The following is a 219185-nucleotide window of genomic DNA, read 5'->3' on the forward strand; positions in this document are numbered from 1 at the left end:
AAATTTTTTAATCGAAAGTTCTAAGTATAACAAATCCTAAAGTTTTTTAATATCGAAATACCTTATGGACTCATACCTGAACAGTTCGTGTGGTTTAATTTATTTTAAAAGTTTTTCATGCAGCACTGAAATTTAGTAAGCAGATTTAAGGTGAAAACCGGCCAAGTGCGAGTCGGACTCGTGCACGAAGGGTTCCGTAAATTACAGTTAAATCAACCTATCTCAAAAACTATAAGAGATACTTTGATCAAACCAAAAATCGTTGAAAGAGTTAATTAGCATGCATCACCTCTATTTTTTTTAGAATTTTATACCCCGTAGTTATAAAAATAGAGGGGGGGGGACATACTTTTTACGACTTTGAGAGCTGATATCTCAAAAACCGTTCACTTTAAGAAAAATGTTTTTTAGAAAACTTTATATCATTTTAAAAGACCTTTCCATTGATACCCCACACGGGTATGTACATCGAAAAAAAAAATTTCATCCCTCAGTTACATGTATGGGGGGCCCCACCCCCAATTCTTTTTTTTACTATTTAGTGTCATATTTTTGTAGCGGTTCATACAACACATATTCCCATCAAATTTCATCACTGTAGTACTTATAGTTTCCGAGTAAATCGGCTGTGACAGACGGACAGACGGACATGACGAAACTATAAGGGTTCCGTTTTTGCCATTTTGGCTACGGAACCCTAAAAATGAATGGCTCTCTAGAACCTAAAATTGCACCCTGCGGACATGTGGATGACGTCATAATCGTACGCAATACATTTTTGTGCCCACCATTGTCTTATTGTAATGAACTTTCTGTATGTGTGTGTGTGTGTGTTACGATCGCGACACATAAGGGACAGGTACAAATGTGTATATTGAGTTTATACTTTATTACCTGAAGGCATGTACCTAGCCATGTGTGCGTGTATGTATTATAGCAGCCATGGCCGCTCGTAAAAATGTTTTATTCACCCCATACGGCGTCGTAAAAGGCGTAATAACGCGAGGAGGTATCGTGGAAGCAATTACCGATCTGTTATAGTTTGTTACAAAGGCGCTTGTTTATTATCGTTTTATTATCAACTCATTTGCTGAACAAGGACGCTGTTTAATTCAATACGCTTTTATTACGAACGAATTCTAAACAATTACGAAGTAAACGACTTAGTTTATTATAAACACTATGATTTTATATTTAAATGGGAGATCTGTTATCTGTTGTTGGACTAGTTAGTAAACATCAAAAGAAAATACTGGATAACAAAAGCTGTTAGAACGTAACTTGTGCTAATAAGAAGGTTGGTATTAAATCAGAATTATCGCGGGGCTCGACAAAGTAGCAGATGAAAGTTGCGCAACAAATCCTTATCTACGTTTCAGGTCACGATTGTGCAAAATCGACGAAAATAAAATCAAACGTTCCTCCGCTCACAGTGGAAATGGAGAATGTGATATTGGATAGAGAGCGCCGCTGAAATGTCATCATAAGACTCAGCCGGCTGACGAGTTCGCTCCGGTCGCTCGCTCGCTCATTTTCTATGATATAACTCACTTTTACAATATTTCATGATACTGAAAATAAAGAAATAAGCATTTTTTTTACTAAAAAAGTTTTATGTTATAGTAATCACAAACTTTAAAAAAAAAACATACTACTACTAAATTATGACTACTAAATAAACGGATTAGGCCCATCTTCAAACCTAACTTAAACTTAATACTTAGGTACGATCCAAAAATTAAAGTTCTTTTATACTTTTTCCAGCTATGGAAAATGCTATGGAGCGAGTTCCTGTCTAAACTTGACTAACTTGTCAATTCCCATAATGAGTACTGATCATACCTGCCAAAACACTGAAAAACTCGTTATGACATCCACACATTAGATCAATCGATAATATGCATAATCAATCACATTATCATAGTTACTATGCCAAAAGATATCTAACCTTGTACAAAAAGGTCTTTTGGAGCCATATTTTTCTAAGAATCTAAGAAAGGAACTCTAAAAACACTGTGTTTCAGTCCGTCTTTTTGTAACTCTCATATTTTCATACATTACCTACCTTTACTTTCATCATTTCAACGTTCAAAGAAAAACAATATTGATTGAAAGTAAAATGTATGGTACATATTTTCGTAATATTTCGTAGTAGGTACTAACATTAGTATTTCAGTAGCACGCGTAAAATCGTCCGGATAACAAAACAAACAGCCAAACATATAAATGTATCGAAGTTCGATCCCTCGGGTGTAATACCCTCTGACTATGTTATTGAGAAGGTTGCTTTTCAATCATACTTGCTGGCTTCCATACAAAAACATATAGGTATAGAGTTACGAAGTAACGCTTTATCTTACTTGTGTGTATCAATCTAATATGATATTATTTTATAAGGTATTATGCTTCAACAAATCTCCAAGTTTCTTTAAACCTATTTCAAGAGCTCTACAATGAGAGCTTAAAGACAGCAAAAACAATACATAAACATCTTCCAGAAACCAAACTATGATGAGCTTAGCATGTTAAGCTATAAAAGAAATACCTATTGTAAAAATATTATATATCTCCCCCATAAATTGGATCCTATGTAAAACTTTCTTGTACCTGATAGGTACAGGCCAGATGCGCACCCCATTATATTCATAACTGTACATCATAAAACCGCCCGCCCAACCCGGAAAACTGTCGGCTGCAGTTCCCTGCCCGCCTACAATATCATAACGAACGGGGATTGGCTATATGAGTTGATATAATATCATAACGCGTTAGGATTGGGTGAGGAGCCGCGGCCCTCGCCCCTCCGCCCTCGCGGCGCCCTACGCCTCTCATTAAAGGTTAGTGCACCGTAGTAGATGGTCTGCGTCGTTATAATAAGTTTTACGTCGTGTGCCGTCCCGCGCGCCTCAATAAATATGCCGGGCGGCGGCCGGCTCCCCCGCCCGCCCGAGTATGAGCGGTAGGAAATGCCGACCGCCGACCGCCCGAGCCGGATCAATAATAATACTCGCCCATATCTGCAGTGGACTGGATCTGCTTGAGAAAGCGCCACCCGCGCGCCCCGCTCCGCCGCTACACAAACAATATAAATCATTTTCTGAGCTGAAGCCGCGGCCTCACGCAACCCGCATCCGGCCCGCTCCGGTCGCTCCGGCCGCCGGCGCGCCACCATCGCGCCGCACACCCGCCGCTCTCTTCCCGCTACTATATTCATTTGTTTTTCTTTTTCAGACACCCGTACAAAGTCGTTGTTATCATGACTAATAAAAGTAATAACATTCTTTCAGATTACTAGACAATGACGACCTTCGAAGTCACTAATATTATCAGCTCTTCCTACTCATCCCAAAACTCCAACGCTATAAAAGAAAATAAGTAATAAATCTTAATTAATCAGTTTGCCTTTCCGTCAAGGAAAATGGGCTATGTATTATTGTTTCAGGAACAACAATAGGAAAATAAATTACATAAAACTCCATAAGTCCTTCAGTAAAATGATTCTTTGTCAGAAGAATCGTGAATCAATTTAAAGTTTTTTATGTGGTTATTTGATGCACATTAAAATTGTTTGAAATTCAAAAACTTCTTTATGATCGTCCTTTTTACCGTGAACAGCAACGGGTTAAAAAGTTTGTAGCAGTTCGCGAATAGTAACAGGTGGTTAAGCCATCACTTTCCGACACCATTAACTATCCACGAGCGTTTTTCTTTCAACTACTGATATGCACAAATACTGAGTAACTAGAAAATATGTAGATGGTTATAAATTAGCGTCGTACCCAAATTAAAGATCATTCGAATGGCAGTGATAGAAAATTATAAAATTGTTTGTACAATAAGTAAACCTGACCCAAAAACCTTAATTGAATGTGCGATCGAAATCTTAACTTAATGAAGTATTTACACTGGATTTATTTGAATGATAAATGTGCTATAATACAAATAATTATATGGAATTTTCTTATCATTAGGAGTACCTACCTACATGAAATGTTTAAGGTACATCTAATAGATAACAAGTTTTCCATGGTCATCTAAAATTCCGTGACAGAAAATGACCAGTTGAAACAAAAACATAAAAGCGTATAGTAGAGCAGGCCGCGTGCTCGTAAAGACACAATTTTGTGGTGGCCGCCATACACATAACTTGCGCCCGGTGTCGCCCGGCCCGATATTGCCCAGCTTCCTGTATTATTGCAGGTTTATTTTTTATGTTGGTACAAAAGTACTACATGGAGGTCATATAGGTACGGCCAGAAGTATACCTGGGTATAACAACTTACATACAAATACTGAAATGTAAAAATGTATAAAACCTGTCATTCAATCCGATATTACCCAAAGCGTGCATTTCTCTTATATTTCAGTAACGTAACTGTAAAAATATAAAGGTCGTATTAGATATGTATTTTACATTATGTACGCAGCAATATGTCGATCCGGTTGATGGCAATATTGAGCAAGCGAACTTTGTACAATTTATCAAATTGAGTTACCGAGGGGCAATATCGCAGAGCGAACGCAATATTGCAGCGCGTGACCGCGTCTGCAATACGCGCTCAATACATCGGCCGGCGCCGGGCCGGCACGTCCGCCGCCCGCCCCCGCCCGTCTTCAGGCGCCCCAGCCCCCGCCCACCCAACTGACCACCTAGATATTTAGCTAACAATGCCTCGCCGCGAGCGACGGCGACCTACCAGCGTGCGCTGTCCCGCTCGGGCGGCGGCCGGCAGCGCGGGTCCGACAGGGACCTCGCCTCCGGTCATCGCTATATTTATTGGCGACGCTCATAAGTACGCGGGTCAGGTTATAAGTTTCTACGAAATGAATGGCCGAGGCACGTAGGAGGCGAGCGCCCGCCGCCGCGCTTAACAAGAAAGCACCTCCACCAGAAACTTGGCAGGGGGGCCGTCACCCCACGGACGCTGGCGTTATAATTAAAAAACAAAAGAATACAGAGCCACTCAGCCTCTTGCCCGCCGACGCTCGTTCGACTTTCATGCGAAAAATGCAACGACTGACAATTAAATACTGAAGAAGAATGGAGAATTCTACAAAATTAGGAACTTTCTTTATCGAAGACGCTTGAACTGTAATTGGGTTTTATGAATTCCCGGAGACTTGTTTTAAGTGCCACACAAATGGAATGCACTCCTTAGCATGTCGAAAAGAAAGACACTTAAATACTTAACTATAAAAACTCAATGAATACCTTTGTAACCAGTTGACCTTAAATGGGAGTTTGATGAATCAGTGCATGGAAATTCTATATCTACCTACCTATTAGTCTAAAATAGAAGTCTTAAGTAGGTTAGTTAAAGCAGTTACATAGAGTAGTTACAGACATGACAAATTGCTTAATCAAATTCAATTTCAATCATCTTCTTAAGTGATATACATATTCATTGACGAAATAGCCAAGCTCTTAGAGAGATCTAGCATCGGACACGAGCAAATTAATCTTATAAATAAAGCATCAGACCCATATGTTGTGCGGCGGTCATCACAGCTCATGCGGACCGCTCCTATTACAAATACCATTACGGAGTTCGCAGATGACCGCACGGTTTTATAATGCGAAGGCACCGTCGTCCTGCCCCCGCACCGCTCGCCCTCCGCCCCGCGCCCCTCGCTCGCTCCCTTGACCATCGACCGACAATTGTAAATGGCACATAAAATAAATGAATGTGCAGCGGGACTCGCCTCTGCAGCAGACAATATAAATTACGACCGGACGATTATATTCCGGCGGGAATGAAACGTTTTCCTTCAGATATACACTTTACATTGCGCGCCGGGAAGCCTCTCCGAATAAATTCACGGCTGCCCACCGCCCGCTCTCGTTAGCCGTGCGTGTAATTACCTACTGTTTTTAGGAACTACTTTGATTAGACTTATTACTGTACACAAATGGGTTCTGATTCGCTTTCGTATTTATTTGGAGACCGACTTAAGTTATTCCGAGAAGGATCAGGAATGAAATTGGACCAGGTATTTATTTAACATAGAACCAATAACAGTCTACAAAAATAAACTTAATTGAATACTATGAATATTCATATTGCAATAGTAAAAACTTAATGAGATGTCTTCTCGCAGCGCAGTTAATGAGTTTTACAATTCCCCTATGCTTTGAGAACCAATATAAAAGAAAGCAGTTAATGGAAAATATCGATCTGGTTTCGCTATTACTGTTAATTTTAATTTATTGTATGATTAGGGCGTCTGATCGCTGAGCGATCTCGGTAAGCGCTGCCGTTAATTACAATTTATCTTATCAGATATTTATAAACTAATTTAATACTCCCAGCTCATGCACAACATGCACTGCAAATAATCATGGGGTGAATGAATGTGTTATCTTCACAATTAGGTATACTGATAAAAGTCATCGGGAATGCTTGAATAGAAACTATATGCTATAAATTCTTTCATAAAAGTACATGTTGCAAGAGTACCGTAGGCATATAGTAAGACTATTAAACGCAAAACAGGTGAAACCGTAACGAGAACTAGAAATTACCTTTCTACAGACATTGATAAAACTAAATAGACTAATCACGAACGGAATGAGTCATCCGATATCGCAGACCAGTCATTTGGTCAGTGTCGCAAAACTAATGACACATAATGACGGGCGGCCGTGTGCCGGGGGTGGCGGCCGACAACGCGCCGCTGCCACCACGCCGCTCCATTGTCGCCCGTAATGCTGGCGGTACAACGCCTCGCCGCCCGAACCCGGCGCAGTCAAGGTCTGTTAGCTGTCTCCCCGGGAGCTCTTGTCGTCCTGCAGTCGCGGCCCACGATGACCACCTGACCACCCCCGCCACAGCTAATTGGGGTCGTCTACCAACCGCGAACCCATCATTTTGATATTTTAAACTGCATACACGTAACGACTGCCATAAGCTACAGGTTACGATTTTAGGACTAATCAAACTGACTCGCAGTGTGTCCGTTCGGTCAACGAGATTAAGGTTAACGATAGCGTGTGTTGATTATATAGCAAACGTTAAAATGGGGCTTTTTCCAAATAACTAGTAACAGGAAAATATCATATCATTTGGTAAGATGGGTAAGATGATTCAAACACTTTGAGGTATATTTTCTCATAATTTGCTATAATGAATTCATGATTTGCTGCACCGTTATCCATCAGACTCCTTGATCCGGCTCTAGAAGCACAAACCCAGTTTACTGCGCGGTGGACCCACTGGACCCATTAGATACAGAATTATACATGTGCAAGTGCACGTACGCAGAAAATAACACATAATAGCACCTTATTTTACGACCCGTTACGACTGCCACTTACGTCCACGAGAAATGGAAGCAGGCTTAGTAACATCGATCAATGCATTACTGATGTCGATGTTTGGAACTTAGATGTCCTGTTCAGAGAATTGAGGATTTACTGAATCAATCTAAAAGAACGTCAGTCCGACTGAAGATTAGCTGCTACCAATTGGTTTTTATGCCGACTAAATTGTAAAATCTGTCATAATATGAATAAAGATAAGTGTATCGTAGTTTTATATGTCCAAAGTAATGTAATAAAATCTTTACAACTAGCTGGAAAATTGGAAAGTTACAGTTTGCTGAGCAATTTCAAATGCACTTAGATTTCAATAATTCCATTAACAATTGGACGCGTGCGCGGCCACTTACTTTCACTTCGCTAGATTTTCCACACAACACATAAATTTCACTCTCCCAACGTGCAGTACACAAAATGTAATTAATTCCGTAGCCTCGTAAATTAATATTTGTCATGAGTTTGTCACAAAACGCGACAAATATTTGCTGTTAGAATTTTGTGTATTTACGTATGTTTACAAAATACAATTTCTGATAATTCTGTATGCAATATTTGTTGTATAAAATCTCAATGATTTTTATTTTAAAAAGCAGGTATATGGAGAGTATTTAAGTAACATCGATATCAGTTAGGTATGAGAGACGGACTGGGATCGCGTTCCGCGTACGTGCATGGGGCCAGAAATGAAATTGATGAACTTTTCTCGCAGCAATAATGGCTTTGGCACGTACCAACATAATTCCCGGCAAAACTTCCTCACATAACCCCCACCCACCGCCAGGGCTGTTCAACACACATTCAATCAAACCACCTCCGATTGAAATTCAATCAGAATTTCTAAAGAAAGCTATCGCATGAAAATTTCTACTCTGCGCCGATGTAAGACAGAAATGTAACGAAAGTAAGGTCTGTGAAGTGGTAATCCGATATCAGCGCATCGTATCAGGAGTAACACGAGTCGAGCAAACCGTAACACAGTGAAAGTGTCTTCTGTAATGTGCTCGGATTAGACCAGCTCGTTAACGGGAACTTGTTCTGCAGCCCTGGACCAGCGCTACCATGGATGTCTTTATGTATTTAAATACATTTAAAGAGTTGATAAAAATGTAATTTTACAAAAGTGAAACCTTAACGAAAATCATTAAACTGAAACACATCGAACTTAATATTTTTTGGATCTTGGTATCTTTCGCACCAAAGAATTCAAATAACTGCGGGTACTGCTCAACCTAATTACTTACATAAATAGAGCATTGCTGATTTTCCCCAAAAACTCCAATAAGTACTTACCTACTTATTGGATATTTCGTTAATTGAAAACCACTTTTAACAATCTTTATTTTCAACGCAGGAGCAACCCTAGAGCAGTGGACAGCGGCAGCGGGTGAAGGCGAAGAAGGGAGCGCACATCCAATATAAGAAGAGAACAAAATAGGTTTATGTCGAATACTTTGACCATTCGCCCGTAAAGTAACTTCGCTGTACGAGTGACGCCCGCAGCCCCGCGTCCTGTATTTACTAACACAAACCTATTCAATGAACATTGACAAAATCCATTACTCACATAGATTGTTATATGCTTCCAGATGCTGTATCTTTAGCTACGACATTCATTCCGTTTATACATAATACAGTAGCCAGTATGTATACATGTGCATTAGCCAGCTTCCATTTAGCACACAATTTGCATTAGGACCTAAATCAGTAATCTATGGAGACATCACTTGAATTGTTAGCCTAATTCGAGATGTAGACAGCCATCAAGTATTGAGTGGGTGGGCAAATGGGTGGCACCGACACCTGCATGCCTGCTAAGGTAAGTTCGCAGATAATATTAGCTCCGTCCACCACGTCCGCCAGTCGTGACGTCCCAGGGGATCGCCGCTCTTGACAGCTGTTACATTGATCATGCACGGCGCAGACACTAACGTGTCTTGTGCACCTCTTCAATCATGATAGATGAGACAAAGTAACTGGAGTGTAGACAATATTTCAACTTAATTCAAACCCATTTATAGCACGACCCAGTGCGTTTAACAAATAAACATACAAGCTAAAAACTAATCAAGTGAGGCTCACAATTCCTGATACAGAAATGAAGCGAGCGCTACCGCCGCTGCACCGCTTAATCAGCGTTGGTCCGCCCGCCCTATATTTGCGTATGCAAAGAGACGCCAGCCGCATTAACGATGCCATATAGCCAGCGTAGCGTGCAGCGATTGGGCAAACACATATCTGCATTATAAACAGCGTCCGGGCTCACAAACGTGCGCTGTGGTCGGCCTTTACCGGCGCACGGCTAATCAACGAGCTGACCTTCCGCAGCCGAACAAACGCTACACCACACTCCGCTGTTCCTCTGCCAGTAAAATGCTCCACTATCTAGCTAGTTAGCTGCATGTACACACGGGCTTCGTCATTCATTAACACATTATTTATTCGGCTCTAATGAACTAATCGATCATGTAAGTAGCGCTCGTAAGCCCAATAAATACATGCTACGATTCAGAGATGATAATAAAATCGCTATGCACTGTAACAGTATTCGTGCATGTGCAGTGAATCGATTAAAACTTTCTACTTTCCACGTTCATAGCCGTAGCGCCCATATTAACGGAAAATCTAGACACATTTCTCGGACTCCTCTCCACTAGAGCGTGTAAAGAAAGCGGCCTGCACTAATAATTAGAGCACCATCTGTGTTTGAAAAACTGATATATACGCATGTTAATATGTGCAAACTAAATCAACGTCGTTCATCAGATCAAATATGTAATTTATGAGCATATTAGCTGCATCTAAGGCGTTTCATAAGTTTTTATAACCCACTATTGTCAAAGAATCATTATAATTAAAGAATTATATGTAGGTAAGCACGAATGTGCTGATCTTTTGATTGTTCCTTTGCTAAATTACTAATTCTATTATCACATCAAGATCTGCCTAGTCGTCTTAACTGGTAAAAGGTGGTGTAAATGAAACCAAACTGAGTGTAACATTTTTTATTATTACCTCTTACATCACTTTAATAAATTAATTATCATTAAACATACAACTGTAGTCACAAATAAATAAATTACATTAAATAATTTACTGACATAGATTTGAAATTGAGATGGACGACCGTTTCGTCTCAGAGGGATGTCCGCGGAGGACGGTACTTTGGTTTGAGGTTATTTTGTGTGTTGGCGCGATGGTCGCGGCGGTGGTGAGCGGCTGCGGGTGACGCCGGCGGGGCCAGCGGCCGCCGGCTGCGAGCTGGTGCGGCTACGCGCTCGCCGTGCTCTGCTCCCCGTACGAGTACGGGTCCACCGCGCCACCTTTCGCTGGCCTCACCACATACAGGTTCCGCCTTCGAATTAAATACTAGAATTCAAATATTCCGAATTAAAATATGCAGCAAAAGCCATAAATGAAGCAATCTACAGACTTGACTACTCAACATTATAATAACTTTACAAACTAAGTTTTTGAAACTGTTTTCTTCAAGGCATGTTAAGAAATAATAATAAGGCAAATAAAAACTGACCAGTTTAAAGGATAGCTAAAAAGCCAATTCAAATTAGATACTGACATTCTTTGTCAATGGTATCAACATATTAAAAGGAAGCATTTTCTTACCTATGGTGTCCATCAGCGTGCACTTGGAAGGTGGTTTCAGCGGGGGCTCCGTCGTGACTGAACAGTTTCTTCAGGGCGATGATACCAGCAATAGTTAGAGCAACCTTACTGGCGATGAGGGCTTTGCCGGCAATCGCTGCGAGAGTCTTTAGCGCCATTCCTCCCACAATCGTTACGGTAGTGAAAATACCGAGTAACAGGTAAGGAAGCACCTTCTTACCTAAAATCATATTTGAAAATGTTTAGAACATACAGATAAGACTTTTAAGATTAACCGAAATACTAGCATTCTGATTGTTTACCTCTACCCCTGCCTTCCGATGCCAAATCCATAGAAATGGTGTGTGTGTTCATTAACTGCTGGAACCTTGTGCGCAACATGGCATCCAGCTTATCTTCTGTGGACATACCAGGGAAGAAGCGCGGCTCCGCAACCGCGGAGGGTGCGTCAGCTTGCTTCACCAACGTCAGCCCATCGGCGAGCTGAACGCTCTCCTGTACGTCACAAACAAAAACATCATTACACTGCTGGTATCACTCAAAACGTATTAATTACACTAAACGCACGACACATCACCTGTTCCACTGCTCTTGTGAGTGCCATCAAAGCTTTTCCCTTCAAACACATTGACATGTGCTTTTGCGCACTGCAGTCGTCGTAAAGTTTCTGTAAAACAGAGAATTCGCCTGTCCACCACCACGAGCTGTCCTCAGCTCGTCCACTGTCAATTTCGTTTTGTGCTGAATCGTCGACCTCCATCCTACGGGATCTTCGAGGTCCGTGCACATTGCCCGCGGCGACTGCTACACAGATAACAGATAGGACGTATATCCGGAAAGCGGTACACATGTTCGTTTTTGTCACACACAGCACTAAACTAAAACTGAACGTGTATGAGGGTGGTCCAGCAGCGACTGCCAGGCGGTGGCGCGGGTGAGAGCTTATAACCGTGCGCCACTTGGCCGTCGAGCACCACCAAACATCCGCTATTCCGCACTAATTCTCCGCACGCGCACTTACGTAACTGAACTTGAAAATGATCGAGAAACATTTTCCAAGCCAATTTCTCCGATAAAATGTACGGCAAAAAGCAAGACACATATCTGTTACCAATTGCAACGACTGCTGCACCTACTTCACGTTTACGTGTGTGAAAAAGTGTAATTACAAACACTTGCGTGCGCTATGAACACCATTCAGTCCCACATTTCATTCGCAAGAGACCGATTTCAGTTCATTAGTTGCCGCTGAGTCTGAGCTGGTGAAAAGTATTGGAGTCTTTATGAGCGCGTGCGCAGGGTGCAAGGTTGCTTCGCACTTGCACCAGGTGAACTGTATCGGCCTTGCACTCTGACGCACAGGATGTACGTACATTGTAAACTACGTTGAAGCCACTACATTTATAGGTACAGTACAAAGACTATATACGATTTACAGGAAAGTAAAAGCAGTGTCGTGCCGTGCTGGTGCAGTAGTGATTTATAGTTTTCACACATCTATTAGGTATATTGACCAATAACTACATGTAATTATAATTGACGTTTATTTATCAACTAGCGGTTGCCCGCAACTTCGTCTGCGTGGGCAATATAGAATCGTCAAAATACTACTTATCCCGTGGGTGCATTCTTTCACGTGACAGTATAATTAGGATTAGCACTTAGTAGTCGCATAGATTCAATGATCAAGGTTGTGTTGTGGATGTGACCATTTATCTAAACAAAAGAAGTAAAGTTTGTGACGTTGTGAATATCTCTGGATCTAGTCAGCCAATTTGGAAAATTATTACGTATAGTGCGTAAGTAATTTTCACAGGAAACAGCTATAATCTATGTCTATATGCTTTGAGTCTGACAAAGCTGTCATTTGTACATTTTCTGCAGCTGCTGTGACTAATCAGAAGCCAGAAAGTCTGTAAGTCTTACCATGGATAATGTCTTGTAATGTGACTGGATTGAAGAGATCAGATAGGTAGTCGCTCCAAGCAAAATATTGGTACTCGAACAGATTCGGCGACTGGAAGCCAACACCAACATAGTTGGGGAATAGCTGGATGGATGATGAAATGAGTCATCATCATCAGCAGGCGCATAGGGTAGGATAGTTTCACTTACTCACTATGGTAAGGCTGACCCCACATTAGGCGTGCGCGATCCTCGGGCGTGTGAGTAGCGCGGGCGTCGCGAGCGCGCTGCGTGAACATCGCGTTTTGCTGCCCTGCGGCATGTGTGAAGAGTGCAAGCGACGCGCTCGAGGCGAGCACGCGGCGCTCGAGTTGCGTTCTTACCCCTTCGCCCGCTATCCCCGCCGCCCGCCTTAGCAGTTAAACGCCTTAGCAGTTAAACGTCAAGGAGAGCGGCGCGTGCGCGCGGCGAGCGCGCTACAAATGCCGCAGGGCAGCAAAACGCGACGCACACGCCCGAGGATCGCGCACGCCTAATGTGGTGGCCTAAGCCGGGACTCCACCGAAATGTTTGCATTAGTTCACGAATAGGCAAAATGTACGTATCTGAGAGAGTCCACTTCATGTGTTCGTACTTGAAACCTGCAGTTTTGCCAAGATTTTCAAAATGTACGCTCGCAATTTGTGATTTCTTGGTGGAGCCAGCAAATCAAAAGAAACATAAGTGTTGTATACTGTGCGTCACTACCGCACACTGGGAAATTTCGCTCTTGCGGAGGACGTTTATATACCATATTTTGTGTCACACGTAAACAGGACGACAGTAAGTACCTATCCACCGAAACACTTTCAAAGATCTGATGAACGAACAAATCAGACCTGACTTGGTCACCTGGGGCCAATCAGAGCTCTATGAAGCGATAATACGCTTTGGCTCCTACTGTTATTGTGGTTTCTGAAAATTTATTCACCTCATTCAACGATGAATGTAATTCTGATGGTACTATTAAGAACACTTGCTTAGCGCAGAAGCTGACGTTGGCAGGTCAACTCTTTTGACTTCTCGAATAGGATACCATTGGTTTTTGTGCAATGCACACCTGCAATACATTCTGGATTAGGATAGGATATAGGTGGATAGGATTTGCAACAGAGAACAATTCTGTCTTTGTAATTGAATGATATCAAACGTAGTTTTATATAAAAGGTGTTTTTTTAGACTTGGCTCGGGTCTAACTGAGACTGTTCGTAATCGTGAACAGTGTATTAATTGCGATCGGAAGTTGAAAGTAAGCATGTCTCTGGTATGCGACGCGTATTTTGTACGTTTTCAGACGCGATAAGGCAGCTCCCATTTTTTATCTGCACTTTGTATCTGGGCTGGTTTTTAAAGCTACAGAAGCCTACATTATCTCACGCTTAGCAGCGCTTGCGAGAGATAGATCCTGATTTCTTCTAGGATTAAGTTTTCATATTTTGCATCAGAAAAAATAATACTACTCACTCAAAGTAATTTGTTTAAGGCCACCACATTAGTGGAAGATAAGCTAAACTATGTTTATGAAAAAATCCTGATATGAACTCCATCTGTAACTTTAAATTATAATTAATTGTTCCACTAAAGTCATCATTTTTGACATAATGTTCAAAAAATAATTTAGATGGCACCGTTTTAAATTTGGCTGAGATCTATTAATTTTCCTTTCATCAAGGTAATAATTATAGTTGGATTTTGATGTGGCACGGCAAACTGACAAACACTGTTGAAATGTCTATCGAAAAATTACACTACGTGTTAAAATATGGTGAATTACGGAAAATACACAACTCCATCTATTGAAATAATAGTATATAAAGAATGTAAATGGTAATTCATTGTTATTTACCACCTCGCTTCTTGATGTATTTTATTTACCACAGATGGAGCTACTTTAACCTGTACTGTTTTGTCAAACAGATTGCGTGTCGTAATATTTTACATCTTGAATTCACTAAATTAATCATATCTTTTGATAGAGTGAACCGATTTCGATGAAACAAAGCCTAAGTAATACCCCAAGTTACGTAGAACTTTTGTATATAAGCATTGTCTGCATTAAATTCGTAGATTTTACGTGAATCCCGAACAAACAATCACTTTCTACGGATTTATTATATGTATAGATATAGATTATATGTATAGATATAGATATCGATGAACTTACTAACAAGAGTTTCTGTGATTGATTCTATAATATTGAACGCCCTGACGAAACCACTCAAACAATAGGATAATTAGGGCCGTGTGCCATCTCCAGCAGTGTCCAGCACACCATTCGTCTTTCATACCAATTTCAAATTTCAGGTGACGACGAAAAAATACTCATCATCAATGAAATTATGAAAAAAGAGATTACAGGATAATCTACAACTAGTCTCATTTCGTTTATCGATGGATTAATATATAAATCAATAGGTTTCTCGTAAATATATCGTTGACACTTCTTTTTCGCTATAGAGATACCTACATAGCTGGGATTGGCTTCATCATTACTACCAATAGGTCAGTAATCGATAGTTAGCTTTATTTTAATAATAATTTTAGTGTTTTTACACCGGATATAATTATTTTATGTCGAAGTCGGGGTGGCCTAGTGGTTAAAGAACCAACCACTCAAGTACGAGTGTGGGTTCGATTCCTGGTCAGGCAAGTACCAATTCAACTTTTCTAAGTTTGTGCTTTCTAAGTACCTATATCTTGGACACCGATAACCGTGTTTCAGAAGGCACGTTAAGCTGAAGTCATTGAACATCCTTGCCAGTCGTTACAGGTAATCAGAAGCCATTGAGTCTGACAACAGTTTCACCAAAAGGGCATTGGGTTGCCCGGATAACTGGGTTGAGCAGGTCAGATAGGCAGTCGCTCCTTGTAAAACTGTGGTACTCACTGCATCCGGTAGAGGCTCGGGAGATAATTTTATTTCGATAGTGAGAATGCTAATCAACAATGTCTCATAATGTCATGTCGTATAACCAATTTAACCTATCTGCTATCTTATGTAGCTGTGAATCGTCACAGCCATAAATCGTTTTATAATTTGCAAAATCAAAATGTTGACTCCATGGCCACAATAGATGAATTGTGTTAAAGATGGAAGGAACATGTTTCCTACATGTAAGAGCCCTCTCAAAGAGAGGGATCGTCAGAGATAGCCCAAATTATAATAATTGAGAAAAGGAATTAAAATGATGAGGCTCGATAGGTGCATTCCAATTCAACTTACATGTTTTAGAAAATTGCATGAGGATTATTGAAACATTTTAAATTCAAATAAAATCAAAATAAAAAATCCTATATTCAAATTTGGCTGCAAGACAGCACTTTTTGAACGTCAGATAAATATCGACTAATAACTGAGAATAAATAAAATCAATATGTATCCTAATGTGTTTTATTAATCATGTATTTTTAATTTCATCCTGGTGGATAAAGAAAATATACTAAAGACGGTAACAGTCACCATACTTCTTTCAAGTGGGTAAAATATTGATGAGACTAGAATTTATTACCAATATTATTCATTTTAATCCAATCAGTAAAAAAAAAGCTAAGCTTACGGTAAGTTTAATATTCTTAGCATTTTTATATAAAGTTAAAATATAAAGTTTAAATTTGCTCCTGCACATTCATCCATACCACGTGAGTACCTGTAACTGAAAACCACCGCCAAGGAAAACTTGCCCGCAAACAGACTTTAAGACGGTGTTAGAGAACCATTCCCATGAGTACTAAAATATTTTGGAAATAAGCATGTTGTTATATGTTAAGCACAATTAACAGACCATTAGGACTTATTCAAATTAGAAATGTTTGGAAAAACACTGCAAAAGAAAGCAATAAAAAGGACTCTTTGATCGAGCAGCTTTTGACGGGTTTTTTTTTAGGCCCATTGTAAAATTCTACTCAGGAGTTCCCTCGACTCTCTGTCGTCATGCATCATCAAATCAGTTTTAAATTACCATTGGATATAATATTAGTGTCTTCAGGTATTGATGAAGTTAGAGAATGGTTTGTTTCTACATTTTTCGAGAGTTGTCCTCGATTTTTCTGGGTTTCCGATCCTGACTTTAAGTAATGAGAGCACATTGGAAACCAGAAGAAAAATAAAAAAAAAACCGGCAAGTGCCGTGTAATTTGAAGTCGTTTAAAATTACCTACACCCTTAAATTAAGAAGATAAGGTAGGTACAGACATACCACGTACCTACCTACCTATACCTTATTATATCTAACTTATCTAAGCATTATGTTTTCTACTTTTACTGTATTTCTTATAAGTACCTACATAACTACGTAACAAATGTATGTACCAAATTTATAATTTCCCCGATGTTATGATCGGGCAATTGATATACATTGCAAAGGATTAGTACTTCCGTTGTTACATGAATAGTAAAAGAAAGCTAAAGCATGTACACGCGTTTGTATTTGACACGAATAGGCAAAACATAGTTCCATCCGTACGGATATTTCGTTCATAACTTCGGTTAAGTAAGTTATGTTTTGTGTAAGCAGGTAAGTTCACTTCAAGTAAGTATTATTCATAAACTCGCGGTTTTTTGTCATGAGGTTAAACTGAAACGGTAAAACGCCACGGCGCCGATATTTAGACTTATGTACATACACTTACTTCTTTTACTTCGTCCACATTCATTCATACATAATATATGGTCGTGGCATATATTATGTATGAATGCAAGCGCGACGATTTTTTGTGAGTATTAAGTAGTGTATTTACCATTCATTGTATTATTAATTATTGATAAAAGTAGGTAAATATTAAAGAGGGTTTTTAATATACTACAAAGACTGTTAGTGGGTTCTACTACAGACGTTTAAGATTATCTCGATGATAAGAAGTTACTGCAGCTGCACGGATCGACTGATAAAAGGTTCGTAGCTAAATCTATCTATGCTATGCTTATACCTAACTCTTCTGTGTTTTGGAAAGCAGGTTAAACCTCTGGTTAACTACCAGAGAATGGTTGAGGTTGATGCTATGAATTATTTATTATATCTTCCACTATCTGAAAACCAAACGTTATAAACGGGCATCATGCGTTTCTAAACGATGCAGTTACTGTCACTTTGGCAGCACCCTTCGACATTTATATTTTGACAGCAGCAGAGAAAGCGAGCAGTCCTGTTTATGTTTTATAAATATAGAAATTAAAGCGAAATATTCTCCTGTAAATAAAATGAAAAGTGAAAGTGAAATCAAAGACACCGATCTGAACTTTTACGGCAGTGACCCGGGAGCTGTGAAGTTTGGAAACTTTATCAATTATTATTCTTTTCACGATGTCGGCGAAAGGATAAACAATCTACGTCCACAAATGTTTCCAGCACCAGTAGACAAGCAGCTGGTGTGCCTAGACATCGGGTGCAACACAGGGGAGTTATCCAAGGCTCTTTATATGTACCTACAGACTGTGTACCCAGACTGTGATATCCAAATGCTGGCAATAGACATCGACTCCACGTTGATAGAAAGAGCTACTGTATCAAATGAATTCCCTAACATTAAGTTTATAACTTGCAATATCATGGATCAAAATGACAGACTTTGTATACAAAAATATTTAGACTCACACCAATACACAGCTTTTGATGTAACATTTTGTTTTTCAGTGACTATGTGGATTCATTTAAATAATGGTGATGAAGGGTTATTAGAGTTTCTGAAGCTTATAAAATCATTTTCTAAGACAATTGTAATAGAACCTCAACCATGGAAATGTTATAGAAATGCTCAAAGGCGGGTTAAAAAATCAGGTCACTCCTTTGAACTATATAGCTGTTTAAAAATAAAAAGCAATGTAGACTCTGTTATTGAGAAAACTATGTCAGAAGACACTCATGTTAAAACCTATGAATCTGAAAATTCTTCTTGGAATAGAAGAGTACTAAGTTTCAGTTCTATGAAACTATCAGCTTAACTCATAGTTTTGATGACCTATAAATGAATTAAACATGCATTTTGAAAATGTAGTAAGTAAAATCAACAACTGTAATTTTTATAACTATGTGAAAAAATCTGTATTTTTATCTCATTGATAAGTGATAAAATTAAAACAGTATTTAAGTATGTACTTTCTTATCATTTTAATAATTATAACAAGTCCATATTGAAGTACTTACTTGACACTCTTAGTAAAAAACAATAGATTCCTATGCCAAAACTATCTTACACAATGTACAAAACATTTGCTCAAATTCTTAGAAGAGATATGCCTCACTGCATAATGTATTATAAAATAGATAACATCATTACATGTATAAGTTCCGGTCCGGTTCCCATTATCCGGTTAAACTGGAAGCACACCCCAACATAGTTGGGAAAGGCTCGGGAGATGATGTATTACATATATAAGTTTTAATTATTTTGTTTCATTCTAAGTGGTTACTTCCTCTGTGCTTGACTCGAATTCCAGCTTGACATCACCACCCAATCCATCTGTGTCCATCTCTGTTTCCTGAGCATTCAACATGTTTAGAGTCACCTGAAAAATAATACTGTTTCAATGCAAGTTCCAGCTTTTTATTTCTATAATAGCCACCTATGTAATGGGTATTGGGTTGCCTGGGTAACTGGGTTGAGGGGATCTGATAGGGCAGTCACTCCTTGTAAAGTGCTGGTATTCAGCTACATCCAGTTATACTGGAAGCCAACCCCAACTTAGATGGGAAAAGGTCTCAGAGGATGATGAATAGCCACCCATGTACATACGATTCTATCCTTTCCTTCCCAAATAATGTTAACAGTACATAATTTTTTCATTGTTCTCTCTACATTCCCAAAGACTACAGAATATTTTCTAGTGTTGGTAACGAACATGCATATTTTCTACCAACTCATCACTCAATCCAAAAAGCATAAATAACATGAAATGTTTTAAGAGATGACATGTAATAGCGGATAGATCAGCAATTAATACATCAGTTGAGTGAATTTTTCATCTATGAGGAAATATTTACTGGTTCCCCCCAACTCTACTTAAAAATTCGTTTTTGTGGTGATTTTTTTTATTTTGACCACATCATCATAACAGCTTTTTTATCGTCCCACTGCTGGGCACAGGCCTCCTCTCATACTAAGAAGGATTGAGCATTTTAACCACATAGTTTTTACAAAACATAGTGGGTTTTGTTCTTAAAATTTGCATTTGATGCATACAGGGTTTGCTACAGGCATCTAGTGTCCTATTTTTTTAACTCATAACACATAGTTTTCAGTCATGCAGTAAGAATCTATCAAACGGTAGTAGGATCTTGAATCTAAATGTGATTCCAAAGATAGGATATCCATGAAACTGTATGTATGAACTTTCCCAGTGTATCAGTCAATACAGCAACATTATCTTGTTTTAGTATAAATATAATGCTACAAATGAAGAAAGACCTGTTGAGACAACGGTGCAGAATGAATATGTTGACTGTGGGCTGGTAAACTGCTACTGGCCATACTCCTTTCTTCAGTTAATTTCTTCTTCACTGGAGTTTTGGGCTGCTGGCTGGAATTGATAAAATTCTATGCTTAGTCTTGGAAAAATAATGGTGGCTAGAAAGTAGTCTTTTGTGTTGACTTTTGCTTTTAATTCTATCTGCCAATTAATTTATTCTGATCAGCGTCAGTCATCTTAACGTGTAAATTCTAATATATTTATTCTAGTACATATAGAATTGGTAATGCTATAGAATTCCTTCTAACAACTAAACTTGTAATAAATATAACTTCCTTACCCTACGGTTGGTTCTCCCATTGGATGTAGTAACATAGTTAAGTCTGCTAATTTGTTAAAAGCCGCTCCAGCCTCAGTAAATATTTCTCCAACCTGAAACCATTCATAATAAACAATTTAATTGATAATACTGATAATTTTCTTAGGCCAATTAGTGTTCTTGGTTACCTTAGCCGCAGAACTTGCTGCGGAGTTATTCATTTTTTTAGTAAATATAATCTTAACTGGCCTAAAAATACAACATTTTCAATGAAGCTGCAAAAATATAAATAAACTGTAAACAATCCACAGAAGCTGATCGTGCGGGACTTGTGTCTCATGTCATGTCAATGTCAAAAACAGAGTAATAATGTACTCTGTGGTCAAACTGACGCTCTTTTTTTTCATGTAAATATTTAGATTTAGTTTATTTTAAAATACAATGTACAGATTTCGAGTTTTTGGCCGATACAACTTACTAAACACAGTTGTTTCTCTGTGGGATATAATAAAAATTGCTCATCGAGAAGCTGTTGGATTAGTAGTTGGATGAAGGTAAACTTATGCAGGACTTAATTTAGTCGGCCTATAAATATTTCAGATTTTGATTACACAATTTATTTAACAAACAAAAAAATATGCTTAGAAATTCAGAAATTACAACTGGCGGCACATCTAGAGCCTCTTGATCATACTCCCATGATTTCCGAACTGCATTTGAATTACCACAAATGACATGACATTAACAGTATTGACAGTAACCGATAAACATGTTTTCAAAATGTTGTTTGTTATTTTAGTAGATAGATTGAGGTTATAAAGTAGAAATTATAATATAATTATTGCTCCCAAGCATTGAAACTGAGGCATTACAGTAAGTGAAATCAAGAATTTTAATTCTAACTTACGTATCACTACGAAGTATTTAATATTTCCGCTGTAAATAACCAAAAAGTTCCGATTGTTTTCCACGAGATAAAATTCATTTTTATATTCAGCATTGCCTAAAAGATGAATAGACCTCCACGTCCACGTATGATGAACAACATGTATCGACGCCCCATGCCTTATAACTCTCAATGGAGACCGAACAATGGGCTACCTCCACGGTTTCAGTGGAATAATCCACGTTTTGGAGCACCTGATGCGAGATTTCAAAATAATGATGAGCACTGGTGTGAAACGTGTGATAGAGGCTTTCCTACAGCAGAACTTCTGCAGCAACATAATTCACAGCACCAGGTAAAAATCATGTAATTTTTTGGCTAAATCATGGAACTCCTTGCCATAAAATACCTACTGATTGATTTTAATTGAATTTATTTATTTAAGAAACAAACTGAATTGACACTAAATATTCTTCCTAACGCTTATTTTTTAAAGTTTTATTACTTTCATGGTGCTGCAAAATGCTGCCTAATGTTTACCTCTCATGTAGGCTACTAAGAAGAATAAAATGTATGTCCAGTTTAAAAAACTATAAGTACCAAATTATTTTGTTTTTCAGAAATGCAACATAGATGGTTGTCAGTTTATTGCACATCCAAAAGTTATAACAAAACACATACAAATGCAACATTCATCTGGCTTATACAAAAAGATTGCAAATCTCAACAATCCAGAGGACATACAGAAATGGCGTGAAGAAAGGAAAAAGAAGTACCCTACCAAGTCCAATATAGAGAAAAAAGAGGCAGAGAATAAAGAAAAAATTGAAAGAGGAGAAAAAATGGCTTTGAAGCATGACCGTAGAACAGATAAGCGTGGACCAACAGGTAGTGCCTTTTTACACAACTTATTGTTTTACAACTTCAAACATACTCACTTAATTTTCAATTCTTCAGCAAATGATTATAATTTCGAATTTATCCTTTTCAGATCAAGGACCCAGAAAGAGGAATCCCAGTTTTGATAGAAGAAATCAGAATCCTAGAATGAATAGAAGGAATTTCAAAGACAATACAGGTACAACAAATAATAACCAAAATAACACACAGCCAGCAAAGAAAATACCTAGGACAATACCCAGTGCACCAGTTCCTGCTGAGAAGAATAAGCTTAAACCTTTTGCTGGTATCCTAAGTATTGTGATGGATCAAGAAGCAGTTGATTCAGATGAACCACTACAATGTAATGATGAATTATTTGAAGATGATGAGGAGATAGTAGTACCAACTCCAAAAGAAACAACAACCACCCAAGAACCAATAGTATGTGGAGCTTTGACATCACTCATGTGTGACTATGGAACATCAGATGAAGATGCTGAGGAAAAAGAGAATGAGGTAATAGCAAAATCGACAGAAAAAACTAACCAATCACAAGTTAATGATGATAATAAAATAAAAGCTGCATTAGAGGATAAACCTGATATAATAGAAAATAATGAAAGTGACAACGATGCTCCAGAAGAAATTAAAATAGAGAAAACTAATTTAGAACATGAGACTAGTCAAGAAGCAGTTGTTAAAAGTAAAGAAAAGGTAATGAAAACCACTTTACCAGTTAAAAAACCAGAAAGAAATAACTACAAAGTTAAGCACAAAATTCCATCAACACTCCTTCAAAAATTATTATATAAAGAAATTAGACAGGAACGTAACATAGTTCTTCAGTGTATTAGGTATATTAAGAAAAACAATTACTTTGATAAGCCTGACCAATAAATACATATTTTATACTATGTGGAAATATTTTACTAACTTCATAATGACATGTAATACATGTATGAACAACCCCAACTTTATGTTAATTCCTTAACGCAACAGTGCTGACCTCAAGGTGCTTAGGTGATTGCTATTCTGATTAAGTCTAATACCTACCTATCTCCTTTTGCACCTACACAAGAGGTGTCGGAATGGCCTGGGGAATCTGCTACTGAGATAAATTGCCGAAGTGGACAGATCTCCTGTGTGACCTCATGGTGGTATGGACTGGATGGAGGCTAAGCCTGTCGCAACCCCGTAAAATTATTGAGTAGTGATAACTGTTAACTATATTGTTGAGATTCTCTTTTCTCAGGACAATATTCCAGTATCCCAATTGATTAGGAATACTGTTTAAATTATGTCCGGGGCCCGATTCTGCTAAGTTGATCATGTCAAGTTGCTGTGACAATTAGGTATTGAGTCTCAATAGCAGTAATCTCTTATTAGGTACTGGACCCTTTTTATCCAGGTGCTGTTAAATTCCCACTATCCCAGATAGCTACAAATATTCCAAGATGAATTTTTTTAGACGCATTTCATCAGAATCTGCAGTCTTCCCGACCCGCGTTCCTTAATGGGAACTAGGGTTTTTCAATTGCCTATTGAAATCCCAACTCTACTACGGTGGTATGGTTTATACATTGACATGGTTTATACTACGCGCGGCGAATCATGATCCCTATGACAGTTCGTTAGCGCTTAACATTGTAGTGACGTGTCACAACAAATCCTTTACAGGCCCATTAAAAATTCGAAAAAATCATAATTGTGTACATTTGTAAATTATAAAAATGAATATTAAGAAATTATTACGTAATGTTCGGAAATAATGGAAAAAAAACTCAATGCAAATGTACATGGTACGTGCTGCAAAAGTTACATTGTCAAGCTGGTATCGAAGGGACACATCGATAAACAAAATATCGATAATTTGTTGGTTGAATAACAAATGAATTTGATTGAGTTTGTATTTCATTTATTTAATCAATCTGAATCTGATACAGGGTCAAGCGGATCTTCAAAAGCCGAGTCTGAACTGCAGCTATCCGTGACGTTTATTATTAACGGTTGGTCAATAATATTGTCGAAATGTACTTCTCGATTTTAATAAAAATCAATATATAGTAAAATAAAATATAATAAAGCCGTTGAATGCACTAAAATGCACCTGGCTAAATGACATGACCTTTGCCTAACAGTATTTTGTCGCAGTTTCGCATGTGTCCGTTACCCAGGCCAGATATTGTCGACAATGGTCATTTGAATCTTATAGATAATTCGTTTTGCGGCTTCTGTAATTGTTGCGCACATTTGTAAATTTGTTGCGCTTATAGTTTTTTAATTATTTCACAAAAACATTTCCTGCTGACGTAACGTGAAGGTGCGTACGGATAGCGCGTTCCTGTGTTACGCGTAGTTGGGAAACACTGTCCACGGGTACATTGGATACGCGTACAGCTCCTGTACGGACCGCCGCGAACCTGTACGCGAGGTCAATCGATCCAGAGCGCTCCGCGAGTCCCAGTCATTCGCCATGACTCCGACAAGAACACGCGTGTTTATTCATTTTGCCGTCCAAATATAGCGTAGCCGGCCGCGTGCGTCCTCTTTGACGCGCGACCAAAAACCGACAGACGGTGGCTCGCGCTGCGACTTGGCTCGCGCGGTACGCGTACCCCAAGAGTGAACGCGTAGCTGCAGGTATGGACTAGGCGTTCCGGATACGCGTAAACTGAGTACGCGTACCAGGGTACGCGCAATCCGTACGCACCTTTACAGAAGCCGCAAAACTAATTATCTATAAAGGTGCGTACAGATAGCGCGTTCCTGTGTTACGCGTAGTTGGGAAACACTGTCCACGCGTACATTGGATACGCGTACAGCTCCTGTACGGACCGCCGCGAACCTGTACGCGAGGTCAATCGATCCAGAGTGCTCCGCGTACGCGTACGCGTACTCAGTTAACGCGTATCCGGAACGCCTAGTCCATACCTGCAGCTACGCGTTCACTCTTGGGGTACGCGTACCGCGCGAGCCACCGTCAGTCGGTTTTTGGTCGCGCGTCAAAGAGGACGCACGCGGCCGGCTACGCTATATTTGGACGGCAAAATGAATAAACACGCGTGTTCTTGTCCGAGTCATGGCGAATGACTGGGGCTCGCGGAGCGCTCTGGATCGATTGACCTCGCGTACAGGTTCGCGGCGGTCCGTACAGGAGCTGTACGCGTGGACAGTGTTTCCCAACTACGCGTAACACAGGAACGCGCTATCCGTACGCACCTTAAGGGTCAATTCCCACTGAAAACGCAGCGGCCGGCAGCGGCCGTAAGAGCACGGAAAATGTAAAGGTGCGTACGGATTGCGCGTACCCTGGTACGCGTACTCTGTTTACGCGTATCCGGAACGCCTAGTCCATACCTGCAGCTACGCGTTCACTGTTGGGGTACGCGTACCGCGCGAGCCAACTCGCAGCGCGAGCCACCGTCTGTCGGTTTTTGGTCGCGCGTCAAAGAGAGCAAAATTAATAAACACGCGTGTTCTTGTCGGAGTCATGGCGAATGACTGGGGCTCGCGGAGCGCTCTGGATCGATTGACCTCGCGTACAGGTTCGCGGCGGTCCGTTCAGGAGCTGTACGCGTGGACAGTGTTTCCCAACTACGTGTAACACAGGAACGCGCTATCCGTACGCGCCTTAAGAGCGCGGCGCCGCGCTCGCGCTCAATCCCTTGCAATTACGGCCGCTGCTCTTTCAGTGGGAATTGACCCTAAGATTCAAATGACCATTGTCGACATCTGGCCTGGGTAACAGACACGTTTCGCATCACTATTACTGTCAGTTGAAACGTCCTAGGGATCATCATTCGCCGCGCGTAGTGTCCCAGCCTACCCTCAAGGAAGGCCAGGGCTATGGTGGGTCTAGAGTGGAGCTTTCCATCAATGAAAGGTTTTTCAATCTGTTCAGTAGTTTCAAAGCCTTCAGTGTACAAACAAAGTGTTAGCGAGAAAAAAAGTTTAAGAGTTAGGTATGTGAATAAAACAAAGCATGGTAGGTTTTCTTATATTTATTAGTCCATAAAGATGTCTAGGACTGAGCGGGAGCCGCTGGCGCGGTGGTGGCGGCAGCTTCTTCGCGGATGCGGTCCTTCTTGAGTGTTCCCATGAACGCAGCCTTGTCAGCCGGCGTCTGGAAGCGACCGTGACCGAACTTGGAAGATGTATCAATGAACTTCAGGTTGATCTTCTCAAGGGCGGCCCTCTTGGTGTGCGTACGGAGGGACTGAAATAAGAAATACCATTATTAGCAATTGAAAGTTTCTCAATTAATTGAAAATGTTAAATAGCTTCTGCCCAGTTTCATCTCATCCTAAGGAAACTTTCTTGAACATGGAAAAAAAAAAATAATCATACATCCTTACAAACAAATAGGAGAATGTCTTCAAAGCCCTAAGATGATCCACTAATGAGTTTTGGTTAAAGTTAAGTTATCAGAATTATTACATACCTTTCTCAAAGTAATGACACGTTTCTTAGGTCCCATGCAGCAACCCTTGATCATCACAAAGTCATTGTTGACTTCTCCATAGTGGGGGAAACCACCCATGGGAGTGATAGACTTCTCAGACAGGTCATACTCAGTGGAAGCATTGTTCTTGATTACCTTGCCATCCTTAGTGTGGATTCCTGTGGAAATTAAAAAAACAACATTAATATTGCTTGCAATGTAGACAAGCCTGAGAAAATATCCATAAAATTTTTTGACAAAGGTATTCTATAATTCTTCAAGTAAAGGTATTTATTATAACTGACCTTGTCCAAGACGGTAGATCTTCTTGTTCATTTCTGTACGATGGTGGTAGCCCTTCTGACCAGCACGGGCAACAGTGAATGAAACTCTTGAAGGATGCCACGCTCCAATACAAGCAACCTTACGCAGACCCTTGTGCGTCTTGCGGGGCAACTTCTTTGTGTGCCAACGGGAGGTCACACCTGAAAAATAATACTGTGAGTTCTTGTCTTGTCCTTCATATAAGATAATATTCAAGGTAAGTCTTAGCGAAAAGATACATACCCTTGTATCCTTTACCCTTGGTGACACCAATGCAGTCAATCATCTCATCTTGGGCAAACACAGAGTCAATGGGGATGGGCTTCTCAAGATGTTCCCTTGCCCATTTAACTTTGTCTTCAATGGATCCACCGTTGACTTGGATCTCCATAATGTGAGCTTTCTTTTGACGCTGCTTCAGCAACTTCATCTGGGTGTGGGCAATAACCCTGATCACACTGCAGTAGCGGATCATTTTCTTGAAGTCCTTCTCAATGGACTTGCGTCCAAGCTCATCCTGCCATTTCTTGCTGGATTTGGTGAATGCCTTCTTCTTGCATTTGTACCTGATTAAATCATAAATTGCCTGCTGTAAGAAAAACCAAAAGGCCTCATCGTTGAGCGGAGACCAATTGGTGGCAATATGCTCCAGGCATATTTAGCTTTAAACTCTCATTATTAAGAGGAGAGCTATTTCAAGTGATTAGAAAATTTCTACAAAAAAGAAATTGTTGATTATTTAGCTGGGAAATAAACATGAGGCTATGCTATAATTACCAGTTCTTGTAGAAGCGACGGCGGCAGTCCTCGGACATGTGCTCAGCCCAGACAGTGAGCAGAGCGCGGAGACCATGAGGAGTTTCGATGTAACCAACCACTCCGACGCACACCATGGGTGGCGTCTCGATGATGGTCACAGCCTCTACGATCTCCTTCTTGTTGATCTCTGGAAAAATATCACACGATTCATTAAAACTGTGATAACCACATGGGACACGATCATGGGTGCACAAAACAGGTGATAAATAAACTCACTTGATCCAGGACGGTCAGGTTCACGAACCACGTGGGTCATACCAGCCTTGTAACCAATGAAGGCGGTAAGGTGGACTGGTTTGCTGGCATCATCCTTGGGGAAAGCCTTCACCTTACCACGATGACGGCGGGACCTCTTCTTGGGGTAGAATCCCATGGACCCATGACGGGGCGCCGAAAACTTTCTATGCGACTGGAAACAAAATAAAGCAAGTATTACTTACCCACTTTCGAGAATTCAACATTTTATAATATAGTCAAGGTAACATCAGTCCGCCCTAGTAAAATCTTCACATGGAACTCAGGTTCTAACCGTATATTATAAAGATAGGAGATCATCATTTGTACAATCATGCCTACTCGTACACGACACAAGATTTCAACATAAGTTGTATAACATTTAACCGCAATACACACAAAACAACAGCACAACGATACATCTAACATTAATTATTTGATTAAGCATTACAAAAATCAAAAGATTGATGAAATATTTAAGGATTTAGTCAAAACTAACCATGTTCGAAGACAGTCGCGGCAAAAATGGCCGATTGAAAAGGAATCTATTTCACAGATGAGCTGTCAACATCAGGGCTGCCAGTAAAAAAATATCGATTCCCCTCATACACGTTGTCAATTTCCCCGAAATTCTCCAATTTTGTACCAATAATTCGTAATTGCCTTGAAATATACTATTTTTTGAAAATTATGTTATAGACCCAGTTTCAGCCGACTAAAACTAGATGTAGCCACATAGCCTAAACTTAGGGGTATCCTATTATTTTGGGTTAGATTTAGGTGAAACCTTGATTATATCGCCTAGAACTAGGTGTTACCGCACACCCTGGTTCAATTAAAATCTTTATTAGTTCTTTGTTATTTGTTTACTGCGACCTCTTTGATGAAAAACTTACCCATACTTTGTGACTCATCAACTTATAAAACGTGGTTTTAAAAAAGTACCAGCTTTTGTACCACCTTTAAACCACCATCCCGAACAAAATCAGTGGACTAAAGCTATCACTAAAGCGGGTACTTCTTAAAATCACGTTTTATAATAAAGTGGTTTGTGTCTAGAATTTTGCGAAAGTTATACCGTAAAGAACAATGTCAGGTTTCGGCCCACCCAATCAAATTTTAAAACTAAATTCTCACGGACACAAAGTTCTTTACTATAACAATTTAAATATAAAATTCAATAGAACTTAATAAAATATAACTTTTCCATAAAAAAAAATACATTTTAATAAGTACTTATTTTGTTTATCGAGTTCAGGTTTTTCGTTTTAATAATTTGAAATAATTTGGTTTTGAGAAGTTCAATGCAAAAGTGGAAAACATAGAAAAGCTTCTGACATTAATTAAACTACACAAAAAACTGTAAGAATTTTCACTGTACATGAAATATTTTTATTGAGCCTAAGTTACTATGGACGTCTGACATTGTTCTTTTTACTTGGTTATTCTAAAGTTTCATTTCATGTTTACGCTTGTAATTTTAAGTTTTTTTTCTTTGCAAGGAATGTACTTACCTTATGTATGTAAGTGACTTTTGAAGTCGTGAAAATCAAACAAATAAATTGGATTATTTTTATATAATTATGTTATATTTCCATATATCCACTTGATTCTGGATTCCCCGATTTCAATAATCCCTTTATTGTATTTCTCTTATTATATCTTAATTCTTCCAAAAATCGGGGGATCTTTGACGGAATTGGCAATACTCGTCCAGATTGCCAGCCGAAAACACATTTTTCGGAAACGTTTTGTTTCGAGGCATACGCCACAAGGGTGCTGAACTTATGCACAATGCATACTTCGAGTAAAGTTAATTTATCAATGCATGCATGAGTCGAGCCATCCTTCGGCGCACATACCTTTACCTTTTACTCCTAAGACCAAAAACCTGTCGCACGATCTCACGTGTCATTGATTGAATAGGTAGTCCAAGGGTTTCCCCTACGAAATCTCAAATTAATTTATCGTTTTTTTATGATTAGGACACAAGCCCTTTATTTAGGTAATTAATACAAGATTAATACAAGGTTCCTGCTTTATGCATCGGTTTTATGGCAATGAATAGTTGTCACCTGGGCTGTCATTATGTCAACTCATTTGAACTCATGTCAATGATGTGTCAATGTCATTTATATTTTGTATCCATTGAGGATAAAATCTGATCGATATTACCATTTGGTGTTTATTTTATATATGTTAGGAACTGTACCTGCAAAATTTTGTCATTTAATTGGTCGGTTGCTACTTAATATTCAGAATGACAGCTCCTATGGAAAGGATTCAAATTCTTGATGATATTGAAAAAGATATCATAACATGCCTACAATGTGCTGGTAAGTACCTAACACAAGAAACATTCTAACTGAAGCACATTATTCCCAGACCGTGATAGCTGGGAGTTGAATTATGCTTTTTTACTTGTATTCTAAAGCCATTTTCACGTTTGCAGCTCAAGCATTGTTGGAGTTGAGTAAAGAAAAGTCTGGTCAAAAACAAGCAGAAACAAATACTTCACAGTTTTTGAGGACATTAAGTCAGGTGGAAAGTAAACTTAGCGATCAGATAAACTATCTGACTCAAGTATCTACTGGACAACCACATGAGGGATCAGGATATGCATCTCAAAAAGTTTTGCAAATGGCTTGGCACCGATTAGAGCATGTGCGCTCCTGGGTTAACGAGTTGGATCGTTTGAAAGCTTCTCATCTCACTGCATCTCGATCAGTATCAGGAAATGTTCAGAATGGCAACATGACATCATCGGGAACCAGCACTTGATACTAACTTTGTCCACTCCAAGTTTTTACACTAGGAACAAGACTTTTTTCATATACTTACGCATTTTACATGCACAATGTGTTTCAAATATAGTAATGTGAAGTTCTAATTATAGTTATAAGTTTAGCTGCTATAGTTATGTGAAAACAAAGAATACTGCAATAAATGTTTTCTTTAAACCCAACATGTATTGTGTTAGCAACTGTTGTACTTTTAGAATTTAATTGCTCATTCTTAGTAATTATACATATTACAAAAGTGAAAATAATTCTGACTGTCCAGCTTTGGCACCAAAACTACTAAAGCTATCATTTTAATAAATTACTGATTATTAAAATGATATTTGATGCACAGGTAGTCTACAGAAAGGGCATAGGCTGCTTTAAGATGTGCAGAGTTCAAGTTCAGTAAAATGTAATTCTTCTACATATAATTTAAGCTCTATTTATGCAATACATGTGTACCAGTTATTTAGGAAACTGGCATAGCATTGTTTACCATTTTCAAATAATCTTGATTGCAAAATTATAAATGTAAAATGAGTTGCATTACAATTTATCACTACAGAAAATCACTGCTGTAATGTTTTTTTTTTTTTGAATAAGTTGTTATTTATAGGTACATAACAAAATAGCAATAGTAACAAACTATACACATAAAACTATTGTAGCTTGCTATACTATTGAAAAGGTATTTACTCCCAATAAAAGAAACCCATGGATTTAATGAGTTTTTTATTCTTAAATTGAAATACCAATATTTATAACAATCTTATGGTGAAAGTGTCTAAAAAGGAATTCTAGAATTCCTTATCCCAGTTATAAAATATATACCTTGCTGGTTAGTTGGTATTAGGTAGCCCTAAAAAAAGGTAAAGCCTAAAGTTGGTGATTGAAAAGCCCGTGCATTGAAGAGCACGTTAATGTCAGTCTTGCGCCTGATCCCATTCCAATTGTTTCGGATTTCTGTCCCGTTGGGCTAACGGCTAAGGTATACGGAGGGAACTAGCATGTGTCTGTGCAAATGCTTGTACAGCATAATATGCTTGCTCAGCTGGCTGTCCTTACATGGGAACAGCCGCCGTAGCCGACAATCAGCTAGGGCGCCATTATTAATATCTGCCGATAATTGGTACATGGGACCCTATTGACTTATTCTTAATCTATGTGCATAGTTCAACTAGATAGTATTAATCATACTCTCATATCAATAAAATATTTGAACTCTACACGTGACTATCTCTCGTGACTAGACAAGCATTGACCTTTCAACTACGGTAGGTAGATGATTAATTTCAATGCATGCAATTAGGCACATAGCATTGGATATTGCAGCGGAATATATGCTTGTTACAGTTTCATGCAAAAACTACTGAATGGATTTTAATGAAACAGCTTATAAAATAGAGTACCCTAAAAGCTCCGAAATGACTGAACTGATTTGAAAAATATTTCCCTGCTGCGGGATTCAGTTCCCCAGGAGCCGGGAGAAACCACGGGTGGAAGCTGGAAGAATTCCATAAAGGGTAATGTGTTTGGAGTTTGTCCATGAAACAATTTCCTTTCCTATATTGTGTCGTAGTTTTCTGCCTAATTACCAAAACAGAATAATAATTAAAAACCTGTGTTTATCCAAACAGATATTTTATCCAAATCTATTCCCTATGTTTATTGTAGTAGGATTATAATAGATACTGGGAAATAAAATGAAATTCGAAATACTGAATGCTGAAAAATGAGTTTTAATTTAATACCAAGAGTGTGGAGTCAATTTGGTATACAATTTATAGGTAACATTAAGATTATTTATTATTTCTAATGGGATTTTATTACTCATTTCTCCATGGAAAACTATTTGAATAACATTAATTTGAAACCACAGCAATTCATAGAAATCTTTGTAGCAATCACAGAAGTAACAAAAAATACTAAAATACAAAATGTTGGGTTGAATACATATTTAAAAAAGAAATGAATTATTTTGCTTCTATTCCTTTTGGTCACCAATGAGGGCTAGTAACAACTCACACGGAATAAAACACATTAACTTGGAATGCTTTTGCAATTAGCTCAATGACAACCAATAGGGAATAGTTGATCATAGCCGAGTGTGAAATATAAACATATAAAGTGTATCAGTCTTCACTGCACTGGCTATTTTTGGCATTCATTTGAAAGTCAAACAACCTTGCCAACTTGATACTTCTCTTGAATAAATTACCTTTTATCACAAAGTGTCATTAAAAGAGTTTTGCAACAATTTTGTAACATAATTCAAATATTTTGTGAAACATCAGATTTTAATACTAATAATACACCCAATTAAGCTATATATTTATAGACATCTTTGTTAATCTACAATACTTAAAATCATTACTCTTTTCTCTACAATTATTTATGTTTCTTTAACTCATTAATTATGAAGCTACACAATAACACATACTTTTAGATGCAATGTTAAATTGTCATATGAGGTAATTTATATTCATTCCAAAAAGATGTTCTACATACTTGGAAACCCAATACACATGCAGGTACAATCCTTATTCAAAGAGAGTTTTAGCACATTAGCAATTTCACCATTATGTCATCAATCTTCATTTCAGCTGATAACATAATCAGATATCTTATACGCCAAAACTGACTTTAGATAACTAACTCTTTATCTGAATTCACTTTATCTTTAGCTATCAAGCATATTTCTGCTAATAAAAGTTTCTATTATGACTATTAGAAAATAAATAAGTTACATTTTACATCAATACATAAATTAACTAATAGTTATAATTAGACATTTAGTGCAGGTCATGCGTTGTGTTGCACAACAGTTTGATCACTCCTCTTTTCAGCTTCTTTGATTTGCATTGGCTTTGGTGAATTTTTCTATATCATCAAGAGACCTCTTGGCCTTTGTTGATATGTCATCCATTGATCTCCTTGCTGTAGATGTGATGTCATCGAGAGATTTCTTTGTTTGTGATAATAGTTCATCTGTACTCTTGCAGGCTGTGCTCGCAAGTTCTTTTATTTCTGAGTCTATTTTGCCAATGACCCATTCAATAGCTTGGCGGCCTTTGCCAGCATTCAGGGATATTTTGTTGGTTAATAAATCCTCCATGTAACTACTAAGTGGTACGCCCTGAAAACAAAAAATTGTTAAATACACTACTGTTTTCTAAACATACTTTTGTACATTATTGACATGTTCTTATTTTGAAGTAAACAGCGAATTTTTGTAACACAATAAGAAATGATGACAAGAATCAAGTATCATAACACAACACAACTGGTAAAGGTTAGATGCTTCAACTTACTTGTACTGTGACTACAGCCTCTTGAGTTAATAGAGTTTTGGAGGTGTCTGAAGGATGTGGGGTGTACCGAACAGTCTCATCAACGGCAATGTATCGGCAAAATGTCAAGTTAGAGGTTTTTAAAGTCATCTGTCGTTCATTCGGGTTTACTTCTGACTTTTCGCTGGCATAGCAAATTTTCGCAGTTCCAATGAGCTAAAATAAAACACGTCTTGTTAAATTCAACCCTGACAAACCAGTCAAGTAAAATAACAACAATAAAATTGAGGAAATTAGTGATTAAACCTAGGTACAATAAAAATCAAAAATGTGACTATAAGGTAAACAAGGTAACTTACTGCTTGCGCCCATCTCGGAAAAAACCATTTAGAACTGACAAGTCTGTGTGTGACCAAAACTCCATCGACTACCTTCCTTTCGATTACATCTGTTCCAATAACCGCTGGATTCATAGGATTGGGATATTTTCGCCATGCTGCTTGTGCAACCGTCTCCCACGGATGGCTATAGTTAATCAACAAAGACAAAGATTAGTCAGTTTACGGATAATATTGAGGCTAGTAAATTGGTAATTCAAGGTTGCGTCATAATTTAAATCGTCATTAACTTACTTGAAAGTATGTTCTGAAGTCCAAATCTTCATTTTATTTTCTAAATATCTATTAAATAAATCAATAATTTCGAGATAATACTTAGATTATCTCATTAAAAGCCTGGTTTTTTCCTTGAACTTCAGTTACATAGTAGTCAGTCACATTTACGTACAGACGACCTTTATCCTCTCACAGGAGGTTTGAAGTGACCATTTTCTTATTGGAAATTCTACTATACGCACGTTGCGCTAATAAAATCTACCGCAAAAAAAAAATACTGACATAAATGGTATGTGACTATGTAGCTTCACATGTAGCCTGGTTATATTATATTGATAAAGAGGAGTGTGATATTTTTGTTAGTCACTGGTTTAAACAATTATTTATTTGGTGTGGTTAATAAAACCTGAAAAAAGGACATAGAAAAGCTAAATGTTTTCGGAGATCTAGGAGACCAGAACTATCACAATGAACTGTCTAGAGCGATGTAAAGATATTTTTTCAACTTTTTTTTATTTTTTGAAGTTACTTCATCATGAACATGTGTGTAGTGTAATATTCTCTACTACACTACTATAAAACTACTATTTTTAATAGGTTTTTAAATATGGCAAGTATTTTGTTTAGGGGATAGGCGAGGACGAATGAAATAAAATTCCTAATTTGGATACAACTTAATTTTGTTCAATTTTTGTCGTACTTGGTTTGTATTTATTCTTTTATTTTTAATTAAAGGTAAATATTACGAGCTTAGTAACTTAGGAAACCGTGTTTATTCTTAAAATCATTGCGGTATGGGAAATGATTAGCGATTGTGTGCACTCAGCTTTAAGTTCATTTGAAGGTTGTCTGGTTGACAGCTGACAGCCCCAGTTTGAGTTTGACAGATAGATAGTTCAATTCGATAGGTCAATCAATTTGGATTTTGGTTGATTTTGGTAACGAATAATTTGGTACATGTGAGAATTTTAAATATTAAAAACTCGTGTCTTAAAATACGTGATATTGATATAGTCTGATTATGCTTGTGCTGGCTTAGTAACGAGTTGATCCTTCGTAAGTTTATTTATGAAAGTGATAAACCATAAACCGCAGTGAGATAAAACAGTCTACTATATAAACATTTTATTTAAAGTTATAGTAGATTATCCCCTGAACTCCCGTGCTCAAGTTTAGATTTATAACATAGAAGTCCCAAATCTATACATTATTTTGTAATTGTGAGACTAGTATGCACTGTTCTGGGTGAACTACCCACAAAAATAATAGTTTGTAACTTTGAGCAGAATCCAGAATTGGTAAAAAGAAAAATGGCTACAGAGTCTGAAGAAAAGGCGCTTCGCTACAGGCGAGCTCAAAGTGTATCCAAAGCTGAGGAGATCACTGAGACAGAGAAAAAAGTTAGAAAATTACAACTGGATAAGCCGTAAGTGAGACTTCATATAGCCCAGTGTTGATTTTGTAATATCTTTAAATGCATATTCAACCTGTTTAAATATTATATAAAATATAAGCTTGCTGGTGTAACAGTAGTTATGGATTGAAGTTTAGCTACATATGCTAAGAAAGATAGCAGCTGCATATGTAGCAGACAGATGGGTCTCTTCTTTACTTTCTATTAGTTACAACACATACAGGCTTCCAGTTGCCAGGGAGAGCCCCACATACAGGACCTCTTAGATACATATCAAGCTTATTACATACATATAGATAGCTGTGTTTGCCAAAAGGGCCCTTTATGTGCCAACTGACCCTGAAATGAATCATGCTATTGTTAAATCCTTTTCCTCTTGTCACAGTAAACTGTAACATGGCATCACCTTCACCTTTGAATAAATATCGATAAAAACTAAACATTAATAAATAGTGATTAAGTGCATGTTAGTTTTTGCTTTAATAAGTGCAGGTTACTATCAGGTAAACTATTACTATTGCTAATAAGTAAGTAGGTATTGCATAAAAAGTAAATGGAAAACCATGCTCTACTGTTGGCGCTACATTACCTATTTGCAAGTCAAATCATATTTACATAACATTTCATTTGTTTTTAAAGTTACTTTACTTTTTATAGTTTCATAGATTATATGATAATGCCGTAGTACTAACAATGGAATAACATTTCAGGGTGCACACACCAAGGGATTCTCTGTTCTCATGGAGTTCGGAATTCAACAACTTCACCGGTCTCGTCAACTGGGGCTTTTTGATGCTGTCCGTGGGTGGCGTGCGTTTAGGACTCGAAAACTTCTTGAAGTGAGTGTTCTTTATCTCTTAGTAGATAACACATTGTAGTGCTTCAATCAATTGTGTGGGGTCAACTTAGTTTTTTAAAATATTTGTATATTTTGATGACTAAGAACTTTGATGAAATTGTTTCACAAAAACGGCACTAAAATATTTGCTCTGTTCTGCATTGACTGTCTATCGTAATATTCATTTTCTGGAAATTATTATAAGAATATTTCTAAATTGACCCAATTCTTTATCTGGCCTACAATTTACTTGTGGAAGCTTCTATCTTAAGTGTAATAATAAGTTACTAGTTGCTCATTTTCATTTTTTTCTGTTGCTCAGAATGGCTATCCAGGTATGTATGTATTATTATTTAAGACCCTAAACAAAATATTTTAAATTGCATTTAATTTAGCTCCTACACTAACTTTCTTCTAAAAATACTTGTTGTCCAATGTCCAGTGACCCCTTTTCTAACTTCTTAAAAATATGTAGAAATAATTATTTATGATTCTTTCTAAGTATATTATCTCCTTGTCTGTTTGATAACACTTATCACACTTTTAATAAATACTCCATCGAACTACACACTAAAATATTCTGAAAAGTTTGTTTCTTTCGTCACGCTAATCTTCGAAACTAATGAGCGGATTAAAAAAAGAATTCTCCCTCGCTTTTCGTTCTTTATTATTCTTGAGTCATGGCTTTCAGTTGCAATACAAAAAAATATGACCGTGGGCTATGCAATCTGCAGTCTAGTCTATACCTATTTATTTTAAAACCATCAATCAATAACAGTAGGCTATGCCTACTATGTTTGTTTTGCTAACTCAAAATAAGTCGTAGACTCAAATTTCGAATTACCAAATCTGTGCATTATGTAATGCTCATAAAGGGATAGATTAGATTGCAATTGTGTCTATAAAATACTAAATTGTACAACTGAGATCTGATTAGTTCGTAATGCATTAAATACATTTGCTGCTGTTGAGAGAGAGAAATCAAAAACATGTTCTATACCTAACACATGTCTACTGACGCATTATGGTAATCCACAATGCGTTTGAGCATAGGCCAATGTCCAAACTCCAACGTTACTTATTTTCCTTATGTATGACCCACATCACAAGGTTAGCGAGATGCCATTCAAATGACTGACGAAATGAAGAAAAAATATGTTATAAATTCTAACACCAAGGTCTTTTTTTTGCGTGTGTGTGTGTGTTGTTTGTTTATTTCCTAAAGCTTGCTACCTACATTTTAAATTACAGATATGGATTGCGTGTGAACCCCCTTGAATGGTTCATAGTGTTGACAGGTTACAATGAAGGAGATAGAAGTCAGTATCCGTCGGTTATACTGATAGTTTGTAAGTATCCGTACTATAAGAACGTTCTCTAAGATCCTACAGTTAAATAAGGGTGCGACCACATCTGACCAATGTGCCGCGTGCAGTCACGGCAATGGTTTGGTGCGCCTCTTTAGCGCAACTCTTTCAAACGGACTGCGAGCGGCACATTCGCTAGATGTGGACGCACCCTAAGAGCTATCATAAATAAATCATAGCGTTGTTTGTTTCAGTCAGCATTGTTCCAATTGTCATTGGTCTTCTAGTTGAAAAGGGTATTGCCGTTGTAAGTTGCATTGATTCCTATAATTCATATATTTTTGCACATGTTATATAAAAAGGCCATTATCGAAATTAGGTATTTTAGAAAAAAATACTCTTAAACTCGAGGATCTTAAAAACGCGGATTCGCTTGTCTATATTTCTCTGTTACATAAAGTTGAAATGTCGATAAAAAAATATAAAATATGACAAAGAATGCCTAATCAATTTTCGTTTATAACTTAGTTACAATAAGTCATAATTATGTGGGAAAGAATCCGTCTCCATATCGATAATGAACTTTTTATACTCAATATAATTTATATTTCATAGTTGATAAGATAATTATGTCGGTTTCTGTTTTTAGGATTTAATACCAGAGAAGTTAGGCGTCGGGTTACAGATATCTAACATGATATGTATGGTTCTTCTGCCTATAATAGCTTTGCATTTTAGGGGCAATGATTTCAGTTTTGGTAATCACGTTGTATATTTTATAAAATAAAATATATTGGTGCTTTTGTTGTATTACGGTAAAAGCCGGAAGTGCAGCTGCACCTAGATGTAACCGAGCATATGCGGCTAAAATAAAGGTTACCTAACCTATTAATAGGTATAGGTAGTTTAGCCACATATTACCAGTCCCACCTTGCTGTAGCTGGTTAAAACTAGGTGTAGCCTCACTTCGGGCTTTAGCCGAAACATATACAAAGATAGCTGATTTTTTATCTGACTTCTCCTTTCACCTGAAAATTTTGATTAACTTGCTTAAAATATTTTTTTTTACAGTGGGTATAACTTCAGTCTGTATGCTATATTTGATAATATTTTTAAAACTCTGGAGCTATACACAGACAAATCATTGGTGTCGCTTGGGTTTGAAGAGAAAATACTTGGATAACAAACTTAGGAGACAGAGTTTATCGGCACCTAATTGGAGTAAGTGTTCATTAACTTTGATTTATTATTTACTAACAGATAATTTAGGCCGGTATTACACTGTCGATTATGAATACTGAAAGCAGTAGTGCGTAAAGCGCTCTTATTACCTATTGCCTAACTTTTCTGAAAGATAAGAAAAACTTGCGCAATTGCTAGGCTTGCAAAATGGATCTGTTTTCGACAATTTTGAAATCTGACTTTCAGCATAGCCGTTCTTTATTTCTTTATACCAATAATTGATAATTGAATAAGTATAAATGTTATTTAAATTATTACAGATAAACTAATCACGGCTGAACAAGAGAGTAAGTGAGATATGTGGTGTTGTTGTGTGCCCTATTTCTTTTCTACTTGCTTTTATAGTGTTTTGGCGTTTTCTTATAAAACTTCTGTTTCATGAGTTAAGAGTGAAAATGCTTTGGTTGCAGTAATCTAGAAATAAAATCTCTATATTAAAGTTTGTATTAGTGTTGTTCTATCTTTCTTAACAGCTTGTTGAGAAGTTTCTGTCTTATAAGAATGAAGCCTGAAGTAACAGTTCTGTCGTTACTTACTTAAATTCTATGGATTATCTGAATATTGCATACCTACTAGATTATTTGTAAACGATAGCGTTATGCAATGTGACCGTATTATTGAATTTTGGACGCTTAACGCTGGTTATCGTATCCTTGTTTTATCTATGTGTGTTTATCTGCTAATCTGTGACTTGCGTGAAAGGCTTGTGTGCACTAATAGCATAGCATTGTAAATAAATATATTATCGCTTTTAAATGCTGAGCCACAGCGTAGTTAGTATAGCGTTTTTTCAATGGCTTTCACTGAACTTTCTTTCTTTATGATGAGCAAGTTGATAGTCCCATTCTGAGTTAGTTTAAGTACTTACGAAGTTCTTTTCTTAAGGGTCAATTCACACTGAAAGAGCAGCGGCCGGCAGCGGCCGTAAGAGCACGGAAAATGTAAGAGCGCGGCGCGATGCGGCGCCGCGCGGCGCCGCGCGGCCCGCCGCGCTCACGCTCAATCCCTTGCAATTACGGCCGCTGCCGGCCGCTGCCGGCCGCTGCTCTTTCAGTGTGAATTGACCCTAATACCTTCAAGTAAAATTTTAATTCTATTCGTTTTGATCTTTCTACTGCGAACGCTATGGTTCGGTACAGACTTTCGCGATTGCGGAAAGTAATAATAGTAATGCAACCTTGACTTCAAAGTTTTTGTGCCTAATTCTCTTGCCAACTATAATTTGCTTACGAAATAATTCACAATCTGTTTCTAGATTTGCTTTGGGTATTTAGTAATGTTAAATATCCGGTATCTACGGGACTATCAACGAACATATATTCAGATTTTGACTTATATGAAAGTATATTTGCTTACTGCAATGACTTGCAACTCTGACTCATCCTTCAAACATCCTACTAACTTACCCCCTTTTCCCAACAGAGAGTAAGGAGGATCTTATAAACGATACCCCGGCTGCGGCGCGCCTGACCAAGTACCCTGATAACCTGAACCTGAAAGACTTGGTCTACTTCATGTTGGCACCCACCCTTTGTTATGAGTTGAATTACCCCCGCACTGCACGGTTAGTTTTTCATTGCATTTGTTTCTTTTGAGACATTTTTTGAATGTTTTTGAAAGTATTCCTTTGCAAACTACCCAAGGTTATCTATCTAATCTGTGTGCTGCTGTACTATGATGTATGATGAACAAAAGATAAAGTACCTACATAGGTAAATATAACACCTACAAAATGTCCTGCCAAGAAAAGTATTGAAACCCTTGATCATAATGATTAAATATTTTATCTTTCGTTCATCATACTCTGACATCATTCATTTATCTAGTAGTCGGTCAAATTAATTGTCACAAGTCAAAAGTCCGAAATGATGTGAAGGTGCAAATTAAACTTCGCTAGTATGTCAACGATTGGGTCTGACATTCACTAGTTAAGGTGGGTTAGTTAAGTATGGACTCCCAGAAATAAACATTATGCAATAAAGTACAGAATAACGTAATTATAACAACTATTTCATTACAATGACTTAGGCATCACAAGCACTTTAATTTATAAATAGACGTTATCTTTGGTAAATAACTCCTGTTAGTTCAGTAATGTGAAGAAGCAGGTGTGAATCAAGTTCAATAAACTCACGTTTTCTCTCAAGAAAACGTGAACGTTCACATGTTTCTTAATCATTTTATCACGATTCATATCAACTGATATTATATGGAGCACGTGTCTTTTGTTTATTCCGTGTCAAAAGTTGACGGATCGCTACCCTTGAACTAGCTTGAATGAAACTGACTAAACCTAGGTGACTGGACTTACCTACTATAGGATTAGTGCAGTCTACTGAGAGGCTATGGAAGAGCGAGATGGTATTTGAAATTGAGAAACAAAAATATTACGTCATCAAAGTAGCTCAAGCTGTTAAATTGTTTAATGGTTTCGTAATGATAATAAGCTGACGTAACACATAAACATACATCATTAAGGTTAATAGACTACACTGTTCTGACGCCATAAAGCAAAGATATAACAATTCAAATCTTTACATTTCAGAATCAGGAAGAGGTTCGTAATCAAAAGAGTATTGGAGTTGTTCTTCGGCATAAACCTGGTCTTGGCGCTGTTCCAACAATGGATGATACCGACAATCACCAACTCCGTGGAAACTTTCTCCAAAATGGATCCCATAAGGATCACAGAGAGATTACTCAAGTTAGCTGTAAGTTATGCTTGAAATCACAACTTTAACGAATATGACTACGAGTCTATTGGACACACTCAGAGACATTTAATGGTTACTTAAACCATTCTTTAGTGAAGGATTTCTTTGACAATCCGTCATTAAGGAGTGACTTAAGTAATCATTAAATGTCTCTCTGAGTGGGGGTATGTGGAATTTGCATACCTACTAAACAATTAAAACAAGAGTATGTAAGTAACTGTCAACTCTCGATGGTAATAATGTTAGACGTAGTTACGCTTGGCAGTTCCTAACACAATGCATTTATTATTATTAATTCATATATGTAGCTACATAAATCGTGTGTGATGCATTTCTGGATTTTGTAATACTGTTACAATACGTCTGTGTCTAGTCTGTTTAGACATAGCATTCAAAATGTTTAGACTACCGTTCAACGATGTGATGAGAAGTTAAGCTCACTTTGCATTCCTACTGACATGTAATTTCGAGCTTACTCAGGTGTTATTTGATATCAATGACAGTGAATGCACAACGATGTGTACAGAGAGCAACTGAGCAAGTCTTCCCTTCCGGATAGTCGATATATGATCAGTGCCAAACTCTTTTTGATTTCGAAACACGGGTTGAATGGCTAGGTCGCAGACACTTCAGGAATAAGTTGCTGATAGATTTTCTGGCAAGTCATCAAAACTTCCCGACGGATTTAGCTAGGATTGTTTTATTATGTGTTGCTTCGTTAACATCGACAGGGTCGCCGGCCTTAAACGCAGTCATTGGACTCTATATTTTATTGAAAAATTGTAGTTTCCAATAAAATGTTTTGAAAGCATACCATGTTATGCATTTTTGAATCATCACTGTCTTGGATAGTATTTAAAATTGAATAATCATACACGATCACGAAGGTTTGTTATTAAAACTAGATGTATTTCTGACGTAAAGACCTTCCGAAGATTTACTCCAGTATTTTAATGTCAACAAGCAGCGCGTGCCAATATTAATGAACCGCTTTTACAGTCTATCTGCAGAGCGTAACTAGCGACGATTGTTACATAAATACCAATTTATAACAGATACAGTTTATGTAAATAGACCGTTAGTATCCAATATACGCTATTTTAGCAAACTACACACATCCTCCGAGCCTTTTTCCCAACTATGTTGGGGTCGGCTTCCAGTCTAACCGGATGTAGCTGGGTACCAGTGCTTTACAAGGAGCGACTGCCCTATCTGACCCCCTCAACCCAGCAAACTACACACAATGGCAAATAAACTTATTTTTGGTAAGTAAAATTGTTTAATGAGCCCTTCTTTTAAATTCCAGGTGCCAAACCATCTCCTATGGCTGTGTTTCTTCTACCTAAGCTTCCATTCGTTCCTAAACCTGATGGGTGAGCTACTCCAGTTCGCGGACCGCAAGTTCTACGCCGACTGGTGGAACTCCAACAATATATCCGTGTTCTGGAGCACTTGGAACATGCCTGTGCATATGTGGGCGGTGAGGCATGTGTATAAACCTATTACAGAGATGGGATTTAGCAAGTTTAACGCTGGAATCGTCGTTTTTGCTATATCGGCGTTGTTCCATGAGTATTTGGTGAGCACTTTTTAAATTTTGTATGTATGTCAAATAGTGTTGGCAAATTCGCGAAGATTTCTTTTTATGTAATCCAGTTTCTCATTCAAAGAAAGTCGGTCTTTGGTGTACTTATTTTATTACACGGATTATTATGTGAGGTGATTGTGCCAATGCGAGTAATGATGTACATAATATACAGAATATGTACCATATTTTTTCATCGCGTTTTCATGAGTAGTACAATAATCGCGCCACTTGCAATTTACGCAGTACTGTGAAAAAAAGTTTAGGTTTTCTTAGCTAATTGATGTATTAAGTTTCATGTATGCTTGAAGAAATAGCTGTTACTAATGATATTTTTTCATTTATTACAGGTGAGCGTGCCACTCCAAATGTTCAGGATTTGGGCTTTCCTGGGTATGATGGCGCAACCTCCCCTTGCCATCATCTCTCGCACCGCGGAGCTAAGACTGGGACCTCGTTGGGGGAACATCATGGTCTGGAGCTCCCTAATCCTTGGCCAGCCACTTGCCATTATGATGTACTATCACGATTACGCCATGTTGCATTTTAAACCGACATAGAAGTTGCCATAAAGAACTTTACATCTTTGGATAGTCATGAAAAAAAGAGTTGTGCCACTTTTAAGAAGTATGATGTTCAAAAGTCGAATGACACATCTGTAATTGTGCTATTGTCTATGGTGTCTATGGTTTACAAAAAGTTCCTAATGGCCTATGTGTCTGCTTAATCCTTAAGAAAGCAGTTATTAATTCTATTAAAACATCTTAAAAGTGGTGCAGAACTTTTTTCAGTGTGCAGTAAAATTTGGGTTGTTTAGAATGTTTTTACAAACATTAGTCATAAGAATAAATGATTCGGTTTATTTAGTCAAGAAATTGCCAAAAGATGAAAATACAAATTTAGTCTTTAAGAATACAATTTTATAGATTTTATATGTATAAAATGAATTTACAAATTTTTAATTTGTTGGATAGGTGGTCGGTGTATTAGTATTTAGAATGCGGGGCTATTAATTAGGCGTATTTATTTGTAGGACTAATTAGTTCTACCTGCAACTCTTCACAGAATATACATATAGCATTTTTATGAAGACTGAATGAATGCGCCTCCAAGGTGCTACTCATTACATTGTGATAAAAGGCCATGTCTCGATAGAAGAAACCAGTGGAATTCCGTATATTTTATAATGTTTTAATATTGGTGAAAACTGTGGTGTAATAATTATGTTATTATATTTATTTGTTCCATGTTCAGTACAATTTAATAGTAAGAATCATAGTACAATATTTTATTTTTGGGTAGTAGGTTTGATGAGAGAATGCTTTACAATTATTTATTTCTGTTATTGTACAACCAATAATAGTTTAAGTTTACCTAATTTTATTTTGAAAAATTTAATCACACCTATAATTTATGAAGCATTTAAATGAATTTATGATTGGAATTTATAATACGATTTTTTAGTATTATACTTTATATATTTTATATGTTTTCTACTTTTATAAAAATAAAGTAATTTTGAATATAATTCACACGTATTTTATTCATCAATGCCCGTTCTAAGGTTGAGTGAAACAAAGTAACACTGCGGAATTCTTTGATGAAATTACATTTGGCACAACATTGCAGATGCCTGTAGTAACAGTAACGAAAATACAGTTGTTACGTTCCTGCAAAAACGTGACAGTTCTTAAAATAGGTGACTTGCGCTTGCGCACGTGAGGAAGACACGAGCCCTAGCACTTGAACATATTTGTGGTTCGACCTTGACTGTGTCCGGGCATAGATAACGTTGGGAACTCAAGACAGATAATGTAATAGCCCCGATGGCGACGTGCATTCACACTTCAGCCCTATCGTCTATTATCTATGCTCCAACCTTTGACGCTACGTAGGCATGTGCAGGGGCGTCGAACTTTTATCAGATTGCCTTGAACGCGTATTTACGTATTAGTGTGATCTAAACACGACTCATTTTCATGACGCTACTTTGTCTAGCATGGGTAAACAGACGCATCTAGAAATGATTGATCTGCGATCCTTTAGTGGTAAAAAAAGTGTTAAGAGCAAATGGGGTTCCTGGCATTTGGAAATAAGAGATTTCGTCGCGACTTATAAGATACATCGAGAGTCTTCGATCGATATGGCCAAAAAGCAATAAACAAATACTTGATACTTCATAACACTGTACGAAAAAACAAAAGAGCGCTGAGTACTCGATTTCAGCTATTTTTCAGCACACTTGGTGCCACCTATCGTGACACGCTTGAACTACAATCGGGCGTAGAATTGTTGTGTTGCTACGCTCTCCCTTCTTTGCCACACCAACAAACGCTACGTTTTGAAGCGTCATCGAAAAATAATGTATGTTTGTTCTCGTAACACTGTTGGGTTTAAGTAGCTCGCATGTGCTATTTTGATTTTCTGTGACATGGGTAGGTGTCGCTGTAGATCGCAATGGCAAGATTAGATTATAAAACTTCGCTTTATGTGGGAATGTGCACGATGTGAAAACTATTGAAAATAGGATGTTGAATTATTTTCAGACAGAAGGTCCAGGATTTTAGGTCGTTCCAAGAGAACATTCTTGTGAAGAAAAGTTCGTTGTGTGCTACACCAAGGTTTACAAACAATCACCTATTCCCATTGATAGCGTGTAGGAATACCTACCTATACCTCTAAAATGAGGTTCATTACCTAAATGTTTTTTTGTTTAATTTGAATCTAAGTTATTTCTATATACACATAGGTAGTTACCACCACGATTAACTAGGCACAACATAATTCACACCACACGAGTCTTATTATTTGTTCCGTACCCAGAGGGTAAGACTTCTCTGTGCGTCCGTCTCTATCTCTTGAACCATAATAGCTAGAGAGCTGAAATTAACTACAAATATAATAAGAGTTTTAGGGGGCCCACATACGAAAAATTTGTTTTCATGTTCGAGCCCGAGTCCGATTTGCTTTTCAGCTGTTTTTTTTTTCAAGCTTACTAGTAATGTGGTTTGCACATTTTCGGTTCACGACAAAAGTTCGCGGTGGGGGGGAATCGAACTCACGAACTTTCGACAATCAGTCAATAACTATTGGGATAGAATGAGTAAGGTATGATTTGCCATTGCAGGCAGATTTTCAGAAATTGCACAAAATAGAGATTAGTTAGACTATATAAAAATCTGAACAAGACTCGTTCTTGAAGGATTTTCTAAAAGAGCAAGAACATTCGATTCAAATTAATATTTTCTGTTCCAAATGTGAATTTAGGACGTTTGTAGTTTGGCTGGTGAAACCAGATCGTCGTCCTATTGAGCGGGCGAGAGGGCGAGGAATCAATTGATGAAGTGGCTGCGATAGTGAGCCGCGAACGTGTCTCGCCTCTGGGAGCAAAGCTCTCCTGCGCCCAACCATTCTTATCATTGTTCCTGTTGCATGATAATAACAATGCCAGGTGGGTAACGTACTTGAATATTGTTCTATTGATTTACAATTTATTGGTACTTATGGAGTTTATGTAGGGAGGTACAAAAATCATTCGTGTTTTCGAATATTGCATACCTTTCGCGACCTTAAAGCACTCCGTAGGAATCATCGAACAAAATGAAGAAAAATAATTAGGTAACTTACCTACTCAGGCCAATCCAAATAGTAGTACCTACTTAAATAGGACTGCTTTTATGGTATTGTTGTCGCCTGATATATCTGGTACAAAGTGCTAAGTAAGCCGATATTCAAGTTCGAGGTTACAATGCATTCGATATGTAGGTACCATAACAATCCCATATCAAGTGTAGCTACAGGCCCGCCGCTAGCTGTTTGTTCGCCCGCGTGCAAAACCGATTATGCCGCCCTACGACTACATATTATACTGGGTTTTGTCAAAAAATATATGGGGGGGGAGGGCAGGGGGTCCGGACCCCCCCGCCCATTCATATCCATCTTACTTTTCCAACAGAAAAAAATATGTACATGCACCGCTCTGATTGCAAAAAACGCACTTCCTTCTGGATACATAAATATTGCAATAGGTACATAACATATATTACACATAACTTTTTATTTACTTGAAATGCTCTAAGTCTTAGAGTAACCTAAGAAGTCCTGGATTAGCCCATTAGCAGACTAAGCAATTGCTTAGGGCATCAATGCAGTGCAATCATTACCCAAGTGGCCCCCATGTATTGAAAGATTGTGATTAATGGGTAGGTACCTACATATTGTATATCAAAGTGCTTAGAACAGATTATGGGTAACTTAAACTAACGAACGTAAATATCTATAGCAATGTTTAATTTCAGTAAAATATGTTATTTATGGTTTTTGGTGGGTTTCCCGTTAAAAAAGTGTCAACGCATGAGACATATTTCATATGTAAGGAAGCGCGAGCGAAGCGAGCGCGAAATTTTTTTAGTCTAAGGACACAAAACAAATAAAAACCACTGTAAATTAACAAAGCAAAGTCAAAAAGTAAGATATGCACAGAAATGAAGTGCAAAAGTACATGAAGCCGCGTGCGAAGCGAGCGCGATTTTTTCCTTAGAGTTTTCATGAAGTAAACATATAATAAAAAGCCAAAGTGAACAAAAAGCTATAACGGACGTGAGCGAAAAATGATTTTTCAGAATTGAATGCCTCAACAATTAAACAAAGATAAATTGCGATCAGTGCCGATTTTTACTCTACCAGCGCCCTAGGCGAGATTTCTACGGCGCCCTCCAAATTCAAACCCATACGAAAAACAGAGACGCATGTAGTTACCGATTGCGCGAGCGAAGCGAGCGTGAATATTTTTTTTATAGTTAACAAGTAGAAACAAAAAGATTAGACTGATTAGACAGAAAAAGAAGGTTAGCCTGGAAGCCGACCCCAACATAGTTTGGGAAAAGGCTCGGAGGATGATGAAGTCGAAGCAAAAATTACGTAAAATGTAGCCCAATCGTACATAAGTTATTGCTGGTTGATGAATGCAAAAACACTGACACTGTCGCGCGAAATTTTTGTTATATTTTAGAACTCAAAACAAAAATTACTTAAAATTTTGCCCAAACGTACATAACTCTTTGTTGATGATGGCGCCTATGTATTAAAACTTTGGGACTTAAAGTAGTACCGTAAATAAGAAAGTTCATATGGAAACTAGAAGTTACTTTCTTATTAATAAAAGAACTTAAAAACGACGCTCCCTTTTTGCTAGGGTAGCTAAAAAATTCTTGAAAAATAAAAACAACTGTAATGTGAAGCAAGCTCGAAAATGTTTGAGTTTTGGATCACTAAAAGTCCTAAACATATATAATAAAAAGCGACTGTGAAGTGAAGAAACCGCGAGTGAAGGGAGCGCGAATTTTTTTGAGTATTGGGACATTAAAAGTAGCTATATGTAATAAAAAATTGAAGCGTTTAAGTAAGGAAACCGCGAGCGTAGCGAGCGCGAAAATTTTTGAGTTTTGGGACATAAAAGTAGTGTTTCATCGAGAATTTCTCAAATTTAACGCGGAATTAAACACAAATTCGCTTCGGCGCCCCTGAGCCCGCGGCGCCCGGGTTATTCGCGCACGCTGCACCATTGGTTAAGATGGCCCTGATGCTATCCATTCATTTGGGTACAGTTCTTGTAAGTTGCAATCTTTGATGAAATTTAAAACAAAAATAGGAGTAACATCTGATCAAGGATTGGTTGGGGGCGCCTGCGGCGCCCCTTATATCCGGCGCCCTGGGCCGTAGTCCAACCGCGCCCTACCCTAAAATCGCTACTGACTGCGATATCTGACATGGAGGCGCGAGCGCAGCTAGCGAGAATTTTTTTGGGGATGCAAAGGATGAACCCGTCAAAATTGATAGGGGACGACCAAAGCGAGGGCGGCTTTTTCTGAAATTTTATTGCTAATCTAGTCATCTATTTTTAGTAAAAATATTTTTATTACGTAATTATGGTTTAATTTTGCCGTATGGGTTAATTTTGCCGCCTCCTAAATAGTGCCGCCCAGGGCATTTGCTCTCTCCCCCCACGCTACGCTAATGGTTGATCTTAAATCTTTTTTAATAATTTTCAATTTTGAAAGTGATCAACAGATGTAACTGAAACCGGCAGTGTAAGTTATATTCTTAGCGCTATTGCTGTGTTCGGAAATATTGAAATCAAATAATTGGTAAAAAGATATTGTATTTTTTTAATATTACGTGATAGGTCGCTCGATTTGCCGCCCCCTAGGACGTGCCGCCCGCGTGCGGTGCACGCGCTGCACGCCCGCTTACGGCGGGCCTGTGTAGCTACAACATTACACTAACTTCACTAAAAAGGTGTTATGAAACGACATTTTCCAAATACTGAATTCAATATATCCTAAATAATCATAGTACGAAAAACGCGCAAAATCATCAAAACGGGCCTTATCACAGCCGCTTCCACATCTTGTTTGATTTGATGAAATAATTGATGTAGTTACGCAGTTTGGAAGTGGGCAATTAACAAAGCTAGGTCAAACAGAAGTGGGATACGTGTTAGCGTTCGGGTTAATCATGTAATAACGTTTGCGGGCGCGGGCGGAGCGACTAACAATGTTGACCGTGCTGAGCAAACAGCGGCGGCAGCGTCAGCTCACGGGCCGGCGCACCCGCGCCGCACTGCCGAAGCGCCGCAACCCTATCACTCTACTATTGTATAGATACCTATGTATTGTTAACTTCGTCTGAAACATTTTTTGAGTTTCGTACTAAAAGTGAGAATTTCCTATTGATATTATACGTAGATACCTTTCTGAAACAAAAAGAAAAAAACTCTTCTGACCTTTTGAGTCTGAGTCTTCAGTCGGGTGAAAACATACGATTTTTTTGATGCAGAAAATACGTATCCTAATATCTATACTATATCTTATTACCTGGGTTCATTAGAAAAATTAGGTAGGTACTTTGTTATTTTATCATTCCACTTGCTTTTGGACAACGCTATATCTTAAAATTGTTTCCCACTCAGCACTTTTCATCTATTTTAAACAAAATCAAGAAGCCAAAAAATAAGCATTTAATTTGAAATCACAACCATCTTGAATAACAAGCACATCGTTTCAATTATTAAGGGATAATAAGGATGGGGTTGAATGTTTAGAGTGGCAGGTCACGCTTACTCGGTGATTACATGTAATTCGCGACCCCTCGCCCCGCGGGCTGCCACGCGTGAAATCACTTTGTTCTACAGTTAGCCTCCTCGCTGCCCTGCTTCCTATTCATTAATTGGATATGATAATTCATATGAAATGAAGAGACATCTTAATTAGTTTTCTTGAAATTGAAAAGCGGAGATTAATGGTCTTCTATTTTACCTACTATATTTTTCTACATTTTCTGTATATTGTTTTGACATTTTTGTCTATTTATCATAAAAAACTGGCATCTAGAACACAAAACGAAATAAGAACAACGAAAAATTTTGGCGATCAAAATGTTACGAAAATACGCATTCATTTTTTCGTAGCCTGTAGCGCTCATAGACTGCTACGAAAAATGTACGATGTAGCACAGGTGCTACGAGTTATCCGTAACTAAGGACCAATTTTTTTTTAAACCTAACTTTTTATGGAAGTCTTATTTTCGGTGGTAAATAAATGATTGAGTATCTTATTCACATGATAAAAATAAAGTTACATATACTAAGGAGGTATAATAATATCCAATAATGTACCTACCTACGTGATATGCATACTGTTAACTACTAAACCCAAGCTACTTAAGTACACGTATGTTTCGTAATGTATGTCATGTTATTATTATATTATGTTATGATATTATCCTAGTATTAGCGAACTTATGTCAGTGAAAATAAAGGCTGTACGTGTATGCGCGCGTCGCTGTACGTCATTGGGTCGGAGGGCGGAGTCTCGCGCCGCCCTGTGTCGCGGCGGCAGTCCGCTCCAGGCCGGCGTGCGCCCCGCACGGCCCCATGGTGGAACACGCGCTCGTCGACTGCTCCCAGGCGAGCGCCATGCAGACCCTGCCCCCGCAGCCGCACCGCGACGGCGAAGACGACCAACTCGCCGACGAGTATGTGCAGAACTTTGAGCTCGACCACCTCGAGGACCACAATGTTGTGAAACGTGAACCCTTGCGCACGGGGTGGCAAGAGATGGTAGAACCTCCGTCAGCCTGTGCCCGCGCGTGCCGCCCGTGGCCTGATGCGGGCCCCTATCCCCAGCCTCACGTAGCCATCGCCGTGGACCCCAGCACACCTCCAGAAACCCCACCGGCCCCTATCGGGCGAAGTCCCTGTCGTGCAGCTTTAGTCGACGACGTCCTTTGGTTACCACATATGCGAGAACCGCTCGACATGCGTACAGTTCCTTGTGGCAGTTTTGAAGAATGGGATCGTCGCGAGTGGCGGGAGCAAGATCACCATATGCAACAGGTCGGGCTGCGCCCTGCCAGCTCCTGCTCGGCCATGTCTCCTAGAACCGGACCTCATCCATCCTACCAGCCTTCCTCCTGTGGAGATGACCTCATAAGCGATGACTTACTCATGACATTAAGTGTGAGAGAACTCAACAAACGCCTTCATGGTTTCCCAAGAGAAGATGTGACCCGACTAAAGCAGAAACGGCGTACACTGAAGAACCGCGGCTACGCACAAAACTGCCGCAGCAAGCGGCTACAGCAGCGGCAGGAGCTGGAGCTGACGAACCGGTCGCTGCAGGACGAGCTGCACGTGCTGCAGCTGCAGGTGGCGCGCGTGACGCACGAGCGCGACGTGCTGAAGCAGCGGCTGGCGCTGGTGGGGCGCGAGCACGCCGTGCCGCAGCACGCGCCGCCCACGCCGCACTCCTCCCCCGAGTTCTTCTCGGAGCTGTGACGGCAGGGCGCGGCGCCGCGGCCCGGCGCCTCCGCCGCCGCCTCGTCCTGCGCCTGGCAGCGCTACTGAGCCGCGCCCGCCGCCCGCCGGCGCGCTCACAGGGCCGACACCGTGCTTTTGTTAAGTTTGAAATATAATTATCATCAGTTCCAGTTCTATAGTTTCTTTTTATTAAGGTGGAACAATGTAGCCGTCGATCCCGTCGGGAGCGGCTTTCAAACACCGTGTTAAATATATGGTTGTGTCGTAAGATATGCATAGCTTCGTTAATCTATATGTATTATTAAAATTAAAATATATGCATAAGTTAAATGAGTCATGAAAACTGATTAATCGAATAATTGTAAATAGATACATAAATGACGAATATTAAGTATAGGAGGATTTGTGTTTTCCTAATAAAATATTTCACAAAATATTCTTTTATTTATCTATTTTACTCATACTTTGAATGATCGATTGCAATGAATAGAAAATGCTGGTGCCTTTTCATTTATTTTGTTGTCTAATTGTTGATTAGAACATAGCAACTTCCAATTAAGTTAATGGAATGCAATAAATGGTATGATATGATATGAAAGTTATCCAGTTTAACATTTCAATAAACACTGAATTTCATTATAATCTTAATGTGGTCTAATGAAACTCCACACAGATAAGTAAAAAGCATTTCAGTTTACACGGGATCTCAAACATTGCTACAATTCTAATACCTGCTTTTATTTTGACTTTTTACATAGTTTGGAAAATAGATTTTTTAAAACATATTACGAGAATGCCACCAATAATATAAGTTTACATCGACAGAATCCCAGGCCCAAGTACATCGATAGCGTAAATGTTCGTTTTTCTTAAAACAATTGACAGTTATCCTTGATAATTAACGGGAAATTCATAGCAAACCTATAGTAAACAGTTGTTTTAAGAAAACTGACGTTTATCCTGTCGTTGAATTGGATCTTAGTATAAACTTAGATATGCTTAATTCTCATTTCGCCATAGTTCCTATGCAAAAACATTGAGTTCGGCTTGAATGAAAGTTTACTGTAAATTGCAGAGATATTCAACAGACATGTAAAACGATCTACTGTAAAAAATGTCTACCTACTGACTACGAATATACGATTTTAATATAAAAGAACTTAATTACATATAATACCTGAAGTTTTATTTAACAACTAGTACATCATTTTAAACTCTCAATTAGATAAAATGTAGTCAAGCATCAACGGGTATGATCGTTTTACCGTTCAGGGTTTTTGGTCAGTATTTACTAATTAATTATAAACGGAGAATATTTTTGATAACATTTTCTTTGATAATCTTCTTATCATTTACTTCTAGATAGAACTAAATTAAACTACCAGCATCTTCTTTTGGCAAAACCTAATCTTATTAAAGCATAGCAGGTAGATAGGTATAGGAATGTCCTTCTAGCCGATTGTCGGCGACAGCGGCTGTTCTCACAAAAGCATACAAGCCAGCTGCAGAAGTAATGATAAGATGTCATCAAGTTCAGAAAGATTTTGAATACAAAGTAATTTACTGAAAAGTACAAGTTGTAGGTCTGTGACAATTTTATACCCTACTAAAATCTATAACACTTTAGATACAAAAATACCTAGTTCTTCAATTGAAATTATAACAATATTATTTTTGCGAAATAAAGGTATGCATTGTGGCGATTCAGCAGAAAACGGTAAGTGTGAGTCCAATGACTTTGTTGGTGGATTGTGCAACTTATAAAGTTTGCGACGACATCAATAAAGCAGCGATTGCTCAATTGGTGGTGGTGGTGAATTGAGGTCGATCGCCACCGATAGGTAGGTAAATATTGAATGCGCATTGAATTAGGTATCGATACAAAATAATTATTTTCTTTTATATGAAAGTTAAGTTAGGTTCTGCCTGCACTGATGATGGTGGTTCCTTCTTATTACAAGTCGAGTCGTACCTTGGTAATGAATTGTTGTAAGAGGCATGCATGAGCTAAAGGCGATTGACGGCGTCTGTGTTATAGACTGTCTGGTACCTACATGGTAATACATGGTTGTGGTATTATAAAGATGGATATGCGACCATTTGCTTGTGGTTTGCTGAAATTCTCGGGATAAACGGCTAAGAGCTACTGTACCTATCAAAAATAATTGTTATCATTTCGCAAATGCATAATGACTTTAGATTTATTTATTTCCCTTTTACCAGATTTCACAAAAATAGGCCTAAAGTTTGAGCTAGTTTAGCTGTCTGTATTGCACTTCATAGGTGCACACTCCGTTGTTTTTTTCAAAGCTAGTTTAGACACGTGTCTTTTGCAAGTAATACAAAAGTACTGATGTTTTCATGTTTATTTATATCTTTAAAGTTTGGTAACCCACATTATCGATACATTAAATCATCTTATTAATGATGTAAAGACATAATTACGTAAACAAGTGTTCATCACACTGTAAATAAGAGGACATTGTTGCAGCTTTCTATCTCAATATGACTCGTGCAAGATTATTGCATTTAGAAGATAAAAAAATACCTAAGCACGAGGGTTTTTTTCGGAGTAGATAAGTGCTGCTGATTACATAGTTAGTAGTCAGTACTTGCTTATTCTTAATTTCCGAGTTGATTCTCACAAAACGGTGGTATCATGGATTGTGCTCGAGAAATGCAGAATGTTATGTTTTAAGAGTCTCTAGATTTTAATGAAGTTTGTATCCATACCATCTACTTGACGTATGGTCTTTTTTTTTTAGAGTATTTTTACATAAAGATACACTTCATACACTCTAAGGGTAGCTACCTTATATGAACTATATAGCTTACTTCAGCTAAGTTTCAGACAAGTTTTAGATATATACCTATGTATTGATTTTTGTCCATATTGATAATGAGAAACCTTGACATAATTGTATTAGTGTGCGCAGCAAGTCAGCAATATAGGTATGAGCATCTAATCATAAACTAATAACGTTGTAAGAAGGTATTGTAACTTGTAAGTGTTATAGATTAGATTTTGTGAATTGACCTTTTGTTTTTAAACAATATTTAAGTACTTTAGCGTTACTAAGGCCCAGTTTTTACATGGTCGCTGTTAGCAAGAAGTTTTATGATTTCTCTATACCTACCTCCACATTAACTGTAAATCATGATAAATCAGTTACAAGAATTGAATCGATATAAAAACTTCACGATTAGAGTTCCGGCGCTTGTTCAAACATCGATAGCAACTAAGTTGCAAGTACTAAGTACAGCATAATGTTCCGTGTAGAACGGCGTCACACGGCGGTCTTAGTAACTCGACACTAACTTGTTATTAGAAATCAAGGCATCAAGTTCTTTGATAACGAAGCGAATACCAATAAACGAGACGGATATAGTGTCCGTTTATTTGTACAAGTGAACAAATATTATTGTAACTCGATTAAGTTTTGAATTTGTATCGCGGGCCTTTTGAAATTAGAATTTCGATTGTCTTTTGTTAGGATTCATTTTGATGTGCCTTTGTTTTATAGAACACTTTGCACAATCAAAGATGTAAAAAAATGTTTATTGTGGTTTAAGGATTTATATCCATTAATGTTAGCTTATTTGATTTCAACTTTATATAGCTGCAATTAAGGACCTATTAAATCTAAAATGAAGTGCATACAATCCTAAATGATTGAGATGAAATGACCGCCTGATAGATATCAGGTTCGATGTACCTTCCCTTGCCCTCTACATAACTTCAACTTCAGCGTCGTTCATAGCTCCGTAGGTAAGGTCGAAATAGCTTTGGATGTTGGTGGTTATCGGTAATACATTGATTGTTACATTGCAGCTATATGACAGCCATCATAGTTTTTTTCTGGCTGTAGGTATTGATACAGCTTGTTATGTTCTGAGACCTGCAGCCAAAGTGGCGAAATAAGGTTTCGACTTTCCTTTTAAATAACGTTCCTTATCTTTCATCTGTCAATGGAGAAGTTTTCTGATATGCGGTGTAGGCAGGCTACGTTTAGAAATCCCTTGTAGTTTGCAGCTATTTGGAGGGATCCATGATAATTTGGTAGGTTTTTCGGTTATTACTTTTTCTATACTTTTTCCCAGTGTTCATGTAATTCCATATAACATTAAAATCGCATTAAATAAAATAAAATAATATCAAAAAATTATCATAAATTAATATATTAATATTAATTGACTCTTAAAATGAAAATAACTGTTCATGCGAATATTGGTGTTTTTACGTTATGTCCTGATTATTCTTACCGACCAAAATGAAAGGGAAATGAATCAATGAAAACTATTGTTTTTCATTCTTTAGTTCAAAACTTTTTGTGTGAAGGGATTAAAATGAAACTTAACTTAGCAGAAATATAGCTTGCCTGCAACCTATGTATGTACATACCTACATCAGAAGAGCACATAGGCTATTTTTTCAGATGCAGATGAAATCGCTTCTGGAAGCTGGTATAGTATAAATCTTGTCATTTTTGGTGATAAAAAGTTGGAAAAATATTTCAATTCATGAAAAGACACCTGATTTCGTCCATTCATAAGATATTCAAGTACCTAAATCTGGTACACAATAAATAATGTATAGACTGTTTTGGTAAGGTCGAATCGTTTAAATCTAATGACACTATTGTAAAGTTCTAAAAGTTTAGTGTTAACATTTTCAGATGTGCCTATTGTGTCCATTTTCCAAAAAAGAAAACATATTTTTTACTCGTTTGGTATTGAATGGGTATTACTCAGGTATTGAATACTGAAAACGATCAACATGTGTTAAATAGATTTAACATAACAGTAAAAGAATCTGTGGTAAAGAATTAGTATAATAGAGAGATAATACTATAGGTACATAAATGGTCAAAAAAATAGTTATGCTGTAGAAATAATGTTAGAGTGGCCCTTTGCAACGACCAATTTTTAATTTAATCCTATACTAAAAACCTACCCAGTTCAGTTATTATAAGTACAATTATTTTGGTTGTACATTTATCAAGCGACGTCTGAAGTCAACATAGACAGTCCATATCTCGTAGCAGAGCTACGGGCTACGAGAGCCGCGGCGTAGGGACGCGTGGGGCGTGCCCCGGCTCGCCACGCCCCGCCAGAGCGAGACGGCCAGCGCGCCGCCTACCCGCCACGGCCTCACCAACGATACATTTTCCTCTGAACAACATCACAGATTTACCTACTCCTCACTAATAAGGCTCAGATTTGACTAAAAAGATTTCGCGCAAATGAAAACGCTGGAGTATGTATGGGCTTGTAATGGTATGTTCTGAGGGTACAACCACCTCCGCTCTCTCGTACCATCGGCCGCTTATTACAGACCTATAGCGGTACGTAAGTAGAGCCTGTCATGCAAATGGAGGCCTGTTAATGAAGTCGAGGAGAATTATGGGCATTGTTACTGCGGCCCCGGCCATTGTAATGGCCCATTTGGTAGGCGTACATCATAATAATATATGGGACAATTATTTCTACGATGCCATTGGACTGCATTTCTGACCAAGGCTTTTTGGTGACTGCTATTTATTTGGCCTGTCCATACGGACATTACCATATACTTATAGTTTATCACGAAGCCGTACGGACAACGTAAAATATTGTCTGTACTTAATACCGGAGTGAGTGCATGTATACTCATGAAATTACGCTGTAAGTTATACTGAGGTTTTACGCATTTGTTTTCTTTATTGGGCTACATAATTAGCCATCACAGAGGCACATCTACGTCCTTCGTTTAAACAGCTATGAACTCTTGACGTATACATTCAGAACTCTATACCATATAGAGAAAACAATACCTTTACCGTACATTATTCTAATTACAGCCGTCACCAAAAAATTACACAGGAACATCAATATAGTCATCACAAGTTCCACTAAACCCCTGGAGCAGGTATCACCTTTGTTGTTAGAAGTGTGTTGTGTTGGACGCGGGTGCGACGCCCGGCGCCGTTCTGATGAGCCAGCAGCTTCACCGACCGACGCGGCACATTTTTCCAGTGGCAAGGTCGGCACCCAGTGACGTCACCACTCCATACTTTCCATTTTCACACTAGGTATTACTGAAATTATTGTACGGATTGTATTGTTAGGCTATTTGAGCTTATGGTTTATGACGATACTTGGTAGTTAAGAAATTCGTAAAGCCTCTTTAAGTTCCACTCTCGTCTTGATATCTAGAACAACACCATCATCATCATCTTGTCACTTATATGACAAGGTTTAAATAATAATTAAAACATTTAAAGTGGGAAAGTATTGCCTACCAAACCTACCCACTACGCACGTCAAAAGTTAAGACTATTTTCAGCAGAACCAGTAAACTGAAAAATTAAATAAAATTATAAAAACAAAGTGATCCTATAAGGGTTCCGTTTTTTCCTTTTGAGGTACGAAAGATTAAGTACAAAAAAATTTTTAGGTATTGAATAACTTGGCAAAACTACCACGATATCCATGTCTGAAGATCAGTGGTGGTGTCAACATTAAAGGTTTTATTAATCAGCTAATAAGATTAATAGACTGTTGTGCTGTGATAATAAAGGTTGGAGGAAAAATAATTTCTTGAAAAAAAAAGACAACGGATTATTGTTCGTACAGTTCTCTGCGACATCTTCACCTTATAAGTCCTGTTGACCCAAATTAGGGGATACGCTAACAAAAGTCATGACCTAATTCCTTGTCGAAATTCATTCAAGTATTTTCTACAATTTCATTGACAATTATCCTAAAATAGAATTCCAGAATTTATTTATTATGTGTACATTTAAGAAGTTTTTTTTATGTTTAGAAGTCAACAAGTTGAGGCTCACGTATTCGGAAGACACCTGTTAGGAGAATAGTACGGGAGTCGGGAAATGTATGAGAAAACGCTGATGGAGTGTAGTGAGGGGCGAGGAGCGCTTACTCGGAGCTGAGACAGCATTGTGCAGGGTCGGCGGCGGTCGATACTCCCGCACTAGGTCGGCTGCGGCCCATGCTTGATACTTCCAATGTTTTCAAACTAAGGACATCATTTTTGGGTGTTTTGCTTGTTGTTTTGAGGTCAACTTAAAGTACTTCTACGGGACTTATTAAAACTATGGGTTTTGATTACCTATGTCATTATACAAAAAATATTTTAGAAGTATTTAAAGACATACATATTCAAGATTTATACACATTCTTACTTCGGCACAGTGATAACTATTGAGTTCTGAATCAAGTACTGAAACAGAGCTTTTACTCGTTTATATTAATTTTCAGGAAGATTTCCTAATATTTCATTTTCTTCCAATTGACAATAGACGTACAATCTGACTACTTTTCAAAGATATTTGTTACCGTGAATGAAGACGTTAAGAACAACAACCCATTCAGCGCTTGATACAGAACATTTATTAAATGTCCCGAAGAAACACAAATAACAACTTACCAATATTAAAGTGTTTTACACAAGGACATCATGTTTACAGACTGAATGTGTAAGACTACTATACTATAGTAGTAGAATCGCAGAACAGCTGTGCGGGTGAACACACCCAGTGCTGACGAGAGCTGACGAGGGCTGACTCCGCACGAGCCAGCAGGGTCGGCACGCCGTGCGACCCGTGACCTACTGCCACGCTGTCATACTAGCTAGCTCAATATCTCACGTTTCATCATTCACATCGAATTATCATAAACGGAGATATGATTCAAATTAGAAATACGGTGAATGGTGAAAAACCATTGCGAAGTTGATGGTCCTCAAAGAACATTTTAACAAAGGTCCTTTTCCAACTGTCAATTGAACCCATCCACAACCATTTGTATTCTTATAGCCACGAATAAAGACGGTTCTTCATGAATAAATTAGAAAAGCCAGTGTATTGAACATAGAGAGATCTAGATGAAGTGTGTAGGGGTGTAGCGGGGCTCGGGTGGGGCGCGGGTGGGGCGCGATCCGCTAACTAGGCACTATTGCCAATCGATAGGTCGTTACTTGAGCTGGCGAGCCGCGTCGCCGCCGCCCGGCGGACACGCGCGACTCATCACTTTAGATGCTGCTACGTCAGGTCACTCTCCTTTTCTCGATGTCCTTCAAATTAGCTTTGTAGGTCAGGTTTTCGTTGGTTGAACTCCACGTGGTGTTGTTGACATGACCACAGTTATATCACGTTGCTTTACACGCGACTTATCGCTTAAATTACAATCCTCAGTTACCGGTTACTAAACATTACACAAATCGCTGTGGTAACACATAAAAGCTTATTCAGTAAAATTATGCATAAGTTTAATATTAAATATGATGAGGTTTTGCGTGGTGTCAAGTTAAAAGTGCAGCGTTCATGCATTATTATCATCAAGTTAAGTTTCTGGCTACCTATGACTTCACTAGTCTCCCACGTCTTACCATTCAGCAAAAGTATTTGTTTACAAGTCTATAGTTAGTTACCGAGCAACTTATTCACTAACTCTTTAATCTTATCAACTACAATGGGTTCATGGAAGTGACCTGCTAGACGTAAATAAGTAGCAGACTGGCGACTCAGCAGACTTTCACTGTCTAAGCCTGAGCGTGCAACTAATTGTGTCAATATGATGATAGGGGACGATGAACCGGAACTTTCAAAGTAATTCGATACCCACATATATTTTGCTATTGAAGTTCTTTGAAAAGAAGCGAGGTGCCACTTATAAAGTAGTTTAAGAATTTCAGGAATAATACTTATAATTGCGCAAACTTGCAAAATCTTATTCTGCTGAACAGATATTCCCATGTTAGATAAATATTTGACAAGGGCCGGGCCCGCGATTCCGTTACCGCGAAAAGGGTGATGCTTATGTTTACTTATGCAAAATCTTGACGAGTACATTTTGCATTCGTCTTCCCGCATGTGTTTTATATTCGTTTACTTCGGTCGGTCGAGCTCGTAATCGCCGCCGTGTTTGCGAGGGGAAGTCTGCTGACTGAGCCCCACAAATATATGTCGTAAGATTTAATAGACATGTAATGGATATCTGGATGACGTTTTAAGGATTTGTGCAAACCGAATATGTCATTTCATTTCTGTGTAATTGGAATTTTATTTGCGGGATTTTTGGATCATGCCCTCGTCCTTTCAATTTCTTTTATAATAAAGTCGCCGGCACAATGTGGGTATATTGTTATGGCTCTTATCGTTGTGACTATTGGACATATTGAGGTTTTTTATTGTGAAGGTGAATATCTGGCTGGCTTTCTTATGAACTTCAACCTTTTTCGATAACCTAAAACACGGTAAACAAAGCAAGTTCTCGGGAATACCTTACTAAAAGGAACAGCACCTGACACGTCTTGCTAAACCATCAAGTGACGGTATTAAATGTGCGAGGTGTGGCGTTAAAGCCGCAAGTGAAGCTCTTTTGAGTCCGTACGTGATTTAAGCATGATTTAAGTGAATTATGCCGCCCTTCAGTCGCGCCGGAGCCCTGCACTCTTTGGAGCCCTGTTTAACGCGTCGCGGGAGTCGCATCAAAGACACTGCCTTCCATCATGTTAAATAGTGTGGAACGAACTTTTATGGAGTAAGCGTTTTCTTACATGTATTCAATCAATTTATAAATAATTTACCTGAAGTTATGTCGAGCAATATTTTTTGTTTTATTTATATGTTCTGACTGATTAAGGTATAAGCACGGTAAGGCGAACTACTGTTTTTAGAAAATAATTACATACATCTCATTGTTGACATTAGAACACAAAAATATATGTTGCAAAGGTACTTATTGTCGTTTCCATAGAACACCTACTTTGTACATTTTACCAATCTTTCTGTACAATTTAATTTAAGGGAAATATTCACAAGAGATCCGTTTCCACACACCGAAGTGCGGCATGGTTGATCGCGCGACGGGCTCACGCCGTCGGCGCCGCAGGGTTCCACCGCAAACACGATTGTCGTCAAACGAACCGGCAGACCAAGCCTGCTGCACACCTGCCGACTATTTCCATATACCACCATGTTCTACTGCGAAAATACAAAGCTCTATTCACGCACACACTTCGTATCGCAAGTGGATTTCGTGGGAGTCCCCGCTGCTTCTTCGTAGAATTTGTTAAACAGATGTGTTTGTGTGCGTTTGTCTGTTCTTGTACTAGTTAACACTTCTGGTGTGGGCCTGGATGCCTCAAGTCCATGTATGCAAATATGTTCACAAATGTTCAGATAACGATCAAGTAGGCGTCTACAACCGGTGACAACTCTGCGGGAGATAGAAATCAAGTGTTTTATAATTTTGGAGTGATTTTATTTTTCGTCTAGCATTGCGATGTAAAAGCAGTAGTGGTAGAGATTTCAAGGTACCTATACATATTTTACTGTCTAAGGATAATAACTTTTTTGTTGAATAACTTGAATCATGTATAGAAAAGTTATCGTTTTAAAAAACAAACAATAAATGAATAGTTCTGCAAACAATATTTATGCAACATTTGTCTTCAGCACAAAATAGCAGACAAATATGCCATAAATTGCACATTTTATAGCAACTCTTGATAATTTTACCAAAAGCCATGCGTAGCAAATCTACGCAGCGTAGCACATGGTGTAGCACGTGATAGCTAAAAACCCACAACTTTACAAAACTTCATAAATTATTATTCTATGTATAAACAAAGTTAGGTATAAAACATTTAATATCTATGTGAAACAATGTAACGTATTTACATATCGGCCGGCACGACCAGATCAAATTGCAGGCGACATCCTGTTCGCGGTACTGCCTGAGGAACCTTTCTAGGAAGCGTGACTAAGTTTCGAAACTAACTTAATATACCTCTTTATTGTAGACAGTACGTAAATAAAGATATTAGCATTGTTTGTTTTTATTTAGATCCAAAATTTAATGAAAAAATTATTTAAAGGTCTCTGCACACAGCGGCAGGCACACGTCCTCCGAGCCTTTTTCCCAATTATGTTGGGGTCGGCTTCCAGTCTGACCGGATTCAGCTGAGTACCAGTGCTTTACAAGAAGCGACTGCCTATCTGACCTCCTCAACCCAGTTACCCGGGCAACCCGATACCCCTTGGTTAGACGGCAGGCACATTCTCTGCAAGTAATAATTTGCACATTTATTATCAAATGAAGGCATCACTAGCAAGCGATAGTGTCATAAAGTTTGTATGGTTTCAGTTTCTGTTAGATCCTAAACTACTAACTACCTACGTGTTTACATTGACTCAAGAACAATCTGTACTAATTTAAAAAAGAGGAAGAGAATGAAAGGAACTTCTGTTTGTTTGTATCGTAAAGGCTCTAAAACTACCTAAGTTAGGATCTTTCTTATTAAACTAAAATTAAAATAGAATAAATGGTTTTACATCTACTGTAAGTACTACAGATGCGGTTTTGCAGTCACATTCAAATCATATTGTATTAGGATGTAATAATAATCAGGAAGTTAGGGCATTGGGAACCATAACGGTTATTTAATGAAGGTTTTTGATGTATTTCGTATAGCCTCGTTTCTTAAATGATAGGTTTTTGTAATTTCTTAAGCCATTATGACCGCCACACGTGTAGCCTTTTTATTGTCTACAAACATGCGTCCAATGCTGGGTCACTATGATTTCCCTGACGTGACAATTTGTGCCTCCGTCGTTCCGGAAGCGCGGCCTCTGCGTTGCGTAAGTGTGGCAACACCGATTGACGTACGACTTTATTAATTCTAATTAATATATACACGTATTGTTATATTTTTAGCAATCTCTGTCTTGATCACGCGTTTGCTGTGTGATTTTGTTTAAGAATGCAGCTTTAGTCTCCACTTGCTTCAATTCTGTCCCTTTCACATCTTTAATTTTTTCCTCTAAAATTGCAGGAAAGTACAGGCTTAGACGCTGCAAGATTTATAATATAGCGTTTAGCGATGTACTTTCTATACTTATGGTGAGTTGCACCATTTATCTATACTCTACGATAACCAAACCATAACCAGTCGTGATTGCCTATTGGTCCAATCAAATCTGCCATTTGACAACTGAAAACGTTTCAGTTATCGTTATAGGTAAATGGTGCAAGTCACCGTTAAGTAGTATAATAAATTATCTGAATCCGAATGTTCCTGAAAAGCCCTTCGGAAGTAAATACTTTTTTTATACACATGATTGTTTCATTTGTAACTCATAAAACAACAAAGTAAAACAAGGATCGTCGCACGGTGCGGATAAGGCACGGTGTCGGGTTCGCACAAACACCAGTGTCGGCGAGATCTGGTTGCAAGGCTCAAGGTGATGGTTTCATAACATGGCAGACAGGAATCCTCCTACACATGCTACATTGTAATGTAAGCAAGCTTTATCGGAACGTATCCGGTGCAGTAAGGTAAGAATATACCTGCATTGTTGTGGAATGGAAGATAATATACGAAGTAAGTACCTAGTCCCTACATCTAGATATTCTGTATGGAATAGGTACAAAAATGAGAAAAGGCGTTTGCTTATTACACTATTCCTGTACCTCGCTGGCTTTAATTCACTCTGCTGACCAATGGCCGAAGTTACCCTAATCAAAGCTCTGACTTAACTGCCATCTTTGGTTCATACAGTTACATGATACTGGTACAGTGAAGTTCCAACGTATAGAATCGAGGACTTGATTATTGAACAATACTAAACCCAAATTCTATGCCTTAACATCTTCACAACTTAATCAATTAACTCTACAATAACTGTTTTACATAAAACGGCTCTCTCAGTGAAAATGGTTAAACAAATCGAAATAGCTGAGTGATAAATGATCGCGAAACAAGTGTTCAATCAGCTTGCGGTCGAGCTAGGGCGGAGGGCACACCTACCGCGTAATCGCGCCGGGGCTCATTGGGCACGGCGGCACAAAACAATTGGGCCCTAATGACCCCGGGAACAAAACTATGCGTAACGATCGAATTAACGTTACCTAAAGGGTAATTTGATTGTTAGTAAGTCGTATTTAGTTGTACGATTGTAAGAGGAGGTAACTTCGAAGCAGCGCTAGGATGTGAAGGATACTGCAAATGTTTTAGAATAAAGCAGTTTGTGTAGTCAACAGGCTAATACTTAATATAAATGCGAAAGTTTGTAGGTATGTATGTTTGATACACTTTCACGTTAAAATGCGATGAACTTTGATGAAACTTGTCTTTAATGGAGCATATCAGAACAACATATAGGCTACTTATTATCCATGGGAAGTAGTTCGGACCTCGAGCGAACCCGCTACTGCAGGCTAGTATTCAGATACATAGAGCTTATTTATCATGACGCAATGATAACAACAATAACTATAGGTATTTCTTTTGCCAAACTGCGCGTTACGAACCGTTGACTGTGCTATAAATAAAAATAATTAATTGATTGGATTACTATTACAGTGGCCCACATTACAATAAACAAAAACGGCCGAGAGCGTATCGGGCCACGATAGCGTAGGGTTCTGTATTTTGACGATTTTAGATTGAACACGTCGAGTCGGAAAAATCTAATGCGAAGTAGCCTAAAGAACAACGCAGCGACATCTGTAAGGAAAATTGGGTTACTAAATTATAAAAACTAGATGAATTATATGTATGTTGGGTTTGCGCTGGTAATTTTGATTGCGTAAACTGATTTTAATTACTAATTAATTTTTATTTGATACAAGATACGTTCAGGATTATAAAATATGTACCATGTACAAAAAATTACAATTGATTGGTGGTGTAACTTTAAGTTCTACTCAGATTAAAATAAATACTTTTGCACATATAAAAATAAGCACATTCGTGTATTTATGTGAATACTTTTACATTCCTACAATAAAATATTGCAACATTTGCATATGTAAAGCTGAATTGATTACAAGGCAATATCGATTCGATTGTTATGTTTATATTGCTACGCTAAAAACTTTTTGTAATAATTGCAAAATTATAATTTTATTAATTAATTAGGTAAATATGTCGCGAGGTTGTTCACCCCAGTCAACAAGAGTTAGGAAGTAGAAATCACGTTTGGTTCCCAATTATTAAGCAGACATTACAGAACTCTTTTGATAAGTTTATGTTCAATGCTTCGAAAAAAAATAACACACCAAAAACACAACTTTTTTACAAAGTTGCACAAAACAGAGAAATTAAGTTAACTGTAGGTACTGTGTTAAAAAAGTATATGATGTATGACAAACTCTGATAGAGTTTGTAATGTTTCTTTCTGATGACAATTATTTTAGATTTTGGCTATTTGGCTACAAACAAGGACACATAAATTTTATTCTAAATCCTTAATCTATACGAAATGTTTCGTCACTACAAGAAAGTCATTCACATCTCTTCTACACACAGAGGAATTACAAGCGTTCAACTTATTAAAAAACTGACGGACTGCACAGATAATCTGTGCTGGTATCTGTGCAGTCCGTCATCTTGCGTAGAATACAGCCTACCAATACTTCAGTAATTGTACTCTACCTTATAATGTCCAACTAAAAATCCCCATCTAATTAAGTTTATAACAATCTCCTAGCCGATAACAATAGCTACATAATTGATTGTTACGTGTGCCAACTAAGTACCCGAGATAGGTGACAGGCGTTGAGCCGCGACCGGTGGCTAATCCAATCACGTAATTGGACTTAGCTTTATTCAATGACCGGGTAATGAATACTACGCCTGGCTTCTATGGGATACTATTTATATTTGTGATACATTCAAATGTTTTCATGGGCCACGGAAGAAATATTTGTAAGGTTTTTTCTCAAGATGACAAAATAGTCAATGTTTTGTAAGAACTTATTATTTTACAGTCAGTTATAGTCTGAAGTCTGAAATCACCAACCCGCATTGAGCAAGCGTGGTGATTAATGCTCAATCCTTCTCCGTGTGAGAGGAGGCCGCATCTCAGCAGTGGGACGATAAAAAGGCTGTAACTGTAACTGTAACTGTAACTATAATCTACCTTTTCTCCGTCAAAACTTTTATTATAATTTACGCCAAAAGTATCAGCCCACAGGAATAGGTACATACACAATCAGTTTTGCTGAATACTAATTAAGAATCTTTTTGAAAAGAAAAGTTTCATAAGCTGTACTTTAAAGGCTTCGACCTACGATTTATAAACGACTCTGAAAAGTCCTGAACTTACATATTAGACTAAAGTTAAGCATCTCTAATACCACCCTAGCTATGTCTAGTCTAACTGAGTAATTGCCTATTGTACTTGAACAGAGCAGTCTGTTGATGGTGGAATGATTTTTATCCGAAATCGTTACTCTACTCAACTGTCAATTAAAATGCAAAACGGACGATAACAAAGTAAATTAGTTATATTAAAGGAATTAAGGTTGTTCCGTCATCCGGTGGCAGGAGGCGTTGATCATCGAGCTCGGGGCGGGGTCCCGCGACACTGACGACTCATTAGCACCGGGTCGTGTGCTGGGGGCACATCACTCATCAGCCAAGACAGCCGTGACGACTTATCGAACTCCTTTCGTCTATCTGATAGTCGTTATCTTTGGTTCTTGAGGCCTAGTTGTTTATTTGCCACAGAAGAAAATAATACTCTCTAGTGTACGTAGTGCTCTTCAGTTGTTTGTGATCTTATGCTAATGTTGGCACATGCATGATGATGCTGATATGCCTATAAGCTACAAAGCTGTAAACATCCTTCGTAAACTTCGAAAACTTACACTATAACCTCAATCTGACTGAAAATTCAACGCAATTGTGTATTTAACTTTTTATATGGTAGGAGCGTCACATTATATATTTTGAAACTTACGAGTTTTCCATATAATTTTGCATACTTATTATCATTTATGACATGATAATTTAGGAGCCGTGTTACTAAAGGGTGAAGGGTGACGGTCCACGTAGTGTGCCCTACCTCTGACAGAGCTCAGTGACAGACCAATTGGCTTCGTTTGAGTCGCTGTAGGTACCTAGTAGGAGGTACTAGGTGTCAAGCAGCTAGTTATGCATATTTCAACGTCCGTAATTTATAACTTGCCTACACGTTAAGTAAACTTAATACAAATTAAAACTATGCAAGTTTCAATCAGAAAAATTATGATAACATAATATTATTAGTGTAAGGAATATGCATGTAAACAGCACACTAAACTTCCACCAGTTTAATAAATCGTCTTGTTAGCAACATATTTAGAGAATAAAACTGTGATGATCCCAATCCATTACTAAATTATCTTACAAAGTAGCGCAATAAATATAGATATCTGTCTGTATTGATGCAGCGAGCGGAGACAATATTTACTGGGCTACTCCCCTGGTCCTGCCGAACGGAAACTTATAGTTTTCTTGAGGCGCCCGCCGAATAAAATACTGCTGGTCGGGACATAAATCAGATCGCGTCCGTGGTCGCAGCCGGCGCGGAGACGCCGCCCCCGACCTGACGCCCCGCTACATTTTAATAACAGGACTCCGCCATAAATGGTCACTGACAGATTTTATTTCAAACTCGTATATTATCTCTCCAGTCGCAAACGGACTTCTTTTATTAATATTTGTTCAGTTAGGTCCTCTTTGCCTTACCTGCTGAGTTATTGAGTACCCATACACATGGGCTGATTTTGTTACGACATGAGCCTGAAATCTTCTGAAGTTCATGAAAACTTTAAAGGGTTTTGTGACTTCTTTCTTAAAATGTTAAGTTTTACAATATTTTCAACCTTCACAAATACCTAAGTAGAAGTCAGAGTAAAAAAATATTTCTATCATCTCGACGACCGATGTAACCCGAATAGGTGCTTACCTAATTGACAGAACAGTATCAAACACAGGTTGCTTAAAAATATTTAAAGACTGACCCTAAGGACCAAAATATTTAAAGACATTGTCACGACGCGACGCCACGCACAAATAAATTCTGATAAGAAAGTCTCCTCATACGTAACATAGTTGGAGTTCTAAAATTATTAATATCGGAAATGGAAAGTTTCAATAAGTGTAGATATGTATCGGCGGTGGCGGGTGTTTTATGGGCAGTTTTAGTGCGCTGGCCGTCGCCAACAATAACGGTGACCGCAAGGGTGTCGCGGGGGTAAGTCACAGCTGTTTTTTACACGTTCTTATACAACCTTTACCTCAGGATGCAGGAACTGTGAAAATCATTGGAGAGTTTCCTTGAATTGTTAGCATAGGAGTTTTGTTTTGTATATGTTAGTAGTATTTAGTAGTCATCGTTTGGGCCTGTATTGTTTGAATGGTTGAGGAGTATGACTGACTTATAGATGAAATATGACTGCGACGCAACGCTAAATTAAAGTAAGAAGTACCTAAAGTATTTCAGATTATGGAAAAACTTATGTGCCTACACGTAAACCACCCATCATGTCATGTCACCACTTTTCTATTTCTTGTATTTCTTGTGCCAGATGAAGGAGAAGTCGTGTCCATAGAATTTTTGTTCCGAAGTGACCGTGGCCATTACAATAAAAATATTAAAAACCGCATAAGTAAGAGGCGGAGGTCGTCGGCAGTTCGGTGCAAATGTCGCCCCGGACACTTACATTATTCCTTAGTGGCCCAGGGCCGGCCAGCTCGGGGGGCCGCTCGGCCCCTGCACCTATTATCTCGATACTTTAGATAGTCACCGGGACATTCACGGTCTCCGATCGTTCTCACAAATGACCGGCCATTTGTCCAGATCCGATTAATCATGATTGTGTTTGTGTTGTACCAATACTATAAAAATATAATCCCTTCTTAATATGAGCAACTCAAACGGAAACTGATGAGATTCGAAGACGTTGAAAAGGATTGAATTTCATCAAAGGAAGTCATTATAAACGTATTGGGTCTGAAGGATTTTCTAGGAATTATATCGGACTGTTTGGTAGTTCTTGAAATTAATCTAACGGATTATTTCACTTCAATGGCTATGAATCACATAGAAGACAAGCTCCGGATATTGGTTGTCTGCAAAAACCTTACAAGGTAGCCACCATAGACTGACCGGCAGGTATCCTGTAATAGGGGTGCGGATTCAAAATGTAATTTATTACTGATGCAAAAGTATTGTAGATGCAAAACTCGGGATCTCCGCAAAAAATTACCATGTGTCCCAATGCATATTACCAGGCACACAGCAGTTATACAATAATGAAGAGACGTTTGAATGACAGCCTGTCATTAGATCATAGGACCACCACATTTTTGAAAGTTGGTTATAAAGACAATATTATAACAACTTTTGTATACCTAAAGGGTATTTACCAATAAATGCACGAGTATGCAACTGGAGACACACACAAAATGCTGACTAAGGAAATGTTGTCATTGCTATATGACACTTGGTTGGCAATAAACAATGCAATTCACAGTATTGTTTTGTTGTAATGTACTGTAATGTACTCTACCTGTAATTATGGATGGTTGATTATTCATTTAGCATTTTATAACTTTAGTAGTAGGTACCTACTTGTATGATAAGACTCTCATCTCTCATGATAAGGTGCTCATCTGCAGGCATCATTTTCTTATTTGATAAGACCTCTTAAAAGCCAAACCTTGAGCACAATGCAAAAACGCCTTATCATCAAATCTAAATAATTACAGAACTTCAAATTGCTATTAGTTTGAAGTCTTCAATAACTAATATAAAGTCACTTGTATGTTTTGTTATTTGTTCATCAATACCACATAGATAGGTGGCTACTGCTGATTGAAAAAAATAGAAGAAATGCTATAAACCTCGGGAAAATGGATGTCCTGGCATAAGAAAGGGTTTCTGTATTTCTGATTGAAATGCAAGCAATAAGTTTAGAGCGACAATCAATAGTGCGATAGTGCGATTGATGCGTGCAGGGGAGTCCGTTCCGCTCGGCTGTGTCTATCGAATGAGCCGATTGGGGATGCCGTTCTGCTCCATTATACCTCGCAATAATCCTCAGAGCAATGTACATTGGCTTGTACCATCGGCTTTACTTGAGATCGGATAAAAAGAAATATGATATTACGGTATTATGGTACGGACAAGGCTTCCGTCTGACTTACAAGATAAGGACTTGTTTCAGGTTTTGGATAGCCTGAAAATCAAGTTTGGGCTTAAAGGTAGGTTGAAAAAACAATAACTTATAAGCAGGTTGAATGTAAAATAACTCCTACTGTCGAAGCACTTGTAAAATAATGCTTTGCCGAAGGTATGAAAGAGCACAAAGAGTTTAAACGTTTAAAATGACATTAACATCATACAGTAACGTGTTCCAGCAGTTGCTTGGAGCGCCTCTCTCACGGGCTGCGCTCCGCTGAACCCTGATCCTATCATAACGCAATCGCATATCGCCCACCTTTTTAGGACGACAAAGTTGTATGCGCAAACACGATGTCAAATCTCCACCTTATACCCTTGACGCAAGAGTGAACGTACACACATCGGAAAAACTTAGTACCTTGTCAAAGAAGCAGTAAAAATGTGCAGATATTTACGTTGATAGCGTTCCAGCAAAGAAGTGGAGTAGATACGTGAACTCGATCAGGGACCATAATAACCTAAAGCTCACGTTATTCCTTCGATAAATGTAACGTATGTATCCGCAGATTGAAAACAATCTTTTCGTGAGTTATTAGATTTTTGGATATTCATGGGGATCTTAGAATGTTATTGGAAGCTTAAGCAAGGAATGCTTTAAACTGGATAGATTTTTAATTATTTTAATTTTGAACTTTTCCAAGTGACATAATGCAGAAAATACTTAAACTACATAATGAAGATTTTAAAAAAGTACAATTAATAAAAACCATGACAGAGCGCTTGTTGATGAGAGAGATGAGATGAGAGGCCGCAAAGTTGTATGTAGCATTTTGTTTTGAATTTGAAGCTATCAAATACTTGATAAATGGTAAATACTTATAATGGCAAATGTGCAGTTTCTGGCCTGCATAAGAAGAACATTTTGGAAACGTATGTGGGCGGGCATTTGCTCAGTACAAGTGCCCGAATTAAGGAAAAAATATAAGGAAGTCCACAAAACCATAAAATATCCCCCTAAGCTTCCGCTCACCGATAATCCCTTTAGCGAGGGAAAAAACTTCAAAAGTTTGTGCGGGCTTGTGGGGTCCTGAATTTTTGATCTCTATTAAATTGTTTCAAATCGTTTAACTTGTCGCGGCTCAATCAGTGCGCGCCGCGTGCCGTGGCGTGCGATGTCGCGCCGCACCGCGCCTCGCCGCGTCTCTGCTTCACGCTCGCTGCGTCGCATACTGATGCTGAGATTGCGTTCAGCTCACGCTTGACGCGTACGACGCTTGGTGTAACGCCTCCGTGTGTGCATTGGCCGTGACCAACTATCATTTTCCACTGTTGATGATTGGCTTCATAAGCACTTATTCAATAGTTGTTAGACTTCAACCTGAAAATTATATAGTTACGCGGAAAATTTCAAAATAAACTCTGAAATTAAATATAATTGCAAAATACTGCAATGCTTCATAAAAACAGTAAGATGCTGTGCAACAAATACAATTTATTAGAAACCAATTAATTACGTGAAAGCCAGGCTTTGTTTTTAGATGTGCACAATTATTATTTTATCTGTTATACAATATCGTATGACCATAAATCGTTGATAGTAACGGTAGGTGGAGGGTCGACGCATCACGGCAAAACTGATTTATTCACTGGTGATATTTTATAGCGCAGTTTGTTCCGGCCGTTATTGTATTAGGGCGGCTGTTTGTTACATCGCCTTTGCCCTCGCCCCCTGACATATAGTCTGACTTTTCTTTTAAAGTCTTTAATTGTTTTCTTTTAAAACTTTTAGACATAACTAAGAAGGGCTATTGGTTTAAGGTAATTAGGTTTAGATATAAATAACACAAGAAGATGTCTTATCAATTTAGTTTAAACAAATAAACCATTTTTTTCTGATGTGTCAGTTGCATATAGCCAATAAGTCTTCAAATTCTTCTCTAATTGGAACTCTAATTCTACCCTAATATGTGGCTCCAAAACACGAGTTAGGGTGGTTGCAGAGGTTTATCGAAAAACACACAGATGTAGTTTTTATGCAAGTTCCGTAAATTTTGATAATGCAATAGTTGCAAAAACTATGTTCTATTAATTATAATCGAATAAATACACATCTCTTTTGATTTGATCCGGCTACCCTTCTCATGAATTGACTCCCTTAAAATCGTTTTAAACTTCATAACTGGCGCTCAATAAAAAATAACGTTTCTGACTGTCCCCCAAATTTTTAAATTGCGTGAAATTAAATTTAGAATATACTCTTTATCCCTCCGGAGTCTGACAAATAGGCGAGAGGAGCGGCGGCGCGATTTAGCCATGCTGTAATTGGTTTTTTAATGCGGGACTCGCGAAGTACCGAAGTACCACCTTCCGCTTTATCAAGTGAATACATTATCAAATTGTTAGGCGGTCGACGCGTCCCCCGCGCCATGAATAAGAATCAAATGCGTTCGCGGTTCACACACCAGCCGACCGCAGCGGAGGGGTTGCAAATTAGTGATTCCGTTTTACCAATTCGCATTTTAACGGATGATAAATACAAATTAAACCATAATACTTATTGTTATAGTTTAAGGGAGTGAATCTATTTTTTTATCTTGTATTTTTTAAGATTTGGTCTTATGAAAAGTCAATCTAGTTACACTCCAAAAGTAAGTATGTCCCATGAAGAATAATTATATCTTTTATGTTCTTGATTGGCAGGAAATAAAGTAAAATGTACGTAAAGTTTTATTATTCCACCGATGTTTCTTTTTTAACATATAAAACGACTACTACATTGAGTGATATCGACAGGGGTTCGACTGATAGTGCAGATGGAGGGCGCATTAAATTTGACAAGCGAAGATATTCAAAAGGCATGTATGGGCGTACGTTTCCACTGCAAAATCTCAAACTGAAAACCTTTGCTTCTACGATTTTACTAAAACTATAGAAACCAACTACTGTACAATACTGGACAATAGTAAAATTATTGTATGTTATGTGTTTTTTTTGTAAGTACCTATACTCTCGTTTTTACTCTGTTTTCGTATTTATTTATCGTGACGTCTCTATGCTGAGAATGGACTCGTGCTGTCTTCTCGCGGAAAGCTCGTCTCGTGAACCCGGTCACGTCTGACGTTCCGTCCGATCCGTCCTCTGACACTATGCCTATTGCAGAGAGCTCTGATAACGAGCCTATTGCCTGCCAACTAACATTCACCCTCATGTACTAACTTACATTTTATCATTCCTTCAAGTGAGCCTATCAAAACTTTATTGAGTACCTATGTATTTGTTTGTAGTTAAACAATTCGAAATTTACTATCATTCTTAAAAAATAACATGTAAAAAGCGTGGCGGAACAGTTATCCCTCACATAAAGATGGCTAATACAGTTAGTATGGGAAATCTATGCGCACCACCGGGAGCTTGTCTCCGTGGTTAAGTGGCCCATTCGCGTGCAAACGAGCGCGCACTTTAAAAATAATAAAACCCCTTCAATATCTATGGTGCTGGAGTTCTTTCAGGGAACGTGTAGGTACTGGTATAACATCACTAGCTACTTTTGGGGGTTATTTTACAATGGATCTTTGATGGTTACAATTTCCTGTTTTTATTATAATTTTTGAAAAGTTATTTCAGCAAAATCATATGCGTTGCACAGTATCAGCCTGGCATCTGTGATTGTATTAGACTGGTTACACACGGAGCACCCGTTGTGTGCACAAGCGATCAACTGACCAAGGAGGTCGCGCAGTGTAAATACTGCCTAACTAACCGTCGCATCACACCTCCGTGGTAGTTTTAACGTGATTTCGAATGTTTTATTGAGTTTATTAAATAAATGTTTGATCTGGTGAAGTTATACCTTTACATTATATTTTAGCTTTGAAAATGTGAAAAGAAGGTATACCTAAGCAAGGCGGTCAAAAGCACAACTTTGGCTTTTGGCCAAACAAAAGTTTTAAAACCAATAGTAAAAACCTTATAATCCAAAAATAGTTACAATGCATATAAAAATAGAGTTAATACCAACATAAATCCCACACAAATAAAAAATAGAAGACATGGAACTCGAATAAAGTTTTCCATAACGGCAAGCAAATGTACCTGTTTAAAAGACACGAATATAAAATAGAACGTTCAAACCTTGTTACAGAAGAAACAGACCCGTATTTCCCTTATTCGTTCATGTGACGCGGCACCTCTATCTAGTTAGAGCGGTGCACACGGGAAAAATGAAATATAGAGGCAATCCAAATAGATTGTTATCTACCCGCGTGTTTACCGGTGACGCCGAGCACGTTCGCGCTAACAAGCGACCCTCGCGCCTTAAAACACGAACAGCGGTGACAGACTCCCTCAGCACAGTCCCTAACTGCACGACGCCGACGCAATTTGACAGCAGTGCTCGTGACAGGTGGACGCTCACGCTTTTATTCTACCCTACTAACACAATAAAACTATTTGTTGACCACCGCAAATAAGTGTCTCTAAAAAAATTTCGCACATAATGATCTCCTTTATGTAATACCTTTGCAAACGCTCTGTGAGCCATCAATTAAAATACTCATAAAACATTTCTATTAATAACCATAAAAATTAATGTCGCCGATAGCACGCACCTCCTCGGTATTAATTCGTCGACCGTAGGTAGCTAAAACTATAAACGTCGGTTAATCCCATGTATCATAGCAGGGTGGTCATTGATTTGCTGCTATCGGATGGTCCCGGTGACTTATTGTCGGTCCCCTCGCGTCTCGCGCCCATTACCTCCGTGACCAACCTCCGTGGACGAATCAAGTCCTCTAATAACTGCACCTTTGATACACCTCGTCTTTCCCTAACGTCTCACTATTCGTTTTGTGACTAATTGAGCGTAGGCGTGGTAGATTTCAGTTTATTGCCGGTACTTTATCACTAGCTACAGCAATGTGGGTTCGCTTTTCTATAAGGCATGCAAATAGACTGGATGTAAAATTCAATTATTATATTGTTGCAAACCTGTAGGTAGACAAAGCGCGATAAGAGAATTACAATTCATCATTAGCATAATCCGGCGCGGGCGCAAAACAGATAGCGGTAAGGTGCTTAGGTAAATTAACTAAGCGCGTCTACGACGCCGCTACGCTCGTAGCGCGTAGTCGTCGCTCGTAGCCTGGAGCTTTATCAGCTTTATTGACGCGTCACTTTAATATTTTCACTCAATTTGGTAGGATGATAATAATTAAGTTCTTTTTTAGTGACTAAAGTGTTATGTACTAATTTAATATTAAGTAGTCATGATTAAAATTATTGGTTTTGGTTTGAAATTCTTCGTTGTGTGTTACCATAAACAAAAGTTGTCATCAATATTCTGAAGCGTTATCTGTGCTAAAATACATGCGTCAGTAAAGGTGGGCGTGTGCAGTTGTGATTGGATTAGGTTGGTGGTGTGTTGACGAGCCCCGCGGGACCGGTCTACGACCCACGGCCCACGGCGATGCACTGACACCTCGGCCACGTTCCTAATACCACTGTCCAACTCAATACATATAAAACTCACTACTGAAGGTCATTCACTCGTAGTTCATAAAACTTAACGAAATTGCCGTTTTTTTATTATTCTTTACAGATGATGTCCGTCATAAAGCATACTACTACGTTCGGGTTTTAGTACTGTACCGTAGAAAATGTCATTTAGCGTTAGTGTTGTAGGATGTGCAAGGGATTTGTAGCTATTTAAGAAAATTATTAGGTGCAATTACGCAGCTTGTTGTGCGTGATTGGAATGCTTGCGGGGCAGGGGACTAGCGAGGGTCCGACGACAAATTCTTACAAATTAATACATCTATCCGGGAGCCTCGCGACCGCGATACGTGCGGAATACTTTATTATCCCATCTGAACAATTCTCTCGAGACACAGAATTAACGATAAGTAAGTGCTACTGGACAGTTAAGTGACAGATTTAAGAAAATATGTATTTAACTGTACATAATTTTGTACATCTTATATAAATCTCATAGGTATAATTTTTTTAAGGTAATTTGTCTAGGATGGGAAATATCGAGTTTCTTGCAGATGTGACAAGGCCAAACTTTGAACAAGATGAGCAGAAGCATTTGGACTGGGTAACAGATGGGTCGCGGACTAAAAAATGAAGACAACATAACAATTGAGTATAAGTGTGTTGTAGCAGACAATGCCGCAACATCGCGGGGAATTCTATTTCTAATCTGTGAGTATAATCTGCAGCGTCAGCGCGACAGTGCAATATGCGTCGCCCGCCGCCCGCCGCCTTCACACTCGTTGTTTCGAGAGCAATCGAGGCGCCAATAAAAAAGGCGATCGTCGCCCCGAGCCCGGGCACCGACTTATTTACAGAACACCCTGCCGACGCTATTTATTTTATTGACTGCCATTTGCCCTGACTTTTATCGCTGCCCACTTCCCGGATAAAACAACAGCATCAGGTAAAGATTGTCCAGCAGTAACTGCCTCCGTGATACGGGGTCGTCGCAGTAATCATGATAACTTTACTCGAACCAATTCTAATAAAGACAGTTCACATTTGTTCAACGATTCCGCTATAAATTCGTTGCTTTTGTAATGGTTAACTTAGGTAAATGCATTTTTTTATTTATGTTTTCAAAGGGGTATACTTAATGGGGTTATTAAAATAGTCGATGCTCTTTTTAAACCCCCGTTTTTATGAATGACCTTTAATTTACTTTTGTAATCCAATTCACATTTTTAATCATTTCGAAAAAATAATTTATTTTAACGTCCCTTACAAAAAAAAAAAATAAGTCGATAGCTCTACGGTGTGCCAAAAATCGTATCAAACTGACCTACGCAGTATAATATAGGGCATAAAATAATAAAACATAAAATAACAATAAAATTCACTTACAAATGTTAGGTAATTTGTTTTATGGCCGGTTGCCGTGTAGACTTGTAGAGGCGCGCGAGACCGCGGGGCCGGCCGGTGCGGCAAGGGGTGACTGCCATTTTCCACACATCATTGCATCGGGCCGCAGATTTATTTGCATGCGGGCCGCTGACCAGGATCCATTACAGCCATTATCATGCTATCTGATCAACCGGCACGAGAGTTATGGCGCCCTTGTTTTTCTTAACTACATGAAAAATGCCAACAAAGGAAAAGCTGAATATTTAGGATACAGGACAGAGGGAATTGGTAATAGGACGGGTTATAGCTTCCGCTATATTTCTTTAATTCGGGGTGGACTAAACAGTGAACGGAATTGGCAAGAAATATTTCTTCTTGTTTACGGTAAATAAATACAATTAGAATAATAGAGTTCGTTACTAAAACAATCCAATTCATCTCAAGCGAAGTAATGAGTGCACTTATCTAATACAGATTAGCTAACGTATCAAAGTCTCGTAAGGGAAGTTGCGCGAACTTCTCAAAGTTAACATAAGTCGAGGAAAACTCGGTAGGGCGGGAGGCTATTTGCTGCGTTTCATTCAGATTTATGCCACGCGTCCACTGCTTGCTCAATACAGATAATGAACGGGGCGGAAACTATAAATCTACAAAAGTTGCGTAATGGCGAAGAATCGGGAAAGTAAAATAAACATAATAAAGTGTTTAAGCTGGTTAGTTTAGTCGTCGAAGTTCACCCGTAACGGGCCGGTCTTCCGCGTGCCATTTGAACCTGCTTAGTGAGGTTTCCGCTTAAGCGTATTAATCTGAAATTAGGTCGCAGTTAACACCGTCATGTTAAGTATGTAAGGGTCAGTGTTCCCTCCTACTAATATTGTGTTGGACTGAATAATGAAGTGTTTTGTTTTCACGTGTTTAGTTACAAAGAAAGTATTATAAGCGGTGAATATTATGACACCAAGTCCTTGGCCCATACTTAAAATTAAAATTTAGTAAGCACAAAATGAAAATTATAACAGGTTTCATTAAAATACGTCTAGCCATTGAACGATGAGGATCAAATCCATAAAGTTATATAAGTAGGATTAAAAATTAAGAAGTTCATTCATATTACTAAAAAATGCTTTTGTTTCCTTCGTTGCATGTATGGCAGACACTAGACACAGACAGATTGTTCTGTTAGTTGTCTATTCCGTATATCGTCGTATTTATATCTCGCAAGTGATTATGCAAGCGGGTCACAATAGTATAGTGCAGATTTGTTTGACCGCGAGGGGACATTTTATTTTACTGAGCGCTTTATTGGTTCCATATCAATGGCCTAGTGTGGATTTGTTTCTACTTATTTGCAGTTAGCTCTTGTCGATGTTTAGTTTGTAGGTAGTAGGCACTGCTGACAGAACAGACTGCAAAACAGTTTTTTTTTTAATTAGTTAAGTAATAGGTACCTACTAGTACTAGTATAATATTGGTCTAATGATTTTAAGAAAATTATCAGATGTTTTGATTTACTTTTGCCTAAACTATGAACCTCTTTACTCATGCACTTTATCATTATGCACAAAAATATTACCTGTCAATTTCGTGCTGTACATTTTTTTTGCTGAATTATACATGCCTGTTACCAAGTAAAAAAAACAACATTCATCGATATATCGAGTTTCACTAGATACATCACTAGCGGTCATAGCTTCGTGGGATGGACGCGACAAATCAAGCCGCGAGCTGCAATGGGGCGGCTCCGCATCGACAGCGCTGATTTATAGCGGAGCCGCGTTATCGCACCCGCGTCTCGCGCCTACTGTGGAGCCACGCGATGCTACACCCCGCTACAAGGCAGCTACGCGAGAGCTACACATTTGAAAAAGCTACCAATTTCGATGTAAAATAAAATTAGAAAAATGCTTTTAAAAATATGATAAATTGGTGTTGATAAAGCATTGCTCATTAGTCTATTAGATCTCCAAATGCACACAATCCTAACTTACTTCTTACACGTAAATATGATAAGCATAGCGTATAAAAAGACTTCAGTAACAGTACTTAATGAAGAACCCGTAAAAGTTCGGTGCAGAGAATGCAGAACTGAACCTGGGGAAAATATCCACCGGATCCGAACCGATAGGTACCTATGCTGTTAATTTAGTATAATGAGAATTTAAATAGCAGCTGCACCTTATCTGAACCAAACCCAACATTTATGAGACTTTTCACAAATGTTTTAAAATCCAAGCGGTCACGCGTAACATTAAATTTAACTCGTATTTGTAGAGGACGTTTAATCGCTTGTTAACGGTCGGTGACCGTGGTAAATCTCTGGTAATCCGGTGCAGAACAAATATAGTTGAGAGGCAGATAAGGTGCGTCCGGCGTGAGGACGGCTCGGACGCGGTCGCTAATGTGCCATTTGTATGATGATGTGGCCCGCGGCCCAAGTCCTCCCCACGGTGTCCTCACGACGTCGTGTGGAAGTGACGCTGCTTCAAGTAATGGGCTTGAAGTTTTACGACTGTCGTAAATAGGTACCTGAAGCTACGTGTCTACCAGACTTCAATACTGTCAGTGTACATACCTTATAGTGTTTAGTTCTCTAAATATAGCTATGCCTGATGAAGGACGCTCAACCTTCAAAAAAATTCTCAATTCTACCAACAGCGTTATCTACCCCGTGCAATCCATATTAAGTATAACACAACACGTCTCATGCCATAGACTTTACTCTTTCTTTCCGTTCGACAACTCTAGGTCGTAGTAATTCATGAACCTACGCCACATTAGTAGAAAAAAAAAAACTAATAAACATCTTAGATTCGTTGTGAGTCTATTTTAATTTTAGTGCTGGAAAATAGTCAAGGAAAAGAAAAACCTACACAGCGCAGTGTGGACGTGTATCTAAAAGCGGGCGCCAGTGTAAACAGCGGCGACAATATTTGCTTTTTCTGCTAAAAAAATGACCGGCGGAGGTCAGTTAATTTACATAGTAAACGTGCGCTTAGAATGGACCGTCACGCGCGGTCAGTCGCTCACAAGACCGGCTATCAAGGACAGGGCGGTGGACCGCGCCGCTTATAATTCACAACCTTTTAATTTTGGACTTTATAGAACACTTTTAATATGATCTTTTTGTTTACGAAAAGGGCACACATATTTTGTTTATCCATACGAACAAAAATATCTAGATTACATATTTTTATATCCGTACCCAAACTGAATTTGAAAATCTTTTTGTTGTTCATGGGCCGTTTTGCAGTGGCGGAAATTTTTGGGAAACTCTAAGCAGTATTTTTAATCAGACTGTTTTCATTGGACAATTTTGGTACATACGAAACGTGCAAGGCTTCAGAGAGTAAATTTCTAATCCAATCTCCTGGACTTGCGTTTTCCGTTATTTTATTTTTTCTTAAAACCTCGGGTGGAGGCTTTGAAGATGGAGACACCTATAAATAACCCATAGAAAAAAAACAATTAACTTAGCTGTTGTAAACATCGACCTTGTTCGACCTTATAATGCCTATCGATAAGTAGATACGTAGGTAGATACCAAAATAAGAAAGCTAGATTTACGACATTATATTATATTTTAAAACATAAGATAGATAATGCTTGCCAGGTATACTAATCATGATGCACTCTGTACTCATAATGATGTCGGATGGCGATAATTTAATTTAGCCTTGATGGTGTAGCGGATGAGTCGGCGTTAAGAGTGCGTCATTAGCGGTTATCACTTCATTCCGGATGAAAAAACTTCAACAGCCCTCGGCGTCTCTCACGTGCGTTTATGATTTATTAATTTTCACCTTCATAAATATGGTGCACGCCTGTATAATGAGTCGACAATATACAAATTATTTGCAACCAGTGAATAGAATGTAGTACCTACCTACGTTAAGTGTTTAGTGCCATGAAAAAACGGGCTAGACCTTTCTTTCAAGATTTGATATCTTATTACCATACCTAAATAGATTCTAAAGGGAATGCCATGCATATTGTTGTAGCTGCTATTTTATAAACATTTTTTTTTATTTCTTGATGCGTTGCGTTTTGTCAACCAAGACGAAATATCAATCAAGTTTAATCACGTACTTATCTGCGGTCAAATAATAATTAATAGGTCACCGACACTTCTCGTTATTTACATATTTATATGAAAAACCCAATGAACATTAAGTATGTTAGTACCTTCCTAACGAGCAGCTAAGATTCATAATTTGGTATTCAACTTTTATGAATAACTACTGTAGAGTAAAAAATTGTTTAGAACTAACTACACTGTTTAATTTTATGTCTTTACGTGAGTAATCTGAGGTATTGTCTACCTAGGTAAACGCTAGGTCTAATCAAAAATCACAGGAAAGGATTTTTAAACTTATTTATCTATCCACTGTTTGTCTACCTAATTGTTTACTGTAGATTTATTTCACTATTGTAGCGGATGGTATCCTGTGAGTTCCTTGAAAATGATGGAGGAGACTAGAACCTACTTACATACCTACGCATTGAAAAGGTCTATCTAAAAGATTGTATGTCTATAATCGGCAATATTTCTGTAATATCTATCACTTGTATAGGCAGCAGGAAGTATGAATGGAACATCGACATGTAGGTATCTGTAGTAGGACGCAAGCCGAGAGGATTGCGGAGTCAGCAGCACGCGCGATCGATAGGCACGCATCTCCGCCTGCTTATTCCATAGCTTTTTGTTCTGGAAGCTTAATATTGGGCATGTACATAAATAATTACTTTATTTTTTACTTTAGTGGTTTCTTTGATACTGATCAGCAACACATAGGTATGTAGGTAGGTACCTACTACTGTATCTATTGGATTAAACAAACATCAAGTCAAAGAATTTAATTTAAAAGTAGATACCACGAACTTCAATCACTAGTTCATTCACAATACATATTCAAGCGTAGAAGTTACCCAATTTTAACAATAAAGATTAAAAAAAAAGTTAGATACCCAGTAAACCATGGCATCAACAAGGGCGGATCCACCGTTGTGGGCACGATGGGCATGCCCACAACCTTAATAGACTTGTGACGCCACACTTTTACGGTCTTTTGAGATCGATAGGCTGATGATAATAAACGCCTTTATAAATTAAATAAATAATAAATTTGCCTTAATAAAATTTAAAAAACAATGAATCATGAAACGGGTTGGACGCACTTGGTGCACTTTTCAACTTGTACACCATGCTCAAATGGTGCTCTTCGCAAATTGTGAACTTCGCAAAAGGGGCACTTTTTAAGTGGACTGGATATTTTTGTTTTTTTTTTCTATTTAAAAAATGAAAGTTTTTTTTGCATAGGTAATTTTCTGAAAAATACAACGCCACGGGACTTAGAGAGGTGACACATTCCGACTGTCCTTGCCGCACGCCTGCTCGCTCCATAATTACAATAGATTGACTGATTACTTAAAGTTATATATGAATTCCTTAAAGTTAGAAAAAAACCGCGAGCGAAGCGAGCGCTTTTAACTTTTTACATATTTTAATTTATTCTGCCCTTAGTTTTTGAGTCCTCAATCTAACAAACAGTTGAGGCACCGAAGTGACAAAAATCACTGGTGCTGAGTTTAATTTGAGAGTCCTGGAACCAACAATTAAAAATAATAATTTCTAAGCTGGTTTTTTTTAAGCGGTCCAGGTACTTTTGTGACCCAAAACTCAAAAACTTTCGCGCTCGCTGCGCTCGCGGCTTTTCCTATATGCAGTGCTTTCTTTTACTGCTTTGGGTAGTTTTGTGTCCCAAAACTCAAAAAATTTCGCGCTCGCTACGCTCGCGATTTTTTAGCTTTACGCATCTTTCTTTTAATTTTTTTGGGTATTTTTGTGACAAAACCTCAATAAATTGCACACGGCACTGATGGTAGGTATATATAGTATTAATATGCGTTTAGATATAATCCACAAAAAAAAAATTAAGGTGCTCAATAGGTAGCCGGATGCCACCCTACGCCGCCACTGGCTGTGACCACAACCTTTTTTGAGGGCTGGATCCGCGCTTGGGCATCAACGCTATTCCCAAATTTTCACCGCTAACAGTAGAGAGGAATATTGTTACATAGGCATATTGTAACCTACCTTTAGTAACTCTCTACAAAGTCTTAAGCAAATCGTTGTTTGTACATGTTTCGGTACTACGAATCACCTATTCACTTTATCCAGATTTTTTATCTCATAATTTAACATTTTCTCTATGATTCATTTTCCATATTTGATATGTGAGCCAAGCCAACGGATTAAGGACTACTGCGGAACCCAGTACTATGTAGGTACGATTCACACTTGGCCGGTTTATTTAACTCAGTGTTACCAGATCTTTAAGAAACAAGGGGAGCAATCACACTTGATACTCTTCTAATATTGTCTGTATATTAAAATTGTTTAATAGATCTTACACAAAGTGAGCCAGATTTCTCTTGTTCGTAATTCTTGGACCCCTGATTTGCCAAGCCTTTTACGTTAATATATTATCTTTACTGTTACGTTAAATAAATGATGTAGTTACACTGAGAAGTAAGAATCTAATGACTGCATTTTGATGTTGTTTTATCAAACTAATAGACCACTTTTTCTATTTATTAATCACTATAGTCTGTTTTTTAATCTCGTAGACTAAATTGACACTTGCAAAATGTCAAACTTTCTAATAATTTTGCTAGCTCTGTGGTGCAGTGTTGTACTTACGATACCGGTTCGTTGAATCGTAACTTTTTATCTATAATAGACGAATTTAATATTCATTCAAAGTTTTATATTTAAAATTCACGTACGTACACATGGCTGTACGACGTGCTACAAACTGCCAGGGATATCTGACCACGCAAAGCCATGCGTAATCATCAAGGATAAGCCCATTATTTCAGGATGACTTATTGTAAAAAGTTACGATTCAACGAACCGGTATCGTAAGTACAACACTGCACCACAGAGCTAGCAAAATTATTAGAAAGTTTGACATTTTGCAAGTGTCAATTTAGTCTACGAGATTAAAAAACAGACTATACGAGATTAAAAAACAGACTATAGAGTTGCTCATATATTATGTTTTAAATTTTTTGCCGTACCTTCTCTTAACTGGCAACATTGTTTCGTCTACGTCAAATGTCAAAATACTGTGATGGATCTGTGAATTGTTTGTTTGTAAGAAAAACTCGTTAGAAAGTATTTCCCAGCCACTAAAAACACTGATTAAATGCAAATATCATTTAAACCCTATATCTTTATTTATCCATATCAAAAGTTTTTCATGCCTTTGTGGCATTATTCATCTAAGTGGTTAGCCTTGAAGTAGATGTCACCTATTAACTTATATGAGTGTTGTTTATTCTACATTTTAGCTATATTAGTCGCAAATTCACGATTATATGGCTTTGATATTTGACTTATGTCTTACGACGATCCGGAAGAGGCATGTTTTATCTAAGTGTACGGGAGAAAGGTGCTGGTTTAGTTGTAATCAGCTGGATTTGTCTGGCTGTACTGTGCGCCGCATCCACAGCGCCTTGTGACAAGACTCGCAGGGTGTTCACAGACCAGAGCGGGATTATCACCGATGGACCAACTAACTCTAACTACACACAAGTCAGTTTCATGTCCTACAAATGTTTGACACACTTGTGAGTGAAGTGCTAATGAAACATCTTGTTTTAGGACTCTCACTGTGAGTGGCTCATCAAGGCAGCGAATAAGAGCCAGTACATTACGTTGAGCTTTATTCGCATGGGTACAGAATGTTCCTATGACTATGTTTTTGTGTATGACGGTGACTCCTTTGATGCACCATTACTGGGAAGTTTCAGTGGAAAGACAGAACCACAGAATGTTACCGCTTCTAGTGGATTTGTAAGTACCATATTACTTAAGCCAGTGTATTTACCAGAATTAGTCTCAAAGACCTTGTAAATAGATTGCTTGTTTTAATAATTTTCTCAGAATTTAGTAGTGACATTGTAAAAATGTTAAAGTGCTAATTAGACACAATAACCATTGAATAATCATAACTTGGTTGTTACAGATGTTAATTTTGCTGTATAGTGACACAAATTATGTGCTGGATGGGTTCCGAGCAACGTATGCTATTCACAACTGTCCTAACAACTGCACCGGGAGGGGGCTGTGCGTGTCCAACAAATGTTTTTGTGTTGGCAACTGGGGCGGCCCCGACTGTAGTGTGGAACTGTGTCCCAATCTCTGCTCAAATAATGGACACTGTAAGGGAGATAGATGTGCATGCAAAAAAGGGTAAGGCTGTCAATTAACATTATGTAACAATTATTTGATGGTCTACAATAATAATAAAATATAAATTGACCTTTTATATCAAATTACAGTTAGTTGTTGTGCTATTGAGAGTTCTTAGAAGTCAGGTTAGATGTCATATGTATGTACATCTACAGGTATTATGTTTGTAATGTTATGGACATGAAATAAATATAAACATTTCTATCCATTGTTAAGGCCTTTGTTGTTCTAAACATAGATAAATCTATTTTAATGACTGTAAGCTATAAATTGCAAAGGATTTATTACAACTAAATTTCCTCATGATTTTTCCTTCCTTGCTCTTGCAAATATCTTTCAAATTAATTTATTGGTTTATAAAAACTAGCGATTAACTTGATCATTTATTGAATATTATCCTTATTTAATCTTCTGTGTAAGAAGTAATAAAACTAAGGAGGACATTATCCACTAACAGCCTATTAGAGACTAATTTACTAATGGATTAAATAGTATTTAATTAATATTATGTGTAGGTATTCTGGTGAATCATGTTCTCTGAAGAAGAATGACAAGGAAGGCAATAGTTGGCACTGGCTGTCTCATACGGAGAGCGGGATGACCAAAAGAGCGGCTCACACAGCCGTGTATGTCAATCATACTGATTCACTCTATGTATTCGGAGGATATGATCTGAACAAAGTGCTGGGATTATTAGAAGTTTACAGGTCTGTATTATTTATATTAGTTATTAATATGTTGAAATATAATGTATGAAATGAAATGAATGTATTCATTTACATCATAATATAATAAGAGTGATTTTATTACTTGTCTATGTGATAAAATTTTATTGATAAACCACTCAACTAAGTTTGATGAACATAATGAGGAATGGAAAAAAAGGTTGCTGGCTGATTATTATACTAATTGTATCACACCAAAGGTCAATATAATGGTATCATTTTGTAATGACTGTTAATCATTTTGTGTGTGTATGTTTTATAACATAAGACCTATGTTGTAAATAAAAAAGTATGAAAGGAGCCAATGAAGTAAACAACAATAAATTAATAACATTTATTTTTATTTAACTAGAACTTTGTTACTGACCAGTAAATGGACCAAGATTAATATTTATTTCTGTGATGACCTGCTATTAAAATGATTTCTTACTGCAACATATTTAAGTATGTTATTTATCATTGTTTTATTAATTACTTTGTAGGTTTTCAACTAGTCAGTGGTATGATGAAAATGGAAAAGTATTACGTAGGTACCCAACCAATGAAGAGATTGATAAGTCTTTGTTAACTTTATTTAATAAGGTAAGACGATAAAGCCATACAATTTTAATAATAAACTTACATCTTTTTTATCGACGTAAAATCATCAAATGACCCCTCCCGCTGTGGGTTAGCAGCGGTGAGGGAGTGTCAGACTCTTACTGACTAAAATCGTCGTGTTCCGTCATAGGCCTTTTATGTACCAGGGCCGCGGTATCTCTTTCGAACAACCCGCAGCCCCGGAATAAACTTACATCTTGAAAACGTATTTGTAACATATATTTACATACAACTTTTATGTTTTAGGGTAATGTTGATGGCAGCTGGCAAATAGGCAACAGGAGCTCATTATTCAATTTGTTACTATCGTCATTCTCGAATCACGATAAGACCACACTACCTCTCATGTACTCTCACGCGCCCACGCCATACTCAGAGAGCTACCTACATTTTACCGAGCAACCTGAGGTAGTAAATAGTAATGATATGACGTCCAACACTACAAAACCTGAGCCGAGATATGGTCATTCTGCATGTGCGTATGGTACTGGATTCGTATTGTATGGAGGTAAACTCTCCGATGGAACTTTATCGTCAGAACTGTGGATGTTCGACGCTGTACTAAACATGTGGACTCTGCGGGCTGTGAACGCCACCTTCACCCCTCCAGGGCTAACGCGCCATACATTAACCGCAGTGAAAGATGAGCTATACCTTTTTGGCGGAAGCACAATGGATGGAGAGTTTTCCTCGAGGTAAATAATTAAATACAATTGGATGCTGTTTACATTTGAATTAATTAGTAACCTTATAAGTAAATATCCTTCCTTCTATTGTTTGCAGTATGTACAAAATAAAACTGGGTGATGTAAACACGGAAACTTGGGAAAGAGTGCAAGTGAGGGGCGGCAAAGAACTGGATGTACGGGTGGTTGCCCATACTGCCGTTTACCATTCGCATTCCAATTCAATTTTGGTGTATGGAGGCGTAGTTGCCAGCGTAGCACGGTAAGTCACATTATATGACTTGAGCTTAGCAGTCGGACTCGCGAACATTAAACCTAAGATTATTTAAATATTTGTTCATTAGCACACTTCATGAGTGTGTGTACAGAATGATAATGCAAATCTTTTGCAATGATAATAAAATCACTTTATTTACTCAGGTTTTCCAAGCTCTCAGACAGAATGTTTGCTTTTGACATCGACTACAAACATTGGAGCGAAATACACTATCCCAGAGCTCATCTACGTGACACGTATGTACCGCGCGAAAGGGCTTTTCACACATCGACTATCATTGGTAAGTGTAAATGACTGAATTTAAGGAAAAACATCTCCTATATTTAATGTTCTATATGTATGTATCTAATGTTGACCATATTTACATACCGACATTTGCTGCTCTTTGAGCAATGGACCTCATAATTTTTTTTTATACTTGCAGGAAATTACTTGGTCGTTTTTGGCGGATATTCTCATCGCCATAACAGAGAGGAGATCTGTTACGATGGCCAAATGTACATCTACCACCTGGGCTGCCATTCCTGGATACCCCTGGATGTGTTAGGCAAAGTGCGTCGTTTCTATCCGAAGAAACAAGGCGTGTTTGCGCATGCGGCTGCTTTACGACCACCGTCGACTTTACTGATCGCTGGAGGATATCATGGCAATGTTAATGGTGAGTGGTGTTGCGATTTTAGAAATGGATTGCTGTTATTCGATGTTCAGAAGATCCAATCCAATCCTATCACAAAAAATCAATTAAACTTAAAAAAAAAAAGGATTAATTTTATTATACAAAAAAATATAGTTTTGCAATAATGACCATTTCAATATTTTTTAAAAATTATTTTTTAAATAATGAACCCATTCTCTTTGTCATGCAGGTGATCTCCTAGCGTACATGGTACCCAGTTGGCAGGCGGGCATCAGCAACAACGACCCCGAATCCGCTTGCCGGCGACATCGATCACAACCAGAATGTCTGGCTGACCCTGAGTGTGGCTGGTGCTCAGCTGATGATGTACGTTTTTTCATTTAATTATAGAGTTCGAAATATCGTGTTTAAATACTAAACTAAAACTAGAGCAATCCGAAATCCATTGATAACTGTATATGTCGCTATTGTAAAATGAATCTCGACAAAAAATATTAAAAAACAATCTATATGTTTACTTGAAATTCTATATTAATGCATATTTTTAGACTTGCTACGGTAGAAGAATAGGAGCGAACTGCACAACGAACCTTCAGTCCATTCGGTGTGGAGGCATTTGCCCAGCGCTGGGCGACTGTCACTCCTGCCTTATACACGGCCCGCCACCCACCAGCGGCAATAGTAGCCGGACTCCACTCCCTTCCGTCAGCACCAAGTTGGGCTTAGACCAGTGTAACTGGTGCGTGCAGAACGCAAGGTGCCACCATAAAGACGGTAAGCATAGACTTCACTAAAATTCACAGACATAAGAAAATAATGAGAAAAGTCTTATGTAAATTGTGTCTTTCCTAGATAATTACGGTGTTTGCGGAGAGGACACACCATCAGAAAATCCCGGCTGGTGGGGCACCACCGGCACTGAAGTAACGACGCCTGAGGAATGTAAACTACTAGACAAACGACCCGGCCTCACGTTTCTTAGATATCAACAACCAGCTGATTGGAATCACCCAGATGGCGTGTCTGTAGTTAACGCGACTACTGTTGACTGGGGCACTGGTGGGGGCAGTAACCATATATTCAGTGGGCCGAGTGAGGCGCGGCTGAGGGGCTGGCTACACATACCCCAGTACTGGAACGGGACAGGCGAAACGCTGCACATTTGTGCTGGATACTCCAACATATCACTGGCGCTAGGTCAAGCGGGCGGACCCGTGGCTAACTTGACGGCGCAGCCCTCAGCCTGCTCTCTCGTTGACTGGCCCACGTTGTTCCCCGGCCGCTTAGCTGTCGATATGCACGCTAACGATTCTTTACACACTGGCTTATATCCATCACATCATCACGCCAAAATGGAACTTCTTCACAACAAATCTCAGGAGAGTGCTAAAGTAAGTTTCATTCATATTTGTATTTTAGTTTAGATTGTAAACTACTATATAAATGGAGGTCATCACTTTATAATTTTTTCGTTTAGGTGTTTACATTCGAATTCCTGGAGCCATACTCGGACGGTGAGTGCAAGTACGACAACTGCCTGCTGTGCCTGTCGGACGCGGCGTGCGGCTGGTGCGAGCTGACGGAGCGCTGCGAGCCGCGCCGCGCCGACGAGCACACCGCCTGCGCCGCCGGCGGACACTGGCGCTACCTCACGCTGCAGCCCGCCGCCTGCCCCAACTGCTCCAACTACATCAGCTGCGAGCGCTGCGTGGGCGCCAACTACTGCGAGTGGTGGGCCGACGAGGCGCGGTGCGCGCGGCGCGGCCGAGCCGCCGGCGCCATCGCCGACCGCGCCGGCTGCCCCGCGCCCTGCCGCCTGCGCGGCGACTGCGAGCACTGCCTGGACGAGCGCGGCCGCTGCGTGTGGTGCGAGGCCACGCGCCAGTGCTTCAGCTTCAGCGTCTACACCAGCGAGTACCAGTTCGGCCTCTGTCGCGAGTGGCTGGACCGCGCTTCCTCGCCGCCAGACGACACGCCACGTAAAGCCGGCCAGTGCAAGTCCTGCCGCCGCCACACGCAGTGCTCCGCCTGCCTGCGCAGCATGGGCTGCGGCTGGTGCTACTCGCATGAGAATCCCATCAACGGCGCCTGTACGGAGGGCGACTTCACTCGGTCACATGCCGACTGCTCTGCAGTACTGAACGTGACGTCATCGGACGCGGGCTGGGCGTATGCGCAGTGCCCCGATGTCGACGAGTGCGGGCTCGGCCTGCACGACTGCCACGAACATGCTATCTGTAACAACACGCACGGCTCGTACACGTGTAGGTGTAAACAGGGATACATCGGTGATGGTAAGAAAAGCTGCATGCGAACTTGCTACAATAATTGCATCCATGGTTACTGTCTCGGATCTCCTCAATACAAGTGCAACTGCGATTTGGGATGGACGGGAGCAGACTGCTCCATTAACTGCGGCTGTCACAATCATTCAACATGCAAGCAGGGCGTGGGCCGATGTGATGAATGTCAAGACTGGACAGAGGGAGAGTTTTGTGAGTCGTGTAAGCCCGGTAGTCACGGCAACGCGACAACCGGTCAGGGATGCCGCCGCTGCGACTGCAACGATCACGGAGATGAAACGCGCGGCGTGTGTGACGTGGCCACAGGAGAATGTATCTGTAAAGATAACACCGAAGGATTGAATTGCGAGCGTTGTAAACCAAAGTTCTACGGCGATCCTAGACATGGCGGCAAATGTTACTATCAGTGTGAACCCAGGGGAATGCTAAATGCGACGCAAACCGAAGGAATAGGCTCCTACAAAACTGATCCAGACATAAAAGCTATTGGACCTTCAAAAGAATGTCTATGGATTATATCTGCTGATGATATAAAAGATGCCATTATACAATTCACCATAAATTCTTCCACCTTCGATGTTCCGTGTGACGAAAACGCTGTTTACGTATATGACGGCCTCGGTGGAGTTCCTGATCTGAGTAACAATCAGCAGAGTCAGTTACTGGGTGTATTTTGTAACGGCGCCTCATCAGGTGTTATAGAAGCGCGCAGTGGGAACCTGACCGTACATTACAAGCAGGGCGAGCCGGAGCAAGGGTTCGAGGGGAGCTACAAGGTGCTGGCTTGCGACGGACATTGCTCCTTTCCGAGAGTTTGTAACAAGAGGCACTGCGTCTGTCGCGAAGGGTACGGAGGCCCCAACTGTGAAGTCGAGATCTGTCGCAACAACTGCAGCATGGCGGTCAGTGCTGGCATATGCGATCCAAGCTACGGCAGATGTCTGTGTAACGAAGGATTTGGTGGAGACGACTGCTCAATTAGATTAGACAAGACACAACTCGTATTCACAGAGCTTTTTAACTCAGAATATTTATCGGACGGCTTAGATCACTTGAGGAAAACTCTTCCTAGATTTGGCCATAGTTTGGTGGCCGACAGACGCGGGCTCTGGATGTTCGGCGGGTACTCCCTGTCCCACGGACCTTTAAATGACATAAGATTTTTTGACACAAAGAATAACACGTGGATGCAAGTTACCGTGGAAGCGACACCAGATGCTAAGATGCCAGAAGGTCGGTATTTCCACGCCGCCGAGATCTATCACTCTAAACAGAACATTTATATTTATGGAGGTTTAAGTTTACAAGAGAAGAGTGGACAAAACAAAACACTAGGAGACTTCTGGCAGTTCAGCTTAAAAGATCAGAGGTGGAGCAACATCCGTAACAAAGATAAAGATGGGCTGCCCCCATCTCTTGCTGGACACACCTTGACTTTACAAAAGAATTTGGACTATGAAAGTCTGGTTTTGATCGGCGGATTTTCATTAGACGAAGGTTTTATGTATGACGTATGGGAGTTTGATCTTGACAATGAGAAATGGATAAAGTTGAAAGATGTAGGCGCTAAACCTTCTGGTATAATCGGCCACAGCACTGTGTATCACGCGCCTTCACAGAGCCTGTATGTGTATGGAGGTATCCTGTATTCATACAACGGTACCATGCTTTCCAATAAACTGTTCTCATTCCACTATCCCACCAAACAATGGAGCGAATTACCTACATTCCCTATGTTGAATAACTATTATGACAATTTACCTCAAGCTACATATTTACATTCCGCAGTTACGACCAATGATTACATGATAATTTTCGGTGGAAGGACAGATCCTGAAAATAGATCTGATTCCCTTATAGCCTACATATACAGCTGCAACCAATGGGTGAGACTGGTTAAAGGAGTGAGTATCGTGGGTCACCCGCCACCGCCGACAATAGCTCACGCTATGGCAATAGATATCGAAACAGAAAACGAAGGCTACATATACATAATAGGGGGTTGGACTGGCAGTGCACATTGTCAAGTTACTCGTATTTCTCTCCCTGAAGATCTTTGTTCTTTATGGAGCTCCAACAAGTTCGAATGTCGCAGTCACATGGGCTGCAGTTTCTGCAGTACTGGGAACTACACGAAGTGTTTCTCGGTGGACAAGCCGGGCTGCGAGGGGAGTGACAGCGTGTCGGTGAACCCGGGCGCAGCGTGTGATGCTGAACTCGTGTCCACTCGCGCTTGTGAGAACTTCACTACGTGCACGTCGTGTCTTGCCGCGTGGCCCATGTACCCAGAAGACAAACCAGCCTGTCGATGGTGCGAATCTTGCGCTGCAGCTGTCGGTACGTATTTTCTATTCTCCATTATTAAAGTTAACAACACAAAAGAACAATGTTTATCGTAATGATAAATTTTTCAGGTGAATGCGTACCTACGGATGAGTCATGCACTAGCATGAAATGTAACGCCGGCACTACCTACATCAGCGATGTGGACAACTGTCCCGAACTCAGGTGCGCCTCATCCGACTGCGAGAAGTGTGTTTCTAAAGAATGCACTTGGACGAGACACGCTGTAAGAGAAGGTAAATTAGTTTCATAACATAATATATTGTAATTATTTTGGTGAAATACAAACTAACCCTGTTATTTGCAGGTCAACTTACGCGCATAGCTGAAGAATCCGTAGAACTTTTCAACTGGACATGCGCATTGATAGAAGAGCCGGGTCGAACAAGTTTGCGGGCCACAAAGAACGAGGAATGTCCAAGTAGATGCAATATGTTCGACGACTGTCAGTCGTGCTTGAGTACGGACGGGGGTGAGGGCGGGTTCGCGGAATGTCGTTGGGCGACGTACCTTGGGAAGTGCATATCTCCGGCGTACCAGCCTGTATACTGTGCGGGCGGTGTTTGTGGACTTGTTCTTACAAAAGCGGATGCCGGGAAATGTCCTGCGCCTTGTGACACATTCGAGCAATGTTCGGAGTGCCTGCATCACTCGCATTGCGGCTGGTGTGCTCTATCAGGTGCTAATGGGCAAGGCGTATGTTCAGAGGGCTCCATCGATGCGCCTCTCGACTATTCCACGCGTACCACTTGTGCTGCTGTTTATGCCGCCGTTCATCATGACGATGATTACAGCAATGATACCTTCTCCTGGCACTATACGCGATGCCCGCCTGAGAATGAATGTGAGAATAACCATCATCAGTGCAAGGCTGAGTCTGAGGTGAGATATTTAATTTTACAACATATAGGTAACATGTTCACGAATGTAACGTGTATGCAACTTGGCATTAAAAATATTATGTAAAATACTTAATTGCCTTAGAAAATGGGGAATTTGCGAATGCATGCGTACCACGCATATACATAATTCAGTGACTATTGATAGCTGATATTAAAAAAATCAATACAGTGTAAACGACAATGAAGGGACTGTGCAATTTATAGCGTTATAAAGAGTTGGCGTTAAATGGAGAGAGTGTAGGTATCAGTGTATGGAAAACAAGCTAAACCAACTAAAGGAGTTTATCGTTAAATCGAAGGACGTTATATGGAGATTACACTGTATTTTAAATAAATATAATCCTATGTTGTTATGTCCCAGGTATGTCGCGACTTGCCGGAGGGCTACGAGTGCGCGTGCGGCGCGGGGCACAAGCGCGCGGGCGCGGGCGGCGCGGGCGGCTGCGTGGCCGTGTGCTCGCAGGGCTGCGTGCGCGGCGCCTGCGTGCAGCCCGACGTGTGTCGCTGCGAGTTCGGCTACGTCGGCGCCAACTGCACCATACAGTGCCAGTGTAATGGACACTCTGACTGTGAGGGGCCGGACAAGCTCGATAAATGTATTGAGTGCCATAATAATACCATGGTAAGTTGTCTTTTTTCAAATAGATTTTGTATTTTTTGTGAATTTTTCGCAACGCTGGCCTCTGTCTTCTGGAGGTGGTCGCTAATTGCCGCGACACAGTTTCGTAATGCGGCTATCAACAAACAATGTATAATGAAATATGTATTCATATCATTTATTGCGTTCCACAAATTGTTGCAATAAGCTTACAGCTACGTACATTTGTGGACCCTGTTAGAGCACAGCAACATTGGGCATTTAATGCCAATACATTTAAAATACTTGTTAATATCTTATTCTAAATTATTATGATCTGTCGTTTGCTTAAAACAATAAATCTAATAATAACAAATTACTATTTAGAACAATCCCACTGACACCGCATTTCGTTTATACAGGGTGATCAATGCGAGAAATGTAAGCCAAACTTCGTAGGTGATCCGGTGAACAACGTCCAATGCGTGCCTTGTTCTACATACTGTCACGGACATACATCTATTTGCACTAGCGAAGTGGACGCAGCTCCTACGTCACGAGACGTGGGCGGACCGGCCGATCCTGATGATTATAGAGACGGTGCTGCGAAAGCACGATGTGTAAGATGTGCTAACAATACGGATGGACCACGCTGTGAGAGGTGCATTGAAGGATACTTCAGGGGATCTGATGACTTTAGAGATCCTTGCAGACCGTAAGTACTACTATAACGGAATTTATGAAGAATTAAACGGGGAAGTACTTAGGGGTAGCACATAAAGCAATCATATAAAGGAGTTTATTGGAAGAATTCACAGGGGTAGTACGTAAGCGTAGTATAATTGAAGGAGTACATAATATCGTAAATTGGGAAAGAATATAAGGAAATACATAGGTATAGTATGTAAATGAGTTTTTAGGGGGAGTACATAGTAGGGGTACACATTAGGGTGTAAGTAGGGGTAGTACGTAAGTAGTAAATTTTATTTTATATAAGACGTATTACACGAAGGAGATTAAAAGGGGGACATTAGGAAAGTACATAAAAATAGATAAATATGTATTTTTTTTCCTAAAAACTATTCTATTTTAGATGCGAGTGTCACGGTCACGGCGACACTTGTGACCCAGTAACGGGAGAGAAATGCAACTGTGGCAATAACACCGAGAGTGACATCTCGTGCCAAACGACCAGCTCCAGCAAGAACTCTGCGCAGGAGTGCTGGCGGTACCAGTGCGTCAAGTGCAAGGATCTATACATGGGAGACCCGAGGAACGGACACCAGTGCTACAAAACTATTAACATTGAAAACAAGCTGTGCTTTGATGGGAAATCAATTGGTACGAAATTCATATTAATAAAGGTTGCTTGAAGCTTTCTGGGACACACTGTAATTATAATTTTAAAACTAAAAAAACGCGCTTATCATGTATTGTCATCAGAAAATAAAGTGTGCAAAATTTCATCTTAATCGAAGACCGGCAAGTGGGTCAATTAAGATTCCAGGAGTTATTTATATGCATAGTTACAAGTGAAGCTAATATAACAGTATAAAAAAAATACTAAAAAAATTATACAAACTTATTTTTTATTTCAGACGAGTGCAAGATCAAGCCACGCCCCCTATATCCAGGCCAAACAGTTTTCGTAGCAGTAAATCCAAGATACATGAACGTTGATATAAGAGTTATAGTAGACGTGACTCAAGGAGCAGTCGATTTGTACCTCAGTCCAAACGACAGCTCGTTTGTAGTGTCAGTGAACTCTAGTAATGGCGACCATGCAGTTGAGCTCGATCCTACGTATCATAAACACGAGCCGAGTAGACGAATGCCATCGTTTGATGAGCATGTACCCGAAGAGCCGCGAGTCACGTGGTACTATGACAAAATCGAGTACACACTCGCTGACTATACTGCTAAAGATTTAGCGACATACGTGACTGTAGATAGAAGGAACATCTTGCTTCGTGTGAGGAATCTCCGCAACCGGCTTGTGCTGACTCTTCCTCAAAACGTTCATGATCTGACACATACTAAGTTCTACATAGTGATTCGTGCCCGCCTTACGGAAGATGGCGCGGCAAGCTTCGGCGTGATATTCTTCCGTCAGGATCAGCTGCATATCGATCTGTTCGTGTTCTTCTCTGTATTCTTCTCGTGCTTCTTTCTGTTTCTTGCGGCGTGTGTGGTCGCGTGGAAAGCGAAACAAGCGGCCGATGTTCGCCGCGCAAGACGGAGACATGTTGTTGAGGTAAGTCTAGTTGACTTATATTTTTAAATAAATAAATAAATAATAATAAATAAATTCTTTATTGAACACCAATGGATTTATACATTGCTTTTGTCTAGAACTAAGGTACAGAATTGGTAGTACAAATTACTTGTTAAACCCTGATTTCCAAACTAGGCAGACCTGTATGTTGGAAGTCAGTGTTCGACCGTATTTTTAACTGAAGAAAACAAAAGCTAAGGCTAGTAGATTAAAAGTAAAATTTCAAGAAAACAAAAGGAGCATGTAACTATATATATACATGTTTTAGATACTGTTTATGACAAATGCAAGCAATAAAAGATATTTTTATAAGGTACCTACAAAATTTTCTTTATAAAACAAAAATATATACTTTTGAATCTGTCAACGAAAAATTAGTTTGTAAATCCTTCCAAATTCAGTGGAGAGGAATCGGTCTAACAACACAAAAGTGATGCTAATGGAAAATTGTGACGTCACAGCTATTAAGTTGCGCCTTTGCAAGAAAGAGAGTTCCATACTTATCACCCTACCCTTGATAATACGAATATTTAAAAATATTTCTTCTTCATAAACAAGCAATTCTAAAGTGACGTCATTACATGTATATCACAGATGCTGCACATGGCGAAGCGTCCATTCGCGGCGGTCACAGTGCTGCTGAGCGGCGGCGTGACGTCAGCCGGCCCGCGCCGCCGCCGCGCGCCCGACCTGCGCCCCGTCGCCATCGAGCCCACCGGCGACGGCCGAGCTGCCGTCACCTCCGTGCTCGTCAAGTGAGTTATATTTTAGTAATAACAATTAAGTACAGCCTGACAAAGTGACAATCCACGGGTGTCATTACTTCATGAAACAATATGGTTGATTTTCCAATGTGCGCCAATGTATTAGATCGTGAATCGTTCGGCGCGCGCGCTTGTATCGTTCGCACGTCTTATCTACAACCCCACCTACCAATTTCGCATCGCCACTAGTGATGGGAATACGCTCGATAAAAAACTATCGATATGGATCGTTTTCTGACACGGTCCAACTCTGTTGGAAAACGGCCTCTAGTGGGCCCTTTTAAAACAAGTGAATGGAAAATTCCTAAAAGAACTGCGCATCAAGCCGAACAAAGCCTTCCGGAGCCAATCAAGACCAGCAATAGTTTTAGTAATCTACCTGGCAACCAATCATCGGCTACTGAATCCACCACAAGACTTTATGACGCAGTGACAAGTAAGCCAAGCCGCATTCCTCCTATCATCTTGGATATAAAACCAACCTGGACGCAGTGTGTCGCAACCTGGACCTGAGTTTATCAGAACCACAATCACGACTTACTCAAAAACTTTTCATCTGCAGTACAGACGTAATAATAGAGTAGCGGTCATCTGCCACTCACCAGAAGGTCATCAAGCCGTCAAAGACGGTCTTCGGACTGAGGACATAGCTTTTCACACCTACTCGCGAAAGGATGAGAAATTGTTCAAAGCAGTAATCTTCGGTCTGCCTAACTATGTTGAGGATGTACTTGCTGCCGAAATTGGCGCACTTGGTTTCGAAAATGCGATTGTACGTAAAATGAAAATACCTGCGGAAAAATCTGAATACTGCCCACCTTATCTGGTACAATTGCCACCTGGAGCTGATTTCGCAAAATTCCGACAGATCAAGCTCCTCTGTAACTCAGTAGTGCAGATACGAAAATATCGAAGCAACAACCGCTATGGAACTCAGTGTTACAGATGTCAAGGATTCGGTCACTCTTCCAGCAACTGCAACTTAGCGCCCCGTTGTGTAAAATGTACCGACCCCCATCAGACATCGGAATGTCCCAAGAAGACACGGGACGAACCAGCCAAGTGCTGCAACTGTGGTGAAAATCACCCTGCTAACTTTCGTCAATGCAAAGAGCGCGAAAAGTATTTAAAACTTGTGCGGGATCGTCAAAACCAAAATCAACCCATAGCTTCCAGGACTGTGAAGCCTCCACTGAAAGTAAACGCTGTCGATGGGCGACCCTGGAACTTTGTAGCGGCTTCCAACACAAACAAAGTCAGCACTAAAGATAGCACTCAAGATCCAGCGACTGCTGATATGCTAGCCATATTGATGACGATAAAAACCATCAAAAGCCAATTCGTAGGATGTACCAACATGATGGATAAAGTCAATCTCGTTCTAACGCATCTCGGTCAATATGTCTAAAACACAACACGTGCGTATTTTATATTGGAATGCCGATGGCATTCGATCGAAACTATCGGAATTACTGGATTTGGTAAGCGAGCTTTCTGTTGATATAATAGCACTGTCAGAGACCAGGATAACACCCAACATCAATTTACACACCCCGGGTTACTCTTGCTATCGTTGCGATAAGAATTCCAATGGACACGGCCAAGGTGTTGCTATCTTAGTTAAATCGGACATTGAACACTCTCCTTTAAATTTACCCACTACCCGCAACCTTGAATGTTCTGGAATACTAGTTACGTTGTCAAATAAGTCAATTGCTTTTATCTCAGCTTACCAATCGCCAAACTTACCCCTACTACCTGCAGATCTAGACAAAATTGTCAATGTTCATTCTAAAACCATAATAATGGGTGATCTGAACACAAAACACCCTTACTGGCGTTGCTCTCGCTCAAACATCCATGGCGAAGTCCTCTTCGATCACATGATAAGCAACGAATATGATATCCTTGCTCCCTCTTGCCCTACTCTAGTCCACTATCACAGTACACACACACCATCTACACCCGACATTATCATCACTAACTCAGTCTACGACCTTTCAGAACCCCAGGCAATGACCCGCCTCTCTTCTAACCACTTACCTGTCTACTTCACTGTAAGTGGTAAACCAAGCAGACAAACGCGCACAATTTTCAATTATAATAAAGCCAACTGGGCAGATTACAGATCGTACTTGAATGATTCTATAACTCTAAGTCAAGCCACTTTTAACTCTTCTCTTGAAATCGACCTCGCTATTGAATACCTAACCCAATGTATTATAAATGCAAGAGATAAAGCTGTTCCTAAATTACCCAGTAATGGCGGTCACAAACTACCACGTCGAGTCAGGGCTGAAATCAAACTCAAAAACCGACTTCGAAAATTAGCCATACGTGAGAATGATCCAAATAAACGGCGCGAGCTATTCTCTCGAGTCAACTACATGCAGAAATGTATCAAGGCCCGTATTCAAGCCCTAAATGACGATGTCTGGAACACGAAATTAGCCAAGATTACCAATCCTACCTCGGACTTATGGAGAGTAGTCAAATCATTAAATTATCAGCCTGTCTCAATTCCCCCTCTAAAATTGCCAAATAACACCACCACATCATCAGTGCGTGAACAATGTGAGACACTAGCGAATTCATTCCTAGAGAATATGAACCTAACCAAACATTGGGTCAGTGAGTCCAATATAGAAGAGGCTGTCAAAGAATCAATTAGACAGCTCGACTGCAATGAAATAGGCGACTATCCTAAGCTTGTTAGACCGCATGAAATACACAAACTATTAAGGAAACTTAAATCAAACAAAGCGCCCGGTTTTGACGGACTAGGAAACGGCCTACTGAAAAATCTTCCTCAAAAAGCCATTGTCTACTTAACAAAGGTGTTTAATGGATGTTTACAAAATGCCTACTTTCCAAGCACATTAAAACATGCTAAAATCGTTCCTATTAAAAAAACCTGGGAAAGACCAAGCGACCCCATCTAGTTATCGGCCAATAAGTTTGTTGCCAAGCATAGGAAAGCTCCTAGAGGCCATTATCCTATCCCGCCTCATTAAATTAACTGCGCACAGGTTAATCCCTGAACAGTTTGGATTCCGAAGCTCACACTCAACCACACAGCAGCTCGCCAGAGTGGCTGAACATATAGCCCACGGGTTAAACCTCGGCCTCTCCACAGGGATGATTTTGCTTGATATAGAAAAAGCGTTTGATTCTGTCTGGCACGATGGTCTACTACACAAATTAATAAAATTTGAAGTTCCTCTGTGTCTGGTTAAACTCATTCAAAACTACTTAAGTGACCGTACGTTTTCCGTTTACATTGGTAAAGATCACTCTGCTCCTAAAACCATCCCAGCTGGTGTACCGCAAGGCTCGCTCGTAGGTCCTTACGCCTTCATACTTTACCTAAATGATATACCTAAACAGACTCACACGCAACTTGCAATCTACGCGGACGATACGGCAACATTCACAACACACAACGACATTGATGTAGTGGCGGGACGTCTACAGTATTCACTAGAACTACTCAGCAAATATTTCAAAACCTGGAAACTTAAAGTAAACTCCACAAAAACCGAAGGCATTCTTTTTACCAGAAAGCGCACTCTTCCCACTAGACCTGTAAAGTTCGACGATTTCCGTATTACATGGTGTCCTTCGGTAAAATATTTGGGTGTTATTCTAGACAAAACTTTAAACTGGAATAAGAACACTGATCTTCTTATAAGCAAAGGTGTAAAGGCCCTAAATTCATTAAAACCAATCCTAAATCGCAAATCTATTCTTAGTCCTTCAACTAAATTACTTATTTATTCGACACTTGTTAGACCCTCTCTTACTTACGCAGCACCTGTCTGGTCCAGCCTCACCGAAACAAAATATAACAAATTACAAATTATCCAAAATAAAGCATTAAAACTTTCATATAACACGCCGTTCCGCACAAACCTTAAAACACTACACAAGCGATTAAAATTTCCAACTATTAAAGAATTTATTCTAAAAATATCTCGCAAATTTTACTTACATAAAAACCCAACACACCATAACATTCTTATATCGTCAATTGGTAAAAGTCGACTCAGTACATTGTCGTACGCCCGCACGTACAATCGATACAGACTGCCCCATCACTATTTCTTACGTGACGTATCATGACGACAGCTCGCTTACTAGCCGACGCTGACCGCTCATGCGGCCGGTGAATGCTCGATTATTTTACGCACTACCCGCTACTTACCTCATTATTATTTATTTTTATATAATATTGTACTCCTAGTACATTCCGTAACATAAAACTTTAAATTATATGTATGTGGGTCCGTACTAAGACTTGCACATAAAGAAATTGACTGTCGCTTATCCTAAGTAAGAAAATATAATTGATGTAAAATAATATTAAGTAACAACATGTTTAAATGTTTGTAAAGGCGATAGCCTAAGTAACAGAATCAATCATATTTTGTGTGCAAATAGAATAAGAGTTATGTAACTAATAAAGACTTTTAAAAATCAAATCAAATCAATGTATTAGATGGCCCGACTGCTTATTTGATCTCATCAAACCAGTAAGCCTGGCAACTCATCATCATCATCTCAGCCATAGGACGTCCACTGCTGAACATAGGCCTCCCCCTTTGATCTCCACAGATACCTGTTGGAAGCGACCTGCATCCAGCGTCTTCCGGCGACCTTTATAAGGTCGTCTGTCCACCTCGTTGGTGGACGTCCTACGCTGCGCTTGCTAGTCCGTGGTCTCCACTCCAGCACTTTTCGGCCCCATCTGCCATCTGCTCTGCGAGCAATATGGCCTGCCCATTGCCACTTCAACTTGCTAATCCGGTGGGCTATATCGGTCACTTTGGTTCGTCTACGGATCTCCTCGTTTCGGATTCGATCACGTAGAGAAACACCGAGCATAGCCCTCTCCATAGCTCGTTGAGCGACTTTGAGCTTTGAGATGAGGCCGATAGTGAGAGACCACGTTTCGGTGCCGTAAGTCATCACTGGTAACACACATTGGTTAAAGACTTTCGTCTTGAGGCACTGAGGTATGTCGGACGAAAAGACATTGCGTAGTTTCCCGAACGCTGCCCAGCCGAGTTGGATTCGGCGGTTGACCTCTTTCTCGAAGTTGGACCTACCTAATTGGACTACTTGTCCTAGGTAGATATATGAGTCAACAACTTCGAGTACCGAGCTTCCAACAGAGACTGGGGTGGGCTGAACATGGACATTTGACATAATTTTCGTCTTGTCCATGTTCATTTTCAGGCCCACCGTTGTGAAACTCGGTCGAGGCCCTCGAGCATCATACTGAGTTCCTCCATCGACTTTGCCATGACTACGATGTCGTCGGCAAACCGAAGGTGAGTGATGTATTCGCCGTTGATGTTGATGCCAAGTCCTTGCCATTCCAGGAGCTTGAAGGCGTCTTCCATTGCGGCGGTAAACAGTTTCGGGGAGATTACGTCCCCCTGTCTTACGCCTCTTCTCAATGGAATCGGCTTCGTGCTATGCTCCTGTACTCGGACCGACATGGTGGCGTTATAATACAAACACTTCAACACCTCGATGTACCGATAGTCAATATGGCATCGTTGGAGTGACTCAAGTACCGCCCATGTTTCCACCGAATCGAAGGCTTTCTCATAGTCCACAAACGCTAAGCATAATGGCAAGTTATACTCCTCGGTCTTCTGTATAACTTGCCGCAGCGTATGGATGTGGTCTATGGTACTAAAGCCTCTTCGGAAACCGGCTTGTTCGGGAGGCTGGAAGTCATCAAGCCTGTGCTCGAGACGGTTCGTGATAACCCTTGAAAACAGCTTATAAACATGGCTTAGAAGTGTGATGGGTCTGTAGTTCTTCAATAGGCTGTTGTCACCTTTTTTGAAGAACAACACCACCACACCCCTGCTCCATGCTTCAGGCGTTTTGCCCTCGGACAGGACGGAGTTAAAGAGCTTCTGGAGGACTTTAAGTACCGGTGTTCCACCCGCTCTCAGAAACTCTGAAGTGATTCCGTCCTCACCCTGCGCCTTGTTGTTCTTAAGCTGCTTCAGGGCCATCCTAATCTCGTACAGACTGATGTCCGGGATATCTTCGGTATAATGTCGGGACAGCTTGGCTCTTGGATCTCCTGCCAAGCTGTCAACGGACTTTGCGACCGAAGTGTATAACTGTCCATAGAACCTCTCGATCTCGCCTAAAACCTCTGCCTTGGTCGACGCTATGCTGCCATCCTCCCGTTTCAGCTTAGTCATCTGGCTTTGCCCAATAGACTTGTCCTTTGCGAACACTTTGGAGCCTTGGTTTCGCTGTATGGTCTCTTTAACACGATTTGTATTAAAGAGACGCAGATCGTGTCGCAAGGACTTGGATATTCGTCTATTGAGCTGCCTATATGACTTCGCATCATGGGAAGACTGCAACTGTAGCAAGCGTCGTTCAGCCATGAGGTTTAAGGTTTGCTCGGTTAGTTTTTGAGGTCTATTTTTACGGCAGGGTCTAAAAAACTTAGATCCTACCGTGCGGACAGTTTCCACTAGTCCGTCGTTGATCTCGTCCACTGACACTAAGTTCTCAAGGCAAGCAAAGCGATTAGAGAGCTCGAGTTGAAAGCTTTCCGGGTTTTGAATATGGGACCGAGTAGGTCGGAGCGTAGACTTCATCAGACTGGACCTTTCAAGTTTAACATTGATATTCAGTGAGGCTCTTACGATTCGGTGATCGCTTCCGGTTTTTACCCTGTTGATCACAGAGACATCACTGAATATCCGTCTCTTGTCGGTCATGAAGAAGTCTATCTCGTTTCTCGTGAAACCATCGGGACTCAACCAGGTCCATTTCCTGTGAGGCGGCTTCTGGAAGAAAGAGTTCATCATGAAGAGTTCCTCTTTCTCCAGAAAGTCAGCCAGCCTCTGTCCCCTAGGGTTCCGTTGCCCATATCCAAATTGCCCCACTCTCAACTCATCACCGCTTTTCTTGCCCAACCTAGCATTAAAATCCCCCATAACAACAGTGAAGTGGGTTTTGGAACTATGTATGGCCCTACTTACGTCCTCATACATGGTCTCCACCTCATCATCGGAGCGTGACGAGGTCGGTGCGTATACCTGAATGACCTTCAGCGAATATCTTTCGGATATTCTGAGTATTAGGTATATCACCCTGTTCGACACACTGTCGATGGTTGTTATGTTGTTTACGAGGGACTTGTGAACGAGAAACCCGACACCACCTTGGGACTTTTGGTCGCCCTCCCGGTAGTAGAGCAAGTTACCAGACTTCAGGGTTACGGTGTCCTCTCCCTCTCTACGGACTTCGCATAACCCTATAATGTCCCAATGTAACTTGCTCAACTCCTCTTCCAGCTCGCAGATCTTTTCGTCAGTCCTCAATGTGCGTATGTTGTGTGTTACCAGGGCCAGTCGTCGTGGGGGTGGGTAGCCGGATCTCTTCCGGAGATTCTTAGCACCCCCTGCTCCGCCGTTACCTTGACCGCTACCCGCGCCAGGGATAGCGGAGCTGCCGGGGACTGGGGGCCTGGTTTCTGTGCTTCTCATTGGGGGGTAATTGCCTTTAATCGCCACGCTTGGCAGGCGGGTTGGCGATCGCAGTGAGGGTATGCAGTACGCGGAGGACGCTGCTGCCCGACCTCCGGTTTGTCCCTAAGTCGCCTCTTACGACACCCACGGGATGATTTGGGGGGAGCGCAATTCTAAGCCGGCGTCCCACGGCACGAGCCTGGCAACTCGATGTCCCCTTATTAAGATTGGTTGAAAGACTTTCTGGGCTTTAAAGATGTAAATATGACAGCTGGGATTTAAAAGCGGGTCTTCTGAAACACGCAGGATCTCGTTATGACATAGACGGTGATGATTATTCATCCACGGACTATAAGCGCGAAATGTTGCTTAATTTTATGATCAGTCGATGCGGTTGTTACTTAGCCCACAATTCCCAAAAAAATATTCTACAATTGTCCAATTTTATTGTTTTATGGATGTCAAAATATGTAATATGTGAATCTATACAGATTGCCGGGCGGGTCCCGCGTGCCGGTGCGACTGGCGCTGGCGTCATCACTAGTGCTGGTGGCTCGGCAGCCCGCCACGCGGCCGCGCCGGGCGCCGCCCCTCGCGCGACTGGCCGCGCACACCTAGCCGTCGACGCCACGCTTGCCCGCCCTCTGAATTACTACTACCTAAGCTGCAGTGACCCAGTATGGGCTAACGTCAAATAACTGTGACACTCTGAAGATAGCCATTTGAGACATCGCGCATGCGCAGTGTCTTGTTCGTATATTTTAATAGCCAACACCGGAGGAGCAAGTTATTTGACGTGAGCTGATCACAACACGCTTACAATACGCATCTTAGGATCAAACCAGGAAGCTGGTGCGAACAGACGCTCCATTTCGTTCAGTGCAAACTACGTATCCACGGTTGCGACAGATTTTATCTTGTCGCCGCCCTATCGATGTAAGTAAATTTTCAACATATTTAAGGCGGGTGTAATAGATTTCTACAATAATGTATATATCGATCGGTGAGTGGTGAGATTGGTCTCCACTTACACAATTGTGTCGAGGATCTGCTATTTATCTCCGCTAGTTATTGAATCTCGTGACTGTGCCGTCTCGATGCGAGCGAGGAGCCAAAGGTATCAAAATTGAGCGCATCTCATGCGCGGGTTGTGAATAGCCGATATCCGATGATCTGTTGTGTTGTTTATCTCGAAATTTTATTATTAATGTTGATGCCACATTTTGTTAATGGAATGTTATTGAATGTCTATTTTATGAGTTAGCTTCAGATCTTTATTTACAAGTTTTTAGTAGGTGAGTAAAATATTGCAGCTGAGTATTCTAATGTACATTAGAAAACTATGTTCCTACGGATAGATGAATCTCTTAAGATAAAATATATTATTAGTTATTTAAATTACATATGTACGGCAGTTATTTTCTAAATTCGTAATATTTTATTGTATAAAGTATGTAGTATTATTTTCGCTTGAATCAGTAATTGTATAATAATATACTACGTCTTAATATGTATGTCCACTTGCATTTGCTATGTCTTGTATTACTGAATTTAACTTGCCAGATAGTACTTGTCATAAACCGTAAATATAATTAACTGAGATTAATTTAAGTACGTAAGTACCTACATATCTACCTACCCAAATAATAAGCCAATATTGTATATACTTTACAAACGCGATTAATTACGTAAGAGCTGGTCAAACTTGCAATTAATCATATTACGTATGTATTTCTATGCTTTTAGAGCATGCCTTTTACGAAATACTTCATAGTTTCGCTTTGAAAACGACCGATATACCGATACCTACATGTTTAGCTTCAGAAATAAAATTAGTAGAATGAAGACCCACTGAGCAAGCTGTTCACGACACGAGGGCACAGAGACTCTTCAATACTCCTCAAATTTTCCAATGACCTGGAATGCAACATGGATCTGGGATGCAACATGGTTCATCATCATCATGGTTGATTGAAGTTCCCAAATCTCATCATCATCATATTGTGGCATAGCGCACAGCCGGCTTGGTGGCTCTTTATCTTATTATACCCGAAAAACCGTTTAAAGGTCTCATTTGTAAGATTCGGTCATTATCAAAGTGGGCAAGTTATTAGGATCCTACGTAATAAAAGTACGTTTTAGCTACATATTTAAAATATTTTAAAACATTCGCCTCGTTTTCGATACGATATTAGCACAAACTGTACTGTATATAATGTAAGTAATTAATTTGTGAATAGCTCCAATCTTGCTTGTACAGGCACTGAAGCAATTAATTTTGATTATTAACTTGCTCATTAGTAATCAGCAGTATTGTGTAAATGGATTGATCAATTATTTCATGTGTAAGTAGAATTATATTAAATAATTAGGATTAAATTTAAAATATTAAGAGAGTACTGAATATTGTTATGGCTACATTATTAAGTTATACATAATCAAATGAATTGTACTTGATCAAAGGTATAAACTGAGTCCAAAATACATTCCATTTGTGTAACTTTGTACATAAAATAATGTGTAATATTGTGTATTACCAAATTTTTAGATCAGGTATCAAAGAGCTTTAAGGATATTTATACTAAGAAAATTTATTGCTCATAATCTTCGATTAGATCTTCTTGATATACATTTAAATGCATTTATATATTTATTTCCTCCATAAGCTGTATACACGTATTAATTTGAACTGAAATAGGATTTCTTTTTTGTATTATGCCTGTTCTAGAAACTTTAGTTAAGGGTGATTGATGTGGATGTAGATGCATTTATGGCATGAGTATTTCAAAACTACTGAATTCGTGATGAATATTTTGAAGTTAAATTACAATTGTCTATGTTATTGTAAGATTGGTATGTAGAATTAGTTGAAATGTTATACAATGCTAGCATGGCTAGTACAACACAGGCGTCTATTTCAATACATACGTATTACCTAATTTCGTCCTATTTTATGCTCAATGGATATAAACCCTATTGAAATTATATTATAAATTATATTGATTGCCAAAATGACACAGCATTTTAATGCTTTAATTTGTAATACAAGTACATTTAGCACTTTTTTCTCACTAAAATTTGCTCTCACAATAACTGTGTTGTCCATTTCTATAAATAAATTGTAGTTTTTATTCTTTATAGAATTCTATAATAGGTATTGGGTTTACCTTAGAAAAATAAGCATAATTTTATTTGCTCAAAATATTTTTTTTATAATATGTAACAATGAAAGCTCTGTAATACATTCTGATAAAAGTATCCTTTATTCATTATTGTTTAAATTATATTTTGTTTCCATAAATGAAAAACATGTTTGCATAGTTGAAGCCATCCTTGCTTTTTTCCAGGTGTGATATTATTTTAAGAGTTTACAACCTATTTTATTTTAATATTCCCTTGTGTACTGTATTAATGTAAGTCATAACTATGTGGAAAGCTGATTTTTATAGTTTTATGTATATATTTGGTACATTTGATTATATTAGGGTATAGGGTCCCTATCAATAAAGAATGTATATCTGGGCAGCGTTTTAAAGATTAAGGTTAGTAGGGTGTTTATTAAAACATGGTATCTAAAAAAAAAATTAGATCTTGTAACCACCACTGTTGTAATAAATATGTCCATGACAAGGCAATATTTTCTTTTTGTAAATGGAATCTTGTGGCAGTATTATGTATAAGCAATATATATATTTTTTGTTTAACCTGAATGTATAATAAATGTTTATAAAATAAAATATACTGTTGGTTGTAAATTGATGTTTTTTACTGGTAATATATTCAATTTGATAGTAATATTCTCAAAAGCTCATTAAAAGTCAGGATCGCCACACAAACGAAATTTATTAAATAATAAATTATAATAGAACCTTACTTATTACAGATAATTCAGCAAAAAATATGATCTTAATATGTTTTATTACTGAGATGAGCAACTTAAAATTATTTCATGATACAGATATGCATAAATTCCACCTATTGGTCTTTTTGAGTAAGTAGGTGAGTTTTAATTTTTTGAAGTAGTTCTTTCTTCACAGTATCGGGGACTAATGCTCGGGCTCGAGGAGTAACCTTTGTAGCTAGCATATCAAAAGTAATATTATTACTTTCATTTTCTTTGACAACATCCCTGCAGAGCATTCTTACTTGATCTCTCCAACCACATTCTATTAAACGTCTTCTTAATAATTCTTTAAAACTGCAACAAAATTAATAAATAGTTGTTACCTATGACAACCAATAGTCCCCGGTGAAGCAGTGAAGTTTATGTAACGCTGATGAAGAGTAATATAGAATATTTATTTCATTGGTGCGTACCGTTCTCTGTCTCCAGTTAAAACCAAACGCTGATGGGCAATGGTGTTATTTACAGTCATATTAACCTGAAATGTGAATTAAGAAAGTAATGAGTTTGCATGAAGACATTTTCGCTACAGGTTCATATTTACAAGTGAAAAGTTAATACAAAATAGACACCATTACCTTTTTAAATGTTGGACACTGCAATAACTTGAAAATTACAAGAAAATTTTAGGAGTGTAGAACACCGTCGTCAACAAAATTGACAGCTCTTAACAACAAAGAAATGCGAATAGTAACTGTCAGTTTTTATCTTGATTGACACTGACAAAGTCAGTTTTAATTTTCAATCGCTAGCCTTTTGTTTTACCCCCAGGTTTAATAAATCATAATTATAATAACAAATACTTAAAAAAAGCTTCTAGATTTACATTTATCAAATACAATTTATTCAAAAACAATATTATTCTTGGCCATCCGAAACAAATTAACGAACGAAACGAAACGTTTTCATTACTTTTTTATTTACAATGACATTATTAATGTCAACATGTCAACCCTTGAATCTTGAATTTGAATTTGTCTTGTCTGTGTCAATTCTAAAGATCAATATCAATACAAAATAAAATGTTATAGACTAGTTGATTTATACATAAAAGTTGTAACATATAGAATCGTATTAATTAGACTAGTTAAAAAGTTCTACCCACATAATAGGATAACAAGATTTTCATTAAAATGGCTCACGTTATGGTTTTGGATTCTGTGGACGAAGATATTTTTGTATGTGGAACATGTAAAGCCGTGTTTAACTCTTTGCAAGTGTTTCTGGATCATAAGAGACTAAAATGTAACAGTGTCGATTTAGCTGGACGGTTTAATAGTGCTAATTTGGTGCAGACAACAGTAGTTGGCGATGCCTTTTCTGGGAGCACAGCACAAGGTAGTGTACAATCAGAGCCTGTTACTGAACAGATATGGCCCAAAGATTTAACCTGCTCCACATGCAAGAAAAGATTTAAGAAGATGAAAACCTTGCTTGCACATTTGAAAACTCATAGTGACAAACCCTACCAATGCCCTGTATGTGGTCGCTGTTTTATGCAAAATTCTCACTTACAGAGGCATATCATGTCACACAGGATGTGGCCCGATGGTCTTAAGGAAACAACTGCAAAGACCCAGGAAGAAGAACTTTTAAGCTATACATGTCCCTACTGTAATGTGATATTGCTAAATTATAGTCAATACAGAGTCCATCTGAAGAATCATTCCTCTTTAAAAAAGTTTAAATGTATCCAAGGAGATTGCATGGAGTATTTTGAAACAGTTGATCAGTTGCTTCATCATGTGTCTGTTGTCCATGAGTATCCACTTTATACTTGTCACCTTTGCAGTTCACCTTTCAACTCGTTAGAAGACATTGCCACACACCTGCAGAGTCATAATGATGTGGATAAAAACAAACAGACTTCTAATAAACTATATAAATGTTCACAATGTGATGCCAGATTCCGTAAACCTGAAAAATTGACTCTCCACATGATGACAGAGAATCATAACAAGATGTGTATCCATTGTAATAAGACGTTTGCTAGTGATAAGAGATTGCGCCTGCATTTACAAATACACAGGAAATTGAAACCATTTCAATGCAATATTTGTAACAGCAGCTTTCACATGAAGAAATATTTGTCTACTCATATGCTAAAACATGGCAACAGACAGTTCAAATGTACTGTTTGTAAATACACCTTTAAAAGGCAAGATTTGCTTCAAAGGCATATGAAGTTACACCAGGCTAAGAAAATGTTGAAGTGCCCTTTCAAAGAAGCTTTGGATTGTCAGAAGGAGTTTAATCGGAGTGACAAATTGAAATCCCATTTAAAGTCTCATACCAAACATATGGCTCTACAAATGAGTAAAAAGAACAAACTTTCACAGCCAATGAATACCTCAGATATTGGGAGAGATTCACTTAAAAGTTGATTGCTCAAAGAATGGCACAGGTTTTGGATTGTCCAGAAACTGATTATGATTAAGTTTAGACTTAAAGTCATGTTCTAAAAACTATAATTTATATTACCTACTCACTATGGTTATTACTTTCCACTTGAAACACCAATCCCAAAAGTGATGTAATAAAAAAAATTATGGTAGCCACACTTAAAGGGCTTCTTTCATAGATAGTTGGCTATATCTAATTAAGCAGTAAGTCAGTAGTGCAGGCAGGCTGCTACATAATAGACATATAAGTGGGTGGGAGGAGAAAAATATTATGAAATGGAATTCTACAAATCAATGCTGTTCCTAGTTATGGTATCAACCCATCTCATTTTATCCAATGTAAGTGAATGTTTTATAACAAAATTATTTCTGTGATTAAATTTTTCAATTAAAATCATAAATTATTAATTTTGTTTTCTCAAACTTGTGTTCCAGGCTAGACAGTTCAGAGTCACTGACCAGGTTTATTTTGATATTAAAAGTGAAGACAAACTTCTTGGGCGAGTGGTGATTGGTCTGTTTGGGGACTTAGCTCCAAATGCAGTAAAAAATTTCAAAGTTTTGGCAACTACAGGTATAAAGGGGAAGTCATATAAAGGTACTTCCTTTAATAGGATAATCAAGAGATTTATGGTCCAAGGTGAGCCTAATATTTAGTGTTTTATTTTAAATACTTCTGTGTATGTCATTTGTATAGTTTGTACATGAATCTCATTTGTGACATGAGTTTTATATTGTAAATTGTAGGTGGTGATGTGGTTGCTGATGATGGTACAGGCTCAACAAGCATTTATGGCGATACTTTTAGTGATGAGAACTTGGAGACACAGCACAGTGGTGCTGGGTTCGTTTCCATGGCTAACAAAGGTACAACTATTTCTACTTTAAAAAAAGGCTTGTTAAAATATTTATGAACTCTATTAATTGTATATTTTTAATATTGCAGGACCCAATACAAACGGCTGTCAGTTTATTATAACAACAACTGGGACGCCCTGGTTGGATAATTTGCACACTGTTGTTGGGAAGGTATGAAGCATATTGACATAAGTTTTCATTATGTATTGTTTTATCTTGATATGTCGTAGTTGTAATTTTAAATAATGAATTATTTTCCCAAAGGTGGTGGAAGGCCAGAACATAGTGCATATGTTGGAGCATACGCCGACTGACGTGGACGACCGGCCGACGTTGCATGTTTACATCGCTGACTGTGGATTGATACCTACGCCGCAACCTTACTACATTTCTGATGATCCTTATGAGTAAGATTTTTTTTATCTTTTCTATATGAAGGTTGAATGTTTAGTTATAGTTATTCATAAGTGGTGATACTAACAAAATAAGAATTTATGTTGAATTTCTTTCTGACTTTTTTGAATGCTTAAATAATTTATTTATGATTTTCTTTTAATTTGAAACCATACACCCACAAGCCTTTTACTTAGTAATATGTTAAAATTATGTATTATAACTTATAATGTTTGGATTTTATTTTTTTCTGGATTTTAACAGTTGTTGTCTCATTTTCAGTCTGTGGGCGTGGATAAAGGCTTCGGCAGTTCCGCTGACCATGTCGTTCTCAATCCTCGGCTTCTTTCAATGGATGATGATGAAAATGGAAATATAGGTAACTTCAACCCATCTTTTATTTTGTTTATATCTCGTATTTGACCCGAAGAAACTAAGATACTTTTAACATACTGATTTTTATCTCTTCTGAGCAAAATGTAAGGATTTGAAATTTCTTTTGGAATAAAATTGTTTTATACTTAGATGTATTTATATTATTTTTTAAACAGCCTCTGTAGTAGTCTACTTTCGTGTACCTTGAAGTGCAAACTAACGTTAGCCTAATGGCTATGGTTATAAACACAACCAATCTGTGGAACATGAAATGGTGAAATAAAAACTATCTTCACTCTTATATTTCTGTTTTTAATAATAAATAATTTTTACTACGGAGACATCGTAAAAAATTGCTATTTATTGAAAAATAACACATCAGAAGTATTGAAAGACGAGTCTTTTTAAACAAAAAAATCATCGTTCGTCATGCTAATATTCGTGTTAATATCAACTTGTTATGATTATAACAATATTGGTTTTTGTATTAATCTGGTATTTTTTATTAATAATACTCTGCGAAATATTTCTACCTGTTAACTTAATAAGTATATTTAATAAAAAAAAGTGCTATAGATGTTACGAGCGATATTAAAAAAATATCTACATAATTATAATTCGTTCGACTTATTTCAAGAACTAGATTAGTTTCCAAATGAGCACCTGGTGCTGTTTTGTAACAAATTCGTTTTTAATTTTATTCTAAATCAGAAAATTAAATAACAATAGTATGAAACCAATACTAAGCCATACAAATGTGTCGGGCGCGACGATTAAGTTACTTAATACATTGATTGACGCAACTATGACTAAGACAGGTCAGTCGTCATCCAATAAGTAATTTAATATAACTAATCGGCGGAGGTGGACAGCACATACTTCTTAGTTCTATAGACTGCCTGTCCATTGAAGTAGAACGAGGCTGCGAAACTGAGAAACATTAATTAATATGAATAAAAAAATGAACATTAATTTTATTTTTCTCACTTCTGAAGCTCCGCTTTGTGTCAATGTGCAGGCAGCCTTATAAAGAGGCATAAATGGCCTTACGAATATGTACAGAACTCCAAGCACTGTACACCATAAGACCGTTTGTCCACCGTCGCGTCGCCGTCACCGGACCGTCACCAAGAACGAGATTTTTTCGTGCCGAGTTTAATATCGGCGCGGGCGGCTGAATGTCGGCGTTCGGGTGACGGCGGCGGTGGACAAACGGCGTAACTGTTAGTCCTAGATGTTGAGTACTATTGGCTATAGTAAAAGTAACGTCGTCGCAAGTACAATCACTACTGGAGCTAAGACATGCGTATGCGCGGCATCGGGCGCCACGTGCGCCGGAGTGTCGGAGCCGGACACTTGTTGCTGAGCCGCGCCGCACGCGCGTGCACACGACGCCCACACGCGGCACACGTCGCATGCACTCGCTGGTACTGCTGAGAAGAATACTCGAGCGCGGTGACCTGGAGAAAGGAGGTTTTAGATAATATTCATAATGTGGGTGCAAAACTCGTACCTGAATGAAAAATTCCAATACAATGATATACAAAGAAATACATAGGTATAAGAGAGTTTACTGGATGATTCCCTACATACACGCATTTTTAGGGGAGTAGGTACATAAGCGAGCATATAGGAAAAATGCACAAGGAAGTTCTTAAAGGAGTATACAGTAGGTAGGTTTTATTAGGGAAATTATAGGAGAGTACATAAAAAAGTATATAGAGAAATAAGTGTGACGTTACAAGTAATTTAGGATTGTGGACATGCGTCTTGTGACCACTACGATAGATCCTCCACTCTGCCACCACTAGTAAAGAGTGTAGATACTAACTTGAATCATAGAGATCCTGCATGGTGGCCCAGGCGGGGCGCTGCCGGGCGACGGACAGCGCTCGCGCCGCCGCCAGCGTGGCGCAGCGCTCCGCACGCGCCGCGCGGACGCCGGCCAGCACCCGCGACCCGCCCGCGGACAGGCGAGCCCATACCACGTGACGGACGGACTAAAATAAACAATATACAGTGAGAATATGTACTTGAGTTTATTATTCAAAACTACACTAAAGAGTCAAATTCAACAGAAATGTATTATTAAGTAGGTATCTCTTTCACCCGCGTCCCGGGGTAATTTATTCATGTTATAGGCTATGTCCTAACGAAGGTAATCGAAGGGAGTTTAGTTTTCCAACAGTAAAAGTAGCAGTAAAATTGAATACCTAAGTAGTTTCAAAGCCTAAGCCTTCAAAGTTAGGGTACATAAAATGATCATCATCATCAGCCTATCGCAGTCCACTGCTGGACATAGGCCTCTCCAAGTGCGCGCCACTGAGATCGATTTTCGGCTTCTCGCATCCAGCTCCTGCCAGCCGTCTTGCGCAAGTCATCACTCCACCGTGCCTGAGGACGTCCTACACTACGTTTGCCGAGGCGCGGTCTCCACTCTAGAACTCGTTTACCCCAACGGTTATCGGTTCTTCGGTTAATATGGCCAGCCCACTGCCACTTCAGCTTGCTGATTCGGTGGGCTATGTCGATGACCTTGGTTCTCTGACGGATTACCTCATTTCTGATGCGATCCCTCAGAGAAATGCCGAGCATAGCCCTTTCCATAGCCCGCTGAGCGAGCATATACATAAAATGATGTTTCCTCTTTATTATGTAAAACGACCAACAACATAAAAAAGAACATAACATACTTAGTAGCTATTAAATAAATATATGTTCTTACCGTCAACTCTGTGAGCGTGTCTATGTCTGCCAAATATCCTGACGGCAGTTGCACAGTAAGCAACGTCAGGCCACTCTCAGTCTCATTCCCTTGTGCCACGAACCTGTAAATACATTGCAATATTACTACCAATTTACTTCTTAAGAATCCATGTCTTTGGATAAAAAATTATATTATGCAATAAAAATTAAAAATACAGGGTTTTGCTTTTTTGGCAGAATTTTTTTCCTTTCCGTCACGTTCACGGACTACCGAACATCTTTCTGTTATATGTGTGGTTACTTTTTTATAAACCACAGATACCTTTATATCCTAACTTCTCAATTAATGATAACTTACCCAAAACAAACAGAGAGTTGTAATCTATCCTTGGTGGATACTTGGTCGACTCTAGGATCGAGAGTGTAGCGTGGCCATGGCGCCGTCACATTGGTAGCCCCACGCGCCGACAGACCCAGCAGGCCGAGTCCACGACCCTCTGTTACTGCGCTTACTGATCTGCTGGCGCGGATCTGAAGATCAGAAAGTTATGGGACTTCAGTGTAAGTATCTAAAGGTCTATCTACATCTAAAGGTGCTTTTTCTGTGCATTGGAGAACACGTAAATGTCTGTTCTGCACCTTTTTTCAGGTTTCCGTCCCATCGAGCTATGAGAGTGAAGGAATAGTAAGTGCACCTGCGCCTGCGCAAACGCTTGTGCACTATAATGTCCTGCGTAGCAAGGTGATCTCCTTATATAAGAATAGCCGCCGTGGTGGAAATCGGTCTTAGACATAATCCTGCCCAGTCCGAATGTACCTATATGATTCTAAGTTGAGCTAGACGAGTTTGACTTGGTAATTTTGCAGAGCATTTAAGGTAAAGTGAAGGTTATTTACCGGTTTAGTCTGTATGACGAGCGCATTGTTCTCGCCGATTTGGAACTGTCTTGCCTCATCGGAGCCGGTCACGTTCACCGACACTCGGAGTTTAGATGACGTTTTCACCATTTCAGCGTACTGTGCCAACGAGTCCATCTGAAATACACATCAGATAATGTTAAGAATAGCGTTTGAACCGCAAAGGGTCTTATGAGATTCAAAACCAGATTTCCTCTTTGTCTCAGGTCATCATCCGCCTAGCCTTTTCAATGTTGGGGTCGGCTTCCAGTATAATCGTATATAGCTGAGTTCCAGTGTCTTTTTACAAGGAGCGGCTGCCTATCTGACCTCCTCAACCCATTTACCCAGGAAACCCATGATATCCCATGGTAAGAGTCGTTGTCAGACTTTCTGGCTTTTATATAGATTTTCAAATGACAGCCAGGACACCTCTTCTCTTTTTTAACACGCTTATATTTTAGATGATTTTAGGTATTTGAGGATATGCGACGCAAGGATCCTTTTGTACATTTTTCAAGGCATGACGTGGTTTCCATCACTAGTACTCACCACTTCAGGATCAGGATCGTGCGGCAGGTAAGCCTGCAGCAGGTATCTTACAACGGGTGTAGCTTCGTCCAGTAGCCGCGCCGCCAACATTGCTCGCAGCCCCCACGCGGCTGTGGTAGCTTCTAGACTGTTGCCCTTCAGCCATGGGTTGCGCCACTCGTTGCCGGATAGTGTACGGGACCAGAATAGGGTGGAACCTGATGAAGAAGATAAGAGAAGAACTTAGAAGATGATGTCATTATTGAGTTCTTTAGGAGGTTCGACGCTAAGCGATTAGTTCTGCCACAGATTACCCTAAGTTACTTCGTAAGTACTACTGAGAATTTAAAAAAAATACAGTATACCTTGCAGAAATGGAACATGATTATGGGTCGGAATTGGTCACAATTTTATTACAAGATTCTGGAATAGTAAAAGGGTCCAAAATATAAGAAAAATAAGATATTTTTTATGGCATAAAAATTCGTCTAACCTGTGGTGTTAGCGTATTTATCCATCATTTCCAGCGTCTGCGTGAGTTGTGGATGTCTGGCGACTGCAAACGCTCCAGCGATGACTGCCAGGGAGTACGCGTCCATGTCGGGAGAAACACCGCGTGCCAGGTAGTCGATCGCTTTGTTTATATTGTTTTTGTATAAAACATCGCTGCCCTGAAAATCAATCGAGTAGTATTTAGATAACAAGAATGCGTTATTGGTGACTTAAAGGCCCGGTTCCACTGGCTACCGATAGAGCTTTAGTTAACTATCTGATAGTTAATGCTATCTGTCAAATGAATACTGCTTATAATTTCCGAGACCTATGAAATCAAAAGTTATATTATCGGTAAGAAGAGTCCCTGATAGGATATCAGTGACTGTACAGTGCGATGAAACTAACAATAAAAAAGGCTACCTATATGACCTCAAATCAGTGCCGGTTTTAACTCTACCAGCGCCCTGGGCGAAATTTCTACGGCGCCCTCTAACTGCAATTTAAACCCATACGATAAAAAAAACCGGCTAAGAGCGTATCGGACCACGCTCAGTGTAGGGTTCCATAATGATAGTTTCCCGAGTATAGCCCATACCTGATAACACAGGTAACATAAAAAAAAAATTGGTGCCGCGATCTCCTTAGTGGTTTTGTATAAGGTATTAGGCATTGGCAAAACTATACATATTTTTTACTTTTTTTTTCCACGTGTAGTTTTGTGTCTAATCTCTGTTTTTTACCAGTTGACCAGTTTCCAGAAAATTTTGGTTCATATAGCGAAGAAAGAAAAGAGCGGTTTCGCCAGGACCTAAAAACGATGGAGGAGAGGTACCAAGGTCGATGGGATCAGCATATGATGATTGTCTACTGCTGGTGGATACAACGTGATTGTTCTCAAATGTTCACTGGTAATAACTGGTGGTGTGCACTTGGAGAGGCCTATGTCCAGCAGTGGACTGCGATAGGCTGATGATGATGATGTTCACTGGGTATAATTTTACGTTACCTTAGTCTGGTGCAATGCAACGAGTGCGTACGCAGCTAACGGCAGCGGTGCCTGCGCGTGCGGCGACGTGCGAGTGGAAGGTGCGGGCGCAGGCCAGCCGCCCGAGCCCTCCTGCGCATGCGCGAGCCAGCCCGCCGCGCTGCGGGCCGCCTCGGGCTCCACGCGCACGTAGCGAGCGCAGCGCGACAGCCAGCGGAGTGCTACTGACGTCATCCTAAACACAAGTATCAATATAACCTTCATAAAAATGTATAGAGAGAAGCTATTGCTTCAAAATATTTCATGAGTCATCGCTGTCCAAAAATATTGTATTTCAGTCTTTGAAGTCGGAAAACTCCATGGAATACCCACATATTTTACAGCTCTAATGGACACACTCAGAGACATTTAATGGTGACTTAAGCCATTCCTTAGTGAAGGATTTCTTTGACAATTAGTTGTTTCGACAATTAGTTGTTGGTTGGAGATACCTACTATAATTTGGTAATGTTTACTTACCAAACATCTCCGGGAGCTTCTGAATCAATTTCAGCAGCAAACGATCCATCAGGTCGTCGGAACGCCATCAAACGCTGATAGCCGATAGCTGCCAGTTCTCGCGCTTCCTTCGTTGTCGCAACCTCTTCTTGACCAGAAGCCTTACGGTAAGAAGACAAAGGTCTTTTAGTAACGCAAATACAATGGCATAAAAAGCTCGGTATTCTGTTCAATTCGCAACTAGCGACCCGCTCCGTCTTCGCATGGGATAACAGTATTTCCTCACTATTTACTGTATGTTATTGTACATAAAAAAAACAATCTTTAATCACTCTATCTATTAAAAAACTAACCGCATGAAAATCGGTTGCGTAGTCTTGAAGTTTAAAGCGTACAAAGAGACATAGGGACAGAAAACGTGACTTTGTTTTATATTATGTAGTGATATAACAAACCTGTAAATAGTCGAGTAGCACACAAGCAAGTGCAAGTGGTCTGACTGCATGCACAGGATCTGCGGCGGGTCCCGGCGGCTCCCTCACTGCCTGTAGGGCTCCTGACAGTAGGTCTCCTGTGGCTTGCAGGGAAGTAGCCCCTGCCTTTATCCCGGCCGGCACATCTAACGTCACGTTAGCTCGGGCAACACCGCGGCGGGCGTCTAGGAGACTCCACGCAAATAAGTCTTCTTCGTAACCATCCTGAAAACAGGTGAACATCATCACACATCGTCTTTTGTCAGGCACTTATTGCCACCGAGAGATGCCTGGCAGAATTGAAATGGTGGACCCAAATGAAACACCAAGGCAAAGGAATGCAGCTCTTATGGGAAAGAAGCAGAGGTGGAGCATGGTGGCATGAAATGCGTCATGCCATTTATCATCACTGCATATCGGTCGATTTTGCCTCAAGTCCTTGAAGTATGTGTAGATATCTTATGTAAAAATAATTGGTATTAATCACAACAAGTTGTGACAACTACAAGTAGAGAGAATTGAAGTATTCATCAGTTACCTTGACTTGAATGGTTCTGAAGAGCGAGTCAGAGACGCCGTTGCCACTGGCCTCCACAATGATAGGTGCGTCGCCGCTGCGTACTGCGGTGACGAGGAACGCCGTGCTCACTGACCCTCGAGCCGGCACCGTCACGCGCTCGCGACGGAATAACTCGATCTCTGAGAAAGGCATCACTTTGAGTATAGAATTAGAGTTCCAAGTATATAGAAATCTCAGAAGGGTAGTTCAGAGCAGTGCACATAAGGACATCCAGTTTACTGAGGATTATCGTAATTGGCATAATTAAAGCTATAAGTTCGCTTACTTTTCGCTGAATCAAGTTCGTTGTCGAGTGGTTCGAATTCGAAGTATTGATCGCTGTTGTAGAAAGTGACCTCGACCGACGTGTCCACAGCTAACGTTGTCTTCAAGATAATGACTGCAGCCACTGACTCTCCTCGTTGCAATGTAGTAGGTAATTCAGCAGTCATTGACAAAGGCACAGAGGTGGTAAACTTCTGTGGGGTAGCTAAACCGAGACCCAGGGTAGGGTGAACGGAGAAAGCGCCGATTGAGAATTCTCCTGCAGTAACTGATGTCCAGCGTTCTTTTGCTCCGGTTCCATCATTGCTGTAAATAATAAACAGCTTTACACATTGAAGGACAGAGAAACGGAAACAGGGGAACATACTTTAGGTCTTGTAAGTTCTATATTAAATTTAGCTTACCCAATAGTAAGATTGGCGAGCATCCAGGTGGGTTGCGGGTTAACGGTTAAGTAGTATCGTGGTGACGGCGGCGGTGGTAGCCGACTGAACGCATATGGTCCAGCCTGTGGGGCCCTTGTACCGGTCTCTAGAGGAGCCGGTGTTGGATGCGATCCTGAAATGAGACATTGATTTTGTAAATTACCCTAAACTTGATATTAGGCATTGAAAGGAAAATAATGAAGGATCTTACCATCGGGATTACTTTTGACTACTACGCCATCTGTTAGAATGACAACTCCTGCGTTCTGAAAACGAAGGATTTATTATTTACTATGTTAACCCATTAATATTGAGGGTATAAAAATGAAAAAAAAAAGCGATACGAACTTTGAAAACATCAGAAGCAGTGTAGCCTCCCAAATCCAATCCCATTCCAGGTAGATGGTCTTCATTTTTGAATACGGAATACGATAAACCACTGAAGCTTTCCACTTCGCGTTCCACCTGCAAAAATAAGAAGTTATATAGAGCTGTCTATACACATTTTGCTGTGGTTAATATTGGCTTAAAAAAAAAACTAACCGTATGCATATCAAGTCCGTTTCCTAATCCATTCTGGTTAGCGAGACCAGCTTTGATGGCGTTGGTATCTTCAGCTAAAAGTGCTACATATGCGCCCGCGTCACCTGATACTCGCAGTTCTACTAATGTGTTGGGTTTTACTCCTGCACCACTGCTTGATACTGGAGATACGGACACCTGAAGTATAAGATTACAATTAATCTAATCAAATCTAATGAATATGGAAATCTCTGGTGCGGATTTGACCCTTGAAAGAAGTGGGAAACCTGGCACTGTATGTACTATAACTCTCCAAAGTTTCTGCCACTTGGTTACTTCCTTTATTGAATTTTACAAAATAAGTTATTATTTTTTACATAGTCTTAGGAGTACAAAATCCGACGGGCGACTTTTCTGGTCTATCTTACCTCGTTCTGCAGCAGGTTGGAGTGTGGAGCATAAACAGCAGCAGAGAGCAGGCTGTTAACGTCAAGACGTGGATACCACGCCACCAGCACGCAGCCGGGAGACATGCGTGACGTCACCGATACCGAAATGTCCACGCTACGCCGAGCTGGACTCAACTGCAATACAATAGTCATAGTTTATGAAGATTTAGAGTTAAAAGCAGGTATAGGTACATAAATAGTTTGTAGATATGAGGGAATCTGCTTATAAGTAGATACTCGTTTGTATCTCTACCACCAAGGATGGAAAGACGAACGAAGATCCTTAAGGCAGGTCGGCAGGCGCCTTCTTCCAGGTCAAATAGGGACGGCGGGTGTGACCAAATTTGTTGAAGAGACTTTGCGTTATGACATCTCCACTAGTCATTTTGTTCTCCATGATCTCTACCCATCGCAGAAAAAATATCAGTGACTACGTAGCATCACACTTTACTGGGTATGTACTGAAAAGCAAATCAAAATAACAATGCTCGTGCACAATATATTAACACGATTGCAACTGACCTCGACAGTCTTAGCGACAATGATGTCACCGCGTCCTATAACGGCGTAATGCACCAAGTCCATAGGTTCTGTCGCGGTGATGCGTGCTCGCATCTCATCTCCCACTCCTGTGCCTCGAGTTAGAATCTCAGCTGTTAAGAACTGACCGAAAGAGTACTCGTTTCGTTGTACGTTGACTACACGTTCTGTCACCTCTTTGTATTTTACCTGTTGGCAAAAATCATGATATATTAAATTCACTTAGGTATATCAAAATACTTTCTAAGTTTGTATGTACTTTCTAAGTATATCTTAGACACCAATGGCTGATAAAAAGGTGAAGGAAAACATCTTGAGGAAACCTGGACTATATAGTCTGAAATCACCAACCCGCATTGAGCAAGCGTGGTGATTAATGCTCAATCCTTCTCCGTGTGAGAGGAGGCCTGTGCCCAGCAGTGGGACGATAAATAGGCTGTAACTAACTATATCAAAATACTATAAAACTGCAATTACAAAGAAACCTTTATAATTTTTTTTCCACTACAGCTATTATCAAGGGGACGGCTTGTTACATCCGACATCAGCCAAGAATATAAAATACATATGTCGAAGGGCTGCCCGATCATCACAGCAAGTATGAGAGATATGAGAGATCTCGCAATGCTCACTTGTTGTACTTGTTTTATTTCTGTTCTGTATTCATGTCGTTTGGTCGGAAGTATAAATATCGAAAGGTCATAGCTGAAAAACACTTGAGAAAGCTTATATGTACTTCTTCTTACCACTAAGTTAAGTGTGGAGTTCACATGTCCGTTGTCCGGCACAAGCGTATATGTGGCGATGCCTTTACTCATGGTCACGGTGGTGACGTTGACCGGAGCGCCGTCGTCCCACAGCCGCTCTACCGTCACCTCCCCATCGGTAGCCATCACTTGCCCTGATGGATCCACTAGTTCGATCTGTTGATGTTACATTGAGTTTTAGAGCCAAAGCACTTGATTAGAGTAGGAATAGTTTATAGTAAAGTAGTATTTGTTGGGCGAATCCAGTCAACAAAAGGTTTTGGGGCTAATCCATCCGATATGGTTGAAATTTCACATTAATTAAATTCATGAGGAAGTAACAGAGAGAGTAATATAATATACTGGGAGAGTAAATAAATGAGTATATAGGGGTAGTTCAACAGGGAGTACGTAAGGAAGTACTAAAAGTACATAAGGGTGTAAACAGAGAAAGTAAATAACAAAGTACATAAGGAAGTATTGACCATTGGTTATTGAATCATAATGTTTGCTTTTTTACATCATAATATATGAATTAATATCCTTGTGCCTTAAAATAACATACTTGAGCAATATTTAATACTCAGTCGTAAAAACATTTTCGCATAATGTTAATTCCTTTGCCTCATTCGAAATTGTTGCATTTATTTTGATCATAAATGTGGATGGTGAAGTTGAATTGCTTACCTGTACGATGTAAGGCAGAGTAGGTTTGAAGTAATCCGGCGCTGTCACCTTCAATCTATAAGGTGTTCTTAAAAGAAGAATCCGGGATGATACATTCTGTTTTATTAGCGTATCTTTCTCCTCAATTACAGCTTCTACAACCAGTGGCCTCGCTGCATCCTCAGCTAGGTCTAGGTCAGTTTTGAGGTCAAACGTTACTTGTGCCTGGCCGTTCATATCGACCACTTTCCTTGTGGGCGCTGCCACTACGGGCTGTAATACCCCAGAGAAGAACACGGGGTACGCAGATATAGTTAGTTCACCGCGGACTGGTACACCGTTGAAATGCCTAAAAGATATTTTAATTAATGATAATGTTCTTTCTTAAATAGAAAGTTAGTACAGGATACTAATTAGATTCTGTAGTGCAAGTAACGGTACTTGAATTCTGGTTCAATACTGACATGTATGATTATTACGAGATATGCAATGATAAACCCACATATTTTTACGGTAATGTAAATTCATTTGACGGCGTTGTGAAATAAAAATAGTTAAGTATTCGTTCGATGCTAAAACAACACCGATGTTCAATAAGGTTTTTATGAAATATTACTGTTTGATCGGATTGTACTGTTGATAAAAACTGACAGCGTTGCGTCTACAAACAGTTCTTGCTTATTTACGTAATGATTATTATTCTATTGAATTGGAGTGATGAGTTTTTCTGTAACGTAATGAGAATCGACTTTCGCTGTGAAAATTGCTTTGTTTAGAGGTACTACGAGTGAAGTTCATTCCAGTTCATTATAGAACATTGTGTGGGTTTTCGCAGCGAATCCAATTATAGCGTTAGAAATTATTCTAGTAAATCTCCTTTGAAAATAAGAAAATTATATAAATTCGTTAGAACCTATTATGTCATTTTGATAAACAAGTCAGGCGACACCAGTTCCTTCAGTTGCCAACTTGTTTTGGACATAAATCTCTCAAACGGGTTGATTGAATTAATTAATTTTTGTTTTTGTATGTCCAAATAGAATATCAGAGGTATCGTCATTATGTCAATGATTTTAAGAAAATAGGTGATGACTTACATCTTTTGATTTTATATAGGATTCTTTTCAGTATTAAGAATTTTCAAAAAAATACTCTAAAATAGATATTTACTTAGCGGTAACGTTGATGTCGAATCTGCCATCTGTGAAGAGGATTTCCTTGGGCATCTGCATGTCCATATGGAACCTTGGCTGCACATAATCTGCGACCAACACTTGGCGAGAGTACTTCTGCCCACGAACCTCCACCTGTGCGGATAAAGTTATGCAAACGTAACGTATGTAAATCCAAAGGCCGTCTTAGAGTGGGCAGTCGAATTCAAGAATTACGATTTCGAGGCTAATCGCAATTTCCGGAGTTATTCGAGCAAAATCTATTTAGCATTGTACCTACATACTTTAATACTTGATTCATAAGATTTAAGATTTTTACATTGTTTCCCGCTATGATGCATAATTTAGCAAAAGTTTAGCTTAAGTTCTAGAAAGAACTGACGATGATCCTGATTCAGTAAAGACGAATGTAGGTCTAAAAATCTTGATAACATTGACTAAGACAATATGAGGAAGTAACAACATACAGCACAATTGTTGTTTTCCTTCCCAGGTGGAGCAATTATTTACAAATTAATATAAATATGAACTGTTTCAGCGTAAACAAAATTACATAGCTTGCGGATACAACGCAGACATTCCGTAACAAAAATGTTAAAAATGAAAGTTTCATGAGTCGTGGCAATTTTAGGATTTATGAATGTCAATGTTGGTTTACCTGTATCGTCCATTCTCCAAGAGCCGGTTCATCAGCTAGCACCAACTCCTCCGTGAGTACTCCCCGGTCCAGTTCAGCGCCTGCCCACTGTCTTATAGGCGAGCCCCCGGTATCCAGCACGCTGACATCAACCGTCGACGACAGCGGCAGCAGGTACCTGCGCAACCGCACAGGTCAACGACCCTCTCGTAATCACACGTAATCTTACGCGCACGAGCTCTCGCACCGATGCCACAGAAAATGAAAGTGTCTCGCGCTTACTACCAAAATTCCTAAATTCCTAATTCCTAAATTTTCCTCGTTAAACGGAACAAGGACACAGTTGGCCACTGATAGGAAGGTAGACAAACAATCGATTGATGTGTTTCGCATTAACAATTGCGTTAATGTTTTGTTTAACTACGAAGATAATTACTAGTGACCTCAGATTATAGGGTTATTGTTGTTTTATGAAGGCAGTCAAGCTTAAACTCTATTTAATAGAAACTTCAATGTCTACTGATCAGTTCCATCTTGTAGCTTTGTGTTGTTAATCGGAACTTAATTAAAAAGTAATTTACTTCTTATAGACAAGTAAATATTCAATTAAAACGGCATATTGGTGTTGTTGTTGATGATCGACATTAAAATAGAGTTGTAAATAACAGTTAGGTAACCATAGCAGCTCAGCTCAGCCGTCCTAGAACCGAGATCATTATTTCTTGGTATTGCAACTTGGTAACAAGATGCGCTGTACAGTAAAGTAAAACGGTGATAATCTTACTTGTCTAAGGCGATGACCCTAAAGTTAATAGTGTCTCCGGGTTGGTAGACACGTTTGTCGGTCTGCACGAAGACGGCGAAACTGCGCGGTTGGTAGAGCAACGGTGACGACGATGAGAATAGCGGGCCTGAGGTTGACCGCGCCACCAGCGAGTACTGCCCGGGCCCAGGGTCACCGATCTACATCAGGTGCAAAAGATTCGGTCACGTTTTGTTGTGGGTAAAGCGCTTCATTTATTACTAATGTGGTCAGTTATTGGTTTGGTTGGCCCACTGAACTGTTCATACGAACGTGCAAGTCCAAAATGTAGGTGTTATGTAAGTAGTTCAAGCCCATAATCAACCATAGATAACATCTTTGTTACTTTCTAAATGGCGAAACATTTATATTTTCAACTTACTTCAAGTTCTATAAGTCTGGATGCAGCAGCTGGGACCTGTACTTCCCGTCCCTTTGTGAACTGCTCTCCATTGGCGCGACGGCCCTCCACAGCTACATATAAGGTATACGCCCGGGAGCCACCAGCTATTGCCACCGTGTATGAGTTGAACGGCCGCAGCACTCTTGGACCCAGCACTGATATACTGTAAACAGTATTTATGTAGACATTGTCACATGCTTTAAAGTAATGAGTTTCCGTTAAAACCGGCCACTTTTGTCCTACTTGCGAGTATACATTCCCTGAACTAAAAGCTTGTAGTAGGTACCTACTAAGCTTTTAGACATAGTATACACCAACCATTAACGGAACCTTAACGTCGTACGTACAACTAAACTAGTCTTTAGGGGTCGTTGAAATAACAGAACAGCATTTCCTTATATGAGTCGTAAAATCTTTGTCCTGGAACTAGAATTACATTCTTAGAAATATTGTTTTTCAACTTTCAGAAATTACTTAACTGTAAAACTATTGGAGTTTGAGGTAACGAAATGTAATCTTTCAGAAAATCTGCTTTTGTACCTTAAATGGCGTAAACAACTGGGTACGTGAGCAAGAATAATGTTTTGCTAACTTGAAGTAGTGTGTTTATATATAAACAATTGTAGGTTTCTAACTATGATCAAACAGAGAATGCATTTAGAAAGAAGTTCATTAAGTGTTGATCACATGAACACTAAACCCATAAACCTATTATATACTTACCTGTATTATTTAGTAGATATGAGACAGATGACGATCTTGTCACGTTCTAGCAATTAATATTAGCATACCGTTTAATATTAATGTTAAACTTACCTTTGTACAAGAAGTGGCGTAGTCAATGCTACTACGAAGTAGTATAGAGCTATTTTATGAGTCATCTTTCTGAAATAAGAATTAATTATATCATGATTAACAATGTTCACATCAAACAATCAGAAATATATTTCTTGGCATTGTAAGTAATGAGTACATATCTCGGCCATACAAAAACATATAAGAAGACTTTAGTAATTGAAATAGGTATAACTTACTCATACAATAGATATCTTGCATATGTAAGGTCATTATGTTTCATAGAATCTGATAGAACACTCCATATAACACGCTTTTATTATGTAAACTATGTCATGAAAATTGTCTGTACTGTCGAACTGATCTGATGAAGGAGCCGGAAGATATTAATTGGCACTTCGTAATGGAATATCCTATCATAGCTGTATGTGCTTGGACTTGTTCAATAAGACTTGATGATTTTTACGTACATTTATGAAAGCATTACGTGCATTATGTTTACTTCATTGGTTTACGTAAGATTTTCTTTCAGGGCAGATGAAATTGTAAAATCGTCTTTTATAAAAGAGTTTTCCCAAAATCTACCCTAAATACCAATTTGCTATGCGTCCAATCTTTTAATTGAAATAGAATTTTGGAAACGTTGCATCGCGATAGTCATAAGTAGATCTCAGTTCTTTCTTCATGAAAACGGGCAGGAGGTACATACTTACTCGTAGGTATGTCAGCCCAGAATAATAAAAAAACATTTTATAAACAAAATAGGCTTATGCGTGTATATGTAAATACATTCATTAAGTATTTACTTCCTTCACTTGTATTCTGCCACTACGAGAATCTTAAAAGCCGCAGCCTTCTGAATGGTCACGCTCTATATGGTCAACACTGAACTACCTACACTTTATTTATGTAATTGTAAGATTATCATTCGTTAAATTTTAGCTTCGATCATCCTTTAACTTACCTGCTCGTGCTAGTTATTAAAATTAGAATAATTTTCTTATTATACTTTCCTCGTGCATATTTAGAAGATACCTATTACCTAGGTAAGGATTTGTTTCGCTCCAGAAGAGATTTGTTAAAAAATCAAAGGCTCCGTTTTTGCAGCTAATTCGAAAATAAGTTATTGTTATGTTAAATCCCTGATAATAAATCCAGGATTAAGACTGAATAACATTTTTAGTTTGCCCAGAGGATACAATGATCAGTTTATTTTGCAAATATGATAATGTGAATCATAATATTATTATGAGACAAGAACCGATATTTCCTTGTAACTTATCAAAAGATGTATTTGAGAGTCGTGGGTGAGCTGTTCGCTACGAATCATGAGTGTATTGAATTCACATATTTGTCATACATATGTACAACTTGTGTCCTTGTTGTTTCTGACTCACTATGTCAACAGTTGCGTGGGCGGAACAGCCTTTTCAACCGATATGGTAAAACAGCTTATTTCTTAGAAAAAATTGCCGCCTAAACTAGAAGAGATTATTTTGTTATCGCTACGTAATAAATGTGTATTTAAAGTTTTCTATACGGATGTAAATGTTTCCGAAGATACATCATAAGAAATAAGTGTACACATTGTAGTAAGAAACTTTCTCTAGGCTCACGACATCGCTCGAGTTGTTCAGTGTTTACCTTCTCAGGCAACAAAACAATCGCCGCAAGAGTGCTAGAGAAGTGCGTGACTCTGCATCTAGTACACCTACTTACCAGAGCTTAGATTACTATAATCATTGTAACAGGAACATTTCACTCACATTTACCAACCAAATGCAAGGAAAACCCAAAATGCACCAACTTGATGTCATTTAAAATCTCGACATTCAACTTGTACAAAAATAGAGATTACGTACACCCCGAATTATATGCAACTTTACGAATTTTTTAATGAAGCTCACCTTTTGGGCACTTAAGTCACTCGTATCACTTAATTAAATAAACTTATCACTATATCACAGATCGTTTGATTCGGGTGCACATAGTTTGTGGCAGCGTGAGTGCGCGACACAGGTCGGCGCGGGGTGCACTATACAACTAACAATAAGTGTTGCGGAGTGAGGCAGCGGCGCCTACGCACGCAGGTGGGGCGCCGAGAAGCCTTGCGAAAATTCACCGTCGCACAGTACCTGCGAATGCGCTCTGCACCTACTCGTGTTATGCAGCGTTGAGCTGGATCTTTCCTTATTCATGCCAAACGCATTAGCTATTATAACGTAACGTAGTAAACATTGTAAGAATGTACTGTACTGTCACAGTAATAAGTTAGTGTCTTAGTCTTATTAGTGCGTCGTACCAGTTATTGCAAGGGTCTTCTTATAATAATAAGGTTTTAAATTCGCAATAGTCTTAACCGAAATTAGGGTAATGTATACGTACCTACCAAGTTGCATACAATTAGAGGCTCAAGTTAGCCAACACACACGGCGCTTTTTTTAAAGAAATGGTTTATTTCTTCAACTGCTACGACTATTTGCGTTTTGTAAGTTTTTTTTAAATTACAACAGGTTGTTTATCACGTACTGGACGCGTACATCTCAGATGGTCGATGATATGTTAGAGGCTCGATGCGAGTTGAGTGCAGTGCATTCCTAGGAACCAGTTTTAGTGCAACACTCCATAATAATCGCTTAGACAGACAGAGTTAGAAATACTATTCAGGCATATTATTTAATGCTTTTATTGTTTCACAAAGGCTATTCATAATACTCCGAGTCGCGAAATGCGTATGCGGCCAAGCCGGATATTAAACTTGCACTATTTTTGAAAGAATAATTTTGATTTAAGAATAAGTATGTGCAGGTACCCATGTAGTCGTGTGCTGAATAAAAACAGCTCATCAAACAAAAAAGCTTTATAATATTTTTTCCGCTAAACAGTTTTATTTTTCCCGTTGAAATAAGAATTTTCGCGGAATTTAAGGAGGTAAAAGATTGAATGTTTTATTTTTAAAAGATTAATTAACTGTAGGTACAATTAGAAGAGGGGCTTATTAAACTGGTGGGTTTAACTTGAAGATACTCGACCAATTAATGTATTAATTTAGTTTTGATTAACATGCCGTAACATAACCAGTACCTACTTGACATCACACAAATATTTAGGTACCTACTACAGGTCAGACAGAAAACGTAACATTCTTGGAAAGGACGATATGACCTCTAAGTTTTGGACATGCGAAGCGAGACTATAAAACCTGTTCCTAATATAAATTGCGCTTCGGTGGCTTCTCCCACATCATTGTTTTCTAATGAAGTCTGGGTAGCGATACTATATAAATATATGTACATTATACTGTAACATTATATTTCGTTCATAAGTTACTTACAAGTTTTTGTCTGTATCTGTCATCATCCTCCGAGCCTTTTCCCAATCATGTTGGGGTCGGCTTCCAGTCTAACCGGATTCAGCTGAGTACCAGTGCTTTACAAGAAGCGACTGCCTATCTGACCTCCTCAACCCAGTTACCCGGGCAACTCGATACCCCTTGGTTAGACTGGTGTCAGACTTACTGGCTTCTGACTACCCGTAACGACTGCCAAGGATGTTCAATGACAGCCGGGACCTACAGTTTAACGTGCCATCCGAAACACAGTCAATGGTGTCTAAGATATACTTAGAAAGTACATACAAACTTAGAAAAATTGCATTGGTACTTGCCTGACCTGGGATCGAACCCGCGCCCTCATACTTGAGAGGTTGGTCTTTTGCCCACTAGGACAACACGACATTTTGTCTGTATCTGTCTGACTAATAAATTGATCACCCTTGCGTATCCGAGCAATGATGACATATTCTATTACGTAACCTCCTAGGCAGCTCAACTGAGCTTGACGAATGTGTTACATAAAACCATTGACATATAATTTAAAAACAGCGACCATTTAATAAAACAATTCAATTTATTAGAAGAAAAGTATTTAGTCAGCTAGAAATGAGTCAATGGGACAAATGTTAGTAGAAGCAGATTCAAGCGGGGTTGAAGTTTTTTCAACTCCATCAGTATTATCTACAACGTGCAAGCGAGCAGCTAAACTCGCGTTATCCGCTAAAGCTGCTGCCAGCGCTTTTTCAAGCTTCGATGCACCAGCTCGCTCAGCTTCTAAGGCTGCTCTTGTTTCAGCAAGGGCCTCAATATCAGGATCGACAGTGTTCTTGCAGGATCCTTTGTTACTTAGTTCTGATACATGATGTTGCAATTCGGCAACGGTGGCTTTGAGTTTTGTTATTTCCGCTGCAACAAGGATTAGACTATATTGAGGACTAACCTGCTTACTAAAGCTTGTATTTTAGTTTGAATTGCAGCTACTTGCCATTAGCAGCGAGTAGTTCCTTGCTAGTATGTTGGAGTTCAGCGGCTGCGAGGCGTCTCTCACGCGCATGTGCAGCAGCGGCAAGTCGTGCTCTTTCCCTAATTTCTGAGCCAGCTGCTGCACATTTTTCTACTCTTCTCAGTTCGCTCTCAAGACGGGTAGATTCTCTGTTGAGGTTTTAAGCTATTGTTCTTATCGAACCCCTTTTAAAGAACGAGATGTCTCAACAGTTACGTTACAGGAGGTTCTCACACGGAGAAGGATTGAGCATTAATTAATGTCTCATCGGTATGATTACCAAAATGTATCTTACCTACGAGCCTCTTCAGTAGCTTGACAGATACGCTCCTGCAGATCTGTATATTGTCGCTGTAGTGTCAAGTGGGCTGACTGCACTGGTTTTAGCTGCTGTACTTGTCTCTCTAAGGCACTAATCTGCGCTGACATTTCGCCACAGCGATCCTCTAAGAGCTTTCGCTGCCTCTCCTAATGGACATAGGTATTGCGTAGGTTACGACTTGTTCATCAACAAACAGTTGTGACGTAACACATATTACTTCGTACATGGATATGACATTGCGTCATGTGTATATTGTATGTTCTTTAAAGAGTATGATAAGTTATGCTTGTGTCTCTTTGTTTGCTTGAAGGCAAGTACTAAGTTAACCTAGGTAATAAAATTTACAGTAACATACCCATTTAAATGTAAAGTACTAACTGAAAACTAAAGTTTATAGCTACATCACGAAATAAGATTAGCACAAAGAATATGCATTTATCTAGCCTTGTCTTTCATAAGAAAATATGAAACCATTAGCATATCGTCCACTAGATTCTAGTCTAGAATATACCATTTTGCATCATCTCCATACTTCAATCAAAGCATCATTGTTGATTCGTAAGTAAATTACCGTAAGATCCAGGTGTATCTTAAGTCCTGTAAGGTGCTCCTGGGTGCTGGCGAGGGCAGTGGTTGCCTTGGTGACGGCAGCTGTGGCGGCGGCGGCTCCGTTGCGGGCCTCCGCCGCAGCTCGTTCGGCCGCCGCCCTCGCCGCCTCCGCAGCCTCGGCACGAGTCGCTTCGGTACGAAGCGACCCACGCAGCCGACTCTCGGATATCTACGATTTAATTATTGACTATATGTCCCTATTTATATAAAACAATTAAGCACTTCTTATATATACAGATGCTCGATTCGCCTATCAAGTTTTCAACTCAGAACCTACCTACGTGAAATAAATGAAAAGTGCTGGGAGTTAAAATATTTTTTTATACGTGATATAAACTAATTATAATAAACAGTCAACATACGGTTAGAGTCCGAAATTCGCTAATTAGCTCCAAAAACTGTTGCTCCAAGGTTTCAAATTCTGTTGGTATGCCCATCGTGATTGATGATAATATCTAACAAAAAAGCGCGGGAATTTATGGCAGGATGCTAACTTTTTTTTTAGTAATGAACCTATTTCTCCTATTAATTCATTGTCTGTACCTAGACAATTATAAAAGACACCAAATAAGTGTAAGTACGTAGTATTATTAAAGACGAATTAAAAAGTCGAATTCGTAATAAGTATATTGTTTGCCTTATTTAGATCTATTATTTATTAATAACAAGAATAATATTCATTTGCTTACCCGCAGTTCAAATCAAAGCGCTTATAAGGAGAACAAAACCCAAATACCTACTAATTAATTATTGTAATGTAACCTTTTACATATCTGCTATTAATTTTCTCTTTATATTATTGTTTAATTAATGAATAATTAATTAACTTAGAATTCCATAAGTGAAAACATAATCATAGACAATAATAATAATGGCAGCGCAGAAAATAACAAATCATTTTAAATAAAGAACCAAGACATATAGAACGCGCCAGTGAAAAAAAAGTTTTTTTTAATAAGGTTGATATTCTCGTTCGTTTTTCGTTTCGGTTTTTATTTTGGAACACAAGGTTAAGTTTTCATTAAAAAAAAAATCCTTTTCCATTTTGTTGGAGCGGAGACTAAAGAAAATTATGAAAATGTTTCCTTGGCAGTAATAAGATCAATTTGTACGGTTATAATAATTGAAATCTGTCAATTACTATCCTTTGAATTTATAAGCGTAGACAGGCTCTGAGGGGAATATTAAAGAAGGGGGAATGATGTTTTCCAACGGGAGCACTTCGTATATAAACTGTGGTTACTGTTTTTCTCATTCATTCCTGTTTAGCGAGCTGTGACTGGTAAGTAACCCAAGATAATGTTCATAGTACATTCTGATGCTGTATTTTATTAGGATGGTTTACTTCATTGCTTTAATAATGGTCCTTAATTTTTTTTTTCTATAAATCACTTAATTAGAAATTGTATTTTCCTAGATACTAAACATTTTCAGCACGCGGGTTTTTAAGTTAATAGCTGCCTAGTGTTTGCAATTCATTCGTGGCAGTTAGTTTTAAATTTCAAGTATATTTCGTTGTCACTCCATTATTCCTTCCTATACCTACGATTACACTTCTGTTTTTATGCAATTTAGAAAATATATGTAGATTTATGACTTACAAAATCCGCCACTATCACGGCAATACCTCTCTGCCACTATTTCAATTCAGTATTGAGAAATAGCAATTTCAGACCAATACTTGAATAAATTATTTCCAGATCCTGTCATTTTACAAAATGCGGCTAGTAACGATTGTTGCGATGGCGATAACCGTAGCTTTGGCGGTGTTGGTGCGTTGCTGCGAGAGTGCCAACCTCCGCAGCTTCGCCCTCCCTGAGGAAGACGAGGAGTTCAGGCACCGGCCTCTGTACAGAGACTACAGCCTGATCCGCAGGGCTGCCCGCGCTGATGACGCATTTGACGACTACGGTCACCTCCGATTCGGCCGATCTGATGACTGACGCAAGCGCGCCTCTCGCAAAAGACAACCCACGGTCCAGCACAGAGAACGAAAGCCAGACAAATCGTGTACTTAATTCCTAGGTCTTTGTAAGCGGAATCCGTTTCCTAATAACATATAATTTTAACGTATTTTTGTAGATGTAGATAAAATATGAATTTTCCTTTTTTTATATATGTTGGTTCATTCAATAAAAAGTTTCGTTTCTCTGCAAAACAATGTAAGTGAAATATTGAGGGCTGGTTAAATATTTCACACTGAACTGTTCTTCAATAGAAAACATAACTCTGGGATTTGTTATACCTAGTTATGGTATTATTATTTACTATGAAACTATGTATATTATACCTTATTTAAATATTGTAGCTAAGTTATAACTAAGTAGAAATAAAACACATGAGATTACTTCCATGAGTATATTATTACCCAATAAATACATTTTACAACAGTTATTATTATAATAAAATGTGTTACAATGTTGAAGCGTCATGAACTGCGAACAATGACGAACATTTTTTTAGTACCTAATATAATCTTTAGTAGGTACCTTCTTCAAGTTTAAAGTAAAGGCATTTCTTCAGCTTTAGCTTATTCAGATGTCATTACATCTATTCAATGGAAATGGTTTAAATTCTAACCAAGAAGCCAACAATTTTAATATCTCAGCATTAAACATTAAGGCAATGATTTTTCTTACAATTAATAAAAGCTATTTTTAATGCATGAATGATAAAACTCATTTAGATGTATTAAAGCTGCATTCGATTTTTGTTTGTATGCGTGGCAGTGGCCCGCTGGTGAAATATTATCTGAATTCATACAAGCCTTGTACTATAATAATATTATGATTTCATTTCGTTGTACTGGTTACAATGCAATCGTTCGTAGTTGTAACATTGCTGATAACTTGTCCTTGTTAATTGAAGTTGTTAATCACTTGTGGTGGGACATCATCATAGCATGCACTGGATTTAGTTTCAATAATCTAATATTCATTAGGCACACGTAATATCACTACTCTATATTAAATAATTTGAGACTAGTTAGTTCCTTCCCTAAGCTAAGTTATAATTTATATTTATATTATGTATGTAGTTCTCGCTAACACACATTTTATGGTTAATTGTACTTGGTGAGATGAAGCGTATCGTGGAGAATAAACTTCGGAAATAAAACTGTTAACCAAGTTCTCTATCGAATTTTACAGTAATATAGAATGTGACAGACATAAATAAAACACGTATCTTTAACAAATGACGACTCCATCTCATAACTTCATTTCAAGTTTTTGTGTTATACACATCATTTTATGAGTATTTCAGTAACGCCAATGGTTATTATTTCGTCATTTCATTTAGATGATGTCCTTTTTCTGCGAGCTTCCCAATAGAGCCTGAAAACAATAAAACACGAAATTAATTACATTGTCCATTTACATACTAACAAGAAAACATAATACCAAGTTTAGAAATAGAAGTTATTTACCTTGTTAACAAAGTTAACGATGGCAGTAGCGGGTTGCTCGGGCTCCAGCTCGGCGAATACGTGGCACTGGTTGTCGGCACCCGAAGACGCACGAGCCACGAAAGCGAATATTCGTCTGCAAATAAAAGTTCCAATTTTGAGAAATTCATTTTATAATAAGTACCTATGTCCTATCACACCTATTTCATGCAACAGTTTCTTTGAAGAGCATAATTAAAACTAAGAGACAGTCTTGAACGCATCTTCAACGTAATACTTTGGTATAACCATTAGAGCTGAAGGCCTCGCGGTTTGCGATGGGTCATGACTAGTTGACCTAAGCGTTGATAACAAATATGCAAGTGATGACAATTATACTCACTTTTCAAGCTGCGTATTATTATCGGTGTGTGTGTATCTCCTCTCATCGGGATCAAGTCCCGCATACGACACGCCGGTGGCGGGGTAATGACGACGGAAGAACAGCTTGCGAGCCGCATCTGTCAGCGTTATGCCGCCGCCGAACACTTTGAAGTGCACCACATGTGCTGGGCCCTGGAAAGAACACAAGTTTATAAATAGATTCAACATAGCTTAGAAGAGAAAGCTAGAACATCAGAGAGGGCAGAAAAAATCCAAAAGGAGTCAGCCAAACTGGTGTAGCAGTTCAACTATACGATGTTCAAACACTGACCTTTTTAGACAATATATGGGTGACAGCCCTCTTGACTGCAGCTGGACCAGTCAGCGCCTCGGTGTTTTCAGAGCCGAGTAACAAGACGTGACACGCTGCACCCGTCGCAAGCAATGCTCGCGCTGCTGCGTTCGCGCTACCGCCTGTCCATGGATCTCTGTGGATTAAACAGATAAATCATTCAGGTACCTTCAAATAGGTATATAAAACTGGAGTATCATGTGCATCAAGAGCACTGTGAAGCAGTTTGCATATACGAGCATCTTTGCGATTGCGTAAGTTGAGAGACTCACCTGTCAGGCAATCTTAGTGGCACGGGCAACGCCAAAGGTGTGACAGTATGCTGGTAGACGAGTGCAGAGAGCGAGCTGAAAACTGGCTCATCAGGACAGCCGCGCAGACGCACTCCTCGTGCGGTAGGCTCAATGAGGAAGTGTCTCACACCGCCCGCCCCTCCGGCACGGACGGCCAGCCCGAATGCACCAGGGAACGAGTTCGAGTCGCGAACGATGAACGCGCCTTCCTCTAGTTGTAATAACGCTGATACCGCTGTGAACAAATTTTATTATAACTTATTGAAAAAACAAGAAGAGGTCGTAGACTAAAACCATTAGGACTTTTGAACCACTTTTTAACTGATTTGCTCGTATTTAAAGTTGTACTATTGTACGATACTATTCCGGGAGAAGTCCAGAGTAAGTAGCTCGTCCACTTTTTAGTACTTACCGTCGTCTCTGGAAATGTTGGGCTTGTACCAATAGTGGCTGGTATCCCTCGCGAACCGCACTCTGTCCGGAGCCACGTGCTGTGGCTCAGCAGTCCCGCTGACGCTGGACCGACGGGACCCACTGCTGCCGTTGTAAATGCGGTACTCCGACTCGGGACTTACTTCACGTTCTTTTCTGTATTTGGAGGAATACAATGTTTAGTAAGTGAGATTGCGGTATAGTGATTGTTCAGGTGTGGGGAACTGTGCTTTTCGGTTTGAGTTAGTTATTATTTTGGCAGGCATACTCAAACTTAAAAACACTAATAAGTCACAGTTCAAAGGGCTTTTACTAGACTATGTTTTTGATGAGTGTGTAGGATGATACGTGTAAATGCAATCGCAGTCAAAGGATTAGGCGGCAACCTTGAATAAGCTCCCGATTTGCGATGATCATGATTGCATCAGCAATTGTTCTGTACCTTATGTCCTCCAGGTCAAACGTATTGTACCTGGTAACGGAGGGTGACCGCGGAGGGCGGGCGGAGAGCGATGGCGTTGGCGTTGGAGGGTACGGCGTTCGCGGGTGTGTTGGGAATGCTGGAGTGCCTGCCCGGGATTCCGTACGGGATTCAGCGCGAGACCAGCTTTCGGCGCGATCCTGGATATAAAATTGATATTTAATACTCCATCCTTTTCAAAGTCTTGTCTTTTGTTAAAAAATTTATTTCTTCGGCTTAATTGTATAAGCTTTATATAGTTACTCACGACGGTGTCAGTGTTAGGGGGCTCCGCTAGCGACAGTAATCCAGGCGCGGGAGTGCTGTTTGGTGTACTGGTCGCACTCCACTCGCGCAGCGTCATCTTTTCGTACATAAACTTTCTAGATGAGGTTCTGTGGACATAACAATAACCATTCTTCAAAACGAAAATATCGCAAAAAGCTAAAAGGCAATTTTCGGAGTTATGCAATCAAGCAACACTTATTTGCATGCTGATACCCCTCGACACAGGTAACATTAGATTTCTCAGAAAACATTAGAGGTTCTCACATTCCAAAAAATTACGACGATTATATTCTGTTCACAACAACAAAAAAAACAAGTTAGCTTCACAACAAAGAACAGCAAATACTTGGAAATGAATACAATACCTGTCTGGAGCTTGAGGACTGACGTGATCATTTCTGAGAGGTGTGCGCGTGTTCACGTGAAGAGGAACGCTGAAATCTTCGTCATCATCAGCGAATGCCGTCGTGTCACTCGTGTAGCCATCCACTCTGAAATCGGCATTAATGTTGAAAGGGGAAGTGAAAACTGTTTAATCATTTGCTAGAGCTTGCACCACATTTAAATTGATGAATCTAAAAAGTGTCTTACCGGTGGCTAGCAGAGCGGCGCACTTGTCGGGAGGAAGCAGTATCCCACTCGAGCGGTAGTCGAGCGACTCTTTCCCTTGCCTCTTTCCTCTCACGTAACTTCTGCTGTTGTCGCTGAAGCCATGTGAGGCCTGCACTGCCTTCGACCCCGGTCTCTGAGCGACGCGGCTCCCGAGCTCGAGAACTTTCGTGCCAGCCCAGAGTACTCGCTGATCGCCATGTTCCATTCTCGGGTGGCGTTTTCCGTAGAGTTGCTGCTGCACTGGCGGGCCGCTCAGCCCATTCTACTTCGCCGTTCAACCATCTGCTAACAAAATTTGTTCTAGGTTAGATATGGTTATGGTATATTCCCAACGATATGAACGGGATGATATCGGGGATCTATCATTGATTTGGGATGTAGGATTTTAATGGGAAATTAAGTAAAATCCGTTGTTTATAAAACGTAGAGTACTTAATGTTAATGAGCTTGACATAACCTTGACTGATTTAAAATGTATTTAAGTTTTGGACGAAATTAACCATTTTGTCAAGGCTTCGGGCCGGTTGTTATCTTAGTAGGTACGTTTTTTTATTTGCGTGTAGGACTTGAAGGTCCGAGTGATCTTGTTATGGCAATGGGAAACCTTGTATCCGCGTGCTAAGAATCTCTAAATAGTGGGTGTCTGATGTAGGCATGGATACTTCATATAATACTAAATGATTTTTATTTGAATATTAATAGTCTTCCGTTAAGAATGGAATGTGTTCAATGCTGCTGTTTTTATTTATCTATTCATTAAAGCTAATGACACCGGATTGAGAACAAACGTGGAGAGGATATACAGTTAAACCACATGTTTTAACAGAAACTTAACTGTTTCATTGAACAGGGAAGTAAAGGGTCGTAACAAAGCGGTCTTTATTAGAAAGTAAATAGTGTATCGGGGAGTGCGTGAGGCGGTGCGGCGCTGCGGCGGTGAGGCGTCGCAGTGTCGTGGCTCGCTCGACACCCGCCCGTTTATGGCCACGTTTATCTCGAAATAGTAACTTGTTTGGGTCATGGCGCGACGCAATCACACACCATCGATCGCTCCAAATCAAATCGAGAATTGCAAGTCGACAGTCGACATCACTTTCCGACGTGCCTCTATGTATGGCGACGTGTTTAACTACTCGATTACATTTGTTGATCATTACTATTCACTACATTAAGCTGAAGTGAGCAATTAGGTACAAATAAGTTGACGAGATGTTATCAGAAAAAAATCGTAATCCAATACCATATATGGTCAGATTAGAAAGGATTTTGAATGCAGTTTAGAAGCTATAAATATTAGTTTGTTGGCTCGAGGTGATTCCAGGAATGGTTATGCCGTGTCAGTAATTTGACTGGAAACTTAAGAAGCCATTCATTGAGCGGGCGCCACATAAATAATTCGCAGTAGGTAGCCGAGCCTCAGCTGAGCACGTTATGTGCGGCGGGCAATGTTGCAGAACGACCGGATTGATACTTGGTTCGGTTTCAGCCCACGCCTATCGCCGACTCAATTAATGTGACGAACGCTTCCGGTTCTTAATGCTATTGCAAATGGCTCTAGACTCACTGTTAAATACCATTAGAAGCTAATTGAAATATAAATTAGATTAAGTTGTTTACTTCGTTTGGGGTCTCTACGGTACCTAATCGAGTCATCTAGATCTAAGTTTGTTTAGCTATGTTCATCTACTGTGCCTTTTGTGCAAAATATAGGTACAGCAGCAACAAAATACGATCATTTCTTACGTCTTTTATAAGAATGACATTCACCCTGATTCTTTATTCGCACTACTGACCCTACATAAAATGTAACTAAACCCGAACAATACGTATCTGAGCGAGTGAGTATTACTCACCATAACAAAAGCATTCACATTAAGTGCTGTAATTACAATGCATTATGACGATATGATTGACAACACAGATATTGATATCGTGTTATTTATCAACATGTCGATCATTTTGATGTCAGCCTGCGACGTGTGCCATTGTTTGCCAGAAACAGGTATTATATTCATACATCGTGAACTACTTCTTGATAATAGAAAGAAAAATCTAGACTTGTTGCCATTTTAACCTTCTCAATAGCCACAAAGATAAGCTATAGCATCATAATAAACAAAACATTCTTAGAATTCGTTGGATGATAATATCAGAATTCTGAAAAGTATTTAAAGAATGTTTATGTTGATTAGATACAAACTGCATCTTCGCAGGCAAAGACTGGAGGACTGAGATACTAAACATAGTTAGGTACGGATATTAGTAGAGGAACAAAGAAGGGCATTATGCCATAGTAGCTACATACACCGCACACGCAGTGTTTATGATAATAACCATAATTTACTCCTTGTTTCTGTTGTCACGCCGCATCATTATTTATTGTTAACGCGTGTCATGGCTCGAATATTGTTATTAGATCATTTTATGAAGATTTCATGTTGCAATTAGGTATTTAATATTTGTTTTGAACTGTGGACATTTTTGAAATCTTTTACATTTTGTCTTTCTTGTACAGATGCTATCGAATGTTGTCTATAAAAAAATGTAGCACTGCACACAAACAATATTGGAACACTTTAAGCCAGTTTTTGTTGTAATCATTGTATATTTACAGCACGCCCACTTGCGCTGGCGGCTCCTACGCTATAATCCATAATTTAATGTTTAACATTTGTTCAATCGAACTGTTTTTACACTGTTTTTTTGTTATTGACGACATATCAATTTAAGAGCTTCGATTACTTTGTTTATATTTAAACCAGTCTCTATCAGGAAATGCTTTACTGAGATGACCAAAGATCTTGAATGATCGTGTGTAATCTTACATAATCTCATCAATGTCAATGTTTTCTGTCGTGAGTTAATTGAAAGATAAAATATTTATAAAACAATTTACAAGCTTGTAAATTGGCAGGTAGAGCACACCTGCACGAGTACCTATTGTAGATTAGCTAATATTGAATGAATGTTCTGTAGATAGGTGACAAAGCATTGAAGATTTTATGCATTCGTTGTCTTTGTTTCGTTCCTATTAGATGAGTCAATAAGCGGAGGTCATTCAAAATAGGTGAATATATCCACAGTTATCTAGTTAATGATTAATAATCACTTAAAACTCAAGTATAGACTCTAGTGCTAATATAAAATAGCTGAAGGTTGTAGAGTAAATTGGATATTCTGCAAAGTTGTCTTTCTTCAAAACCACAAATAAACCAATGAGATGTCTCTGATGCAGATACCCTAGTTTACTAAATTAATCAGTGCACCATAAATAATTTATTAGCGTAACTTGTAGCGGTCGTGATTGGTAATGTTATATTTTATTGCTCTTCTTCATTGACAGTGAAGTGGGTCGACTGGAACGCGGCTAAATAAATTAAGAGGACAACGACGATGTCGCTCTGTTACAGTTTTACAAACAATTTGTTACAGATTACGCTGATCAAGTCGTGTGATGTTCCCACGGATGTTATATGTCTTCTGAAGTTTATCGATATGAATGTAGGGGAACCGCAAAAAACTCAGTTTTGTTATAAATAATTCGATCGGTGACGTTGTGAATGTAAACAATGTCCCCGGTTGTGTAGGCGGAGCGACCTCCACGCCTACAGGAACACATGTTTACATCTGCCACCAGATCCCTTCCTTTAATTACACTCATATAAATTTAATGTTTTGCCTTTGACCCCAGTATAAATAAAACAATAACAAAATATACAGATGTTTGATTTTCATCTCAAAACTTTTTTTGACTTTTTTAAGTCAACAAAGAAATGTTTATTTTAAATGTACGTATATTCTTTAAAAGCCAGGATTTTCTCCCGATATGCCTACTGCAAAAGCGAAGGGAGAACTGGTTTTGAAAGACAGTTATTTATACAGAACTGCTTGATTACAATATGTTTAAATAGATACATAAGTACATACTTAGGTAGGTAAGTATATAGATTTCTTCAATTTTGTATTTAAAAAACGACTTACCTGCCATTTCGTATGGGAGAGGCCGGTGGCGGTGCTGCAGTAGTGGTGGTGGTGACGTCTTCATGTGTGAGCTTCCTGAGGGTGCGCGGCGACAGTGGTGTGCGTGGGGAAGAAGGATCCGGGGTAACCGTGCGTTCATCATCGTCGTCCTCTATGGGGCGGTAATTCCGGTCACCCCCCAACGCTCGGCGCACCAGCTCTGGGCTGGCGAGGCGGTTGGGCGCGCGCAGCATGCCTGGTCGCAGGCCGGGCGCTCCGTAGGTGAAGGGCGCGGAGTCTGCGCGCGCGTGGTACGGTATGTCTGGCGGTCGGTCGGCGTGCGACTGCGGCGTGTGCGGCGCCGGCGGCGGGTCTGGCAGCGCGCTCACTGTGCGCAGCATGTCGCCCAGGAGCGCGTCGAGCTCGTCGGGCGGGCTGGGGGCCGCGCGCCGCCCCGCCGACGAGATGCCCGAGTCCATGGAGGCGCTGAGCGGCGAGGACGGGCCGCCGCCGCCGGCGCGCACCACCGTGGCGTAGATGGACCCGTCGAGGGGCCCAAACGTATGCGCCGCCTCGGTCCCGTCGCCCGTCTCACCTCCCGAGCCAGACCCTTCAGCGCTACCGTTGTTGTCACCTGCACCAAATTGGAACACATATGAAGATTGGCTACTAACATTGAAATTTTCTCACATCACTACGTTGTGATTAGATCCGCCGCGGGGCAATGTATTTAGCGACGGTTTAATTACGAATAGCTTTTAAATTGGATTCGATTCGCTCCAATAAACCGGCGGGGCCTCCTCGCAACGATGTAGTCGTGGAATCTATCTAGCTAGCACGTGTATAATTTTCTACTGCACTTTGTACGAAGACAGAATTAATTAACATGTAGATAGGTAACTTAAGCGACAGGTATTATTATCATATTCACAGGTAATATACCAATAGAGAGAAGTAGCGAGTGTTTAATTAGCCGAGTGCCACCTGGTACAGTAGCGGGTGCAATTAATGTCGCCCCGACAGAGCCAGCAAGTCCTAAAAAGGACTAAGTTTGCTTCCCGTTACTCCAGCAGTGGGATGCCACCGTTACGTGTTGTTTGATGAAGTGCCGGTACGACGTCCTACTTATAGATAAGTGCACAGTCTTATACGGAAATGATATAAAAACACATGTTGCCTGAGCCTGCAACTGAACGGTATACATTAGAAGTAATAAGGTAATGACGTCGCTGCTTATTTATGTAGCTGACTATAAATGTTAAAGTCGTCTTTGTTAGTATAATATATTATGTACCTCATACAGTCTGCAAATAGATGTAACTTATCGATATAACTAACTTGATAACAGTATTTTTAAACGAGTCATATTTTTTACAGACATTGCAAAAAAGTTGGTAATGACCCTTCGTGATAACCCCGCGATATAAAAACGTCTTGAAATGTTCTAAAATAGGCTTGGTAGGTACTCAGTTCAAGGTGATACTGCCAAATCAGAAAAATGACTCTATACAACAACACCTGTTCAATTTATTTGAGAGTATAGACCTCATTCCCTATATGTACGGATTGAAATGCATGTACAGCTATATATAAATAAATATTTTGGTATGGAGAGGTATAATGACATGAATTAGAAAATAATAGAATTGTCAAGAAACTGACCAGTCGTTGCAGTGTCGTCTGCTACGCCGCTACGTCGATCTTGATTATAAATAAAATCGAAGCAACCCACACAATATTTTGACCAACAACCATTTACGAGATAGTTAAAGACGTTAAAGTGTCAAAGCGTGTAATACTAAATGCAAATAAGGAGGAATGACACTATTACTCGGCCAATTTACATAACGAGCGTGTCGCGTTCGCGTAGCCAACGTTTTGTATCACATTTGTGATTTTTCCGATGGCAGACTGCGAGATTGTGCGCTGGCGCCGCGGCTCACGTTCACGATGTTCGATTTCGAAACTGAACTAAATGTGCGGTTGTCAATAACGCAATTAGTGTAAAGATATCAACGTCAGCGTCTGGTGACCGTCGCCGTCAGTCGCTGTTAAGGAAGATGTGGTTATTTCTGTGTTGTCAACGAAAATAACGCGTCGGGCGGGGAGCGAGGGCTAGTGTTACGAAATGTGCAGGGCAGGAAGAGGATGTGCGCCCTAGCGTGCTCGAGTCGCCTGCGCCCGCGCCGGCCCGGCCGCGTCCCACGATATATCTCAGTCAGACACGTGGAGATAAAGAAATCAGTTTTCATTAATTATAGAGACATGTGGTACTGATTGCAATCCCTGTGTTGTAAAAATAAAAATACAGATTTTATCTTACTTTCGATTGCATTTCGGATTTCGACTACAACTTTTTCACACACAAAATGATATCCAATCTGATTGACTTATCAATGAAGACAGTTTTCTTAAATGACGGCCAAAAGTTATATTGTGGTCAAGTCATTTACCAGTGTGAATGAGAAATATAGTGTGTTACGACAGCTACAAACTTACTTATATCTAGGTACTAGTCAGTGAAACATCACAGTAACTCTCACCCAACAAGATTTCAGTTCGTTAGCATTTGAAAATGAGCGTGACGGTGAAGCTTTGAATGCTTCGATTTAGATGTAATGATGCCGCATCTCACTCACAGGTCGTATATCACAAGTCAGGAAGAAATATAGTGTTTGGTTTGCACAGTGGAGGTATGTTTTAACATTGTTGCGATAACGTTCGTTACCTATGAAGGTGAGCGTGTGCTGGTGAGCGCGCAGCCGCAGTGATGTCATCAGGCACTACCTTGTGTTTCTGCGAAACTCTAAGCCCAGCTCTACCGCATTATTATTCGACACTGACCGTTTGGCTATCTACGTTCGTTATCCGACGTTAGCGCCGAATTCTAACCAGTTTTAGTCTTTTGCTTTTTTTCTAAGTAAGGAATGTGGTTCAGTTTGAGCAAAATTTGCATATTAATTCACTTATTTTGATCTTCAAATGAACGGATTTGCGAGTCATTACATCCTTGGTGTTGATTGGCTGATACGTGATAACAGACTTTTATGAAAGGACACAGAAGTATCACACACTTTATTTAATGTTTTTGTAAATAACACGATAAACTATATTTTATTTCGTTTTATAGCACTATGGTTCACAAAACACACACGTCCGCCACACGTAAGCGGGTTGTATTAACTGTTCATCAAAACTGAAAGCTCTGCCGATAAAATAATACGGATAGGATAGTTATCGCGACAGGACATGTGTGCGTAATGTCAGGGTAAGCAAGCGCGGATAAACTCCCATACAATCGATACACGATACTATGTAGACAAGTTTGTACAGACTTTAGAACAGTGATCTAACAGCCAGCACACAGAATCGGCTAATGGATGGACAATTTAAACAAACAAATGCTCAATGAATCAACCTTGCAAAACTCAAACAAAATCTCTTGTTATAAATACACAAGTGTTTTAAACAACACTCTCTAGCTAGACTGGCTGGGTAGCTACAGAGCAGATTGATTAATTCGACATGCGTCCGACAGGATAGTAACATGGAACATACTTTTGCACAGTTTGGCATGACGTCAGTGTAAACATAGCCTTGCGTGTGAATATAAACTTCATTAAGTATGGCTCGGCACGACTGACATACGTACAACTTACAAGTACGACTCTCTGCTGACCTTACTACGTGCGAGCGTCTTTTAATCTCATTAGCGCAACTTTTTGTTCAAATCATAACATAGTACTACAACTCCTAGGAGATAACTTTTTTATAATCGATTGGTTAAAAAAACATCAACGCTTATTGCGAAACAAAATCAAGATAAGACGCGCAGGTCGGGTATCTGACACTGTGATCATGATTATTTATTTCTTAAAGAACCGTAGATGCTGGCGATCTCGATTCTCGTATCGAATTAAATTGATGTGTGTCGAATGGTGGCCCTAAGGGCAGGCTGTCGTTCGAGATCAGAGGACATACATCAGCGATTCTCCTCGGCGGTCAATTAGCGAGCAGGCGCCGAACGAACCGACTCCAATCTCATTTGTCGTTAGCACTAACACCGCCTATTGTTATCTCTGCTCGAGCCCTACCATTGTTAAACATGAAAGCCGGTATGAACTTTCAATTTATTCCGACACGCTCTTCTTGAAGCTTTAGACACACATACTCAATCACTGCCTCCATATATGAATCGGAGCACTAATTCAATGGCCAATGGAAATGCGTTCACTAATTTCGAAGTCATAAAACTGCTTCACTAGCAGCGAAATTAATGTCACACTCACCTCGATTGTGATTTTGTTAGCCAGCCTCGAAATATCCGAACGAAATTGTTAATTGGATTACTTGTTTATTTTGTTTGAAACATAAAATATTAATTAAAACTTGATGATTTTGGAGGTAATTTTTACAGTTGGGTGAGGTTCACGAAACTTTTAAGTCATGTTAAAGTTTGTATCGCTGTGTGTCGCTAGGGATGTGCGCGTGCGTGGCGACTCGCAAGGCGGGCGCGGACGGACTGGGCGGGCGGGCGGCGCGCCGGCCGGACACATCACTAAAATAGCCCGTCACCTGCACCGCAGCCGCGACCTCTCTAACCGGTGTAGTTAGGTCGCTTTGTCAACACACGTGACACATATCAGTTCAGTTACGGGACTTTCAGTTACGAAAACTAACCTAGTTTTAATTCAATTAGTAACGAAGCCGGCTTTAAACATAATATATTTTTTTTTACTTATGGTTTTCTTTCACTATCATTAAATTTAATTCCAAAGTTGACATTACAATTATAGTACACTTCGACCAAAAAAATAATTTGAAATTCAACAGGATGTACGCAATGACGCACTTCGACCAGTCCCTGTGAAAAGGGCTGTTACGCAAGTTAGTTGAAGTAAGTGAGTGACATTGTTGTCAGTAATGGCAGACGGATGTTCTGCTTGACTTGGCATTGGCCACATGCGGGAACCCCTCATACAAATCATTAGACAAGCTTTTAATGCCCACCAGAATAGATTATAACTTGCGGATGTTGAACTAATAAAACGCAGTTAGGCGAATCTCGTAGATTTCCTTACGTTTGTGAAGTTGTCGTTGACGATGGTTAAATAAAAGCTATTTTCGTTTATTTCTCGTAATAACATATGTTAGATGACTTCAAGGAAGACACTGGGTGGTAATACGGTTTAGAAATATTTTACTTTTGTGTATTTATTTGTTACTAGCTGTTTTTCCGCGGTTTCATCCGCGTCCTGTGAGAACTACTGCCCTTACCCGGATAATTTATACCCTATGTTGCTCGGAAATAGTTAAGCTATCCAAAAGTGAAATAATTTTTCTAATTGGGTAAGTCGTTTCGGAGCCTTTCTGCTTATTATTATAGATAGTATAGGTATAGATATTTGGTACGTACCTACAAAATTTAAATGTACGTCAATAAATTATAAAAAAATATTGCACTTACTATTATAATTTAGAACTAAACAGTGAAATTACTTATGAACATACTCAGTAAGATACCTAAGCTTAGACTACCCGTTTACTGTAACCCACAGACCGGTCGAGTCACTCAGTCAAGGTTGAGAGCTTTTTACTGGATTAGCACTCATGTTATTAATTTATGCTTCCCATCCGCGAAATTGCCTTGGAACCACGCCCCTTCGCTCGAGCGCATCGCTATACTTATCGATACATATAGCGCACCTATAGTTAGAAAACAGATTAGATTTACATTCAGGTCAGGGTTCAGGTGTAAGATTGATGTGTTTTAGTTTTTTTTTTTAAAGTTGGAAAAGGAAGTACCTAATGTTAACATAAAACTAACATGAATTTGATTAAGCATGTTGATACCTTGAATGTGTGCTACGGAGGCCTACGAGGAGCTACGCGGACTGTCACATTAAGTTGTAAATCCCCAAAAAGCACTTTATTACACAAAGCTACAATACATACGATTTTTAACGAGTTTTAGTTCATCATTGAAAACATTTTCTTACATAAGAGCAAAAGATATTGTTTGTCATAAGTTTTCGTTTTCCATTTGACAGCGACTTTTTATTGCACTTTCAGCATTTTCTGGTTCCTGCCGGAGTTCTTTCATGGGAGTACTATCAACCTACGATAGATGGCGCGCCAGTCGTTTTGTTCTTTTGATAAGAGGCATTTATGGCCTAAATATTGTTTTGTTCTTGAAAATAATTATAATGTGAATATGAAATGTGCTTTTTATTATTTCCGAGAAAAGATACTGTGAAGTCTCTAATACTTATTATGAGTGATCTGGCATCATTCTACACGGTGCCGTGAGCACCTAAACTAACTTTGGTGGTAGCTTTACAATGATTAAAAACAGTTTATGGAAATAACTTACACCGGATATGATAATAATAGTTGGCAAAACAGACAATATACTTGAGACAATATTGTTCATTAGCCTGTTTACTCTTATCTGCTGGAATCTTTTCATAATTAAATGAAAAGGTATTTTGAACACAATGCCTGCACAAATAGATCTGACGGATTCAAACCACTATTTTAAAAACAGCTTAGGATCTTCACTAACCTTAGCATTAACTTAGACAACTTTTTGAGAATAAATGCGTAGGTATGTGCAGTATTAAAACAAATAATAATGTCTGCCAGACAGATATTCGACCACGGCGATTACATTGGAGCTCAAACGTTTGCAAATACGTATAGGGGCACAAGCTAGAGAAATTAGCTGCAGTTCTGCTCTTCAAGGCTTCAGTGTATCACCACCAGCTTCCAGACTAAGATGCAAGAATTAAAAATTCCTATACAAACATTTACATCTCATCATCTCCTGAGCCTTTTTCCCAACTTAGTTGGGGTCGGCTTCCAGTCTAACCGGACTAACATTATTAACATTTGTCATCATAAATGAAAACATTTGCTCCTCATGCAAAACTTACCAGGATCGTCATCGGTGAGCGTGGAGAGAGGTCGCAGATGCTCCAACGAGTCTGCTCGGGCGAGAGCGTCGGGTGCTGCGCGGAGGGGGGCGGCGGGGGTGGGAGCTGGTGCTGCGCCCCCGCCACCTTCACCCCGGAGGAACACCAGCTCCACAGCACCGTCACTCGGGAATGATGGATCTGGTCAAATAAGGTTCATTTTAGCTAAAGTGCACCAAGATTGGTTTGGTGTAGATGTGACTTTTTTATGTAGGTTCTATTACATTGATTGTCACCTATGGTCATGAAGAATTTTAGAGGAAATATTAACGGTGTTTATGATGATTTTCACTTCGTCTCAAAAAGATAGCGGTACCTGCTCCCCAATGTAAATATTAAAAAAAAAAAAAAAAGATTATATGTAGATCTAATGTGACTTTTAACGTAAAACAAATTCTGCGGTCATATAAACTATGTTTAGTTAATTCAAACAATAGTAATTGGGCATAAAAAACAACACTAAATTAATGTATCCTCACTGTTATATTTATTACTTTGACCTCGCACTGAATAGTTAAAGCAATTTTCCTGATAACAAAATCACGTTGGCGTAATTGCAGTCAATTGTTGTAGACAAGATTATTGAAATATATCTTTTATCTTACTTATGTTTTCATTATAATGATATCATTCAGTGGCCATAGGTATAGTTGATAAGCGGCATAATCATTAGCTTAGTTATTATTGCATTGATGGCAGATGACACATTGTTTTAAGAGTTGCAGGTATGCAGCAAAGATACAACAGGGAGCTTTGGCACAAGCAGCAGAAAACATAAGACTACATAACATGTATATAAAGATCTGATTCAGCAATTTTCTTTCATATTGACGATTTTTTTCTAAGTTCAATAAACAATTTATAATACGTATGTACGTTTTATTGTTTATTGAATTGAATTGAAGCGTATTAAATTGTTTATTGAACTCCTTTCTAGAGGTATGAAGAAAGTCTTCGTTAGTTTGTAAATATTGACAGAGCAATGGTTGCCATTCCTACTCAGTACACATTTGAGTTCTCATCAATCATCAATTCAGCTCGATGCGTGGATATGCTCAAGGTTTATTAGGAAGCCAGAAACTGTGGTGGTTACCGTGCACGGCATGATCGAGCTGCTGCTTAGTGAAGGAGAGCGTGTGGTCAGCCACGGCGCACGTGTGGAACTGACACGCGAACACGAGGCGGCGCTGCGCTGGCCGCGCCTGCGCCTGCGCCGAGCGCCGGTACGCGCGGACCACCACGTCGCCGCGGAGCGCCAACCGACCTACTCCCACTGTCCAGCCGCCGCCGTTCACCATGTATAAACCTATGTAAAATATTAGAACTCAATGTTAGGAGTCTTCATTCATATGCAGGTAGAAAGGGAGTTTGATTGGAGGATATCGGTTTGCTCAATTTTAATAATCAGAAAAAATATTCTTCTGAGCTTGAAGGTCTTTATAATCCAAAGCCAAAATGTTTAGTAATTCTTCGAAACATACAAACACTAGCGTAATATTTTCTACTTGTGAAAGTTAAGTTAAGATCGATACACTGTGAAGATATTTTAAATGCTCTCAGAAGATATTATGGATAGATTATGCGTAGGCATGAAGTTACATACCAAAAGCGTATAGGTAGTAATTGTTCACTTACCTGATGTATAAACGCAGACGAAGTTCTCGTATATCTTGAGGAAGGCGATGGTGGGCGTGGCGGGAGATGCCAGGGAGCCTGCCACGCTCACGTGCGTCAGATGCAGCGGTGCCGCGTTCACTCGGATCTGACCAGCCAGCAGACCAGCAAACGTGTCGATGTAGCTGTTCACACAAAATGATATACTTCAATTAAAAAATCCGTATAGAAGGTGTAGATTATAGATTTTGCTTTGAAAACTCTTAAAAATGGTCTTCAACATTAGAATATACTTAGTGTTTCTTTCCTTATCGACCTTTCACATTTCACACTAACTACGACTATCAAACGTGTAGATCTCTGAAGTTCAAGTCGGTCAATTACAGTTATCAAATCTAAAGTTCATTCCGTCATATACCAGATAATGGACCTCTATGATTTTTCAGTTTTCAGAGATCTATTCACAGCTTTGGGAAAAGCCTGAAATGGTGTTATATTACCTACCGTAAGCCCATCAGCTATCAAGTTCTGTGTAAGTATACTATAGTGTTCTCCATACCGTTTATTGCTGGGCAGCTGGAAGACGGGCACCCGGTCGTCCAGGTATCTCCGCATGGCGTATCTGTCGAGTGCATGCTCTGGTGCCCCACATATTGCAGAGTAATGCATGTACGCCGCCACTAACACGCCTAGACGCTCACGATTGCCCCTGAAAATAGGAAGAAGTTTTTCTTTTAGTACAGTACTATAAACATTCTGTATGGGCTAGGTATACTTAAATGGAAGAATCCTAAAAAAACAAACTATCATTTTTATCTTTAGATCATTTTTCATTCACATTTTCCTGGATAGATAACATTTCAATAATTGTAGGCAGTTAAATATTGCTCTATTTTATTACCTACTAAACTAATAATAATATTATTTGCTATCAACTCATATCAGATTATTCAACCGGAAAACGATGGCAAACAAGTATTATCAGGCTCATAATTTCCTTATAGACCACCACGATATACTGCCTAGAACGCGGATTAGTCTATTAATTGATAACGTATCTATTACAGTAAACTCTATCTAGTGAGTAAAATAATAGAACGCTTTTAGCAGCATTGTCTCCAAAAAACATAGTCTAACATTCCGCCTATAGACGCTGGGAAATTTCCAACATTTTCGTAGATCGTCGCGATCTTAGCGAGATTAAAGGCTCGAGCAGACCGGATGCGTATGCGTAACCACGCGCGTAGTCACGCGCGTAGTTACGGCGTAACCATGAGTTGTAATGTATGGAAATGTATGATAAGTGAGATATTTACCATGCTAGTAATATAGCGACGTTCTTGGGATGCGCTGCGAGCCAGCTCTCGATGTGTTTGCAGGCCGCACACAGACGTTCGAGAGGGGGTGCCAAATCTCCGGCCCAGCCAAGCGACCGAGCACGTCCGAAGACACTGCGTGCTGCCCCGACACCGCCCGCGCTGTCGCCGCCGCTCACCTCGAACACCTGGAATAAGGCAAAAGAAAAGATTGTATTATCGTGAAACTTTTGTATTACCTGTTCATTATGATACATACTACCTCTACGATGCTAATTTAACTTGATTTCAATACTTTCGAACTTTAAACAGCTAGAAGAAACAATGTTGAATAATGTGACACTTGAAAGCCATTTAAAAGTTTTCACAAAATGTTTAGAAAAAGTCGATTGCACGGTGTCTGGAAAAATGATAATATAGCTATCTAAATACTTTCAATTCCACTGAGGTCCTAACACAGATACGGTTTGCAACTTCCAAGGAATTCCAGACATTTGCCAAGTAACAAAACTTAAAATAAGTATCTAAGTACATATCCAAGTAAAACTTAAGTAAACCCATAAAGATCGCGTTACATCGAGACTGAATTAACGATATGGACATTTGCAGAAGGAGAGAGTAACAAACTATGTAACTTGGCTAAGTTCCATTAACTTAATACTACTTAACGATGCTTTTTGATAACTTAGGCCATTCTCATATGGGGCAAGTTAGAAAGAATAAGTTTCAACTTCGACGCGACTTAGGAAGCACTTATACTTTCTACATTTTAACTATAGATTTCAACTTCTTATTCATCGACAGTAAGTAAGTACGTCCTAACACTTTACTTAAAAAAAATATCTTGATGCTTTCAGATTGTGGAAGCAACAAAAGATTATTATCACGGAAAAGCATTGTTTTATCAAGAAGTGCAAGTTTAATATCACCATGTGGGGACATAAGCACGTTTTCCAAATTCAGTTGATGTTTCTTTGTCGTTGCGTCCAGAAGCCTGATGTGAAAAGGCCCTAAAGGTCTCGCGACTAACATCCACTAGCGGCTTTTAAGGCTGGGCTGCCTCTTATTTGTAGCATTAGAGATAAACCAATTCCATATAAGGGGGCAGGTCAAATTTACATTAGACTTTGTAGCTCTAATGTTGTACGAATGGAATACGGTACGAGACTTACTATAACCAGTAGATAACATGATGAAATTAAACTGATATGTTTCTTTTGCGATTTATTTATGATAACTTGTAGAGCTTTTAGCTGTAGCAAGATGTTTTTTAAAACATTCTACGAGGTTTTGAAATAACTCTTTTATATTTTAAATGAAACTAATAGGAACCAATTAAACGCCCGCCTTATTAACTAATATTTCAAATAAAATATATCTTCAAAGCTACCGCTCTTAAGAGACGGCGACGCGCCCAGTCTGTCTGTAGGTAGCACTTCCTCTAATTAAAATATTTAACATAATATAAAAACAAATTACGGATCCGACGCTATATTCGAAAGATAGACTCAAATCACTTTGTGTCAGTAAAAAAACTTTAGTTTTCAGAATACTTTGTTAAGAATCTACAAACGATTTGATTTTAAACAATGTTTGAAATCACAACGCTACAATAGAACTGGTAATGAATCTAAAATTGGCGCAACCGTGTCTGAAAAGCCACGAACATTCGCAATCACCGCTTGTACAAATATGGTCCTCTTTTTTATTGAGATAGTGTTTACTAACCACCTTATACATATAGCACGATATTTGCTGAACGTGAAAGTCGAAAAAAAACGAATAAAGAGGAAAGTAAAGATGGATTTTATTAACGAATATATGAAGTTAGAGTAAGGAGCACGGAATAAGAAGATTGCTACACTATCCCAAAAAAATAATAGGATGATAAAAAACTTACCATGAAATGTTCTCCATGCTTATTGGTGAGCATATGCGCCGCTTGGGCCTCTGCATGTGCATCTCTCTCGGGCAGGTGCAGTGCCAGCATTCGCTCAGCCACATAGCACAGGTCCAGCCTACTGCCAGGTCCGGTCGGGTAGCTTGCTGAACGGGATCCACCCTGGGTTGAACAAGGATTATGGATTCGTAAGTCAGAAGCAATAGGTACGACGACGTTGATGATGACTTTTAGGAGGAGTGGCTCGTTAGAATTGGAAAGACGTTAAAAATTGTAATCATATCGCAGATTTTTAACGTCGAAGTTGTTTTATTAAGGGTAGTAATTTTTATGAGCGGAAATTATTCTTAAAATTTTCCAGAGAGACCTTGAATAAACGAGTAAATGGACCTAAATTGTGTTTTTCCGATGACGTATAGTTTCAGAATGTAGGGAAGCAGGCAAGGTCGCTAATTGAGCTACGGATGTCAGGTAGGTATGATTGGTTATGGTAATCTATACATTATCCAGGATGCTCAGGCTAAAGAGCAGGTAAGTAACTGTCTTTAGGATTTGTGTTGTCAACTTTGTTTTAGAATATTTATTGGTGTGCACTTTAAGATATACTTAAAATACATATAATTAAATTTAATCAAATCACTACACAAAATATCCTAAATTATAATGAATCACTCAAATCTTTGAGAATAATACAAGATTTCAACTCAACTTTAACACGAAAACTATCACCCATAACATTCGAAACGACCGGTTTGTGCAGTAACATTTACTTCAAGTGTAGGAGGTAACATCCTTTACATTCCCATTATCAGTCCCACGAAATCCAAGGTCAACAGGCAGGAAATAAAGTCACAACGCTCACAATGAGTTATTTTTAGGAGCCCTCTTACAGCTATAACACGTGTAACTGTGATACTGCCGCCGGGTGCGCGCTGAAGGACTCGTAAACATTCGTCCGAGCTTCCAAACATATTCGACATCACTAATCACATCATAATTTGAACATGAATCCAGTTGTGAAGTAAAGAATGTGAAGTAATACTTTTGTTACGGTAAACTAGAATAGAAAGGTGACGGTGAAGAGAAAAGCCCTGATTTGTCTTGCTTTTAAGTGTTTATGTCAGAGCCAACATAAGGTCGTAGGCGCGCCATAATTCCGTGAAAGTGTCTCAAGCGGTGCGTAGGCGCAGCCGCGCGGGCGACGCGAACTAGCGTACTCTGCGAGCTTTGCCTTCAATGCACTTAATCCGATTAGAGTAGTCGATGCGTAAGCCCTGCTGCTATAAGATGTAAATTAAGGCTATTTGACCACAAGACGTTTATTTGTATTGATGGCCTATTAAAATGCTTATTACGGTTGATTAAAGATAATTGCAAATTACAGAAAATCTAGCTTAGTTTCCTTTTGAAATAAATGCCTGCATAAGTCGCCATTGCAGTAAATATTTGCAGTACGAATTCTAAATAGGCATGTATTTTCTTAACACAATTGTGGGAATTCAGCTGTCAAATTACCTACTTATATTAAAATTACATAGACCGATTGCAAAAAGCTAAATCTAATAAAAATGTATTATAGCTGCTATTGAGAAAACATCGGCATGCGTTCAAGTGGTTTGGATTCGTGCCAAAAAAATACATGATATGAATATTATGATTACATTACGTAAAATATTATGTTCATTTGTTGCTGTTACTGCATCCACTGTTGGTATTATTACTGATAGCGAGATGAGATCAAATCAATTAGTTCTCTCTAAGCCACACCACGGTTACGTGACTATCAATGTCTTGGTGTCAAGAAGATCAGGAAACTATTAATTACTTATAACCAATTAGATAAAGTTACAAAGTTCAATTTGTCGCAAATCATAAATCATGATTATCCATACAAAACAAAATGTTGGATTTTATGTAAACATGTTCAAAATAAATGTTTTTATTAACTATAAGAGCAAAACTTACCTACATAATTTAAACATTATTAAATATTCATATTTACCTGTTCTCTCGAAAATGTGGTTGAAGCCGGCGTGGCGGGCGCACTCACGGCTCGGCTCTGCAATAAAACAAAAACATGATGTTATTAAAACATCAGCTGTACAGATTACTGCCAAGCTCTTATTACTATTGCAAAATAAATCTCTGTGAAGGCCCGCGAGGTCGACCTGTCATTAAAATGAAATCAAAAGTAGTAATTTAATCCTTGTCATTTTTTCTCAATGTCGGCGTCGAGTTGATGGGATTTCGTTTCACAGAAATATTATTGTATGGCGCTGAGGTGGCATTGAGGAATGCGTTTCATTTCACTATCTAATGTCGTTGATTGTAATGAGCTTTGTATGGAAAGTCATTTGATTTTGTACAGCTTGTAGTTTGTAGGTCGTGACAGTTCAATTGACAACGAAAGAACTTGTTTTATACTACTGTTGACGAGGTCTGTTAAGATCCTATGATAGTGTACTTTAGGTATGTATTCTACAAAACATTTGTGTCATGAAGGTATTTGAATAAATTGAAACCACAAATATTTTTCTTCAAAAAAAGTCACTTGAAATTATTCCTGAAAATATTTATTTCAAAATAACCAGAGACATAGATATGTATTAGGTAATGGTCTAATGATAAAGATGAGTTATTCTTTTTATATTTTTAATCTACTTGAATATCTTGCGGAATAGTAATCTGCTACGACATTCGTAGTAATTTAAGGAAATCGTAGCAAACACCTACGCCACGAAAAGACCAAAAACAAATTTATTTTCGCTACGATAGCTAATGTTATTCAAAGCTTCGCTAGCAGAGGAAATCGTAGTAAAACTGAGCGAATAAAGTTTTGTCGTAATAAATCGGAGGGCGTTTTAGTATCGTAAGACGTAGCGGAACAAAGTTTAGCGCCGTCAGTTCCGTGTATCGCGATCGGATGGCCGCACGGCTGATCGCTTCAATAAAACTGACAAATGAGCCCACTGGGCGCGGCTTAAGTGATTACTGCAGCCTTTATAGCTTTATAATATACCTTATAACTTAGAGATTAATTGGGGACTTTATTGTTATTAATAGATATAGATAAGCCCTTGTAACTCGTCAAAGATACCACGAAAATAAACTTGTAATTCTTTATCACTATTTTTACATGTTGTGCACTTAAAATGCCATATTTTTGCATGTAGGTATGGAAATTACCAGTACAGGAAAAAACCCTAACGACAAACACCAAAAAAACTTCGCAAAAAATATAACCTACCTACGCTCATTATTTTTTTAAGTACCTATACTAAGACCTCATTAAATACTGCCGTCTACGTGATAACTGAAAAACTGTTGGAACCTTGATATACCTAATACTGCGTACATAAAAGTAATTTTAAATCTAGCAGCTAAATATATTTTACGTTTTTTATGATCTCAATAAAACTGATGCTAGCGATAGTAGCACATTATACTGCTACTACTACTACATGTATTTATGCGTGTGCGTACAAATCCATACTTTATAAATAGAGTTAAAACGGATATATAAAAGTTTTAAAATAGGTCGCATATTGTTTATGAGAGTTTCGTAGTATCGGCAAGACAGACCACGGCAGCGGCACGCGTGTGCGCGGCGAGGCTGCGCGAGCGGCGCGCTGCATGCGCGGGCGCACGCTGCAGGTAGAAGACTGCGCGCCACAGCGCGAACGCCAGCCGGTGCAGAGCGCGCGCCGCGTCCGCGCCTCTGCCGCAGCGACCACGCATCGTCACCCACTCGCACGCACGACACCCAGTCCATCAATTTATAGTTCCTTGATGACATTTATCACAACCTACTCAGGCTATTGGCATAACTTCATCACATTTTACAGTGCTCCTAGGTCCTAGAGGGCTTACATGAAAAAGCTCTCCTAAAATAATAGGACTTTTGTTTCATTTCATGAAAAGAATACTTAAAAAGAGAATAGTAGATTAATAGTGGATGTTGTGGACAAAAACAAAGGATGTAGTGAAAGGAGCGTGCGGTTTATAGGACACATGGAGTGTCGGCGGCAGCGCGGCCGGCGCCCGGGGGCATGCGCCCCGAACCCTGCACTGCGACAACCGCGCACATACGCTGCACTACAGTGAGAATTTGGGAGTTATATGCCTAGGATATAATTTCAGGATGGCTGTAGTATTATTTTATAATCAGATGTTAATAAAGCCTTTGAAACATAATTGAAAATTCCTTGTTTATTTTGAGTAAAAATTATGTGATAAAATCAGCTGTTTAGCAAGGCGTGTCTATAAGCAAAACACTGCTACTGACTGCAGTTTTAACGGCAAGCAGTCGGGCCTGCAGGAGTGGTGCACCGTCACGTCACCGCAATAACCCTGACCTTCCTCATAAGCGCGTGCCACGGCGCGGGGGTGAATAACCTCGGGGGTGTGCCTCATCTAAATAAAAGACCGTCATATGACGGGAATCAGCGGTCACCGAGACGCCGAGCCGCCGACGACTCTTTTCATTGCTCAAGCTTTTTTGCTTTCTATAGCCGTGATTACAAACGGTACGGGTGATTGAAACGTTTCTTTGAATATCGTGCGGCTAGAATTTTCTTTCCATCACGCACATGAACTACCTAACTGTTCAAAACAATACCTAGGAGTTACAAGCTGTTAGTTTGTAAGTGAAATTATCCAAGGTTCGTTCACTTTATCTTAATTTGCAAAGCGGCTATCAAGGTAATGTAATCCTTGTTTTGCCCTCCTCTATCTTATCTGAGAATGTTTAAACATCTGAATTAAAGAGATAAGAAAACAGTTTTTCATTCAACGATTTTCTTAACTTTGTCCTCAAAATATGCTTGTACTTGTGCCTTTTATAAAAACTAACTTTTTGCATATCCACTTTACCAAAAACTAAACAAACATAGCAAAGAAAACTCTTAAATATATTTCACACTGCTAGTAAACATTCAAAAAAACTTTTTCACTGGTCAACTTATCACTGCACTTTAGTCAATAACTTCAGCTTTTAATTTAAAATTTGGGCCACTTCATTTTTTATTGGCACTGGTATAAAGGTGTTGAGCCAAGTTTCACAAGAAGTCCATACTGCATGGTGGATTTATTTAGTGTTGCGTGCGTGTCGGGTAGACGCGTGAGGCGACGTCGGGAGCGGCACTGGCGGCGCTCGGCCGCAGCGTCCCGGCGCTGCTCTCGGCGGCACGCTGGCGTCACAGCGTTGCTAGGCAACCGACGCGCTAGACAATCGCGTCCACTACACACTTCGCTGCTATCTTATAGAACATTAGGTGCAGCCACCACTCAAGCGTTACATGACAATCGAACCTAACAAAAATAGTTCCAAGTTTTTTCAGCATGCGCGGCGCAACGAGGCATGGAAATACCAGACAGATGTCTTAATTCCTATAATAAAGCCAGCTATGTCTAGACTACGCTGATTAATATGAATTTTATTCAAAATTTAAGATCAGTGCTCTTATACTCCAAAAATATCAGTTATCATTCTTATTTATTGCGAGCCATATACTACATACCTAGTAATGATTAGAGAGCTTGCATATTTGTATGTTCAATCGCACCAATCGGTTGTGTGATTAAAGTCGCAGGCGCGCATAAAATGGCGCTTTCCAATATTTCAATTAAAACCACGCTATAAAAGCAAAATGGAAACCAATAAAAACATTTGCAGGTATATACAGAACTAACTAGTTTAATGTGTGCTTGTACAACTGCAGTCATGAGCCACATAACGTTGGTTAAAGTAATTGGCTTCGAAATTACTGTTTGGTGTGAACGAGATAATTAATTTAATGCTTCATTAAAATTAAAATTTAATGCAAAAGTTCAGTTTAAGTATCATTTTAATAAGCGTGGAGTTGTTTTAATGCAAAATAGTTGTGTGGTGCGCATGACGCAATGGGTACCGGTTCATTCATACGTTAGTGCGGCTGGGCGGGCGGCGGGCGGGCGGCTTCCGTAAACAAACTCGCGTGCACCGCGCCCGGGACGATATCCACGTGCTAACTAACCCGTGATGAAAAATATATTTATTCTCTATAACGTATCCCTTTTAACTTTTTTTTTTAACTTTTTTCCTTATTTAGTTAAGTGTTGATGTTGCGTGTTGATGATGGAATTTTAATTGCCTAAACTTTAAATATTCAACTTAATCAAAAATATAATTAACAAAGGTTTTCTTAACACAAAATTGAGTTAATTAAGCACAAAGAATAATGAAACTCAAAAAAAGTTTTGCGCTTACTTATTAAGTTGCACAAACTTTCTTCATTATGGAACGCGGAAATATTAAAAAGAAAGCGTAAAATCAGATTAACCATAAAATTTTTTTTAGGAACCTTTTTTGAAAGCTCTTGACACATGTCATGTTCCAAATTTGAACGTATCCTGTCAACGTAGTGGCTTGTGACGTCACGGGTACCGAGCCATAGCGGTCCCTATTATGAACTTATCTGGATGTGTCCTGACAATGCGACATTCTGCTGGGGTCGCGGCCTGCGCCAAGTGGGGGTCAACTCGTGAATGCCAATCACGTACCTGTACCTACATTTCGTCGCTAATATTAACAACGTTTGAAGTCCGCTTTAAAAGGATATTTCAGGATTTATTAAAAAAAGGTTTTTGGTCTTATGTACAGTCTCTACCTAAGTACCATTAATTTTGCAGCAACCTTGCTTTTTTATGAATAGAAAAAACGAAGAGCCTGAAACATAATTTATTCAATGGAACATACTCCTGCGTCTGCCGTATTTCAAAATACAAGTGAAAAATAACATTTAAATTAAATATGCTTATTGCTTAATGCTGATGATCTTTGATACATCATAATGATGCCAAATAAAGTACCCGTGTTCCAAACATTACTGTTTACATAACTGATAACAAACTCCTTTGATTCCGAATGAATCAATCTATGAATAAATGGTTTCATATCTACCTACGTATGACTAATCTTGTAAATTATCGGTAGAATCAATTAGATTTTTATCAGATAGTGGATAACTTAGCGCTGTTTAAAAATAATGATTAAATTAGTAGCAATTTGTTTACGCAGGTTTGTAAATAGGAAGTATGTAGACACATGCCTATGTTAAAGTTGTATCAACACGTTAAACATTCTCTGGTAACCGGTTTCCATACGAAACGCTTATTTAACCGTTTTTAACACTTCTGCATACAACCGATTATCATGATAACATATGAAGGCGAATGTTCGTTTATAGTTAGGGTGACGACGTGCACGGTATTTAACCCAATTCCTCCCTCGCTGCACGCTGCACCTCCAAGTAGATAAATATAAATAATGACTCCATTTAAATTGAGTTCTGCTGCGTGAAAATACAAGTGCACTGATCACCAAGCCTTTGAAAGTGGTCCACGAAGGTAAATATTACTTTAAAAAGCAACTAATGTAAGCGTAACGTCCACCAACGACTCGGAGCCCAAATATTTACACACCGACTTAATATTTACATAACATTTCATTTCTATGGAATAAACTTTCTATTTCTACCGTTTGCTTCTTTAACTGCTGCTGTAATTACACACGCACAGTACATCAGTGCAACGATGAACTCAGTAATTATACCATTTATGGGGAAAACTTTAGCATCGTACGGTTCTTTACGACCAGATAATTGTAGGCAAACATATTCTTGACTTTTCCGGTAAATTAACAAGTTGCAGAATTCCTTTCAGAGAAAACTTATTCCCTGCGGTCGCTGGAGGCACTAAAGCAAAGTCACTAAATAACGAAAGTGCGGTGTGCAGTCCGAGTAAACAACATTATCTCTGACTGTAAAAGGAACTACAATATTTTGTCGGTATTCCCGTAAGCCAGGAAGATACGTAGCCGCGGGCTCGCTCCTATCGCAATAGCCATCGTGAGAAAGTTTCGCGATCCGCCGCCCAATCACTTATCTAACATTAATCCCGGCCCGCGGCCTCTTTGACAGCCACTTACGGCCGAAAGCAATTTGTATTAATTACGCCAAGCCGACCTATATTGACGAGTACCTAAGTATTTATTTAAGTTTTGTTCAATTTTATTATGTGAATATTGAAATAGTTTTTGTTTACAAATTGAATATGGCCGGTCGCAGCATGAGGCACGATGTAGATAATAGTGATGTGTGTACGGTTGAGTGGAGAGGTGTGACGGTACTTGTGCGCGCTGACCGGCAGCCAGAACAGGTTGTCTAATACGCAGTGTTGTGATTGCGGAGGAGCGGGTATCGCCCGATCTCCGGGTCTGTGGGTCGGGTCGGCCCGGCCTATTGTTTAAGTGTCGAATTTTATTTATGGCGACGTCGGGGACGGCCGCCATGGCCTGTGCGCCGACACCTGATGCCGTGATCCGTATCTCGTGTTCGCCGGGTGGTCCGCTCTCAGGCCAACTCTTTCTAAACTCACACAGACTACAATTGTGAACAAAAAACCGCCTCATTAACAAAAACATATTTAATTTTACAAACTTTAAAACTTATGAAAGGATGAGATTCTAACTGATTACATCTCAGTTAAAGTTAATCGGTACTTTTTCTAAGTATTTTTAAAACTTCTCAGTAGAGTTTTATTTGACCCAATTTTATTGCACTCGAGTGTACAAGTCATGATTTGTTTTGCTACTTTATTTGTTTTGCACCACACATATGTTTTCGTATTTCATTCAATACTCGTTTATACACACTACGTTACTCACACGCATATTTCAAGGCAGGTAATTGCTTATGCTTATTGTATATTATTTTGCATGGACAAACACTGGATTATTGATTGCGGAATAAATGGCCTTAGATATTATTTATATTCCTAATGACATCATTGGACAATAGGTAGGTGTCTATTATAGAAATAAATATTAACAGCCTTCCATAGTTATTAACAACATATTTAGATATACCGAGACCCCTATTTACGTAAACCTCTTCTAATTTTACTATACAGGTAGAACATTCAATCAGATAAAGAAAATCTTCCTTCATTTAGTAATTTGCAAAGTCACTAAAATCAACTTCGCAATGAGAGAGCGATGCCTTTTCGGCGCTAAGCGAATAAGTAAATACCTTCTCTTAAACAGCAAATACATTAATTATTGTAATGTGGCCATACAATACAAACAGTACGCGTCAAGCCCACGCCAATACCCATTACGTAACAGTTTTCTCGCTGTCCTACGCCTAGAAAACTGTTTAGCATTGTATTGTCAGTCAGAACTGAGATTAGATCATTGTATTTGCAATGCTAAATGTTCGACAGCCAACTTAACTGGCGCGAAAGCCATTAGAATTCCATAAAGTCTTCCCTCAGTAGCTGTTGTCGTCTCGCTGAATAGATAAATAACACGTTACGTAATGTGAATTTCAACGCTATTGTTAAATACTTTGGACCTTAGAAAGCTACCTTTAGTTACGCTTACACTTTTACCTGAATGGCTTTTACCTACGTATTGTTTTAATAAGCTGTTAGAACGAACTAAGCTACGTTGATTAAATCCGTCTGCTCTTTTTGGTCCAAGTTCCTGTGAAAGACGCTTATTTCAGAACTGAATATACGTTTTAATAAGCAATGTAGCTATATTATTTTTGGAGGATTTACTAAACAATGAATTCGAAAATGGAATTTCACACCTATCTTAGAATATTTCTTTAGTCTTTTAATTTTCAGGTAGCTTTAATAAAGGAAGATTATTCTTTTGAAAACCTCGAGAAGGCGGTATCAGTATACACAATCTAAGACATTTCCTCGACAGGCTCAATTATTCATTCTTGGCTTCAGCAGCTAAAATACGGTCTCATCTGCGTATCCCTTTCTTTGAACGTATGCATTATTCATGAGAACGGCATAGTGATTTTATTCACAAGTTAAACTTAATTCTTCGCAAGAAATTCCGACCGGGAATTTCGCTATTTAATACTTCGTCTAGAAACTGCATTGCTAAGTCCAGGTACTTTACTTATGCACTACTTTTTAAGTTAATGCTGTAGAGCCTTGAATATATTTAAATGAATTCCTCCATTCCTTAGTTTTTTACTTTCCGAGAATTTTTTAACTAGGGCAAATAAGTTTACGTTTAATCTTTTAGTATTTCTTTCAAAGTTAGTAATTCGTAGATGTGTCACATTAAATAAAAATGAAAGAAAGTTCAAAGCAATGTAAACCTCGTGCATGTAACAAAACGTAATTTCATAACAAATTCAACCTGCTTCGCAAATTTTGAGAGAATACAGGAGTATCTCGCTACTAAATATGTTAGACAAGGAACTAGCTCCCCAGCTCATATTCACTGAAATAGTTCTAGCATGTAACATGTATTGAGCTAGAAAGGAACTTCATTCCTTAGAATATTACGCAGCTCTGGGACAAGCCTGCAGAATTTCTTAGCAAGCGACCGTAAAAAGGTAAGCTTATTGAAATGCCGTGTCGACCATTTCGTACGCCTATGCATATAAAGAGAACCCTTTATTCCTAGGCCCAAGTTCACCGACAACATAAACGCCCGTTTTTCGGAAAACAACTGCTTATCATGAATTTTCACGTTCAATTTTCAAAGAAGGTAAACAGTTGTTCCACGAAAAACAACTGAAAATAAGCCTAAAAGAGAGGCACCCTTATATTTCGGCTAGCAAGGTAGGTCTAAGCATTATATACCAAGCCTTTGTTTCGGTACATAGTATATTCCATAACGTTCTTTTGAATATTCCATAGATAAGATAAACAACATCATAATTTTAATCACCTTATCATCTCGAAGTTTAGATAAAAGCTGACGTATAGCGGTTGTTGGCAAACCTAATTGCCAAACGATGGAATTTACGAGACTTGAAAAACTGATCAATACTTGCATGAAATGTGTTCGAAATTCGCATGTAAGTACAACTTAACAGGAACTAGACCATTAATAGGACAGGAGGTAACAGCGATTGGTTCATCAATTATTGGCGAGCACAATTACCCCATTAGTGGGGAACTACCCCGAGGCCAGCACTTACCTACTGCGCAGGAAATTGTCACAAACGACCTTAGGGGACAATTTCTATAGACAGGTCTCGACGACACAACCCCTGAACTTTTACTATGATAAATATTGCCTTCAGAAAATAATACGCAGAAGATTTTTGCATACAATAACAGATTATTTAATTTTAAAAAAAATGTGTAAATAACAAATATTTCTTTTTCTGTAAGACATACCTAATTATGAGTTTGGTACTCCTTGATTAAATAAAGATATTTTAATAACGCTGGCACAATAACTGTATCGGCAAATAAACGCTCGCAGCGTTGATATGGCAATCACAATACAACTAATAAACTATAAGGATTTACAACTTAATTAAAATATCTAGCGCTTTGTTAAATCGCGTTCACAATAATAACTAGTTCTCACAATAATTGCAAGGCTAGCACATGATTTACACAAATATCTTTGTGAATTATAAAGCGATAGGAATTATCAGAGTTATTGTTAAACGAAACAAAACGTCTTTAAAAAGTATTATTTTACTACTAATGAACTTTATTGTTTTTTAATTGAATTTTCTCGCAGTACTTACTGAACTGAACAATTAATAACTGACCACTGTGACAAATTAATTCTATAGGTACCTAAAATAGTGTGTTATTTAATAGTATATTAAAAAAAAATATGACGCATAAAGAAAGGTCTATGTGGTTGTCACGAGATTCAATTGAATGAATGTTGCACAAACCACGATTTGCGCCAGCACTCCACCGACATTACAACAATAACACAATTACTGAAATGTAAACAATACTCGTTGTTAAGAGTAAGTGAAAATAGCTTAGAGCGGCCAGCATGCGTGGGCGCAGGCCGCTGCGAGGAAACAAATAGCCAAGCTCCATGGTGTCCCTAAACCACTCGCAATATTAATGGGCCCGACATCCGGCCCAGTTGTGTCGCCATGTCGCCCCTTTGTTGTAACTTCTCGAGCAATAACCGTCCCTGTAACTTCTAGCCATGATGGCCACTTTCTGAAATATTGACGCCTTCCATTGACAGCCATTTGGTAAGCAATCGTTACTTCCTTATAGCTTTTGTGTCTGTTAGTATGTACCAAGTATTGGCTTTGTGTTGTCACACGCGCTCTGTTCCTGTGATGACCACGTAAGTATGAGGTGCGATAGTACACATGAAAGTACTCTGAACGTTCGTCTAACTGAAAATAAAATGCTAGTAACATAATAGCAGGGTTTAGTGACAGCAGGCGGCGGTCTCCGGCCACTAACCCTCATTTTACGAGCGTGCGAGCACAAAGGTACATTAGCGAAACAACAGGAACTCGCGGCTCGTGAGTACGCCTCTAAACCGCCGGAGCCCTGGGCCGGCAGATTATGATTTATGACCAGTTAATGCAAATCTATAGTTCGAAAGCCGAGGTTCAGTTTCTATGTCGCCGTCGTGTACGAGCGTGCGCGCGCTGCGCTGGCGTCGCGCGCGGTGCTGTTTGACGGGTTAATACCACGTCCGCATACCCGCTTATTCGATTCAATTTCCAATGGTAAAATTGCCCACACATCATTCGTCACCCTCTCACGACTAGTTAATTACAAGAGTATGATGTCAAAACGAAATAAACGCTAGCTAATCCGCGAACTTTTGATTTATGGTTAGAAGTTTCCTCAATTACTTACCTCTGGAGATAATTACCGATAAATATGTAGTACATGACACGCGGCTCTCTACTCGAGACAGATAAGCATTAAATAAACAAACATTAGACAGATACATATAAGCATGAATACGACGATAGCCTCGTAATAAACCACAGATTATAAAACTGTATGCACCGGTATCTATTAAAATGAATAGCGTATATCGTCGTAGCGTTTAAGTATTTTACCTTATCACCGTAATTGTTATTATAAATCTTGTTTGATAAAAAATGACATTGAGCATACGAAATAAACGTAAAAAGATAAAATTAATTCATAAGATTATTGAGCTCTCAATCCCAGAGTTATGTGATGCGATTGAAGAATTTTAAGTTCTTAATATAATTCAAGATAGAGTTTTAATTTTAAACTACATGGCTTTTTAGAATAAACTTGCTGTAGGTACCAATATAGATTTAAAAATCAGCACAAGACGTTTTTTGCTCCTGCACTAATTTGCATGGAAGCTCATTGCTTGAATTTGCCAACCCAAAAGTTCGATTTTGCGACTATGTATTTCCTTTAATTTGTTTTCCTATTCAGTACAAGGAATTGACGCGTCACCTCGATCCAGAAATGGATCAATATTAATGTTCTCTCGTATTTGAAATTATATTTGTCGCATTTTAAATATTGATGAGCAATTAGCCCACTTACCGTAATGGTGTCGTAGATGCCGTTTTGTTCGGAGCGTAAGGTGACGGACGCTGACGGCGCGGGCGGCGGGGCGTTAAGCGGAGCGGGCAGCGAGCGCGAAGGGGTTGGCGACAATGGTAGAGGGTCGCCATTGCGCATCCACGTGCGATGAATTTGCCAGCTCGTGTCCGAGAAACGGGCTCTGTCCTGTAAAGCAAAGAAATGAATTAAGTTATTTACACAAATATAAAAATTCAAATGAACTATGGAGACTTATTTTATAAATCCACAGAGTCTAGCGAGAGATCTAGCGATCTAGGCAACAAAGTAATGATACGGCTGTCCGTAGTAAACGAAGATCATGATGATTGACATCATAGTCTCAATAAAAATCGTAGAGAAAATTGAAAGCGACGCAATGTCGCGAGTGAGGTATTGTTGTAGCGAATAAGTGTTTAGACACGCTGGCACGCGAAGTCGCGGTATTGTCACTAGGCTTACGGAGCCTTGTTGAGCCATGTCCGCGAACAAAAGCTTTCGAATCCGGGTTGGAGCCTAGACCATACTGCTTCTGTTGCAATCTTATTCAATCTGTAGACATGCCAATTTTATTTGAGACTATAGGTTCTTAACGCTATTCTAGAGCAAAAATATATCGCAACTATATGTGATATTCCTAGAACACTTTCAGACATAAATATTGTTTACTTTCATCAATTTAGTTTGTTTATAAGATCACGAAGGTTGGGGCGGCAATAATTCCACATTCAGTGATATGAATGGAGTCGATGATTTAACGTCCGTCTGACACAATTACAGTGCATGGAAATATCACAAAATTATAAGCCAAGAAGCTAATCATACCGAGATTGTAACATTGCGTCAGCCGCTGTGATTGAGTTGTGAGCAGAGGTCGGTGCATAATAGGATTGGTTTTATTATATTTACTGATTGGTTCCGCACCGACTATGAGCACCTACGTATTCCGGTCACGTCCGAGGTTTCTCAGCTGGACATCTTTGTAATACAAACCGCAGTCACACAGGATACCGGCTATAACTAATCTAAAATGGCGCTAGACACGTCGCGCCTAGGTAACCTCATGACATACTATGGAACCTTTGACTGTCTGGACTATTTTCCTTGTCTTTAGTTTCCGAATCATTGATTTACAGATCAGATAGTCCAAATACATACTAAATCACAACACACGTGTTGGTTTAATGCTACGGTTTGAGAGCGATTGATTTATACGCAAACGTTCCGAGATCCCCATCTAGTTAATTGGGGTGAAATTGAATAATGATTGCTTGATAACTTCGAAGGTAACGCCTTTCATTCCTCGGTGAAATTACCGGGAATATTGATAAATAGCCTGTAGCTAGTATTTAAAACCACTTTTAAAACTTGAAAATTACATTTATCAAGAAACAATATTTTATCAAGGAGACGTTAAAATATCGTTAATGTTCATAAATGTTATGTTGACGACGCGAACACAGTGTTACATAAAATATCTAAACAAGTCGTGCATCGTGTTTATGTGCATTCATAGTTTACGTCGACGAGCTGCGTTCGACAAGCGCGATATAAAAATAGCTCGCGAGTAGATACGCGAATGGCGCTGTTTTGTAAGAGCCACAAACAATGCGTAATTTATAAGATGTTATAAATTTCCAGAATTTCAAAACCCTTGCTCTACATTGTGTGAAAATAGTACATCGGATTAGCTAGTGGATAGATAAGATACGCATCCCACGTGAGCTGATGCGAGCGTCTGCAGCGGCCGCGATACTCGGCCCTTGTTCACAGGCCTGCGTGGGCGCATGCACTTAACATTTCGTTACCACTTTCAACACGTATCGGCTAGATAAGCCAACTGGAGGAATTAATAAAGTTATCCACGCTTCTTGTTAACCTCTCACTTGATCCTATACACCATTTGACTCATTTTCGTTTGAGTATGTACCTACTTGCATTTACCTGCTTTGATATTTGGAGTAGGTAATCCATATTATTATTATGTTTTCTGTGCACCGACTACACTTTTGTCATTATACAGGTTAACCGACATTCTTGGTTTTTGACGTATGTTGTTACTTAATTGGATTCGACTATCTTTTCCTTAATCCATTTATCTGCAGTGACAATCCGACTCAGCTGTCATAATCAGTAAACAGTTTTGAACATTGAATTTATTTAATTCCTTTCAGATAATAGCGTGAATATTTTATGGAATAAGGAAATCCAAAAAGCGTGCGATAACGTTGGCATTCCGCCAAATATGCTACTAATACTGAAGAAATGTGTTTGTAATAATTGGCATTAAATACTATTTGTAGTAAAAGCAACTGCATTGGCATTAGCAAGTATAAGTACATAGACATTACCACATGTACAAATGTTGACTCGGCTTCTTTCTTCGGAGAAATCGTGAGTACATAGCTACGTGGGTATAAGAAATAGTTAAAAATCTAAATAACGCTGCGCCCACGCCGACCGTACCTCATTGCAGCATCATTGCATTGATTGATTGTTTTAAAACAATATGATTGTATTATAAAACAGATCAGTTCTGCAAAACAGTGGCTTTGTACCTGAACAAATATATTATACATAAATATATAAATATAAAATACCATAAAACATAAATACTCATTCAACTATAGAAAGGGTAACATCCCGATTTTTTATACACTTCATGACTAGGATTTATTTCTCTCTTTTGCCTTAGCTTGGTCAAACTAGGTCGGGGTCGGCTCCCAGTTTAACTAGATGCGGCTAAATATCAATATTTACATGGAACCACTGCCATCTGCCATTTGACCTCCACACCTAAACTACTGGATGATATTTGAAATCAAACTTTAGAACAGATGTCTGTCTGTATGATTTTTTACTGCCAATAAATATATTTGTGGTGTTCTACTGATATATCATCATCCTCCGAGCCTTTTCCCAATCACGTTGGGGTCGGCTTCCAGTCTAACCGGATTCAGCTGAGTACCAGTGCTTTACAAGAAGCGACTGCCTATCTGACCTCCTCAACCCAGTAACCCGGGCAACCCGATACCCCTTGGTTAGACTGGTGTCAGACTTTCTGGCTTCTGACTACCCGTAACGACTGCCAAGGATGTTCACTGACAGCCGGGACCTACAGTTTAACGTGCCATCCGAAACACAGTCAATGGTGTCTAAGATATACTTAGAAAGTACATACAAACTTAGAAAAGTTGCATTGGTACTTGCCTGACCTGGGATCGACCCCGCGCCCTCATACTTGAGGTTGGTCCTTTACCCACTAGGCCACCACGACGTGTTCTACTGATATATGCAGGTCATAAACTTCATGCAAGACTAAAACGAATGATGATTTTTTTTTCTAGAATAAAATCTACTCAGCAAACAAAGCTAGGATCACAAATAGAACCACAAGAATTTCAAACTGGAACAAACAAGAGTCGTTAATCAATCGACGTGAATTATTAATTAGTCATACTTCGGATAGTTTATTTCCAGTGACTGGACATTTTGTAACATATTTGTCTTCGTATTTTAAGTGAACGGCCGCAAGTAAACAGTATTAACCAACCGAAAAGTAAATTCGTAAAGTACAATATTTATTGTGACCTGGGTGAGACTTCTTACTATAAATAAATAAAACTGGTTTCAAACGTTCAATGTCTTGAACTTTTTATTAGATGTACGTTACGAATTGTTATATCTTTATTAGTTGCGTAAGCAGTTACATCCTGACTTCCAAGTATTGCTTTATGTTTATCAGATTTATCTCTTCACAGTAGAAGTCTTCAAAATTCAATAATTGTGACAAGGCTGGACGGAAGGTGACATCCATAAGAAAATAGGTCACATTAGATAGGCACAACACCCATTTTTAAGAAAACCAAGTCATACATAATCAATAACACATTTCGAAACAACACATTCCTCATTTAACAGTCAAAAACAGAAATATATCTCTAAAATTTTCCTTAACTTTCCGTTCGCAAAATTGTAACACAATGAAATAGGAATACAATGTGTGAGTGCGATACAAATTCCCAATGCAGTGTGATCACGTAACACACAGAGGCCAAGGACAAATGGCCGCACATTAGCAGTGCGATGGCGCGCGCTGATTGCACCTACAAACACACCACTGCACCTCACCTCGTTTCTCTGTACTTGCTTCCTTTATCCCGTCATGCCATCTATGGCCTTTAAGTTTAACTGCTGCAGGTCAGACAAAACCTCATTAGGGTCTTACAGCGTTGCCTACGTCAATCGAGCACAATAGATCGCATTCCAGCCTACAATTCCCAAGCATAAGTACTCATATGACTTGTATTTTAGTAACGACCGACATTGACGAACAGATTTAAACATCTGTATAAATAATTTATAGTACGTTCACATGTTAGTGAGATCATAATTGTAAGATCTTTAGGCATTAACATCACAAAGATCTGAGAGACGAAAACAATTCGTCAGTTTGTGGTCGAAAATTCATGGAAGGTTGCAAAATAATGTTTTCTTTCCAGTCGCTGACTGCGCACCGCGGTTTGCAAAAAAACAACGTTGGTGTTGTTAGCATATAATTACCAAATGTTAGATATTTCAGTGGATTTTTAAACCTTGATCGTGAATAGTCTGCCTGAAATGAATTTATGACGATAACTGTGAGGATCACTTTAACTTTGTTAGTTTAGGTAGTGGGTCCGATTTCTAATATTTAGCTTTAGGATCACGTATTAGCGAGTTTAAAGTATGGAGAGCGGACGCCAGAAGCCATACATTTTCGATTCGCAGAATTGAATTGCAAGTGGCTGAGCGGTGGAGCGGTACGTCGCGGCCTCCGCCTGATAAGATAACCTTGCCTTTCAATTTGCTTTGCTAAAGCGAACACTTCTAGCACTGAAAACACAACACTACGACTACGTAACGCTAATCAATTACACTGTGTTATTTACAACCATGTGTTTAAAGAAACGCGCTGTGTTCTCCTCGAAACTCTGTACCGTTATCAACAAACGACGAATTTTATTGTGTGTAGTAGAAGTGTTTTTTTAAGCATCTACATATTAAATTCTGTTCGTCTGTATTATTAAAATTGAATCCAGTTTTGTTTCATCTAATAAATTATTACGAGGATTCTGCTTTTAGTGATGATATCAGCTGTTCGTATAGTAGATACCTTTATACACACCTAGTTACGTATATCTTTATGCACGCGAATACTTAGTGATATCTACAAGATGTAGAGCCATGAGACATGGGTCTATTAAGTACCTCGTGTTCAAAGGGATCGTCTGTGCGGGGAACCTGTTTCTGTTTATCTGCGCTGAACGACAGCCTCCTCTTGAACAACTTCATCTTGCCGGTGGACGCGTGTCCTGCCAGTTACCGCGCGTGTCTGACGCGTTACCAACTCATTACCGGCAAGCTATGTCACATTAACTTCAGAGTTATTTTTTTCACGAAACACAAAAAATCTAACAAGTTCTCTTTGACTGCCCAAAGGGAATAGTCATCACTACATCACTTAGCAAGTTAGACGCGGTTTTTTTTAAAACCGCGTAAACTGCCTATTTTGGCGGCATCTGAGCAAGCGAGTTCTGATAGTGGTCGGGCACGGGCTTCAGCAGCGCATGGCTTTGGTATGCGGTGCGGCCAGGTCGCGGGCGCGTCGCGCACTGTCCGCGCTCGGGCCGCACTATGCAGCCGCGCGGCCGCGCCCGCCACCGCGTCACCTTCACACCGTCACACACGTGTCAACCCGCCCCCCAATGTTTACATTTATCTCTATCACCACTCATTAAGACCTCTCATAAATCAAAGTTTTCACCTTACTCATTCCAATGTCCCAAAACCTCTTCTACTAATTCTTATGCAAAGCCAGCCATCGGACAAATAGCTCAGTTGATAAAGTGTTATCGTAAACTGACCTACAAACTAGTTAGATAATGTAGTGATGATATGTAATATAGCATTTATGTACCTACCTTCATGCCTTGTAAGTACTTGTAAATTAATTTCCATTACTGTAGAACCGACTTGCGTATGAAATAGAGAAGCAGCATCCGCTGTTGGGATAAACAATTCCGAAATAGGAACGGCTATGCTGGCTTTGTTTGACAGATGTCAATTACATTAAACGCACTGGTTCCCCCGCAGACCGGCACTATTACAAATTACAGTTTTGAAGGGTGAAAGAAATAATGAAAGCGAATATTTCGGGATGTTTTCATATTGAACGTAGCATGTTTACTAACAGATAAACATTGCAAACATTTATGGAATCTTTGTTGTTATAAAAACAACTCTCAGAATAGTAGCAGCAGTTAGTTATTAAGTTTATTTGTCAACATTACCAAGTAGGCAGTGTCTTTCCTTAAGCTTCAAAATTTTATGCGTGTGTACTGCAATTAGCCCGTAGGGTGACCCCACATAAATTGCCATGCCAATGCTTACGAAGCGCATTATAATAACAATGAAGATGGAATTAGGACGGGGATATTATCTAGCTATGTTATATTATTCAATGACCTAAGGGAGAATACTAACATTTAGAAACGTTACCTATTCTAAATCTCAAAGGTACATTTATAGCCTATAATTTAGGAGTACCTACTCGGCTAATTGACATTTTGCGAGACCGGAGATATTTCATTATGAACGGCAAATAATACTTAATTGATTTTAAGAGCGGAAGCTGCAAGCAAGTCGGCCATTTATTTCACTTTAAATGTAACAACTGCAATAACAGCTAAAACGATTTCAAATTAGGTGTCCCGATGTAAAATTTGTTCAACTCTGAAATATCGAAAGCACTTTGCCCTTATTTTTGCAATGATGAAAAATATATCTGAGCGCAGTCATTTGTTCTTATACTGTCGGAAGAAACATCCATGTAAATTATAGTACATGGAATGGGCATAAGTTCAAGTCCGATGCGTGCGTCTATACCTAATGTGCAAGAGTGTGGAGCAAAGTAGTTGATTATAATTAGTATTACCAATTACGTCATTTATTCTTCTTAACTCATCAGCATGCAAGGTTGTAATCTCATACATAGCTCACATATAAATTAGCGGTATATTTTGCAAATAAAGTTATTCCCTACTGAGTGTGACTGAGTTTCCTATTGGTCTTTGTATTTTAATCTAGACACAGTTCTATTTTTAGCTGGTTATGTTATTGTTCCCACGGCCGTAGAAAATGTAGCCTTACCGTCCTTTGGTGTTTGCACAAAAATCAAACAGGAAGAGGAATGTAGAGCCCGGAATGTAACGCTAACGTTAACCCGCCAATGTTTGATCTGTTGTTAGAGCTTTCTAAATCCTTGTTGGACTTGTTGAATACATGAACAACAGTTTCGTGCTTTATGCAGACCACAGTCGGTTAGCAAAAATAAGACGTAGTTCTTGATATTCTGACCTTCGTAAACGGAAGCAATATATTCTTAGTACCTAATGCAAATTAATTTTATTTGTACTACATATTTGTATTATTGCTGTTGAATACTAATGCTGTTTCATATGAAAAGCACTACCTACACATCGTCAACACTGAAAATTTGCCAAATGGCGTGAAAATGAAGTGGATGTCGGCGTGAGCCACGTTTTGACCCGTCGTCGGTCGTGCCACTTTCTTGTTCACGTCCCATAATCATAATGGGGAGTAATATCAGCAATTTCTGCTCCAAAGAGACCCTTACATCATCCATATCTCGCAGCTCGTATCCATTCAGAGCTGAATATGCGAAAGTTAATGATCGAACTTTTTGAAGATACCTCCCGAAATAATTATAGCGAATTCATTTATACGCCATGTTTCCAGCAATTATCGGTTAAACGTTCCATACACGGGCCCGTTTAACATCACACGCGATATGATTTTTACATTATAACAGTTATAAAATTTCAATAGGGGCTGATAAGACGTTTTTATGTTAATTGCGCTGTTAAAAATATGGTATCTTCTTACGAATAAGGAGATGCGGTGTTCATTGTAGAGAGACGGTAAATCAAAAGTTAGTTGAACAAGGTTGTGTACTTACAGAGTTTTGTACTTGCGCCAATATCTGCGCGGTATTGGCGGACTCGCTCAGCTCCACGGCACCGGCCACCTGAAACAAACAAACATTTCTCGAGCTACATTAAGTGGGTCAATTGTTCCCGAGGGACAGACTCCGCGCGGACCACGAATGTCGGTATTTCATTTGCGCTTATTGTACTGAAATTGGAAAAATACAATTTCAGAAAAACATGGCCTATTTTAGAAAATTATATTCGTAGGTACTTTATTTCCTTAAACGTGATTACGATTTGGGTATAAAAAACCTGTTTGTGTTATCGAATATTAAGTCACGGAAATGAAGCCATGACTGTGCCGAGGTCAGAGCTGCTATAGAAACAAAATCTGCATTCCATCTAAGCCTCGTAGTGGTTACTAGCAGTGTAAAGAGCTTCGCCTGGGGCAGGGCGCATCGACCTTGTGCTACTACGTATTCGCGACTTGGTCTCGGACTCACCTTGCCAAAACGTTACGTGCCACTGCAGTCTAATAAATTATAACTCGCGGGTTCGAATCCCGCGCCCCGCACTTATGCCGTTTACAAATTGTTTTTACACTGCATGTTTTACTGGAAACATATATTTTCTTATTTCAAGAAATGTTACAGTTCCTAGTGAATGAAAGAATGAAACCGAATTAAATTCGTCAAGGAAGAAATGTTAAGGAAAACGTTATTGTTTACAGTTTTATTTTATTCAAGATTTTTTTGAGAAGAAAAAATTCCCATTACTATTTGGTTGAGTTTTTCCTTAGGACTAATATCCAATTTGACGCAACATAATGTACGTCATGACATTCAACAAACACAAACAAGCGCGAGAAGTACGCAATATCCCCAAATATAAAATTACACCAACCAGATTAAGAAAATACACGTAAACAACGTGCTTTGAAGAACAATGACTAAGTAAAGTTGCGCTACAGTCTTAGGTATATTACCTTCATAATCTTTAAGAATCAAACTCAGGACTTTAGCTGTTGCGTTTACACCCACTGATCACCGAGGTAGTCAGTGAAAATTACTCAAACGCAGTAAAATCAAAGTGAAAGTAGTAAATAGTCCACAAACGGACACGAGAGTGGGTTTACTTGTTTTCGTGTGAAGTTGCAAGCGAATCAAAACGCCCCGAGGGGATAATTTGTAAAGTATTGTCTGATACGGCGATATCTCTGCATTGGTCACGGGATTGTGACGTAGGTATTTGCGTACGTTTTCTTTATTCACATACCTCATATTGTAGATACCCTCTCGTAAGGTCTATTTACTGTTAATAGATAAAGGCCATATTATTATATACAACACATGCTGTCATGCCTGTCTATCAAACATATCAATAGATAATCACAACAAATGAAATCACTTAAGGCTATCTACCGCTGTTGAGAAAACATTCCGAGCAAATCACAGTTTTTCAGGAACTGGTCGTAAAAATGTACGGCAATAAAGCGCTACTGATGGCAAACCATTTAGAGACGTAAATCTCACAGCGTTAGCGTTAGAAAGATAGAAGCGTTTAAACAAAAAGTTAAGGCCAAGAATAGTAATCATAATTATGGTATTAGAACGCAACGAAGGTTCATATTACACAAGAGAACAATTATACGTAAAACTACGAAAAACGTAACCGAAGTACACACGGTGATTTCACAATATAGGAAGAGATTTCTCTAATTGTTTTCCGTGAAAACACATGAGCGTTTAAGACTGAGGCTAACGGCATAATGATAGATTTCACGGTGAAAACTTCATGTAACACTTAATAATTCATAAAGTAGAGAGAAATCCACGCAAAATTACAGGGGTGCCAAGTTGACGACACAATCTTCTCGCGGGTAGGATGCCGCCGACGCAATTATAAAGCTCATCTTCGAAAGCGCCGACGCATTCCTCGGCCGAAGAGTTTATAAAGTGATAAGTGCGATAACTCCTTAAAAGAGACCGACACCATATTTGTAGTAATAACACGAATATTTTACGTTGATTCTCATCATTTCTCCCAAGAATGTTCGTTATTGCTCCTTTATTTCATTTAAATTATGAACATAACGCCATATTTGAGCAATGATCAATATTACATAAATTATGTCTGTATTTGATTGTGTCACTATACATAAGTGGGTATGTCCTTACTTATGTAGAAACTTACTCTGGGTTGATGTAGAAAATGTAGTAAAACTACTTAAAAGTTGTATGTTTATACAACTCCCAAGTAGTTTTTGTTTGGTACTTAAGCAAAAAAGCGGTAACTGATTGTAGGTTTGCGATAACTCGCAGTTTATTACATTTTCATAGGAGTCATGATAACGACATATTTATCGTTTCTCAGAATTAACAGTTACTTTAAATGCTTATCAATATTGCATAAGTATTTAGTTTGATATTTTAATGTACCATCACGAACAAAACACTGTCCGTACAAATAAAGACGATTTCAATCTCTGCACTTAGTTACTAGTTACTCGACAGAAAGCTTCCGAACTTTAAAATGGCGTTTGACCCTTTCTCTGCCTACGATAAGGTTAATTTCCTGTAGCCGGTGGCGAGCCCATCGCCATTACTTTCCATTAGCTTAGGAAATTCATCACATACGCGGTAAATAACGAGGAAGGAGGACACCAAGACCGCGTAACTTATAACCAGCAATCGGTCACCTTCCTAGAACATTTTTTACTAAGACAGCTAATGAGTGTTACAGCGGACGTGTTCGTTACGTGGCATTGTTCTTTGTCACGTGTGAAATTAACAAAACCTTGTTGAACCGTAACATAATTAAGTACAACTACTGAAGAAAGGGCTCCTTTAAAATAATGGATGCAAACTCGATGTTACGTGAAACCAGCTGCCTCGTATGGATCATTTAAGTATGTTTATATTAAAGCTGTTAATAAACGCGAAACATTATAGCGATGATCATATTTGTTCTGACAGTAAACATGTAAGCAACCAGTAACGTGTAAGATACAGTCCTCCAGCGTACCACTCCACATGCCGCATTGCTGTAAAAATAAACCTGAGCAGCACTCTCGTCCCGAAGGAGAAGTTCGACCCGGTTTACGTTGCTTGATCGACTCCAGAACCTCACTTACCTATGTTTATTAGGTCGACCAGGAAATGGCAAAGCTATAATACAGTTTATTTTCATTTGATGCTCTCAGATGTTCTGCGGTTACGCGTCATCCATTCAAAATTAGATCCCAATCGACGAATGATGAATCAAAGACTAACCATCAATAAAACTGAGGTTTTGTAAAGGGAGAGGCCAGAGTTACCTTTGATGTGACTTTATGTAACATCAATACTTTAAACATTTATCGTGTTTTTGCCAGTTTTCGATGCACAAAAAATCCGAGATGAGGAATTTTTCGGCTCAAAACAAAGTTAAAGATTATTTAAGAACGCAGTACCCAAAACAAAATAACATCAGTCACGCAATCGGTATGGCAGGCTATAATTTGGAATGTTCAGTGGTGGGCAACGTGCAAAGGTGTCCTATTACCGAATTGTGTCAGTAAAGCCGCAATTTGTAAGCATGCTGTTATTAATTACGAAGCTCGGTGGTCCCGTCTCAGGGGTATGAGCCGTACGGCCGACCGCTCGCGCGATCTTCTGACAAACTAATTTCGAAACATGTTTATGGCCCCTTGTGAATTAACCTGAAATATTGTTTTTGTCCGTAAAATGAGGAACATATATCAACAGGTTTGATGACAACAAAAAGGACTTGTTTTTTAAACAAAATTTACTCTGCTGAAATATTAAAAACATTCACAACTACATTGAAAGAAGATACAGTGTTAATAGATATTGTAGCTGAATTAGGAGTAAAAGTCGACCTCACGTTATCAGCATAAAACGTGTACCCCGTCTTGTAATAGCAGTTTACATAATTTTTCATATTTATGAAACGTTTTCAATTGGTTCGCGTTTCTGTTGCGACACTTCAAATTACGTTGAAGCCCGCCTTATAAGGCTATCCGTGACGTTAAGTATAATTTAAGGCACAATTTAAAGGGAAATGTTCGAGATTAAATAAGTGTTTAAGTTGTTTGCGTGCAGTGACCGACGTGGACGTCTCAATTCGCCGAGATGACATCGGCCGTCTCCACAAATTAAGGTGTAAGCCGTAACGGAATACAGACGCAGCCCAACTTTCATACGTTCACTTGATACGAGGCGATAAATTGTGAAGGGATCGACCAAAATATTTGGGTGGAAATAAAATACCGAATAACTCGATCTGTATGCAACTTTTGTCATTCGATATCAAGACAATAAATAAAGAATATAAGTCATAAAAAAGATATCGGATTATTTGTGTTTTGCTGATCTTTTTCTTCGGGTCATTACGCCCACCGTCTGTGCAACTTACTACAAAAGCCGTAAACTTTAGCCATGGGAATCGTAAATGTACTTTAACGAAATAGTGCGTAATTCCATTGTCGTTTACGTTGTTACTATATTTACCCGAATTTGTGCCGGTCGGGTGCACCGCCTAATGTTTCATGAACCTCATCATTCATCAAGCTGGCCACCTATATGTGTAGATTACATGTAATCTACATAGTTCCCCATCTTTGAGTCATTACATAACTGTGATGAAATTATTTTCGCATTAGTAGGATCTCATATTAAGTTTCATCACATATTTTTTATATTCGGATTTCTTTAAGATTTAGATTTTTAGATTTAGAATTCAAAGAAAATGTAGTCCCCCATTCAAATAAAATCATTTGAAAACTAACCTAACCTAACGATTCTATTTCTGATAATGAGATTTAACAACATAAATCCTTAAACGATTTAATAAAATAAAATGATCCGAAAGAACATTGTGTAAGATGTGATCTTATAACGGCACTTAAACCGTCGGCGTCGTTAGAACGACTGCTAACAAGAAATCGATTATAATATTTTTTTACATTTTAGTCGAATCACGGTTTAAATGTAACAGCCAGCAAAAAAAAAGGTGCACGTCATAAGACGATTAGCAAGCGGACACAACCCGCATGCGATGGTTAATTCAAACTATTCGAATTTCGAACGTATTGCTAAGTGACCAGTAACACTTGACACGCGGGGAAATAGGGAACTAATCTTTTAATACTGATTTTGACATTAGGTCTTTACAAGTGGTGCTACAACTAAAGGTCTAGCTACACTGGATATACATTTAGCATGGGTTTCTTTCGGAATTCATGTGCCCAGTGTGATTGACTGGTAGTTCCGGGTCATGCGGAGTGCTCCATTGATGTTTTCGTACACTGCTACAATTACGATATGGACTCTTCAAGGCAAGGGCAATGATAGTCAGGGGATAAAAGTGACAACTGATTAAATTTTTACTTTCTTTGTTACCATATCTGACTAAATTGGTTCGAGCTTTCAAAGTAAGCTTTAAATATAAATAGAAAATCAATAATCAGATCCTACTAAGCATATAATATCTTTGTCTATATGTATCTGTGGTTACGCATCATCTACTAGTGTTTACCCATAAATCAAAGAACCCACAACGACAGTTTACAAGGTTAATGAGCTTGGAGAAAGCAATACTTTACTTGAGATTAAATTAATCCAATTAAACTGCCTGCTGGTATTACATGGTACAGTTCGCAGTATAGGACCGGCTTTCTTATTAACTTTGTGTATTCTAAAACGAACCTTAATTTCATTCCAACGAGGAAATTCAAGAAATAGGTAGACTTAAAAAACAGAAACAGGAAAATAGCATTGAAATAGAATGAATAGACAGTTCTAGTAGCCAAAAATAAGGTTCAATGACTGGAACACCGTTTAAGGAAATGCCAAATTAAATTCTTTCTCGATGTAACTATTAGATATTATGTTCAACCCAACCTTTATTGAGCTACTAGCTGGTGCCCGCGACTTCGTCTGCGCAGGTTTAGTATTTCGAACAATATGTTTACAAATTGTAGCCTATGTGTTATTCTGATGTATAAGCTATATTATTGTAAAGTTTCATTAAAATCCATTCAGTAGTTTTTGCGTGAAAGAGTAACAAACATCCATACATCCATACATACAAACTTTCGCGTTTATAATATTAGTAGGATTTTAATTTAATTTAGCCAAACCGTTACAATCGTTAAATTTTTTTTTCTTAACAGTCACATTTATATCTCTCTAAGGAAAATAAAACCTAGTGACCGAATTGTCAAAATTCAATACTTACAAAAACCTCTTTCAAATAAAACTCAAAATTATTATAAACTCTGGTCTAATCTGACTACCCCCAACATTATAAGAACTTCAATATAACTCAAGCTTTTGATCAAATTGGGTGGATGACTAGGTCAAAAATAAATTACGTTGTCATATTCATTTAGTGAAGCATCTAAAAATAATGTCACTTCCATTTATCATTTTGATGGAATAATTGATTAAATTTTTTTATTGATAATATAAGCTAAATAAGAATCCAGTTTGATGTGAAAAATCTGTGACGTCATAAGTTGCGCTTACATACATATTGCAAAGAAAGTGACAGTTTTTGACAGTTAAATAAAAGTAATGAATTTGACTCGTTGGAAACTACCGTATTGCTGTCATCTGGCAGGATTCCCTTCATATTGGTATATTGATTTTCGGCCACATTTGATTAAATGGCGGACCTCTCCTAGCTGTAGAAGTCATTTATTCAGACTAACATCGATAACGATTTGGAATGTCTACAGATCTACGCTAGTCATTCCGAGAAGCGCATTTAAGGTATTCCAAGCATAGAGCATGTCTTCACAAAGATTCCAATAATGTTGCCATTTAGTGCGGTTGGCCGTACATCTACATAAACACGGCACCACAATCATGCAAACAGACTAACACAATCAACGAATACCACAGACGGCCGTAAACTATAGCGGCAGATATAAATAAGGACGCCTGTCCCACCGATCTTACCAACTTATCTCGGAAATATGTCCCGTATCTCTTTCTCCAGACTTTCATCTTTGTTAAAGGAGCTTTTGACTCAAAAATATATCTTACAAGATTTTTTTCAAAGGCACACCTCTATATTAAATTCTCATCTTACATCGCAAGAGCGCGAGGCTCGCGAAATTCCACAAACAACCGAAACGACCTTGCATTGTTAGTGTTCCAGACTCTTTCGGCATGAATGATTACATGGACTCGATAAAACATTGTCCAAATATATTACACGAGTTGCCGGAGAGCGAGTCTCGAGCTGGAAGATGCGACGCGGGAACCATACGGAACCGTTTTTATGGTTGTTTGTTGCACTGCGGTTTAGTTAACGGAGCAAAGTAAAGTTGCTTTGCATAAACAGAGCAAACAACGCAGATTAGTTTAAGAGCTCACACAGTTAGAGACAACTTTCTACAGATTAATGTTAAATGGAAATGGACACTGTTACTCAGAAAATGCTCACATAAATATTGTACAGCATTCAATTTATTGAAACATAAGTCAACGGATTATTCTGAAGAACGTTATATTTTACTGTCTATATCTTTTACTGTTTCGTTGTAGAGGATTGCTTTATTAGTGGATGTCAAAAAAAAAACGCAAAATTCCCACACTTTCTTCGCAATATTAGCAGATATCGGTGTATCTAGTTGCAAGTTGCAAAACTGGAGCTAATAACATTAGCATTGCTTCGTGTCGTTCAGACCGGTCCTCATCGTATTTAATCTTCCCCGGGCAGGAGGCAATGTACCCGGAAACTGGGTGACATTTAAAATATCGACCGACCTAGCAGAAGAGGTATTAGATCTCACCACACCCCAATACAGCGGCGTGCCGAACTGCCGACGACCTAATAACTACGCCTTAAGTGGTCTGACGAGATTCTCACCCGGATTTAAGGGTGATTTTGTCGCCAATTTCGCACAAAGAACTTAAAACAACCGTAATCTTAATTTTATGTTCTTGCGAAGAAAGTTAAGCAACCGATTTGAATTCTATTTTATTAAATTGTGAAAGTATTTAAATTTTTCGGATTTAAGAAATTCTGTGGTCTAGAATTCTAGATAACCTTACTATCACTTTTTAAGCATAACGTTTAAAAACACGCAAACATGACCAGTACCATTTTATATGCCAGAAAAATGAATCATAGCCACCCCTTACCCCTTAATAAATTCGATCTGAAAGTATATCCGATATTGGAAATCGGATTGTCTGAGCCGTTGTGATTATCGAGTGCTCCGAGCGGTCTCAGGGTCAGACTTGAAGCACCTATTGAACCTTTTGAAATTAACATACTTAGGTACTTTATTTTGTCAAGCATTTTCCTTTACGGAATAAAGAAAAGTTGAAGAGGTTTTAACTTCAAGCGCGTAGGTACTACTTAAAGGCTTTAACTGTCAACTGCGCGGTGGTGAATTTAGATGGCAATATTACATTTTATTTATGACCAAATCCTGAGAAGCATTCCTAATGGCGTGACATTTCCATTAATTTGAATTCAGGATTATCTGAAGGACAATATTAAGAATTAGAAAACAATGTAAATTCAGGTCTAGACATACCTAGATATACTCTAGATGTACCTAGCCTTCAATCCAAGACGGGAATTATCATGACCTACTCAGATTACGAATTACCGGGGGATTACACTACTAATGGGCTGCCCACACTGCGAGGAGAGGAAGTTACTTCACTAGGATTTGATCAGTTTGCGTTCCCATTGTTAAATAGTCGCATAGCTGTAGATATACCTCATCCTTGTTCACAAAGTTTTTGAATCATAATACATAGCTACGTGGGTATATCAACCTGAATAGGCTCTGAGCTTAATAGGCCTCTCAATTGACAATAAACGGTCAATCGAAGGGATTGATGACCGCAATTTTATTATGATCGCACTAGGAAGATCGAATTGCTACTCTTGACTGACTGATGGAGATTACAGGCCAGACATGTACTAGAAGCTACGTGGCTGAAAATGAATTTGAATTTCAAAAGTTAGTTCCTTTCCGAGTAACTCGTTCTATCGATTTCAAGTGTATTCAAGTCGAGTTGGAGAAAAGTCGTCGAAGATTCGAAACGTGCGCTGATTTTCCCGGGATCGATTACGTAAAACCGCCGTAACGACATTCCTGCGCGGTGTCAATCTACATTCTAGGCAAATAGGAAAAGGTGTTATATGAAACACTTACTACGCCTAGGCAAGTACTAATTGGTTGAACTTAACATGGCTACTGCACTTTCTCGCATAAAATTCAAATTCAATATAGGTACAATACATGTCACATAAAATCGTGAATGTTAGAAAGAAGTTAGCCTTGATCACAATTGATATTATAATGCAATAATTTTAGAGGGCATGAGGACATAAGCATTTTCCTCAAACTGGCCACCACGTCCAATAAACGGTAAAGAGGCAGAAGGAAGTAACAATTTAGCCAAAACAAGTCGATTACTTGCTAGTTGATGGGGCACCGATTTGGCAACCAAGAATTAATCGTTTGAAACATCCGCTGGGGTCGAGAGATTTATATTCGAGCCAAAATATATGTATTGAGTGGTCAACTTATCCCAACACATTACAAACACCGGTTTCATAAATTCTAACGTTCCAAATTAGGAAATAACAACAAAATCTCATATGGTTATGGCAAATAGCTCGTTTAACGAACTCCGGGCCATAACTAGGCAGTTATTATTCAACCTTTACGGTAAGTAGAATCAAGTACAACTTTATCAACATGCTTGATCTTTTGAAAGCTATTAATTAATTATTTTGAAATTGTTAGTTGAGCCCTATTATTAGTGCAACGGTAAATAGAGATATAATGTGCGTTTAGCTGGTATTGCACCGTGGAGCCTGTGCGGCCGCCTCGGGGCGCACAGCACGGCTGCGCGAGCGCATTCCCGCTCTGTGCAATGTTTATCACAGTCATAATTTTCATTTTGTACATAATTATACCATTTAATACATAAGTAGTTGAGATGAAGGCTTAGATAAAACTTTCACGGAATTGAAGAGGTAAAATTAAGTTCTTATCGAAATACAGGCTTGAAACATCTTTAAATAGAGCAAGTTGATATATAATTCTTGGTAATCTACTAGTACTAGAATAACTGAGGCCTCGAAAGAAATATAAAGCCCTCAGCTGGACAAGACAAGTCACCCTGGCAATGGACCAAGATAACGATAGGATTAAAGAGCAAATGGAAGTCGATGCACGTTATTATTGTTCGGTGAAAAGATCTCTTTAAATTGTATGTGGTACTTCCATATTGCACTTCAATAGCGGTTTGTGCATTGAGTTGAGGCCGTCTAGTTGCGCAGGCGGCGAGCGAGGCGGTAACGTACGGCCGCCTGTGCCCGGTGCCCGCGAACCTATCATTGTATGCAATCTTTGACCCGAAGACCGCGGTTACAACGCACAATCACTGTTGCATTTAACATACTTGAGAATCGCCATTCGTCAAGATGAATATGCCATACAAAACTGTCAATTTGCCATTAAGGTTTAAGAAACTTACCCTCAAATCAGAACTACCCGATGAAGTGCTGCTGCTGTCCAATCTCCCATTGTAGTACATTTTAAATCCTCATAAAACTTCAACAAACTCACACTTATCAAGTCCGTTGCATTCACTGACTAAATATTTGCACTCACGATGTTTGAACACACTTCAGTACCGTTCCTAATTTTTATGGAGTTACCAATCTTCCGTTTACTACAGTTAGTTACAATTAACTAGTTGTGGTACACATTGTTCCAAGTGACCGATTAAATTGCCGTCTTCATCATAATAAACACTTGACACCATTAAAACCGGCTCTCGCGACCAAGTAGAGCACTTCACGACTACTCCGTGTTCATACACTTCTGGGAAATTAGAATATAATATTGAATGAAGCGGATTATATAAGTTGTATTTACTAATAGTACGTTAATCAGTCGTCTAACGTTACAGTCGCTCACAGCACCTGTGTATTGAGCAATGGCTACGTGACTCAAGGAGTTAGTTTATCGGTAAAACTGAAACACAACAGTGTTATCGCGTACGATCGTCATTCGCGGTAATATCTACAACTATTTTTAAGTGATAACCAAAAAAATCGCTTTCACCTTGAACGATTGGATTGAACGATTGCATATTTTAACATTGATACGATGAGATTCAGCGTTTTTATGTAGGTACATTTCAGAAAAAATCTGTAAAAATCTTCAGACTTTTGATAGTGTTACCATTTGCATAGATAACGTGAAACGCTAGCCTTCGTGATTCTCGAAAGATTTTGTGAATTCAAGAGATAACATTATTTTCGTTGCTGATGAAAAAGATAACATCAAGTAGGTACGACTTTTATGTTGATATGCATATAATTATTATCTGCACAAGGACGTGTTAATTATAGGCAATTGTACAAGAGAAGCATTGTTTTAAAAAAGCTATAAAGAAAGCTCTATAGTTATGTTTCTACACGCCTGTCTAATAAAATGAAGAATTGAAAGGCTTTTCATGAAAGTAATGTTGCAAGATTTATTATTATTATCTAAGTAAATGGCAACAATAATAATCATGTAACGTTTACTCTTTTCTTACGCACACTTACAAAGTATACTGTTAACAATACTGATTCAATATTTATGGAAATATAATCACCCAAGACGCCTAGCGTTCAGCTCTCCTTATTCGGTTCAGAGTTGTTAAAATAGTCCAATATCTCAAGTTTATAACATAAGAACATATGCACAGATTTCGCGAACTCGCTAGAGCACATCGGCCCACCGGTTGGCGTTATTTATAGAGCGACCGAGCTTTGCGACTATAAAAGGATTTTGTTTGTAAATGGGAAGCTGTTTGCATTAGTGCGAATTTGTATCGCGAAACGCAGATTTGGCGTGCGCGTGGGCCAGTCAACGCGCGCGGTGGCACTGGTCGCGTCGGGCTGCGCGCGCGCCGCGTGCGTTGCACCTGACTCGGCCCGCGCCCGCGGCCGCCGCAGCCACCAGCTTCCACGCCACCACCACCTACCTATTACGGGAGATAATATCCTGAATGTCGCTCCAACACGCTGTCATTCACGTTGCTTTCTTTGCTATTAAATACATATCTTTTAAGTAAAGCTTGACGATCGTAACTCGGAAAAGCATTGCAATGCAATTACAATCAAAAGCTCGACATATTAGTGTTATTTTTAAGACTGCTTGGCTTGATTGCAAAAATGACAATTAAGGAACCCATAATATTGTCCTATGAATTACAGCTTTTTTCAAAAATAAGCTTTTTCACGACACGTGGGTCGTGGACTCTTCTAAATTCTTACGCAATATCAAAATAGTTTGTGACAGATCATAGACTACTTATTTAAGTTAAAAATAACCGAAACTTCAGACCTCTCGATTTCCCCGTAAGCGCTATGAGTAAGCATCAGGAACATTACTCATTCTTAAGTTGCGCCCGCGCACCCGCGCGTTTCACTCGCACCTCTCAACCTGTCGCAACGCAGAAGCTTTTGTCACACGTGCTCATAGGCTCATACTTTATTGTCTACATTTCACATATTATGTACTTAACATACGTTTCACTTACCTAAATAAAAATATTATAGTAGGTTGTGCTTTAGTACAAAAGTAGGTACTCATGTCAAATCAAAAACGTGTTTATTACCGGAAGGACTCCATCAATCCAAGCGACCATATCTTTCATCGTTGTCGTTCCACAAACTCAGTGGACTGTTGGTGATTGTGGAGCATGAAATATTAGCTATATGCCAAAACAAGTTTGTTTGTAGGAGTGTTTGAATGAGCGGTGACGTCACGTCACGCGTGCGCAGAACGTTGACACCGAGTTAACGGCACCGCACACAGTGACACCCTTGTACTTGTACCCCAACGTCTTGCTGAAATATGAACACCTTGTTTGTCACACAAATACCCAACGTATAATAAATGCTCATTCTGTTTATGAGAACTAGACGCTAAAAATTATAATTTTGTTGATAAAATCTATGAAGAATGCGAGATTTGAATTTATAAATAATTTTAACCAAAAATGATGTCTCGTCTTCGTCTCTAAACAAATAAAATTCAGTGTTAAAGAAAGGTGGTGTTTATTTAGCAAAGTGTTGCGAATGTTCTTTTATTGATCCAGAAGGTTTTACATTTAAATCTTTTATCTACACCCCATTTATCAAAGCCGGATTCGCAGTAATTACAGCTACTTTACACCCAGCGGTGCTAAAAATACACTTAATTAACAAACGAAAAAATACGTTCCTGCCGCTTTCGTGATCGTGCTGTAGTTTGATTATCTCGAAGAAAACCAAGCCAGCTCCACATGTGATCAAAATGTTAAAATATTGTGAATTGTCGTCGATTCTTCATTATTTTTGTGATTTAATACTTAGATGCCAGTTGGTTAAAAACTCAGGACCATTAAAATTATTTTGCATTATAAATTTATGTTACCTGAAATAACTTCCTAATTCAGTATCAGACGCCTTTAACTGAAAAAAACGTAAGTGTAAAAACGTAACTTTCCAGTAGAAAGACATAGGATGCGCTTTGCAACGTTTCCTTCTTAGAAAAGCAATGAAAAATGAGGAAAAATTGTATTTCCGAAGTTTTTACTGTAAGATGGTAAGATGATATGGAAGTTTTAGATAAGTACAACAATTACGGCCAAAAAATGATATTTCTGAAAACCTGGCCGAACTTACGAGTGAATGCCATTGTATTTTTACAACACGAGTTTCATGGCCATTAAAATGTATCGGACATGGAATCAATGTTCCTGTTAGTGCGGGACCCTCAAACAAGAGTCGACTCGAGTGTAAAACGAAACGGTTATTGCTGATCGTGCCAGATATCGACACTTCCAGTCGCGCTGCATCCTACAATCACCACTGTCTTTCTCTCTTATTTCAGTTATTTCACAGTCGAAATATTTCTCTTTATATCCACAAAATACCAATACTTTTCCCGATAATCGGAAGTCTGTTTGTTTGTGACGGAAACTTCAGAGAATTTGGCACAAGTTTTGAAAGTGATGGTCTATTTGGCTTTTGAAGTGCCAAACTAATAAATAAATATTTTATGGGGAATTTAAGTTATTGATAGGAAGACGTTCAACGAAAAACTTAGGACTCATTCAACTGTCAGGGACTTTACTCTTTATTATTTCTAAAGTCACACGCCAAAGCTGGTTTTACAACATTTTTATTTACCTCTAACAATAAGTAACATTAAATCTAAGTTTATGTGGTGCCTATTGTCACAATACAATTTACTCGGACGTATGTGGCTTCAAGAATTCGTTCGCGAGAAGACTCCTACGTTGTGCTGTAAAATTTACGAGCATTTTACGATTCAATTTACATTTAAAAAGCCCAAGTAACGGGTTCCCAAGTGATCTCTGTGTTTCGGTAATAGCAGTACAAAATATGCGACAATTTCTTTATGTATTAGTATAACTATCAGGTATAATAGTACAGATTTTATTTCTAGTTAAATTTATTTTCATTTAGTTTTATCATTTCTTGGATAACTAGTAGAATATGAATAACTAATGGCGTGCTAGATGTTTTCTGGCTACCGATGACCTACATTTATGTAGGAAATATTCTATACGAAATATATTATTCATACATAAAGAGAAAGACGAACGACCCAAAATGATCTGCAATATTGTTTAAACTATGTACATATATTGTGATGTGTTTAATTGTTTAATATTACTGTTTATTTAATTTTTATTTCCTCAATCCACTCAACTAATCTAATCAACATTGAACTCAATATAAATCTCTAAGATCTTCACCTTCAACTAACGACATCCTAGAAGGATCTACAGAACACGTTTTATAAAACCTTTAACTAAAAGGAAACTTCATTCAACTTCAAGGTTTAACTCAACATTGTGTCGGTAGAGTATAAATAACTATTGATACCGGTACGCGGGCAAGATTCATTAGCATTGCAGATTTACGATACCGCGAGAAAATGCCCGGCTTCACAAGCACTGAAAATGTTCGCATATCGCACTAGTTTCACAATAAAGGCATGATTTCACTGAAATACTTAAGTATTGTAGGAAAGCTACGAGCGTAAGTAGTCACCAAGCAAGACATAGTAAGACACATATAAGCCGCAAGTGGTCCGCCAAAAACGTTGCCTCGTGTTCAGAAAAATAATTTCACAAAGCTCTTATCCAATTCTCTTGTAAGAATTTTCCTGACATGAATGTGACGTGGACTCGGCACTTTTGAGTAAAACGTTATATGTATGTAGAATAACATTTTTGCTGAAAGCTTCTGCCATATTATGTAGGTTTCCATAAAATGTTACTTACTGTTTCTAGTTCAATTTGCCTTTCACAGCGTTTAAAAAAATACAATTATATATAAATCAATAGATTTATAATTATATTTTTGCATATAGGTACTTGTCGTTCGATCGTTTACTCCCTAAGTCCTATTCCATTCAGCTTCCGCGCGGTTTTACAGGCGTCTCACAGGAACTATTTAGCGTAGGTACTATATAGTTAGCTTAAAACCTACATCAGGAACTTTTTATCTGAGTGCTTAAACAGTTTCCAGCTAGTAGGTACATAAAGATACAAATTGCTAGTGAACTGAAAACTAAATATGTAGCACGTAAGTCGACTTTCCCCTTTGACGTTGCAGCCTGTCGTGGGAGATACTGTGAGGATATGATCACGAGTCTATTCACGTAAATTGGAAGCCGCAGGGCATAACCTAGTGTCGTGGCATACCTGCGGAGCTGCCATCATTTTACGACGCGTTAGATTCAGTTTTTAAAGGTATTTTGTGTTTAGTTTCAGGTTTCATTAAAGCTGTTGTAGTACGGTTAATGAGGTACAAAAATAAGTAAAGCGTGATTCAATTTTGTTTTTTGCTTTATCATAGTAGAATATAATATTTTCATAAGATGACAATAAAAAGGTAACATGAGACAGCTATACAAACACAGACAGTCAAATATTTAAGATACCTTCTTTGTTTAATTTTCAGAGTAATAAAGCGTCGAAGGCTATGCGAATTATCAACTGAAAACGTCTGTTAAGTGTTACTTTATTAAAGAAAGTAATAAATATGCACATTATACAGTAATTAATGTTTAATTTTAGCAGAGTCACAGCGAGGGGAGCTTGTAATTACAAGCTTCAGGCCCAAACGACGCTTCAACAGAGCTACGAAGCCAGATTAAACGGAAAATTGTATCTTCACCTTTAAGTAAGAACGTAAATTCGATGCGAAACAGCAAAAGTATCTGTTTGAAATTCTTTAAGCGTCCTATTGCAGTTTTGTTCAATGGCGTGCCAGTTTCCAACAAGAACAAACAACAAGTTTCAAAACAAAAACAAGCAAGTCTCTGCGTGTTTGTTTGCAGTAGACTACCGAAAGCAATTTGTGTTTGTACTTGCACAAAATATAAAGTAGTCTACATTTAACATAAACTTGCACTATGAACTGTCTGGGCATCTTTAGCAGCCATGTCGTTTGGTTGAAAGAATTGCGAGTAGGGTGGTTTTACGGCATAAAAAGGGTCGAAATCGTGATACCAAAAAAAGGACAAATAAGCTTTTTATCATTATATAGAATAAAATCTGAAACGAAATTTTCGCCTTTTCCATTTTTCATATTCATTAGGTTTTCAGGTCCTCATGAGAATATAAACAATTAATATGAGGTTAAGTCTTTTCAAAGTCCTAAATATTGTTATTTATTCATTTACTAACTATTACTATACATATACACTAGCTATAAACAGTAAAGGATGAGTCAAAAATGAAAGCCTTAGTAAACTGTAAACCTTAGTAAAATATTGACATTGCCAATTACCACAGGTCCCTCGGTACATATTGACAGTGTCCAACATCACGTTATTATAACGGTGTTGGTACATTGTTTGCTGAGCGGCCAATTTCGGTAAGACATGGAACAATGGAAGCGTGACCGCCGGCAACCAGCTGATTGCCATCAAATGCTCATTGCTCGCTAAACATGGACAGGCAGAGAAACAAACCGGACTATTATCTAGCATATGAATAAATTTTAGTAGGCAAGCTCGGATAAGCCCACGGTATGCCCAGCAACCGTCGTGGCGGGTCACGAACATCAATGATATCACCACGATAATAGTGCGCTTGCACATAGTAGCCAAGAGAACTTTGGTAAAAAGTCGTTTAATTGATCATTATCTTTAAAAACTTTTGTTAAATACCTTGATAGTTAGATTTTATCTATTGACATCATTTTATCATTACGAATGACATTGCCGAAAAAAGATTCTACAATAATACTGCTCAAAAATTCACGATACAAATTTCATAATTTACTACATTTTTCTATAACACACATACCTATGTAAGATAACTTATTTATTACAAATACATTAGAAGTACTCGGGCGCCATCTTTCGGTAGCTTTATAAGATTACCACTTGGAATACCATTATCGCTCTGCGCGTGCGACTATGCTCACAGCTCATAATAATGAGTCATCCCAGTGTTACTAGAGGGCGACACCGTACATTGATGAAATTATTCTGGAAATGTTTTTGTGTGATTCGTGTATTAGGTACGTTTGATGGAAAATGTGTTGAGAATGTATTCAAAATGGGGTTTTTGTAAAAAATCTGAAAACATTTTTCAGGCTACATTTGGATCTGATTATTATGCATAGGACATACAGTGTGTCTCCGGCTCTACATACATATGCGGATTATTATATTCTATGGAACCTTGGCACCGATCGCACTTATTCTAGACATAATTCTAATTGCATGCACGTTACGTCCGCCGTTTTCAGCTAAGCCGGCGCGGGCGCAGGCGCGTGTCATGGTAATGTGTCGCTAACTTTATGTTACGTACCTTGCTCTCGCACGTCGTGTGACAGACATATTTGCACACTGAAACAAATACGAATTTATTAAAAAATCTTTAAGTATTTTTGTGGTACCTATGTACCTCTCATGCACCATGAAGTTTACTTAACGGCAAGGCTGAAATATCGAATTCTTTCAGCTTATTTTTTAAGCAATAAAAAATGTATAGGTAGATACTTTTTCTCACTTAACATTTTTTCTCAATAGATCAAATGTTTTGTAGATGGAGAACATTACGTAGAAATATTGCTGAGGTCGTGACATTCACAGAATCAAAATACCTGACAGTTCATTGAACATTTAGTTCAAACATCGACAAGCAAATTGATATTTAACGTGACATTTCACCAACAACAATCTTCTTGAAACATTGATTCTGTCGTCAACAGGTCTTCAATGATCTTTGAATGTCAAACCTTTCGATTAATAGAATCGCAAGTCAGGTTTCTACGAATAGACAAATCGGTCAAGATAAAATACTTTCGAATATTTCAAGTGCAACTTGGTATAGGTGCTTAAGTTATCATTAAACAAATATTTATACGAAACATACCTCTGCAACAGGATCCTGTGTTGTGCACCGGCTGATGACACCAATGGCATGGTCGTGGCTTCCTGAATGACTTGCTACGAAATGCGTGAGCTTGGCCTACTCCCTCCTTCTGTGAACAAAAAAACAACATTTTATTAATACTCTTCTACCAACCTATAGGTAAGCTTTAAAGTTGCCCTTACTAAGATGTCTGTGTCAAACATGGAAGTCATTTCTAAGCTCGACATTTTCCCATAGACTAACAAGAACAAATAGCTCGGGGCGAACAACGAGACTAGAAAACGTTTAACACTAGCGCGTGAAATGACAGGGTATTGTTGATAGTGCCGGCTCCCAGGACGCATGCCGACGGATATTTATGACGGGTTGTGCACCAGCCCTTACCTGCCCAGTGTGCCAGCTTGCCCTTCGTTAACGCCCGGACAATGCATAAGAGGGCGAGCCCATTCAACTGCACAGATTACTCTTTACTATAGCACACTTTTTGTTCTCTGTTGGTATGAACCACCATTTATTCTTATGATTATCTAACCCCTTAACTCCTTGATGATAACTTACAGATTGCGGCCGCCGCTTTCATAGCTTTCCTACCGTTTTATTTATGATTCTAGGCAAGTCAGAAGTCAATTCAAACCAAACGAAGTAAAAGGATTTTCTCTATTTACCAAACCAACACGGACCGCTGTCGCTGACAGGACAATGCGTGAGTAAATAATTAGTTTCTATTCAATCTATCTCCAATACGATACTTGTCGTTTGTGTTTGCAATTTGCATTCAATAATACGAGTGGGCCATGATCTTTATCTGAAGCCCTGACATGTTTTACACTCGTTAGCAAATTGCAACTGACAGCTGTAAATCAGATCTCGCTTTATCTAGATAACATCACATGGTGAAGGCTTGAGAAAACTTGATTTATTATTTTTATAGACAACTAAAGTCTGGCTCACAAGCTCCCTAACTTGAAAGATCCTCTAAAAGATCATGTTCAGTTCAACCACTTTGATTGAGTATACACATAGAAATTCACACGCAATTTGCTTTGCCGCTGTTCTTTGTATGGGGTCGGAGTGTTCTGGACTCAATGACGTCACCGATGCCTGCGCAGACGCCGGTCGACGCCGCCGCCGACGCTCCAGGCGCCACATTTGCAGCGCACATGATACATGAACGATGTATGTACTTGAAATCGGTGTTTGAAATAAATCACTCCTTTGTGTTATCTCCCCGAGCCGCAAGCCACTCTCGAGAGCTTTTAAAGCTCGCTACTATACCGGTAGTGATTGTAAGTTTGATTAAGCATTTTCATAGTACCTAATCTATGCGTATTTGCGGTTCAGTAGGTATTAGTCATTATACTCAGACTTTACTTAATATTGATACTTTTGTATAACAGACAAAAATCAATGCATAAGGATTTATTTATTAAAAAAACTGTCTTACGATCTTTTACAAAAATCCTGTAACATTTTGCACCGCTGTGCACACGTGCTAATAGACATGAATGCATATTATGTAGCGGCAGACACGTGCGCCCAAATCACCTGCTCAAATCACGGCAACTGCGGCGCAGCCGTCGCGGGTGCACGGCGCTCGGCGCCCGCGCAGCCCGTGCCAAGCGAATCCTAACAAAAAATCACATCCGCACAAAAGGTGCAGGCACAACTGAACAGATTGACGTGATCCTCACAATACACGTATTTCATGCGCCCCATTAAATAACTGAATCAAATTTCATTGAACATCTGGACATAACATTGTACATTTCCAAAGAACGACCCAACTATCGAGACAAATGATATCTCCATTTTACGATAGCTTTCGAACAGAAACTTATCTCGAATGGAAACTTGCTCCAGTAATAAATAAGATAGGTAAGCTCTGCATGGTCTGCAGTAAATAACAAGCAAGTATCGGCAGTTCCCTCGGTGCAATGTAACGTGTTACATTTCTAGAAAATGCCTAGTGAGTGTTGAAAGGACTTAAGTCGTTAAATTCCCGGAAATGTATTCAACAGAGTAATTCGCTATATCCCTACGGTAAGTCGGTAATTGCGGGGGCCCGGTGAGCCCGACTCGGTTCCCGCACTCGGCAAGCGCCCTCCACACAAAACAAAATAACATTAATATTACGCTGCCATTTGTTTTTACAGTCAGATCTGTAAAAATGCCGCATTGCTGATACACTGACATTGAACTAAAGCCATGATGACACTTTTTGTTTCCTGTTCCCAGCTTGTAACAACAAACGTTTTTTTGACCACTCTCAAGCTTTGAGTTATTTCTTCCTACGAACTTGTAGCTATGTAAGCCTACGCCTTTTGTATTAAAAAGATAAACAAAAAATGTGGTCGGGATAAATCCTTTAAAATCCTCTCAACAATTCAAATGACGTCCGATTCCACTTTTACTTTTTGGCGTTTAATCCATATTTCATTTTTCTTAAAAAATTATAAAGCTTAGGTAAGTATAAAATGACGAACTTTTTGGAAATTATTTTCGCAAAACCAGTAGAAAGCGTCAGTTGTTTGAATGACACTCGGTAATAGAAAGGTTGGGTACGGTTTCATGTCTATGAAATATAATTAATATTCTTTTTGGGTGTCGGGCGGCGAACTTTTGACCGGGCGACATGTGATTGAAGCCGCCGTACTCCGTGGAAGAAAACAAAGGGCTCGGTGTCCGAATGATAAATCAACCGAACGCCCTGCCCTTTGATATTAAACTCCATTGTTTTGTAATGAATTACTACCGCTAGTACGCCGATAGCTAACTAAATGACTATATTCTTTTATTAAGAACCGAATTTACGGAGATATGAATGTTACTTGATTAGAGACAGGTTAAACAAGCTTGTTTGTTACTGTTATCTCTAGATACGAATGTTGCATGCCTTATTAAACATTAACTGTTCATTGAAGATTACAAACAACTATAAATTATTGCATCGATGAAATACTTAGATTCGGCGCTACACGAGAATCATAAATATTTGTGTGCTGCTCTTTGAATATAGGGCGACCCGAATAGGGAGATACTAAGGCGTGGATTAAAAGGACACTACTATTTTAAATCAGATAACAGTGAAGGTAGTGTTGATAACAAAGTTATTGCCGTATAAAGTACAACGATGTTCCAATTCCATAGTTATCTGTTTGCTCCGGCGAAACTTTCGTAAGATGTGCACGTGCGGACGCTGCCGTCAAATTATACTGTCGCAGTTATTTGGTCGTATTATAGGGAATGCATGAAGCTCGCTAAGTTTTCAGCACGTCTTCGTAAAATATCAATAATATTCGGGCAGGCAGCCATATGCCATCTGTTAGGAGCGGTGCTTTCTCAAGGCGTTGGTACGTGACATCCGTTTAATATCGAGGCGTTATAAGCCATACAAAATTGTCTCACGCGCTGAGCAGAGACCCGGCAGTGCTCGCCAGTGGCCGGCACTTGGCATCGCCACCACTGTCACTCACATTAACATACTGTTTCTGGTTACTTACTTATGTACATTAATTCCAACTTCGTGAACACAATATTGTATGCGTTAAATCGATTAGAAACTCATTAAATTGTTAAACCGGAAAATGACGTCATCGAATGTCAATATCGAACGCAAATCGACTGGTTTTGAGAGGTGTTAAACAATCAAACGTGGATGTGTTAATTTTGTATTCAAGAACAATACAATGATTATTAAAATCTCATTTAATGCAAATCGTTTAAAACCATGAGGAAAGGTTAGGGAGATGATGGCGCTATAATTATTGAAGTAAGTTATTATCATGAAAACAACAAAAGGCAATTAAATGTAACCTTTATTTAATTATGTCTGAAATTAATAATGCAAAAAACAGTCTCTACACACAGATTAGGTATTGCAAATTGATTGTTTGCCAAAATAAGTATTAAAAGAACCTACCTAGATCTTTTAAGGCTAGTCAAATTAAAGAGTCTTAGTTAGCTGTAGGTACTTAAGCAATAAAAGGAAAACTGTAAACGTTACGTTCCAAACCTTGAAATTAAATAATAAATCAATGCATAATACATTTAAATGTTATTAATGCAACCTTTATTTTTATTACCTAGTGTATGTATGCCTTATCTTTATTGTTTAGTTACTGGTGCGCATGTTCTGATAAAAATGTAATAAATACCGCAACATGTTCTCTAGCGCGGAGGTATTCTGTACCAATGTAGTTTCAAGGCGACATATCCAAAACAAATCCTAACTAATGTTATAAATGTGAAAGTAACTCTGTCTGTCTGTCTGTCTTTTCTTCACGCCTAATCTACTGAACCGATTTGTGTGAAATTTGGCACAGACATAGTTTGGAACTTGAGAAAGGACATAGGATAGTTTTTATTTCAAAAAAAAATATATAAAAATAAAAAATAAAATTTATTCCGGACATATAGCGCCATCAAACCAAAAATATGCCGGAAGTCACTATTCCATGCGAACGAAGTCGCGGGCAAAAGCTAGTTATAAACTAAAACTTTAAACGCTTTATACAATAGTTGGCCGCGGTTCGGTCACTGACTTTAATTAATTACGACTTCCAATTAATGTACTACGGACCCTTTGTACGCCGTCACGGACCAAATTCCTTTCTATTGTTAACAATTTAATCACATATATTTTGTCTAAATTCTACGGAACTCAATATCTTTAGCTGTACGAATTAATCATGACCCGATACAAATCCAGTCCCCAGAAATATGTTTGTGTTAGTATTCTAAGTGCATAGACGTAAAATAAAATAGCATTGTTTGCATTCAATTGAAACAACCGACAATTAATTCTCATTGTTATATAAATCACTGTCAACTTTATTCCTAATTAGTATAATCAATACCAAAATCAGATTTAATTATTGTTTACCTTTGTATTTAATAGTGGCTGCTAGATCTGTGTTCAACTTGTAATACGTTAGACCCAATATCATCTAATCGGTAATTTCGACAACTTTGCCAAGAGCAGAGTGGCGCAGCGGAAGCGTGCTGGGCCCATAACCCAGAGGTCCGTGGATCGAAACCACGCTCTGCTAGGTAATTTTTTTTCCAATTATATTTTTTATTGAATTTTCTTTGTTCTTTTTTGATATTATTATAACTTATTTTACATAAATAAACTACTATAAATTTTTAATTATAATTACTCAGAACACAAGCTTGCGTGACTAGCAGAGATAGCGCAACGCTATTTTAAATTATCAGACAAGGCAACAGACCGGTTATAAACTAATATTGTCTTCTTCACCCCAGTGAGTGATGATGATGAGTAGCCACTCCCTTATGTTACGGCAATATAAGGGACGGACCCTCACCTATCACAGGGGTGGCTTAGTAATGGCTTACGGCGAAGGTAAACTTCGTTATGTAAGTTTTCACAGTTCTCGATCGATTCAAAATTAAACAATAGTTGTAATCATTCTGTTGATAAACTATTGAACCGTTTTATCGGCGCACGCGTTGCGTTATGCGTAGCCAATAACACAGTTGTCGATAGCAGGCTGCAATATCAAGCATGCAATGATTCTGGGTGGCTCAAACACTATCTTTGTGGATAATTATGTTTATTTTATCGTGAATGTGAAATTTTGGTATTTCTTTTGCAGACAGTCCGAAGTAAAGAAACTCGCAAATAAGACTATCATCAGGCAGTTAGCCAAAAACATGTTGGTGCCCACGTGTAGCACCCATAAACAATAATCTAGACGGTAAAGTTTTGACTTCTTTATTTCCCATCATTCTTAACTTAATGCAGAGGAGTTGGGTCATAACGTTATATGGGCCTTTTTATAGCTTAATTAATTATTTCCGCTTTAATTATAACTTTGTAGTAATGTAATTTTAATCGTATTTAATGAATTAATTGTCCATCTTTATTAGGTAATTAATGTATTTAATTTTGATTTTAATTTTATTTTTATTTTACTTAATTAATTCTAAATTTCTATATTTTATTTTATTGGTAATTTTTATTGTTTTATTTATTATAATATAAATGGCAAAATTGTTATATGTTAAATTGTTATATGTGTCAATTTTAATTAATTTTTCGTAAAGATTCTATTAAAATTAAATTAAGGTCCATGAGTGTCACAATATGGGTTATGATTACCTGAAATAAATGTATTTTATTTTATTTATTTTTTATTTTATTTACCGGTTGAATTACTTTTTAAGTTAAATACTCTTTACCTTTTAATCAATCCCACAGTTTTAAAAGTAGAAATTAACTCGTTCCTTGACATTCTAGATTTAGACACGTTGTATGATTAAAATCTTGTACGTGGGTGCCTAAGCTTGAGTTATTGCTTTTACTCATAAATGATTGTTGAGTACAGTCGACCGCTTCCATATACAGTGCCATAGAGAAAGTCTAGATCACGCTAATGCTCTTGAAAGTAGTACATATCATGTTAAAAGGTACCAACAACAATTCTCGATTCTACAAACAAATCTCGTGTTATTGACTCCGGGGTCGGCGCGAGGTGGCTTCGAGACAGCCAGTACAAAGCTGAGAGGGGTCCACAAACGGGCCATTAATGTAATTTGATTATGCAGTAGGAACCAATACGGGTCTGCGGTTACACCGCACGATTTCAGATGGAATGTGCGCTGGACTACACTCGTATATCAGACAGCACCAGCGTTTCGTAAGGCTCATAACTTCTTTATTTATAGCCACAGACTGCTTTGATGCACTTATGTATTCCAGATTGCATAGACATTTCACAGACCTTTTCATTTTCTGGAAATGCACGCCATAGGGAATCAATAAGGTTCTAAAGCTATATCACTGCTCAAAATTTCTATTTTAGATTCGTGCACAACATCATTCATTACCCCAGTGGCGGCGTAGCATCGGGTGGCACCCGGGGCGAACTACTTATTGAGCACCCCTCTCACCCCAAAAAAACGACAAAAAATAATGACATAGTAAAAAAATCATCAACGAATCAACACACGAAGAACCCGCGAGCGAAGCGAGCGCGAAATTTTTGAGTTTTTGGGATGCCAAGAGATATGTAGACTTCGGAGAAAGCTAGTGCAAAGTGTAGGCCGCGAGCGTAGCGAGCGCGAAATTTTTGAGTTTTTAAACACAAAAGTTGGAAAAAAAGCACCGTAAAGTGAAGAACCCGCGAGTAAAGCGAGCGCGAAATTTTTGATTTTTGGGAGGCCAAGAGATATGTAAAGACGCCGGAAAAACTAGTGTAAAGTGTAAGGCGCGAGCGTAGCGAGCGCGAAATTTTTTAGTTTTTAAACACAAAAGTTGGAAAAAAGCACTGTAAAGTGAAGAAGGCCGAGCGAAGCGCGCACGAAATTTTTGGGACGCTAAGAGATATGTAAAGACTTCAGAGAATAAAATTGTAAAGTGTAAGGCGCGAGCGTAGTGAGCGCGAAATTTTTGAGTTTTTAAACACAGAAGTTCCCAAAAAAGTTTGAAAAAAGCACTGTAAAGTGGAGAAGGCGCGAGCGAAGCGAGCGCGAAATTTTTTTCAAACTTTGAGGAATTAATTTAAGTAATCAGATAAAAGCAAATATACAAGAGAAGGGTGACAGTCGAACTGAGAGGGGTGACCGCCTCGATGTCTCGCACATGCACTGTTGTAGTTTTGTTGTCTTGTCTTGTCCCTTCCGCGCCATCCTGGTCGTGCAGATATGTGTCGACCGAGATGGTACCCCCCGAGATGTGGCACCCGGGGCGGACCGCCCCCCCCGCCCCCCTCTTACGCCGCTACTGCATTACCCAAAAGGAAATTGATAATTTCTCCGTAGTGGGCCGGATTCCGGGAGACCACACGGGTCGTGGGTAATAGCGGTCGCAGTATGAACTACAAGTACGAGTGATATTTGTGGCGGAGCTTATGTATCTGCATGACGCGGAAATTACCGCATACACGTAAGCCACATGTCCCTTATGGTCGTATATATTGCTGCATTTGAATTAGTTTCATTTTAAAGCGAAGTAGACTACTTAGAGCAGAAGCAATTTATCATAAAGAACATACATACTTAGCCTTAACTATCTGTGCATAAAGCATTAATTCAATGTTGAAGGGTTTGCTTGAGGTAAAACTCTATGACCACAAACCTAAATCTAATTAAGTACATTTAGTAATATCTCAGTAATGGTAATCAAAATTCTATTAGTCTTCGTTAAAAAGTGCTTATCGCAAGGGGCTTCAATTAAATGAAATCTTCACTTATACGGGTTAAGTCACGATAACTATAAACGTGTAGATCATCATTTGATCATCTGTGATGATTGAGAGAAGTTAGCTTCATTGACATAACATTTAAGCCTGTCAAACAAAATCTGAGACCTCCCGCCATCCTCCCGTTCGGTTAATGTTGTATGTTAATTTATTTCCCAAATAATTCATTGTTTGTCCTAGAAATGAGCACACAATGTGTGCCAGAGGCTTGCGGCTTTGTTTGTAAAGTGTTGAAACTACGATATGATGTCATATAGGTACAGTAATACAGTTCACACTGAGGCGAACTTGCGCAACGCCATGATTACAGGAAACTTGCACTTCATGCGACTTTACAGCCTCACATGGAGTCACTCACAAAAGGAAGACTCTACATATATCATGCATGTTAAGTATTAAGCTAACACAATGTTAATAACATTAAGCGAAAACCTCGCGAGAATACGAACGAGTACGAACCTATTATTGTCCCAACAATCTGGCCATTTTAAGAATGACAAACATATGTGTTGCCTTTTAAGTGTATTGCCGTAACTGCGCGGTTACTTATCCAAAACTAAAAGCACCAATAATCATTATACGGTCTTGTAAACGTAAACTGTATGACCGCGTTTAACTTGAGACATCTAATAAAATATTTACTTCAACGCTCAAAAGTATTAACGATAATGTTGCAGTGACAAGTTAATTGCCGGAGGTGTCAGCACGACAACAGTGAAAGGAGTGACGTGACGAGGGGATGACGTCGGGCACGACTACAAACCATTAGAATACTGATACAAACTGTTTATGTAATAATGCGGTAAAACAATTGGTTAAATAATCAATGACTTTCATTTCATTTCGAGATAGTTAGATATTCATAGTTTCAAGAAATCTTCTCAATTCATGTTATTACTTAATTCATTGTCCGTAACAATAGTGCCCGTGTGGCCGGATCTAAGCTTCGTTTTCTTTTTACAGTGCCTTTAATCATTCGAAGAGCTTAACATTTTTGGGTTCCGTAATAATGGTACAGACGTGAAAGTATTCGGGATACGGCGATTATAATTTTGGAAAGTAATTTAGGTACCTATATTTTTTGTGAGTTATGATGTTTTTTACTTAACATTCAAAATTTGACAAGAATGCACATTTATTGCAACATTATGTATTGACACAAAATATTTCAATAAAATATTTTTTGGTAATTTAGAATTTCGAGAAAATAATCGACCTCCCACGTCGAACACGAAACGTTCTCAGCGTCCATAACACATCTACTTCTCAGTACCAAATGCATCGGTGCGATGCGGTCATTTGGGATTGGGATTACTGGCCACCGTTCAGCCGTGAATAATGTACGAGTGAACAATAACCAATATTGCCCAAGTCTGAGATGATAGATCACAATTCCTACAAAACTAAAATTACAATACAATACTTGATCTATCAAAATATCAAGCAGTCAATTCAATAGCAATGTGTCGAGTTAGTTGTCTAAACGAATTAATTTATAACCCCTCGATATTGTTATAGGGGTAATAATGATAAGCGTATAAATAAGTCTTTGTGCACGTTAGAGTAACAGTCAGCCCACTTGAAATATCTACCCTGGGACAATTTGTTCTCTAGAAAAATAGTCAAGGGTTATATTTGCGGTTGCATTGTGTGGCTTAAAGACCCATAAATCACGTTCCCTGCACTCGAAGTTGGGAGCAGAGTGTACCAGGTGGTCCCAACTATTTTTAAACTCTGTTTATGTACCAATAAGGGAATAAAAATTATTTTATGAGTTCCTTTCATGGGTTTCGATTCATGGGTATGAATTTACAATTGCTTTCAGTATCGGGTTCGTTAGGCGCATGTGTCGATTATTACCGTGGTGACGAGTACGTAAGTGTGTAGACGTGAGTATAGTGCTGTGAGCGCTGAATGGTTTCCCCGAGCGCGACATGTCAGCCTGACAGCTGCCGACCATGCTCCGCGAACCGTGACGAGTTTTTTTTGCAAAGACCTTGCTGAACGAGTATTTGAATTTCAGCAACGGATATTTAATACAGCTAAGAAACCCTACACCCACTCTAAATTACGCATTCTATTGTAATCCTTTCACTATACTTACATTACATACCTATGTACCTATACATATTATCTTTCCTAACAGCTAAACATTTACTGTGTCAAATTATTTTCCGAGGTGTCTAAAATGTTTTACGATATATCCATTAGGTACTAGAATTCCTAACGTTCTCGATGGTCGCGTTATTTCTTGTCTAAAGGTACCTTAGACATTTAAGAAAATTTACTATTAATAGCAACGTAATAAATCGAGGTTCGCACTTTAAATTCCATAAATTTTCTAGAAATACCTCTATCACAGTTACGATTTCTTAGGAAAGATACTAGGTACTACATGGTTTACGAAACGCGCCCGAAGCATGCAGCAATTACTGGCGGCTGGCGCACTAATTGTGGCTAATGTATTGCGCATTACCAATAATAAGGTTTGGTGCCGTAGTGCCGCTCCCGTGCTGTTCATTAGAGCCATCATTTAGTACCTGTGAACGAGAGCCCGCGTCCCGCGCCCTGCGGACCTCACTTCCGGTCAAGCGCTTTAGTTCGGCAGTTAAAACGCACTTGCGCAACATCCGCTCGGAATTACGAATATAAACATGTAAACAATTTGAGCCTGCACCGTACTGCGCAATAATATGAGTTCAAAATTCATAACCAGGAGAAGCTTAGACACAAACTTTCTTTTGGAAGAATACTTATATTTCAGAAGCTACATGCTTCAGTACCTCGCTTTATAAGAAAACGTCTATTGTGTGGTCCACCGGCGAGATCCGGGAAGTTCTATATAAGTACATGCACGTAAAATAACGTAAGCTATGTAAGTGTGCTACATAATAGCTACTTACATGTAACACTGTAATACTCAATATGAGAACCTCGCATAGGTTTGCACAGATGTGAAACGAATACGGTACCTTGCTAACAATGAAAAGAGAGATCGCAATAAATTCTTGTCTTTACTTATGCATATTTATTCATTGGTAGTTGTTATAAGTACAACATACAATTTGTCTTTTACGATACGGGCGATGACTAATCTTCGGTTTAAGCGCGCGAGTGTAAGCCAGACGTCCCCGGAGTGGCCCGAACAATGATGCTACAAAGAGCTTTGTCTGTCACCAGACCAATCTGTGAGAAGTGATCTTGTTCCCATCGGTCTGCGCAGGCGCACTGACAGATCCTCGTCGCGCTCTGCGCAGGAATGCCGTAAATCATAGGCTGTAGTTACTTATAACCCTTAGCGGCGGACTCGCCTTCTGACACCGTTTGCCGCCTGTCACTGACGTTAATTTATAAGCTGATACGTACAGCTACCAGTTAAATAAACAATTATTGTTTCTGGCAATACTGTTGGTATTTAACGAATTGTTTATTTTATTTAAAAAACATCTTTGTATAAGAAACATATTGTGTTGTTCTCAATCCTCGATAGTTTAGGCATCAATATGACTGGGTAAAAAGCTACTTCCGCATCGATTGTTCGACTATCCACCTGGAATGCGTTTAAATCAAGTATCTAGTACAGTCAAGAAGCATTGCGTCAAGCAGATAAAAAACATCGCAAAATACACCGTGACAACATCAAAGTCACAACAGATTATGGAAGCATGAACGAGCAATGACCGAGCGCGACAGTATGACACCGACAGAAATGTTCGCTACGGGCTTTTTTACTAAGCTAGCGGCCACAGTTTCGTTATACTTGATTGTTGTACCAAGCACTTTTCCATTAAGAAATAAAACTTACTATTACCTAATTTAGGGAAAGGGACTTGTCTTTGGGTAAGCGACACCAACCAGTAACCTCTAGTATATTTAATTTAAACTGATATTATATAGATATTATATAGATATTATATGATATTATATATAGAGTTTGGATCTTTAATTTAACCAGTTTCAGAAGGTAACTTTACATCGAGGGACTAAGTATTGGGGCAAAGCTATCAAGAAAGATATACCTACAGATGCACCTGGGTATGTTTTTTGATAGAAAATAAATAGAATTTTAGGAAGATTACCTGTCTTGAAATTCTAATGAAGCTTTATTTATTTTCTAGAAAAAATGAAGCCAATTTACAAAGCCAGGTGATTATTATGAGCTTCGAACAAAAGAAGCCTCCCTTTTACTCGGGTCGGTGGAAAAATATTAAATTATTTGCATAAAATATTACAATTGTACATAAATCTCCGCAAGACGGTACACAGTTGGTTGCTACATTCTAATTTGCTACGCCTCGTAGGGTAGTAGAGCGAACTTTTATCATTTCAAGATATCTAATGGAAACAATGTATTCTTCTACGCTACGCTACATACTTGTTATAATAAGTAGATACACCCAAAATAATATTTTTATTTAGAACCTGGATTTTCATCTCGTATCTTAAAACTTGCCTCCTCTACATATTGGTACCAAAGGGATTAGATAATCACCTGAGATCATGATCTTACTATATGGGATGACTTTTGTTTCTATCTCCCGTGCTAGACAGTCTATACACAATAAGGATTGATAAGTACATAATCGGACTAATAACATAAGAGCACAAAGGCACCGCCCGCTGAAAGGCTTTATTGTACGTAGGGATGCGCTCGCGTAGCCCCACATGCTTTTAATTAACTTATAAACGTTAGAGAGATACCATGATTGAATAAATTCGAACCAAGCGTACCACTTGCTTTCAAGCTGTGAACCGGTAAATATGAATACTGCAGCTATCTTCACAGTTAAAACTAGAAATAAATCACACTGACAACATTACGCTGTTATTGTATGAATAATATATTCGTTTCAAATTGGTTATTACAGCGAGAGATATCGCCATTACATATTATAAGTAAAATTAATACGACCTCTCTTAACTTTCTCAAGTCTCTTTGCTCAGTGTAGTAAGATATTTTAAGCGTAATTTATTCGAATTGGTCGACAATGAACTTGTCTAGAGTTATTTGCTTAGAGGGGCGACCGGTGACGGTGCTGTCGCCGGCGCCGGCCCGTGGGCGGGTACCCGCGGTTGCACAACCTTTGGGAAGCTAGGCCTAACGCGCGAGTTCATGCGACAATGCTACAAGCTCGCCTCATCACATTAGCATTCTACCGTTACCTCCAGTGCCTGGTAAGGCAACCTAATGAAACGATGTCACAACAATAAAATTATTATAGAATGTATATCGAGTGTTTGTGTCCTGCGCCGTATGTTGATGGCGAAGGATAATAAATTGCGCTGTACTGCGCCGCGTGAACTGACAACAATGAAATTAATTTGCTCCTGTTCGAAATGAGTTTATGTTTGATCGATGATTAATTGTATACCTTTACCATTAATAGATTCTTGGTACATAATACCTACCTAGTACAAAATCATTAGATAAGTAAGTATCTGTGCTTAAGTTAGGTAATACTCTAACCCTAACCTATCTATACGTGTTCAAGTAGCTAACGTTTAATTATTTTTTTCTTCTAATTCTGTCTACAAAAATAACTAAAACATTGATTAAAATGAAAGTAAGTATTTGGAAAACGTAATTCAACTAAGTATGTACCTATTGTAGGGCTCCAATTACCTTTAAAGAACGTTGAAAGTTACTTTACTGGGTCAGACAAACAAACATTCTTATTGTATTCTACGAGCAGTAAGTAATAAACCTCATTGAATACTGTCTTTGTATTGTAATGTACTTATAAAGGTTTGGAACGTATTCTAAATAAGCCGATAACCAAATAAATTAACGTTAACATACGTACGTAAACTCCGTAACGACTTATGTACTGTTTATGATTAAATAAGATTTTTCTACTACAACTAGGAATGTTTTTATACCTGATATACAGTCATTATTACATGTAGGTATTACTTCATTTCTACGATTAATCATGAAATTAATAATACTGAACTATCACGCTATAGTATTATTGATTTTAAAACAATTTACGTACCTAGGTATATTGTTGTGTCACAGAAATTATGGCCACATGCAATCTGCATTTTGATCGATAGATATTGATATACATAATTGCTTTTTACATGTTATACCTATTACAAAACTTAATTTGGTGCACAAGGTTAGGTGATGTTTCAGGCTCTATAATCATTAACTAAGCATATTCTAAAGATTTGGTATTTTTTCTATTAAAATGTCTGTCAAAATTAATTATTAAGAAGTGCATTGAAAAATGTCATTCCCTTATTAATATTTACCGTAGCATTTAATATTTTTGAATTACTTACCTACTCTTATTTACTCTATACTATAATACCTACACATAATACCGGAAAGGTATATACCTACGTAATACACGCGGTAAATTGCCATGCATTTTCCGATTATAAGTAAACGCAAGTGGCTGCAATTACGTTCAAACAATACCTAGTTAAAATAGCTACAGAACATTTTATCTGCAGATGTGTCGATAATTAAAAAAAAACTAAGAATTTTATTTCTTATAAGTACCTGCAAAATTAAATGCAGCGGACCGCTAACCCTGCAGGCCGGTGCAGGTGCTTGATATCCCCATAGACAATTCCAAGGCATTTTATATCCTAATCATTTTAAACTAAAAACTAATTTAAAGTCCTAACTCAAAAAATATTCATCACATTTCACATTGCACAAATTACAGTCGAGTTTCTTTCTTATAATAGTTTTTAAGTAATATTTGTTTTGATCAAGTAATCACTGTGTATGGTTAACAAATCCACGTTGGTGCGATTATCCGTTAGGTGCACATACGAGCACCCGCGATCACAAGCAACTTGTGACTGAGCTGAGTCGCCCGGCCAGCTGACTGCACTCTTCAACCTCATCAATGCTGCACTTACGATCACGGGTACTTCTCACACTGTGTCAAACTCAGGCTCCATTGGGATACACAGGATACTTTTCATAAGACATCCTGCCACTAATACATTTTGCATCAAAGATCGCAGTGATCTCAAGACGCATGTGCACTTAGGGTTGTTACTTCGGCGCATAACTTTACTTTTACTTCTGAATACATGAAAAAAAATCTCAATGTTAGGTAGATATTTTATTTTAAGTAGTATCTAGGTTGGTATTTTCAAGGTAAAAACATAAACCTCAAATTCCGTCAATACCACAAAAAGTTGTCAAGTCAAATAGAACATTTCTATTGTAATCACGTCGAAACACTCAGGTAAGGAATACAATACATTACTATTATTGTACAAAGTTAACGATTTTGGCACTTCCTCCTGCTGACTTCTTTCATAGACGTTACCTTTCGCTTGTATTATTATATTCACGTATCTAAGTAGGTGCCATTATGTATATTACAATGACAACTGTACTCGCATTGACTTTACATTAACAAAAGTTCCTTTTAAATATTTCTTAAATTGAAAATTTAACTGTCTTTGAGTAGGTACATAATTACAAGATAAAACAGAGATGAAATATGTACTTATTTATCATCACAGAAAAGTTAAGTAGAACCGTCACGCATGAATTCCATCTCAACTTTTTATGGTCTTGATATTAACACGCATAGAGCACTTTAAATCCATTAAAACATTCCCGGGATAACGTCTCCCTCCCTGACTACTAGCATTATCAAACTAGGATTGTCCTACTATAACTTTCCAATCGGTTAAACAGACATCAAACTGTCACATATGAATTTGGTAATGAGTTCATTGACTACACTATCTTCAAATTCTTCTCATAAAAATATAGAGCGTGTGACACTGGATACGAAGAAACTCTGGTCAACTGATTTGAATTCCACTTGGAATGGAAGCCAACTTTGAAATTCTCTAAAGTTTGTCTTATCAATACATCTATTTAAAACTAGAGAAGAAAGTGCCAATTTTTTCGTTATTAAAAGTTTGAGATGGTAAAAACAAACCTGCAACAACACCTGAAGGGGAGGACTGACCGCAAGTGGCTGCTGGCGGTCGCGCGACCACGGACAGCTCCAGGGCATGTTGCTGAACTAGACAAGCGTTTTTTGCACTTCTGACCTTACGGCATATTATATTTAATAACTATCTAATGACCGCCACAGCTTACTAACAAAGAAACTTAAAGGGTCCTTTCATGTTTACGAGTTGAAGCACATAGAATTTACTGGTCGTCATTGACGTTAATGAATAAGCTGTAGTTATCTAACACAGCGTAAACATTCGCGGCGGGGAAGGTGCCAGGACTACGTAATGCGTGCAACAGGATACGGGAGCGTACGCATGCGTGCGGCCGGCCGGGCGCGCGCCTCCTCACTACGGCACAGGGCTCAGCCAGCTCGCCTCTCCAGGACACTAATACGAAATCCCAAACGCTCCCGACATTCGGGCGCACGCCCCCCGCCGGGACTGCGAGAATGAAATACGAAAGGGCGAGCCGGCACGGTGCGGTACCTAAATACCGCGAAGAATTTCATGCGTTCCATTCCAAAGATATTTTAGACGTCGATTCAAGTATAAGTATGCCTCTGTATAAACGCTTCGGATATGCCACACTTACGCTATAAATAAATACACTTCGAATCTTTTGTTCTCAAAACAAGTTAGGTCCAAACCCTACTTATATTGAAAGTTCATTTCATTAAATCGTATTTACCCATCATATTCGAAAAACATCAGTTTAGGAGCCAACAACACCGCCACAAAAACAGGTCGGTACAGATCCATCCTATAACACAATACCGCTCATCCGACGAATTCAGAGCAATTTACGTTTTGTACTATTTCAAGTGACCTCATCAATTAATTTACTTTATCGACGGTAAATGCGTTAATTATACGAAATTAGCATTTACGTAAGCTTTTGGAGCCGTCATTGCTATAGATAGACGAATCTTTATCATCACATAAATACAATGATAAGAGCTACAGTAGGGTCAACCAAGTGCAGTGGTCACTTCAACTTACTATAGTAACGTACTTACTTACATAGTCAGCACAGCACTGATCTCCCTATCCTAAGAATCACATCGTGGATTTTATTTATCAAGCACAAAAAGTCGTCTTCTGACTACCCGTAACAACTGCCAAAGATGTTCAAATGACAGTCGGGACCCATCAATTTATCGTGCCTTCCGAATTACCGAAGAAGTCATCACGAGAAAATGGTCACCCATCCACGGACAGACCGCGCCAAGTTTGGAAAAGTCTACGCAGATAATGCGCTGGCCCATATAAGTTTTGGCTGGAAAATCTTTTTCTCTAACATTACGAATAGTTATTATTATATTGCATAAGTTGTAAAATTTATTATGTGAAAGATAAGTGTAATAAGGATCAAAAACAAAGTGATGAAATTATAGAATAAACGTACCTATCTCAAAAAATTTACTGGGTGAAGGAATCGAATGTGCAACATAACACTGTCTTCGCCACTTAAGAGCGTGTACGCTCGGCGCGCGATGTCAACTTTAGGTAATTCAACGCAAAAAACCGCGCAGACTAGCGTCGCGGCTGTGTGCGTGCCTATCACACTTCACGTATAGTCACACAAACCATTTTGATCCTTTCGAGTGAAATTGGTAGAACAAAAATTTTTTATTTAGTAAATAGTTAATAGCGGGAAAATAGTGTAAGTCTATGGATGTCTAAAATATAAAAGCATGAAAATAAGTCGTTATTACTTACACTCTTTTGCAAAAAAATCGGGCACCTATGAAAACCTTGGTTTTGAGGACTTTCTGCATATTACATACAATTTTCAACAGTACTAAATAGTCGACTGATGAGTAATGACAATGTTAAGAGTTTCTGTATTTTAACCGATTTCAAAAAAAGAAAGGAGGAGGTTTCAATTAGATTGTTTTGTGATTGTTCTCAATTTGATTGTTCTCGATTTCTCAAGGACGCCTGGACCGATTTGAAAAATTGATTGTTTATATGAATGGTCCAGTCCATCCAGACCGAAAAATTGTGGTCAAATAACAACAATTGCCGGAAAGCCAAATATTGGTGAAGAGCTTGGGTTTACCATTGCAAATAAAGTTTTAAGTTATCTATCCTATATGCTTCAAAAGTTATTCTAGATCAAAAGTCAAAATTTGGGTACATCCAAAATGAAAAAAAAAAAATTATAGCTCAATTGGTAACAGACATCTGCAATAAGTGATTTCTAGCCTAAGGAGTCCGCCATATTGGATTTAGACTCGCGACACATTTTTTTTCGAGTTATTCATAGCAAGCCCTTTCATTTGATACCCATATCGTAGGAATGCATTAAAAACATTTTTTTCTCCATCTTGGGTATACCGCCATATTGGATACTAGCTGGTGCCCGCGACTTCGTCTGCGCAGGTTTAGTATTTCGAACAATATGTTTACAAATTGTAGCCTATGTGTTATTCTGATGTATAAGCTATATTACTGTAAAGTTTCATTAAAATCCATTCAGTAGTTTTTGCGTGAAAGAGTAACAAACATCCATACATCCATACATACAAACTTTCGCGTTTATAATATTAGTAGGATAGAATCATACATTGTCATTAAAACTGAACATTCAAACAAAATTTCAACTCAATCGATAAAAAAAATATGCTTCAAAATTGAGCTTTAAATAAAATAGTAATGTATCAAGATTTGTTGGTCGCGCTTGAAATGTACTCTATTCTCGGTATCCACGGCAGAGGTTATTCACCCTACGCGATGTGACGGAGCGACACGTCCTCTCTCTGTGAAGCCTTGCGGCGGTCTGGTTTGAGTTGACTCGCGTGCAGCGTTTTATAGTAGTTTTTAAATAATTTATAAAAAAATAAAAACGAATGATTAAATTATAATATAAAGTTTATGTTTTAAAGAAGGAGTTATATTACTATAGTAAATAATTGTTTATTAAATTAAGTAAGATAGATAGGTAAAAAAAGCATTTGAAATTCACAATTTTTCACATTGTTAAAATATTTTTTTTCTGAAAGATAGAGACCTAAATCAAAAAATGTTTTCAACTAACTATAGGCATGGGGATTTCGTCTATGAGTAAAAAAAATAATATGATTAGATTTGCCACTGTTTTCACATGAATTTAAGCTTCGAAATAGACGCTGAACGGGAATTTTATAAAACATCTGTTACGTTATAGGGGTTTTAAGTATTTAAACTACACAAATTGAAATTTATGTTCAATTAACTATATAGACAGTGAAATTACCTTGCGTTATTAAAAAATAACATAGTTATAGGATAAGTAGTTACTGAGAAACAGTGGTTTGAAAAGTACCATTTTAGGCCAAATGGCGCGCGGTTGACGTACACGCTCTTAAAAGAAGTAAGGCGACCACACCACGGCATCAAGAGACCTAAATTCTAATCTACCTACATAGGTACAAAAGAAAAATATTTACAGAAGCGCTTGAGGCCTATATAAAAATGAAACCCGCTTTCCGTTGTCACGACACAACATGAAAACGGCTTGACCGATTTGGGTGAAAATTAGAGGGGAGGTAACTTAGACCCGGGAGAAAGTTTTAGGATAGTTTTGTCACCATCCGGCTACGGGACGCGGGTGAAACCGCGGGCGAAAGCTAGTTCTACATAAAAATCGTTAACTATTAAAGAATATCTGAAACGCAATAAAAAAAAAAACAAGTTTGAAACTTACCCCAGTATATGTCAAAAGAGACTTATCGCTGTTACGGAACCATTGCACCCATTTCATTATACTTGTTACACTGACAAACTTACACAAAAATACTAGACCAACTGTTAATAAAACAATAATTAACCACGTAGTATCTAAGTGCTCTATCATATTAGAGCTTACGGTCCTTGAAATTCGATAACAGAAGGACCGATGTCAGGTGAAGGAGATCCCGGTGTTGTGCTTGATGTGAACCTCTCGGATATAATGAGTACTTGGCCAGCACACACCGCTCCATACAACACGTTCGCTACATGTTAATTGAGTGCTACAATTACCAACGTGTGAATTTCCTCCCAGCATTGAATTAAATTCAATTGGTAAGCGTAGTTCTCGGGCAGGATTTGCTACATATTAAGGTAGATTCGTTTATTCCCTCTAGGTAGGTAGGTACCAACCAATACGCCTTTACGTGCCTTTATTAAGTAAGAATTAATTTTCCGGCAGCTCGTCCTACCTACAACAAAATTCGTCAAACGCGAGACAACGGTTGTATTTCAAAAGGGTTATTCCCGCTCGGTAACACCCTTTCGTGAACACTATTGACGATCGGGAAAAAGTTTCGTTCGTTCAGTGTTGACAAACGCTACTTATTATTTTGGGTAATTCCCGTTCGGTAACACCTTTCGTTCCTGTCGTCAACACTGTTGACGATCGGGAAAAAAAAGTTTCGTTCGTTCGCAGTGTCCATGAATGCTGGTTTTTATCGTCCACAGTGTTCACGAAAGGGTGTTACCGAGCGGGAATAACCCTTTCAAAAACTGTGGCGAGCATTTCAGTGTAAAGTGTATAAATACTTAGGTGCATACTTACATTTCCACGATGAAATAAGTTCTAAAGCACATCGACGCACCACACATGTGCACTAAAACTAAAAGTTATCGAAGTACTACAAGATGTTGTTGTTACGTATATGGTGACACATGACATAACTGTGACTGGTGGAAGAGAGTCTGCAGTTTCCTGCCGGTTCTTCTCAACGAGACTCAGTCCTCGGAACCGTGCAACTATCTTTGATATTTCGACAGTCTTGTAAGCTGTCACCGTCCGGTGCGTAACCGTGCCCGCCCTCGGCACCTACGTCCCGATCCCCGCAGGGACCATGGTAGTGTCACTATGGAGTTGACCAGGGTCTACAGTAAGCAGATACGTTACTACGAAAATATTAATAAATTGGCGCAGGCGCATAGAAAAATACAAATATGTACGTTTTTATACCTAATATGGCAGGGTGTGATAAATAAAAAACACGTCTTTATTTAGATATTAATATATTTTCGAATCTAAAATGTACAAAAAAATACAACTTAAATGTTATGTACTCATAATGCCTGATTTCATCAATGAATAAAATATTACAGTTCAAACATTCTGAAGGTATTAGTATGTGACGTGTATGTTTTATTAATTGACAGTTACTAAATGGTAAGTGACCCGGAGCAAGCTACTAGGAACAAAAGGAGTATAAAACATTCTCGACTCCTTTACATTGTTTATTTTCTGTTACATTATTTTAAATTTCGACATTATTTTTGTGCCAAAAATAACAATTTCATTATTCCTAATACCAGGGCGGTTGTTTAAAACTCTAAGACAAGACATTGGATGTACTGACATTGCAACTGTACAGATTTCTTTGTATCTCTTCTAAAATAAACTTAACGACCTATAGTTAAATTTCTTATTTAATCAACCATCACTTCATAACAACTTTGGTTGTGTATGCTAATCGTAAAAATATATGTATTTTAGCTATTTACAATATATAAACATACATACATACAATGCGTAGAAATGCACAGCAACACAAAAGGCCTTAACTAACATCTGAAGAACTAAATAACACAGACTTAACGGCCACTCACAAAAAGGATCGTATAGAAACAAGGGACTAGGTTTCTGTGTATTACAACAGTTTTCTATGAAATCAGCTTGACGTAGTATATCGTGATCACTTGGAACATATGACTGAAGGAAACCTACTGTTGAGCTTATTCCTACAATGAATAGAAACACACAGCTCTACCGTACAACTAATAAAGCAAACATTCTTAAAAATCAATTCTGTGAGCGACCAGATCTAAGATCACTTTGCAATGTTTTAGAAAAACATAATTAGTTTAGTTATAACTCTATAACAGAATATTAAACCTAAACAATATTCACAATATAAAAATACCCTTGACTCAGACGACAGGCCAAGACAAAAGGCATGATTTTATACAAAAAATAAAATCAGCTGCGTACGGGAATGCCTAATTGTGTTAGCGACTGTCATCCTACTATAATAAATATTTTATCACACAATCTTACCTCTAAGTCGAGGAATTTTTAGAAAACCCTTTGTTTATTATTATATCAGGAAAAATCAACAATAACTATAAATAAATTGATTCATCGTGTAACATAAGAGTGAAAAACAAATTCGTTTAAACTAATTATGTTTTCCTTCAGAATCAAAGACTCCCGTACCCGTCTCTGTTTCTTGTCACAATGATGCATAGTGATATTGATTATAGGCCCCTGCCGCAGAGTAATTTTATGAATGATAAAAAAATATTTCTATTACACATCGATATATCACATTTGTTAATGCAGTCCAATTGAATTTTTTCTGCAAGATTGGATGGAATTTTGGACCCAATTAATTATATTTTAAGTAATTAAATTTACTCTGAGACAATGGGTCGTATATTCTTAATTATAAAATGAAATCATTATTTCAATCTTCTTATATAGAATTCCAAATTATACGTAACATTTCAATATATATACCAATTTCTCCAGAAATGTAATTATAGAATGTAAAATCTATCATGCTCTTACAATTTATGTTCGACATAATTATTTATTCCAAAAATTCATAGATTTTAAACAATATCTAAATCGGGTTACCCACAATTTGCAAATCAAATATATTCTTAAATTAATTAGAAAAAAGACTTACAGGTATATCAGCACACACTAGCGTTTTTAAATGATCTTTCTTCAACTTATGTTTTAAACAGTATTGTAGCAGTTTGTACAACTTTGTTTATGAACTAGAAGTTCGAATTGATTCTTACAATGAGGTATTCATTCATTACACCAAGACAAATATCTTCCTAACACTTGATTATAGCTAGACGATTCCCATACATGTAATCCATTTATAAAGCCCATTTTAAAATTTAAATGTTTGGTTATCAAAATAGTTATTTATACTATAGGAATACTAATTTTCGTTGATGATTATAGACGT

At 38.7% G+C, this 219185-nt stretch overlaps 15 protein-coding genes and 2 non-coding genes across 33 annotated transcripts; 8 read left to right on the forward strand and 9 right to left on the reverse strand.

The window, feature by feature from the left end:
• Positions 1-10305: 10305 nt before the first annotated feature.
• Osi21 (Osiris 21) lies at positions 10306-12422 on the reverse strand. Of its 2 annotated transcripts, none has more exons than XM_021328394.3 (4): positions 11517-12422; positions 11242-11434; positions 10940-11159; positions 10306-10670 (listed from the first exon to the last, which is right to left on the reverse strand). In XM_021328394.3, exons 1-4 carry the CDS (start codon positions 11787-11789, stop codon positions 10586-10588), a joined length of 771 nt encoding a protein of 256 aa, XP_021184069.2. In that variant the 5' UTR covers positions 11790-12422; the 3' UTR covers positions 10306-10585. The 2 variants fall into 2 exon arrangements, with proteins under 2 accessions (XP_021184069.2, XP_021184068.2); XM_021328393.3 differs by having other exon boundaries at positions 10306-10684; positions 11517-12419.
• Positions 12423-17982: 5560 nt separating this feature from the next.
• On the forward strand, positions 17983-18918 carry LOC110371911 (probable RNA methyltransferase CG11342). Its single transcript, XM_021328358.3, has one exon. The coding sequence runs from the start codon at positions 18081-18083 to the stop codon at positions 18819-18821; it is 741 nt and encodes a 246-aa protein (XP_021184033.3). The 5' UTR covers positions 17983-18080; the 3' UTR covers positions 18822-18918.
• A 48-nt stretch (positions 18919-18966) lies between these two features.
• On the reverse strand, positions 18967-20938 carry LOC110371912 (uncharacterized). Its single transcript, XM_021328359.3, has 4 exons — positions 20793-20938; positions 20626-20717; positions 20285-20396; positions 18967-19385 (listed from the first exon to the last, which is right to left on the reverse strand). The coding sequence occupies exons 1-4, from the start codon at positions 20823-20825 to the stop codon at positions 19278-19280; spliced, it is 345 nt and encodes a 114-aa protein (XP_021184034.2). The 5' UTR covers positions 20826-20938; the 3' UTR covers positions 18967-19277.
• Positions 20939-21321: 383 nt separating this feature from the next.
• Positions 21322-23286, forward strand: LOC110371943 (nuclear FMR1 interacting protein 1). 2 transcript variants are annotated; one of them, XM_021328409.3, is made up of 4 exons: positions 21322-21477; positions 21602-21845; positions 22111-22378; positions 22482-23286. In XM_021328409.3, exons 2-4 carry the CDS (start codon positions 21615-21617, stop codon positions 23267-23269), a joined length of 1287 nt encoding a protein of 428 aa, XP_021184084.3. In that variant the 5' UTR covers positions 21322-21477; positions 21602-21614; the 3' UTR covers positions 23270-23286. The 2 variants fall into 2 exon arrangements, with proteins under 2 accessions (XP_021184084.3, XP_021184085.3); XM_021328410.3 differs by lacking the exon at positions 21322-21477 and having other exon boundaries at positions 21484-21845.
• Positions 23287-26357: 3071 nt separating this feature from the next.
• On the reverse strand, positions 26358-28831 carry LOC110371899 (large ribosomal subunit protein uL3). The gene is made up of 7 exons (XM_021328338.3): positions 28690-28831; positions 28173-28365; positions 27915-28083; positions 27381-27703; positions 27119-27298; positions 26814-26992; positions 26358-26588 (listed from the first exon to the last, which is right to left on the reverse strand). Exons 1-7 carry the CDS (start codon positions 28690-28692, stop codon positions 26394-26396), a joined length of 1242 nt encoding a protein of 413 aa, XP_021184013.1. The 5' UTR covers positions 28693-28831; the 3' UTR covers positions 26358-26393.
• On the reverse strand, positions 28437-28514 carry LOC135117036 (small nucleolar RNA U43). The gene has a single exon (XR_010276603.1). It is a non-coding gene; the product is annotated as a small nucleolar RNA U43 (small nucleolar RNA).
• Positions 28832-30308: 1477 nt separating the features above from the next.
• LOC110371948 (mediator of RNA polymerase II transcription subunit 11) lies at positions 30309-31697 on the forward strand. The gene is made up of 2 exons (XM_021328419.3): positions 30309-30526; positions 30643-31697. The coding sequence occupies exons 1-2, from the start codon at positions 30451-30453 to the stop codon at positions 30969-30971; spliced, it is 405 nt and encodes a 134-aa protein (XP_021184094.1). The 5' UTR covers positions 30309-30450; the 3' UTR covers positions 30972-31697.
• Positions 31698-32689: 992 nt separating this feature from the next.
• On the reverse strand, positions 32690-35090 carry LOC110371907 (protein slowmo). Its single transcript, XM_021328352.3, has 4 exons — positions 34896-35090; positions 34623-34788; positions 34285-34479; positions 32690-34109 (listed from the first exon to the last, which is right to left on the reverse strand). Exons 1-4 carry the CDS (start codon positions 34925-34927, stop codon positions 33816-33818), a joined length of 687 nt encoding a protein of 228 aa, XP_021184027.1. The 5' UTR covers positions 34928-35090; the 3' UTR covers positions 32690-33815.
• A 654-nt stretch (positions 35091-35744) lies between these two features.
• On the forward strand, positions 35745-45507 carry LOC110371905 (diacylglycerol O-acyltransferase 1). Of its 4 annotated transcripts, none has more exons than XM_021328346.3 (12): positions 35746-35933; positions 36164-36303; positions 37002-37130; positions 38381-38478; positions 38676-38743; positions 39086-39194; positions 39508-39657; positions 39939-39965; positions 41101-41242; positions 42224-42389; positions 43699-43971; positions 44328-45507. In XM_021328346.3, exons 2-12 carry the CDS (start codon positions 36188-36190, stop codon positions 44535-44537), a joined length of 1488 nt encoding a protein of 495 aa, XP_021184021.3. In that variant the 5' UTR covers positions 35746-35933; positions 36164-36187; the 3' UTR covers positions 44538-45507. The 4 variants fall into 4 exon arrangements, with proteins under 4 accessions (XP_021184023.3, XP_021184021.3, XP_021184022.3 ...); XM_021328347.3 differs by having other exon boundaries at positions 38691-38743; XM_021328348.3 differs by lacking the exon at positions 39939-39965 and having other exon boundaries at positions 35745-35933.
• A 6342-nt stretch (positions 45508-51849) lies between these two features.
• On the forward strand, positions 51850-53206 carry LOC110371906 (neural retina-specific leucine zipper protein). Its single transcript, XM_021328351.3, has one exon. It carries the CDS (start codon positions 51911-51913, stop codon positions 52811-52813), a length of 903 nt encoding a protein of 300 aa, XP_021184026.2. The 5' UTR covers positions 51850-51910; the 3' UTR covers positions 52814-53206.
• A 32531-nt stretch (positions 53207-85737) lies between these two features.
• On the forward strand, positions 85738-110248 carry LOC110371878 (multiple epidermal growth factor-like domains protein 8). The gene is made up of 21 exons (XM_021328298.3): positions 85738-86230; positions 86300-86491; positions 86664-86890; positions 87406-87597; positions 88098-88197; positions 88462-88910; positions 88999-89163; positions 89322-89458; positions 89603-89836; positions 90045-90181; positions 90364-90589; positions 90668-91206; positions 91293-94455; positions 94533-94697; positions 94769-95343; positions 95725-95985; positions 96363-96655; positions 97034-97281; positions 97539-98194; positions 98810-98970; positions 106985-110248. Exons 1-21 carry the CDS (start codon positions 86060-86062, stop codon positions 107109-107111), a joined length of 8418 nt encoding a protein of 2805 aa, XP_021183973.3. The 5' UTR covers positions 85738-86059; the 3' UTR covers positions 107112-110248.
• Positions 110249-110317: 69 nt separating this feature from the next.
• On the reverse strand, positions 110318-111050 carry LOC110371877 (transcription and mRNA export factor ENY2). The gene is made up of 3 exons (XM_021328297.3): positions 110976-111050; positions 110811-110875; positions 110318-110691 (listed from the first exon to the last, which is right to left on the reverse strand). Exons 2-3 carry the CDS (start codon positions 110867-110869, stop codon positions 110469-110471), a joined length of 282 nt encoding a protein of 93 aa, XP_021183972.1. The 5' UTR covers positions 110870-110875; positions 110976-111050; the 3' UTR covers positions 110318-110468.
• Positions 111051-111392: 342 nt separating this feature from the next.
• LOC110371970 (uncharacterized) lies at positions 111393-114498 on the forward strand. The gene is made up of 6 exons (XM_049835780.2): positions 111393-113138; positions 113235-113439; positions 113547-113666; positions 113746-113828; positions 113922-114064; positions 114333-114498. The coding sequence occupies exons 1-6, from the start codon at positions 113076-113078 to the stop codon at positions 114427-114429; spliced, it is 711 nt and encodes a 236-aa protein (XP_049691737.2). The 5' UTR covers positions 111393-113075; the 3' UTR covers positions 114430-114498.
• Positions 114499-114986: 488 nt separating this feature from the next.
• Positions 114987-131209, reverse strand: LOC110371920 (thioester-containing protein 1 allele R1). 2 transcript variants are annotated; one of them, XM_049835768.2, is made up of 26 exons: positions 130919-131209; positions 129033-129101; positions 128196-128379; positions 127796-127974; positions 127033-127189; positions 126373-126509; positions 125224-125551; positions 124537-124713; positions 123773-123979; positions 123230-123385; positions 122823-122999; positions 122628-122744; positions 122491-122545; positions 122259-122412; positions 121856-122160; positions 121549-121709; positions 120993-121235; positions 120559-120698; positions 120061-120274; positions 119053-119230; positions 118581-118777; positions 118029-118166; positions 117490-117662; positions 117151-117253; positions 116257-116425; positions 114987-115885 (listed from the first exon to the last, which is right to left on the reverse strand). In XM_049835768.2, the coding sequence occupies exons 2-26, from the start codon at positions 129095-129097 to the stop codon at positions 115677-115679; spliced, it is 4323 nt and encodes a 1440-aa protein (XP_049691725.2). In that variant the 5' UTR covers positions 129098-129101; positions 130919-131209; the 3' UTR covers positions 114987-115676. The 2 variants fall into 2 exon arrangements, with proteins under 2 accessions (XP_049691725.2, XP_049691728.2); XM_049835771.2 differs by lacking the exon at positions 130919-131209 and adding an exon at positions 130731-130877.
• A 1544-nt stretch (positions 131210-132753) lies between these two features.
• Positions 132754-134756, reverse strand: LOC110371969 (uncharacterized). The gene is made up of 5 exons (XM_049835782.2): positions 134642-134756; positions 134242-134448; positions 133644-133816; positions 133331-133497; positions 132754-133251 (listed from the first exon to the last, which is right to left on the reverse strand). Exons 1-5 carry the CDS (start codon positions 134714-134716, stop codon positions 132938-132940), a joined length of 936 nt encoding a protein of 311 aa, XP_049691739.2. The 5' UTR covers positions 134717-134756; the 3' UTR covers positions 132754-132937.
• Positions 134757-136623: 1867 nt separating this feature from the next.
• LOC110371973 (tensin-2) lies at positions 136624-216082 on the reverse strand. 11 transcript variants are annotated; one of them, XM_049835776.2, is made up of 23 exons: positions 215906-216082; positions 196046-196154; positions 195479-195516; positions 177623-177691; positions 169585-169770; positions 158252-158308; positions 156250-156411; positions 154350-154537; positions 153593-153742; positions 153055-153218; positions 152513-152725; positions 151381-151560; positions 144467-145079; positions 140465-140767; positions 140239-140364; positions 139854-139980; positions 139598-139746; positions 139106-139281; positions 138673-138928; positions 138380-138536; positions 138068-138240; positions 137707-137821; positions 136624-137614 (listed from the first exon to the last, which is right to left on the reverse strand). In XM_049835776.2, the coding sequence occupies exons 1-23, from the start codon at positions 216053-216055 to the stop codon at positions 137576-137578; spliced, it is 3900 nt and encodes a 1299-aa protein (XP_049691733.2). In that variant the 5' UTR covers positions 216056-216082; the 3' UTR covers positions 136624-137575. The 11 variants fall into 11 exon arrangements, with proteins under 11 accessions (XP_049691733.2, XP_049691730.2, XP_049691731.2 ...); XM_049835773.2 differs by having other exon boundaries at positions 139568-139746; positions 215906-216080; XM_049835774.2 differs by having other exon boundaries at positions 139568-139746; positions 139854-139968; positions 140465-140770; positions 215906-216079.
• Trnam-cau (transfer RNA methionine (anticodon CAU)) lies at positions 201022-201093 on the forward strand. The gene has a single exon. It is a non-coding gene; the product is annotated as a tRNA-Met (tRNA).
• Positions 216083-219185: the final 3103 nt, after the last annotated feature.

Source organism: Helicoverpa armigera, chromosome 6 (assembly GCF_030705265.1).
Source record: "Helicoverpa armigera isolate CAAS_96S chromosome 6, ASM3070526v1, whole genome shotgun sequence".
NCBI lineage: Eukaryota > Metazoa > Arthropoda > Insecta > Lepidoptera > Noctuidae > Helicoverpa > Helicoverpa armigera.

What these genes read in the sequence shown, in the direction of transcription:
- Osi21 (XM_021328394.3), bottom strand. Translation starts at nt 11,789, where the DNA reads ATGTGTACCGCTTTCCGGATATACGTCCTATCTGTTATCTGTGTAGCA. An exon ending in ATCGGAAGGCAGGGGTAGAG is followed by an intron (nt 11,160 to 11,241) that starts GTAAACAATCAG and finishes ATATGATTTTAG; the next exon opens with GTAAGAAGGTGCTTCCTTAC. An exon ending in CACGCTGATGGACACCATAG is followed by an intron (nt 10,671 to 10,939) that starts GTAAGAAAATGC and finishes TTTAATTCGAAG; the next exon opens with GCGGAACCTGTATGTGGTGA.
- LOC110371911 (XM_021328358.3), top strand. Translation starts at nt 18,081, where the DNA reads ATGAAAAGTGAAAGTGAAATCAAAGACACCGATCTGAACTTTTACGGC.
- LOC110371912 (XM_021328359.3), bottom strand. Translation starts at nt 20,825, where the DNA reads ATGAATAACTCCGCAGCAAGTTCTGCGGCTAAG. An exon ending in CAGCAAGTTCTGCGGCTAAG is followed by an intron (nt 20,718 to 20,792) that starts GTAACCAAGAAC and finishes GAATGGTTTCAG; the next exon opens with GTTGGAGAAATATTTACTGA. An exon ending in CTGCACCGTTGTCTCAACAG is followed by an intron (nt 19,386 to 20,284) that starts GTCTTTCTTCAT and finishes ATTATTTTTCAG; the next exon opens with GTGACTCTAAACATGTTGAA.
- LOC110371943 (XM_021328409.3), top strand. Translation starts at nt 21,615, where the DNA reads ATGAATAGACCTCCACGTCCACGTATGATGAACAACATGTATCGACGC. An exon ending in AACATAATTCACAGCACCAG is followed by an intron (nt 21,846 to 22,110) that starts GTAAAAATCATG and finishes TTTGTTTTTCAG; the next exon opens with AAATGCAACATAGATGGTTG. An exon ending in AGATAAGCGTGGACCAACAG is followed by an intron (nt 22,379 to 22,481) that starts GTAGTGCCTTTT and finishes TATCCTTTTCAG; the next exon opens with ATCAAGGACCCAGAAAGAGG.
- LOC110371899 (XM_021328338.3), bottom strand. An exon ending in CGTCGCTTCTACAAGAACTG is followed by an intron (nt 27,704 to 27,914) that starts GTAATTATAGCA and finishes TGATTTAATCAG; the next exon opens with GTACAAATGCAAGAAGAAGG. An exon ending in CAAGGGTAAAGGATACAAGG is followed by an intron (nt 27,299 to 27,380) that starts GTATGTATCTTT and finishes ATTATTTTTCAG; the next exon opens with GTGTGACCTCCCGTTGGCAC.
- LOC110371948 (XM_021328419.3), top strand. Translation starts at nt 30,451, where the DNA reads ATGACAGCTCCTATGGAAAGGATTCAAATTCTTGATGATATTGAAAAA. An exon ending in AACATGCCTACAATGTGCTG is followed by an intron (nt 30,527 to 30,642) that starts GTAAGTACCTAA and finishes TCACGTTTGCAG; the next exon opens with CTCAAGCATTGTTGGAGTTG.
- LOC110371907 (XM_021328352.3), bottom strand. Translation starts at nt 34,927, where the DNA reads ATGAAGATTTGGACTTCAGAACATACTTTCAA. An exon ending in ACTTCAGAACATACTTTCAA is followed by an intron (nt 34,789 to 34,895) that starts GTAAGTTAATGA and finishes GATTAACTATAG; the next exon opens with CCATCCGTGGGAGACGGTTG. An exon ending in TTCCGAGATGGGCGCAAGCA is followed by an intron (nt 34,480 to 34,622) that starts GTAAGTTACCTT and finishes GTTTTATTTTAG; the next exon opens with CTCATTGGAACTGCGAAAAT.
- LOC110371905 (XM_021328346.3), top strand. Translation starts at nt 36,188, where the DNA reads ATGGCTACAGAGTCTGAAGAAAAGGCGCTTCGCTACAGGCGAGCTCAA. An exon ending in TTGAAAAGGGTATTGCCGTT is followed by an intron (nt 38,744 to 39,085) that starts GTAAGTTGCATT and finishes TTCTGTTTTTAG; the next exon opens with GATTTAATACCAGAGAAGTT. An exon ending in GGGCAATGATTTCAGTTTTG is followed by an intron (nt 39,195 to 39,507) that starts GTAATCACGTTG and finishes TTTTTTTTACAG; the next exon opens with TGGGTATAACTTCAGTCTGT.
- LOC110371906 (XM_021328351.3), top strand. Translation starts at nt 51,911, where the DNA reads ATGGTGGAACACGCGCTCGTCGACTGCTCCCAGGCGAGCGCCATGCAG.
- LOC110371878 (XM_021328298.3), top strand. Translation starts at nt 86,060, where the DNA reads ATGTTTTATCTAAGTGTACGGGAGAAAGGTGCTGGTTTAGTTGTAATC. An exon ending in TCACACATCGACTATCATTG is followed by an intron (nt 89,459 to 89,602) that starts GTAAGTGTAAAT and finishes TTATACTTGCAG; the next exon opens with GAAATTACTTGGTCGTTTTT. An exon ending in AGTGCCATAATAATACCATG is followed by an intron (nt 95,986 to 96,362) that starts GTAAGTTGTCTT and finishes TCGTTTATACAG; the next exon opens with GGTGATCAATGCGAGAAATG.
- LOC110371877 (XM_021328297.3), bottom strand. Translation starts at nt 110,869, where the DNA reads ATGACTGTAAATAACACCATTGCCCATCAGCGTTTGGTTTTAACTGGA. An exon ending in TTAACTGGAGACAGAGAACG is followed by an intron (nt 110,692 to 110,810) that starts GTACGCACCAAT and finishes ATTTTGTTGCAG; the next exon opens with TTTTAAAGAATTATTAAGAA.
- LOC110371970 (XM_049835780.2), top strand. Translation starts at nt 113,076, where the DNA reads ATGGAATTCTACAAATCAATGCTGTTCCTAGTTATGGTATCAACCCAT. An exon ending in CCCATCTCATTTTATCCAAT is followed by an intron (nt 113,139 to 113,234) that starts GTAAGTGAATGT and finishes CTTGTGTTCCAG; the next exon opens with GCTAGACAGTTCAGAGTCAC. An exon ending in ATTTCTGATGATCCTTATGA is followed by an intron (nt 114,065 to 114,332) that starts GTAAGATTTTTT and finishes TCTCATTTTCAG; the next exon opens with TCTGTGGGCGTGGATAAAGG.
- LOC110371920 (XM_049835768.2), bottom strand. Translation starts at nt 129,097, where the DNA reads ATGACTCATAAAATAGCTCTATACTACTTCGTAGTAGCATTGACTACG. An exon ending in CTGCTTCTGATGTTTTCAAA is followed by an intron (nt 122,546 to 122,627) that starts GTTCGTATCGCT and finishes CTTCGTTTTCAG; the next exon opens with AACGCAGGAGTTGTCATTCT. An exon ending in TCAGAACCATTCAAGTCAAG is followed by an intron (nt 121,236 to 121,548) that starts GTAACTGATGAA and finishes ACCTGTTTTCAG; the next exon opens with GATGGTTACGAAGAAGACTT.
- LOC110371969 (XM_049835782.2), bottom strand. Translation starts at nt 134,716, where the DNA reads ATGGGCATACCAACAGAATTTGAAACCTTGGAGCAACAGTTTTTGGAG. An exon ending in GCTACTGAAGAGGCTCGTAG is followed by an intron (nt 133,498 to 133,643) that starts GTAAGATACATT and finishes AAACCTCAACAG; the next exon opens with AGAATCTACCCGTCTTGAGA. An exon ending in GGAACTACTCGCTGCTAATG is followed by an intron (nt 133,252 to 133,330) that starts GCAAGTAGCTGC and finishes TCCTTGTTGCAG; the next exon opens with CGGAAATAACAAAACTCAAA.
- LOC110371973 (XM_049835772.2), bottom strand. Translation starts at nt 216,055, where the DNA reads ATGATAGAGCACTTAGATACTACGTGGTTAATTATTGTTTTATTAACA. An exon ending in CTCTTTTGACATATACTGGG is followed by an intron (nt 196,155 to 215,905) that starts GTAAGTTTCAAA and finishes TTTTGTTCACAG; the next exon opens with AAGGAGGGAGTAGGCCAAGC. An exon ending in CCCATATATTGTCTAAAAAG is followed by an intron (nt 138,241 to 138,379) that starts GTCAGTGTTTGA and finishes TGTTCTTTCCAG; the next exon opens with GGCCCAGCACATGTGGTGCA.